The sequence below is a fragment of the Sitophilus oryzae genome, unplaced genomic scaffold, assembly GCF_002938485.1.
Source record: "Sitophilus oryzae breed Bouriz unplaced genomic scaffold, Soryzae_2.0 scaffold_41_pilon_pilon, whole genome shotgun sequence".
Lineage (NCBI taxonomy): Eukaryota > Metazoa > Arthropoda > Insecta > Coleoptera > Curculionidae > Sitophilus > Sitophilus oryzae.
In genome coordinates, this window is record NW_022146996.1 from 709,460 (window position 1) to 997,817 (window position 288,358).

At 33.0% G+C, this 288,358-nt stretch overlaps 8 protein-coding genes and 1 long non-coding RNA gene across 17 annotated transcripts; 5 read left to right on the forward strand and 4 right to left on the reverse strand.

The window, feature by feature from the left end:
• Nucleotides 1-11,895: 11,895 nt before the first annotated feature.
• LOC115885738 lies at nt 11,896-14,058 on the forward strand. Its single transcript, XR_004050779.1, has 2 exons — nt 11,896-13,174; nt 13,238-14,058. It is a non-coding gene; the product is annotated as an uncharacterized LOC115885738 (long non-coding RNA).
• A 7,324-nt stretch (nt 14,059-21,382) lies between these two features.
• On the reverse strand, nt 21,383-58,111 carry LOC115885737 (mitochondrial uncoupling protein 4). 8 transcript variants are annotated; one of them, XM_030904743.1, is made up of 9 exons: nt 57,527-57,704; nt 56,695-56,874; nt 56,196-56,319; nt 47,035-47,178; nt 46,869-46,939; nt 37,662-37,866; nt 29,455-29,631; nt 25,381-25,603; nt 21,383-21,871 (listed from the first exon to the last, which is right to left on the reverse strand). In XM_030904743.1, exons 6-9 carry the CDS (start codon nt 37,849-37,851, stop codon nt 21,697-21,699), a joined length of 765 nt encoding a protein of 254 aa, XP_030760603.1. In that variant the 5' UTR covers nt 37,852-37,866; nt 46,869-46,939; nt 47,035-47,178; nt 56,196-56,319; nt 56,695-56,874; nt 57,527-57,704; the 3' UTR covers nt 21,383-21,696. The 8 variants fall into 8 exon arrangements, with proteins under 8 accessions (XP_030760603.1, XP_030760598.1, XP_030760602.1 ...); XM_030904738.1 differs by lacking the exons at nt 47,035-47,178; nt 57,527-57,704 and adding an exon at nt 57,937-58,111; XM_030904742.1 differs by lacking the exons at nt 56,695-56,874; nt 57,527-57,704 and adding an exon at nt 57,937-58,110.
• An 8,151-nt stretch (nt 58,112-66,262) lies between these two features.
• LOC115885754 (protein enhancer of sevenless 2B) lies at nt 66,263-97,253 on the reverse strand. The gene is made up of 6 exons (XM_030904764.1): nt 96,816-97,253; nt 79,528-79,625; nt 79,345-79,464; nt 79,091-79,256; nt 78,951-79,035; nt 66,263-69,293 (listed from the first exon to the last, which is right to left on the reverse strand). The coding sequence occupies exons 1-6, from the start codon at nt 96,891-96,893 to the stop codon at nt 69,205-69,207; spliced, it is 636 nt and encodes a 211-aa protein (XP_030760624.1). The 5' UTR covers nt 96,894-97,253; the 3' UTR covers nt 66,263-69,204.
• Nucleotides 97,254-97,748: 495 nt separating this feature from the next.
• LOC115885755 (40S ribosomal protein SA) lies at nt 97,749-106,473 on the forward strand. Its single transcript, XM_030904765.1, has 7 exons — nt 97,749-97,874; nt 98,076-98,138; nt 98,432-98,616; nt 99,151-99,247; nt 100,653-100,879; nt 104,740-104,886; nt 106,211-106,473. Exons 2-7 carry the CDS (start codon nt 98,105-98,107, stop codon nt 106,427-106,429), a joined length of 909 nt encoding a protein of 302 aa, XP_030760625.1. The 5' UTR covers nt 97,749-97,874; nt 98,076-98,104; the 3' UTR covers nt 106,430-106,473.
• A 3,433-nt stretch (nt 106,474-109,906) lies between these two features.
• LOC115885757 (importin subunit alpha-1-like) lies at nt 109,907-127,527 on the reverse strand. Its single transcript, XM_030904767.1, has 11 exons — nt 127,357-127,527; nt 127,128-127,220; nt 126,891-127,062; nt 126,682-126,829; nt 125,928-126,088; nt 125,751-125,866; nt 121,980-122,182; nt 117,369-117,571; nt 117,155-117,315; nt 115,646-115,885; nt 109,907-110,334 (listed from the first exon to the last, which is right to left on the reverse strand). Exons 2-11 carry the CDS (start codon nt 127,179-127,181, stop codon nt 110,236-110,238), a joined length of 1,557 nt encoding a protein of 518 aa, XP_030760627.1. The 5' UTR covers nt 127,182-127,220; nt 127,357-127,527; the 3' UTR covers nt 109,907-110,235.
• Nucleotides 127,528-127,906: 379 nt separating this feature from the next.
• On the forward strand, nt 127,907-155,165 carry LOC115885756 (calpain-7-like). Its single transcript, XM_030904766.1, has 13 exons — nt 127,907-127,961; nt 128,021-128,296; nt 128,349-128,569; nt 128,619-128,767; nt 133,121-133,230; nt 133,291-133,583; nt 135,947-136,137; nt 141,882-142,112; nt 142,169-142,410; nt 148,639-148,844; nt 148,908-149,116; nt 154,582-154,808; nt 154,868-155,165. Exons 2-13 carry the CDS (start codon nt 128,055-128,057, stop codon nt 155,007-155,009), a joined length of 2,463 nt encoding a protein of 820 aa, XP_030760626.1. The 5' UTR covers nt 127,907-127,961; nt 128,021-128,054; the 3' UTR covers nt 155,010-155,165.
• Nucleotides 128,887-130,226, reverse strand: LOC115885758 (cyclin-dependent-like kinase 5). 2 transcript variants are annotated; one of them, XM_030904769.1, is made up of 2 exons: nt 129,463-130,226; nt 128,887-129,399 (listed from the first exon to the last, which is right to left on the reverse strand). In XM_030904769.1, the coding sequence occupies exons 1-2, from the start codon at nt 130,055-130,057 to the stop codon at nt 129,161-129,163; spliced, it is 834 nt and encodes a 277-aa protein (XP_030760629.1). In that variant the 5' UTR covers nt 130,058-130,226; the 3' UTR covers nt 128,887-129,160. The 2 variants fall into 2 exon arrangements, with proteins under 2 accessions (XP_030760629.1, XP_030760628.1); XM_030904768.1 differs by having other exon boundaries at nt 128,887-130,224.
• Nucleotides 155,166-176,487: 21,322 nt separating the features above from the next.
• LOC115885699 lies at nt 176,488-243,099 on the forward strand. The gene is made up of 3 exons (XM_030904683.1): nt 176,488-176,661; nt 226,475-226,633; nt 242,984-243,099. Exons 1-3 carry the CDS (start codon nt 176,488-176,490, stop codon nt 243,080-243,082), a joined length of 432 nt encoding a protein of 143 aa, XP_030760543.1. The 3' UTR covers nt 243,083-243,099.
• Nucleotides 243,100-266,894: 23,795 nt separating this feature from the next.
• On the forward strand, nt 266,895-267,248 carry LOC115885700 (ataxin-8-like). Its single transcript, XM_030904684.1, has one exon. It carries the CDS (start codon nt 266,895-266,897, stop codon nt 267,246-267,248), a length of 354 nt encoding a protein of 117 aa, XP_030760544.1.
• Nucleotides 267,249-288,358: the final 21,110 nt, after the last annotated feature.

Below are 288,358 nucleotides of genomic sequence, written 5' to 3' on the forward strand. Positions count from 1 at the left end.
AGTGCCAGAGGCCGCGTGGCTGCTGGTGCACTCATAGGGTCGAGTTTACGTCGGTCGCGAACAGTAGTAACTGGAACTGGTAAATACGTAGCGTCGCGCGATCTCGACCGCTGCGTCTGTCGCGAAGAGATGTAAAGAGGTAACGACCCATACCGCGACCTACTTCGCTCCAGTGCCAGTGGCCGCGCGACTGTTGGTGCGCTCGTAGGGTCGAGTTTTCGTCGGTCGCGAACAGTAGTAACTGGAACTGGTAAATACGTAGCGTCGCGCGATCTCGACCGCTCCGTCTGCCAAGAGATGTAAGAGGTAACGACCCATACCGCGACCTACTTCGCTCCAGTGCCAGTGGTCGCGTGACAGTTGGTGCGCTCGTAGGGTCGAGTTTTCGTCGGTCGCGAACAGTAGTAACTGGAACTGGTAAATACGTAGCGTCGCGCGATCTCGACCGCTCCGTCTGCGAAGAGATGTAACTGGTAACGACCCATACCGCGATCTACTTCGCTCCAGTGCCAGAGGTCGCGCGGCTGTTGGTGCACCTCGTAGGGGTCGAGTTTTCGTCGGTCGCGAACAGTAGTAACTGGAACTGGTAAATACGTAGCGTCGCGCGATCTCGACCGCTCCGTCTGCGAAGAGATAAGTGGTAACGACCCATACCGCGACCTACTTCGCTCCAGTGCCAGTGGTCGCACGACGCCGTTGGTGCGCTCGTAGCGTCGAGTTTTCGTCGGTCGCGAACAGTAGTAACTGGAACTGGTAAATACGTAGCGTCGCGCGATCTCGACCGCTCCGTCTGCGAAGAGATGTAAGTGGTAACGACCCATACCGCGACCTACTTCGCTCCAGTGCCAGTGGTCGCGCGGCTGCTGGTGCGCCTCGTAGGGTCGAGTTTACGTCGGTCGCGAACAGTAGTAACTGGAACTGGTAAATACGTAGCGTCGCGCGATCTCGACCGCTCCGTCTGCGCGAAGAGATGTAACTGGTAACGACCCATACCGCGACCTACATCGCTCCAGTGCCAGAGGCCGCGCGACAGCTGGTGCACTCGTAGGGTCGAGTTTGCGTCGGTCGCGAACAGTAGTAACTGGAACTGGTAAATACGTAGCGTCGCGCGATCTCGACCGCTCCGTCTGCGAAGAGATGTAGCTGGTAACGACCCATACCGCGACCTACTTCGCTCCAGTGCCAGTGGTCGCGCGACAGTTGGTGCGCTCGTAGGGTCGAGTTTTCGTCGGTCGCGAACAGTAGTAACTGGAACTGGTAAATACGTAGCGTCGCGCGATCTCGACCGCTCCGTCTGCCGAAGAGATGTAAGTGGTAACGACCCATACCGCGACCTACTTCGCTCCAGTGCCAGTGGTCGCGCGACAGTTGGTGCGCTCGTAGCGTCGAGTTTTCTTCGGTCGCGAACAGTAGTAACTGGAACTGGTAAATACGTAGCGTCGCGCGATCTCGACCGCTCCGTCTGCGAAGAGATGTAACTGGTAACGACCCATACCGCGACCTACTTCGCTCCAGTGCCAGAGGCCGCGAAGGCTAACTGGTGCACTCATAGGGTCGAGTTTACGTCGGTCGCGAACAGTAGTAACTGGAACTGGTAAATACGTAGCGTCGCGCGATCTCGACCGCTGCGTCTGTCGCGAAGAGATGTAACTGGTAACGACCGATACCGCGACCTACATCGCTCCAGTGCCAGAGGCCGCGCGGCTGCTAGTGCACTCGTAGGGTCGAGTTTTCGTCGGTCGCGAACAGTAGTAACTGGAACTGGTAAATACGTAGCGTCGCGCGATCTCGACCGCTCCGTCTGCGAAGAGATGTAAGTGGAAACGACCCATACCGCGACCTACTTCGCTCCAGTGCCAGTGGTCGCGCGACCGCTGGAGCGCTCGTAGGGTCGAGTTTTCGTCGGTCGCGAACAGTAGTAACTGGAACTGGTAAATACGAAGCGTCGCGCGATCTCGACCGCTCCGTCTGTCGCGAAGAGTTGTAACTGGTAACGACCATACGTAGCGTCGCGCGATCTCGACTGCTCCGTCTGCAAAAGAGAGATGTAAATGGTAACGGACCCATACCGCGACCTACTTCGCTCCAGTGCCAGTGGCCGCGCGGCCGCTGGAGCGCTCGTAGGGTCGAGTTTACGTCGGTCGCGAACAGTAGTAACTGGAACTGGTAAATACGTAGCGTCGAGCGATCTCAACGACCGCTCCGTCTGCGAAGAGATGTAAGTGGTAACGACCCATACCGCGACCTACTTCGCTCCAGTGCCAGTGGTCGCGCGACAGTTGGTGCGCTCGTAGGGTCGAGTTTTCGTCGGTCGCGAACAGTAACTGGAACTGGTAAATACGTAGCGTCGCGCGATCTCGACCGCTCCGTCTGCGAAGAGATGTAAGTGGTAACGACCCATACCGCGACCTACTTCGCTCCAGTGCCAGTGGTCGCGCGACAGTTGGTGCGCTCGTAGCGTCGAGTTTTCGTCGGTCGCGAACAGTAGTAACTGGAACTGGTAAATACGTAGCGTCGCGCGATCTCGACCGCTCCGTCTGCGAAGAGATGTAAATGGTAACGACCCATACCGCGACCTACTTCGCTCCAGTGCCAGTGGTCGCGCGACAGCTGGTGCACTCGCGTCGCGCGATCTCGACCGCTCCGTCTGCGAAGAGATGTAAATGGTAACGACCCATACCGCGACCTACTTCGCTCCAGTGCCAGAGGCCGCGCGGCTGCTGGTGCACTCATAGGGTCGAGTTTACGTCGGTCGCGAGCAGTAGTAACTGGAACTGGTAAATACGTAGCGTCGCGCGATCTCGACCGCTGCGTCTGTCGCGAAGAGATGTAACTAGTAACGACCTATACCGCGACGTACTTCGCTCCAGTGCCAGTGGTCGCGCGACTGTTGGTGCGCTCGTAGGGTCGAGTTTTCGTCGGTCGCGAACAGTAGTAACTGGAACTGGTAAATACGTAGCGTCGCGCGATCTCGACCGCTCTGTCTGCGAAGAGATGTAAGTGGAAACGACCCATACCGCGACCTACTTCGCTCCAGTGCCAGAGGCCGCACGGCCGCTGGAGCGCTCGTAGGGTCGAGTTTTCGTCGGTCGCGAACAGTAGTAACTGGAACTGGTAAATACGAAGCGTCGCGCGATCTCGACCGCTTCGTCTGTCGCGAAGAGTTGTAACTGGTAACGACCATACGTAGCGTCGCGCGATCTCGACTGCTCCGTCTGCGAAGAGATGTAACTGGTAACGACCCATACCGCGACCTACATCGCTCCAGTGCCAGAGGCCGCGCGGCTGCTGGTGCACTCGTAGGGTCGAGTTTTCGTCGGTCGCGAACAGTAGTAACTGGAACTGGTAAATACGTAGCGTCGCGCGATCTCGACCGCTCTGTCTGCGAAGAGATGTAAGTGGAAACGACCCATACCGCGACCTACTTCGCTCCAGTGCCAGTGGCCGCACGGCCGCTGGAGCGCTCGTAGGGTCGAGTTTTCGTCGGTCGCGAACAGTAGTAACTGGAACTGGTAAATACGAAGCGTCGCGCGATCTCGACCGCTTCGTCTGTCGCGAAGAGTTGTAACTGGTAACGACCATACGTAGCGTCGCGCGATCTCGACTGCTCCGTCTGCAAAGAGATGTAAGTGGTAACGACCCATACCGCGACCTACTTCGCTCCAGTGCCAGTGGCCGCGCGGCCGCTGGAGCGCTCGTAGGGTCGAGTTTTTGTCGGTCGCGAACAGTAGTAACTGGAACTAGTAAATACGTAGCGTCGCGCGATCTCAACGGCTCCGTCTGCGAAGAGATGTAACTGGTAACGACCCATACCGCGACCTACATCGCTCCAGTGCCAGTGGTCGCGCGACAGTTGGTGCGCTCGTAGGGTCGAGTTTTCGTCGGTCGCGAACAGTAGTAACTGGAATTGGTAAATACGTAGCGTCGCGCGATCTCGACCGCTCCGTCTGCGAAGAGATGTAGCTGGTAACGACCCATACCGCGACCTACTTCGCTCCAGTGTCCGTGGTCGCGCGACAGTTCGTGCGCTCGTAGGGTCGAGTTTTCGTCGGTCGCGAACAGTAGTAACTGGAACTGGTAAATACGTAGCGTCGCGCGATCTCGACCGCTCCGTCTGCGAAGAGATGTAAGTGGTAACGACCCATACCGCGACCTACTTCGCTCCAGTGCCAGTGGTCGCGCGACAGTTGGTGCGCTCGTAGGGTCGAGTTTTCGTCGGTCGCGAACAGTAGTAACTGGAACTGGTAAATACGAAGCGTCGCGCGATCTCGACCGCTTCGTCTGTCGCGAAGAGTTGTAACTGGTAACGACCATACGTAGCGTCGCGCGATCTCGACTGCTTCGTCTGTCGAGAAGAGATGTAACTGGTAACGACCTATACCGCGACGTACTTCGTTCCTGTGCCAGAGGTCGCGCGAATGTTAGAGCGCTCATAGGGTCGAGTTTTCGTCGGTCGTGAACAGTAGTAAGTGGATGTGGTAAGTACGTAGCGTCACGCAATCTCGACCGCTTCGTCTGTCGTGTAGAGATGTAACTGGTAACGACCTATACCGCGGCGTACTTCGCTCCAGTGCCAGTGGTCGCGCAACTGCTGGTGGGCTCGTAGGGTCGAGTTTTCGTCGGTTGCGAACATTACTAACTGGAACTGGTAAGTACGTAGCGTCGCGCGATCTCGACCGCTTCTTCTGTCGCGAAGAGATGTAACTGGTAACAACCTATACCGCGACGTGCTTCGCTCCAGTGCCAGTGATCGCGCGACTGCTGGAGCGCTCGTAGGGTCAAATTTTCGTCTGTCGCGAACAGTAGTAACTGGAACTGGTAAGTACGTAGCGTCGCGCTTTGATTGCTCGCTGTTGGCGTTGATGCTCCCGTTATCACTCAATTTATTAAAAATATAATCCCAATTAGAGTTGTATAGTCTACAAAGAAAGGTAATTACATTTTACTAACATACGGGAATAAAGTAAACTGATTTTATTTTGATTACCTGACATGAACATTTTACTTCTAACTTTTCCACCAATAAGGAATATACGTAGATGAAAACACACACGTAGATAAAGATATTTAGCATTTGGCGTAGGTAGTTCGAATAATGATTCAAATTATGTTATTTTATTGTTTTAGCTAAACTAGATTTTAAGAAAAAAGATAGAAAAATATAATTATCTTATACAAATGTATTTTAATTTAAATTCTAACGGTTGTAACGTGTATCGGAAGAATATAAATCTAAGTATTATTGGCAAAAATATAAAACTTAAAAAAGCTATTCTTCAATCTGAAGAAAAGATGGCAAATAAAAAGTATTGAATGCCAATAAATTATATTATTTTATATTTTTTATTTAATAGTGTAACGCTTTTAGTTCGTTACATGTATTTTTTATATATGATATATATGATGTCTGGCGTATCGTCATCGGATTCCGTATCGTTCAGGCCTGATAATTTATTTGGCACGCTTGGCGTAATAGTCACTAGTTTTAAGTAATATACAACTGTGTTTTCTTTCTCTCTACATGCCTGGCGCCCATTAACTATATTTTTTTGTTTATTGTTATTGATTAGTTTTCTCTCTAGTGAAATACCTTACCCACGACTGCTCTCCGATGAAAAGCTGCCGTTCGCAGTGGTAATGTTTTATAAAAAACGCTACAATAATTTTATTTTCAAAATGATAAAAGCTAACATAAGTAAATTCTTCTATCCATCTGCATGTTGTTTATTGACTACAAATTTGGGGGGTTTATGAATTGTTATTGTTTATGAATTTGCACGGACACAGAGATAACGGCAGGGAGGGGAGTAAGTAGGTACAGTGATCAGAAATACCGCATAGGCGGAAACAGCGACACTTTGGAAGCCGGAGCCTCGATTACAAAATCGCGGTATTTCGTTGCTGTATTTCTCTGGAACGGTCGCTATGGTAACGCGACTAATGTGGAACCGGTATTCCCATCATTACTACCTAATAATAAAATCACTCTTCACAATCCAACTGTTCATGTTGCACTGTAGTCCTTCAAAGGGTTTATGTTTAAATCCGGAAGGCAATCTACAGGGTGTTTCAAAAAACATGTGCCATCTCTCGTGGGGAGATTCCTCACATAAAAATAAGATTTATGTTTCATATCAACGTAGGTCCGATTCTGCTTTGTTTCGTAGCTACAGGGTGTAGGTTTCGTAGCTACAGTCTTAATAATCATTCGATTTATTATAATTTTCTTCCAAGTACTTTTAGCGATTCGAATGAAATTTTGGGAGTAAAAGTTACTATAAGTGCTACATATTTTAATGCTAAAAAAGTGTCGAAAAATTAATCACGGACGTGCATATGGGTTATCACTGGAATATCTTTCAATAAAAAAAACATGTGCGCCACTGACTTTTTTTCTTTTGATATCAAAATTGTGTAGGCCGTGTAATACCAATTAAAAGTTATCTCTTGATATTTTGACGAATTCGGCCTCCTTGATGAGATAAACGCAATTTTGTTAATCGCAATTAATAAAATTAAATTAAAAATAAAATTAATAAATTATATATTTTACCTAATTTTTATTACATATTATTACTATTAGTTATTATTACTATTAGTCCAACCTACAGCAATTTCAAATAAAAAAATATTGGTATTTAAGATAATTACAAAAAAACTAATTTTAAAAAGTTTTAACATCCTGTAACTCTAACTATGCACATACCCATGTTTATAGGAACTTTTTTCATATTTTTAGATGAGGAATCAATGTGTACTTATTTAAAACTTTTGCAAGTTAATGATATTATTTTTTTTAAAGGTTGGTATTAAACTTGGATCAAGGCAAATTAATAAAACTGGGTTTATCTCATCAAGGAGGCCGAAATCGATAAAATATCAAGAGACAACTTTTAATCGGCATTAAACTATTAAAAACACTATTTCGCTAACAAGAGCAAAAAAGTCAGTGGCGTACATGTTTTTTTTACAAAAATATTCCAGTGATAACCCATGTGCACGTCTCTGGTGAATATGTCGATACTTTTTTAACTTTAAAATATGTTGAATTTATAGTAACTTTTACCCTCAAAATTTCATTCGAAACGCTAAAAGTACCTACCTACTAGGAAGAAAATTATAATATATCGAAAAAATATTAAAACTTTATCACCCTGTAGCTACAAAACAAAGCAGAATCGGACCTATATCGATATGAAAAATAAATCTTATTTTTACGAAAGGAATCTTCCCACGAGAGATGGCACATGTTTTTTGTAACACTCTGTATAATTGATTTTTATACATTTTTTGTTCCCAAAATAAAGGTTTTTTGTGTACCAAAAATTGTGGAAGATTTTTTACTGCAGTTTTGCAAGACACAAATGTCACTGTCATGTATCCCCTCGTATGAAAAACTATAACTTTTTCTTGACACAATGTAATGACATGGACTGGGTTTCCAAAAAATTGCTTAGACAGACGGCAAAATACATAATAAAGTCAATAATAATAAACAATCTTTATTTCAAATTAAATTTATATAAATAAAAAACTTAAATGACATTCCTTATGCATAAGACTAATTACATATAGACGTAATATTTGATACTGTAGCTGTCTTAAGTTTTTGTTTTGTTGTGAAATAAAATTACTATTTCGGTGACTAAGCTACTTTCTTTGCACTTACATGATGTCTAATGTTGTGGTTTCATACTCTTAAAATAACCTTTATTTTTTCAAAATCTTCATATTTATCACCCTTATTAACTAAGTTCCTCATGCAAGCAAAATGCGATTTTTTTTCGCAAAATTGTTCCTATTTGTTGAAATGGTGACATTTTAACGGAAGCTATCTTTGACGAAGTTGGATTTATTTAACTTTTTGACAAAATTTGCGCGGTAAAAGAGATAAAAGTGCCTATGGTTTGGTTATGTTTGCATGAACTGAATACTCAATTTTAAGATTACTTTTCTCAAAAGTGCTAAACAAATATGCAGATAACCATATAAGAAGTACATCAAACGATAAGAGACCCACAGCCTGCAGTGGGATTCTGTAAGCTCCCTAGAAAGAAATTTCTTGCCTAGCCTATGTTATAGGAAATATGTTTACAGAATCGCACCGGCGTGCGGCGCCGGATTTGGAAGCTACATATAAATTAACACTGGTTCAAAAAAACACTAACACACTTTTATGTCTTACTGATACCAGACCTAAACGTTTTAATATACCTAACGTTTTAATATACCTAATAATAAACCCAACAATGACTAAAGAATACAAGGACTATTAATACCCGAGACCAAATTGTTATCATACCTCCAAACAGTGCCGTGGCACATATTTTTCTTAACATAGCTACGTGAACTTGAGGAGGTCGCTGCGAATATCTGTATTCTGGATATACCAAGGAAAGCTTTTTTCGCAGACATGAATTCTGCTAATTTGGTAATCAGATGCTCTAGACCAGACAGTCGAGGCGTATACTTATTGCGTACAGGATTACTGTTTTAAAGAGTAAAACTTGGGAAAACAGAGAAAGTGAACTGTTTTTATGTAGGAGACTGGCATAACTGTGATATGTTGCTTCCATGAGAGCTTAGTGACTGGAGCGACTCCAAGGTACTAGGCGGTGGGTGAAGAAGTTTTCAACAACTTCCTCGAAGTTAATAACGTCGTCTGGGTCGTTTATTAGGACTGAATTACAACTCCACCGGGTCAGTAAAATCCGCAGCCTTTACTTCGTCAGAGTAAGCAACACCATTTGGACCAAGGATAGGCGAATAGTATTAGGAATTTGAATCCCGAAGACGTTTCTGCACTCTCCAAAGTGCCTTATGATCGTCCACTAATGATTCCAGGAAACTCTCCCACCACTTCTCTGAAAAGTTTGAGCTGGCTCCTGATGTCAGTAGTGGCCGAGTTCACACTGCGCTTGATCTCAGGAACCGATATTTTCTTTTGACCGATAAGAGCTTTAATATAAGTAGGGACAATGAATAAGTTTTTAGAATCTATTAGGCTATGGGGACTGAAGATTTGTCTGGTCTAGAGCCTGAGTGATGGCCGAAGTAAAGGTGCAGACCGCTTCGTCATGTAGGTACCGCTTCGTAAGAAGTGTTTTATAAAATTTGGCCCAATTTGTTATCTTACGGAACGTATGGGTCGAAATACAGTTTCACTGCATAACAGTGAAGAAGAGTTAGTGTAGTTCCGTCAAGAATAGCTACGTCCACGTGAGAACAATTTTTTTCTGGAGATGTCAAAGTCAATAGTGGTGGGGGGTGTGCCGTGTGCACTGAAATACCGTGAGATTTTGCAGGAAGGTGCAGCTGAAGAGTGTAGCTGCCAAGAAGATGGGTTATTAGTTTGCCGCTAGCACTCGTAGTCCTGAAGCTCCAAATATTCTTATGATGTGAGTTAAAATCACCTGCTATTAACACGGGAAGATTTGAAGACGTATGAAGAGTTTCTAAGTCGAACTTAGAAAGTATTTCCAAACAGGTCCTAATAGGAACATAGATTGAAGATATGACAAGAGGGCCATCTGAATTGGCTAACTGGAAAACCATTCCTTTGGCACAAAGCAATGGCGTAGGCAGAAAGAAGTGATGATGAATCCCTTTTACCGGGACAGCAGTACCTTGATAATATGGGCGATCGTTACGATAAACCCTATAAGAAGAGAATTTTATAGAGGTGTAGGGACGAAGAAATATCACTTGGATGAGAACTATATCGGACTATTGTCGTTTAAAAAATCAATTAACTTGAAATTTTTTGGGTTCAAGGAATTTGCATTTCAAGAGACAATAAGGACAATTTAGTCATTCCTCGTTGCCAGGGTTTGAGTTGCGGATAGTCCGGAGAATATATCTGCAATTAAAGCTTGTACATGAGCTGTGACCTGCTCAAGTATCAGCTTATGGAAGTCTGGACTAAGAGATGATGGTGGTCCAGACGGATTTAAGGGGCGTTGGCTTGTTGTGGAAGGCGTGTGTCTTTTGTTACGCTTGCCTAAGAAGACTGGGGCTCCGATCGGAAACCTGAAGTTACTAGATTGGTCCTTTTTGGAAAAGGACCGATCATCAGGGTTATTAGGCTTTTTAGGGCAACAAATGTGATTTGCAGCACTTCACATTCCCAACACTACCATCTCTGGTCTCCTTATCCCTCTATCACTTTGACTCTGCGATCATAACATCACCTTTTAGCCTTTCCCCCACCTTTGTCCACTGCTCCTCGTCCCTGCATTCTACGACCAGAGTTCCCCCTGCATATCTTCTTATACCCTTTACGCCATCCTTGCCCACAATGTCAGACGACAGCCTATCCTTGACTGCCGTCATGACATTAGTGTTGGGGTCCTGTCCCTTAATAACTATTTCTCTCTTCTTAGGCACATCCGGGGTCTTCCACACCTGCATCCTCCTATCTTCTACGTCCCGTAAGGCAGTCATCTGAGCATAAGTTTTAATTAGTCCTGTGGACGCCACCACTGGTGTCCCAACAGGTGTCACCACCGGCAGCCTCAGGTGCTCCCATTACCACCCTGCTCCCCGGATTCAGATTCAGTGGTGCAGTCGCTGTCCTATTCTCAGTAATGCGTTTTTCCAGCATTTGAAAACGATCTTCTGTTCTCTTTTCCCAAGCTCTGAACATACTCTCCAGTTTGTCCCCCTCCTTATCCACACTCACTTTTCTTCGTTTTCCCTTCTTTGCCCTTTGTCTCCCCTATCGCAATAACAAACACCGTGAAGATGTCCGACAGATCATTTAACCTGTCAGACACCTCCGCCTGCTCCGCCCGGTTAAATTGTATTTTGGATCTCGACGTAGCCGCTCTGATGCTCACTATGCAAATTTTAACTTTATTAAACTCTACATTTACATCAATTATCTACATTTACAAGAATTACTAACAGAAAACCGACCAGAATTCCAATCTGCAGAAGAGGAAGACAACCTTGCGGGCACTTCAACGATCAGCGAAAGAGAAGTACATCTAAGTCTCAAAAAAATGAAAAATAGACGGTCACCAGGTCCTGGTAACATTGCAGTAGAATTGTTAAAGTGTGGGACCGAGAAATTGCGCTGGCGCCTGGCAGAGCTGTTCAACCAGTGCTGTCTGCAAAATAAACTACCCCAAGAATGGAGAGTGGCTCGTATAGTGTCTATCTATCTTTAAAAAGGGAAATCGCAACGACCCCGGTTGTTATAGAGGCCTGAGCATTAACAGTTCAGTAAGCAGGCTTTTTGGAAAAGTTCTGCAGGGTACGCTCAGGGATAATATTGGTGACAAAATCTCGGAAGATCAAAACGGATTCACACCGGGGAAATCTTGCACAGATAACCTCTTTGTCCTACAGCAGGTGATTGAAAAAAAGATAGCAGTAGATCAAGAAGTCCATCTAGCGTTTATCGATTTGGAGAAAGCGTACGACTCTATTCCTCGCAACAAGATATGGGAAGCCTTGAATATTTTAGAAGTAGATAGACCCCTACTTAAGATAATAAAAGAGCTCTATAAAGAAAATAAAGCGTACGTTAAGATAGGACACAGGCTATCCAATCCAATAAATACCACAAAAGGGTTGCGACAAGAATGCAGCTTATCACCTCTAATCTTCAATGCTTACGTTGAAGTAGCCCTTAGGGAATGGAAGAGGAGATGCCAAGGCATGGGAATACCCATTGGGGAAGATACACTGTTTACTCTGAGCTTTGCAGACGATCAGGTCGTGATTGCGCAGGACTCTTTCGATCTGGAGTTCATGACTAAGAGGTTTTACCAAGAATATAACAAATGGGGACTTCAGGTTAGTCTAAAAAAGACAGAATACTTAGCTGTCAATTCCAACGCTTGTTTTGAAGTCTTCATAGATGATAACGTCCAGATTGAACAAGTAGACAAATTTAAATACCCTACTAAAAAGAGACTTGGACGAACATTGGTGGAGTCAGTTCTTTGCTATGGTTCAGAGCTATGGACTTTGAGTGCAGATACGAAGCGGAAAATCCAAGTTGTTGAAATGGACTATCTTAGAAGGAGCGCAAGTATATCTAGGATGGAAAAAAAGACAAACATCGAGGTCAGGCGTATCATGAATGCATCGAAGGAGACAGTGCTAGATCGAATTGAAAAATCGAGCTTAAAGTGGTTTGGACATGTTCTACGTATGCCGGAGAACAGGTGGCCAAGAAAAGTTTTTCAATGGACTCCTCAGGGTAGAAGAAAGAGAGGCAGACCTAGAATATCAGATATATCTGATATTCGCCAATGCGCACACTCGCGTCAACTATCTAACTATAAGTCTAATTGTCTAACTGTCTAACTAATCCTAACTTAACTAACCGTAACTCTACTGAGGTCCCAGCCTTTTTGTTCTTGTCCTGCGCACACACCCACCAGACGAGCCTGCGTGCTCCAGTCTGTGGGGCCCCACACTACCGACACCTGCGCACTACGTACCACCACGCTAACAGATGGGTATGTGCCCTCGAAACTAATTAGGCATTCCAACGACCTGTCAAAATCGATCCAATATGGCCGCTGGGGGCACACATGGCTGTATTTACATTAGTCCTTGTGGTAGTCAAATCAGAGCTAAGTTATATTTAATACATTTTATAGTGTTTTTCAGTTCATATTGTGGCTCAGTAGTTAGCTGTTAGCACATTTATAGTAAATTTTGATAGCCAGGATATAAATTCTGCCAGAAACATAATATTTTAAGACGTTTTGTTACATGCCGATTACGTGTCGGAAGTCGAGCAAATAAAGACAATTTATATTTTTATTGTGTCCCTACGACCACAAATCACCGCTTCTTAACAGAACAAAATTAATTGTCCAAGAAACGTCGTTCTCTTTGGATGGCAGCTATAAAAAGAGATGATTTAATGTGGTGTATAATCTATAATACAAAAACAGAGGGTGTGTAGCAAACACTTTCTAACAGGTCTGTAGTAAAAATCCTTTATTGATATTTCTGTTTTAATAATTGTGGAATATTACAAGTTTATAATTGTTATTTCTAGGAAAACTTGTTAGTTTAGAAGATGAAAATCATCCAGATTGAGTTGGTTCCGTCACAAGACATGGGTCATAATTGTATATATCTGAGAAAAAGACAGGATGATATTGAGAGAAAACTAAGGGCAGACTAAAGAAGAAAAGTACAATATGAAGTGAGATTACTGACAACTGTTCAGATTTTAAAATACATATACTAATTTTGATATTTATTATAGGCCATTCTTAACACGTCTGAAGCAGAACCTCATCGTGTGATTGAAACAAATGTTCGAATCAACAGTTTTAGTATACAAACATATATCACGATGGATGACTTATGCAACAAATTTGAGCAGCTTAGTTTTGCAACATCTAAAATAAGTAATTTCGCCTGATTGCAGATTACATACCATTTACACAAACGACAGCTCTAAGCAAGTTTAAAAGATTTGGGTTATTGTTTTAAAGTGTCTTTTGCTACAGCCTCAACAACATTTAAAGTAATCAATAATGATTTATACAAAAGGTATAAAACCTTATAAATAGAATGGTCCAATCCATCTACGATGCTCTAAAAATATGACATATTGTTTTAAAATGGCATTTAGGAATCGCATTGTATTATTGATTGTTACTCAAATATTTATTTATTTATAACATTATATTGTAATTCTTATTTTCACGAGTGTAAATTACAAAATTAGCTTATTGTTTATATATCGTAATAAACGAATATGTACTATATACTGTTATACTCCTTAACAAAAATATACAATTGTCGAATAAACAATAAGAAAGATACTTTTTATTTATTTCTATTATTTTTTACACATACTGATGGCCCAATAGATATGTTTTATTAAAAAAATATATACTGAATACAAAACTAAAACCTCAATCGATAGAATTATGACAGAACAGCTGATCGGCTTCATTGACCTTGCCCCCAGCCGCCATTTTAAAATCACGTGGTTTGGAATGCCTAATTGCGGTTATGTTTTTAAACAGAGCTATGCCCCTTACAAAGTTTGTGGTTAGATTTCAGACGGACTGAGAATCAACACACCACACTTCGTCCTACCCCGACGAAAGTAAGACACAGAGTGAGACAGTCCGGACAAAGGAAATCTGGAGATGGCAGTCTCGATCGAAAACCTGAGGGTCTCGTAAGGTTCTTGGGCTGATCTTTCTTAGAAGGTGGCCGATTTGCTAGGTTATTTGGGTTCTTAGAACAGAGTATATAATTAGCAGGATGAGGGCCAACACAGTTTTTACAAATTGCAGGACGGTCCTCTTTCTTACTACAGGATTTAGTGCTATGAATTTTGTCGCACTTAATACAACGGGCAGGGGCGAAGCAATTCGTAGCACAGTTCCCGAATAGCTGGCAGTTTTTTGGGCTTCGATGCAAACACTGAGCAAAGCCACGGTGCGGACGTTGTTTTGACGATTTGGTGAAGCAGCCCTTGCTGCTATCTTTTTACTAATGATTGTGGAAGAGGATGAATCGTCAAAGTTGCTTTTCTTCCCCAAGACCTTCCTCTTAGGACAAGAGGAGACATCAGACTGATCGTTTTTTTTTTCGGGGTACGGCCGTGTTTTTTCAGGGTAATTAGGATTGCTTCGATTAAGCCTTTAATATTATGAAATTCAATTTCCAATGAATCTAGGGATTCTTTACTTTAATTTTCGATGTGCACTTTTCGGAGTCACCGACACTAACTCACTGACGTGCTGCAGGATTTAGTATTATGTGTTTTATCACACTTGACTTGAATTGCTAACAGTTGTAGCACTGGTTGGTGCCATTACCACGAATTTGGGCTTGGACGCGGACACTGAGCAAATATTGTATACCTATTGAGGTTTGATGACGGGGAATATGACCTTGACGACAGAGGCTTTTTCAAACAATGCGCTCTACTTTTTTGACATCGAAGCCCTGTGTGATGTAAGATCGTCTTCAATCGTCGCCTTTCTTCAGAGAAAAAAATAGATATGGAAAGCAATTGCTTCAAATTTTTGAAATACTTGAGGCTGTTGCATAGAACGAGCAGCAGGAGAGGATTTTGCAGCAGGACTCTGTTAAACGAGGCTGCTTGAAGTTGGAGTTGACTCTTGAAAGTCCTAGCTACTATCTTTTTGTTTCTGCTGGTTGAGGTAGTAGAAGTAGAGTCGTTGTCAGAGCTGACCTGACGGAATCTTTTCTTCCTTAAGATCATCCACTTAGGACTAGAGGAGACATCAGGCTGATCGAATTCCTTCGCAGGATCGCAGCCGTGTTTTTTCAAGGTATTTTCGATTAAATCTATGCTGGTTCTAAGACTATGAAGCTCAGCTTCCACTGACTCTAGGCTTCTTTGTCGATAAAGGGTGTAGATTCACTTGAATCAGTATCATAATGACACTCTGATTCATTAGACTGGGTGTCAAGGAATTAACAGATTCCATGCTTTTGGAACGAGCCGACGAATAGTGGGACCTTTCCGACTCTGAAAATGTTCCGATCCATGGCTGAAGGTCCCTTGACGGGGTCATCCGCGAAAGGAATGGTTTGTGTCAATTTTTGTGGCTTAGAAGGTGTTTGGTTAGGCTATGCTGCACAGGGCGTGAAAATGCTAGAGGGAGGGGCTTACATAAACGGGTTGAGTAAGTTTTGAGATTAAGATTGCACTTACTAGAGCGCCAAAACTGGTGATAATATCGAAGCGTGGTATACCGTATGGAGTCGCCGTAGTAACTCACTGTAACATAGATTTCTGTCATTTAAAAAAATCGCTCTCGAAAATTTCGCTTGCAGAAGGATCTAGCTTTATGTTGTGATACATAACTTGTATATAAAATTAATCAAAAGTCAAGCCAAACATAAAAACAAAATCAGCTGTTTCACCTGCCAATAACTGTAACACACGAACATATAGAACTTAATTTCTTTAAGAAACCATATATAGGGAAATTAAAACAACTTTGGGTGCACGTCATCAATGACACCATGCGTCGTCTTATGGAGTTTGCTGGTGGTCGTATTATGATGTGCAACCAAAATTATTTTAATTTCCCTATAAGTACTTTTCTAATTATCTCAAACACGTTTACCTATAATGTACAGGGTCGGACCGGCCATATAGTCACGGTGGCGTTTGCCGCCCGGGCCCCAGCCTTCGCGGCCCCCCCTGTCTTAGGACTTACATGTAAAATAGGTCATTATTTATTCTTAAATACACGGAAAATAAATTGTAATAAACCCCACAATTATAGAAAACATTGCTGCATTTTGCATCTAACATGGTACTAAGCATCACGTTCTAGCTTTTATTTCTATTACAAGATCTCCAAAATAGTTAAATATGCTTGATTTTATACGAAAATAGCGAACAAATGTAGTGGTAATTACCACAATTTATGTCAGAGAATATTCAGATTGTACTCGTTGAAATTTAAATGAAAATCATTATTACAAATTGTAGAACTACCAACTATATTTTTGATACTGAGGCATTGTTGTAAACTGAGTTGAGGAAGAATAATAACTGAATTAATACAACAATTGTGCGTCATTTGTTTACAAAAATCTAAGTACAATCTGTCGTACAATGTTGTAGTTTCTTTTTTCAGTGTAGAAATAAAACAGAAAAAAATGACGGTAATATTCTCAGGTTATCCCCAAAACTTTTTTTGGTTTAACAATATTTACATTTACATTACATTACGGGTAGTTCCCTGATTTCAAACACTAACAACAAATCAATATAGGGAAATTTGACCAAAACGTAAGGCAAAAAAATACGCAGAAAATCCACCCGTGCCCCTATGGCCCAGTCCCACCCTGAATATGTATACAAGGTGTGTTAAGAACTTCGCAACGAACATATTTTTTACTATTAAGTTTAAAAAACATTATACGGGATTTCTTTTTCATACCCAATATAAAAAAAAACATTTTAAGATAATGTCATGTCACAACTACCATAGTAGCGATGACTGACTACAAAAAACTTTTTTTTACATATGGAGCGGTTAGGTGACAAAATATCGAAAATAGTCCAAAAAAAATGTTCTATTCTAATGAATATACTTATTGTAATCGCAAAACATTTTCCGATGCACGTCATCAATCATATCGACCATAGACTAATGTCACCTACTAGAGATAGATTGGACACTGATATAAAACAAATAATTCCTTCATTTAGAGCCACCTGGTTATCCGGAAGAAACTAATGGAGAGTTTTGGCATGACAGAATTTTAGCGTTCCGTTATTTATTAACGCTAACTAAAATGGTAACGTTATTAAAGCACAAAATTATTCCTTGTAACATATAAAAAATATAGACTTGTTTACTATATCTTGTTTTATTAAATCATTAGAAGTGTAACATATTCAAAACTAAAAATAAAATTATGAATACATAGGTACATTTTAAACACCAACAACAGAGCACATAGCGCCAATTTTTTTGATTTAACAAATAAATTATAATATAGTAAAAATATTATAGACTACTAATGTACTGTTACTAAAAATACTATTTTACCAACTATGTACTTATTTAAAATTAAACATTTTTTTATTTCGTTCATAAATATATTATTCCTAAGATGTTTAAAAAATGTCTTTAATAAAAAAGTTTAGTATCTAACACGAAAATGGTGATCGGCCGTAAATATCAAAATGCACAAACTAATAAAAACACAAACTATAAACACAAATCACCTAACTTTCCGGCAAATCAGGAATATCTGAATTAATAATTATTTAAAAATGATTTAAAAATAATTTGACGGATCACCAACATTTTGACAACTAGATCAAAACTAGACCATAGATGATAGTAAATAGAGAAGATGTCATGTCATCTTCGTATATAAATTAGAAACCTGTACTTTCATGTCTTTTGCGCCGTCTGGCGATGCGGAAGAAACTAAATTTGTAGTCGAGTGTCTAGGGCCTGATATCGACATTGACACTAAAGTCTATAAATGACTAAATGCAATGTTGGCAAAAATGTTTAAATTTGTTGTATAATTTAGGATACCGAGCAGCTCTTCATTTTACTTTATACAGCAAATGATTGTAACAGATATTTAATTTAGATTAAAGCTACAAAAATTAGTTCAAACCGAATTTTATTATCGCTATATTACATTGCGCCGTTTTCAGCAAGGTTGTCGTTTGTTATTTAACAATTACCCTAATATCAGTCATTATTTTGTATAATATCGTGTTGTTGTTGAATCTCTGGGAGTAATTCTCGTTTTTTGCCCATTTTCATAGTATTTTTTTTTAAATTATACTTTTAAGCACAAACAGTTTTTTGAAGAACTAAATTTTTGAGTTTTTGTATTGCATTTTTTGAGATTGTGTGTTGAAAATATGCCGAAGCATTTAAACAGTCGAAGCAAAAAGCTTGTAGCTTCCCTGATAAACTATTTTGATCGAGAACGTGACAATAAAGGTCCTTTATACTTGTGTCTAGCCCTAGCAGGCCTATTAAGCCCGACCAATCACGTTAGAGTTTTTGACAAAAACCAATGAATTAACACACTCCAAATAACCACGCTAACCAACCTGATTGGTCAAGCTTAATAGTTGCCTGCTGGGGCTAGACACTTCTGTCCTTTATTACCCTTGACCTTGACTGCAGTCAGAGAATTAAGTTTGATTGATAAGCATAGCAACATTACATCACTTTCAAAGTTATTTCTACGTTAGTTTTAATTAAATTCTGTGATTATTAGTTTGTGCATTAATAACACCCTCTTACTTGTTATTACCACTTATGGCGTTGTAAGATTTGGTAAGTACACCAATAAATAAATAAACAACTCATATAATAACGCTTAGAATAATAATATTCATGGACTAGTTTTTGCCAATATGTATTAAGTAAAATAAACTATAAAACAAATAAATCAATTAATTACTAAAATATTAGTTACTAGCGTGTACCAGCGACTTCGTTCGCGTCGAATTAATCATTTGTAATGGTGATGATAAAGCAAAGCAAGAATTTCCATTAACATAAAAACTGGATAAAATTTTCTCACATTTATGTCAGCATGAGAAAAAACAATATGGCGATATTATTATATAACTTGGTAATATTTGAGGGGTAGTTTCATCTCGTTGGAATTTGACTTTCGAAAAACCCGTTTACCAAAAATAAGCTTTTTACGTCAAGCAGTTTAAACAGAATCGTGGATAAGAAATTACCCAACTTTTTTGGAACACCCTGTATGATTTTTTAAAAAAATTCAAAATATGTAAAAAAACCAAATACATTATGCTTGTCTAAGCGTTTTCCCGAAAGACTAACCGATTTTGAAATAACGAATATTGTAATATTTGAGGGGCGTTTTTACCCTCTTGGAATTTGAGATTCGAGAAACCCCTCCTTATCGAACCTCTACACCCCACAGTCAATCCGTTTACCAAAAATCAGATTTAAATGTCAAGCAGTTTAAGCAGAATCGTGATTACTCCATGGTCATATTTTATGAAACACCCTGTATAAATTTATAAAAAATCTTAAAATATGTAAAACAACAAAATAAAATATACGTGTTTAAGAGTTTTTTCGAAAAACTCACCGGTTTTTAAATAAAAAAATATTTTAATATTTGAGGGATAGGTTCATCCCCTTAGAATTCGAGTTTCGAAAAATCCCTTCTTATCGAACTTCTTCACCCTAAAGTCAATCTGTTTTCCAAAAATCAGCTTTTTACGTCAAGCGCTTTAAGCAGGATCGTGATTAATCAATGACCAGATTTTTCGAAACACCCTGTATACATTTTTAAAAAATCTTAAAATATGTAAAAAAACAAAATAAAATATACGTGTTTAAGCGTTTTTCGGAAACTTGACCGTTTTTTAAATAAAAATATTGTAATATTTGAGGGGTGGTTTCACCCTCTTGGAACTGGAATTTCGAAAAATCCCTTCTTATCGAACCTCTACACCCTAGAATCAACCTGTATGCCAAAATTGAGCTTCTTACGTTGAGTAGTTTGAGCAGGATCGTGATTAATCAGTATGTCAGTCACTTAAGGATTTTATATATTAGTATAGATTAAATTAAAAATAAAACGTAAAAGTTTTTAAAAAATGATATAATAAATATATTATTTGTCACTTTGAAATTAAGATTCATCTCATAAATCTATCACAATCTGCCAGCGCTGTCGCCATCGTTTGTCACTTAAAGTTGATTGTGACCTGCATCGGAAATTGTTTTGCAAATACCATAGTTACTACCCGCTGTAAACGTATACAGGATCTTTAAAGAACGTGCCATCATCTCTCGTGGGGAGATTCCTCAAGCAAAAATTAAATTTATTTTTCATACTAACCTGGGTCCGAATCTGTTTTGTTTCGTAGCTAGGAGAATACTCTTCATTTTTTTTTCGGTTTATTATAATTTTCTTCAAAGTACTTTTTCTACAACATATTCGAATGAGATTTGGAGGGTAAAAGTTACTATCAGTACTACATATTTTAAAGCTAAAAAGTGTCGACCGATTCACCAGGGACGTGCATATGGGTTATCAAAAAAACGTATGCGCCATTGCCTTTTTTTCATCTTATTAGCAAAAGTGTGTAAGCTGTTTAATGTCGATAAAAGTCGTATCTTGATAAGTATCAAGAAACAACTTTTAATCAGTACAGTTAATCACAATTAATAAAATTAAAATAAAAATAATAAATTATTTCTTTAATGTAATTTATCACTAAATTTTACTAAAATGTATAACACTGATGTACAGCGCTAAATACAGCAAATTCCCCCCAAAAATTATGATAATTAAGATAATTACAAAAAGCCTATATTTTAAAAGTTTTAACATCCTGTAACTTTAACACTATGCATTTCCGCACCCATGTTTATAGGACTTTTTTTATATCTATCCTGAACAATGGTCTAGGGAATAAATCCAACAGGGAACTTTTAATGTGTTAATTGAAAATTTTTGTTTTTTAGAAGCCATTGCAACATAGTCGCAATATTTTTATTTGCAATTTCTTGCGAAACAGTAAAAGAAAAATACAGCATTAGAAATTATTCTTATTAGTGTCTTTTTGAAACCAAAAATAAACCCTTTTTAAATAAGCTGATACTTTTTAAATCACCTGTATATTTAGGAAACTTGGGAAATCGATTTAAAATCATATGATCGATATTTTGTCACCTAAACCCACATTTCGCATTTGGATAAAGATTATTTTTTTAGAGATAATTTTTTTCATTAACCCAATTATAAAAAAATCGATTTGTTGCGATTTTTTTGGCATATTTTGATCCTGTGCCTGTGTCTGTAATTACATAAGATGGTTTGTTTCTCTGTTGAATACATAAATTGTTACAATAATAGATATAAAATATTTTAAAAAATAGCCCATTTATTATTTCCAATTTTCAAACCCAAATAATTTCTAACTCTAAATAAAAAACAAATAATTCTATTTCTTACCAGCCGTACAGAACAAAGATTAACACACATCCAAATTAATTAAATTAATTTAAAATAAATATTATAAAATAGTCTAAAGTCTTTATTTGCCTTCACGGTTCATTTAAAATTTTATTTTAATTAAAAGAATACGTTTCATTGTATAAAGTTCTTCTCTATCTTATATACACCTATAAAAGTTACTAAATAACAATAAATATACTACAACAGATGCTAAATTTACTACTACCATGCTTTAGCGCCCATTAATGAGACGACTTCTTCGTAAGTTAACCAAAAACTTAACGACCATGGCGCCATCCTCATCCAAATGGGAATAAACCCTTTATAAAGTGCCCCAAAACCTTCGGATTGTATAGTTTTTCTTAAACAATCCAGTGAAGATGTATATAAAAGTCCTCTGAAAATAAAATAGCAATTCAAGAATCGAACATGTGTAAAAAATGAAACTTTTTAAAGAACTCTTTAAAATGAAGCAAACTGTTAATTTTTAATAGCTTCTAAGAATTCCTTTTCGAGTTTTGAAAGATAAAAAACAGCTATTAAATTGAAGGATTTGAATAACATGTTTGAAAAAGTGTCGTTTGAAATGTTGAAAATTAATAAATTAGAAATTAAAAAACAATTTGATTGGCTTTCACAAAATTTGTACTTATTAAAATGGCCGTCTGTCCGTCTGAAGATTCCATTCGGGTACCTCTATCCACGTGCCAAGATTGGTTTCAACCGACCCGAAATTATTTTTTAATTAAGAAAAGTCCTGATAATTTTGTCCATTTTGAGGTAAATTATAATTAATTTATTTTTGTTTCCTAAAATATATTGATTAAAAGAAAATATATATAAGTGGGCAACGCTGTGCCGGTCAAGCTTAATCACGTGACTAAAAGTTTATTTGATATGAACTATACATACCACAGAGTTAAAAATTGTGATACATACACTTTAAGTTATTTTAGCAAATGTTCAAAAAATCCGCCACTGATTGCCTTTCTTGATTCATAAGTTCTCTTGTTCGCATAAAAAATCTAAAACGGATAGGTTAGGTGACAGAGGAGGTCTCCCTGAGTTTACATAATTCTGGTATAAATAATTTTTAACATTTCTTCCATTATGAGGGGGAGCATAATTTTTAACTTTTCTAACATGTTTTGAAAACCGTTCTCTAAAAAGCGTAATTAACGTTCACTGGTCAATGTATCCTCGAAAATGAATGGTCCAAGAATCCTACATGATTTTCTTCATTTGAAAAATTTACAATAATTTAATTATAAGTACGTACGGCCAATGAGCGTCGTATTGATTGTTGTTATCATAGTTACCGATCGGCTCTATGACAGATATCGCAAATTTGTACCGACGACTCTCGGTATCTCTACCGTGAGGTTGACAAGGGCACGGTAGAGATACCGATTTTCGTCGGTACAAATTTGCGATATCTGCCATAGGACCGATCGGTAACTATGACAACAACAATTAACACATTTTTACTATATACAAATACGTAAACGTATATCTCTGAAAAGTCGTGGCCAACTATGATTTCCATTTAAAAACATATGTTTGTGCCATATGTCAAAAAATGATAGGCTTTGAAATAAACGGAGAATACAATTTCGTTAAAAATGTGATTATCTACAATTTTACCTGAAAACTTTTTGTCTAATGCCGCAACCATACATGCGGCATTTTCCGATTTCTATGTATGTGGATGGGGAAGTCGGAGTTCGGCGACGAGAACGAACGCTCGTCTCTGTTATTGCTATCAGAGCCCGCATGTGTGGATGGAAAGGCGAAGTCCGATCACGAGTGCTCGGTAGTTGACGAGCGCTCGGAGTTCGCTAAATGCCGCATGTTCCGTTGCGGCATAAAATAGATTATAATGGAATTAGGGGAGCATTTTTAAAGGAGACGAGATTTGTTTTTTCGAAACATCTAGAAGCCATAAACTTTTTCAAAAATACGAAAGGTGCATCTGTTCGTCCTCACAAAACTGCAATTCTTTTCTCCATTTAACCGTCTCTCTAGTTCCAATAGTTTCCGAGATAGAGAACATCGTTCCATAGAGGACATCGTATCGTAATCACCCTGTATTTGTTTGATCAGGACCAGGGCGCTATTCTGTAGAATCGTCGGATAGTCGGCAAGTTACCGACAGCTATCGGTACGTACGGCCAATGAGCGTCGTGTAAATTGTTGTTGTCATAGTTTTGAGCTGTCTTAATAGGACATATAGCAAATTTGTACCGACGACTCTCGGTATCTCTACCGTGAGGTTGACAAGGGCACGGTAGAGATACCGATTTTCGTCGGTACAAATTTGCGATATCTGCCATAGGACCGATCGGTAACTATGACAACAACAATTAACACATTTTTACTATATACAAATACGTATCGAGAGCTGTCGTAACTTACCGATACCAACGATTTTAGAGAATAGCGCCCCAGGGGCGCTATTCTGTACACGGCATCGACAATCGTCGGTATCGGTAAGTTACGACAGCTCTCGATACGTATTTTTATATAGTAAAAATGTGTTAATTGTTGTTGTCATAGTTACCGATCGGCCCTATGGCAGATATCGCAAATTTGTACCGACGAGGATCGGTATCTCTACCGTGCCCTTGTAACCTCACGGTAGAGATACCGAGAGTCGTCAGTACCAATGTGCTATATGTCCTATTAATGACAGCTAAAACTATGACAATTTTACTATGACAAAGATTTTAGAGAATAGCGCCCCAGGGGAGCTATTCTGTACACGGCATCGACAATCGTCGGTATCGGTAAGTTACGACAGCTCTCGATACGTATTTTTATATAGTAAAAATGTGTTAATTGTTGTTGTCATAGTTACCGATCGGCCCTATAGCAGATATCGCAAATTTGTACCGACGAGGATCGGTATCTCTACCGTGCCCTTGTAACCTCACGGTAGAGATACCGAGAGTCGTCAGTACAAATGTGCTATATGTCCTATTAATGACAGCTAAAACTATGACAACAATCAACACGAAGCTCATTGGCCGTACGTACCGATAGCTGTCGGTAATTTACCGATACCGACGATTGTACAGAATAGCGCCCCAGGGGCTATCTATATAGCTATCGGTACGTATTTGCATATAGTAAATATGTGTTAATTGTTGTCATAGTTACCGATCGGCCCTATGACAGATATCGCAAATTTGTACCGACGACTATCGGTATCTCTACCGTGGGGTTAACAAGGGCATGGTAGAGATACCGATTTTCGTCGATACAAATGTGCGATTTCTGCCATAGAGCCGATCGATAACTATGACAACAACAATTAACACATTTTTACTATATACAAATACGTACCGATAGCTGTCGGTAACTTACCGATACCGACAGCTATTGGTACGTACGGCCAATGAGCGTCGTGTAAATTGTTGTTGTCATAGTTTTGAGCTGTCATTAATAGGACATATAGCAAATTTGTACCGACGACTATCAGTATTTCTACCGTGGGGTTAACAAGGGCACGGTAGAGATACCGATCCTCGTCGGTACAAATTTGCAATATCTGTCATAGGACCGATCGATAACTATGACAACAACAATCAACACATGTTTACTATATACAAATACGTACCGATAGCTGTCGGTAACTTACCGATACCGACGATTGTACAGAATAGCGCCTCAGGTTATTTTAAATTTTCGCCCAATTTAGTATTTTTGTATCTCTCATAAATCAAAAACGAGTACATATGAATTATTGAAAATGAACAATTTGCTTCATTTTAGGAAGCTCTTAAAACAAAGTTTCAAATAATTTTTCCTGCAAAATAAAATGGGGGAAACTTATTCATAATTTTTAAATTATGAATTAACATGGGAAATCCTATGTTCAGGCATACACACGGTATATCGCCTTACCTTCCTCGATCATCTAGTGGCTGATTCATAACCCTAGTTTTGATAACATCAGCAGGTGTTCCCATGGAGGCTGCTACAAATCCAGCTCCACAGCTTGCCAGTACATGTACCAAATGATTATCCGGTAGTGACGTATGTCTTAGAATAGACCGCTTCATCAGATCATATGTCGTTAAATCACCCAGATTTACCAGAGCAGCCCTCTGAACGTTCGGTACAGAACCTAAATTCAAAAAAAGTGTCAAAACAGCTATATTGAAATAGTCCAAACAAATCAAAACTGTCAACGACCTATACCGGGCCCTGCAACAATGCGTTGAAAATCCTATAGGTTTGGTGGGTTTCTATCAATTTGTAAAATTCCGACAGCAGCGCTCGGTCCCACAGAAATCACAACTGTCCGACATAGTTTATTTCACGCCATCGCGGTTACCGTTCACGTTTATCGCATTGAAATAATATGGAAATCATGGCTAACATAACATTTAGGTACTTTGTTTTTCCGAGTGCAGTTATTAAAACAACAAAATTGTCTTGTACAAAGTTTGTATGGTGTAACGCTGTTTCGGGTAGTAAAAATTAAGTGAAAAAGAATAAACTGGGCGACGGGCGACTCGTTGTGTTTTGACAATTTCAAATGATAATAAAATTGCCGAGAAAATGTCAACAAGATAAGGAGGGCGTAATTGCGTGGTTATTGAGAGCAATAACACTCTCAGTTTTATCACACCGATTTTATCAAAATTAAATATATCTATATTTAGGCAGTTCGACGAAATAAGTAAGTGAACAAAGTGGCCATTACATAATCAAAAAAAATAAGCATATATTATATAAGAATAAAATACAGGGTGAGTCTTGAATAAGTGCAAATATTTTTAGGGGTGCTATATTTCGATCCCAGGAACACGTCTATGAAGTTTTTTTGGCTAAAAAAAGATGTTATAAATTGTGCATTTTCTTTTAAAATTCCCTGTATATTTTTCGAAAAACTTTTTAGAACTGCCTGTTCACCGCATATTTTTCCACGGTATAATTCCTTAATCTTAGATATTACCATAGTTACGGCTTTACTCTATGGTTACGGCAATAAAAGGAATGCAAACACAGAAAAAATCCGGTGGCTCTCAAAGTTTTTTCAAAAAAAAAAATATTTTTTTTAAATTTTGAAACTTAAATAACTCGGTTATTTTGGACTGAAAATGGTAAAGAGAAAATATGTTTCTTTTATCGAGATCTACCACCCTGTATAATTTAATCAATATTAATTGTATCATTCAACTAGTGCTTAAATTTTTATAAACATCTACTAAAATTATAATTATCAATAATTTAATCAATGTTACTTCGTTTTAATCTACTAGTGCTTAATTATTTATGGGCGTTTTCAAAAATTATAATTATGTACCTTTAAAAAATGTCGTTACCGTTCAGATAGCCCTATTTATGTCCCAACTAGCAAAACCGGTGCATAAAACTATGATCGCTACCGTAGTTAAAGCAGCCGGCGCGTTATTACTAATCTAAAAAGTTTTATTAGCTTGAGTAATAAATTATAATACACGTTAGACCTTCCGCAGATATCAAAAGATTTATATTTTTAATCTTTTTTAGAATTTTCACCAATTTCACTTTTTCGTAAATTCACTTTCACTTCACAATTTTTTAGTATATTCGCTATTTAAATCCGTGTATTTGTTTAGTCGGCTGTTTACGGTATTCTTCCGCCAAGCCGGCGAATGCACCAAGTCAATATTAGAAGTAAAATATAACACAAAAAATCATTAGGTGGTTTTTATAAAAATTTAACGAACGACGAATATTAATTCGGTTTTATGTATAGTGGTGAAAACTATAAGTGAACATATTTTCCTGAAATACTGAATAAAAACTGAATAAAAATATTAAGGGAGGAGCATATCAAAAATCTTAGATCGAACGCGACAAGGTCCTAGAATGGCCGATTTAAATTCCGATTTATCAGTACCGTTCTAATTTTATTCAAAACGTGTAAAAATTTGATGCAGGGTAGACATGGGGTACATTGTGTGGTGTACATTGTCAATAAATGTTGGAAGTTATTAAAATTGTTATAAAAATACATAATTCTTATAAAAATAGATAAGTAATAATAATTATTTAATAACACAAACATACGAGATACGGCAAAGTCAAATTGACGTATCTAAATTCTTTGACATCTAATCTTTGACATGTAGCTCTGCAAGTAGTAAATAAAAGCAAAAATGGAAGAAAAAATATATAATTAGTTAATTTTAAGTGAATTTCATAAATGATTGGTTTACTACACGTATATATTATACAGGGTGGTCCGAACTGTATTCCGGAAACTTCGGCGGCATATTCTTTAGATAAAAATAAGCAAAAAAGTTCGTATAAATGTATGCCCTTAAATGCTAAGTTTCGGAGATACAGGGTGTAGAAGTTTCATTTTTATTTCGATTTTTTCCAAATAATTTCTGAAGTAACGTCAATATATGGTTGAAAATTGGTGTCTGGAAGTTTTTTGACATGAGAAATTTGATTTTGATGTCAATATGAATCCTGCTAGAAGGGGGCGCCACCTACATGTGTTTTAACTGTTTTGAAGAGTAATAACTTTTCGTCCGTTCCTGTATAAAACTGCTGTGTGAAAAAATATACATTTCCGTGATTTTCTGCGTAAAAAATATCTCTTGGTAAAAATCGTTTTGAGCAACCGTTCTCAAGATATTTAGAATGGAAATAGTCGATACATGTCATTATTGACAAAAAATAAACACGCCTTGAGTAGATAGTTATTTAACTGAAATAATAAATTAGGGAAATTTTAATTTTTTTAAATTAATCATAAATTTTCTGTGAAAAAATGATGATCAAACAGTTTCTGTTGAATTTTTGACACAAAAATATTTCAAATTTATGATTTTAGTCTAATAACTATTTAGTCAACATGTTTAATTTATGTCAATGATGACAGGTATTGATAATTTCAATTCCAAATATCTCGAGAACTGTTACTTGTAGCGATTTTTATCAAGAGATCTTTTTTATGTAAAAAACGTCGTAAATGTATATTTTTTTACTCAGTAGTTTTATACAGGTACGGACGAAAATTTATTACTCTTCAAACCAGTTAAAAAATATGTAGGTGGCGCCCTCTACAAGTAGGAGTCATATTGACATCAAAATTAAATTTCTCATGTCAAAAAATCTCAAGACGCCAATTTTCGTCCAAATATTGATGTTACTTCAGAAATTATTTGGAAAAAATGGAAATAAAAATTAAAATTTTACACCCTGTATCTCCGAAATTAAGCATTTCAAGACATATATTTATACGAACTTTTTTACTTATTTTTATCTACAGAATAAGCTGCCGAAGTTTCCGGAATACAGTTCGGACCACCCTATATAGACACTTAGTAGCGATAAGTTATTCCTTTATTTTCCTCGATTTCTGACTGAGATCTACCGCACGCTACACAACCAACTATTTTACAGTCTTTTTCGATAAATCGCAATAGTGTCACTGTTAATTTAAGTTCTACTACAATTTCCTTCTAGATTTACTATATTTAAACAACTATCAGTGTTAGAATAAATAATAAATAACATAAAATAAGTTCAATAAAGACTGACAAATCCACAAAATTTAAAATCAAATTCAAATATGCCAAATGAATCGTCAAACAGAACTGTCAAGGTTCCCCACCCTAAGGCCCTCTCTCCGTCTACCGTGCATGAATACATGGATAGCATTATACTCGTAGTAAGTATATCCTTGACACCGATGTTTTGTGTAAGACGGTGTCACAATCGGTTTAAAACCGGTATTCAAAACCGGCATCAAAATATACACCAGTGTCGAGATCAACACCGGTTTTGGACAAAAAATCGGTTGTGGCTATAATACCGGTAGTCAATATTTGGCAACCAGTACACCGGTTTTTGGAACAGACCTACTTACAACCATAACAAATTACAATGAAGATATAGATTTTGCTTTTGTTTTGCAGATTTGATTGGAAAATTTATGCTAGTTTCTCAAAAGAACAAATATATAAAACTTACCCTTCCACAATCCTCTAACGCCGCCAGAAGCCCAAACTTTCTTAAATGCGTCAAAAATTCCATGGACTCTTGGTGGTAGACCCATCAATCTTCTTCTACCCTCCATTTGCAGTTGAACCTTTACTAAGTCAGTTGGACTAGCGATATATTGTGCGATTGCGCCAGCGCTAACCCCACCTTAAATAATGTAGTTATTAACTAATTACAAGTTCTTACAAGTACAGGGTGGGTCAAATTCGACGCTTTTAAATGGAAACACTCTTTTCTATAGGAGATAGACAAAAACTAATATCGGTATCTGGAGTTCAATTTTTGTCAAAAACATGATGGTGAAAACCGCATATCAATATCTGTTACCGTTTCGGAGTTACGGGGTGTTTTTCAAAAATATGCATTTTTAACAAATCACTGTAACTTTTTTGCTATGGAAAATTTTGTATTTTTATGAAAACATTTCCAAAGCACCTTTTCACGTAGAATTTAATGGTTTAAGTATAATTTTTTTAAAATTAATAATTTAAGAATTATCAACAGAAAATTTGATTTTTATATGGGACACCCTGTATATTTTTAAATTGTTGAAAAGAATTTAAAATTACCTTTCCAAAAATATAACATACTTGATAGTTTGCTCGATTCCTCTTCGAGATATAGAGTATATAAAAATTCGCCCCCTTTAAATAAATAAATAGTGGTAGGCTTTGAACGGCACCGGCTAGGTAAAAATTCTAGCTGTGAGCATCAATTAAAACGAAAATAATATTTGCTACGAGAGATACAGAATTTTATAACAATTTAAAATATATTTAACCAACATCACCACATTTAGACTATATCTCATAACAATAAAAATAAATAGCAAACCAAGACAAGAGATTTTGCTACAGGTGTTCGACATATCGACCGTCTTCTGTTATAGACAGACGGGTCAGTTTTTGAACATTTCTCGAGGAATTCATTAACTCAGTGGGGGTGAAAGATACCCTCTCATAACTGCTAGGTATTTCTAATTCTTGTCTAGATTATACGGAAGAATAAAGAACCTTTATTCTTCCGCAAATATAGGCCATAGGATTAGATCCATGGGCACTAAGTCAGGCGGCCTCGACGGCCAACGGCTGGGATCTGGGTTAGCTATTCAATTATACTTGAAATTGGCTTCAAAAATTTGCTGATAACTTCAGCGTTCAGAGGCGGTGCGTCGTCTTGCTGGGAAAATATGTTTTCGAGTTCCATTAAGGGCATATCATCAATAAGGGGTCCAAAGCCTACTAGTTAAAAGTGGCGAACTTTTAAAAATTCTGTATTTCGAAGGGGATTATAAAAAAAATCAAGTGTGCTATATTTTTCGAAAGGAAATTTTAAATTCTTTTTAGTTAATTAAAAATATAGAGGATGTCCCAAATAAAAAATCAATTTTTCTGTTGATAACTCTTAAATTATTAATTTTAAAAAAATTATACTTAAACCATTAAATTCTACGTCAAAAGGTGCTTTGGAAATGTTTTCATAGAAATACAAAATTTTCCATAGCAAAAAAGTTACAGCGATTTGTTAAAAATGCACATTTTTGAAAAACACCCCGTAACTCCGAAACGGTAACAGATATTGATGTGCGGTTTTCACCATCATGTTTTTGATGAAAATTGAGCTCCAGACACCGATATTAGTTTTCGTCTATCTCCAATAGAAAAGGGTGTTTCCATTTAGAAGCGTCGAATTTGACCCACCCTGTAGAGTGCAACCTCCTTAATCGGATCCATAGACTTAAAATAAAATATAGACTACACTATTTACATCTCAACGCGGACAAACATTATTTTTTGTACACATGTTTACTTCTGGGTACAGTCGACCGAGCCTTCCTCATCCAGCCTATGTTGTCACGTCTTTAATATTCTCAATATTTTTTTTCTTGTTATACACATATATTGAGATATTAATACTATAGTTTAATAAAGTAGGTTTTAATATTCCATAGATGTATTAAATAGTCCTTATACTACTAAATTATAAGTCGGATACTGTTTAAAAAGGATAAGTTATTTACAATATGACAACACCGATTAGAGACGAGGGAGCCTATTCATTCATGTATTACCTTGTAGTACGCGTCGCACGTGTGCGGTAAAGCTTTGTTGCCGCTATCTCCTCGGCTGTATTAACGCATTTTCTTAGCTTGTAGTCCTTAAATGTTTATTTTATTGACATTTTCTGTTCAAGAACTATAAAACATGGTTCACCAGTGCCAAATTTGCAAGAAATTTGACTTAAATAATCCATTTAAGTCTTGAAACGACTTTCGACCGGTAGGCAACTCTCAATTTACCCATTGGGAGTCAGTGGCGTTGTTGTAGAAAGGCGCTTATTTAGATAATATTTTAGTAAAATGTAAAATCTGGATTTTTTCTCATACATTACATTATTTACTTACTTACATTGTAACAAAATCATAATTATAACCCTGTTAATAATTAATAATGTTTTTATTAAAAATATATTCCGGTTTATTCTAAAATTATCTTCAGAATCTTAAATAACATACAAAAATTTTAAAATGATATTACATTATGAAACAATATTTTTTAATATACCGGGTCGTCTCAAAAGTGGCTCACCCCTATAACTTTTTTATTTTTTCAGATAAAAAAAAACAGGTTTGTATGTTAGTAGGTATATGACATAAATTAGGATTTATTGACGTATTCAATTGTTTTTGGTCTCTTCCTTTTTCACCGAAATGATTACATCTTTTGATTTCTAAAGGCACCCTTGGTATATTGCTGCTTTATTCGATAAAATATGACACTCTGAATAGAATGACATATCATATGCCTACTTTTGACATTGTCGCTTAAAAACAAATCGTATTTTAAATTTCAATCCAGGGTGCCATGGTGTTGTTAAAAACACTAAGTTTTAATCAAGGAGCCTTGGAAAAATAGTTTTGATCGTCTAATAGGTTTCGTGTCTTGTATAGGCCGGTTAAAAGATGTACAAATCGTATTTTTAATCATACATATGTCAATTTTTTCAAATGGAACAAGGGTGACTCATTAGCATATTTGGAAAAAGCATTTTTTTATGAATATATTGATACCACACACTTGGTATTTCGAGTCAAATTGTCGTTATGAACCGCGTGTTACAATTACAGTTAAATCATATGCGAAAATGTTAAAAGTTCACATATGATATGTCATTCTATTCAGAGTGTCATTTTCTATCGAATAAAGTAGAAATATACTGAGGGTGCCGTTTAAAAATTAAAAGTTATAGTCATTTCCGGTGAAACAGGAAGTGACCAAAAACAATTGAATGCGTCAATCAATGCTAATTTATGTCATATACTAACATACTAAATCTTGTTTTTTTATTTGAAAATATAAAAAAATTATGGGGGATGAGCCATTTTTGGGACGCACCCGGTATAATAAAGACAGTACCGAGTTAAATAAATGTAGTTTTCATTTTATCCACTTCCTATCACCTTACTTGCTTAAGAAAGACTAAGACTAAAGACATCACTTAACCAGAAAAAAAATTACAACAATTATATTTTTTTCTCTCCCTGTCGCCGATTCTATTATATCTGTGTAATAGATCCTGTTTTGATTAATATTAGGGTTGTAAATGTTTGACTAAAATTAATAATTTAGTATTAATTTCAAAAATTACGTAATTTCGATTATAAAATTTCTTCTATAACGTGTATTTTATTATTTTTATCCTTTTTGGACTCTAAATTGTTTTTTCTAAACTTTTATTTAAAAAACCTGTCCTAAATCTTAATAAAATATAAAAAGTTTAAATACGATATATTTTTAATTTAATTATAGCTTCATTAAAATAAAAAATTACCCGGCTATGATACGGAGAATTCAGGTGTACTTGAGAAACGAAAGACAGTGTTGTGTTTCTCGGCAGAGTCGTCAGGGAACGACCGTTACGACAGAGACAACCTATCTATCGCTCGTGTCGCACTCGTTATAACCTAAAACAATAACACAACAATAACAAGACAGTGTCTGACCGCATGTTCCAGCTATTTATGAATGAGATGCTCAGTCTATATTTTATTTTAAGTCTATGATCGGATCACACGATAACGGAAAAATCTATTTACGACTTCGCAAAAATCAATAGGGGAGCCAATATTTGAACAGTTCAAAATTTGCATGGGGTTTCCTATGTTTCCAACGACGATGCACCACCAGGTAGGTATATAGTGTATACAGGGTGGTCTGAACTGTATTCCGGAAACTTCGGCAGCATATTCTGCAGATAAAAATAATTAAAAAAGTTCGAATAAATATATGTCCGAAAATGCTTAGTTTCGGAGATATAGGGTGTAGAAATTTCATTTTTATTTCGATGTTTCCAAATAATTTCTGAAGTAGCGTCAATATTTGGATGAAAATTGGTGTCTTGAGATTTTTTGACATGAGAAGTTCGTATAAATATATGTCTTGAAATGCTTAGTTTCGGAGATACAGGGTGTAAAATTTTAATTTTTATTTCCATTTTTTCCAAATAATTTCTGAAGTAACATCAATATTTGGACGAAAATTGGCGTCTTGAGATTTTTTGACATGAGAAGTTTGATTTTGATGTCAATATGACTCCTATTTGTAGGAGGCGCCACCTACATATGTTTTAACTGTTTTGAAAAGTAACAAATTTTCGCCCATACCTGTATAAAACTACTGAGTGAAAAAATATACATTTCCATGATCAAATCATGTAAAAAAACTTCCAGACAACAATTTTCATCCAAATATTGATGTTACTTCAGAAATTATTTGGAAACAATCGAAAAAAAAATGAAATTTCTACACCCTGTATCTCCGAAACTAAGTATTTTAAAATATACATTTATACGAACTTTTTTGCTTATTTTCACTGGCAGAATATGCTGCCGAAGATTCCGGAATACAGTTCGGACCACCCTGTATATTCGCTAATCGCAACGATCGGCTAATCGGAATAGGTCGTTACAATTATCTGTTCCGAATAAAGAAGTTGCACACTATAAAGGGTGTCTCAAAAATAAGTGCAAGTATTTTAAGGAGCGGTAGATCTCGATAAAAGAAACATATTTTCTCTAATAAAGAAAAATTTTTCAAAAAATTTCATAGGCGTGCTTCTGAGGTTAAACTATACTACCAGTTAAAATACTTGCACTTATTTCTGGGACACACTGTATAAGTGCAAAATAATACGAGTTTTGTGATCAAATTTTCTGGACAATATTTAATTTTTGTGATGTCTGGAAAAATGTAATGGCCCCAACGACAGTTATACAGAGTCGTCCGAATTATATTCGGGAAACTTTGGCACCACATTCTACAGATAAAAATAAGTAAAAAAGTTCGTATAAATGTATGTCCTAAAATGCTTCGTTTCGGAGATACAGGGTGTAGAAGTTTCATTTTTATTTCAAATTTTTTAAAATAATTTCTGAACTAACATCGATATTTGGATGAAAATTGGTGCCTGGGTGTTTTTTGACGAGATAAATTTGGGGATTTCGATGTCAATATGACTTCTACTTGTAGAGGGCACCACCTACATATTTTTTAACTGATTTAAAGAGCAATAACTTTTCGTCCGTACCTGTATAAATCTACTGAAAAAATATACATTTCCGTCATTTTTTAGGTAAAAAATGTCTCTTGGTAAAAAATGCTACAAGCAACCGTTTTCAAGACATTTGGAATGGAAATAGTCAATACATGACCAGAGTACGTAGATCGCCGAGTAGCGACAGAAACCGTCGGCTCTTTTGATGTGGTGGGACCAAATTTTCTTTCTCTCTCTTTTGACGTGTTTGACAGATAGACTACGTATTTAACTGCTCAACTAATGAAGTGGTCCTATAAACATGGTATACACTGCTCACAATTTGAAGTGGAATTAATTATAAAGTTTTATACATACCTTTGTTTTATCCTTATTTCTAAATTTGAATGTATAAAATATCTTACTGCTAATAAATAATTAAAAAAACGATTCGTTGCCTGAGGTATACTTGAAATAAAGTATATAGAGATATTTGATAAATGGCAACAGTGGCAACTTCGCTTCTTCGTATGACAGATAACCTACTTATTTCGCGCAGCCGCAAAGAAAATTGAAAACGGGACTGTCGCTACTCGGCGGTTTAGGTACTCTGACATGACATTGTTGCCAAAAAATAAACATGCTGACTAGATAGTTACAGTACATCTGCTGGATCTGTGTCTATGAAAGAAATGCGGACAAAAAACATTTAAATAAACAGCAATATATTTTATACGTCGATTTGACGAGTGCGTCACCGCAAATCGCTCCGCCCACTCATTTTATTGGCTACTTGCAAATTTGTTGAATTTTTATTGATGGGACGCGTCGTCAATTTTTTTAGGAAAAACATCGAGAGAATATCGTTTCCCCTCTCACGGATACCCCGTAGCTACAGAATGGACAAACGTACTGTACTTGACTGAAATAATAAATTTGGGAACTTTTTTATTTATTTAAGCTAATTATGAATTTTTCTAGAAAAAAAACGATAAAACAGTTTCTGTTGAATCTTTGACACAAAAACATTTCAAATTTATTATTTCAGACAAATAACTATCCAATCAACATGTATAATTTTTGTCAATTATGACATGTATTGACCATTTCGTTTCCAAATATCTTGAGAACCATACAAGCAGCGATTTTTACCAAGAGACCTTTGTAAAAGAGACCTTGAAATGTATATGTTTTCACTCAGTAGTGTAATACAGGTATGTACAAAAAATTATTACACTTCAAAACAGCTAAAAAATATGTAGATGGCGCCCCCTACAAGTATGGGTCATACTGATATCGAAATAAAATTTCTCATGCCAAAAAAACCCAAACAGCAATTTTCATCCCCAAATATAGGCGTTACCTCAGAATTCATTTGGAAAAAATCGAAATAAAGATTAAACTTCTACACCCTGTATCTCCGAAACGAAGCATTTTAGGACATACATTTATACAAACTTTTTTACTTATATTTTCTTTTTATCTGCGGAATATACTGCCAAAGTTTCCCGAATACAATTCGGACCATCCTGTATAGTGTAAAGCCCCCATGCAATTATACAGAGTGAGTTTTCTACAATGTTCTCTATGGGTATCTCGGAAACTACTGGAGATAGAGAGTCGGTTAAATAGGGGGGCGCCTTTCAGATTTTTGAAAAAGTTCATAGCTTACTAGATATTTCAATTGGACATTACAATTGTTTGAACATATTCGAAAATAACTTAAAGTGTATGTAGCGATATTAGTTTTTTAAGTTTTAGTTTGTGTAATGAAAATTGTAAAGAACTGTTTAATAATATATTCTGTCTTTTTATAAGTTATAAATCATAACAGAATAAGAATACTATGCCAACTAAGTAAAATTAGTCAAGAAAGATAAGAATTGGCTATAACTCAGTAAATTTTTCGAAAGAATATTATAGCTTATATTGCTGAAAAGCTTAAAAAATGGCGCTTTTTATGAAGTCATGGCCAACTATGGTTTCCATTTAACTATGGTGTCATATGTCAAAAATGACAGGCTTTAAAAAAAATCGGAGAACACAAACTTTTCAGGGATGTGATCATCTACAACTTTTATCTAAAAACTTTTTTTTCTAAAATAGATTGTAATGGAATTGGGACGATTTTTCACATAGGAAAAATTTGTGTTTTTCGAGATATCTAGTAAGCCATGAACTTTTTCAAAAATCTGAAAGGCGCATATTTATGAACCCACAAAACTGCAATTCTTTCCTCATTTAACTCTCTATCTCCAGTAGTTTCCGAGATACCCATAGAGAACATCGTAGAAAACTCACCCGGTATAATAACTAAAATAGACACTTTTTAAAAGTCTATTTTAAAAATTTTCAGTCAAAATAACCACGTTAAATACGAGTAAAAACTACAGAAGTACAAAGATGATTAATTTTCTATTAAGCGTTATTATGTAAAATAACATTTTTGTTGTATATTATCGGATATTAGTTTTAATCTTATCTTAGCAGTCGTTAGGAACATTGATTCATGTTATTGAGATTAGGACTAAAGTTAGTAGTAGAATTAAGAATTAATGTATGACCCAGTCATAAAATATCACGAACCAAATTTACATTTGGCTTCATATTTTTCTTTTTTCTAATCGACTGTACGAAATACTTACATATAGCTGATTTCCAAAGTGGAAAATATTCATCCTTTGAACTTTGCTTAAAAACTTTTTCTTTCAGACTTTTATACGTCATAATTCTCGTTCCCGAATAAATCAGGTGACGAGCAAATGCAGCATGTATACCCTGCCATAATTTGTGGATCCCCTCTTCTTTGGTTATTCCAACGGCTGTACCTAACATGCCCCGATATGGAACCTAATAAAGTAGCATAATTAAACGATCTTGGTTACCTCTCATGCTATAACTTGTCTAATAAAACCTTTTTTGAACCTTTTTTATATTCATTCCAGTCAAATTATTAACAAAATCGACGGAATAAAAATCTAGAGAGTCGGAAATAATCTTAAAATGCCCCTACACTCTACGCGAAATAATTCGAAGTATGTCAAGGTTGAATAGTAAAGATGGATATTTTGTATTTCCTCGCCTAACTTTGTCTCGTTGCGGTTTATTTTCATTAGACGAGAATATACGATATAACCCTCATCTTTACTATTCGATTTCGACATACTTCGGCTTGTTTCGCGAGTAGTGTAGTGTCCGTTTTAAACCTTGGGTTGACATGTGTCTAAATTCCATGAGGGTAGCAGCTTTGGTAGCAGTGAACTGGCAGAGTGAGAGAGATGTTGAGGAGATGACAGTAACTTTTTTACCTTTTCAGACTTATGAAAAGATAAAAAAGTTACTGTGTCATCTACTCAACATCTCTCTCACTCTGCGTTTTTTAAAAACGAGATTTGGTATGTTTGTATATTGTTGTATACAGGGTGTTTCAAATCAAATGCGAAAAACTTCAGGGAGTGATTCCTTGTTTAAAATAGAGAGTAGTTTGCTTTATAAATGTTGGGTCAAAAGTCAACCATTAGGGAGACATCGCGGTACAAAGATGGCGGAAAAATAATGTATAAGATAACGTATTGAGCTAGAGTAATGTCAAATGAAATAATATTAGAAACATCCTAAAAAGTGACAGTGGCCGACTAGATTTTTCCCTAAAAAATGACAGCATCCCACTAGATTATTTACCTAAAATTATTTTTGGTCCTCACATGTAATGCTTTACATTTTTTTTATTTCAAATCGGTGAGTTTTATCAAAAAATACAAGAGATAAAAAAATTTCTAAACAAATTAAACTGTCCAAATTAATTCTTTTGCATGTGTTTGATAAGATTTCTTTAAATTTCGTTACCAAGAATGACAGGGTTAGTTTATTTCAACCCCTTTCACCCATTTTAAAAAAGTGAAAAAATTACCAGAAAGTGTGTTTTCATAACAGTAATGATTTCATAAAATTTCATTAGTCTATCGCTTTTCGTTTTCAAGATAAAAAATAAAAACATTATTTTTCGGCTATCTTTGTACGGTGATATCTCCCTAATGGTCGACTTTTGACCCAACGTTTATACTACCAAACTACCCTTTATTTTGAACAAGAAATCACTCCCTGAAGTTTTTCGCATTTGTTTTGAAACACCCTGTATAGACATAAATCGGAATTGACTGAAGTATTCACATAGTTTCGGTCACTTCTTGTTTCAACGGAATTTATCAAAAGATATAGATAGTACTTTTGAATTTTAAATAGTAACCTAGGTATTTTTTTACTTTGTTTGATAGATAATGAGATATCTATCAAACAACGTATGATAGATATGAATAAAATAACGTATGAAGAGCACACGGGAAAAACGATGAGTCTATTTTTGGCTAATTTGATTTTAATGCGTAATATTTTTCGTCTTAAAAAGCTACACCTTTTGGTACCTAAATAAACGGGAACTATAACGGTCACATAGAAACAGGAATTTAAAAGTGGAAAAAACGATAAAAAGTGCATGCATAATTTGAATTCAAAAACGCTTTCCTGAACATTTATCGTTTTTGGACACTCATCGTCCTTCCCCTGTGCTCTTCATATCATAATGTCCACTTTTGATATTTTTGTTTAAAAAAATAGTATTTTAAATTTCAATCCAGAGTGATATGAAAAGAAATATAAAGACAATAATTGAAGGGTCCAGGGAAAAAATATGATAAGCGCCATTTTACTAAATTTACAGGAGAGCACCGGACCGGCTAATGAAATAAACAACTAATGAAATGAAATAACCTGATAAGAGGTTCTTTCCCTGTATGCATATTTTTACTAGGTATATACCATAGGATTTAACAGCCCCCCCTTACTGCCCTACAGAATTTATACACCTAGTATAATATTATATTATAGAACTCTATTAAGAAATTGGCGCTTATCGTGTTTTTTCTCTCGGCCCTTCAATTTGAAATGAAATACAAAGTATGTGGTACCAAATTTATCGTAAAAAATCCATTTCCAAATATGTTAATGAGCCACCCTTGTTCCATTTGAAAAAATTGAGTTATGATTAATGATGCGATTATAAATTATTGATGCGATTAAAAAAACATTAGAGGATCAATTTTTTTTCCAAGGCTCCTTGATTAAAAATGAGTGATTCTAGCACATTCATGGTACGCTAGATTGAATTTTAAAATATATTAGAATGTCAAAAGTTGACATATGAGATATTATTCTATTCAGAATGACATATTTTCTTTTCTAAACACACACACACACACACACACTTAAAATCAACAGTCTAAAGGAATCCTTCAAGATTTCTAAAGCTGTAGTTTTTTTTTGCAACAAATTTTTAATTTGACTGAATTACTAATCATATCAAACCACTAAATAGAAATATGTCAGTTTATATTGCATATGCTGACTCTCGAATATCATAAGCTTCTATTTGGTCGTTATTTATATTTTTTATCAAAATTACATTATTAATATATGTCACGTCCTTTATTGAAAAGGTATTTCATATCACTCAAGACTCAAAAGCATCTGTAGTATAAGCTCAAAAACATCTCTGATTTTTAGACATTTAATATTACTCATAGTAGGGGAGCCCAAGATGGCTAAATGGGGATTTACTCGGAGGTCGCGTCGTGGGGACATATTATATTGTAAAAATTAGATACTAAATAAAAGGTTATATGATGTTGTATGCTCTTTTACTAGTAGAGGGAGCTTGTACAGATTCTCAAAAATGTCAAAAAAGACCCAAAGAAATACTTTTTTTTTCGTTTCAGATATTAATAGTGCATGCGCACCACGTGTTTCTGAAAACGGAGGGATATTAATCTGCCTTAAATTGTTTGCACGGTGGAGAAAAAAAACATTCATAAGGACTATTAAGTAGACCCTAAAGAAGTTCCTATTCAAAAGACTGGCGATTTGGACACGACTAGATTAGATTCCTAGAGGTGGCTATCGGCCTGATCCACTGCGACCTTCTCAGTGGCGACCTTCCACTGCGATCTTCTCGCGACTAAAACTCATGGGGTATTTTTTTTTTAAATAGCACCAATTAGCACCAAATTTTATTGATAATTTTAGCTACTTCGGCTTGTGGAAATCGGCAGATGATGCAGGTGATGCTGGAATAATTTCCTTCGAAAAAAAAATAACCAGAATGGCTGGAGAATGTCCAGGTGAAAATGTGTAAATCGTCAGATTATTTAAATGTACACACTTTTCTGCATGTCTCTACAACTCACCCTTCCTTAAGATTAAGGCTTGGTCAGATAACGAATGTTGGTCGATTTACCGAACCGTATAAAAGGTATGATTACTACTACCGTTGATTGAAGAAATAAGAAGATGCGCAACCTTATGGGTGATTTCGTGGCACAAAACCTGTCCGAGATGTAGCTGGCGTTACAGTCAGCGTGTCCGAAAATTCCAAGATTTAGTTTAACTCTGCGCCGCTACGCGCTGATATTCGTTTACCATGCAGCGGATAAAGAGTACTGTACCGTAGAGTGACAAAGTAAGTGTTGCCTACTACTGATTAATCCGTAAAATTTACGGATTTTGGGTACAGTACATTAGTAATACGGATTTTCTATCATTAAACATTTTAATATAATGTTATATGATTAAACAAAGAACAGCGTCAGAGTTGGCTTGGAAATGAAGATCGCTGTTATTTCATATGTAAAATATTATAGTAAGTGTCAATAATAGTCATATTCAAGCCAACTAACCGACTTTTTTTGATCGTACGACATATTCAGTACCTACCTATAAAAGAATTTTTATTTTTGTTGTTTATTCTATGTATAACACGAATAAAACTTGATTTTCATGCATCCGTTGTCCGACGATACGTTGATACGATATTAATTTTATTGGTAGAATTTAAAGACTTTGATTGGTTAGAAAATAACGCACTTTTTAAATTTATTGCATTTTCATGCCTCCATTTATCGGATATACGTTGGTGTTATTTTATATTTTCGTTTCCATAACGATTTTGCTATTTTACTTATACCGTATGATCGAATAAAAACGGCGCCCAGTTGGCTTGGAAATGACAATCGATGACATTTCCCATATAAATTTACATATAAAATGACAGCGATCTTCATTTCATAGCCATCGCTGACGCCGTTTTTATTCGATCACACGGTATTTTTGTTAAGGTTAGATTAAATTTGCCAAAAAAGTGTCAAAACGTCCATTATCGTATGAACGGGTCCGTTGACGGGCTGAAGTAAAATATTTACGGATGAAAAGTGGCGCGAAAACGCTATGACCAATCAGAGCACCGTCGGACCATCGTATCAACGTATAACGGATGCATGAAAATCAAGCTTAAATTTTCAATACACACGGATGTTTCATCCAAAGATATTTTCGTCAAATGTATTTACATTATTACATATTATACATTTTAATATGGCAACACTGTCGCTTTCAGATCCACACCGTCTTCGATATGCCTTCGCTGGGCGAATTAGGGAAAATAAGTGTTTTATGCGTTGACCGCAGAGCGACTGTCTCCACCGTACAGCACTTGGGACGTAAGGGGACATGAAATCAGCTTTGTCACGAATTTGCTCATTAGGTTGCGTATCTTCCCAATTCTTTCAATCAACGCTACTACCCTAATATAATATTGAACTGCCCTTGAGTAAATCCCCGCTTGGGCTCCCCTTCTATCGTATATAAAAAATATAGTACATCTCCAGAGGTGGATACAGGAATTTATTTTAGGGGAAGCCAAATGAGAAGTAATGTAGAATTTATATATTTAGAGCTATTTAGGGCGCCATTTTTAACCCAAAAGCCTACGATTTAACCCAATTTATAGATTATAGGGAAGCCCAATGGCCACCTGTATCCGCCACTGTACAGGGTGTCCCACTAAGAATAGCTCTCGGCTGTATCTCGGAAAGTATTAGCCGCAAAGCCTGCGGAAAAAAATATTTATAACTAAAGGGGCTATGAGAAATTGCTGGAAATTATATTCAAGTTTGTAAAACAGCCGCTAGGTGGTGCAACTGCTATGGAAAATAAGAAAATAGATTTTTTACAGAATTTTGCCTAGATAATGGGTACTATAAATAATTGCTTCATAATCTTCAGTGAATTTTGGATTTCTTTTTGTTAGAACCTATCTGCTAAAATAAAGTGGTGGAGGAAGGTTAGATCTATCTTTATTTAAATGTTAATAACTCTGGACTGGATGATCAGCATCCAACAAACTCGTTTAAAAACAAGCTCGTTTAATAGAGCGTTTCTTACTCTATATTATGCCATAAAAATAATAATATTAAGGTTTTGAACGTAGACGCTAGGGGGCGCTTTCTTACAATTTAACAAACATAGCGTGTTTTTTCAAAAAAATTAAATACGATAGTATGTGTTATTTTAGCTGATAGTAAAGGGTAGTAAAAGCTTAAAAAGTCAGCGAAAACCGCATCTTGATATCTTCTTTCAAACCGAAGATATTAGCAAAATTATAATAAATACCAAAATATAAGCCCTTAATTACCTTATTTTTACAACACGGTATCAGTAGCCATCTTGATTATGCCCATTCTAACCTAAAACTAAGATAGAAACAATTAGTTTATTTTAAAATCGATGATATACCAGAATATCATAATATCAGATGTATTAATATCTAATAATTAAGATATTAATAATAGTGAACAAGAAACGATGATTCAGTGAAATCATGGTAGGCTTGGGAAAAAGTTGCTTTTCGCGTAATAGTATAAACGTCAAATTAGTCTTAGCAGCGTTTTTTTATTTTTTAAATGCTTTTTCAAAATGCATTTATTATTTGAAGTAGTTGAAGTTGTTGGCATGTTGTAAAAATAAGGTAATTAAGCGCTTATTTTTTGGTATTTATTATAATTTTGCTAATATCTTCGGTTTGAAAGAAGATATCAAGATGCGGTTTTCGCTGACTTTTTAAGCTTTTACCACTCTTTAATATCAGCTAAAATTACATATACTATTGCATTTAATGCTTTTGAAAAAACGCGCAATGTTTGTTAAATTGTAAGACAACGCCACCTAGCGTCTACGTTCAAAAGTTTATTATTATTGTTTATATGGTACAATATAGAGTAAGAAACCCTATTTTAAACGAGCCCTCGCTTGTTGGATTCCGATCATCCAGTCCAGAGTTATTAATATTCAAATAAAAACAGATCTAACCTTCCCCCACCACTTTATTTTGGAAGATAGGGGGAAATGGCTCTAACAAAAAATATTCAAAATTTACTGATAAGATTATGAAGCTGTTACTTATAGTACACCTTATCTAGACAAAATTGTGTAAAAACTCCATTTTCTTATTTTTTGTTGCAGTTGCGCCCCCTAGCGGTCGTTCTACAAACTTGAAAATAATTTCCAGCAATTTCCCATAGCCTCTTTAGTTATAAATATTTTTTCCGCAGCCGCTACGCCTAATACTTTCCGAGATACAGCCGAGAGCTATTCTCAGTGGGACACCCTGTACATCTCTACGTATTAAATATTAAAACTACGAAGTAGATCCATGAACTTATTCTTTGGTAGTACTTTGACATTTGTGCACTGAAAAAAATGTCCAGAATTTTGTGGCAAATTCAGAAATTCTTAGGTACCTACACTAAGAAAAAGACTTTAATATAGTTATTTTATTATAATATTTTGTATTTTAAACTAAATTGCCCTGTCAAATAAACCCTGTCATTTTACATGTAAAATTATATGGGGAATATAATCGATCCAAGCGATAATTTTATTAAGTATTAGCGTCAAAACACACGCAGCGGTTTATATTTAATGTTCAGTGTTACAAAACTCGCGTCAAAACGAGCGTACTCAAGCGGTTAAGGTAGGGTTTCCTAGAACCGATAGTGACGGAGGACGGAACCAAAAACGGAGCGGAAACCGAAAGTTCGCAAATTAAAGGAAGGGTTGGTTTGAGGTACATTGTGTGTATCTCGATTTTTGCTTAGAATTAAAGGAAGAACCGAAATATGCAATAATATACAGAAGGTTCCATTTAAAAAATGAAACTTTTATTTGCCACGACTTTATGACCGACCCTGTATACTTAAATTTATTACCCGCTAATAACCTAGTACTCCTACTGTCCGTTGTGATGAAGACTTCCAGATGAACGAAGGTATCCAAATAAACATTTTGGAAGTGAAGGAAACGAGAACAAGGTTTCAGCGAGGAAAGATGATTTTTGCAATTCTCAAAAGATGAGAATTGCAAAAATAAGCTCATGGGAAAAACTTTGCGATGACTTACAAGAAAATGTTTATGGTCAAGCATACAAGATAATAAGATCCCAGCTGAAGAAAATGCCACCCAGAGTTCAAATGGAGCCAGAAGAAAAAAACTGCAAGAGAAAAGTTGACCATATAAATTTTAATTTTAAGGATATAATAATAAATCCAGTGAAGCTAGTCAACTATCTAGGATTATAGACCCGTGCCCTCACTATGAGCCTGCACATCAAGGAGGTGTGTTGAAAAAACCACAACGAACTGCTACAACACTTGTGCTTGTGCTTGTCCACAATACTGCCAAACGTTCGGGGACAACACCAGCAAAAAGAAAAGTGTTAGCATATGCGTGCCAGAATACTGCTATGTATGGAGCACCTGTGTGGAACGAAGCAACCAATATGCACGTAAATAAAAAAAGACTTGAGGGTGCACAGAGAGCCATGGCTTTGAGAATCTGCTAGGCGTATCGGACAACTTCAACGGCAGCAGCCTTGGTTATATCGGGTTTGGTGCCCCTGCATCTTCTCTCAAGAGAAAGAGGACGACTCTTTCTCAAGGTTGAAGTACAAACCAGGGCAAGCAGAGAGATGGAGAGAAACCGCTCAGTGCAGCAGTGGCAGGCAGAATGGGAAGTATCGCAAAAAGGAAGATGGACATATAAGCTCATCTCAAATATAAATATGTGTATCTTACTCAAATATTGAGTGGTCACGGGATTTTTGGGAGTTACCTTAGAATTGGAAAGAGGGAAGTCGCGGCATGCCAATACCTGTGCTGAACTCAGCAATACTCCAGACCACACAATGTGTACCTGTCCAAGATGCGAACAGGAAAGATGTGAGGCGCGCATGACGATTAGTGGCAACATCTCCGCAGACACCTTCTTAACATCTGTAACAGAAAGAAGGGAAAACTTTGAAGCCATCACAAAACTGGCCCAAAATATATTCGAGGCAAAATCAGGCACAGAGCAAGGGTAATCAAACGAAAAGAACAGTCCGGCGTCTACTTGAGGAGTTGTATCCAGCGAGCCCAGATAGACGTGGCAGAAGTGAGGGGGTGATGTTTAGTGGGTAGTGTCCCTCAGTCAACTTAAGGAGAGACTGAGTCCCACACTCCGTACGCAAAAGTATTTTACACCTCCAAAAAAAATTCCGATTTCGCGGCAAACTTTCGGTTTCCGTCCTCGGTCCACTAACAGTCCTAGGAAACCTTTAGAGTGAAAACATGCAGTGGCTTTTGGGCGGCGGGGTGCATTGTCTGTGCCGCCGGCGTAGGCTCCATAATGGGATTTCAATGTTACAAAACAGACGGCACGTCGTCGACGACGGCCGCCGAACGTACACAAACGGTGAAGACCAAAGTCGCGCCGCCTATAAAGCGCCCATAAGCCGACGCGTGTGTTTTGGCTCTTAATGTTATGTTAAAGACACCATTATATTAATTATATCTCGTCATATTTATTATCCATATGATAACATTCCAGTACATAACTACGCATGCAAATAGTATTTGTACATTAAAAAATTAAAAAAAGACTACAATTTGTGGACAACCAATCAAAATAAACTAGTGCCTGTTCATTACCTTTCCCCCATTTTTATTGAGTTCTCCCTGAATTTGCAGTCTTGTTTTGATGAGATCTAAAGGATAAGTTACTGAAATAAAAAATTCATTATGTAATATTTTAAAACAGTATTTTACATAACGGTTATAATAAAATTTGGGATTTAAAAGAACGAAAAAAACATACCACCATTTTGGTTAATTTATTTATATTCTACTGCTCTCAAGTACCATCAAAAAACATCAAATTTTACAAAACCCTCCCGTTTTAACAGGATGCATTTCCTTACTGAACTTGCTTATTCGGAATACTGGTTCAAATTGTTTCTGCCTAAAACAGTTTCATTCAATTTTAATATTTCAACCCAAAGACTGAATGAGTTTTTGTATTTCCAGTTAATAGAAAAATAAGCCCCTACTGATTTGGTAAATAAATAGTTATTTGTACTATGACAGAAAAGCAAGAATGTAAGACATTAACAAAGATTGAGCATAAAGTACAGTTACAATCTAAAATGCATTAAAAATTTCATATTTATTGTGCATCTTTTTAGCACTACACGAACTAGCAAGTTTCTTAAGATGAATTTACATTTATTATGGATAAGATTATTCTATTATATATTGCATCATACAAGAAAAAAAGCAGAGATAGTTAATAAAAAAATTATAAAGCTTTGAATCATAATACAGTGAACCGAAAATATGATTATTTATTAAACAGAATATTCATAAATTCATAACTTTTATGTTAAAAAAAAATCATCTAAAAGCCAATATGGTGATGATAATAAAATAGCATAATAATAATAATTTTTAAATTGGAAATTATACAATAAAAATGTAAAAGGAATAAAAAATGAAAAAGTTAAGTTTACCAAGCTTATTCTCAAATTTATTTGTCTCCTAGATCTAAATTTACTAACTAATAAATTAATTAATATTAATATTAAATAAAACTAAAATTTAAAAATTGCACACTTCCGTCTCATCAAGGTATCGCAAAGATACGTTTCTTTTTTAGTAAGTGTACAGGGTGTCCTATTTTCGTGTGTTCTACAGGGTTATACAAAACTACAAAAATATTGTGCTGGGTTGGCGTTGGTTTCTATGTAATTTGACAAATAAATAAAGCTGTCTCTTTAGTTGTCAGTTTTGAGTGAATATTTTTTAATTCTCTTTCGTGTGCCAGAAATGGCTCAAAACGAAATAAGTAAATTACCAACAGATATTCAGGCTGAGGCGACAAACGCGATATCCAAACTACTTCCATTTAAATCCCGAATAACTTATGAAAAGGAATACAAACATTTTAAAAAATGGAAGCAATTAAAACACGTGCGAGAAGAAATAAAGTTTTTAACCTATCCTCGCTGTTAAAGTATCATTTAATCTACCCTTGCGGTTAAAGTACTATTTTATCTACTATTTTTGATAGATATAAGGCAATTTTAACAGTTGCTATGGAAAAAAAATATTTAGACTATTATTGCGTATCCCTACTAAACAAATTGTGAAATAAATTTGAAATTAGTTTTGTTTGTCGCGAGCCGGCTTAAGCTTGATTTTCATGCATCCGTTGTCCGACGATACGTTGATACGATATTAATTTCATTGGGTTGTATTTAAAGGCTTCGATTGGTTAGAAACGGTTAACCAATCGAAGCCTTTAAATACAAAACCAATGAAATTAATATCGTATCAACGTATCGTCGGACAACGGATGCATGAAAATCAAGCTTAACAATTACTAATAATTGGTAATACGTGTTTCGGCAGTGTTTCATCAGTGTCATAACATTTGAGTATTTATAATTTTTGGAATATATTATAAATTTTAATTAAACAATAAACAATAAAATTTTTAATTAAACAATTTTCGCCCTTTTACTATTATTATGTCTACAAAATAAACAAGCGCATTACTAACAGAATAATTACTTATAAAATGTAATCCTCAAAACTCCGTTATCTTTATGCTGGATTATTTTTAATTAAGTTTTATAAGATAACTTTGTTACAAAAACATTCCGCGAACCAAAATACATAAAATTATGAAATAATTTTACATAGCATAATATTCATAAAAAATAACAATTGTACTCAAGGTTCAAATACTGAAAAAATATCTAAAAAGTTTATAACTAATTTTGACTTGTTCAGCTTTAAAAAAAAGATCACATCCTCCAAAAAAAATAATTTTATTAATATATTTCAAACTTTATAAAACCTAAAGTTTTAATTTCTAAAGGAATATTCCATATTGATATCATCTAGACAGATTACTGTTACTCGAAAGAATTATATAATATAAAAAAAATCCAATTCATATCGCAATTTATAGTGGATAATTTTCAAAATACAGGGTGGTCCCAACTGTATTCCGGAAACTTCAGCAGCATATTCTGCATATAAAAATAAGTAAAAAAGTTCGTATATATGTGTCCTAAAATGCTTAGTTTCGGGAATACAGGGTGGAGAAGTTTCATTTTTATTTTTTCAAATAATTTATGAAGTAACGTCAAAATTTGGATTAAAATTAGTGTCTGGGAGTTTTTTTTTACATGAGAAATTTGATTTTGATGTCAATATGACTCCTACTTGAAGAGGGCGCCACCTACATATTTTTTAACTGGTTTGAAGAGTAATAACTTTTCGTCCCTACCTGTATAAAACTACTGAGTAAAAAAATATACATTAACGACGTTTTTTACGTAAAAAAGGTCTTTTGGTAAAAATCGCTGCGAGTAATGGTTCTTGAAATATTTGGAATCGAAATTATCAATACCCTGTCATCATTGACATAAATTACACCTGTTGTCTAAACAGTTATTAGACTGAAATCATAAATTGGAACTTGCCAAAGGTTCCAATTTGCCAAAAGGTTCCAAAAAAGTGCCAAAGGTTCAACAGAAACTATCTTATCATCATTTTTCCGCAGAAAAATTTATGATTAATTAAAAAAAATTAAATTTCCCAAATTTATGATTTCAGTCAAATAAAGCTTGATTTTCATGCATCCGTTGTCCGACGATACGTTGATACGATATTAATTTCATTGGTTGTATTTAAAGGCTTCGATTGGTTAACCGTTTCTAACCAACCGAAGTCTTTAAATTCAACCAATAAAATTAATATCGTTTCATCGTATCGTCGGACAACGGATGCATGAAAATCAAGCTTAACACGTGTTTATTTTTTGTCAATAATGACGTATTGACTATTTCCATTCTAAATATCTTGAGCGATTTTTACCAAGAGACCTTTTTTACGTAAAGTCACGGAAATGTATATTTTTTCACTCAGTAGTTTTATACAGGTACGGACGAAAAGTTATTACTCCTCAAAACAATTAACACATGTAGGTGGCGCCCCTACAAATAGGAGTCATATTGACATCAGCATCAAATTTCTCATGTCAAAAAACACCCAGACACCAATTTTCATCCAAATATTGACATTGAGAAATTCAGAAATTATTTGGAAAAAAACGAAAACTTCTACACCTACTACTATACTACATTTGTACAAACTTTTTTACTTATTTTTATCTGCAGAATATGCTGCCGAAGTTTCCGGAATACAGTTCGGACCACCCTGTATATCAGTTTATTTTTTAAACTGAGAGCACTTTAAGGACATTGCGTTAAGAGATTAGCTTCGAAGTGTTTTACTTGACAGCACATAGGATTTTTTGTGGGCTATTAAACAGCAAAAGAGAACCAGAACAAGACGTATCTTTTAGTTGGCGAACATCGATAGCTTAACATCGACAGAACTGTTGGTCTGATTAGGTTTGGTAGAGTGACAATAAAGTTCGACGAGTTAACTTAGTTAAGTTGGTACGAGTCATGGAATATTTTGACAAGCGACATCTAAAAATGACGGAAAATACATTTTGCCTGTGAATTATAACAGATATAACTGCCACTGTCAGGGATCCTCTCGTTGAAGCGGTTGACGACCAACCCACTGAAGGAAGCTATAGGAACTACCATCAAGACCAAGACGAAGCAGCAAGATACGTGACAAAACCGTGTGACTTCGCTACAGCTCGAAGACTGTGGCCAGTTGTAGATAGCAAAAATACAAAACAACTACTAGAGCACAAAAAGAACCTAGCACGCATAATTGTAGGTGTCATCACTGGAAAGTTAGGTAGGGACAGAAACGCTCAGGGAAGAAAGGCAATTTCTATGTTAAATGGCGTCTTTTGGGATAGTAACATCTCTAAATCCAACAAACGTCAAATATACAGCACAATGGTTAAAAGCATCGTTTGCTATGGCAGAATGGCAGCGAGGCATAGCGGCTAAAAGATAAGGCCGTGCGCATCCAGAAATGGATTTCTGGAGACGGGCCGCAGGTAAATCCAGAAGAGAAAGATGTACAAACTACATAATTCGAGAAATTAAGGGGGTTAATCGAACAACAGCTGATGACATAAGAACGAAACAATTAATATGGTATAGCCACGTACAAAGAATGTCGGAGGAGAGGCTTCAAATCCTGAATATCCAAGAGGATACCAGCTGGACGACGAAAAAGGGGTAGACCACCAAGAGCTGGAGAGAAGAAATAGACAATAAGCTAAAAGAACGAGAGCTCGAAGACGACCTCTGGCTAGATAGAGTACAATGGTTACTGAGCATCGAAAGACGTCGAAAAACGTTTTAAAACCGATTGATATACAGATTACAGGGTGTCCCAGGTTGAGCGTGCATTAGAAGTTTCTAGAGAACCACAATATCTAAATCGGAGATTTTTTGCACATCATTGTTTTACAACGAGATCTATCGATTACAAATATTTTCAATATGGCGGCACTTCCGGAAATATCGGAAGTTGACTACAACTTTCTTATTTTAAATGGCCGCCCCTACTTTTTATTACATACTTACATTCTCTGTAAAATTCTATGTATATTGATGTTAAACACTCTATATCTAACATTAACCGTTTTTGAGAAAAAAAATATTTAAAATTTTTGGACGAAAAAAACTACCTGTCAAAAAAAGTTGTATAGCCTAAAAGTCAAATTTAGTGTTTGCTACAGCTACTGTGACATAAAGAGAAGACATGTAGCTATCTATTTCAAAAATTAAATTGTTCAAATGTCATATGATAATGGCGGTAGCTGTCGTGGAATTGAGTGATTAAAAAGTTATAAATCATTTTTTTCAAATGGAAACCTACTTTTATTTCACTAGCGAAAAGATTTTACAATTCGTTACTTTTTAACTATACATGTTCCTATACCAAAAATAAATCGTTTTTAAGTTATTTAAGATTTAGTTTGAAAACGTATATTTTTCTTGATTTTATCTAGCTTCCTGTGACATTCAGTGTCAAAAAGTCAGACAATTTATTTCCATCTGTCAGAAAACAAATTATTTGAATTTCCTATATAAATACTGTTGCCTTAAAAGTTTAAAAAGTGTATTTATAAAATATATATCTATCTATAATTATATTCCATATACGACGTTAATTTTCTTATATATTTTAAGTGATTAAATTACTGAAAAAACTCTCATCATACGCCTCAAAAAGAATCAAATTTCTTAAAAAATTATCTAAGTTAGCCAGATTTCGCGAAAAGATTTAGGGATAAATTATTAGAATTAGTTTGCAAAAAATCTTTAATAATTGCTAAATAATAATAAAAGAACGCTAGCTCTGGGCCTGCTGCGCGTCATTTACTGTTGTTGTCAAGCGTTTGTGTACTGGTGTATATTTGTGCCAAATGTAAGTAAAAATTACTTTAATTTAATTACAAATATAGCTCAACTTTTTGTCCCGTGAGTAACCAAAAAAGAAAAGTTTTTAAATTTTTGTCGTTATTTCTATAGAAAACCCGTATAAAGGGAATCAAACTTATAGTATATTGGCTAACATGTATTGTCAATATAACTTAGTTTTTTAAGATTCTTGGAAATATTTTTTTTAAATTTGTTTAAACTGTCCCATGAGTAATCAGTTAAAATTTACAGCATAACATTTTGCTGTAAACATGCTTTTTTAAAGAAATGCGTTTATTATTTTACCAAATATATCAAAAAACATAATTTTTCTAACATTACAAGACTTTATCATATCGTCTTTTTTTTTAAATAATTGTTGAAAACATCAATACAAAATACCGGTCATAGGTTCTTTTTATTTAAGGATGGCAAAAATTAAGAATCATGATAGGCAGGTACGAGTTAGGAGTCGCGTTAACAAGTATCGAGACAAAATTAATGCGGACAAAAATTTAAGGCAAGCTTATCTTAAAAAACATGCCGAGAATTGAAAAATTAAAAATTGAAAATTAATATATTTGAAAATTAAAAATTATAAATTAATAGAATTGAAAATTAATACAATCCTAATAAATTCCGATAAAATTGAAGCAGCTAAAATTAAATTAGATGAAAAATGGAATCTAGTTAAAAGAGTACCAAATACAACAAGTTTTCATAGTTTTAGGAATTTTAGTAATTATCAAATTGAGGTTAGAAATGTGTTTAATTCCAAGCACTCAAATATTGTTCAATGTTATTCTATTTAGTTATCAAATATTATGTTATTTTTTTGAATCTAAATAAAAATTTATATTAAAATCGTAGTGTCCCGTGAGTAATGTCCCGTGAGTAATGTCCCGTGAGTAATCAACAAATTACTTATATCCCAAATATATCTGTATCTTGTAATAGAGCTATAGCAAATTAATTTTAAGTTCAGCGCATGTAAGTTCCTAATTCCACTTAATGTATTTTATTTTGTATAGGTTCAGAGAAAAAAGTTATTAAAAACAAAATTTTAAAAATCCAAATTTTTTGATGTCCCGTGAGTAATCATAGATTTTTATTAATGTTTTAATCACTATAAATTTCAATATCTTGTTCTGTATCACAACAGTAATTTAAATCATTGTCTGTGAAAATAATATCCTAAAACTTTACCTAGCCCATATGAAGGACAAAATACACTTTCTTAAAATGTTGTTGTTATTCTAAATGTCCCGTGAGTAATCATGGAATTGAGCACAAAATATCAACCCTGAAAAAAAAACGCAAAGTTGGCTTGCAAATGATGATCGATAACATACTGCTTTTTGAACAAAGTGTCACAATACGACATGGCCAGATCTATTGTTTTACATCACTTGTCGTTTAAAGTCATAGGCTACTTGTTAAAATCAAGAAAAATATACGCTTTAAAATTAAATTTTAAATAACTTAAAACGATTAATAGGAACGTGTATAGTCAAAAAGTAACGAATTGAAAAGCCTTTTCACCAGTGAAATAAAAAAGTGGGTTGCCATTTGAAAAAAATGATTTATGCTACTTTTTTAATCTCTCAATTCCATGACAGCTGCAGCCATTATTATATGACATTCAAACAATTTAATTTTGAAATAGATAGCCACATGTCTTCTCTTAATGCCACAGTGGCTGTGGTAATTACTAAATTTGACGTTTAGACTATACATTTATCTTTGACAGGCAGTTTTTTTCGTCCAAAAATTTTAAATATTTTTTTTCTCAAAAACAGTTAATGTTAGGTACAGAGTGTTTAATATCAAAATTCATAAAATTTTACAGAGAATTTAAGTATGTAATAAAAAATGGGGGCACCTATTTAAAATAAGAAAGTTGTCGTCCACTTTGAAATTGCCGCCATATTGAAAATATTTTTAATCGATAGATCTCGTTGCAAAAAATCTCCGGTCTAGATATTGTGGTTCTCTAGAAACTTCTAATGCACGCTCAGCCTGGCACACCCTGTATATCACTGGAAACTACCATGGGGGTAAACCTCGTGAGATGAAAGATTTCCAACGACAATTACTGCAGAGAATGCGCAAAGGAATGCTGCAACTGTCCAGCACTGGAATACCAATGTTTTAAACTTCAGAGCAAGATTTTTGGATGGACTAGAAGAAGCAGCAGAAGCCAACATGAGCGACATTGGGAACTTTGCAACGAGCTGGAAGTGCTTTAACGCAAAGAAAGAATGAGAGGAAGGTTTGGTACATTAATACAGGGGTATCGCAATGGACCCAAGGCCTACGAGTGAGAGATCAAACATGATCCCAAACCCCAGCGACTTAACCTAACCTTGATTGCGACTGTTAGAAAGTATTAAAGGACATTCGTAACAAGAAAAATATTTTTTAATTATTGTTACCGAATCCCAAAAGTATTTCGAGTCTCGGTTCATTGAGGCTCAAAAGAATCGAGAATTCTAGGTACTCTCGAGACTGGAATTTCCCGGTTCTGAACCCGAAATGGTACGCTTTCTTTTTTTTAGTTTTTCCCGTCAATTTCTGGATGTCGTCGGTAAAAATCGTATCTTATAGTTGAAGAGACTATATCTTCTATACCGGGTGCGTCTCAAAAGTGGCTCACACTTTTATACATATAACTTTTTTATTTTCTCAGATAAAAAATTTGGTATATTAATATAAGACATAAATTAGGATTGATTGACGTATTCAATTGTTTTCTGTCACTTCCTGTTTTAAAGAAAGTGACTACAGCTTTTGATTTCTAAATGGCACCCTCGGTATATTTCTACTTTATTTGATATAAAATGACACTCTGAATAGAATGACATATCATATGTCAACTTTTGACATTTTCGAATATGGTTTATTTGAAATTGTAACATGCGATTCATAACGATAATTTGACTCAAAATACCAAGTGTGTGGTGCCAAATTATTCACAAAAAAATTCTTTTTCCAAATACATATGCTAATGAGCCACCAAAAATTGAAATATGATTAAAACTACGATTTGGGCATCTTTTAACCCATCTGGACAAGACACGAATGACATTAGACGATCAAATCTATTTTTCCAAGGCTCCTTAATTAAGAATTAGTGTTTTTAACACAGCCATGGCACTCTAGATTGAAATTTAAAATTCAATTTTGTTTTAAGGAAAAATGTCAAAAGTTGACATTTTATTAAGAATGTCATTTTCTATCGAATAAAGTAAAAAAATACCGAGGGTGCCATTTAAAAATCAAAAGTTGTAGTAATTTCCGGTGAAATAGGAAGTGACAGAAAACAATTGAATATATGTCAATCAGTCCTAATTTATGTCATATATTAACATACCAAATCTCGTTTTCTTTATCTGATAAAATAAAAAAGGTATAGGGGTGAGCCACATTTGAGACGAACCCGGTATATCCTTGTCAAGGATATCCGATGACGCCGTTACCTCGTTACTTTCCTCCCCACACTTACGTATTAGACTACCTAGTTACCCAATAACCTTTTTAGTTTAATGACTAATTTAAATATATTTTATATATAAAATTATAATTTAATATGAAATTAAATACTTACAAAATTCAGCGTTCCACGCGGCGACTACTGAAACTGCATAAACGCACCATAATGAGTCAACAAATTTTGGAAATTCGGGCTTGGCAGGAGGTACTGGTGGCATTTTGGTTTACTGTTACGGATCCTGTAACACAATAATTTTAATAATCAGTAGTTGAGAATATTGAAAAAAATTATAATAAACCAACGGACGTCTAAAGCTTGATTTTCATGCATCCATTATCTGACAATATGGTAATACAATATTAATTTTATTCAGGGTTGGCATGATTTAAATCATGATTTAAATCGTAATTTAAATCAAGTGTTTTTTTTTTAATTTTCATGTGATTTATACAGGGTGTTATAAAAAACATGTGCCATCTCTCGTGGGGAGATTCCTCAGGTAAAAATAAGATTTATTATCTTTGTATCACTAATCTTAAGCGACAAACCCTGTAAAACATACGAAAATGGGACACCCGGTAATGACTATAATTAAAGTTAACTGAATACTTACACAACTAGCTAAACATACAACGGATAAAAGATATTTCACTAATAATGTTGATGGAAAAATGATGGTCAAATGATTGATGCAGATAGGTGAAATAAAAAATGTTTTCTTAGGTCTTCTTCCTTATTAGCAAATCAGCACAGATAATGGGAGATAGGCATGTTATTGAAACAGGTAGCATCACTAGAATGAATAATATTAAAATAGTGAAAACAAAATGACACATGTGATGAAGTATTAAACGTTAAAAAAATTGATATTGTCTTTTTTATATAAAAGTTTAGTCCTAATAAATGTTCTCTGAAGATCATTCGGACCTTCAGAACAGTCAAAACTATACATGCAGCGTACAAGAGAGATGTGGATACTACAAAGCCTTTGAGTTTGATAAAACAGTTGATACCATACCAGTACAATCTATCTATATAAAAGTACATTTATATGGTAGCATCTGGTTGACTTGCTTCAGTGTTGCTCTTAACATGTCAACCAGGCTTAGATCTGGTATACTCAATATACATAATTTTTGTGTGTAGTCTTTTTTGAATTAGAAATAAACTAAAGCATAGTTTTTTAGTGGCTCTTGATGAGTGAATAAGACGTATTTATAAATATTGTTGATTTTATAAATTAAATATATGTATAATAGTAAAATACCTAGGTACTACTAACTAATCTTGGAATGATTGATTATATCTCAATATTGTATATTAAGTACCTACCTAATATGCATTATATAAAAGTAAAGAATTGCCTTTAATGCTACCTTATGTTCTACATAGATTTTAAACTGACATAAAATAATAATTGTTAAAATTGGGATATCAATAAATACCTATTTGTTTAATAGTGTTTGTTTAATTCACTGCAATGTTATGTGAACTTTGATCAACATATATGTAGCTTAACAAAAGTTCCTTACAGTTTAGAATAAATTTACTATGTCATTCAGAGGGTCAATAGTTACCATGCCAGTTACAATATCTAAACAATAAACCTTTAAATTAAAACCAAATACTATAATGTTCAATGAATTATATAATTATCACTCAAGTCAAGATAGAACCAGGAAAAAAATGTCTGTAAGATAAATATTTTTAACTATTAAGCACTTGACCTGTTAAATACAAATCAAAATATTAGTAGTTTTATTTTATCTTTCTCTTGCATCATTCTTGAGTAATAATTATTGTGGTTCAAAAACTAAAGTTTTAAAGAATGTCAAATGGAACGCTAAAAACTTACCATCTGACTAAAGAAAACAAAATATGGAATATAAATATGTAATTTTCTTTAAATCCGTTCCTTTAGTACCCAAGTAAACACAGGACACAGGACACCATACAGGACACCGGACACCCAAGGACAACTCATAAAAGACAAGGACAAGACAAGCCGTTTCAATTTAAATAGATAACATATGATTATGACAGTATGTTTAGACAAATGACAAGTTAGAGACGTTGAAAAGGTATCGAACAATGTATCGAATTTCTCTAAAAACAAATCGACAAATTCATATCTTACATGTCCGCCAGATGGCCGGTATTTCAATTTCAGAACTTGGTTCAGAACCGATACGCAAAATTTAAAATTTAAAATACCTACCTCTTGAGTCTTGACCCCAAATACGTTTAAATGCGTTTAAATTTACCTTAACAAATCTGTTTGCAAATCTGAAAACGTTTTTGTGGAAGCGCCATCTCTTAGCTAAATGCAAAAGCGAATCGGGCAGCAGTAGAATTTTCCAGTAGGAAGTAGAACGCTCTCTGAGAATTGTAGAAGGTACGAAAAACAGTCAATAGAGTATATAAGCTAGCGTAATCGCATAGATAAATGCAACAAATTTAGATTGGAAAGCCCGTAAAAATTTTAGGTCGCGAAATTATTTTGGGTCGCGACCGTTATACGCGATCTGGCGCTGCTATAGCGGTCGCTAAGAACAACGGCAAACAAAAACAGAAATAATTTTCTGTTGTCAAAGTCAGAATCTTCAAAAATCATAATAATCTTTCAAAATCTAAACCGCTATCATTAAGGAAATTCCGAAAAGTGTTTATAGCGTTCATTTTCAAAGTAATTATTGTTATCTTGTGAGTTTAATTCAAGTTTTATTTACTGCAACCGGTGATAATTGTGAAAAAGTGGCATTAGAAACTTAAAAAGCTGTGCTATTAACTGTGAACTGCAAAAACCATCGTGGATCGTGGTATAACGTCGGTTTCCAATGTTTCATAGGTATTTCATACATGCGTCCTTATATAAAATAAAGTTTCTTGTATGCAACACACTGTCTTTTATTTATAAAACTAAACGAAAATAATAATAAATTTGAATAAACAATATTTGGCGATATAATTCCGGAAAAAGCCGAACCGCTCCGAAATTTTCAAAAGTTTTGGGTCGCGACCGTTGCAAGAATAGCGCCAAATAGTGTTTACATTGTCCTTATGGGCACTTTCCAATCTAAACTTGTTTCATTTATCTATGCGTAATCGGCAATTGGGACAGTTTGAAGTTTGAATATACCGCGTTTAAATTATTACGAAACGGACAATTTGGCGAAGGAATTTTATAAGTAGTTAATTGTGTATTATTAGTATAAATTGTGAGAAAAATAAATAGTTAAGTATTTTCTCGTGAGTTTAAATTAGTGGACCCACGGAATCCATAACAATATTGTTAAGGTCAAGGTGTATTACTGGTTGCATAACCGCAACGGTGCATTGAGGAACCTGGCGAATTCGACAGAAAGTAAAAGAAAATTACAGACTTCTTTAGAAAATTCCAGAAACTATCGCCAGGGAGTATATAACGCCCGCGCTTTGACAGTTGGGGCAGTCTGAAGATAGTCTGAAGTCTGAAGTTTGATAATACCGCGAAATACCGTTAGAGCAGCGTTAGAGTAATAGTAGTTGCATAAATTGTGTTGTAAATAGTATAAGTTGTGTGTACAGAGTGAGACAAATAAATTCGTTAAGTATTTTATCGTGAGTTTAAATAGTGGACCCACGGAATCCGTAACAATTGGTGTCGGAAGTGCGATTCAAGAGGATTTTAAGAAGAAATTAAGTGGATTGGAAGATTTTTAGACCGAATCAGAGTATTTTTATGGTTGGTACAAGGGAGCAATCGAAGAAAATGGAAGAAGTAAGCAAATTGTTGGGCGATTTTATGGAGAATATGAGAAGAGAGAAAGCAGAAGAAAAAGAAGTAGAAAAATTACGCCGTCAAGAAGAACAGGACCGGCTTGACAAAATTTTTGAAGATTTGAAAATTCAACGACAACAAGAAAAACAAGAAGAACAAGAAAGATTACGTAAAGATAAGGAAGAGGAAAAATTACAACGACAACAAGAAAAACAAGAAGAACAGGACCGGATTGAGAAAATTTTAGGCAATTTAGAAATCCGTCAGAAGAATGAATGGAGGGAAATTTTAGAAGATATAGAGACGCACCGCCAGAAAGAAAGACAAGAAGATCAAAACCGTCTTAAGAAGAACTTTGAAGAACTAGAAAGAAGGCAAGAAATCCACCTTCAAGAAACCGTAGAAGATCTGGAGGAACGCCTTCAGCAGAAAATGGAAAAATTAGAGATGGACCTACACAAGACCAAGGTACAAGTAAGGACACCTGGCGTTCCTGGAACTGCGAACCTTAAGGCCCCGACCTATGATGGACAAACGACCTGGACGATGTACCACCGTCAGTTTGAAGTGTGGTTTGAAGCAGCCGCCGCTGCCAACGGATGGACCGACCAGGAGAAAGCAGCGGCACTTGTCATCGCGCTGCGTGGCCCTGCTCTGGAACTGCTGCAAACTATTCCTGCAGCCCAACAGCAGGAATACCAAACTTTGGTAGCTGCACTGGACAGAAGATATGGCGACCAACATCGACGTCAACTTTACCAGGCCCAGATCAAGACACGCCTGCAGAGGTCCGGAGAGAGTCTGCAGGAATTCGAAGCAGACTTACGTCGGGTGGTACACCTGGCATATCCAGAAGCACCGGAAGGATTTAGGGAGGAACTCGCTGCTCAGTGCTTTATCAGCGGACTAAGGGACAACGAATTGCAGAGGGCGCTGCAAATATCCCGATTTTCTACCAGCAGCGAAGCACTGGTCAGGGCGCTGGAAATCGAAGCTGCTTTTAGCGCCATCACTAGACCGAAGATAAGATCTGTAACGGTCGAGGAACAGCCCGGAAGTTCTCACAGAGGTTTGGAGGAGATGTGTAAGAAAGTCGACAAACTATGTGAGCTACTAATAAACAAAGGAGTCAACAACACCCAGACAGAGAACCAGAGAAGATTCCAGGACATAAGGTGCTATAGATGTGGCAGGAATGGCCACATCAAACGGGATTGCCGCGTCCAAATGCGATCCCGTTCACCATCCAGAGAACGTAGGCACCAGGAAAACTAAAATCAGTCAATACTAAGGGGCGAGTATTGACTAGGGAGAACAGAGCCCCCAGGATTTTTTCCATTAGGAGTCTGGGAAGAACCGCTGACAGTTTAGTGATCGACGGGAAGGTCAATGGTAGGAGAATCCGAATGACCGTGGACACTGGCGCTATGGTATCGTTGGTGCGAGCTAACTCAGTGCAAGCGTTGAAGCTGATGCCTCTGGGAAGAAGAGTGTGTTTACGTACAGTTACGGGGGAAATGGCCGTTGTACGGGGAGAGGCTATCGTTGAACTGAAGTTAGGAAATTTGAAGTTTCAGCATAGCGTCTTAGTGGCAGATATTGAAGATGACTTCATCTTGGGCATGGATGTGATTCGTCAACATCGATTTTCGTTCGATCACCAGAGAAATATCCTGAATATCGGAAATGAAGAGTTTATGTTATCTCCAGACGAGGGACCAGGAAGAATGGATGTAAGATCAGCGGAAACTGTGGTGATACCTGGTAATACCGAGAAGATCATATTCGGTAAAGTGGAGAAAATCGCTGGGTGCTATGTTGGACTGGTACAAAGTGTCGACAAGAAACAAGATAGGTACTTAGTAGGAAAATCATTGGTGAATACCGACAAGAATATACCGATCAGAATGGGCTTGTTCCACAATTTTTTTTTATTTTACCAATCGAAAGTACAACTAAAAAATAACAGATCTACCAAAAATTAGAATTTTATTCGTACGTTTAGTACCTCAAAAACACGTACAAACATCTATTGTGCGAGAAAGGGGCGTGGCCAGCTGCTACGTCATAGCACCACAGGTCGACTGGCGACCGCGCTCGATACAATGCACAGGTCTGCTTTGCCCGATTACAGAAAGTGTGTTTTAAATTTATAGTATAACGTAGTGTAGTACTAAAGTCTCTCTTTTATTCAATATTAGTGTAAACAAGACAAGGAAACGTTATGTAGTGCCAGAATGCACAAATACGAATAAAAATTCCCCAGAAAAACTATTTATTTCTTTACCGTCCGACATAAAGTTAAGACGAGCATGGCAGCATGCAATGCGAAGACATGATTTTGTCCCTGACAGAGGCACCAGATTTTGTTGTGAAGATCACTTTGATATAAGTTAATACTTACAAGTAGTGTTTCCTATTTTTTTTTTAATATAGGTTGAAGAAGACAGAAAATTACATATATGTACACTTAAAAACTATGAAATCGGGAAGAATAAAATTAAAATCAGGTGTTATTCCTTACATTTTTGAGTGCCAAAAAAACGATCTTCTGCTTCAAATACTGTAAAGCCTCGAGGATTGGCGAAAAAAAGAAAACAAGCAGCCATTATTAAGGAAATATTAAAAGACGCGAGGCAAGAGGCAAATGAAAACTTTCATTTCGGGGCCAATACAGTAGACAAGGATCTTAAAATGCATGATCAAGAGAAATCAAGAGGAGCGCATTTCAAACCATCAAATTTATGCAGCCACATAAGAAATGCTACCGCGTGCTTGCACGTTCGGATGCGGCACAGTCATTACACTTTGCTTCTATTCACTTTTTCTACTAGTATTTATAATAATGCTTTAATTGTTTCTTACTTCTTACACATTCAGATAATATCCATATATTTTTTTTACTTTTTCTTGGGTAAAAAAACACAGTCATCACACTAATTTATACAGACTGGTGCTAGCAAGACGACTTCAAGAATAAAGTGCCTGATAAAGCCCACTATGTTGGAGCGAAACGACGCATAAAAAAAATCTTTCGATTTATTAAAAAAACCCTCATACCCCAGAAAAAGTAAAAAAAATATATGGATATAATAATGCATTGTACATTATAATTTTTTGCATTAATTTTGTGCTCCGGTGTAATTTTTGCCACTACTTGTCATAGTAATCGCTGATGTTTTAACTTCACATATTATCCAATGGCATTATTACCGTAATTTTGTCTGCCGGATCTGTAAGAAAAAAGTACATAGCTTACGTATCAGTTTTTACCTTAAAGTAGAAATATTTTTCTATATATTTATTGTATTACGTCTTTTCGCGGACCAACCTCGAACTAGCCCTAGTCAATCACATATCTTAAAATCAATTCAGTATTTGTCATCTATATATGAAACCACTGATTTTTTCTGCTTCGAGAATTTTTGGCGAGAATATTTATAAATAATTGATCAAAATTAATATATTTTTGTTTTTTTTTAAATTAAAATTTTTAAAATTTAAAATATTTCAAAAATAATTAAAAATATTTTTCTACAAGCGTGTTAAAATGTTTTTCCCCACACTCCGATATATAATAATATTACTTTAAGGTACTAGCGCTTTAAAATTTACTTTAGTCATTAAAGGAAACAAAAAAATATATATTTGAGGAAAGTCTCTTATTTACTTGTACAATTATTATGTATTAATTCAATATTAATTATATTCATATTCTAACTTAATTATATTATTAATATAAACAATAAACAATTGTTAATTCAATAATTAGCCGAAAAGCCTCAAAATGCTAATTAATTGTATTAATGTTACAAATAGAAGAAGATTGCATAGGTTAGTTAAGAAAATGCATAGGTTGCCTTCTTTCATATAGGGTAAATAACCCTTTGTTTTTTTACCCTAGCGAGCCGCCACTGCTTTCCGATACAGATATAGGTATTTAAGCAATAGAAAATATCTTAGAAGGAAAATATAATAGAAATTAAAAGGTTTACTTAGGTACCTTTGTAACTTTATTTCCTTCATTTCTGAACTAATAAATTCCTTATTTTTATTAAAATAATTCATTATCATAAAAATGTCCACTTCTGGGAGATTGCCCGAATCAGCTTTATTGAACCCTTCTCCTACCGAATGCATCTTGTGAAAATAAACCAACGAAATAGTCTAAATAACGATAAAATGACAAATCACATTAATTCAAATGAGTGTTTCCATTACGAACTGATTGACGGCCGAAGTCGGGTGTAGTGGAACTACGTCACGAGGGGGCGTGGCCTCGTCTAGCCGTTACAAACTTTAAGCTCTCATATCTCGAAAACGGTAAAAGATTTCGTTTTGAAATTTTAATAGTGCACTTATTATAATAAGTAGTATCCAAAAACGTTTAAAAAACATACAAATAGGATATGATGGAACAAGCCTATTGCGAATGTTTTTCCCGAATTGTGTCAAGATCCAAAAGGGTGACAAGATAGCCATCTGCGAACCTGTAAGAAGTGTCACCCGATGTGATGAAGTGTCGTCAGCTGTTACACAAAAGGCATCCCAAGAAACACTAAAACATCTAGAACAGCCATGGGATCAAACCTTAGATCAAACGAGGAAAAACAGAAGGCTAAGCAGTTCCTGCTAAAGCATGGCAGTATTTTTGAGAAGAACAGCAGTGGAAGAACGGATTTTGTGAAGCACCGGATTAATACTGGTCATGCTCAGCCGATTCGACAACGTCCTAGAAGGGTCTACCTTTCCAAACAACAAGAAATGGGGACAATGGTAGATAAGATGTTAGAAGATGGAGTAATCGAAGAATCGTCAAGTCCATGGTCATCTCCTGTTGTTTTGGTGACGAAGAAAGATGGTAGTACACGATTCTGCGTGGACTACAGGAAGCTCAATGACGTCACTAAGAAGGATAGCTACCCACTGTAACGTTTAGATGACACATTAACAACTCTGGCAGGTTCGTGCTGGTTCTCCACTCTCGACTTAAAGAGTAGATACTGGCAAGTTGGTCTGGACGAGGACGATAAAGAAAAGACGGCTTTTTCTACAGGAAGCGGCCTATACCAATTCAAGATCATGCCGTTTGGATTATGCAATGCTCCAGCCACTTACGAACGTCTCATGGAGGTGGTGTTAAGAGGATTAACTTGGAAAACGTGCTTGGTTTACCTCGACGATGTATTGGAAAACGTGCTTGGTTTACCTCGACGATGTATTGGTTATGGGAAGAACTTTTGATGAGCATTTGCGAAATTTAGAAGAAGTCTGCGGCCGCATACGGAATGCTCACCTGTACTTGAACCCGAAGAAGTGTAGCTTATTCCAGCGACAAGTGGAATTCTTGGGCCATGTAGTCTCGGCTGACGGAATTTACACCGACCAGAAGAAAATCGCTGCAATCAAGGATTGGCCTAAACCTCGCGACAAGCATGAACTTAGAAGTTTTCTGGGTTTATGCACCTATTACAGGAGATTTGTCAAGGGATTTGCCAATATAGCTGCACCCTTACATAGGCTTACAGGTGATGAAGTCGGCTACGAATGGAACACCGATTGTCTGTGGATCCAGTGTGCGACCCCGCTTACATCAGCAAACTAAAGAGGCTGTCAAACAATAAATAAGCATTTAAATTAAAGATGCGCAAACAAATCGCGCAGATTTTGTTGCAGTAAAGTCAGAGTACGTAAACCGACGAGTAGCGACAGTCCGTTTTCAATTTTCTTGGCGGCTGCGCGAAATATGTAGTCTATCTGTCATATGAAGAAGCGAAGTTGCCACTGTTGCCATTTATCAAGTATGTCTATATACGTACTCTACTTCAAGTACTTACGCATCAGCCAAAGAATTTTCCTAAATATTTTTTTTTTAATTATTATTAGCTGTAAGATATTTTATGATATTCTTATTAATTATATCATTATATTCCAAAAGATATTATCAATACTTAATTCCACTTCAAACCAAACCAAACCAAACACGTCAAAAGAGAGGGAAAGAAAATTTGGTCCCACCACATCAAAAGAGCCGAAGACTTTTTCGGTCGCTACTCGTCGTTCCACTTACTCTGGTAAAGTATTTTGAGTGTCTCCTCTTTGCTGCTAAGTCACTGTTCTTGAGAGGGCCTTTGATTAGGAGGAATCCGAACGGCGCGGCGGTCCTCGGTCATATCATTGTCAATAGCCTACCGATTGGCCGAGTGTCTAAATCGACTCTTGCCAACGAGATATCTGATCTCATCCGGCCCGGAACCGCCGTGAATGAGCAGTGCGTGTCAATAAATATTACACCCTTGCCATAGAACAGCACAAGAGTTTCCATACAGATTGCCTTTCGTATGTTGAAAAAGAGAACAGTCAGTGTAGTTGATATATTATAGATTTATATTTAGTAAAAGTAAATAAAACAAAACAAACATACAGCTTATAACATATATTTATATCTAAATATTTTGCACTTAAATCTGCGATAAAATTTATATCCTACGTTAGTATATACAATTTTAAATAAAAAATAAAAAAGCTATACCATTTTAAATTTGTGTTATAGAAACAACAGAAAACGAATTAAATATACTGACATTTTTAAATAGGTAGCTTAAATTTGTTTACTTTTGGTGTTGCGTTTTCAGGCAGTACCTTAATTATATTTTGCTAAAATCTATTTACAGCCTCAAAAAATCAGATTTTTCCTACTCCATTAGTGAGGATGATAAAGTAAAATTGAATATTTATAGGTCATTGATAAATATTAGAGCAAATTTCCAACTTTTTGAAACACATCTTTTATATATCTAAAGTGGTAAAAGCTTACTTATTTAACACATCATTAGTAAGATTAAAAAACAAATTAAATTTTTTACAAAATATCCAAATAAAAACGAGCAATTTAAATTTATTTTTTATTCTTACTAAACTATGGAACTCTATGGCAACAAAAATGGTTGACCAAACTGCTAGAATTTATATCACTCTATACTAAAAATTATATGTATTCTTGATTCATTATTTATAAATATGATCTGTAAAATAATCAATAAAGAAAAATAACAAAATAATGCTAAATAATATCCGAGAATATTGGGCAATGTAATGAAATATTGATATTATCTATAATGACTATTTTATACGGATATCAATATAATCATTATTGATAATGGGAACGTTTCAATCAGCATATTCTGAAAATATTGATTCAATAAAGTTTACATCATGAAAAAAATAGCACCAAAATTATTCAGAACCAATCCATCTACTGAATAACTTATCATATAAAATTGCTAATAATTCATAATATAAATCATGCTATCTTTTAATAAAGCCTACTTTTCCCACAAGTGGTTTGTGTACATGTCAACTAGCAAGTACAAGATGCATACAAGTATGTTTACATGCTCATAGGTGGTATCTGCGAGTCACTGAAATTCATACTACCGCAGAAGTAGAGTCAGCCCAACGATTCAGGAAATATTTCAACAGACGATATTGAAAAAATGACAGAAAATACTATTTACCTGTGACAACTGTCACTGTCACGTATCCTCTCGTTGGACAGACTATAGTTGTGTAGTGTATACCATATGAAAGAACTAAAATAATCGGCGTAAAGTTGGTTCAAAATGACGATCGATGATATTCCTCATATAATTATAAATACCGGGTGGTTAGGTCATTGGTTTCATCGTCGTTGGAAACTTGGATATCTTATGCAAATTTTGAATTGTCCAGATATTGGCTCTCCTGTTAATTTTACAGCAAAGTTGTAAACAGACTTTTTAAAGGTCTGTGTATGCTGAATGTGTGTTCAGCATAACACTAACCTAACCTATCCAAATTTAAACAATTTTGGACAAGCCGATTTTAAGTAATTTAAGAAAAACTGCATCTGGTTTTAAATTAAAACTGAATACCTCAAGTTGCCATCCTATAATTTTGTCAATGTCAAATTGTATTCTTCTAAACATTAGGCTTTTACCTCATTCGAACCAGTTTTAAAATACAAAAACACATTTCGGGGGCACTAAGCGTAGGTACTATAATGTAGTAGCGTAGACGGCACAATAAGTTACATTTGACAATTATAAAATCATAGATTGACGACTTAAGGTATGTTGACCATTGACTGGTTCTGCATTGTTACCTGTTTAGTTTTAATTTAAAAATAGACGCAGTTTTTCTTACATTACTTAAAACCGGTTGACCAAAATTGTTCAAATTTGGCATAAGAAATAGGCTACATCATAGGCAGACCTTTAAAAAATATATTTACGACATAGCTGTAAAATTAATAGGGGAGCCAATATTTGGACAGTTCAAAATTTGCATGTGATTTCCTATGTTTCCAAGGACGATGCAACACTCGGTATAAAATGACTGATCTTCATTCAAAATCAACTAAGTCATTTTTCGATCGTATGGTACTAGTAAACGTAAATTTTTGCTTAACAAAGAAAAACTATCCAATAAGATTTCTAAAAATGTTTGTTGATACAACTGGAAAGTTAATATAACATTGCATAAAAGTATTTATATATAAATATATAGGGTGGTCTGATTAAAATGAGAAAAAATAGATATTAAAAAAAAGTTTTCAGCTCAATAATGAAGCTAAATATAGCTTCATATTATGATCTATTAAAGTTTTCCATTAAAAATAGTACCACCCTGTATATGAAGAAAATACTTAAAATTAAGATCCTCGACCTACTCTTACTATTGAAATATTTTATACAAAATCTTTCTAATTTCAAAAACACAGTTTGAGCTAAAATAAATCTCTGCCAAGTTATAATTATAATATCGTGAGTGAGCAATTAAAAAAAAATCATTACCATCAATCAACTACTATAGTCTGTCCAACGAGTCGGGGAAAAAATGACAGGAAATGCAATTTGCCTGTGAATTAAAATGATAGGCACAACTGTCAACGAAAGGGATCCTCCCGTTGAACATACTATAGTGTGCATGAAACCAATTTGTTCACTCATCTATCTCACAGGATACAATGTATTAAGTAAAATTAAAAGAAAAACATTTTCACTTCTAACGAAAAACATATAAATTTCAAAACTTACTTAATATAAAAATACATACCAGTAACAGTAATCAATCAAATAAAATATATGGTTTTAATAAGACACTTCCTAACACTTTCATTACATACAAATTACAAAAACAAATTAAAATATCGAAGAACATGCTTCTTTAAATGGCAAATACAAAAAAAAATGTTTTGTATAGTCAAGTTTTTCTTAATTTCGATTTTAATAATTGGTTTAATTGTGACGGGTCTACCAAATAATGTAGTTCTCGTATGGTGCGTATTTTGTTAACTGTAAACTTGACATCGTTTACTTGTATTTACGTGTGATAGGACGTAACGTACGTGGCAGGAAAGAGGCCTCGGCGATGTCCTATTTCTCCATGCCACCAATGTTGATCAGAACGGTCTAGAAACAATATTTAATATTAAGTTACTAGTTCAACTGATTTTGAACATTTTTGTGACAAATAAAATTTCTAATAAATCTTTGAATAAAAAGATTAAGGAAGGAGCATATCTAAAAAGCGGCCTATACACCTTGATGTAAACTGCGATGCATGCATCGACTCAAAGTTTCATAAAATTTGCATCAGTTGCATAGGTGCCTACTCAAACCGCAACCTGTTGCGATGCCTGAATCGACTCGATATTTCATGCAACACAAAAACCGTAGTGAAGTTATTTTCAAAGCTAGTGCGTTATTATTTGCTTGACTTGTATGCTTGACTAATATGCTTGGTTTCTTATATTTCTATCTGAATACTCTTTAGCCTTTGTATTCCAAAGACACTTATGCAGATGATAAATATTTATGAACTCTTCCCAAAATTGTCGATCCTTCCCCTTCCATCATCGAATTTACATACAAACAACAAACGTCTAAAATGGCGGGAAAAATTAATAATATCGTTATCGCATCGACGCAATTCTATACACGCTGAAACTTGTATCAGCATCACCGACTCGGCATCGTGGCTCGCCGACCAAAATGGGATTCCAGACTCGGCATCGCTGCAATTTGCAACTGATGCCAAATACGTGATTCATTACTACACAAACTGCTACTTGCATCATGAAACATAACTCGGCATCGTGGCTCGCCGACCAAAATGGGATTCCAGACTCGGCATCGCTGCAATTTGCAACTGATGCCAAATACGTGATTCATTACTACACAAACTGCTACTTGCATCATGAAACATAAGAGTCGATGCATGCAAGGTACCGGGTATTGCATCGTCGGACGGGACATAGGAAATCCCATGTAAATTTTAATGGGGTCAATTATTGACTTCCCTAATTATTTTAGAGAATAATTCTTATTTAGGTTTATTGAAGAGCACTAAAACCCACATTCAAAAAAATAACTTTAGGTATTTTTGATTAGCTCGTTTACGAGTTATCGCCGATTTCTTTTTAAATATTTCTCCTTTCTTATGGCCCTGTATTTAGTTATGAGCACCAGTCAAGGTAAAAGATAACTGTCAAATGAAGTTGTCATTTCAGAAATTTACCTACTTAGTGCTTTATTATTATTGAAAACTCATTCCTACATCGAAAATCTTAAAGATATATTTATAAATACAAATTAATATGAATTAAAGTAAAATAAAGTAATCAATTACAAGGTTAATTATAGTATTATTACAATATTCAATAACTTATTAATTTAGGTACTATTAAATTATTAGAACTTTAGGATTTAAGAAGATGTTCAGATATTCCCCCATCGACTGCTAGACAATTACCCAGGCGATCATAAAATTCTCTTCTTACATTCGCTAGTTGGTAAACTGAAATTCTATTGCATTCGGCAGAAATAGCATTTTTTAACTCGTCTAGATTTGGGTATTTTTATCCTTGTATATCCTGTTTTTAAATGGCCCCGGAGATCAAGAAAGAAATCATTTGGCGAAATATCAGGAGACCTTGCTGGCCAACTTACTGTATGATTTAGGCCAATAACGTTTCCGTTAAACCTATTGTCTAAATATTCCCGAACAGCCAGGGTACTATGTGCCGGGCAGCCATCCATTTGGTACCAAACTTCCTGATTTTCCCTAGCGGCATCATGTAAAGCAGGTGAAATATGATTTTCGAGTAGTTCTAAATAATATTCTGCATTTAAATTTCGCGTAAGAAATAATGGCCCGATAATATTGTGTCCGAATATCCCTGCCCAAACATTTACTTTCTGTGGATATTGCGTCCTTGTTTCAACAAACCTGTGTTGGTTTTCTAATGTTTCAATATCGATAATTTTGAACATTGGGTTCATTATTTAAGGTAAACGTGCATTCGTCAGTGAAACATATGTTTTTTAAAAATTCTCTTGGAGCTTTTCATATTTGAAGGAATAGTATTTATGTAGTTTCAAAATTCGAAACGCTGTAGTGTGATCTATTCCTATTTCATCCTCAAGTTTCCTTGTGCTGATCTTTCCATCGTTCTCTTCCACGCACAATAAAACTTCCAAGTCGGTATCATTTCTTGGGGTCCGGTGAACTCTCTTGACACATGATTTTTGCATTTTTCTTTTTTTTTATCAAAAAGTAACCATTTTTAGTAGTAGTTTTAAATAAAAATAAATGGAGATTACGCACAGAATTTTAAAATATTTTAATTTAATTTTAGTAGTTTTTGACACATATTTGACGTTATGGAGAATTTTAACACTTGATTTAACAGGACAGCGACAAAAGGGAAAGCAATGTTGCCAGTTCCACTGAATTCTCTTTTTCTGTTTTTTATTTTAATTTTGAAAAAATAGCAATTTTTAGTAATAAAAATGCGTTGGTAATGTGTGAAAGGGAAAACTAAAAAAAACAACAAAAGAGTGAAACAAAAGCAACCAAAACACGGGGTTTTTTAAACCAAAATATCAATCAAACAGATAAAAAGGAAAAAAACAGCCAAACCAACCCGATCAAACCCTAACCAACCCATACAAAACCAACCAATACAAAACCAAACCAAACCAAACCAACTCAACCCGAGCCAAACACAAACCAAAGAAATGAAAACACGCTTACAGCGAGTTTTCTTTGCTTTGGTGGGTTACAGCTTACTGCGTGTTTTTATTGCTAGAACCAATTTGATAAACTAAAATAATTTAATTCGTATTAAAAAAAACATTTTAAAACCTATGACGTCATTTTTTCCCTAAAAAAAAAGATGCATGAAATTCCGGATAATTAATAGCTCATCTGACAACCATGTATCAATTCGCAATATTTGTCAAAACTCGACCTTCACTACTGACAGCGTAAACATAGAAACGGATATAAACAAGTCCGCGCCTCTTTCATTATCGGTTTTGAAATTTGTCCAGGAATTTGCTATAAAAATAAAATAACAACATTTTTAAGAACGTTTTTTTATGTAAAACGTGTTTTTCCGCATCAGATTTTAGTCAAAGAATCCAAGAAGTTCATTTTAAGGTGACATAAACTTCATTTTCTAAGGAAAATCGTGTGTCAGGATAGTTCACCGAGGCCCAATTCTTGCATCTTCTCTTTGTTCCTGCCTTGCTTCACATCTGCAGTTATTTATTAGGGTACTTTGGTCTCAAATCTCTGCATATTCCTTGCGATTGTAGATTTTCCAGGTATCGGTCTATTCGGATACAGAGCAGCAAACATGTACGACACCTTTTGATAACTATTTCCTTGAAAATACCATTTAATCATCAATACTTTTTCTTCGGTAGTGTAATTCATGGCTAATATTTTCGATGTAGGTATGAGTTTTTAATAATAATAAAGCACTAAATAGATAAATTTTTGAAATAACAACTTCATTTGACTGTTATCTTTTACCTTGACTGGTGCTCATAAGTAAATACAGGGCCATAAGAATATATATTTAATGGTAACTGTGTAGTAAACTTTTATTCCTGAAGCTATGCCTAATATAAAGGGGTATCAACTTTATGCTATATTTTTTTAATTATATACGTTGTAAAAATGACCTAAAATTGCTTCTTTTTTGTTTTTTGCTATTGACGAATCGTTTATTTAATTAATAGTTGTGAAAAGAAAAATACGGTAATCGCAAAACAATTTCCGATGCACGTTATCAATCATATCAAAATTGACACTAAACCCTATAAAACTGATAAAATGAAATTTTGTCAAAAATGTTTAAATTTGTTGTATAATTTAAGATACCGAGCAGCTCTTCGTTTACTTTACAGAGCCAATGATTGTAACAGATATTTTATATACCGGATGCGTCTCAAAAGTGGGTCACCCCTATAACTTCTTTATTTTTTCAGATAAAAAGCTAGATTTGGTATGTTAGTATATGACATAAATTAAGATTAATTGACGTATTCAATTGTTTTTGGTCACTTCCTGTTTCACCGGAAATGACTACAACTTTTGACTTTTAAATGGCAACCTCTGTATTTTTTTACTTCATTCGATAGAAAATAACACTCTGAATAGAATAATATATCATATGTCAACTTTTGACATTTTCTGAATGGTTTATTTGAAATTATAACTTGCGGTTCGTAAGGAAAATTTGACTCGAAATACCAAGTGTGTGGTATCAAATTATTCGTAAAAAATGCTTCTTGCACTCTAGATTGAATTTTAAAACCGAATAAAGTAACAAAATACCGAAGGTGCCATTTGATAACCGAAAGTTGTAGTCATTTCCTGTGAAACCGGAAGTGACCTAAAACAACTGAATGCGGCAATCAATCCTAATTTATGTCATATACTAACATACCAAATCTCGTTTTTTTTTATTTGAAAAAATAAAAAATTTATAGGGGTGAGTCACTTTTGAGATGCACCCGGTATAGATTAAAGCTGCATACATTAGTTTAAAGCGATTTTTATTATCGCCATGTTGGTCACATTGCACTGCGATCAGCAACGTTGTAGCACGGCAGGCTAACTCTGCCCAGATTCCATTGTTTAAAATTTCTATAAAATTTGACCTTGAAAACACCATTATGGGTGCTCAGTCAGGGTCGGATTAAAACGCATCAAAAAATTTCCCAGAAAATAAACTATTAATAGACAGGGTCGTATTAAAAAAAATACTGTAATTGACTGAAACTGAATTTTATTTACACAACACTTTTATCTAAACAAATGAATCGTAAACCGCGCATACTCCTCGAAAAGTAAAAATGATAAAATTAATTAACCATTTAACTGTAGAGAATAGACAATTAAAACTAAAAACAATGCCAGGAGTTACAAACAAGAATTAAAAAAATACCCAATGAAATATCTGTTGAACAATATAAAGAGGCTACGTACAAATTATGTCCATCAATGGACGTAGCAAATTTTGTTAATATTCAAATTTCGCTAATTAGCAAATCAGCTAAAGGAAGAAACTGATGAATTTAAATATAAATGTCTGGAGATATACTTTTCCCGGCCAAAAATATACAAGACGCTCTTGACAAATCTATTTTGCCTTCCACAGAGATAGTAAGAAAATGAATATATGACAGCGATATCAAACCTGGCTTAGAAAATCTTAGTGTATTTGAGACTCTAAAAAGCAAAGTTGAAAGTTTCGATGAACCGGATGAACTTAATCGATATCGTGTTCTACGTATTGATGATATGAATATCAAGTTCAACTTATTTTATAATAGCGATCGTGATAAGTGATAATATTGTGAGTTTTGAGGACCAGGAGAAGGGGAACAGAGAGTTTAAACCAGCTCGGGTGTCTAATGTTGTTATGGTAAGTGGTATCTTTACCAATTAGCAGCAATCCCTAGCTTATTTTTTTTATCACGCTACTTGCACAGGTAAACATTTGAAGGAAATTGTATTTGACGCAATTATTAAACTTAAAAATTGGTATGAACAATATTTTATTAATAAGTGATATAATATACCGTATGATCGAAAAAAAATGGCGTCCAGTTGGCTGGGAAATGACGATCGATGACATTTCCCATATAAAATGACAGCGATCTTCATTTCCCAGCCAACTGGACGCCGTTTTTTCTCGATCATACGGTATAATACACTACCAAACCACTATTATATTAAAAATGTTCAGAAAAACAAAAATAAACCTACAAAAACAAAATATAACATTCAAGTAACGAAAATAAAACTAAAAAAAACAAAATATATCACTCAAGAAAAGAATGAAATAAATTAAGCTGCACGCTACTGACTCAAAGCTGCCGTAACTGTATGTTGTCGATAACAAAAACTACGACTGACTACCACACTGGTTAATTTCTGTTGCTGGCACCCATAATGGCGGCGTGCGCAAGGATATGCGCGTAGCGTTCCCGCCAAAGCGAGTCGGCCTGCCGTGTGATTTATATGCCGTGGTTGTAGTTTATTATTTGACAATTACCATAATGTCAGTCATTATTTTGTATAATATCGTGTTGTTGAATCTTTGGGAGTAATTCTCAATAATAATACTTCGATTTTCTTAGTCTTTTTTTAAAAATTGTACTGTTAAGCACAAATAATTCTTTTAATAACTAAATTTTCGAGTTTTTGTATAGCATTTCTTGAAATTGTTTGTTGAAAATATGCCGAAGCATTTAAACAGTCGAAGAGCTTGTAGCTTTCCTGATAAACTATTTTGAACGAGAACGTGACAATAAAGTTCCTTTAATGCCCTTGACTGCAGTCAGAGAAATAAGTTTGATTGGCAAGCACATTATACCATTTTGAAAGATTTCTACTTATTTAAATTTGTAGCAAGTAGCTGCTGCCTTAAATTTAAATATTTCTATTGTAAGTGTTTGTGACTACTGCCATAAATTAATTACTAAAATAATAATTAGTAAATTAAAAATAAAACGTAAAAATCTTTAAAAAATTATATAATAAATATATTGTTGTCCAATTTTTGCATTAAGATTCAGCTTGAATAAATCCATCACAGTCTGGCAGCGCTGTCACCATCGCTTGTCACTCAAAGTTGATCACGTGCATCGGAAATTGTATTGCGATTACTTTATTTCTTAATTAGTTACGAAACGGAACATATTTCAAAACGTAATTTATGCAAAAATTGTATAAGACTTTTTTGAAAAGGCGTTAAAGTAAAAGTTATTTGGAAAAATCTACCTTTAAATTAGTAAAATTTATAATACGGCACAGAGAAAGCTACAATTAAAATACCAGCAAAAATGTGATTTTGTCATTGTCAAATTATGAATTAAAAATTTTACTAATTTGAAGGTAGATTTTCCCAAATAACTTTTAAATGCCGTTTTCAAATGAAACGGACTTCTAGACAAAAGTACAACTTTAACGCCTCTTCAAAAGTCTTATACAATTTTTGCATAAAATTAATATAGGGAGATAATATTTGACCTTTTCAAAATTTATATGAGATTTAATATGTCCCATGTTCCGATGCACCACACGGTATACTAATTACTGGGAACAATACAATAATCATAATTTTTGTAATGTGTTAATTACCTTTGAATAGGAAGACTAAGGAAGGAGCATATATCAAAAATCTTAGGTTCACCGCGATAGGCCTCAAATTTGGCCGACTTAAATTCCGGTTTATCAGTGCCGTTCTAATTTTATTTAAAAAATGTAAAACTATGATGTAGGGTAGACGTGGGGTAGACTCAATAATTTTTTTTATTTTACTTTGTGAATAAATGTTGGTAGTTATTAAAATTGTTATAAAAATATAAAATTCTAATAAAAATAGATAAGTTATAATAATTATAATAAGTATTTATTAACACAAACATCCGATACGCTACTGAACCAGGTAAGTCAAAGTGACGTATCTAAATTCTTTGACAAGTAGTAAATAAAAGCAAAAATGCAAGAAAAAATATATACTTAGTTAATTTAAGTGAATTTCATAAATGATCGGTTTACTGCACGTATGTATATTATATAGTCACTTACTAGCGAAAAGTTGTTCCATTATTTCACTCGATTTTTGCCGAGATCTACCGCACGCTACACAACCAACTATTTCAGTCTTTTTCGATAAATCGCGATAGTGTTACTGTTAATTTAAGTTCTGCCACAATTTCCATCTAGATTTACTACCTTTAAGACTCCGTAAAGACTGACAAATCAACAAAATTTCAAATCAAATTCAAATGTGTCAAATGAATCTGAAGAGGATCCCCACCCTAGAGTCCTTTTTCCGCCCACCATGCATGAATACATGGATAGCATTATGCTCTTTCCTTAGGGTACGAACATAGTGGAGGCAGGTTTCTGCTTTCCGGCAGCCAGCGCCGTCTCTGGGGACCTATTCTTGACCACATATCGCTCACATCTCGCATCTCCGAAAAAGCCATATAACAATACACGTGATGCATAACTTTGCGTATATGCCGTGTATTGTTATATGGCTTCTTCGGAGATGCGAGCAGGGTTCGGAAGAAGTTAATTAAGAGGAAATTTACCTGATTAACTAACCTAACCTAACCTAACCATATTCAAACGTCGCTCCCGCCGCGCCGGCGCCGCACATAGGGGTATTTGGTCTATAAACCTGGCCAAAAGTGAAATATTTTTATTTTCATTTTTTATCTTAACTGAATACAAATCTATAAATACTAAATGTAAGCGCGTTTATTAGCTTTTTTTAAGTCGTAAGTTGACTATCAAATAAATAATATATTTCAATTATAAGTATGAATTATCTTGAGTGTATTCTGAATATTTCTAAGATTATAAAATAGTGGAATTGTTTGTAGTGCTTTTTTGCAAATTGTTTATAATAACTGTCATCATGGATACAGAGCCAGCTGGCAAGTCCTGTTTTATGCCATATTTTTATTTTGAAACGTTTCCTTCTATTCTATTTCTTTATAATGTTTTATATTTAAAAAATCAGAGGCATTTTTATAAGGTGTAAGACTATTCGGCAATATTCCGCATGGAAATTAGTATCCGTTCAATGCTTAAAGTCTCCAGCTTTGGAATATGTACAAAAATCTTGCCAATATTTGCCACTGCCAAAAAAAACATTGATTTAAATAGATTCTTAAGGAAAAGAGTTTCCCTATAACACCCATCCTCGCTCAAATATCGTCTATAGTATACAAATTACTTTCTTGTTCTAGCATCCTCATCCAATTGCTTGGTTTTGCACAGAATGGCCCTATTTGATCGGTGGAAAGGGTTTCAGAGTAGAGGAAAAAATATTGTGTAGGAAAAACAAAATGGGGTTCCATATTAGCAACCTCTCCTCTAATTAATAATTAATATTACTAGCAAAAGCAAAAAATCATAAAACAAAATTTTGGCCAACTTTTAGTTCTTATTACCCTCTGTGCGCCGTCGGCGCGTGCAAAAGCAGAAATAAATAAATTTTCGTTCCGGTAAAAGCGAGAACGCCGATGAACGCTGGTTGACGGTGCCTGCCTGCCATCTGCCTGCTTTCACTGTGAACTAGCCGATTTGATAACACGCTTTAATTTTTCAAGGTTATAAGCGCGAGGCGGCGCGGCGCGGCGCTACGATGTACCCATATACAGGGTGTCCCAGAAATAAGTGCAAGTATTTTAACTTAACTGGTAGTATAGTTCAACCCCAGAAACATGCCTATGAGGTTTTTTTCTAAATAATTTTTTTTTGAAAATTCCGAATTTTTTGAATTTTTTTTTGGAATTTTTTTTAGTTTTTATTTAAAAAAAATAATTTCTTGATAATATGGCAACATAGGTAGTAGATTAAAGTTGCAAGAAAGAAAATCCAGAAAAGATCCAGTGAAAGATCCAGTGACTCAAAATTTTAGCAAAAAATCATTTTTTTGGAAATTTTCAAAGTAAATAACTCCGTTATTTTGGACTTATTTGAAAAACGATAAAGAGAAAATATGTTTTTTTTTATCGAGATTTATCACCCTTTAAAATACTTGCACTTATTTCTGGGATACCTTGTTTAAACAATACACGTGATGCGTATAAGCAAAGTTGCGAACGATGTCAAGAATAGGTGCCCAGATTGGCGCTGACTACCAGTAAGCGGCAAACCTGCTTGCACTGTGTTCGCACACTTAGTCTTCTTATTCAAAGTTAATTACTAAAAAACAGGTTGGCAGTCAAAATAATAATTATTACCTGTAACGGTGATAACATCGCCTCTGTTAAATTCTAATTCTCCAACCTCTTGTGGCGTAAAATCGTACAATGCTTGTACTAAATACTGAAATATAACGAGTATAGAATCCGTTACATATATAAGTACTAATTGGTCTTACTTCTTCTACAACCATATCTCTCAGTTTTACGTCTTGCGACCTCGACACTGAAGACGTTCTATGGTATTCGACGAGTTCGTTCAGTGAATTAAATTTAACCACCCATAAAAAGAATTTTCCTTGGGCATCGCGCAGGACTTTAAAATGTTGCACACCATCTGCACATCTGGAATAGCAAAAATCAAATAACGGGAAAAATAAAGGCAACTTAACAAATGCCTTTAGGTATCAAAAAAAAATATTAATAAACCTACTTTACTGATAATGAAAAGTCTCCTGGACTAGACTCACTAATTCTTATCAAAAATGCTCCCTCGTGTTTATTTAACAGTAGTTTTTCCGCATCCGCTCTAGAAATTTTTCCGTAGTACCATCTGCGAAAGAAAATATAAAATATTTTAAATAAAGATAAGTATTTAGTTTTGAAACAAACTTACTCGTGGGGTTTCATTTCAATATAATTACTAGGAATTAATCCCTCGCGTCCATCTAACTCTGCTCTGTACCAGTTCATATCATCCTCCATATTCAATACCTGTAATAATAAATTAATGAATTAGTAATTTCTACTACTGGACATCAAAATAATAACAATAAATAATATGTGCCTCTTCTTACAGTGCCATACTCTATACAGAGCGTCGGCTACCTCTCGCATGTACTTGTGATGTGTGTCATTAGTGTTTCACAAGTACACGGGACCTACAGTTTATCGCCGAATCCGAACGGCACTATCTGAGAGGCTGTACAAGGCAAATATACTCAAGGTGGTTTGCCATTGCTTTCCTTGAGGTGGCGCATGGCGGCTCGCTGGTCGCTCTATTTAGATAAGTCAATATTTTTATTCAAATAAATAAAGCGACCGTACTGGCCGAGGATCGAACCCAGTACCATCCCATCTCTCGCATCGCAAATCAGCACACTACTGCTTGCACTACGGCCGGCCATATGTGCCTCACTAAATTAAAAAATAACAGAACATATTGTTTTAACAAAAACTATTTGGCCTTAAGTGTAATAATGATTCCAAACAGAAACGGGTTGATATTTAAGGATCTGTGATTCTAAAACTGTTTTTAAACACAGTTCGTAAAAAATATAGTTAAGACGAATTAGGGATCACTTTGATAAAATTCGTTTAAACAAAGAAAATATATTTATTTAAACATATAAACTTGGCCAAACCATATAAACTTGGACAAAAAGTTGTCAAACTGCTGAAAGTTATATTTTTATTACGTTATGAATAACTACAATATCGAAAACAATGCTAAACAATTTTTATCTTAATTGGCAACGAAAATATTTTTTCTAATAATGTATGTGTTCTCCGCGGTTTCTACGCACTTTTGCACACCGACTTGTCATAGACTGAATGAGACTCCGAATAATCTCTTGAGGAAAAGCGTTCCACTCCTCTCGAAGATTTTCTCTCAAGTTTGAAGATCTGGTGCTTGTGGACGACTTTGTAGTCTCTTTAGTAGGTCCCAAAGGTTTGAGATCAGGGCTATTAGCAGGCCAATCAATAATTGTGATATTGGACTCATCAAAGTATCGAGTAACTACTCTTCCAATATGAGGCCTGGCATTATCCTGTTGTAAGATTAATTCTGGACCATGCTGAGCAGCAAATAGAATAACATATGGTTCAAGAATCTCATCTTTGTATCGTTCAGCATTAATTATGCCATCTAGAAAGACATGCACGTCCGTACGCCCATTTACTCACCATACCATGACGGAACCTCCACCAAAATGAATTGCTTCTCTGACTGTTATGTCCAGATACCGTTCATTCGGTCTTCTGTATACTCTCCGCCGAGTATCATTATAACTTAGTCGAAAACGGGACTCGTCCGTAAAAAGATCGTGCCTCCACTGATCCACGACCCAGTAAAGATGTTTTTGAGCAAATATCCTTCGTGTCCTACGATGATTAGCAGTTAAATGCGGCAGAACAGCTGCTCGCCTTGATCAAATGTTAACTTCATGCAGCCTATTTCTTATAGTCTGAGTTGAAATTCGAGTTCCTGTGGCGATCGTAAGAAGATTTTGTAGATTTATGCGGTAAGTGTTCTTTCGCAAAGAGCGGCTTGAACAAGATACCGATCTTATCTTCCCGCCTCGTTGTCCGCCTTACTCGTTGAGGATATGGTCTACGGACCACAAAACCATATTCTCTGTGTCAATTCCATAGTCTGGAAATGACCGATTGTGTAACATGAAAAAGCTTCGACACGTATCGTTGCGACTGATGCGACCCTCCTACAATAAAGCTGTGGCTCTGCAGTGGGATTCTTTAAGCTCCGTAGCAAGAAATTTCCTGTCTAGCCTATGCTATTTGTATACGATTGATGAGTCACTAGAAGGAAATATGTTTACAGAATCGGGCCTCTGATGACTTCTTCAATATTTAAACGCCTTCTAACACCGTTTGGTCTTCCCAAAACATCAAAATTTGCCATATTTAACACCAATTTTGACAATCACGAAGGCAAAATCACAGTAAATAAGAAACTGATTTTATGGAATTTATGCGTCTTCGAGTGCGTCTTTATTGTTATTTTTTTTATGACGGGAACGGAGTTCGTTTTTGTATCAATTTATGCATGAAAAAATTGTTCAGATATGCTCCTGTAAATATACGGAGATCGGTCTATAAACATAGTAAATACAGATACACATACTAGGGCTGGCATTTCTGGTTTTGGATACCGATTTTCGTGTGTACGAAGAGTACGGTCAATACGCTTAGCAAAATAAGATGTACTGAATAAAGACAGAAAGCAAGTATTTTCCCAAGCGCATGGAATGTAACGTCAGATTAAATTGTTATGTAATAAATAGTTTGTATTTTTGCTCTGTCCGACTTACTAGATTGCCATAGCGATTCACTCCTATACATGTAAACGACCCAAGGTTTCGCTTGCCAGCAGGGTATATCGGGTGCGTCTCAAAAGTGGCTCACCCCTATAACTTTTTTATTTTTTCAGATAAAAAGTTGAGATTTGGTATGACATAAATTAGGATTTGAGTGTATGACATAAATTAGGATTGATTGACGTATTCTATTGTTTTCAGTCACTTATTCCTGCTTCACCGGAAATGATTAAAACTTTTAATTTTCAAATGGCACCCCCGGTATTTTTTTACTCTATTCGAAAGAAAGTAACACTCTGAATAGAATGACATATCATATGTCAACTTTTGACATTTTCGCATATGGTGTATTTGAAATTATAACTTGCGGTTCGTAACGAAAATTTGACTCAAAATACCAAGTGTGTGGTATCAAATTATTCGTAAAAAAATGCTTTTTCCAAATATGCGAATGAGCCACCCTCGTTCCATTTGAAAAAATTCAGATATGATTAAAAATACGATTTGAGCATTTTCTAACTGGCCAGGACAAGACACTAAAAACATTAGACGATCAAATATATTTTTCCAAGGCTCCTTGATTAAGAATTAGTGTTTTTAACATAGCCATGGCACTCTAGATTGAATTTTAAAATACGATTTTTTATTAAGCGAGAATGTCAAAATTTGACATATGATATGTCATTCATAGATAAATCAAACAAGTTTAGATTGGAAAGTGCCCATAAGGACAATGTAAACACTATTTAGCGCGCAATTTTTGTCGCGACCCAAAACTTTTGAAAATTTCGGAGCGATTCGGCTTTTTCCGGAATTATATCGCCAAATATTGTTTATTCAAATTTATTATTATTTCCGTTTAATTTTATAAACAAAATACAGTGTGTTGCATACAAGAAACTTTATTTTATATAAAAACGCATGTATGAAATACCTATGAAACATTGGAACCGACGTTATGCCACGATCCACGATGGTTTTTGCAGTTCACAGCACAGCTTTTTAAGTTTTTAATGCCACTTTTTCACAATTATCACAATTATATATATATTATTATTATTGGAGTAAATAAAACTTGAATTAAACTCACAAGATAACAATAATTACTTTGAAAATGGACGCTGTTCTTTTCGGAATTTCTTTAATGAGAGCGGTTTAGATTTTGAAAGATTATTATGATTTTTGAAGATTCTGACTTTGACAAGAGAAAATTATTTCTGTTTTTGTTTGCCGTTGTTCTTAGCGACCGTTATAGCAGCGCCAGACAGCGTATAACGGTCGCGACCTAAAATTTTTACGGGCTTTCCAATCTAAACTTGTTGCATTTATCTATGATGTCATTCTATTCAGAATGTCATTTTCTATCGAATAAAGTAAAAAAATACCCAGGGTGCCATTTAAAAATCAAAAGTTGTAGTTATTTCCGGTGAAACAGGAAGTGACCAAAAACAGTTGAATACGTCAATGAATTCCAATTTATGTCATATACTAACATACCAAATCTCGTTTTTTTATCTGAAGAAATAAAAAAGTTATAGGGGTGAGCCACTTTTGAGACGCACCCGGTATATTATCCTTAATTCGTTTTGATTAGTTTAGTTGTTATAATAATAATATAATAGCTCCCGTATATAGCGTTTGACGTCTTGGAAGTAGCAAGGTACAGCTTGCCATACTAGAGCCGTTCGGTATACAAGGAAGGTAACGTGGCTAGCATTACGCTTCAACCGCCTATTATTACCTCAGGATTGTGAATCCAAAGTACTCATTTAAGGCTGAGTTGACCTAGGTACCCAAACTATTTTTAATAAAAATAGTCGGCTGATGAAATGCCGGGTGTGGGATTCGAACCCACTACCTTGAGATTGGTAGACGAGAAACTGTACCTCTACGCCACCGGGCACCTTAGTTTAGTTGTTACTTTCAAAAATAAGAGGTATGACCATAACAATGCACCGACAAAGATGACTCACGTTGTGTGCGTGCTCTAAATACATTGACTGAGCGTAGCAATGTTACATTAGCCTGGGTATCAGGGCACAGTGGTCACAGGGGTAACAAAAATGCAGATAAAATTGCCAAACAAGGCTCATCAGTGCCATTCATAGGCCCAGAACCCTTCTGATGCGCTGCAAAAGCAGTCATAAAAATGGCTACATAACAGTGGGTGGTCAACAAAACTCAAGAATGGTAGAGAAATTCACCGGGGCTGAGAAAGACCGGAAGAAATTCACCGGGGCTGAGACAAGCGAAAAAATCATTGTATAACATTTGTGGGCCAACTAACAGGGCATTGTAAGTTTAATAGGCATCTAAAGCTGTAGGTAGGGATTGACAGATGATGAAGCCATGTGCAGGTTTTTTTAATCTGAAGAAGAAATGACAGCACACATTTTATGTCCGTGCGACAGTCTAGCAATGGTGCGGTTCTTTGTACTAGGCCATTGACAAAGAGCTAGGAGGAGTGGAGAGATAGGAGTGAAGAATGTACACAATAGATCTGAAAAGGTCGCAGTGAAACAGGAATTTCAAAAAATCTAGTCTATCAGTGTTCCGACAAAGATGACACATGATGTGAAGTTTTGATCACCGCGCCAATAAATTTAACCTGTTAGACATTATTATTTTTTGTTTTATAATATACAACAGTGAATGTGTGGCTGGAATGGTTTAGAGCAATGACTAAAGAATCCAAAGACAAATAACACCCGAGAGCAAATTGTGACGATGTCACCAAACAGTGCCGTGGTACATATTTTTTTAACCTAGCTGTTTGAAGAGATATTTATATTTTTTGATAAATGTTGGTAGTATCATACTAATTAATTACAAACAAACAAAAGGTACAAAACTAGTATCGTCGTATAGCACACATCAAGTACATATAATATCAGAAAAATAATTATCGAATTCAGTAAGAAAACTAAGAAAACGCTAAAAAAGGCGGAGCGGACTGTTTATTTTCCTATGAAACGTAACTCCTGGCTCTTTCTTATCGCTGCCGCTGAAAGTTGAACAACTAATCACCATTGTAATAAAGTTTATACAAAGTTCACTACACACAAACTATTAAAAATCGCTAAAATTATCGCTGGTGACCAGATGATGACTCATTGTTTGTCATCAAAGGAATGGCGTCTAAGGTCACAAATTCTGCTGCAGCCCGTATATGGGCGTTACATGTCCTTATATTCTTTAGTCATTGGTTTAGAGAGTAACTGGTGCTGTTTTCAGAATTTTTAACAAGAATTTTAAGTAATTTTTTTAGATCTGAAAAGGTTACAGTGGAACAGGAACTTCAAAAAATCTAGTCTATAAGTGCGCAGACGAAGATGACACATGATGTGAAGTTTTGATCACCACAAGAAATTTAATCTGTGAGCCATTATTCCTTTTTGTTTTATAATATGCAACAGTGAATGTCTGGATTGGTTTAGAGAGAAACTGTTGCTGTTTTCAGTATTTTGATGACTTGGATAAACAAGAATCTGTGATGATTCATGATCATACATAAGCGTAAATAGCGGTACTTTTTTGTGCACGTCCTTGATAAGATTAGAGCATATTTCCTCCGATTCTAGCCTTGTTTTCCCTGCGTTTTAGTGCTGCTTGCGATTCAGCGCATCGCAGTGACATATGATGTGCTCTTCTGTTTGAGGATCTTTATGGCCAGTTTAGACTTTAAACATTTTTTGTCAAAGATTTTATTTAAAGGATATTTTCCTAGTATACCGGGTGCGTCTCAAAAATGGCCTAACCCCTATAACTTTTTTATTTTTTTCAGATAAAAAAAAACGAGATTTGGTATGTTTGTATATAACATAAATTAGGATTGATTAACGTATTCAATTGTTTTTGGCCACTTTCTGTTTCACCGGAAATAACTACAACTTTCGATTTTTAAATGACACCCTCGGTATGTTTTTACACTATTCGATAAAAAATGACAGTTTGAATAGTCAATTTTTGACATATGGTTTATTTGAAATTGTAACATGCGGTTCATAATGATAATTTGACTCGAAATGTCAAGTGTGTGGTACCAAATTATTCGTAAAAAAAAGTTTTTTCCAAATATGCTAATGAGTCACCCTTGTTCCATTTGAAAAAATTTAGATACTATGATTAAAAATACGATTTGGGCATCTTATAACGGGCCCGGACAAGTCACGAAAATCATTAGACGCTCAAATCTCTTTCCAAGGCTCCTTGATTAAAAATTAGTATTTTTAATACATCCTTAGCACTATAGATTGAAATTTAAAATACAATTTTTTAAGCTAAAATGTCAAAAGTTGACATATGATATGTCATTCTATTCAGAGTGTCATTTTCTATCGAATAAAGTAAAAATATACCGGGGGTGCCATTTAAAAATCAAAAGTAGTAGTAATTTCCGGTGAAACAAAGTGACCGAAAACAATTGAAGACGTCAATCAACCCTAATTTATGTCATAGCAACATACCATATCTCGTTTTTTTATCTGAAAAATTAAGAGATATTTTATGAAGAATTTAACCATAGAGTTAAACATGAATTTAACAGTGTAATATGTGTGATTTTATATAATATTGTATATTAACACTGTCAAATTTTCTTAAAATATAATTCATAAAAGATCTTTGACAAAGAAATTTTAAGATGCGTATACATATTGCGAACACAACGCGAGCCGAGCACGAGCCGAGCGCGCCGTATTGTGCTCGTTGTTCGCCGCGAGCAGCAAGAACAGCGAGATCATAGTCCGAGCCTTTTTTCAGTGTCAGTGCAGTTTTTGTTTGGTTTGGTAACAATTTTTTTTGAGTGGTTTTAGATAAAAATGGTTTGGTTTGGTACCATTCAAAAGAGAGGCAAAAATTATATACCTCCTAAAAATTACACAAGGATTGAACAAAAAATTGTCCAGATATAAAATTTTCAATTTGGCAAAAATAATCAATTTTTTGCAAAAATCTTAAAAAATTTATTATTTTCAGCAAATTTAAAAGATTTAAAATTGTATATTTAGATTATTCTTTGTTCAATCGTTGTGTAATTTTCAGGAGGTATATTGCCTGCCCCTCCTTCGAATAGCACCAACCATGTTTACCTAAAACCACTCAAAACATTTTCAGCTTATTTTTAAACATGAAAAAAAGGGGCTATAAAATTTTTTGAAAAAAATTGCAGACCCAGGTCAACTGAGAAACGTATTGAAGATTTTAAATGTACCATTAGTTTTTTTAATTATGGTAGAAAAAAGTAGCTACAAGAAAAAAAAAGGGATGTACTCAGACTTTTTGTACTAATTTGTTTTTCAGATGGTATTTCATTCTATAAATAAACATACTTCTTTTGCAAAGCACACCTTTTCCTGTTCCTACTGACTCTTTTCCCTTTTCCTCTCTCTTCTATAAGTTCCCAACATGCTTATAATTTTTTTCTTGCATATTTCTTCAGGTTTGCCTATTAAAGTGGCGATTTCCTTTCAGGCATCTATTTTTTTGGTTTTTTAAAATAATTTTCGTCTTTCGGGTCCCACAAAATAGTATGCGTCCTATACAACTCAATTAATTGAAGCAAAATATCCTCCGACCATGTAGTCTCCATGCCCGCCGATCAGACCAGAACGACGAACCTGCCACAACGCCGTCCAAATTATAACTGCGAGCTCCTTTGTGTTCGTCGCAAAAACCGACAAGTGGATCGCGACGATCACACTGTGAGCGGCTCGCGGGAGGCGTCCACATAATGACGAACTGAGCTTGTGGCAGGCTCGGCTGGTGCTCGGCTCGCGTTGTGCTCGCCATATGTATACGCACCTTTATAGTGTAAAGCATCATCAGAACCTCGTAATTAGTGGTTTCAATTACACTTTATACTTTTTAATTTACGATCATTCGCAATGTTTAAAAACACAATTAAAATTAATAGAATATCCTAGAAACAGCTTGCGGTAGTCAGTTGTAGCTTATAAAACAATAAACTTTTGATTTATAACCACAATTTCTCTAGACGGATGATAATAAAAGGCCCAAATGCCATTCCTCACAACCTTTGAAGTATAATTAGTGGACAAGTTAAAAGTTTGTTAACTTTTTCCACTAATTGAAGATTACTACTGTAACGTTCTAAGTTCGTTACATGTCTTTTTTATATATAATATATGATGTCTGGCCTATCATCACCGGATTCCCTCTCGTTCAGGCCGGATAGTTTATTTGACGCGTAATTTTTACGTTCCCTAGTCACCAACCCTGTTATCGTTCGACGCAACCCTGTTATCGCTCTGAGGAGGCGCTGTCAACATCGCTTCTGTCAACTCTCCGTGCTTAACCTCACTTTGTTTTGACGCTCTGTTGTATCCCAGCTTTTAGAAATGGTGATTATTTAAATCTTGCTGTATAATCTGAATCAGCTGCTATTTCAAAGCAACAGGGTACAGTTACGGATGTCCCAACTTGTATTTGTGTTTTGCTGGCACGTTGGCGTCCCTTTTCTTTTGTCCTCCAGAATGTCACATGGAAGAAAAGATATGTTGTTTATTATTTATTGAGCCCTCGGAAGTATTTCGAGGGTCCAAGGTACGGACTGTGTCCAAGGTACGGACTGTGTCCAAGGTACGGACTGTGTCCAAGGTACGGGTAGTGTCTTATGTACAGACATTATCTTATGTACAGATGTCCTGTGGACGAGTGTCCCAAGTAAGAATGATTTTTTTTCTTACATATAAGTGCCACAGCGTGGATGTAGCTTGAGTCCCATGCTGCTTCACTCCCATTTCTAAGCCTAGTCAGTAGCTACGGCTGTAGTGATTCGTGGTGTCCTCAATCTGGCCCCTTTTGTTGTTTTGGCCAACAGGATCGCCGACAGACAGTACAGAGATGCTAGACCACCTCAAGCTGCTACTGTTTGAAGCAAGGTTACATAAAAGAACAGCTAAGTGTATATTGAAGTTCTAGTTTTACATTCAACATCTAAAACATTTTCAGTCTTAAACAATAACGTACATCTTAAGTAATATCGTACAGACTATGTTCAGTGGTTAGATTGTTAAGAACATTCATGTCGATATAATCTTTAAAATATAATTTAGATCTTAGGTTTCATTGCATTACGTCTTGTAATGGTATTACTTTTATAGATATTATTGCACTATTTTAATACATGGATAATCAAACATAGATTCTAGAATCTACAGGTTGTAACATCTTCGATTTAGCATCATATGGAATATATCAGATTAATTAAAGTAATGCTACATTTCATATTTTCTCTTAAACTTTACATGTCCTGTATTTTATCGTAGTTGTTTTCATTGATATTTAGTACGACTCTTACCACCACTTTCTTTGACATATAACCACTATATATTTACTAGAACTCTACAATGTCATGTATCAGCAAAGAACGTCATGAATAAAAAAAGTCATTAGTTTTAAGTATTATACAACTGTGTTTTCTTTCTCTGTACATGCCTGGCGCCCAATATCTATATATCTTTTGTTAATTATTACAGATTAATTTTCTCTCTAGTGATACCTTATCCACGACTGCTGTCCGATGAAAAGCTGCCGTTCGCAGTGGTAGTGGTTTAAAAAACGCTACACTACCACTAATTTTGACGTTGTGAATGGTCACATTGATTTTGGAGGAGCAAACTTCTACGCTAATTGAAACCATTGATTTATTCCACTAGTTTTGAGGTTCTGAATGAAGGTTAATAGCGGCCTATGACAGTCTAAAGACTTCCTTGGTATGGGCTGAGCTTGTTCAGGTAGCAATTGACAGCCATATTATGTCCTGCAAGAGACCTGTTGTAGTCACTGTATTCCTTCTGACATTGAGTTAAGCATTGTAGTTCTATTTGCTGCTTAATGTAATAATTATCATATTAGGTACTTAAAATGTTTATTAAAATATAATAGTTTTTTAGTACCATTAGCTTTTTAACAATAAATTTAATAAAAATAAAAAAAGAGTATTTTAAGCCGTAATTTATAAATAACCATAACAGTTCCAATGTCGTTTAGAAATAGAGATGTGCTGTACATTTTAATCTATCTTATCTAAGATACAAACTAATGACTCCTGATGCATTTTACGTACGTAAAATAAGCCATGGTAATGGTTTCTCAAGGGTCTAAAGTTCACCATTCAGAAATTCAGAAAATATCAAATCACGAAAAGTTATTATTTTTCGAAGTTGTGACACGGTTAAAAATTTTCGAAGTTAAAGATTTCGAAGTTGTGACACGGTACATTGAACAGAAATTACTATGGAATAGCCATAAAACATAAAAATGACATTATTTGATATTTAGAAATGTTCAAAGAAACAAATTAAATTTTTCAAAGGAATGGAAATAAACAGACTGAAAAAATAACGATATACTTTTAAACGACTAAGTTAAAACCAATAGTTCTGCATTGTTAAAAAATTTTATTAGACATAGGTCTGTTGAATTGCCTATAATATGCAACGCCATTAAGTTAAGTAATTTTAAAATATTACGGGGATTTCCCAATCATTATTTTTTATATTCTACATTGTAAAAATCTTTTAAGTATATATATTTATTTTATTTTAGCTATACTACTATTGTACAATATTTACTTAATAACATATTTTTAAAATTCCCTCACGTCTAGAGTAGCTACATTAATCTTCAAATGCGCGAAATAAAAATAATTAAAAACAATTGAAATATCAAATAAATCATAGTTTTATCACATACAATTTAATTAAAAATTCGATTTCCTTGTAAAATACTTAAAATATTAAATATATAGCTCATAAATTCTATATAGCTCATAAATTCATTTCTAAATATTACAGTTGAAGTCTGCTCTCTCTGGTACAAATAAGAAACTTGACAAAAACATTAAATGAGAAAAAAATACCTCCCATCATAATTATACAGGGTGGTCCGAATTGCATTCGGGAAACTTTGGATTCTGCATATTCTGCAGATAAAAATAAGTAAAAAAATTGTATACAGGGTGTTTCAAGAAAAATGTGCCATCTCTCGTGGGGAGATTCCTCACGTAAAAATAATATTTATTTTTCATATCAATATATGTAGGTCCGATTCTGCTTTGTTTCGTAGCTACAGGGTGTTAAGTTTTAGTAATTTTTCGATTTATTATAATTTTCTAAGTACTTTTAGTGATTCGAGTGAAATTTTGAGGGTAAAAGTTACTATAAATGCGACATATTTTAAAGCTAAAAAAGTGCAGACATATTCACCAGTGACGTGCAATTGGGTTGTCACTGGAATATTTTTGAAAAAAGAAACATATGCCGATTAAATGGAATTGCTTTCCCTTGATATTTTGTCGAACTCGGCCTCCTTGATGAGATAAACAAAATTTTATTAATCACAATTAATAAAATTAAAATAAAAATAAAATTAATAAAATATATATTTTACCTAATTTATTATTAAATATTATTACTATTAGTTATTATGACTATAAAGGTACGCGCACACTGACCAGCGCCGCACTTGCCGCACGTATCGCACTTTTTTTTCTTGTCGCGCACACTGACCCGTATCGAACGCACTCACCGCATTATTCGCATTTGTTTCTTTTTGCATTTGTTTTTTTTTCCTCTTCTCTTCTCAGCCATTACTCATCCACTGCAGAATGTAGGTCTCTCTCAGTTTCTTCCACTCGTTTCGATTCTGTGCCCTCCTCATCCAGTTCTTACCGGCTACGGTTTGGATATCATCAGTCCATCTTTTAGGAGGTCGGCCGACTGGGCGTTTTGCTAGGCGTGGCCTCCAGCAAAGAAGTCTTTTTGCGCATCTTTCCTCGGACTGTCTGGCCAAGTGTCCTGCCCAAGACCATTTAGAGTTAGCTATCCTCTCTACGATGTCCGTTATCCTCATCTGTCGGCGAATGTCTTCATTTCTAATGTGGTCGGGAGGACTGATACCCATCATGGCTCTTTCCATAGCTCTTTGGCTCACTCGCAACCTGTTCACACTTCGTGCCGTCATCGTCCTAGTCCCCAAACCATAGGTCATGATAGGCAAGACGCATTTGTTGTAAACGTCTCTTTTTAGGCTATTTGGGATTTTGCTTTTGAATATAAAGTTAAGTTTACCAAAAAAGTTTGATTTTCCTTGCCGAGTTTTATGGCATATATACTCTTTAACGTTCTCAATCCTTTGTCCATTCACAATAAGTTGCTCTTCATTTTCATTTAGGGTTTTAGTTTTAGACAAATTCATTTTTAAACCTACTTGCGCAGATGTGTGGTGAAGTAGTTCGAGCACTGTTTGAAGTTCTTCCAACGATGAGGCCAGGACAACGACATCATCAGCGAAGCGCAAGTGGTTAAGCATCCCACCATCTACCCTAATACCCTTCTCGTCCCAGTTCAGCTTCATAAATACGTCCTCCAGGGCCAGTGTAAAAAGTTTGGGGGAAATAGTATCTCCCTGTCGGACTCCTCTTTTTTTTGCCCCTACTACACCCGTATTTGCTAATCGAATTTCTAATCAGTCCCTTCCGGAGTCCTGTCTGCGTGTTTTTTTTATATTTCTCGACAATGAATGACAACGAACAAGAAATAGTTATGAACTCCTTGCTAATAAAGGAAGAAGAAATCACGAGAAAGAATCGAAAATTATGGGTTCACAATAATTGCAAAAATTTTACCTTTAAAAGGGGAGTTTCACACATTGTTACCATATTTAATTGAGGACGAAGTAAAAATTTTTCAATATTTCAAAACGAGCCATAAAAAAATTGCAAACTTTCTTAGTATATTGAATTTCTAATCTCCTCTTCGGCTAGTTCGATTCAGCTACCCGCGTAGAGTGGAAGAAATTGCGTATGACGTCAGCAGCACTAGTCGCATTGACAGAAAATAATTCTGACCCAAGAATGCTGGCCGCATTTTCGTCGATGCGGCGCGTGCGGCTCTGGTCAGTCTGCGCGTACCTTAAGTCCAACCTACAGCAATTTCAAATAAAAAATAATGGCATTTAAGATAATTACAAAAAACCTAATTTTAAAAACTTCAAAATTATGCATTTCTATACCCATGTTTATAGAAACTTTTTTCCATATTTTTTGATGAGGAATCAATGAGTACTAATTTAAAACTTTCGCAAGTTAATGATATATATTTTTTTAAAGGTTGCTAATAGACTTGGATCAAGGCAAATTATTAAAATTGCGTTTATCTCATCAAGGAGGCCCAAATGACAAAATATCAAGAGACAACTTTTAATCGGCATTAAACTGCTGACACTATTTCACTAACAAGAGAAAAAAAATGTGGCGTACATGTTTTTTTTTTCGAAAAATATTCCAGTGATAACCCATATGCACGTCCCTGGTGAATCTGTCGACACTTTTTAGCTTTAAAATATGTCGCATTTATAGTAACTTTTACCCTCAAAATTTTATTCGAATCTATAAAATCACTTGGAAGAAAATTATAATAATTAGAAGGAAATTTAAGACTTTAACACCCTGTAGCTACGAAACAAAGCAGAATCGGATCTATGTTGAACCTATGAAAAATAAATCTTATTTTTACGTGAGGAATCTCCCCACGAGAGATGACACATGTCTTTTGAAACACCCTGTATACATATAGGGTGGCGCACCTCATTCGCCTCGGTAGATTACGAAAACGGAAAGATGTAGAAACAAAATATTTTATTGGTATATGTAGGGAGGCAATGTGCACAATTTAAAATTATTTTAAAAAATACAAGGTGTTTCAGAACTAAGACCCATACCAAAGTTATATTTTTTCTTATGAAACACCCAGTATTTTATTTCATTTTTGGATTCTTGGGCATAAAAATAAGACATTTATTAGGTATAAGGGTTAGATATGTTTAAAATATTTAAACTTTAATCTTAATAACGTTTCAGGATTAGGTAATTCTTGTGCTGACTTTAAAGGTAGAGAAATAAATTTACTGCAAAATGTTACTGCTTCCTTAAATCTATACAGGGGTACCAAAAAAATTGATGATCTATTTTAAATATTTATTTTACATAAAAACTTCGTTATTTCAAATGCAACCTACTCTATTTTTTAAAATAGATCGAAGCAGATTCAAATGCTCTTTCAAACTACATATATTAGGGTTTCCTATATCTATCTGGCTCAGATTTTGAATAGAAAGCGATTTTTCAATAAAATGGCAATGAAGACGGCTGGTGTCGCCATGGCAATTTTTAGTGATAGTTTTAGTTTTTAGTTTATAGCTTTTTATGAAGCTTACTGTCAACTATCATTTGTGATACTAACATAAAATTCCATATTTTCAACCAACAATTGCCAACTAGACTATTAGCGTATAATAGATTTTATGCACCTCCATAACTTGATGTGACAAGAAATATGTTTTGGAAGCCAGCTTTGGAAAAATATTTTTGTACTCAAAAAGTACGCGAAATGGCGTTTTTTACAAATGACAAAAAATTTAGTAAATACTAGAAGGACCATTATACGAAAAAAAATTGGTCATTGATGGGAATGGAAAATATTTACAGTAATACTTGGATAGATAGATAATTCTTTATTAGTTCCTATAAAATATTACAATATACAAAATGCAGGCGTGATGGTAGTTTCGCCCTTCCCGTAGTTTTTCGTGATTTTTGTGAGTGTCAAATATTAAAGCACTTAGCTAAACATAGGCACCCCAAATATCATTCAAATAGGAATAATGGTCCTTAAAATATCTTAAAAAAATGTTTTATTTGTTTAAAGTTTGATGCCCTCTAACGGACAAATGAAGAATTTTTATACAGAGGTAAATTGTGTCCAATGAACTTATTTTGGTCAAATACCGTAGTAGTTCTGTCAATGGAATTATTCAATGGAAAATATGTCTAGGAAATATTGGGACACCCTGTATATGGAAGTTTCCAAACAAATGTTTTGTAAGGAACATAATATTCAGGATGTATAAATCTTCTATACCGGGTGCGCCTCAAAAGTCGCTCACCCCCGATAACTTTTTTATTTTTTCATATAAACAAACGGTACAAAAATTTGGTATGTTAAAATGTGACATAAATTAGGATTGATTGACATATTCAATTGTCTTTGGATACTTCCTGCTTCACAGGAAATTACTACAACTTTTGAATTTTCAATGGCACCCTCATTCAAATTTTTAAGTTATGTGTATTTTTTTACTTTATTTGATAGAAAATGACACTCTGAATAGAATGACATATCATATGTCAAGTTTTAACATTTTCGCATATGGTTTATCTGAAATTGTAACATGGGGTTCATAACGAAAATTTGACTCAAAATGCCAAGTGTGTGGTACCAAATTATTCGCAAAAAAATGTTTTTTCCAAATATTCTAATGATCCACACTTGTTCCATTTGAAAAAATTGAGATATGATTAAAAATACGATTTGGGCACGTTTTAACCAGCCAGGACAAGAGAAGAACAACATTAGACAATCAAATCTATTTTTCCAAGGCTCATTGATTAAAAATTAGTGTTTTTTTACACAGCCATGGCACTCTAGATTGAAATTTAAAATACGATTTTTTTTAAGCAAAAATGTCAAAAGTTGACATATGATATGTCATTCTATTCAGACTCCAAAAAAATGATATATGGGTATTTCGCCACTGTTCTGCAATTGTTGCTACAAGTTCTATTCAGAGTGTGATTTTCTATTGAATAAAGTAAAAATATACTGAAGGTGCCATTTAAAAATCAAAAGTTGTAGTCATTTCCAGTGAAACAGGAAGTGACCAAAAACAATTGACTACATCAATCAATCCTAATTTATGTCATATACTAACATATCAAATCTCGTTTTTAGACGCATCTGGTAGATATAGAAGATATATTTCTAATTTATTTTTTATAATAAAATATTCCCTGACATATAACTGCTGTTTTGTAAAATGTTCAGCTTTCAAAAATAATGAACTGAAAATAAAAAGTTATGTTTGTTTGCCGTTACAAACCTGTGTTACTACACCACACACAAAGAAGTGTCTACAATACAAAACTTGTGTTAAAAACTAACTTAAGATTCATATAAATATAGCCTCTGCAATGAATAATTAAACTACCTAAAGATATGAAAAAATGTAAACTTTAATGTTTCTGCTAATCCATCATAAAAATATAATTAAGGAGGTAAGCTATATTATATTGAGAGATGTTTCCTTTCCACTGTATGTAAAGGAAATATCTCAAAAAGGATTATTACGTTATCTTAAAGTGAGTAAGTTATGTGACTAGAATTCTTGAATATTGAAAACTACAAAAAAATAACACCTACTAGGTATACAATACAAACTAATTTGCTTTCCATTTCACCATTGTGTATTAAACATTTGGTGCATCACACGATATATACAATATGATCAAAAAGTTATATATTCAAGTGTGTTATGACAGATAAACAATTCATGGTAAATTACACTAGAATTTTACAAACTCCAGAAATCAAAGCCTGCTTGTTGTTACAATTATTTCTGTTAACAATGTTACAATTTCTCTTAACATAAACATAATTTTTAATATCATTAGCAATTATGATTTAATTAATTTCATAGCACAAAATACATACCCTACCTATCTGCTTCGATAAAAATCTGCTCAAAATTCTAATTTGGTATACAAATAAAACTTAGTATATAGAAATTATATAATTTTAGATACCAAAATAAAACACAAAATAGTAGATATTGCAAATGCTTCCAATCTAAATTAGAAAATATTGATACACAAGAACAAAACAACATTACAAAACAAATATTACACGAAAGATGAACGAATTTTCAATGTCACAAAAAATAACAAAATAGAAGATGAAACTAAAATCAAGTGATCTAAACCTACCTTGAGTACTTGTCCTTTCCTGAAACTTAACTCATCATCAGCTGTTGCATTAAATTCATGTTTGGCCACAGCCTCCATTTTCAGTGGTTTGATAATTTTATTGGTTTTCCTTCGAAAAGTCTCTTTGAAATCAAATATAAAAACTTATATGGCTTGGGGGAAAATGATTCACTTCTCTGTTCACTGCCCAAACGTCAAAATAAGGAGAAAAACAAAAGACGATTTCTTAATGCATAGGAAGAAATTCTTTTCACCACACGTAACGTTTAGTTGAATATATCGCGTAATTATTTACGACGACATTTGTACACAAATATATTTTCAATTTTTCACAACACTTGGGATATTTAAAATTAATTACTAGCTTATCAAATGTAATTCAACACTACAATGAAAATATTGGTTCGCCTTCGACTTCGGATTTTCCGAAGATTAACAATCAATGTTGCCAACATAACGAGAACCTAAACAAAAAATTCCAGGAGATAGAAAGATTCAAATTTTATTATTTTACTGCACTGTATGACGTCACTAAGAGACCACTTCAGTGCTGCAGGCTAGAAGGCCTCAGGCTTCAGGTGGCTTCAGACTTCTAGCTAGGTCTAGGCAGAGGTCTAGCTATAGGTCGGTCTTTATGTTAAGTCAGTCGCCGATAAGTATATAATAAATGTACGTAGAATCTATGTAATTTGAATTCTGCTACTAGCAAAGTAATAAATCGTTCTCTCTAAATCATTGGTAATTAGAATTTTGTTTTTTAATATGACCTAATAAATCGGAAATGTCATCGATATTCATTTCAAAGCCAACTGGACGCAGTTTTTCAATGATACGATATTTTTTAGTTTATTTGGACTTCTATTATAAAATCGAATAAATCCTAGACTCAAGACACAAGCTCATTCCTAATATAGTGAATTTCTTAGGGATTTTTGGAAGGAGCTGTTGGCGACACTGCAGATAAAAAAAATTGTCATAATTGTCATTATTGTCAATTGTAATGTCAATAAAAAAACTTTCTTTTTGACATTTAAGGGTCTCCCTGTGGCATCAAATATCGTGAGTGTAATTTTAAATCTTTAAAAATATTAATAATCTTAAGTTATTTAGTATATTTTATCAGTGAAATTCTGCTCGTATTTTAAGTTAAATATGAGTTATATCATTTCAACCTATATTTTACTTTCTACAGTTTATCTCTTAAAAATAAAATGGTTTGTATGGTATGGTAAGAAATCATTAAAACACATTCTTTTTTAGGTAATTCGTTACACAAAAATTACGAAACAATGTCGGGAGGTTTAGACGTTCTTAGTTTAAAAGGTAAGTCCCTCTAAAACATAAGAAACACTTCAAAAACAATATGTATTATCTTTAGTTTTTAATAGTCATCTTTAGTTTCACACATTATTTTTGTGTAAACTAAATTCTTTCGTCGTAATATACACAGTGTATTCTTTAATATCACAGTAGTATAAAGTTTTAATCTTAGATCTAGAGCCCTAATTGATTCCAGATAATCTAACAGTCCCTAGCAAAGGGAATTTAGGCTCTAATAAAAATTTACTTTTATCGTTGATTTTCTTCACAATAGTTACTTAATATATATTTTTTAGAGGAGGATGTTACCAAGATGTTGTCAGCAATGACCCATTTAGGCAGTACAAATGTAAACTTCCAAATGGAACAATACATCTACAAACGAAGAGCAGATAGTGTTCACATCATTAATTTGAGAAAAACTTGGGAAAAATTACTTTTAGCTGCCAGAGCTATTGTGGCCATTGAACACCCAGCAGAAGTAAGTTAAAGCTTTCATGAATCTCCCTCACAAATATTCTTATTGGTACTTTACAAAATCACTAGCAACAATAGATAGGTCTGAAAATAATACTATATTGTATTTTTGTTTTTGTTGTTTTTATTTATTTAAAACTCTAATTTTTCTGAAATTTGTATTCATACCTATTTCATGAATTAATAATTCAGTGTAATATCATATTTTACTGAGAATTTACTAATTTACTATTGTCATATGCATAATGTTATATCTGTTTATATACTTTGTCAAAATATAGTCTGCGCAATGAGTCAGCAAAGATTTTGACAGACGAAATTCAAAAAATGATAGGTAATACACTTACCTGTGAATATCAATGACAGATAACTGCCACTACCAAGTATCTTCTTAAATTAAATAAATAAAAACTGTGATATATGAATTTAGTTAAGTTTTTTGTCATAAGATGAAATATATTTTTTTGGGATATAATTGTTTCTTATTAAAGGATCATATAATAGGTATGTATTTAATGTTTTTTTTTTAATTTTTAAGGTATTCGTAATCTCTTCAAGACCTTATGGCCAAAGAGCAGTTCTAAAATTTGCAGCACATACTGGAGCTACCCCAATTGCTGGAAGATTTACACCTGGTAAATAATGTTTAATTCTTGATATACAGTATGTCCCCAGATTGTCTTTACAAGAGGAAAAAAAAGAACTCTTTAATATTGACATTATGAGAAAAATGCATTTTATAGAATACATTTTCCTTGTTCTAAAATGGTTAATACTTTTTTAAATTTTCATACCTTTTTAGAGAAAATAAAAAAAAACATAAAAATATAGTTGTTTAAAAAATCAAAAGGATTAAAAATCAAAAAGTATTTCTATAGTAATGTAACTTCGTATTCATGTCATTTATAGAATTTTAATTAATGTCATATTTTTTGCTGTTTAAAAATATTTGGTTTGGTTTGGTTGTGATTGTGTTAATTCATTGGTTAGTTGGTTATTTGGTGGGGTGGGTTGGTTTTTACTAATTTATATTTGTTTTTTATATTTTTTTTATCAGTGTTGAGGTTAGTTGCGTTGGTTAAGTTGGTTATTTGGTGGGGTGGATAGCGTTGGTTAGTCCGTATAAAATTCCTATATTTCATAAAGCCGTCAAGTGCGTCAGATCAACGAGCTCTTGCAAAATGCTTATAGCTAGGCATTGGTTTTTACTAATTTATATTTGTTTTTTATATTTTTTTTATTAGTGTTGAGGTTAGTTGCGTTGGTTAAGTTGGTTATTTGGTGGGGTGGATAGCGTTGGTTAGTCCTTATAAAATTCCTATATTTCATAAAGCCGTCAAGTGCGTCAGATCAACAAGCTCTTGCAAAATGCTTATAGCTAGGCATTACTTTCCGCCGACATGAACGACGTCACAATACCTATTAACGGCATTTTAGTAAGCTACCGTTTAACGGCAGTTTAAGTACAGCCTATAATGTATAATATAATAAAAAATATCAAAAATTACCTTACTTATAAAATGTTGCCTTAAAATAACCAACTTATAAAAAATAAACCTGTCGAGTGACATTTTCAACATGTTTAAAAACACAAATATGCTTAGAATTCGTTGCTACTACGTTAATAAACAGCGGATTTTTTTCGCAAAATTCACATTATGCAATTCGCGTGTATATGAACCTACCTTTAATAATTAAAATTAATAAGAACCGTCTATCAAAGAATGAAATCCAAGTTATATTATAACCTAACCTAACCTAACCATAGTTCTAATATTACCACACCTTTTGATTTGGAAATTTTGAACAGTATAAATGGGATTAACCATTTTAAAACAAGCAAAATTTTTATGAGCACAATGCAATTTTCTCATGATGTTAATAATAAAAAAGTTTTTTCTTTTGTAAGAATTTACTTATGATGATACCCTAAGGAACCTATGATTGATAGTGATTAAATTTCTAATCTGAAATAACATGAACATTTATAAGTTGACATTTTTTGAATAATATACTTACATTTATTTTTTATTTTTATAGGTGCCTTTACTAATCAGATTCAAGCAGCTTTTCGCGAACCACGATTGCTGATAGTTACTGATCCAGCACTTGATCATCAACCTATAACTGAAGCGTCATACGTCAATATTCCTGTAATTGCGTTAACGAATACGGATTCTCCCCTTAGATTTGTCGATATTGCTATTCCTTGCAACAACAAAGCCCCACACAGTATTGGATTAATTTGGTGGCTCTTGGCTAGAGAGGTATCTAATTTTAGTATTTATTTTAAGATAGTTTATATCTCATATTAAATTATTATTATTATTATTAGCAAAAGTCAATAGTAGGTGGGTAAAACCTGATGAGACTACTACAAATTTATCAGTCAGGGTGCAATGATTTAGATCGTGATTTAAATCAACAGATTTTTTTTATTTTAATAATGAATTTAAATTAAAAAATTAACTTGTTCAACAAAACTTATGAAAAATAACAACCCAAGTCCAATATTTTAATATCTATTCAAATATTGGACTGACTTTTGAAGTTATTTCGTGTGAATCCATTATACTTCTAAATGACAGAGATTTATTTTGAAATTGTGAAGTGCCAGAAATCCGGTATTTGAATACATTTCATTTACAAACTCTAGTGCAGAACTAGTTTCTTCTGATGTCAGGTTATATTTTTATTCCCGAGGACTAATCAATGTCAAAAGTTAAGCTGGAGTCAAGGCTGTTTTATACTACCGTTCTGCAATAAGCACTTTGCATTTTGAAGATTAGATGGTACTAATTTTATTCTCGGCTTAAGACAGTCATGACTATTTCCAAAAACAATCCCTTTGATCTTTGATCTATTTGCGGAAATAGGGGCATTGGCAAAGTTTACAGAATAAAATATATCGTTGACCGATGTGGAGACACGACAATCCGCCGTAGAACAGAGTTACAAAGATTTAGCCATTTAGGATAGGACTTTAAATAAAAAGTTGATTAAAATTCATCCAAGCCAAAAAAACTAACCTATGGAATTTATGGGTTAAAATGAACTTAATAACGGAAAAAATATATCCGGAAGGCAGGGTTTTTAGCTCAATTTTAAAAGGTGTCTGAACATTCAAAGTTTTCCATTTAAATAATACGTAAAAAAATATTTTTCCATTAAAAGTAAACTTTGAAACGGTTTACGATAAAAAATTTGGTAATTATTGGGAAAACTGGGAATCGTCCGATTTTCACCAAAATTGGTATACACACTATTTTGAGGTCGTAGATTACGAATCTGGACTTTTTTCTTGGCGGTCTCTTACCGTTTTTCAGAAAAACGGAAAATTATTTCAACGTTGAATTTTTCTTTATTACGGCCCAATAAAGTAATAATTTCACTATATTTTCATTATATTATAGTTTCTCTAAAAGCCACACTTGATTGGGGATAGAAAAATGTCCAAAATTTTACTGAAAAACACTTTTCTTAGGGCTCGAACTTACTGACGACCAGGTCGCAACGACCTGGCCGTCGGCGCCGGCTGGCCGGATGTATTGCGTTTTTAGCTGCGGCCAGATGAACGACCAGTTTCAACAGAGTTGTCAAATCTAACGATTTTTTACGTTTTACCAATTAGAAAATATTGTTTCAGAAATGTTATAATATCCGAGTTAACTAAAAAGCGAAGTTGCTATTCACAACAAACAAAAAGCATTGTGTACGCGCGACCGACAAAAAGGGAGATATTCTGTTTCTTTTTTCTACTGATATGGCGCCCTCATCGACTTTAGAAATAATTAGGGCCATCGTAAAAAAAGATCGTCAGACACTGGCTCTAAATATAAGCAGGTAGAAAGTTTAGCTTCCAGTTATTTCAATATTTACAATATAACGAAGAATCTACAACAGTAATTACTTCTATTTTTATGATTGTTTAAGTTACTTTCTTAATTTTTTTTCCAAAATAATGTACCTAGTAGAAATATAGTCTAATGAACCCTGTTTGAAAAACGTTAAATTAAATATCATATTTAAAATACAGTTGTCCTCCTTGTACATGACTACAATACAACTTAAAAAACTAATTTAATAAAAAAAAACAAGTGGTTGTAGAAAAACTTTAAATATTATTTTTTTTATTTTTTAATCATCGAAACTCAAAGGTATAATAACAGGTATCATACCAACCATAAATAGAGTAGGCATGTCATATAAAAATGTTTTGAGTTTTTACTAGAATCGACCCTTGATAAAAAAAAGGGATTAGATTTAAGTTTACCTTTGATCCAGTCTGTATACTATTTCTTTGGATTTTCTGCACGTGTGCAAAAACTACACTAAAACACTATATCTTATAGAAAGTAAAATATTGTGCTTTGAATTTGAGGGATTTCATCTGAAAAATTAGTAATTTGGAAGAAAACCGGCAACAAGCGGCAGAAAATAATAATATTTCCGTGCAGTCTTCTGGTCGCAACGACCAACGGACGGCCAGGACGTTAGTGTGCGCTATATCATTTGATTCAATGGTTTTAGAGACAGCTGCGGTCTGGCCGGTGCGACCTGGTCGTCAGTGTGTTCGAGCCCTTAACAAAATAACAAAGAAAATTGAGACCAGAAGGAAGTTTGACATTTGATAATCCTTCTTTCTCTCTCCTATGTAATAAAAGACAAATATATTCTAGACCTAATCTAGAAATTTGGAAATTTACAACTTGCCATATCTTCTATTTTTTCGGGTGATTAGGGATTTTAAATAAATTACCTATTATGAGATCGACAATAATTAAATATACCTACCTATATCCACAAAGTTACGCGGAAGAGTTTTAATTGCATTGGTTTCAACTTCTATGCGGAGGGGGTTAATCTTTTTTTTTTTGTTATATTATATTTATAACCACGAAGTTGCATGAAAGAGTTTTGATTGCATTGGTTTTAACTTCTTTGCGGAGGGGGTTAATCTTTTTTTCATATAATATAACAACAAAAGATTAACACCCTCCGCATGGAAGTTGTAACCAATGCAATCAAAACACTTTCGTGCAACTTCGTGGTTATAAATAGTCAGATCTCGTTGGTAAAATAGCAATTATGGGAAGGAGCCGTTCTTCTGGCGACCGCCTTTCGTAATCCCAGAATGAGCGAAAAAACACGCTAAATTTAGGTTTAGCATTGGCAACGTTGCTTTAAATGCCAGAAACATATATAACCCAACATTTTCAGATCGGTTACAAATTTATTTTAGCAAATTTTCCTCTATTATGCATAGATTTGGTTAAAAAAGTAACAGAAAATAGCAATAACATCATTGTTTATTGAATACCTAACAAAATATGTGCTAGAAAACCTTAAAAAATATAAGAAATTAAGAAATATTCGATGTTTAAATAATTTTCCGTTTTTCTGAAAAACGGTAAGAGACCGCCAAGAAAAAAGTTCAGATTCGTAATCTACAACCTCAAAATAGGGTGTATACCAATTTTGGTGAAAATCTGACGATTTCCAGTTTTCCCAATAATTACCAAAAATTTTACATCGCGGATTCTTGTAGAGCATAAAATTTACTAAAAAATCTAGAGAGAATCTGAGAGTAATTTTTTTCAATTCAATAATTCGTATTTTTGAAAGCTTTGAAAAGTGAAAAAAATCAAAATATGCAGCTTTGGTGTTTATTGATTAAAAATTTTCATATTTAGCAAAAAAAACTAGATTGCTCTCAGATAATTACTCTCAGATAGATTTTTTAGGAAACTTCATGCTCTACAAGAATCCGCGATGTAAATTTTTTTATCGTAAACCGTTTTAATTATGGTACTGAATTAATGGAAAAAAAATCTTTTTTTACGTGTTATTTAAATGGAAAACTTGGAATGTTCACCGACACCTTTTAAAATTGCACATTTACATTCAATTCACAAAATTATAAATTTAAATTAAGATCACAATCACATACCAGTGAACACAACAGATTGTTAGTTATATTACTATTTTATGATGATTATGATAACCGTTCCAGTTATATTGATTTGACTGTGATGCACTAATTTTTCCAACTGAATAGAACAGTTTGAGATTTAACTTTGTATTAATATGTTTTTAATTTACTTAATATATTGCATTAAACTTCTAGGTACTTCGTCTCAGGGGTCTTATTCCGAGGGAAACAAAATGGGATGTCGTAGTTGACCTGTTCTTCTATAGAGAACCTGAAGAGGCAGAAAAGGAAGAACAAGCGGCTAAAGAACAAGTTGCTGCTATTAAACCTGTAGAAGTTAGTGTAAGTAATATTTTTATCATATTTTCAATAATAATAATAATCCTGGACTTATGTTCTGGATTTTAAGGTGTAAAGGCGCATTCTCACGACTGGTCTACTTGGCAAGTATTTTTTATCGACATACAGGGTCTGCCGAGAATTCGGTGTAGTTCCTATAATAAATAACTTAGAAATTCTGTATAGATGCCTGAGGCACCATGTATAACCTGTATACCAATTAATTACAAATGTTTGTCAAGTACACGAGTTGTGAGAATGCGCCACAAGCTACAAGATAGTGATGGAGATGTCCTAATTGGTGTAAAAAAACTAGTGGCTACACTTGTCAAATGCGTCATCATTAACAAATTATGATTATTGGGACTTTTGGGAAAAAAAGCAACTATATTTTCATATTTTTTTTTATTTTTCACTTATCAATATTAAACAGAAGCATTATACCATCAGATCATACGATCGAAAAAAAACGGTCATAAAGACGGCTGGTGGATGCTGATCGATGATTATTTTAGGCAGCTCAAGTCCTGGATGTTATTTAATGGCCCGTACTCAATGGCGCTTACTACTAGCTAGCTATAAGGTTATTCTTATAATGCGTAAAAGTAAATTTTAAATAGTATTGAAGTTTAAAATTTGAGAAAAAAAACTTCATTGGAATAGATTTGTGTCGCGAAACCTTCTATCATTAACTTTCTAACGTCCTTATTTAAACTTTCTATAATTGGTGTTATATATAATTTTTGACAAGTTTCATGTCAATTTTTAGCAAATGACTTCTAGAGATTGACCTCGCCAAAATTATCATCATTGTCAATCCAATTATCATCAATTGTTATCTTTGACGCCGTCTTTTTTTTCGATCATACGGTATATATTATTTGTTAGGTTTTAATAATTCGTGAGAGAATATAAAACGGATAATATACTAATATGTACAGTATATAACTAAAAATATACGTTAAATTTTATATACATATTATTGATGATTAAATTTGGAAACATATAACATTAAATTACGTTTTAAACATATTTATTTTTTACAGAAGTCAAAAACGTGGCTAAAGTCTGCCCAACAAGTTAGGGAAGATTTTGACAGACCACATCTAAAAAATTACAGAAAATACAATTTACGTGGGCATTAAAATGACAGATACAACTGTCACTATCATGTATCCTCTTGTTGGACAGACTATTGCTATTCGCTGGCGGAAAATATCTGGCGAAGTGGTGCTACTCTTTTCATTATATCAAGATGTTATAAAAGTTTTATAACTTGATAGGATTTTAGTTTTTGACTAAGTTATAACTTTTTTTCTTCTTTTAGGTACCACATGAAGCTCCTGACCTAGATTGGAACACCGGCGGTGACCAAGACTGGGCCGAACCTGCTCCAGTGGCTCCAAGCGCAGCTCCGGCAGCCACGCCATTTGCTGCTCCAGCTCCTGCGGCCGATGACTGGGCCTCTGAAGTGGCTAAAGAACAATGGAGTGCTGCTCCACCGGCCCAACAGCCTAACTGGGGAGATGCTGCCAATTGGGTTTAAAAATGTTTATACATTTTTTGTATAAAAATAAAGGTTTTATGAAATGTCGTTGTTTAAATGAAATACAGGCAGTCCTCGTACTTACGGCAGGTTAGGTTCTTCAAAATTGCGCCTTAAGAAGAAACGACGTAAGTCGAATCTTATTTTGTCATAAGATCCTATAGAAAATGGAGAAGTTAGGTACTTTTGTAAGATAAAAATACAATAAAACAAAGAGATGTGCGTTTGAGGTATGAAAAACAGTCTATTGTATAACTATGTAGTTAAACTTATAATAACACAAGAAACAAAAATATAAAAAAAATATTTTTTTTATGAAAAACGAATTAGGGCGAGTATTTTTACAGTCCCGCTCTTTCATTATCTAATCAAAAAAGTATTTTTAACTATCCATAATTGTAAATATAATACGTATACTAATATGGCAACTACAAAAATACCAGAGAGTAGACATATTTAGAAAGTATATATTTATTTTTTTGGTTGGAACTTTTATTGAGGGTGTCGTCAAAGGTCGTAATAGTTGCTAATTAAGTAATGATCAACACTGTCCCGCTTTTTCACTATGAGGATCTGTCAACCCTGCTTGTATGTTGCTAAAATTTTATTGTTTATGTCCAAACTTCTTTTAAAATATGGATCGTTCTTTTCAAAAAACGACGTAACTCGAAATAGTGGGACGTAACTTTGAGGAATAGTGACAAAAATTTGTTCGACGTAACTCGAAACGACGTAACTCGAGGACTGCCTGTAATATGTTTTTTATTAAACGTCACAAAAGTATTAATTTTTGGGACGTGATTGACAATATAAAAGTCATTTTAACACCTAGACAAAAAAGAAAAATTTAATTTTTTTTCTAAGCAAAATGTCAAAAGTTTGACGTGATATGTCATTGTATTCCGAGTGTCATGTTCTATCAAACAAAGTAAAAAAACAGAGGGTGCCACTTAAATATTAAAAGTTGTATTTGGTTGTAGTCATTTCTGGTGAAAGTGACCAAAAGTAATTAAATACATGAAGCAATCCCGATTTATATCATATACCTACATACCAAGTTTTGTTTTTTTTTTATCTGAAAAAGTAAAGAAGTTATAGAGGTGAGTCACTGTTGAGAAACAACCGGTATAGGTATTTTTCAAAAGCTTGTAAAAAGTCACATTAATTTATTGAGAAATAAACAGGCTTCCCTGTCTTAAAAACATTGATCGACAGATCAAAAATGGAAATATTAAGAAATAAATGTAAACCAATAAGTAAAAACTAGACCATTGAGTTCAGCAAAAAAAGTTCTATAGGCATCCGTTCTTGCCTTATTGTCAGACAACTAATATGAGGTATGTATTGTTTATATAATTGCAACATTTTCAAAATTACTCTGTATCTCAGAAACTTGAGGCGGGAATGGCAGTTTTGTTTGTCGCATCTTTGATGACAAACAAAACTGTAATTCCCTCAAAAAAAGTGGTTCAGGTTAAGAAGTATGAGGTATCCCTCATTTGTAACCAGTAGCGCCTAGTGAATTTTAAAGGAAAGTGGATAGGTACCGCTTCCAGAAGAAAAAACTTCTACTATTTTTATACCTGATCATATAGTGTAACATAAAAGTATTATCATGCACTTAATGCACAACGGAAGTGATGACATATCACGTCGGCCATGATTATTCATCTGTCAAAATTTTCCCGTTGGCCGGCCGAAATGATTGCTCTGATCTCTAGTAGATGCAACGTTGCTGGTTCGATTCCAGCCTGGGGCATGGGTGTTTAATGTATGTGTGAGTCTGTGTTTGTCCGATAGAGTTTAAGTTTAAGAAATATTGTGATGAGTAAAAAATTAGAAAGGTAATATGCCAAAATATGGCCATGGCAGCCTAGCCAATGAAAAGAGAAAAAAAGTTTCCCGTTCCCAGAACGACATTCTATCGCTGGCTACACTTGTTGACACTTCAGAGAACTAATAGGCGCATTCAGTACATACACCGGTTAGTCCACCAGTATAGAAAATTATAGTGAATGGGCGCATTCAGTACACACACCGGTGTACAAAATTAAAGAGAATGCCAATGGTAACTCACCGGTAGTGGTCACCGATCACTTGAGAGCCTACCGTATTTTGTTTCCGGTTTATGTACATACCGGTCGGCGCAGTTTGTCATAATTGTCATCTGTCACATTTTTTGTTGTCTCGATCGTTCAATAAAAAGTTATCGGTAGGTCTTTACCGCGGTTGATACTGAATATCCGCCCAATGTCAATGGTAACCCACCGGTAGTGGTCACCGATCACTTGAGAGCCTACCGTATTTTGTTTCCGGTTATGTATACTGGTCGGCGCAGTTTGTCATAATTGTCATCTGTCACATTTTTTTGTTGTCTCGATCGTTCAATAAAAAGTTATCGGTAGGTCTTTACCGGTGTGTTTACTGAATCCGCCCAATGAGAATTGTTTATATTTAAAATTGAGAGTTGTTTGAATTTTCTACAAATCTCATTGGTACATCGACATTACGAAGAAACGGGGCATTAGATTTGTACATTAGTTGATTTAGTATATGTGCTTAAATTTATTTATTAACTCACAGTATAAGAACACTGATGCTGTATAATTTAATTTAAATAATTAAAAGTGATAGAAGTTTGTTGTTTAAAACTCTAAGCTTACTTCGGGTTTTTCTTATGACCGATTCTGAACCGTCCTAGAACTTTGTTACGCATGTGCAGAAGAAAATATGTAGAAATTATTTCATTTGCGTATGCGCTGTAGAGTTCTAGGACGGTTCAGAATCGGTAATAGTAAGAACCCGAACAAAGCTCTAAATCGAAAAAAATGTCCGCCTGACGTCGCACTTCCGTGGTCCAATAGTCTGTCTAACTAGCCAGGGAAGATTTCGATAGAATCTAAAAAATGACTGAAAAATAGAGCTTGGGCAGACTAACTACTTGTTTTTTTCGTTTTATCTTAGCGGTTGGGTGGGCTGGTTTCCCTATCTCCTTTAGGACATAAGAATAATAAATTATTGCTTATCTGTGACCAACAAAGGACCCTTTATCATAAAACTTTTTGATCTTGATTTGCATTTCAAGATAAATTATATTATGTAAAATCTGCGCGTGGAGGCAGTGTTTCAGATGTATTGTTAAGGGGGGGGGGGATGTGCTCTCTTTGCATTAATATCTAGGTATCAAATTAGTGCAGTGTATAACTCTTAGAATTAAAATAATACACATGTACACATTTTTCCTATTTTTTTTATTGAAAAATTGGAGATACAAACATTACAAATAAAAATACAGGAAAAAAGCTAACGATATTGATATAAAGCTAACAATGATTTGACAATTTCAAGTCTTTATATTCAGATAAATAATTCAGTACTTTTTTTTCCTCAATAAAAATAAAGAATATAAAATTGAAAAAATAGAAAGCAACATTGATTATTATTATACTACATACTACAAACAAAAACTATTTCTAAGAGATTTTACTTTTTTACTAAATATAAAATAACAACTCATATTTATTAGGGTGGTCGTTAAAAATTAAAATTTTTTCGTCGCCCCAAAAAATCCTTTGACGAAAAAGTACAGGAAAATTTTTGGTTTTATTTAAATTTGCTATGAATTGCCACTTCAATAGCAACTTAATTGGCCGTCGGCACGTGTTCCTTTTGTTTAAAACCAAAAAAAAAAAATTCTCCGTGGTTGTTGGTCAAAGGAAAGAATTCCTTGGGGCGTCGAATAAAAAAACTTTTTAACGACCACCCTAATAATTATTGAAGTGGAATGATTGAATATAAACAGAACCTTAAAAAGTAAATCCACCAGTTGGCATTTGAGAGATGGAGTTTGAAAATGTGATTTGGCCATCTTGTGTAGCGGGAGTTGGTAAATCATCAATTTGACCCTATTAAGTAATAGAAATATATTAATTTAACTCACAGCTTATACATACTAAGGGCTGGCAAAGGTTAGTTTTGGGTAGAGATTTCTGTATGTAAGAAGAGTACAATGCGTTTATAATGTACTGAACAAAGACGGAACAGTAAAAACGTTGCCAAACATATGAAATAAATCGAGAATCTGTGCATACTGCTAAGAGACGTGGAAGAGGATACAGCAGATTCGTCGCGGCCGACCGGCCGACCCAATCAGTACTTAAAATTCTAGAGAAGGGTGTATATCGTGCATTCAGCTTTACGATTTAATTTCGTCAGGTGATACTTTATTTGTTTATTTATTAACGAGACGTTGTAATTTTCCCTATAGCTTGTAAATTTTTAAGTGCTTCTTAGTGTTTCAGAACTAAGATCCATACCAAAGTTATATTTTTTCTTATGGAACACCCGGTATTTTATTTCATTTTTGGATTCTTGGGCCCAAAAAAGGCAGATATTATAAGGGTTAAATATGTTTAAAATCTTTGGTTTTTGAGATATTTAAAGATATTTAAATTTGCATGCTACTATAGAATAGATTATTAACACCCTGTACATTACTTTTCAGAATTAATTCTTGTGCTGAGTTTAAAGATAAAGAAATAAACTTTACTGGCAAATGTTATTACTTCCTTAAATTTATACAGGAGTATCAAAAATTGCTGATGTACTTTAAGGATTTATTTTATATAAAAACTTCGTTATTTCAAATGCAACACTCTGTATTTTTTTAAATAATCCGAAGCAGATTCAAATGCTCTTTCAAACTATATTAGGGTTTCCTATACCTATCTAGCACAGATTTTGAATAAAAAGCGATTTTTAAATATAATTGCAATCAAGATGGCTGGTGTCGCCATGGTAATTTTCTAGTGACAGTCAGGGGGGTGACAGTAAACCGGAAAATTGGAAACAGTTCTGGCGCGGTCTTACCCAGGCAGAAAGCATGGCCTTCTAGACTGTCCTAGACAAAAATCTGAATATTTCTATATGATTTCTGTCAATTTCAATTACGGAACATTTTTATGCACGTCGACGTCCTCTTCTTTTGTCTGTGTGTCAGCCATGTGTCAACTCCCGAGGCCTCTGGCAAGGTCGGGCGCCATTTTAATTTTTGCCGTTTTAGATTTGAATGGAAGTTTGTTTATGATATTTCGGCTGAAATTTATAAGTACAAAGATGTTTTTTGATATAAAGTTCCTTGTTAACACTTTAATAAAGTATATATGATATTAATTACATGAAGAAAATGATGAAATCGACGTTTCTGGTGTAGTAGGTATGGGCCATATTTTATGTAAAAATAGGTATAATAAATTAACTGTTTTTATATTTTTTTAGCTTTAGATCCAAGGATCTTGGGATATTCTTTACCAAGGATTTTTCCGTATCTCTACTTTAAAGACTGATCGGTGATTTTGAGCAATTGAAAGCAAGTTACACAAGGTAAATTATGATTATTGAACTATTATTAGCCTACAGCCTATATTAATTATCTACAAGATGAACAGAAATGCGTAATTACATATCACATAGATACCTATTATGTATTTTCATAGCAATGATGCTATGTATGTAGATTATTTTTAAAATACAAATGAGGTATTAGATGTATAGGTATCATATTTTTTATTCTTTTTATTTTCATTCAAGTCCTGTTTGATTTAATTTATAACAGTCTTATGTACCTATATTTATGTTTTTTTTTACATATTTTTTTTTGATTCCAGGTTTTGCGTGGGTTCCTGTTGTCTTTTTCCTGCTTCCAGTTAGTTTTACGCCCGTAAAGCTGTGAAAACATTTATTTATCTTCAAGTTTCTGTAAGTCAGTGCATTGTTACTTTACTAATTCACTTTAACACAGCATCTCTGATGTTATTTAAATATTTTGATATTGATACAGTAGTTTATGGGTTTATAGCTCTTTAATTGTGTTGATTTGCATATTTACATTGTTCTAAATTCCAAATAAATATTTTTGAGTAATTTTGTTGTATAATTTACTACTAGAAAAAGTAAAAAGTATATTAACCCTCATTCATAAAATTCATAAAATTGAAATTGTCATGTCAATGAAGTGTCTATGTCATGTCAAATCATGTCAAATGTCCCAGCCGCCATATCTGAAAATTAGTTACCCAGGCAGCCACGCTGTTTCCATAATTTAACATTGACTTGACACTTCTTCTTGTATTTATTATTTTATGGTGACAGTTAGTAACTATTTTCAAAGTCGAAATTAGTTTATGGACATTATTATTTATAATTTATAACAGTTTACTTAGATTTACCTACATAACGTTTAATAAATAAGTATTCGTTGTTTTATCAAGAAAAATAAAGCAATATCTGCTGTCGAAACGAATGGATATGTTTCTAGTGATTTTATTTTGTTAGGAAAATTGCTTCTTGGCCTCAAGACCTTATGCTCAAAGGTATCCAAAAATAGGAATCTTCCTGATAAACGTTCCTTTGAAAAACTACTTGCCCTATTTTGCAGAGCTGCTAATGCGGTTTATAAACAACCTGTTAGAGACAGAAACCTGTCGTTGGAAGTGAAGAAAATGAATTTGCCGTAATTGTCTCTTTTATAGCACAGTCTGTACAATAATGCTTTGGAACCACTGAACGTGGTACAGAATTATATACTTAAAGTGATCTTACAAAAACCAAAATATTTTTCCACAAATTTGCTGTATGATGAAAACTTACTCAATCTTAGAATGATATACTTTTTCAATAATTGCCTCTTTATACATAAAAACAAATATTTACAATCAAGAATTAAACATTCATACCACACGAAACATATTACTAATCAGAATTTAATTGTTCCTATTTATAAACGTGATGGTAATCGAAGGTTTCTTAAAACCATAGCACCTAAACTCTATAACTCACTACCAGTCAACTTAAAAAATATTTCTAACAATAAAAAATTTGCTAATATGTGTAGATCAATTGTGTTTCATAACTATAAATATTATCTTCAATTTCTTTGAGCAATTTTTGGATTTTGTGTATTTATTTTTATGGGGTGGTGTAGGATGTAGTACTGAATATATATGTATAAAAGAATAATGTATTGTAGTTAGATAGATAAGTAAAATAATTAATTTACAATTCTGTTAATTTTATACATTTAGATATTAGATTTTGCACATACAGATCGTATGTGATCTAGGCGCAACGATAAAATGTGTTTTAACATATCATACATAATTATTATTATATGAATGAATTATTGTAATATCAAGTTTAATACTGGAATAAACTGAATTGAATTGAATAGAAAATCCATATATCTACAAGTCATCGTAAAATAAATCAAAGAACTACTTCTTCGTTTTTCTTGATAGAATAATAAATACATATTTCATAAATATTATTTATTAAACTACTGTAGGTAAATTAAGTAAAAGTAAAGTGGTATAAATTGAAATAAATCCATAAACTAATTTCGATTTTGAAAATAGCTACTAACTGTCAATAAAAAACCTGCCATGATGACACTAGCTCTCTTGGTTGCCATTTTATTTAAAAATTGCTCTTTATTCAAAATATGAGCTAGATAGGTATAGGAAACCCTAATATAGTTTGAAAGAGCATTTGAATTTGCTTCGATTTATTATAAAAAATACAGTGTGTTATATTTGAAATAACGAAGTTTTTATGTAAAATAAATCCTTAGATTAAATCAGCAATTTTTGATACCCCTTTATAAATCTAGGGAAGTAATAACACTTTCCAGTAAAGTTTATTTCTTTACCTTTAAACCCAACATAAGAATTAATTCTGAAAAGAATGTACAGGGTGTAAATAATCTATTCTATAGTAGCATGCAAATTTAAATATCTCAAAAAGAGAGAAAAAAAAAAAGATTTTAAACATATTTAACCTTTATAATAAATATCTTTTTTGGGCCCACGAATCCAAAAATGAAATAAAATACCCGGTGTTCCATAAGAAAAAATATTACTTTGGTATGGATCTTAGTTCTGAAACACCCTGTATATTTCAAAATAATTTTAAATTGTGCCCACATTGCCTCCCCACATATACTCATAAAATATTTTGTTTCTACATCTTTCCGTTTTGATTATTTTTCGTATAATCAACCGAGGCGAATGAGGTGCGCCACCCTGTATTCGACCCAAAAGTAAGAGTTGCCTGCACGGTATACGGTTTATCAGGCAACCTGATTACTAAAAGTTTTTTTAGTAATTTTAATTTGAAAATTGCAGTATGCAGTGTTGATAGATACTCATAATGACTATAATAGTTACTCTATTATGACGTATTTTTGTCAGCAAATCTGACTTATTTGACTGTTGAGAAACATTTAAATCTATTTTAAATTGTATAATATTGTTGCGGACCGGTGTGGACTCGACCTAACCTAACAATATGGCCCGCCCTCGGATGACCTTAACATCGCATAAACACCGTAATGATTCATTCGAAGATTCGAGAAGGATCGAGTCCCACTGGAATGGAGTAGTACATACGAGAACATTCGAAACCTTCTCTATGCACCTAACGATCTATGGACTATTCTAGTAAACTTTAACTGTAGGTATAAAAGCCGGCGGCTGTGGCCTAGAGAGGGCAGTTATAAATAGACAAGTATAGTTGACGCGCTAAAATTCAAAATAAATTCTTAGTTATAAATCGTTTGTAAATAGTTCTTTAAGTCTTTTATCGTTATTGTTTTTGTTAATTAGTGTTAAATAAATAGTGTTTAAATAAATTGTGACTTTCTATCCACACGGAACCGACGAAAAACGTAACAATATTTGAATATGTTTTTTTTTTTTTTTCTTTATTGATATAGTTTATCTAGATAAATACCAATAAGAGAGTATATGTTCTATTTGTTTTATTTTTTTTTGGCCAGCTTGCATTGCAATAAAGCCATCGTTTGGATGTAAATATACTCAAAAAGAAGAATAACGTGTTCTGAATACCTATTTCGTCCCGATTTTTTCTTCTTTTTGATATAAATATTCCTAAAATTCCAATTTTTCTGGAAAATAATAAAAAAGAACAAGAAAATTCAGAATAACATTTAAAAAATCAACTGATTGAATTTCCAACCTATTTTCTTTGCGCTGGTTATAAATCGCCGACATTACTTGCTCATTCATTCTAGGGGAAAATTCTCGAAAATTTCACAGTACTAGTTATCAATATTTCGAAGTAAACTTTTAAAATATTTAATAGGCAAGTTCATGTAATAATCTTTGAATATGTAATTTACTATTTTGAATTTAAACTTACCTCATTAAAGAAGTTTTCAATGATGTTCAAAGCTTTCTCATAAACTTTTTCGTTGTCATGGCTCTGCAACGATTCAATAAGATCCAATCCTCCGCATTCCTCAATTAAAATTCCTACTTTTTCGGCTTCACCCATTTTTTGGGCGGCCGATAGAATGTTATTTAACCCATCTAATATTACACATACTACTTTAGCATCTTTTGAATTTAATAGATTACACATAGGTTTAATGGCGCCATACTAAAAAAACATATAATTATTTTAGATTCATCCAAAAATATATATTATATGCTGTGTACAGGGTGTACCATTTTTGTGTGTTTTACGGGGTTTCGCGTTTATGAGTAGAGAAACAAAGATGCGGTTTTCACATCGTTGAAAATTGTACATTTTTTGACCCCCTTTGTATCTTGGTTATCTTATAACTTATCGAAAAGGTGAAAACTGAGCCCCATAGAGTAATTTGACTTAGAAACCAGTGGCGTAACTAGTTTTTCGCTGGAAGCTGTCATTTCCGAAATATGACTCAACTTATGTTATTTTTTTAAATGGGACACCCTGTATATTATTTTAGTACTTTATTTTCCTTGTCATGAGCGTTAAAATATAATATATTCATTCTATACATACTTAGTTTTGCATACATTTTTAACCTTTTTAAATAAACTTAAAAAATTAAAATAGGTAATCAAAAAAATCGAAGTTTTGATTACCTATTTTAAACTGGTCGCTTATTTTAAAAAGTTAAACAATGCATTTTTTACCTTATTTATGAAAATAAGTATAGAGTATGTATTTTTAGGGGAAATTAAAATAACTTTGGTTGTACATCATAATATGACCACCAGCAAACTCCATAAGACGCCGCATTGAAACATAAGTTTGGATCATATTTCAAGAATGTCAGCTAACAGCAAATATATAGTTACGCCACTGAATTCTATGTGAAAAATTCTATGGGAGTTAGCTTCACCTTTCCGATAAATTATAGGATAACTGAGATATGACGGGAGATGCAACATTTTCAATTTCGCCCTGTATTTCAGGAACTAAGAGAGCTAGAACAAATATGTGTGTAGCATCTTTAGATAACTAAATATCTTTGAAACTGCACCTTTGTAGCTCTACTCATAAACGAGAAACCCTGCAAAACAGACGAAAATGGGGCATCCTGTACAAAGTAGATAGTAAGATACAGATAGTAAAAAATAAGTGAAGATTAAACTCTACTTAATACAAGACATTCTTTTGTTTTCCCAGTATTTCTTGTTTTTAAATAATTTTTTAAATGATTTAAAAACAAACATTTTTTCATTAATTTATTTACTTCTTTGGACCAATTAAAACAAATGTAATATTAACTTAGGATTATGTAATGTGATGAGAAAGGAACACAAAAATGCAGTAATATACAGAGTGTTCCGTTCCTCATTCACTGGCGCTTTTTTGAGACATCCTGTAGAAGCGAACATATTTCCCGAAATATCTCTTCTACAAGTATATAATTACCTCCACAAGTTTTGCTAATTGCTGGATAGAGCCACCGCTTGTGTAATTTGTCACAGCCCAAGCTGCTTCTTTTTGGCTCTTGAAATCGCCTGTTGCAAGAACATGCAACAGAACCGGCATAATACCAGCGTCTAAGACTTTTTGTATTTGTTCACTGTTTCCTACAACACATTTGAATAAAACTATTTTAGATTAGAGGTTAAAAACTGAATACCAGCTGTGACATTGGATATAGTCCAGGCTGCTTCCTTTATTATGTTCAATCTATAATGCTGGAGAAGCTTGGTCATTACATTTAAAGCCCCAGCATTTATAACAGCATCGGTTTGGACATCATTGCCTGTAACAATATTACCGACAGCTCTTAAAGCGGGCGTTAATACTAAACTCTCAGGACTATCTAAAAGCTCCACCAATCTAAAAAAGTTAACAATATTTGTAACAGAACACTCGCGACTTTTCATTTCGTTTATATTGTAAAGGCGCCCACAGACCTTGTTGTTCTTTAGCAGTGTTAATCGTCGATTAACACTAGTGATGGGATAACTCAAGTAAAGATTCGCTCGAGTACTCGATTATTGAAATCAGCAGCCAAACCAAACCGATTATGAACGAGCGATGCAAGTGACGAGTTACAAGCGACGAACGCAAGCGATCCTAGAATGAAATAAATTGAAATCCGATGTGACATATTCGATAAAAAGCCGAGCGAATTTTCTACATACATTGCAGGTAGCAAATTTATACGACAGCCGTATATATATTTATCCGTAGCATATCTGAGGGACAAAATTTTACGACCTACATCGACAATGCTTTGAAATCGAGGGGTGTCTCACTCGGGTAAAAAATGTACACGTACTACCAAAATAATCTTTTACTGTCAAGCGACTACCAATGACTACGAAGAAGACTGCCTATGACTGCCATGTAATTATTATAGGCGACTGCCATAAGACTGCCAATGACGGCCAGCGACTGCCAAGAAAATGTACATGTAATTCCAATAGTGAGACACCCCTCGTTTGAAATAAACTAAATCAAGCGTGAAGAATATGTGCCCTGCGCACGCAACTTACTGCTTGGCGTTAACGAGTACTTACAACTTACAACAAGCGACGGACAAAAAACCATATTTTTAAATACGAGTGATATTTCGCTCGAGCGATCAGTCGGATATTGCAATCGCTTGAAACTCGAGTACTCGATTTTTGAAATTAATCGGTTTTTCCCATCACTAATTAACACTGCTGGACTGGACAATTAAAACTGTGTTTGCACAGACACTACGTACAGTGTAAAACGGTAACAACATGAAACGCATCGATTTACTTGCAGTGGCGGCAGCGATAGCAACACCAAAAGTAAAAATGAAGAAAAACAGAAAAAGGTGGGCTAAAGCTTGGTTATTTAAAAGCTACCAGAATCTCTCATCTTCTTTAATTCCTGCCGGAAATTGCTAGGAAAAGAATCTGTTTTGTTTTTTACACTTTGTAAAGAAGCTAACGCTTTAAAACTTTAGGGCAAGGTTTTTTGGAGAGACTAGAGGAAGCAGCAGAAGCCAACATCAGCGACATCGGGAACTTTGCTGGAAGAGCTGGAAGTGCTTGAACGCAAACAAAGTATGAAAGGAAGGTTTGGTACAACACAGGGGTATCGCAATGGGCCCAAGGCCTCCGAGTGAGGGATCAAACATGATCCCAAACCCCAGCAACCTAACCTAACTTTGTAGAGAAGCTTCCACATCCACCTATTCATTTTTTCAAATAGAATTTCACGCGCATTATTTTTTTATGGCGATTTTTGTAATAGGGTCCTTGCACGTGTCAGGTATAATTTAAATATTTATACATTTTTACCTAAAACATATATATGTAAAATCAGTTTACAGTGTAACACATATGTAAAATCAGAGTACAAATTCCATCTGGAAAGTACTTAAATTAATGATTGAAATTCATTGAAATTCGCTTGGCGCGAAAACGAGGCGTGATGTCAAAGATCAAATTATCGGCTTACAGCGGACGCATTCTATTTAAATAAAGCGTTGCACTTTGTTTAGAATTATGACAGAAGTTGTGTTGCCAGAATTGCAGGATTTCCTTCAATATGAACAATACAGACAAATCTCGTCGATTAAAGGGCCATTTTTGAAGAATTTTTACCCAAAAAGAAGACAATATGAAGGTTTCTGGCAGCTTTGCACAATAAAAAATTGTTAAAATATGTAGTAGAGTATTTATTGTTATATCCTACATCTATTTTTTCACTTTAACGGTGTTTAATTAAGGATGAAGTTAAAAGCAATTCAAAAAGTCCACAGTTCGAAAGATTTTAACATTTAACAAAAAAATAATAGATACATTTTACGTCTTATTACACACATACCATAACTAAACCAAAGTTCTCGTTGAAAAGAAATAAATAGGTAAACGGAAAACATAAATATCTAATAAGTCAGCTGATCATGGCGTCTTGATTAATTATTTTAGATTGAAGCAGCCATTGTAAGAAATAATTTTTTTGAGACATACTTTATAATACTGCTGTCGAGTATCTATCACAACATTTTTGCTCATGTTATGTTTTAATAAAAAAATATATAAATACATCAGTGTACCAAAATTACCAGAAGTAAGTTTTTAAAAATTTTCTCCTTATTATAAAATATGTAAAATATACGAAATTTGGTGATTTTTTACAAGATTTGGATTTTTTTGTGAAGTTGAAGGAATAGGAAAGGTTTTTAAAGCTCCGTTGAAGAAATTCGCTCGAAAATATCTGACAACACTGCTCTTCTCTATTTGACGCATACATCAAGTATATTCTGTGGCATACATGCTCGTCCGTCAAACGAACGTCAATCTGCAATTTGTAAATCGTCGAGATCTAAATAAAAGTCGATGAAATACGATAAAAATAATCCACAAAGAAGGCAAACAGTTAAAATAGGTAAAAAAAGTTTTAACGATGGTATAGATATAATAGAATCAGAGAATAGCGAATGTGAAATTTCTAGATAAAATATTAACAAGTAGTATTGTATTTAAAGGTATGAATTGAGATAATTAAATGCTAGAGTAAACGCCACGAATGTTTGGGAGTGATTCATTGCTTGATGAAGTTAGAATCGACACGCGGGCTATCATTTTTACATTAAAAACGTAAATTTTTACCGCAGACGTTGGTTTTTAAAGGCCCGGTCTAATCATCTGCCTGCGCTTCTCCTACTTATTCTAAAATGTTAGCGTGATTGACAAAGACGATACTATATCGCATTTCTTTGATTGATTCGTTTTTGTGCGTCAGTCCATTGGTGTGCTTGCAGTGCGACCAATGGGGCATTCCATTTTATATTTATAACCAAATATATGTTTTGACAAGACTTTGACAGTTAAAACAACAAATTACAACAGATTATATATTGATTATTATATGACTTCAAACACCACAGCACTGGAATTAAGTTTTATGTGACCTTGAACAGATTAGTTCACATGGTAGCGACCGATGAATCACTCTCAAACATTCGTGGCGTTTACTATAATTATTTACTTAACCTATAGTTTTCTTTAAATATGTACATATACTTACTGTTAACGTTAAAAATATTCATGGCATAAATGAATAAGGGCAAAAACATTCAGGAAATGATTATTTAATAGAAAATAAGAGGGATTTTATGTAAACCTTTTTGATTGGACGTTTTCATATGTAATAATCTGTTAGAGTTTAAAAGAATTTTACACGCATCTATTTTGTTAATTTAAAAAAACAATGAACATGAAATGGATGAAACAGTAGAAACCGCCGGCGCCGAACACCATTCCAATTTTATGATTAAAAATGCTTGTTCAGTGACGAAGTATAACTTTATAAAATCAATCAAAACGCTATTTTTATTCACACATCGGCTGGTTGACAAGTGGTAAACATAAATCGTGTACGTACCTATTTACTTTTGCTCCTCCAATTTTGGCAGAAGTAAACAAAACATTCTGTGAAAAATAATAGGCGGTCATCGTCGAATCTACTTTCCGTAGATTGTCTGTGCTTTATTATAATCCGGTTCGGTATTACCTCCGGTTCTGTCATAATTCTAACAAACTGAAACACCCAGTGATATTGAAATAAATTTGAAAAACATCTACATAATTTAGAAATTATTTAGATGTCAAATGTCATTAGGAAGAGCTTATTAAAATTTAAATGGAATGCGTTCGCTGTGAGCCGAAAATTTTAACATTTTTGACGTCACGCCTCGTTTTCGCGCCAAGCGAATTTCAATCATTAATTTAAGTACTTTCCAGATGGAATTTGTACAAACTGATTTTACATAATATGTTTTAGGTAAAAATGTATTAGAAATCATAAATATTTAAATTATACCCGACACGTGCAAGGACCCTATTGTCAGTCTTAATTTTCCATAACCAGGCAAGGACCTATGGACAACGTTTATAAAGTGTATTAAAAACTCTTTTATTTAAATCCCGTAAGTCCATGTTGGTTAAATTTTTTTTTTGAAAAAGTTACAAACTTAATAGAATAACCCATATAAATGAGACAACAAATAATAAATGCAACATGTACAAGTGCACCAATGTGAAAGACCGATTAAAAAGTAACGGCGCACACATCGGTTTTCACGAACATGGACGAACCGACGATTAAGATTTCAAGCAAAGGCAGAAATTTTCACCGACAGTGATGATATCCGTGTGGTGGCACAGTCTATAAGTTTTAATCGTAGTTGTTAACCGCGGCGGTCAAAAAAGAACGATGTCTGTGGGGCTCTTAAAAGGATATAATGATTCATATTAACCTATTTATTAGGCCAGTGTCTAGAACTGCCTGAATCTTATCATTATTGCCATCAGTTAAATAAGATAATGCCCAACATGTATCTGCCAGAACATCTCTGTCTTGGTAAGACAGCAATTTGGCCAATGTTGGCAGAGCAGGTCTTACGGCTTCAAAATCTGGAAATGGATTTTTATTTCTGCAAAGATTAGATATAGCCCAGACCTAAAACAAACATAATTAAATAGCATTGATTTTAAAAATTCCGACCGCAGCGCTTGATACGGCAGAAATCAGAAGTTTTCGTTTTGTATTTCGAGCAGTCTCGATGTTGATCGCATCGAAATAATATTAAAATCGTGGCTTTGTCATAATATTTAAGTATTTTAGTTTTTAATAGTGCAGTTTTTGAAACTTAAAATACTCAGGTACGAGGTTTGTGTGATGTAATGCTATTTCGGGTAGTAAAAATTAAGTGAAAAAGAACCCGAACTGGGCGTCGCTTTGTGTTGTGATAATTTCAAATAATGTTAACAAAATTGTCGAGAAAATGTTAACAAGTAAAGGAGGGCGTAATTACATGGTTGTTGGGTGCAATAACATTCAATAATCAACTTTTCCGGATATGCAACTCTCCCGAAACAACATTTTATAGCTCCACAACTTTTTGATCACAACACTTCACAACAATTTGATTAAAAGCAAAAATGGATTCAAGCAGCTTGACGAAACAAGTGAGTAAACAAAGTGCCCATTACATAATCAAAAAATTAAATAGACATATAATATATAAGAGGATAAATTATAATTTGCAATATTAATGGTATACTTGTTTTAATCAACTAGTGCTTAAATTTTTTATGAACATCTAAAATTATAATTATGTACGTTTAAAAAAATTCGTTATAATCGAGAAATAGCCCCAGTTATGTCTACGCTAGCAAAATACCGTAGTTGAACTTAGAGATGAGCAAAACTGCGATTCTCCAATCGCAAATCGCAATTGAAACTGCGATTGCGATTTTTAAATCGCTGCGACTGTAACCTGCGATTGCGATTTTAATATTTAAATATTGTACTAGGCATTCTATTCAGAGTGTTATTTTCTATCGAATAAAGTAAAAAATTACGGAGGGTGCCATTTAAAAATCAAAAGTTGTAGTTATTTCCGGTGAAACAGGAAGTGATCGAAGCGAATTGAATACGTCAATCTTACCAAATCTCGTTTTTTTTATTAGAAAAATTAAAAAAGTTATAGAGGCGAACCACTCTTGAGAAACACCCGGTATATTATGATCTTGGTCCTAGAAAATAATATCTTCTCCATAAATAAATAAATTCAGAGAAAAATGTAATCGCAGTTTACTACAAAATGCTTCAATGGACCACAAAATTACGTTCGCAACAAAATCGCAAATCTCAACTCGCGCTCTAAAAATTCAAACTCGCGGATAGAAGATTATCACGGTTCTAGTTTACAAAATCACAATCGCAACAAAGTCGCAAATCGCAGCAAAATCGTAAATCGCAACTATAGTAATATTGGTTGTCTAAATTGAAACTCGCAAATAGAAAAATCGCAGTCGCAGTTTCCTATGAGAGCCAATCGTTGGTTGCGATTGAATCGCGGTTGCGATTGAATCGCAGTTTGCGATTTATTGCTCATCTCTAGTTGAACTCATCTAAAAAGTTTTAGCAATCGAATAATAAATTATAATACAAGTTAGCCCACGGCCACACAGAAAGCGCTTTTAGCGTTTTGTGTTTTTTGCGTCTCAAGCGCTTTTTGTGATTTTACCGTTTTAAGCGTTTTTTTTTCGATTTGTGTCCATTAAAACACGCAAAAGACGCGGCAGTTCTGCAGTTTCTATCAAGATGTCAATTAGTATCGTCGCAAGCTCGTGGATTCCCGGCTCGTTCAACAATCAATCCTGTGAGAAAGAGATAGGCGAGATCGGCGCGGTTAGCGTTGAAAAGACGAAGATAATATATACTGGGATTGAACTGTGGATGGGCCGGGGCATATATTCAGCGACAAACACAATCTACTGCTAGTGCCAGTGGTGTGTGTGAAAATAATAATTATTTGCCATTTATTTTACGAATTTTAGTTTATATGTGTATAATTTTTTTATGTTGTAGTGTTGTGGTTACTTGTTACAATTATAATATAATATAATAAATAATTATAATTATATAATAGAATAGTAAATATTACTAGTTGCTAACGCAATTTTAGGACATGATTTATGGAACTTTTTGGAGTGAAACTTCTTTACGCGCGTTGGGAGTAAAAATTCAAGGCCCTGACACACGAGCTAGTTGTAACGAAACGTGTTAACGGCTTAGAAATACGTAGTGACGCGACGTATATTTGTGAGCAGTCCACGTGTTTATAAAAAAATATTGATATTTTAATACAAATTTTGTAAAAATGAATCAAATTATTACGTGTAAAAAACCATTTGTTACACGTAAAAAAATATTTTTACGCGTATAAAACTATTTGTTACTGGTAGAAAACTATTTTTTACGCGTATAAAACTATTTGCTACTGGTAGAAAACTATTTTTTACGCGTAGAGAACTATTTGTTACACGTAAAAAAATAATTTTTAAGCGTACTTTTTTACCCAAAAAAAAAAAAAAAATTACATGTAAAACATTATTTAAACTTTTTATTTTTATTGTATTATTAAATATAACGTTCGCCTATGACGGGGTCTCATCTTAGAAATCGCTAAAGACGCTACAGAAAACAAACTGATTTGTTTTCATTTGCGTTTTTTGCGAGACACGCCGAACGCTATAAGCTTTTGGTGGGGCCACTCCTATATAACCCTGTTATTTTGTTTTAGTCGCTAAAGACGCTTCACGCTAAAAACGTTTTCTGTGTGGCCGTGGGCTTAGACGTTCTGAAGATATCAAAATATTTACTTTTATTTGTATTTTTAGAATTTTTACAAATTACACACTAGCAAATTCGTATTAAAATTAACAAAAAATTACAAAAAAGAGTTGAAACCTCGGTTAAAACCAAAGCAAATAAACACTCAGGCCCAGCGCCCATGGTGCGACTGTTTGAGACAAAAGTTGCAAATCAGTTGAGCTGTTGTTTTGCAACTTCAATCAATTCAAACGGGACTAGTTTACAATCAGTTACAGATCTGTTGTTCGCGCCCATCGGTCGCAATTGTTTGCATTTTAAAAGTTGCTTGTTTTTGTAACTTTAATATCTATATCAATATGGCTAATCAAGAATTAAACATCAAACTGACATAGTAATTTATTTAGTTGATTTATCAGTTGACGAGATCTGACTATTTATAACCACAAAGTCGCACAAAAGAGTTTTGATTGTGTTGGTTTCAACCTTTTTGGGGGGTTAATCGGTTTTTTTTTATATTTTAATTCTAATCTGATTTCTTTCAATGTCTCATTTAAAAAATAATTTATAATCTGTTCCTACTGCGATGGCGCCATTGTAAGGATTTGATCCTCCGGCGAGCGGCATGTGTTTTTTTAATGTTCCTCCAACGCCCAAGAAAAAATGAATGAATCTTGCAACGTCGACAAAATTTGGAGGAGTTTTTGTATAGAAAGTAACTTGTCACAGCAGTTTAATTATTTATTTTTTCATTAAATTGTGGATCATCGACATTTTTTTTTTGTTTTGAAATACTTATTTTGATGTATGATTTCGAGTAATATAAAAAAAAGTATAAAATTCTTGGGATGTCGTGGGTGTTATATCTGACCAATATATTCAAATATAAAAGATATGTAAAACTCACCGCATTTCTTAGCAGCGAAACTGAAGTGTTTGGCTCAATAAGTCTCAAAATATTAGGTAGTACTCCAGCAGCCAATACCAAATCTCTAGTCATAGGTCCATCGCCCGCAATGTTACCTTTAAAATAATTACAAAGATTTAAATTTCAATAAATAAATTACAAATCAAAATTTCACACCTAAAGCCCAAACTGCTTGCTCGCAAACATCTAAGCGTGGTGAAAGCAGAAGAGCTTGAAGTTTAGGAATTGCGCCTTCTTGAACTACAGCGGCTGTTTGTTCAGACGTTCCTGATGCTATATTGGTTAATGCCCAACAAGCTTCAAACTGTAAAGGAGGGCTGTAAAGAAATAAAACATAAGTTTAGAATTAACATTTTTAGTAAGCTTTCAATATATACAAAGATATGGAGATTTTTCAGAACAGTGTTGAACACTAAACTTGAGAGAATGAGTAAAATAATGAGAAGGCAATAATATATTAAAAATGAAAAATTTTGAAATAAAACATAGAAATATATTTTTTTGAACACACATTAGGTATGTTGTAATATATCTGTGGAACATTTTTACACTTGCAGATGAAATCTTTTATACGTCTTCACAGGACGAAAATAATTTGCCTTCTTTTTCACTTAACAATGGTAGTGTTGTAGTTTATTACATATTATCTCTAACTATTGTATAATGACTGTCTTAGTGAACGCATTCTAGTGTTTTTCTAGATGTAAAATATGCAGATGTTAAAGAGAATAAAAAAGTCATTATGCAAATTCACTTCCTAATTTTATTTAAAACAATGTTGTTCAATCTAAAAATTACTACAAGAAGCCCCTAACAAAAAAGCTCCATGAAATTATTTAAGTGTTTATTTCAGTGATTATTTAGCCAAAACAACACTGCAATATGAGCACAAATAAAGACCTAAACTTACTTGTGACTTTTCCCTAAAAATTCAACGCATCTGGGAACAACACCTAATCTTATCATCTGATCAATTGGAGGTGTTCGCTCTCTGCTTAAAATTTTTCTACAAGCCTGTGTAGCTTGAAATTGAATTGCTTCATCTGGATTCATCATACCTAATTAAAATAATAGATATAAGCAATAAAAGTTTTTGAAAAACAAATACTATTATTATACCAAACATAATTTCTTCTGGCTTCATTGTTGCAGGACTGGTTTGATTATTTTCTTGTAAGGGGGACGCAGGTTCGTCGCTTGCAACCGATATGTTTCTTCTCTTAAGTAACTGGTCATCTTTTTTTGCTTTACGAAGCTCAACAGCTTGACCTATTCGTCGACGTCTCATCTCCTAAATAAAACGCATAAAATAATAAACTGCTAATTATCGCTAAATAAAATAAATCTATTATGTACCTCAGTATCTTTTCCCTTATTTTTGAACGAACGGATTCTATTTTCATCTGCCATGTTCAATATCTTCTCTGTACTTCTTAATCAGGTCCTAAACTATAAAGCGATATAAAACGTTTTTACTTAAGTTAAAGATGAACAAAGAAATAAAAAAAAATAAGAAAAAAAAACAAAAAACCGGAGATTTCGGTTTTGAAATTGTCTTACTCAATAATAAAAAGTTAATATTTACCTTAACGAATTAAAACAATTTATAGTAAAAATACAATAAAAACACAGATAAATGAATAAAATTTAAACTAAAAACATGTTAATGAAAAATACTAAAAATGGCTGTTCCCCGCGCGAACCGGTAAAAAGAATCTGTCCAAAGAATCACTCCGTCAAATCTGTCAAGTAAAAAATGTTTGCAACAAAAAGAACCAAACTGGAACCAACTATTTAACTATTGCCAACATTAGCTTTAAAGGAAATACAGAATAGTTCGTTTGTACTAAGTTAAACAAAGAGTTAAACATTTAAATCAAACATCAAAAATAACGGCACAAGTTAATAAAATATGGGAGGCTGATGGGAGATTGGTAATTACCGGGAGGTTTATTTTAAAATCCATTTATCTGTGATTTGACATAAAACGATCATAAGAAGTCTGTAAGGAATAGTAATATCGACATTTTTGTTGGTCGATGTATATCACGCATTCCTTTCTAGAAACGAACCTTTTATATTCTGTGGATATTGATTGTGGATAATTCTGTGGTCAGTAGTGCAAATGTTTTGTTTATTTCTAGTTCAGAGAAAACAAAATTATACATGTTCATAAAATGAATCATTTTTGTATTGTCATGTTATGTAGTTTTGAGGAAGTGTTTAAAAATAATATAATCTTTTTTTAGTTTAAAATTCTTTCAAATTATATTTTTATTATAAATGTCGAACTCCACAGAATTTATTGAAAATGCCGTTAATGCGGCAAAAATTGCAGTGAAGTTTGATCAAGATGGTCAAATAGAACCTTCTGTTTATTATTATGAAGCTGCTACAAATTTATTACATCAAGCTATTGATCTGATAGAGGAAGAAGACAAGAAAGTGCCTTTAATTAAGAAGGCAACAGAGTATAAAACTCGAGCAAACTTCATTAAAGCAAATGCACAAGTAGACAAGAAAACGTAAACACAGATTCAAATAACTATTGTTGGAATACTATATGATTATTTGTAGAATTTCAGATTTTAAAGAAGAAAATGACAAAAAAATTGTTATAAAACAGTGTCATTTTTTATTACAACAGGCAATTGAAGTAGATGAACAGAATGAAGTGCAAAATGCAATTGATTTATATGCAAATGCAGTTGAATATGTCACTAAGTATCCAGAATTAATACAAGGAGAACTGAAACAACTTACATTGAAGGCCATAGAAAGGGCAGAATATTTGAAAGGCATGAATGTTAATTAAGTATTAAAGGTAAATTAATATTTATATTTTAGGAACACTTAAGAAAATATCAACTGAAGATGTAGATTTAGTAGGTAATTTTAGTGCAGACTCAGATATAAGAAAAAATGATGCGAACCAAACATCAAATTCAAAAAATCCCAAGCTTCATTTACACCGAGGAAATAGTGCTCATTTACAAGTATGTTTTATAGATATATAGATTTATAACTTAAAATAATAGAGGTATATTTAGACATTTTTTATTGATTAGGAATTTATATATATATATATATATATATATATATCTACATTAATCAATCTAATAATCGTTATCATGCATAAAAGAATATCAAAAAATGATAAAAATTGATATAAACATTTTATGAATGCATTAAAAATATTAGTGCTTAAAATTTATGATTTGGGAATGGTAATACTGAAGAGCTTAGGAGTATTACTCTTGATATAAATATTGAAGGTGGCTCATTTTATGTATTATGTTTAATATGCTATTAGAACTTATACACAAACACTAATAGAATAAATATTATGCTTATAAAATATTACTTTTGTCCTTAAAAATAAAGGATTTTTAACATCTTTCATTCTTAACTGTGGGATTTAAATCATTAAAGTATGAATGCAGCATGGCATCCTCTGCAGATATTCTCCCTAATGGATTACAAACTAATAGTTTATGAAGCAAATCTCTACCTCTGTTTCCTAACTTAGGAACCACTTGAGACAGACTCATATTGAGCTGATATGCTGGAAAAGGTTTGTAGTCAGGTAACTGACTCATACCATTCCAGATCTCTTCTGTCGGAGTACCTAAAAGTTTAAATATCCTTCTTAATTGGTCATCGACATCAGATCCAGGAAATAAAGGTCTACCAGCATTTGCTAACTCTGCAAAAATGCACCCCGCAGACCACATATCAATTGACGTTGTGTATAATTTTGCCCCAAATAGAACATCCGGGGGACGATACCACAAAGTAACTACTTCTGCTGAATAACATTTGACAGGTATACCAAAAGCCCTGGCCAGTCCAAAATCGGCCAACTTTAACTCTCCATTCTTGTTAATTAAAAGGTTTTGAGGTTTTAAATCTCTATGAAGCACATTATGATTATGACAAAATGCCAGACCTCGTAATAGTTGGTACATAAAAGATTTTACTACATCTAAGTCAATATCACCATTTAGACTATCAAAGTACTTTTTTAAATCCTGATCGCAGTGTTCAAACACTAAAGTTAATTTTTTATCACTGTGAAGAACATCGTACAACCTGACAATATTTTTATGTTTTAGCTCTTTTAAAAGACAAATTTCTCGTAGTGCCGAGGATGGAACACCTTCATCGTCGTCATCTAATCTGACTCTCTTCAAGGCGACTATTTCGTGCGATTCTCGATTTTTTGCTTTAAAAACAGTCCCATAAGTACCTTCCCCTATTTTTTCTAATTTTTCGTATTTCTGCATCTCCTTACGGTAATTTGGATAGGGAAAATTATGGTAGAATGATTATTTGGTGTGCAAAAATTCGGGATAAACAAAAAATGTAAACAAGTCTAGAAAGTATGGTTAGGTTATACTGGATAGGGATGCCTGCAAAATGTCGATATATTTTTTTATCAAATATATCGATACATATAATGAACGGTTAATTTTAGGGATGGGCGGACAAAGATTTTAAGACATTTTCTTCCACTTTCAAGAAATAAATTAATGTCTTTGTTAATAAAAAATCTTGTTATAGCTTAAAAAAATAATTTTGTTTTTTTATAATTTTTGTTAGATCGAAAATTTTTAAATATTGCCAAGAGAATCAGACTGACTGAATTTGTGTCGTTTTATATATATATTTTTTTATTTTTAAGCTAAAAAAAATAATAAAGCGTTGTATTTTTACTGCCGTAATGAAGTTATTGACTATTCAAAAGTATTCCAGATTATTCGATAAAATGTGACAATTTTATAGAAAAAATTTGAAACAAAATTAATTTTTGGTTTTCAAAAAGTTGCGTTGGTGTTGTGGGATCATTAGGAATCCCATATTATTTGCAAACATTACATTTTATTGGTTCAAATATCTAAGCAGCATTTTTTATTAAGTGTTCTTTATATTGAGGATAAAAGATTCTAAAATATACAGGGTGTCACAATATTCCGTGGACATACAACTACTGCTTATTTTTGGAATCAAAACAAGTTCATTGGACACAATTTACCTCTATACAAAAGTGCTTCGTTTGTCCGCTAGATGACATTCAACTTGGAAAAAATAAACACATTCTTTAAGATATTTTAAGAACCGTTATTCCAATTTGAATGAGATTTTGAGTGACTATGTTTTGCTAAGTGCTTTAATATGCATATTCTCTCGAGAGAAAGAGGACGACTTTCAAGAGTGAAGTACAAACGAGGGCAAGCAGAAACGTGGAGAGGAACCGCTCAGTGCAGCAGCGGCAGGTAGAATGAGAAGTATCGGAAAAAGGCAGATGGACATAATATGTCCATCTGCGGTTATAAGCTTATCGCAAATATAAATATGTTGGATTAAAAGAAAGCATAAAAAAAGCAGTAAACTTCTATCTTACTCAAATATTGAGTGGTCATGGGAATTTTAGGAGTTACCTGTGTAAAATTGGAAAGAGGGAAGTCGCAACCTGTGCTGAACCCAACGATACTCCAGAACATATAATAGCTTTTTTCGTTTTCCTGTTATTACCGATTCTGAACCGTCCTAGAACTCTGCAGCGCATGCACAAATGAAATAATGTCTTCATATTTCCTTCTGCGCATACGCATCACAGTTCTAGGACGGTTCAGAATCGGCAATAACAGGAAAACGAAAAAAGCTAATGTTTGCCTGTCCAAGATGGGAACAGGAAATATGTGAGGCGCGCATGGCGGTTGGTAGGAACATCTGCGCAGACACCTTCTTAAAATCTGTAACAGACAGAAGGGAAAACTTTGAAGCCATCTCAAAACTGGACCAGAATATATTAGCGGCAAAATACAGCGAAGAGCAGAGGTAATTAAAGAAAAAAAAAACAGTCCGGCGTCTACTTGAGGATATGCGTTCAGCGGGTAGCGGGTTCAGGTAGACGTGACAGGAGTGAGGGATTTTTAGTGGGTAGTGTGTCCTCCAGTCAGCAAGGAGAGATTGAGTCCCACACTCCGTACATAAAAGTATTTTACACCTGCCAAAATTAATAATTTAAGAGTTATCAACAGAAAAATTATTTTTTTATTTGGGACACCCTCTATATTTTTAATTAAATGAAAATAATTTAAAATTACTGTGTGTAAATATTTGATATTTTGTTATAATCCCCTTCGAAATACAGAATTTTTAAAAGTTCGCCACTTTTAACTAGTAGGCTTTGGACCCCTTATTGATAATAAGCCCTTAATGGAACTCGAAAACATATTTTTCCAGCAAGACGACGCACCGCCTCTGAACGCTGAAGTTATTAGCAAATTTTTGCAGCCAATTTCAAGAATAATTGGATAGCTAACCAAGATCCCAGCCGTTGGCCGCCGAGGCTGCCTGACTTAGTGCCCATGGATCTAATCCTATGGATATATTGGCGGAAAAATAAAGGTTCCTTATTGTTCCGTATAATCTAGACAAGAATTAAAAATACTTAGCAGTTATGAGAGGGTATCTTTCACCCCCACCGAGTTAATGAATTTCGCGAGAAATATTTAAAAACTGCGGTATGTCGAACGAGAAGACGGTCGATATGTCGAACACCCGTAGCAAAATCTCATGCCTTGGTTTGCTATTTATTTTTATTGTTATTAGATATAATTTAAATGTGTTGATGTTGGTTAAATACATTTTAAATTGTTATAAAATTCTGCATCTCTCATAGCAAATATTATTTTCGTTTTAATTGATGCTCACAGCTAGAATTTTTTTGCATTACAGCCGGTGCCGTTCAAAGCCTACTTATTTAAAGCCGGCGAATTTTTATATACTCTATATCTCGAAGAGGAATCGAGCAAAATATCAAGTGTGTTATATTTTTGGAAAGGTAATTTTAAATTATTTTCAATAAATTACAAATATACAGGGTGTCCTATATAAAAAATCAAATTTTCTGTTGATAATTCTTAAATTATTAATTTTAAAAAAATTATACTTAAACCATTAAATTCTACGTAAAAAGGTGCATTGGAAAAGTTTTCATAAAAATACAAAATTTTCCATAGCAAAAAAGTTACAGCGATTTGTTAAAAATGCATATTTTTGAAAAACACCCCGTAACTCCGAAACGGTAACATATATCGATATGCGGTTTTCACCATCATGTTTTTGACAAAAATTGAGCTCAGATACCGATATTAGTTTTTGTCTATCTCCTATAGAAAAGGGTGTTTCCATTTGAAAGCGTCGAATTTGACCCACCCTGTACTTCGTTTCATATTAACTCTTACTAATTAGTTATTTTCTTAAAGTGCATATCATATTTGTATTATTTTTGTACTTCCAGCAAAAGAATATTTCTATCCATTTTATTAAGCTTATTGTAGGTTTCAGGACAAGAAACATATACAGAACAAGAAAAAGGTGTACTTTTGCATACTTCCAAAATAAATGGAATTGATTACGTACCCTTTATGAGTATAGATTTAAATGAAAGGTATTAATAATAATATACTTCTTTTATAAAGTATATTAATATCTAAAAATTATATTTTAGATTCCAGTACTTAATACCTTTTTCCGATAAAAATGGGTATTTACAATTATCACCGAAACAAAAACGTGATTTTTATAAGTTTTTGCGTCTAGACGAATTAACTGCAGAACCATGTATTGTCCACGGAAGCTGTCCTTCATACCTAAACATTAAGCAAACTGTTATATCCGATTGCTCGTTTGTTGCAAGTCTTGCTGTGAGCGCTCATTATGAAGCAAAATTTGGGAAGAAGTTGGTTACTGCGATCATTTATCCCCAAACAAAAAATAAAAAACCGCTATATAATCCTTTTGGTAAGTATATGAAATGTAGTAAAATGAAAATACCGTATTGTTACGGATTCCGTGGGTCCACTAAATTAAACTGACGATAAAATACTTAACGAATTTATTTTTCTCACTCTATACACACAATTTATACTGATTACAATACACAATTTATGTAGCTACTATTACTCTAACTTTTCTGGCACCTTGGCCCAACTGGCGAGCGCGGGCTTTATATACTCTACTGACTGTTTCTCGAACCTTCTAAAATTCTCGGAGAGCGTTCTACCTCCTACTAGTAAATTTTATTGCTGCCTGATTCGCTTTTGTACGTAGCTAAGAGATGGCGCCTTAACAAAAATGTCTTTTACTTTCTGGTGAATTCGCCAGGTTTCTCAATACACGTTGCGGTTTAGTTTCTCGCTTCTCCGACAGATGGCGCCAAATACACCTTAACAGTATGATCTAATAAAAACGGCTTCAGCGATGGCTATGAAATGAAGATCGCTGTCATTTTATATGTAAAATTAAATGGGGAATGTCATTGATGTTCATTTCCAGGCCAACTGGACGCCGTTTTTTTTTCGATCATACTGGTACCATACAATCGAAAAAAAAAACGGCGTCAAAGACGGCTGGGGTATGAAAGTCGATGATAATATTAGTGAGTTCAAGCCCTAGACGTAATTTATTTTGCCCGTACTGTTCTTTATTTTTTAATGGCACTTACTGCCAGTTGGCCTTAAGCAGGTTTGTAATTTATTTTTATATTGTGTAAAAATATTTTTAATTGAAATACATCTGTGTGTCTGCAAACGTACTATTCTTTCTATAATTAGTGTTAATTTTTGATAAGTTTTATGTAATTTATTTTAAATGACGTTTACGAATTGTCATTCCTCAGCCGTCTTTGATATCATTTTTTTATCATACAGTATATCTACGATAGCCGTAAAAAAAAGTCAAATACTGTATTAGGAACTTTTAGTATCATATCAATTTTTATATTAAAGTGAAGTAAAAGTAAGTTTTTATACTGTATTAAAACAATCCAGGCTCATTCAACAAAGTTGAAGAGGTAATAATTTGACCAACTGTATAACAAGAAATGAAAGGAACCTACATTGTGTTAAAAATATTTTTATTGTGACTTGTGATTACCTCTATGGTGATTACCTCGGATGCGCCCGGCAGAAGCAATATTTTCGGAAATTTGAGGAGAATAGGTTATGTAAATGAAACGCAAAGTTTGTAAATAGCCCTATTTATTTTATTTAATGAAATGAAAGGACTGCCGTACTCTGCCTGGAATTCAGAAATAAAAGAGCACGGCAGAGGAAACTATTCCAAAGGATCACTATTCCAAAGAATCCAACTATGCTGTTCTGAACTTTAATAAAAGAGAAATAATAATAATAGAAAAACTGTCCTCATGACTTCAACTGTTTAAAATTTGCAAAATAAAATAGTTGGGAAATTGAACAGACCTGAGCTGGGAAATTGAACAGGTCGGCACCCCTCTCCATAGAAGTTCTACGCCTCTGTGTATATACTCAATAATCGAATACGTATTATTTTATTGAAATCTGTTCCATGTACAGGGTGGGTCAACGATAAAGTCCATTATTTTTTTTTGTTCGAGGTATACAAAAAAATGTTAAATATAAAATATAAAAGTTATGGGGAAGGTTAAGATATAACATATGTTTTTTTTTAAATGCAACACCCTTTTTTATTTTATTATTAGATTATACGTAAAACTCCATAATTTTTTTATATATAATGTTATATACCTAAAATTAACAGTTTTTTTAATATTTTAATTTGTTTAAACTAATGTTAGATTTCAGTGTGGTAAAAAATTGTCATCGATGAAAAATAGGGTATTGCATTTAAAAAAAACATTACTTATATCCGCCACGCTTTTTTGAAGCACTCTGTGTACTGTGTAGTAATTTTAAAATGTGTATCTTAACCTTTTCAATAATTTTTATATTTATTCTTTTTTGTAAACCTCCAAACAAATGAGATACTGGATTTGACTCTATCGTTGACTCACCCTGTACAGGCAGACTATGTGACCTTTATTATATGTATTGATTATTGGTATTACTTTGAAGAGGTGTAATTTTACTTATTTTTCTAATAATTTTCTTAAATAATATGCTGGAGTTAATAAAAATTTGATCAAAGTTAGTTAAAAAAAAAACAATAAAAGTTGGATTTTCCCATTTTTCTTTTTTGCATTTGTTTTCTGTAAACTTTCTTTTAAACGCCAAAATTTAACACTGTTTCAGTGTATTTTCGGTATTTTTACTACGCTATAATAACACTGTTTCAGTGTATTTTCGGTATTTTTGATTTTTTGAATTTTTGAATTTTTTTTACAGGAAAATATATGATAAAACTTCATATAAATGGGATACCACGAAAAGTTATAATAGACGATTATCTTCCAGTTGATAGACATGGACGACCGCTCTGTTCTTATTCGAGCAATAAAAACGAGTTTTGGGTGTCCTTACTAGAGAAAGCATACATGAAAGTTATGGGCGGTTATGATTTTCCAGGAAGTAATAGTGTAAGTTTTTTAAGAAACGTGCTCTTCGTTTAGTTGGAAATTGTTTTCAAGATATTTGCATTTAAAGGATACGATGCATCGATTTAAGTATTAGCGAAATGATAAAATATAAAGAAATTATTAATAAATTAAATCTTATGATTTCGCTAATACTAAAATCGATGCATCGCATCGTATCATTTACAGTGCGTCTGTCCGTTCTGTAGCTACGGGGTATCCGTGAGAGGGGAAACGATATTCTCTCGATGTTTTTCGTAAAAAATAGACAACGCGTCCCATCAATAAAAATTCGACAAATTTGCAAGTAGCCAATAAAATGAGTGGCCGGAGCGATTTGCGGTGACGCACTCGTCAAGTCGACGTATAAAATATATTGTTGTTTATTTAAATGTTTTTTGTCCGCATTCCTTTCATAGACACAGATCCAGCAGACGTACTGTAAACGCAAATATTTTGAAAACCGTTCACCATTTCCAACTGAGGCTCAGAGCACCTTTTTGACGTAAAAAAGTTCTAGCTTTTTATGTTATTTGTTGAAATTACTGTATCTATAAGGATAAAAGAAGTAGGTACCGCCAATAGTACTTTCGACCCTAATGGAAAGTACCCGTTCAGGGCTGTTACGAAATTTTACACTATCGCCATTCGCGTTGGCATTAAAATGTGTGTAAGAGTACCAAATTTCAAGTAAAAAGGTTTACCAGTGGTCTTAAAAATAAACAAAATATATTATTTTTATTTATCCTTTCGAGGACTGTAACTTCCTCGGGAAGCATTTTAGGACTTGGAACTTTTTCTTTTATTTTTATCTGTAGAATCATCCACCGAAGTGAGATACACTATTTTTTTGACACCCTGTATAATATAAAATAATATACCGGGTGTGTCTCAAAAGTGGGTCACCCCCTATAACTTTTTTATTTTTTCAGATAAAACAACGAGAGTTGGTATGTTAGTATATGACATAAATTGGGATTGATTGACGTATTCAATTGTTTTCGGTCACTTCCGGTTTCACCGGAAATGACTACAACTTTTGATTTTTAAATGGCACCCTCAGTATTTTTTTACTTTATTCGAGAGAAAATGACACTCTGAATCCAATGACATATCATATGTCAATTTTTGACATAGTCACTCAAAAACAAATTCTATTTTAAAATTCAATCTAGAGTGCCATGGCTGTGTTAAAAACACTAATTTTTAATCAAGGAACCTTGGAAAAATAGATTTGATCGTCTAATGTTTTTAGTGTCTTGTCCTGGCCAGTTAAAAGATGCCCAAATCGCATTTTTAATAATATCTCAATTTTTCCAAATGTAACGAGGGTGGCTCATTAGCATATTTGGAAAAAGCATTTTTTTACGAATAATTTGATACCACACACTTGGGATTTTTAGTCAAATTGTCGTTATGAACCGCATGTTACAATTTCAAATAAACCATATGCTAAAATGTCAAAAGTTGACATATGACATGTCATTTGATTCAGAGTGTCATTTTCTATATTTTCTATGGAATAAAGTAGAAAAATACCAAGGGTGTCATTTAAAAATCAAAAGTTGTAGTCATTTCCGTTGAAACCGGAAGTGGCCGAAAACAATTGAATACGTCAATCAATCCCAATGTATGTCATATACTAACATATCAAATATTGTTGTTTTATCTGAAAAAATAAAAAAGTTATAGGGGGTGAGCCACTTTTGAGACGCACCCGGTATATACAGGGTGGCGCACCTCATTCGCCTCTGTTGATTATACGAAAACGGAAAGATGTAGAAACACAATATTTTATGGGTATATGTAGGAAGGCAATGTGCATAATTTAAAATTATTTTGAAATGTACAGGATGTGTCAGAACTAAGATCCATACCAAAGTTCTATTTTTTCTTATGGAACACCCTGTATTTTATTTGATTTTTGGATTCTTGGGCATAAAATAAGGCATTTATTATATGGCTTTAATATGTCTATATGCTTTGGTTTTTGAGATATTTAAATATGCATGCTATAATAAAAAAGTTTGTCAACACCCTGTAAATTACTTTTCAGAGTTAATTCTTGTGCTGACTTTGAAGCCAGTGAAATAAACTTTACTAAAAAAAGTATTGCTTTTTTAAATGTATACAGGGGTATCAAAAATTGCTGGTCTATTTTAAATATTTATTTTACATAAAAACTTTGTTATTTTAATTACAACACTATGTATTTTTTTGAACAAGTCCAAGCAGATTTAAATGCTCTTTCAAACGATATTAGGGTTTCCTATACCTATCTGGCTCAGATTTTAAATAAAAAGCGATTTTTCAATAAAATGGCAATCAAGATGGCTGGTGTCGCCGTGGCAATTTGCTAGTGACAGTTAGTAGCTATTTTCAAAATCGGCATTAGTTTATGGACTTTATTTAACGGTTTACTTTTATTTAATTTACCTAATAGTTTAAATAAGTAAGTATTATTTTACCAAGAAAAATAAAGAAGTAGCTCTTTGATTTATATTACGATGACTTGTAGATATATTGGATTTTCTATAAAAGAGCTAATTAAGGCAAATTTATTTTCTTCACTTCCAATAACAGGTTTCTGCCTAATAGGTTTTTCATATACCACACTATCAGCTCTGCGAAATAGGAAAAGTAGTTTTTCGAAGGAAGAAAATTCCTATTTGGATATTTGCCTATTTGGATATCTTTGAGCATAAACCCTTCAGTCCAACAAGCAATTGTCCTCACAAAATAAAATCACTAGTAGCATATTCATTCCTTCCGCCAGCAGATATTGCTTTATTTTTCTTGATAAAATGATGAATACTTACTTATTAACCTTATTGTAGGTAAATTAAATAAAAATAAGCTATTATAAATTTAAATAAAGTCCACAAACTAATGTCGATTTTGAAAATAGCTACTAAGTGTCACTAGAAAATTGCCATGGCAACACCAGCCATCTTGATTACAATTTTATTGAAAGATCGCTTTTTATTTCAAATCTGAGCCAGATAGGTATAGGAAACCCTAATATAGTTTGAAAGAGCATTTAAATCTGCTTCGACTTATTCAAAAAAATACATAGTGTTGTATTTAAAATAAGGAAGTTTTTATGTAAAATAAATATTTAAAATAGACCAACAATTTTTAATACCCCTGTATACATTTAAGAAAGCAATAATTTTTTTTAGTAATCTTTATTTCACTGGCTTCAAAGTCAGCACAAGAATTAACTCTGAAAAGTAATGTACAGGGTGTTGACAAACATTTTTATTATAGCATGCATATTTAAATATCTTTAAATATCTCCAAAACTAAAGCTTTTAAACATATTAAACCCTTATAATAAATTCCTTATTTTATGTGCAAGAATCCAAAAATGAAATAAAATAACGGGTGTTCCATAAGAAAAAATATAACTTTGGTATGGATCTTAGTGCTGACACACCCTGTACATTTCAAAATAATTTTAAATTATGCACATTACCTCTCTACATATACCCATAAAATATTTTGTTTCTACATCTTTCCATTTTCGTAAAATCAACCGAGGCGAATGAGGTGCGCCACCCTGTATATTATTTTTATTTACCCTTTCGAGGACATAACGTCCTCGGGAAGCATTTTAGGGCATATATCTATAGGACCTTTTTCTTTTATTTTTATCTGTAGAATCAACCATTGAAGTGAGATACACTATTTTTTTGACACCCTGTATAATATAAAAATAAAATTAAAAGTAAAGCTTTTTGTGTAGTGTGCAAGTCGTTGCCTTTCAAAATTAATTGAAAGAAGTTTCTTTTTGTACTCGTACTCCTGTTTTGTGACACAATTTTATGAAAACAATTTTTAAATTATCGGATCTTCGTCCCGCCCTTAACAGATTGGTCCGAACTGTATTCCGGATACTTCGGCAGCATATTCTAGTATGTCCTAAAATGTTTAGTTTCGGAAATTCAGGGTGTAAAAAATTGATTTTTATTTCGAATTTTTCCAAATAATTTTTGAAGTAACGTCAATATTTAAATGAAAATTGGTGTCTGGAAGTTTTTTGAGATGAGAAATTTGATTTTGATGTCAATATGACTCCTATTTGTAGGAGGCGCCACCTACATGTGCTTTAACTGTTTTGAAGAGCAATAACTTTTCGTCCGGAGCTGTATAAAATTACTGAGTGAAAAATATACATTTTCGAGATTTTTTACGTAAAGAATGTCTCTTGTTAAAAATCACTACGAGCAACTGTTGTTCTCAAGATATTTACAATGGAAATAGTCAATACATGTCATTATTGACAAAAAATAAACATGTTGAGTAGATAGTTACTTGACTGAAATGATAAATTTAGAAACTTTTTATTTTTTTAAATTAATTATAAATTTTTTTGCGAAAAAATTGTGATAAAACAGTTTCTGTTGAACTTTTGGCACAAAAACATTTTACATTTATGATTTCAATCTAGTATCTACTTAGTCAACATATTTAATTTGTCAGTGACGACAGGTATTGATAATATCGATTCCAAATATCTAGAGAACAATTACTCGTAGTGATTTTTACCAAGAGACCTTTTTTACGTAGAAAACGTCGCAAATGTATATCTTTTTACTCAGTAGTTTTATACAGATACGGACGAAAAGTTATTACTCTTCAAAACAGTTAAAGCACATGTAGGTGGCGCCTTCTGCAAATAGGAGTCATATTGATATCAAAATCAAATATCTCATGTCAAAAATCTCCTAGACACCAATTTTCATTCAAATATTGACGTTACTTCAGAAATTATTTGGAAAAAATCGAAATAAAAATGAAACATCTACACCCTGTATCTTCGAAACTAAGCATTTTAGGACATACATTTTACGAACTTTTTTACTTATTTTTATCTGCAGAATATGCTGCCGAAGTTTCCCGAATATAGTTCGGACCACCCTGTATACCGGGTGCGTCTCGAAAGTGGTTCACCCCTAACTTTTTGATTTTTTGAGATAAAAAAACGAGATGTGGTATGTTAGTATATGACATAAATTAGGATTGATTGACGTATTCAATTGTTTTTGGTCACTTCCTGTTTCACGGGAAATGACTTTGACTTTTTAAATGGCACCCTCGGTGTATTTCTACTTTATTTGATAGAAAATGACACCCTGAGTAGAATGATATATTATTTTTGATATATCACTTTTGACATCATTTTTGCTTAAAACAAAATCGTATTAATTAAATTTCAATTAAATTAAATTTCAATCTAGACTACTATGTTAAAAATATTACTTTTTAATCAAGAAGCCTTGGAAAAATAGATCTGATCATCTAATGTTTTTGTGTCTTGTTCTGGGCGGCTAAAAGATGCCCAAATCATATTTTTAATTGTATCTCAATTTTTTCAAATGGAAGAAGGGTTTAGAACAACAACATTAGCATATCAAGTTGTCGTTATGAACCGCATGTTACAATTTCAAATAAACCATATGCGAAAATGTCAAAAGTTGACATATGATATGTCATTCTATTCAGAGTGTCATTTTCTATTAAAAATATAGAAATATACTGAGGATGCCGTTTAAAAATCAAAAGCTGTAGTCATTTCCGGTGAAACAGGAAGTGACCAAAAACAACTGAATACGTCAATTAATCCTAATTTATGTCATATACTAACATACCAAATCTCGTTTTTTTATCTGAAAAAATAAAAAAGTTATAGGGGTGAGCCCCTTTTGAGATGCACCTGGTATATAGGTATATGTTTTTTCCAGAACATTGATCTTCATGCCCTTACAGGATGGATACCCGAAAGGGTTGGTATTCGTCTTCAAGAAGCCGATTTTAATAAAGAATCATTATTTAATACTTTAGAATCCAGAATGAGTAAGGGTGACGTGCTACTAACCGTAGCAACAGGTGAACTTTCCGATTTAGAAGCTGAAAGAAGTGGCTTAGTTGCCTCGCATGCATATGCTGTAATGGATGTTAGAACCGTAAATGGAGTATGTCAATTCTAAACATCTGATTCGATTATTAATACTTCTTGGTTCGATTTTAGGTAAAGCTTCTAAAATTAAAGAATCCCTGGTCACATTTAAGATGGCGCGGAAATTATTCAGAACTCGATGTTCAACATTGGACTCAAGAGTTACAGAGTTTATTAGACTATGATCCACATAGCGCTGCACAGTTTGATAATGGTGTATTTTGGATTGATTACGATAGTTTACTTCGCTTTTTTGAAGTATTTTACATGAATTGGAATCCAGAACTATTTAAATACACGTACTGTATACACCAGTAAGTAATAATATAAAACTTATAGGCTTGGTGCATTCTACGCCGCCGCCGGTGTTGCCACCATCGGATTATAGCGACTAAACAAATACACTGATTTAAATGGCGAGTACACGAAAAATTTGTTATAACCTTGAAAAGTATTAGCAAGTACAGTTTGTGAACATTCCAAAAAAGAAATTAAAAATGTAAATCTTTTGATATCTATAAGGTCTAACGTGTATTATTATTTATTAATGAAGCTAATAACACCTTTTAGACTAATAATAACATGCTGGCTGCTTCAACTACGGTAGCGATCATAGTTTTGTGCATCGGTTTTGTTAGTTGGGACATAAATAGGGTACATAATAGGGTATCATGTGCTGCATTAATTAGACGTTTGTACGTCGGCGTTGTCCAGCCAAGTTTTTGACAGAATTATTCTTCGGATGGGGCTCCTTGAGCCCCATCTTTTCCTGATATTTTGACAACGTTTCGTGCACTCTGAAACCCCATCATCAATGGCGAAAAAATCGTCCGAATTAATGGGTCTTTGGTGGGTCGTAACTCGGCTCCTATGTGAATTAGAGGGCTGAAACTCGGAATGTAAATAGGACTCGAAGAGCACCATCTTTCCATGATATTTTGACGAGGTTTCGTGCACTACAAAACCCTATCATCAATGAATCAATTAAAAAAATCGTCTGATTTAATTTTTGTTTTCATTTATTTATGACCTTTAATTAGTACTGGCACCAAGGCCTAAGAAAATAATACATTTAGTAACAGTAATGTTGTTAACAGCTGTTAACAACAGTAATACCAAAATTATTAAAATCATTCAAAAATTTAAAAAAATAAAATAAACATTAAGTTTCACATAGTTATTCCCTGTCTCTTAAATATTCTTTAAGGTTATGATAAATTTTCTTTGGTCTTCCTTTTAACATTGCTGATGGGATTGTGTTGTAAGTCAGCACGCTTCTATATATGGGAGAGTCCTGTCCTTTTTTGTCCTGGCATAGTTGTTTCTGAATGTCTCTTTGGTTCTTACATTATAAGCATGGGTGTGTTTGCTTTGACTATACTGACTTGAGTACAGTATTACTTTTAATATGTTTGTTCTGTATATCGTACACAAGTTTAGCTTGTTCAAGTAATTTTATTTTCTTGACGTTTAAATGTGAATAATTCTTATAAAGATCTTCACTTGGAGTATAAAAATCAAGATAATGTATTTGTTTTACAGCTTTGTTCTGAATTCTTTGTAGTTAATTTAACAAATAGTCACTTGTGTTTCTCCAACAAGGGTTTAGATAGCGAAGATGTGGCTCTCTGAAACTGTTATAGATCAAATATCTAACTTTTGTACTTAGCTACAGAGTTTATTAGAGATGAGCATCTTCCAATTGCTCCAATCATAGGTGCTATCTTACTTATTATGTTATTGATATGGGCATTGCAGCACAAATTGTTTTCTATTACTAGCTCTAAATATTTGTATTCATTGACTTCCTTGAGCACAATATTATTTAAGATAATAATTGGTTTAAAAGAAATTTGGTATGTTGATAGATTGGACCAAGGCCAACTTGCCCGTGTAGTTGCACTGTGACAGTTAGTTTTGACGTAAGAAACGTCAAAAGTGTCGTCCGATCGCGACTAAAAGGTTTGTTCTCACAGCTGCAAGAAACATATTTCTAACAGATAATCATGCGCAATAGGGTAAAACGCGTTCGCACAGAAATTTTTGATTGGTTTCCAACCAACAGTACGCTGTTCGCACAAAAAATTCTGATTGTTAGCTTACAGTCAGACCTGTTCGCGGATCTTTGGCAAGTAAGTGTCCGGCGCATGCGTATTGCGACCCGACGTCATTAATTGGTAAACATAACCTACAAAACATGTGTTGTTTTTGTTTAGTGTTGTTTTCTTCAAAAAACAAAGAAAAGAAATGAGCGATTTTGAATCTTCCGAAGAATCTAGGCATCCGAGTTTTCGGATACAGACACAGACCTAGAAGAGCTGATGGGGAAACGGGTCAGGCTCAAGAATCAAAATTACAAAACATTAAAAAGAACGAAACCAAAAAATGTCTTTGGTTAATTCCCTGTTCGTTTTCTTCTTTATTTGGTATTACGTAGGAGTTAAAATTAGTGGTATTATTAGATCAAAAAATAAGAGTAGGGGATTCGCTGTTCGCACAGACAGTTTGAAATCGACAAGAAACTGCATTATTTGAGACCTGCGCATTAACACCGGTTTGGAAGAAGTCACAAACATGTTGGGAACATATTGGGAACACGCTGTGAGAACAAACCTTAAATTTGGTGTGAGTGACGGTGTACACGTTCATATCCTGCAAAGCTGGATACGACGTTTCGTTTACATCTTCATCAGGGTGGTACTAACGATTTGATATTGAAGAAAAATGTGGATTGATTTCGGCATAATTGGGAACGGGCTACAGGATGACGCCCTCGACGTTTCGAACCGATGCCTCTAATTATGGGTCGATTGGAACCAAACTCGGCACGTGTATAGAGGTACCCGAATGGAGTCCACAGACGGACAGACAGACAGAGAGACAGACGGAAGTAACATTAACAGCGGATCTCCTGGGCTCATTCATAAAATATCCAGAGGCGTGCGCTGTTTTATGAAAGTATATTAGGAGATTATGTTTTCCAGTAAACTATACAGGGTGTTTCCTAAGTAGTCTAAAAAAATTAGGGTGGGATTCATCATATTTTTTAAGACAAAAAGTTTATATAAACATGAGGTCTAAAGTAATTCCTTTCTGGTCAGTGGGGTGGTAAAAATTAGAAAAAATCGATTTCTTGCTTAAAATAAATGACACGTCACTGCTTTTTTCAAAAAAAAAAAAATCTTTATTGTCAATACTTTCTTAACAAAATTGATCTCTTGATTTTTTCTTGTACATCTAACGGTTTTCGAGAACGAAAATTCAACTACACTGCATATCAGAGCAGTCTGTCTAGTGAATGAAATTGTGTGAAATTGGTTTGTCATTTAATTTTTCATTCAAATTAGTGTGGGTTTGGTTTGATTTTATTGATTTTATGTGATTTTATTGGTCCATTTCAAAAAAATGATAGTTCATATTTAAATCTCCTAACATGATTTAGTGATGGGCAAAACTGTTATTTTTAGATAACAGTTGAAACTGTTATAGTTATTTATAAAAAACAGCTTAAAATAACAGCTTAAAAATAACAGGTTTCTTTATTTTACTGCTAAATACCTGAAAGAGTATGAGGCGGTCACCGCCAGGCGTATTAACGCAGTTGCAAGTTGCAACAATGACGTGCTCCGTGGTAGTATTTCCAGGGTGTCAAAACATTTCTAAATATCGATTGTTATCTAAAATACCTCTCTAAAAACGGTGGTTGTTTACAAATAAGCGCTGTTTACAAATTGCGATATAAAAAAAGCCAAAATTCTGCCAATCGTCTATACCTATACATTCCGATCTGCCTACGCCCTGCCCCTCGATCCGGGTAGATCCTGAATTGCATAGCAGTGTACAGGGTGCATCTCACTCGACGGGCGAGAAGTTCTTAGTTATGATTTTACCATTTGCGGTCAAAAAATAGCAATATAAGAAAATGTGTAGTATATTCTTCATAAGTAAACCAACTACACACTAGAGTTCGAATTAATTTTACACTTAAACTAGCGTGTACTCGCGACTTCGTTCGCGTCGAATTAATAATTTCTAATGGTGATGATAAAGCAAAACAAGAATTTCCATTAACATAAAAACTGGATAAAATTTTCTCACATTTTCCAAAAATAAGCTTTCTAACGTCGAGCAGCTTAAGCAGAATCGTGGTTAATCAATTACTCAACTTTTTGGAACACCGTGTATGATTTTTTAAAAAAATTCAAAATATGTAAAAAAAAACAAAATAAATTATGCGTGTCCAGGCGTTTTCCCGAAAAACTAACCGTTTTTTAAATAACAAATATTGTAATATTTGAGTGGCGTTTTCACCCTGTTGGAATTTGAGATTCGAGAAACCCCTCCTTATCGAACCTAAACCCCACAGTCAATCCGTTTGCAAAAAATCAGCTTTAAACGTCAAGCAGAATAGTGATTACTCAATGGTCATATTTTATGAAACACCCTGTATATATTTTTAAAAAATCTTAAAATATGTAAATCAACATAATAAAATATACGTGTTTTAAGAGTTTTTCCGAAAAACTCGCCGGTTTTTAAATAAAAAATATTCTAATATTTGAGAGTAGTTTCACCCCCTTAGAATTCGAGTTTCGAAAAATCCCTTCTTATCGAACCTCTACACACTAAAGTCAATCCGTTTTCCAAAAATCAGCTTTTTACGTCAAGGGCTTTAAGCAGGATCGTGATTAATCAATGACCAGATTTTTCAAAACACCCTGTATACATTTTTAAAAAATCTTAAAATATTATTCTGAAAATTTTTCAGAATAAATAAATACCTAAATATTGAAACTTAATAAGTAAGTACTGAAACATACAGCGCCATAATATCCCGACCTCCGTCCGTTATGCTCGTAACAGGTTGAAACAGAATGTATCTAAAACAACTGATGCGTTATTCCCCAACCTGTTTCAAACCTCCATCGACAATCGACCGATGCAGCAGCGTTCCTTTCCCACTCCTGTTATCTCGAGCGCCAGGCGTTATGCCCGCAACTGTTTCAAAAAACCTGCTTCTTTTATATCCTATTATTTTTAAGCTGTCGTAAACCCAATACGACCATCGACGGTTTCGACCGAAGCAGCTACGTTCGCCGTAGCGCTTTCCCCACTCCGTTGTCCGTTGTCTCGCCGCCTGTATCGATGGTTGACGAAATAACATGTTTTCCATTTTCCATCCATACTAGTTGTTTTTTGGAATTGCTTGGAGCAGCATAGAATTTCGTGGTGGTGCAGAGCGCCGACTTCGTTTTTCGTTTTCACGAGCGGCCGATCTCTACGTGTCGTTATTTTATACCTGTTATTTTTTTGAAGTAGTAACGGTTGCGTTATGTTATGTATAAATAATTGTTATAAAAGAACAGATAGTTAAATAACAACCCATCACTAATATGATTGGAGTGACGAAACAACGGACGACGCATTACGGATGTATATAAACTCAGCTTTAGTTTTATCAAAATACATATAGGCTTGGTGCATTTCAGTTGATTTCAACAAATTCCGACCGCAGCGCACTCTGCGGCAGAAATCAGAAAATATCAACATACAGTTCACGCCGCCGTCATGTCGATCGCATTACAATATTGAAATCGGGGTTTTGTCATAATATTTAAGTATTTTAGTTTTTTGCTAGTGCAGTTATTGATACTATAAGACACTCAGGTCCGAGGTTTGTGTGATAAACATGTTTCGGGTAGTAAAAAATAAGAGAAAAAGAATTCGAACTAAGCGTCTTCTTGTGTTGTGACAATTTTAAATGTTAATAAAATTGCCCACAAAAATGTTAACGCGTAAAGGAGAGCGTAATTAGGGCGTTGTTGGGTTTAATAACATTCAATAACTCAACTTTCCCGGATATTCAACTCTCCCGAAACAACATTTTATAGCTTCATAATTTCTTACACCGATTTGAACAATAGCAAAAATGGATTCAAGCAGTTCGACGAAACAAGTGAGTAAACAAAGTGTTAGTTACATAATCAAAAAATTAAATAGACATATACTATGAGAGGGTGAAATACAATTTGCAATATTAATGGTATACGTTTTTAATCAACTAGTGATTAAATGTTTTATGAACATCTTCTAAAATTATAATTATGTACCTTTAAAAAATTTCGTTATAGACGAAATAGCTCCAATTATGCCCCACTAGTAAAACCGGTGATAAAACTATGCTCGCTACCGTAGTTGAACTCATCAACATTTTTTTTAACTGGAATAATAAATTATAATACAAGTTAGACCTTCGGAAGATATCAAAAGATTTACCTCTTTTTATTTTTTTGTTTAGAATTCCCACAAATTACACTTTCTAACACTTTTAGAATAATTATATACTAATTTTTTTGTTTACTCGCCATTTAAACCCGTGTATTTGTATGTGTTCGTTATTTACGATATTCCCGGGGGGTGGCAGCACCGGCGGAGAATGCACCAAGCCTATACACTAGCCACATTAACAATCCAAAGTACAATGAATGAATATATGTATAATAATAAGATTGCATATTTGACAGTTGGTGATTTATTTTAAGGATGTGGCCTGCTGGTACTGGACCGGTTAAAGACTTATATACTGTTGGTTTAAATCCGCAATTTTCTTTAAATGTGACTGCAGGTGTTACTGGAACTGTGTGGATTTTATTAACACGACATATTACAGATATAAACGATTTCAGACACAATAAGGAATTTATTACGTTATTTGTCTACAAGAATGGTAAAAAAGTATACTATCCCTGTAAGTTTTTTTTGTTAATAATTAAGACATAAATATCCTATAACTCAGGCAATTATTTTTAAGATGATCCTCCCCCGTTCATAGACGGAGTTAAAATAAACAGTCCACATTATTTATGTAAGATAATACTGAATCCTGAAAGCAGCACAAATTACACCATAGTAGTATCACAATATGAGAAGAGTACAACGATTTATTATACACTGCGAGCTTACGCCTCATGTCCATTTACATTAACTGCGATTAAAGATCCATATACAGCTGATAAAGAGGTTTGTATACGGTAATCTTAAAACATTTTCTGATGCCGCCATCAATCATGTCGAAATTGACACTAAAGCCTATAAACCTGACTAAATGAAATCTTGTCAAAAATGTTTAAATTTGTTGTAAAAACCGAGCAGCTCTTCATTTTACTTTATAGAGCAAATGATTGTAACAGATATTTTATTTAGATTAAAGCTGCAAAATTAGGCGATTTTTATTATCGCCATGTTGGTCACATTGCGCCGCGATCATCAACGTTGTCGTTTATTATTTGACAATTATCATAATGTCAGTCATTATTTTGTATAATATCTTGTTGTTGAATCTTTGCGAGTAATTCTCGTTTTTTTCCAATTTTTATAGACTTTTTTGTACAAGACAAGAAGTTTTTAAGAACAAGACATTAATTGTCTTTAAGAACTAAATTTTCGAGTTTTTGTATTGTATTTCTTGAAATCGTGTGTTGAAAATATGTCGAAGCATTTAAACAGTCCAAGCAAAGAGCTTGTAGCTTTCCTGGTAAACTATTTTGGACGAGAATATGTCAATAAAAATGTCCTTTATTACTCTTGACTGCAGTCAGAGAAGTAAGTTTGATTGGTAAGCATATTATACCACTTTCAAAGTTATTTCTACTTATTTTTGATTGGTAGCTAGTAGCTGCTGCCTTAAATTAAAATATTTCTACTGTGAGTGATTAACTACTCTTAATAAATAAATTAATTACTAAAATATTAATTATTAAATTAAAAATAAAACGTAAAAATCTTTAAAAAATGATATAATAAATATAGGTTGTACTTAAACTGCCGTTAAACGGTAGCTTACTAAAATGCCGTTAATAGGTATGACGTCGTTGATGTGACGCACTTGACGGCTTTATGAAATATAGAAATTCTATAAGGACTAACCAACGCTATCCACCCCACCAAATAACCAACTTAACCAACGCAACTAACCTCGACACTGATAAAAAATTTAAAAGACAAATATAAATTAGTAAAAACCAACCAACCCCACCACATAACCAACTAACCAATGAATTAACACCCTCCAAATAACCACGCTAACCAACCCGCCAAATAACTAAACCAATCCAACCAAAAAGAGTAAAACCAATGCAATAAGATCACATATAAGCAAAAAAAAAATATAAAAAAGTCTTGGTCAGCGTGAGATTTGAACCCCGGACCATTCGCTCACGAACTGATAGCCTCAGCCACGGAGCCACAGGTGCTCTTGCAATATGCTTATGGCTAGGCATTACTTTCCGCCGACATGAACGACGTCACAATATCTATTAACGGCATTTTAGTAGGCTACCGTTTAACGGCTGTTTAAGTACATCGATAAATATAGTTTCCCAATTCTACATTAAGAATCATCGCTTGTCACTAAAAATTGATCACGTGTATCGGAAATTGTTTTGCGATTACTTTGGATGTATTGTTTTAATGATCTCTCTATTTGTGGTCTGTATTTTAACGCGCAATGACAAAGATAAACGTAGATGACTTCTGTTTTAACCTGTTGATAGACAGAGACAAAAAGGGAAAAATAGGAAACATTAGTCACTTTCAAAAGCAAATTACTCCTTTATTTTAAATGGAACACCCAGTATATTATTCCGGTGTTCAATGGGGAATTCATATATCTTTAAAATAGTATTAAGGTTGTCTACCCCTCAGGCAAAGGTTTTTCTAGATATTTTAATTTTATGATTTTGCGTCAGTAGATCTTTTTTATTAAAAAAAATATGGTGGCTGTGATACCGCTATGTTATTGTTAGTTTAACAAAAATTAAAGGATGTAGAGTAGAATATTCAACGGTAATAAAAAGATACAGTTTTAAAACATATTTTAATTATTACAGAATTAAAACTAGATATAAAGATATCATTGTGCGACAAAAATTAGCTAGATGAAATTAAATGCTCAAAATGATATTCCTTTCTTGTTCACTGCATAAAATGATTCTCTTTTCAAATGATCTTTTTATTTTAAAATCATATGTGGATTTCTACTTTTAAAAGGAGCTACAATCATTTCTCTCGAGAATAGGTGGATAAAAAAGCCCGGACTAGATAAAATCGGGAGCATTTAAGTATTCTATTAATTGATGAATGCACATTGCATTCACCAACTAATAGAATCATATCATTTCTCTCTGATGTAGGATAAGTTTCCATTTTCGGCAAATTTCTGAGAACTTTTTTTGTTTTAACTGACAAAATAATAACTAGTTGTTAAAGTTGGACTAATTAGACAGCTATGATCTACTGACACGAAATCATATGAAAATGAAAATATCTAGAAAAATCTTTATTTGAGGTGTAGGCAACTTTAATAGTATTTTGAAGTGACATGAATTCCCCCTTGAATATCGAAATAATATACTTGGTGTTCCATAAAATAAAATAGTAACTTCCTTTTAAAAGTGACCAATGTACTATTATGGGTATCTCGGAATCTACTGGAGCTAGAGAGACGGTTAAATGGAGAAAGAATTGCAGTTTTGTGAGGACAAACATATGCGCCTTTCGGAATTTTGAAAAAGTTTATGTGTTACTAGATATTTCGAAAAAAACAAATTTCGGCTATTTTAAAAATGCTCCTTAATTTCATTATAATCTATTTTAGACAAAAAGTTTTCAGATAAAAGTTGTAGATAATCACAACCTTAATGAGATTGTGTTCTCCGTTTTTTTCCAAAGGCTCTTTGTCATTTTTGACATATGATACAAAATTACAGTTGAGGGTTGGAACCTTTGGTGTTACAGAGCAAAATAAAACACTAAATCACCACAATACACCAAAACACTTTTACTTTTACACGGGACGCGCGTTTCGCTAACCATGTTAGCATCATCAGCAGATGATTATAAACTAAAGTACAATCTGCAAGTTGAGCGTTTATATACTCGCTCAGTAGGCACCGAGTAGTTTGGTGTGGCAAAATCTAGCCAACCGAGTCCACTGAGCGTAACAGTTAGATCTCCGCCACTAGAGTAGTAGGAACAAAGAACTTGAAGGAATTGGACCGTTGTCTCTGTTCATACTATCTTTACATTTATTAATTCTGATGCTTTCATATGCATCTAATTGCCTGTAATATAATGGAAAATAAATTTCTTGCAGTTTTTAGGTATATAATAAAATTATATAAGAGTTTCTTGCCTTGAACTGCTAATATAGAAATTAATTCCACGCTGTGTTCGACATAATGTGGATCAACCTGCTCTCACTACCGGTTTCGGGGCCCTACTCCATCATCAGGTGAGCTTGGGTCGTTTCCACAATATGTCGAGCACAGCGCAGAGTATATAAACACGACTTGTCGTAAAGTAGCGGTAAGATATTAAGTCCCGCATCGCGAGATAGCGGCCTGCGTGCAATGGTAGTACTTTCGTACCACCGAGGCACAACTATCGATAGTAAATAAAGGCTTTTTTCGGCTAGCCCAAATTATATAATGGAAAATAAATTTCTTGCAGTTTTTAGGTACCTATATAATAAAATTATATAAGAGTTTCTTGCCTTGAACTGCTAATATAGATATTAATTCCACGCTGTGTTCGACATAATGTGGATCAACCTGCTCTCACTACCGGTTTCGGGGCCCTACCCCATCATCAGGTGAGCTTGGGTCGTTTCCACAATACGACCGAGACTTGTTTAATTAATTTTAAATTATTAAGATCTATACAATGTTCTTTATCAACAATATGTTCGGCAACGCAAGATTTATCCGGTCTACCATATCTTATCTGAGCTAAATGTTCTTTAAATCTAGTTAATATTGATATTCTAGTATGCCCAACATATTTCTGATTACAATCTTTACAAGAAATTTCATAAATACCCGACCTTTCCAGTGGAGGTGTTTTATCCTTTGGATTACCTAATAATTGTTGTAATTATTGTAATTTATTATTAGCATCGGTGCCTACTGAGCGAGTATATAAACGCTCAACTTGTAGATTGTACTTTAGTTTATAATCATCTGCTGATGATGGTAACATGGTTAGCGAAACGCGCGTCGAGTGTAAAAGTAAAAGTGTTTTGGTGTATTGTGGTGATTTAGTGTTTTATTTTGATATGATACAAACATAGGTTTTTTTAAATGGAAACTATAGTCCATGCTGTGACTTCATAAAAAGCACCATTTTTTAAGGTTTTCAGCGATATACTATAATATGTTTTTTTCGAAAAATTACTGAGTTATAGCCAATTCTTATAATTTTTAAACAATTTCACTTAGTTAGCCATGGAAACAAGTTCAATAGTTGCTCTCATAGATGAGAACTGTTACATCGAAACTTTGTAAATAAAAATAAACACAAATTGTAAATATGAATTTAACAAATGAAGAAAAGCGGGTAGAATTATTAGTTCAACTTTTCTTGGCCATACATTTTCGAGGATACGTTGACCGGTGAACTATTTAGAGAACGGTTTTCAAGACAATATGTTAGAAAAGTCTAGAGACTCGCGCATCAATAGAGTGGTTCCAATATGACTTTCATTCTGACACTTTCTCTCATAATGAAAGAAATGTTAAAATTTATTGATATCATAATTGTACAAACTCAGGGATAGGAAGAGATGGACTAATTGCATGGGTCTCTTCGATCACCTGACCTATCTATTTTAGACTTTTTCTTTGAAGTTTGGTTAACAACAAGGTTTACAAAAGAACTTATGAGTTAAGAGAGGCACTCGAAGAGAGGGTACGGGAGAAGTTTAATAAAGTCGACCTGCCGTTCTGTGAAAAAAACTTGTAATTCAGTTTTAATGAGATGCATTTTATGTACTCAAAATAATGGCGGATTTTTGAATAACTTAAAGTGTATGTAGTGATATTAGTTTTTTTAAGTTTTAATTTGTGTAATGTAAATCTTAAAGAACCGTTTAATAAAATATTCTGTCTTTATAAATTATAATCATAATAGAATAAGAATACCATACCAACTAAGCGAAATTAGTCAAGAAAGATAAGAATTGGCTATAACTCAGTAATTTATAGAAAAAACATATGATAGCTTATATCGCTGGAAAGCTTTAAAAATAACGCTCTTTATGAAGTCATAGCCAACTATGGTTTCCATTTATAAAAACATGTTTGTGTCATATGTCAAAAATGACATATGACTTTAGAAAAAAACGGAGAACACAACCTCTTTAAGGATGTGATTATCTACAACTTTAATTTGAAAACTTTTTGTCTAAAATAGATTAAAATGGAATTAGGGCGCATTTTTAAAACAGCCGAAATTTGTTTTTTTCGAAATATCTAGTAAGCCATAAACTTTTTCATAGATCTGAAAGGCGCATATTTATGATCCCACAAAACCTCAATTCTTTCCCCAATCCACTCTCTATCTGCATTACTTTCCGAGATACCCATATAGAACACGTAGAAAACTCGCCCTGTATATTGTACTAATCTTCAGTGATGTTATAAAAATAGGTGACAGGGGAATGGAAAGGAACTTCAGCAGGTGGCTGTCCAAATCATCCTGGAACATATCCGAATAATCCGAGATTTAGGCTTGAAGTGGAAGGTGATATGAACCAAATATTATTAGAACTTAAAGGACCAAAACAATATCAAATTGGTCTGGAAGTCATAATAAAACAGTTACGCGATAGTACTGTAACAGCTCCTTTTAGATCCAAGTTATCCGGATCATATAGGTATTATTATTATTTACGTTTTTTAGTTATTTTTTAAGGTAAATTTTGTTTTTTTGTAGATCGGGATATGTAGTTTTGGAATTAACAAATATTCCGGCTGGTCTATTGGAAATTATACCATCAACATTCCTTCCAAATCAAGAAGGACCTTTTATTTTAAGCGTTAAATCATCTACCCCACTTAAATTATATAGGCCTTAAACCATCATTTTCAACAGTAGTTTTATTGCACTACTTGGACGCCTTAAAATTGAATAGTTTTATATTTATGTGTTCCATCACATCTTTTATTAATAGTTTATTGATTTATTTATAAACGTTTTTATGTATAATTATATTTTTTATTACAATGATATAATTAATAAAATTATTGTAATATATTTGTTCAATATTGTTAATATATTGTTAATATTCTATTTATTGTGGTGTTATTTAGGAGAAAAAGTAAAGTAAAGATTTCAAGTTAACGTCTCCTTTTTGCTAATCTGGACGGTGCTTGTTTACGCGGATTCCGACCCGCGGTCCTCAGCCATATCATGGTCAATGGCCTACCGACTTGGGAAGTGTCTATATCGACTCTTACTCACGAGATATCCGATCTCATTCGGCCTCGAACCGGCGCCGCACGGTGGGGTATTAGCATGAAAAAGGTGATCGAAATTCGAAAAAGCAAATGTGTTTAAGATTTCCCAAAAAAAGATAAATGATAGGTTAAATCATGTCTGCAATGAATGGCGTTGCTATGGGTGTGTTTAGTTGCATTCATTTGTTTCAACGAAACGTCAAAGTTGTTACTTCTCACAGATAAGAGGAAAATGGCTAAATTTTATGTCTAAAATTATAAATTGTTTTTGTTCTTGTGCTCTTTTTACGTTTATATTATTGTTTTGATTGAAAATGGATCAGCAAGCTGCAGGTATGTATTCTACAAAAACGTATTATTAATTTTGATATTCTCTATACTAACGATTTTTTTTGCAACTAAAAGTTGGGCGTTCAGAAAATTTGATTAAGTTTGTGACATTTTTATTATACTTAGAGATTTAGTTGCGCATTTCGAAGAATTCAGCATATTGTCTATATACGTTTTACTTAGTAAACATTGGGCTTTCATACAGTAAAATAAAATACTGCGACTTTTTGCGACTTTGCTGATAAAATGAGAAAAACATTCTTGGTTTCCTCTAATTTGCCAATCAGTGATATACTAAAGCGAGGTGTAAACCACGATGGAATTGTTGTGTACAAAGCGATCGCATTAGTGCCATTAGCAGTATAACACAATTTGGCATTAGTAGCGACTTTAGTGGTATGGGCATTGCTCGCGGATCAGTCGTAGCATTAGTAGTATTAGTTGCGATATTACTACTGGTATTAGTGGCATTGTCCGTGGAAACACTGGAACAGTGATTTTTCTTTCTTTTTTAGAATCGACGAATTATCCTTTATTTTGTTCATATTATTTCCTCTAATTGAAATTAACAATAATTTATATAAGGTCTACATAAAAAAATTTCGATCAACTATCTGTGTCAAATACCCCACTGTGCGCCGGCGTGAATGAGCAGTGTGTGTCAATAGATTTTATACTTTTGCCTTTTTTGGACAACAGCACGATACAGAGTTTCGAACCGGTCACCCGTCCATCCACTAGTATCGCCTTACGTCGTTTAACTTCGGTATTCTAATGAGAACCGGTGTTTCGACGTAGCTAGGCCGTTGCCCTATTTAGGAGTACGTGTTTAATCTCTTTTATTTTTTACATACCACATATAAGTTTAAAGTGATTATAATCATATTATGTGTGTTACAATTTTGGTATTATCCAAGTAAAAAATTGTTTGATCATATGTTTGAGAAGCTTTATCTGTAGAGATGTATTTCATTCTATGTGTGCTTTAAAATACATTTGGTCAGCAGCAGTAACCTCTTTTTGTCGCAGACCATTTTAAGATTTTACTGGTTTCGATGGACTTCCTGCTGTTTCATTTTTACCATATTCCCAAAACTCGTCAAAAAATGTGAAGATTAGATCTAGCGATGGAAATTTGCGGCGTTGCTCGGAGTGAACCTCTGGGGGTCTGGACCACTTAGGAATCACTGGTCTAGAGAAATACTCTCCGAAAATGCAGTCCTTTAAAAAAGATTTTTTGAATTAGAAATAATTTGATTTTTTATTAGTGGGAGGAGGCGGAAAAAAAGGTTTATTAGAACCTTTTTTTTAGAATTTATTTTCCTTAACCCGGCCCTGGCTGTCTACTACCGCTCCGCTCCAAGACCTACTTTAAAGCAGTCTCATTGAGCATTACATCTTTGAGAAGTTTTGGAAGGAATTTTCTTCCGCTGTGGTCTCTTGGTTCGGTATGATCTCTCTGACGATTTTTCTCTTTTTATTTTAAGCTTTATCAGTTGCTCGGAGTCTTCAAGCTCCAAGACAGTGATGCCAACTCCTGGGAAATTTCCTTGTTGTTAGTATATGACATAAATTAGGATTGATTGAAGTATTCCATTGTTTTTGGTCACTTTCTGTTTTACCAGAAATGACTACAACTTTTGATTTTTAAATGGCATCCTCGGTATATTTTTACTTTATTCGACAGAAAATAACGCTCTGAACAGTATGACATATCATATGTCAACTTTTGACATTTTCAATAAAAAAAATCGGATTTTAAATTTCAATCTAGAGTGCCATGGCTGTGTTAAAAACACTAATTTTTAATCAAGGAGCTCTTTCGGACAAATATATTTGATCGTCTAATGTCTTTCGTCTCTTGCCCCGGCCGGTTAAAAGATGTCGAAATCGTATTTTTAATCATATCTCAATTTTTGCAATTGAAACAAGGATGGCTCAATACCGCATGTTACAATTTCAAATAAACCATATGCGAAAATGTCAAAAGTTGACATATGATATGTCATTCTATTCAGAATATCATTTTTTGTCAAATAAAGTATAAAAATGCCTAGAGTACTATTTAAAAATCGAAAGTCGTAGTTATTTTCGGCGAAATTGGAAGTGACCGAATATAATTAAAAAGGTCAATCAGTCCTGATTTATATCCTATACCTTTGCCTATACTAATACACCAAATCTAGTTTTTATCTGAAAAAATAAAAAAACTTATAGGGGTGAGCCTGTGAGCCACTTTTGGATAAACACCTGGTATAAGTTCTTAGCAGTTCTTACCTGATCTGGGAAAGAGAGCATTCAAACAGTAAACAAAATCTATACATTTTTTGACGTTGAATAGCTTGTGATCTATAAAGACCTATCCTGCGAATCAGCAATTTTTGATAAAAACTACTAATGATTTAAAGTATTAATGTTTAATGAAAAAATTATTAATGTTTTATAATGGCGCGTTTTCCCGACTCGTGTACTTGGAAACTATTTTTTGTTGGCATACAGGGTCTGGCGGGAATGCGGCGCAGTTCCTATTGTTACGTTTTTCGTCGGTTCCGTGTGGATAGAAAGTCACAATTTATTTAAACACTATTTATTTAACACTAATTAACAAAAACAATAACGATAAAAGACTTAAAGAACTATTTACAAACGATTTATAACTAAGAACTTATTTTTTGAATTTTAGCGCGTCAACTGTACTCGTCTATTTATAACTGCCCTCTTTAGGCCACAGCCGCCGGCTTTTATACCTACAGCTAAAGATTTCTAGAATAGTCCATAGATCGTTAGGTGCATAGAGAAGGTTTCGATTGTTCTCGTATGTACTACTCCATTGCAGTGGAACTCGATTTTTCTCGAAAGTCCGAATGAATCATTACGGTGTCTATTCTTTAATGCGATGTGCAGGTCATCTGAGGGCGGGACATAAAGTTAGGTTAGGTCGAGTCCACACGGGTCCGCAACACTATAATAAATAACTCAGAAATTATGTATAAATGCCCGAGGTACCATGTATACCCTGTATACCAATTACAAATGTTTGTCAAGTACACGAGTCGTGAGAATGCGCCTTTATATACTGGAATATTTTTTCTATTCCGATAAAAAAATGGCAATATATAATTGCTCAATATCGTAACGAGTAGAAAATATGTATAGAAATTTAGTTATGTTATATTTATTTAAGATTTATGAAACTTTCTTCCCACCCAAGTTCTACTTCTGTAGTTATTATATTTAAACATTTTAATTTAATTATTAATTTCCATATTCTGTAGTGAGTAAGGGCAGAATTATTTAAATTTTGAGATGAAGATGAAACTTTCAGCGCCCAAATTATTATCATTTAGAAAAGTAAATTCCAGTGTTTAAGATTTTAGTAAATTTTCGATATTCCCACAATACAAATTACCACGGAAAAGGCAACTAGATATTTTTTATAAATTAGTCTAGCCTAGCAGACTGATCTAGAGGAAAGAATTGGAACGATGTCTATCATCTTTTAAATATCGAGTTTGAGTTTCGAAATGACATAAAAATTGTAACACCCAGTAAATGTAAATATATTTTATTAATACTTTGGGAAGCAGTTGGTATAAATATGAATAATAATCGATGATATTTTGAAATAAATTTAATGGAAGGAATTCTTAACAATTCAACAGTGAGATGCACCTCTACGTAAGTTTTGACATTCTGTAATTCTTGTGGCATGCTGCTAATCAGATTATTCTCCTATGGGAGGTTCTCCAAGGCTAATATTACCTCGTGACGTAGACTGTGTGAATTCAGTATAAGATGTACTAACTGACTTCTACCTATTAGATCGTAGACAAGTACAATAGACGATAAGTCTGGTGACCTTGCGGGCCATGGTAGAAGGGTTACTTTAGCTTGTCGGAGGAAGTTTCTAGTGCAGGAAAATTAGATTGGACGGTAGCTACTAAAGGTAGGGCAGCACGACAGGATGTAAAACGTTATTACAATCTGGCACCCTAAACCATAATGTCCCTAGTAAGCGCAGTAGTCCCTTTCTTCATGTAAAAATTAAGTTGCCGCCTTTCTCCATGTCTGCGGCGGACTTGTATACCGTGAACCTTTAAAAAAAGTGACTCGTCACTGAAATAACCCGAATGAGTGCGAGTGTGCCCGTTCTAGACACTATGCTAGACGTAGTTGTTTATGTCTATTGGTTAATGGCATAACAATCGCGGACGGCATGACTGTAGCCCATAAGTTCTAATTCTTAGATAAAAATATCTCATAGATATGTGTTAACCCGTAGGTACCCTCCACTCATGTCCGATTACGCTGCTTGTGGTGAGGCGCTCTCTAAAGGCACAAAGTCTTAGGGGCCTTTCTTCCTGATCACTGATTATTCTTAAAGCCCCAGTGCTCCTACGATGTGTATGGCGACGATGTTCAGGGTGTCCCATTTTAGTTGAAATCATACGGTATCTCCGTTATTCATGAAAATAGAAGGGTGCGGTTTGCACAAACCTTTGCCACTTTTTTGTCAAACGGAAGATGCCGTAAACAAAATTTTCATAGCCCTCTTCGTTTCTAAGCTACAGGGTATTTTTGAAAATTTTGCAATTTGGGACTGTATCTCTGTTATTGTTAAAGGTATCGAGAAGGTAAAAACTGTTTATTGTAGAACTTTTTGCGTAGAATACAGTGGCGTAGTCTGTTATTCTACGAAAAGAATATTTTTAAAGATGTGAATTAAAGTTATGTTTTCTTAAATGGTACATTGTATATTTAGAAAAAATGAAATGAATATGATCTGGCTTGCCATAAGCTTCTCAAAAACATATATCATATATCTATATTTATTTTCAATATTTATTGCAATATTTAAAAAAAATATATTAAAAGATATATATTTATTAGTATAGGACATGCTTGATAATAAAAGAAACTAAAGAATTATTAAAAGTATACTGCTAAACTGCTATCTATCTCTTGTTTTATTTTGAGAACCACTAATAAATTCTTTATATACACTCCTCCAAAAAATTATCGCACCACTATGTGTTTTTCAATTTATTCATATACAATATTTTCCAAAAAACTAATGGTGCATTTCAAAACTTCAGTCCAATTCCTAGTTGACGTGTTTCGGCGATTTTTGTTTCCAAAATTTTATAATAAATAAAGCCTAGAAAAACGTTGGCAAAACTGCGTAGTTTTAGATAAAAATATTGTTTCCATTAAAAAGAGAAGTAAAAATTACATGCGTCCTGAAAATTTCACATCAATTGAACGAAGGGTTGACTAGATAAAATTTTTTAAAGTGACCGTAAAATCGTAAAAATCCTCAATTTTTCGACTTACGATTCAAAAATTGGCTATATTTAACAACTTTAAAATTTTATATCTAGTCAATCCTTCGGTTAATCGATGTGAAATTTTCAGGAGGGGTGTAATTTTTACCCCTCTTTTTAATGGTAAGAATAATTTTCATCTAAAACTGCGTAGTTTTGCCAGCGTTTTTTTAGGCCTTTTTTAAGGTGACAAAAAGGCATTATAACATTTTGGAAACAAAAATCGCGGAAACACGTCAACTAAGAATTGGACTGAAGTTTTTAAATGCACCATTAGTTTTTTGGAAAATGTTGTATATGAACGAATAATTGAAAAAAACATAGTGGTTCGATAATTTTTTGGAGGAGTGTATTAGGAAAACTTAACTTTCTACCGCTATTTGTAAATCTTGGAAGCTATCGTATCGGAAATATTAATATCATCATATCAATCCACAATATCATCATCTCCTCCCACTCACAACTTAAGTTACAACGAAAATATTAGAATTTTGTTAAATTATTATTTCTCGAATCAATGAATAATTGGAACCAATGGACCCATATGATGGCCTCTCTGAGTCCTGGATTTGTCCTTTCTCGATTTCTGATTTTGGGGATTTTTGAAATATGAATTATATCGTGGCAACTAACACTATGTCGAACACCTGGAAAATTCTTTAATAATGCAAGCTTTTAGATATTTGCAAACCCATCCCGTTATAATAAATTCCGTTAAAAAAAAGAAAAATATATTCAGAGATTGAGTGGTAACAGTTCAAAAGTAAAATATATCAATTCCAAACAAAATTTTACTAAGTGTATGACTATATTAGTAAATACCATTTTGATTTTTTGTTATTTATCACGGCCTACTAATAAGAAAATTATATATTTTAAATATTGCCGTAAATAGTGAAAATAAATATAGAATAGACAACAAATTTCTAGCAGTATAGGTATATAATAAAACTAGCGTGTGCCAGCGACTTCGTTCGCGTCAAATTAATCATTTGTAATGGTGATGATAAAGCAAAGCAAGAATTTCCATTAACATACAAACTGGATAAAATTTTCTCACATTTATGTCAGCATGAGAAAAAACAATATGGCGATATTATTATATAACTTGGTAATATTTGAGGGGTAGTTTCATCTCGTTGGAATTTGACTTCCGAAAAATCGTTTGCCAAAAATAAGCTTTTTATGTCAAGCAGTTTAAGCAGAATCGTGGTTAAGAAATTACCCAACTTTTTGGAACACCCTGTATGATTTTTTAAAAAATTTCAAAATATGTAAAAAAACCAAATCAATTATGCTTGTCCAAGCGTTTTTCCGAAAGACTAACCGTTTTTTAAATAACAAATATTGTAATATTTGAGGGGCGTTTTCACCCTCTTGGAATTTGAGATTCGAGGAACCCCTCCTTATCGAACCTCTACACCCCACAGTCAATCCGTTTGCCAAAAATCAGCCTTAAACGTCAAGCAGTTTAAGCAGAATCGTGATTATTCAATGGTTATATTTTATGAAACAACAATGAGATAAATTTATAAAAAATCTTAAAATATGTAAAACAACAAAATAAAATATACGTGTTTAAGAGTTTTTCCGAAAAACTCACCGGTTTTTAAATAAAAAATATTTTAATATTTGAGGGATAGAAGACACCCCTTAGAATTCGAGTTTCGAAAAATCTCTTCTTATCGAACCTCGATCTACACCCTAAAGTCAATCTGTTTTCCAAAAATCAGTTTTTTACGTCAAGCGCTTTAAGCAGGATCGTGATTAATCAATGACCAAATTTTTCGAAACACCCAGTATAAATTATAATTATAATACGTGTTTAAGCGTTTTTTCGGAAACTTGACCGTTTTTTAAATAAAAAATATTGTAATATTTGAGGGATGATTATTTCACCCCCTTGGAACTGGAATTTCGAAAAATTCCTTCTTATCGAACCTCTACACCCTAGAATCAACCTGTATGCCAAAATTGAGCTTCTTACGTTGAGTGGTTTGAGCAGGATCGTGATTAATCAGTATGTCAGTCACTTAAGGATTTTATATATTAGTATAGATTATATAAGGATTCTTGCCGCTTAACTGCTGATGTAGAAATTTAATTCTACGCTGTGTTTGTCATAATGTGGATCAACCTGCGCTCACTACCGGTTTCGGAGCCCTACTCCACCATCAGGTGAGCTTGGGCAGATCCACAAAATGACAACCACAGCGCAGAGATAGTTAATTCCGACTTGTCGGAAAGTATCGGTTAGATATTAAGTCCCGAACGGGAGATAGCGGCCTGCGTGCAATGGTAATATTGGTAGTAAAAGCGTAACTGGCGCAACTATCGGTAGTAAAAAGATGGTAAAAGGCTTTTTTTTCAGGCAAGCCAAATTATAAAATAGAAAACAAATTTCTTGCAGTATAGGTATATAATAAAATTATATAAGGATTCTTGCCACTTAACTGCTGAGATAGAAATTTAATTCTACGGTAACCGGTAGTGAGAGCAGGTTGGTCGACATTATGATAAACACAGCGTAGAATTAAATTTCTATATCAGCAGTTAAGTGGCAATTCTTATACCCCGCTGGCAAGCGAACCTTTGGGTCGGCGTTTACATGTATAGGAGTGAGTCATAATAGCAATCTAGTAAGTCGGAGTAAGCAAAAATACGAAGTATTTATTACATAACTACTTAATCTGATGCTAGATTCCCAGCGCTTGGGCAAATACTCGCCTTCTGTCTTTATTCAGTACATCTTATTTTACTAAGCGTGTTGGCCGTACTCTTCGTACACATGAAAACCGGCACCCAAGACCAGAAATGCCGACCCTTAGTATAATTTTATTAATAAATATAGAGTGATATATACTTTTGAGAAGCTCATAGAAAGGCGGATCATATGATTTATAAATCTACAGTGTGTTCCAATAAAAAAACATAAGTTTAGTTCATATTTTCAAAAATATTTATTTTGTAGAATAGCCGTTGTATTCTACGTAAAAAGTTCTACAAGAATCAGTTTTCACCTTCTCGATATCATCCATAATAAGGGAGATACGGGGCCTGTCCCAAATTGCAAAATTTTCGAAAAGACCCTGTAGCTCAGAAACGAAGAGGGCTATGGAAATTTTGTTGACAGCATCTTCCGTTTGACAAAAAAGTGGCACAGGTTTGTGCAAACCGCATCCTCCTATCTTTACTAATAACGGAGATACCGTATGATTTCAACTAAAATGGGACACCCTGTACACACTACTCTGTCCAAGTTCGCATCACTGTTGTAGCATTCCTGACAATCCTGTTTCTATTTTTCCAAACCTAAAAAATCACACCATTAGACCTGAGGTGCACAATAGCTGTTGTTGCCACTTCGACCATATAGATGTCAAAAAGTGGCACTCAGCATTACTTTAGTATGTTAGTCATAAGTCATAACGTTTTTTGTCATTCTTCGACATTTAAACTGCCAGATTCATTACAATTTTATTTTGGAACTTGACAATGGAGAATACTTTATTTTGGTATGACGCGTTGAAACGATAAGTGATTTTAGTTATAAATAATTAAAAAAAAATAATATTATTCAATTTTGCTTACCACTTTCTATTATTAAAACATCTGACCATGTGCTAGAAGGATTTATGATTTTTGTAGTTCCCCGTTACTAATTCGGAAGGAGACTAATTAGAAGGAGATTAATTCTAAATCTTCGACCAAAGGTCTCTATGTAGGTCTATAACAATAGATGTGGATACGATATACATTTACTTGGTACTTTTGTAAATATGACATATTTATCATTGAAAGTAAAAAGTCTAATAACTGTCCTGGTATTTAATGTTATTTCTGATATTGTGCACAAACATAACAGTATTTTGCACACATAACATTATTTTGCTTTCAACAGCTAAAGACACAAAGTTATATGTCTTCAACATTGAAATATATGAGATCATATATAAATAGAAATAGTTGTTTCGGACAAAATATGTGAGGATATACCGGGTGGTGCATCGACGATGGAAACAAAGGAAATCTCATGCAAATTTTGAACAATTTAAATATTGGTTCTACGTTTGGTAAATAAGGTCTACGTTTGGTAAACACACATGCCAAATTTGAATAATGTTGGACAAACCGATTTTGAGTAATTTGGGAAAAACTGCATCTATTTTCAAATTAAAACAACAATTGGAAAAAATTGATATACCCTGAGTTGTGAATAGGGAATGCACTCCCGCATATGCTGAATCCCGCAAATGCGCGATCCCTCTGAGATTCCGCGGGATTTATCGTGCGGGATCCGCGGGATTGACACATTACTACTGGGTAACCGAATCGATCTCGATCAAGGTCAAACCCCTTCGTTCCGGGCCGATGAGTCGACGCTCGGAACCCGGGGGACCCGTTTAACTAGTACTTGTGGACAATTTCGTCAAATAAACTGCCGGACATAATTATCGGGACAAGCAAAATTTTAGAGTAAATTTAAAGTTGAATCTCTTGAACTAAAAAAGATTTTGGGATGCGGTTTGGACCAGGTTTTAGATGCATCTATTGTGATTAAGATGCTATGTGGTTTTTGAAAATATATTTAGCGAATTCTCGTATACAGGGTGTTTTATAAGAGAGTGAAAATTTGGTCAAGAATCTTTTTTACCGCAAATTTACGAGTTTTAAAAAATCGAAATTTTTACCAAGTACGACTAATATGTATTGAAATTAGAAAAAAACAATTTGATCGGTTTTTTAATTTTTTTGTTTTAAGGAAAATTGACTTTTTTTCGAAAAATATGCATTTTTAGTCATATGTATGGTTCTAAGTGGTACAAAAAGCTTTGTACATTCTGCATATGCCAAAAAATTATTGCCATAGAGTGTATCTAAAAGCAGATAACTAACACAAGTTAAAAAAACTTCAACATCAGAATAATGTTTTTATTTATAAAATAAGTAGATAAATTATAATAAAATTTAAGTTTATTTAATACTAAATATATTTTTTGAACACCCTGTATAAATCGGTCCAAATTTCTGTACAGCTATTTTAAGACACACTCTATATCAATATATTGTGGGCTTATGCAAAATGTACAATGCCTTTTGTACCATATAGGACCAAATGTATGACTATTGTTTACAGTCCCGCAATTTTGCGGATCCGCGGGATTGATTGCTTTAATCCCGCGGGTTTGCGGGATTGAGATTTTGGTGCGGGATTGCATTCCCTAGTTGTGAACGTTATTTTTAATATTTTATTATTGTTATACACATAAAGAAAAAGTGAGCATGATAAAATGGTACTACACAAGAAATAGTTTAGACAAAGTATGTGACATGTTTCGGTTAATTTCCCCTAAATATTAAAATTTTATTTAAATTATATTACTTTTGACCATTATGCCGGGTGAAATCTTTACCGACTCGAGACGGGACATTAAAAAGTCTCAGAATTTTGAAACAAAAAAGAATGAAACAAAAATGTCGCGGAAATGTATTGGATTTGTCACAACTTGGCCGTAAAGCATGAATGTTTCTGTCTTGTCACTGTTTTATCTGCTTGATCTGGACCCGGCATAAGGTATGTCGGTTTTTGACCGGTGTTGTAGTTGGCATGTGTATTTATCATACATAAACCGTTAAAAAATCCATTTACGACTTTGCTGTAAAATCAATAGGGGATCCAATATTTGACCAGTTCAAAATTTACATGGGATTTCCTATATTTCCAACGACGACGCACCACCCGGCATATTTCCGCACCCTTTCTATTGATTCTCTATTAAAACAATTTTAGAAACTACTTACATTTATCTTCGATATACTTAATATACCTCTTTATCCCGTTCTCAGATGGAATAAAATTTGAGAAAAGTTCTCAAGAAAGTTGCGCGTGTTGCTTTTGCGTAGTCGGAGCGAACATTTAAAAGGCCACCTATAGAAGTTTGAAGTCCAGTACATAGCAAACGTTATCGCTTAGGGAATAATTCCCGACAATCAACAAGTTGTGCGTCGTATCTTCTTAAATTATAATCAAGCGTTAGAAGTTTTATATTTGTATATTTGAATCGTTTATAGTTAGAACGTGTTCTGAATAAAAGTAAAAATTAATGTGAGTAAAAAAGAATCTATTTTAATTCAATTTGAAGGTAAGTTATTAAAAAACTTAATTAGCTATTTTTCGTAACAGATTAGAAGATTCAAATTATTGAGATACACTAAATTAATAATAATAAAAAGGGACACTTTTATGTTTTATTATAATGTTTATTAAATAAGTCGTTAAAAATATAGTTTAGAAATTTTTGTATTATACTAGGTGACGAGATTGTTACAAAGGGCTACTATTTTAGTGTTTTCATCAAATAATGGAGGTTTTATAAAAATTTTATAAATGTTCATCAAAACCTATATTTTATATATATTTACATAGTGCTATAAAATTAATATTAAAAAATAATAAAATACAGGGTCCCGCAAAAGTCCGTCGGCATCTGTAGCTCCTATAATAAAAAATTTAGGAATTTTTTATAAGTGCAAACCTAAAGTATGTATTAGGATTTATTTCAAGAAAATATTTTAATTTCTAGAGGGTGGCTCAAAAAAGTGTGAGTGGATCGGAATATTCTAAATTATATAGGTATTATAATTATTTTAAATTGTATAAACTATATATTTAAATATCTTTCTTTTTCTTAAATATTTATTCAATATTTGAATTGTGATTTTCTTGAGTATATGTTTTTTTCTATTAAAAATTAAATGATTTCTGGGTGTTTTAAATAATTTATTGCCCATACAGGGTGGCGCACCTCATTCGCCTCGGTTGATTATACGAAAACGGAAAGATGTAGAAACAAAATATTTTATGAGTATATATGGGAAGGCAATGCACATAATTTAAAATTATTTTGAAATGTACAGGGTGTGTCAGAACTATTATCCATACCAAAGTTATATTTTTTCTTATGGAACACCCGGTATTTTATTTCTTTTTTGGATTCTTGGTCATAAAATAAGGCATTTATTATAAAGGTATATATGTATATGTTTAAATGCTTTAGGTTTTGAGATATTTAAAGATATTTAAATATGCATGCTATAATAAAAAAGTTTGTCAACACCCTGTACATTACTTTTCAGATTTAATTCTTGTGCTGACTTTGAAGCCAGAGAAATAAACTTTACTAAAAAATTGGATTTCTTCCTTAAATGTATACAGGGGTATCAAAAATTGCTGGTCTATTTTAAATATTTATTTTACATAAAAACTTCCTTATTTCAAATGTAACACTATGTATTTTTTAAAATAAGTCGAAGCAGATTTAAATGCTCTTTCAAACTATATTAGGGTTTCCTATACCTATCTGGCTCAGATTTTGAATAAAAAGCGATTTTTCAATAAAATGGCAATCAAGATGGCCGGTGTCGCCATGACAACTTGCTAGTGAGAGTTAGTAGCTATTTTCAAAATCGACATTAGTTTATGGCCTTTATTTAAATTTATAACAGTTTTCTTTTATTTAATTTGCCTACAATAGTTTAATAAGTAAATATTTATTATTTTATCAGGAAAAATAAACAAATAGTTCTTTGATTTATATTACAATGACTTGTAGATTCATTGGATTTTCTATAAAAGAACCAATTAAGGCAAATTTATTTTCTTCACTTCCAAAGACAGGTTTCTGCCTAATAGGTTTTTCATATTATCAACTTTGCGAAATAAGAAAAGTAGTTTTTCAAAGGAAAGCTTGTCAAGAAAATTCCTATTATCTATCTATATTTCTATCTATCTATCTTTGAGCATAACCCCTTGAGGCCAAGAAGCCAAATAAAATTACTAGTAACATATCTCTTCCTTCCCCCAGCAGATGCTGCTTCATTTTTCATGATAAAATAATAAATACTTACTTATTAACATTATTGTAGGTAAATTAAATAAAAATAACCTGTCATAAATTTAAATAAAGTCCATAAACTAATGTCGATTTTGAAAACAGCTACTAACTCTCACTAGCAAGTTGTCATGGCGACACCGGCCATCTTGATTGCCACTTTATTGAAAAATCGCTTTCTATTCAAAATCTGAGCCAGATAGGTATAGGAAACCCTAATATAGTTTAAAAGAGCATTTAAATCTGCTTCGACATATTTAAAAAAATACATAGCATTAAAAATAAAGTTTTTATGTAAAATAAATATTTAAAATAGACCAGCACTTTTTTATAACCCTGTATACACTTATGGAAGCAATCAAATTTTTTAGTAAAGTTTATTTCTCTGGCTTGAGGGTCAGCACAAAAATTAATTCTGAAAACTAATGTACAAGGTGTTGACAAACTTTTTTATTATAGTATGCATATTTAAATATCTTTAAATATCTCAAAAACCAAAGCTTTTAAACATATTAAACCCTTATAATAAATGCATTATTTTTGTCTAAGAATCCAAAAATAAAATAAAATATCGGGTGTTCCATAAGAAGAAATATAACTTTGGTATAGATCTTAGTTCTGACATACCATGTACATTTCAAAATAATTTTAAATTATGTCTTATTAAATAATTTTAAATTATGTCTCTTATGCCTTCCCACATATACTCATAAAATATTTTGTTTCTACATCGTTCCGTTTTCGTATAATCAACCGAGGCGAATGAGGTGCGCCACCCTGTATATATTTAAAATGGGACATCCTGTATATTATTGCATTTTTGGCTTTCTTTCTGGTCACTTTACATAATCCTAAGGTATTAAATATGTTTTGATAGTTTTAGAAATATTAACAAATAAAGAAAAAAAAATTTCGACCTTTTTTAAAAGAATTATTAAACTTACAAAAACTGTCCTGAAATCAAAACTATACACAGACATTTACTATAGTTGGTCTGTACCTTCCTATAAATATAACCAATGAATTAACACCCTCCAAATAACCACGCTAACCAACTCGCCAAATAACTAAACCAATCCAACCAAAAAGAGTGAAACCAATGCAATCAAATCACACTATAAGCAAAAAAAAATTGGCGCCGGGAGGCACGTATAGCCGCCCATACTAAAATATGTTAATAAAAAGTTGGTAGGCAGTTCTTTTAGTTTCAAAGTAAAGGAATTTGTCCAATTTTTTTTTATCTCAAAAACTGCGACTTTGACTGATTTTGATGTTATTACAAATTTTGTTGCAAATATTATTCCTAATCTTAAATTGAAAACCGCGTTTCGCTAGCTACTGTAATTTTGGAGTTACGCTTTTTTAAAATTTTTACCAACCCCCCACCCCCACCAAAAACTAATGGCCAGATTCTCGGGAGCTACAGTGGGGGCGTTACCCACATGTTTTAAAACTGATTTGAAGAGTAATAACTTCTCTGTCTATACCTGTATAAAACTACTGACTGAAAGAATATACATTTCCGCAATTTTTTACGTAAAAAATGTCTCTGGCTAAAAATCGCCTCAAGCAACCGTTTTCAAGATAATTGGAATGGAAATAGTCAATACATGTCATTATTGACAAAAATAAACATGTTGACTAGATAGTTATTTGACTGAAATGATAAATTTGAAAACTTATTTTTTTAAATTAATCATTAATTTTTCTAGAAAAAAATACGATAATACGTTTCTGTTGAATCTTTGGCACAAAAACATTTAAAATTTATTATTTCAGACCAATAACTATCCAGTTAACATGTACAATTTTTGTCAATTATGACATGTAGTCAATACTTCGATTCCAAATATCTTCAGAACCATTATGGATCGTAGCGATTTTTACCAAGAGACCTTTTTACGTAAAAAATTATAGAAATGTATATTATTATAAAATATTTTTAGTTGAATTTAGACATTTTAAACAAAAATTAAGAATATATTTATTTATTTTATGTCGTTAATTTATTTTTAATTTGACCGCTCAATGAAAAATCTGCGAAAGGATCACTTCTACTTATATTTCAGTTGAAGATTAGATATAATTGTTGTGAGTAATTATTTCAAATTTCCTCAACATTGAATTTGGAATAAAACCGTCCTACATTTTGAAAAATAATACATATTATCTTATATGGTTGATAAAAGAACGTTATGTTCTATACAGTATGTCCCCGTATTGTCTTTACAAGAAGAAAGACTTTTTATTATTAACTTTTTTAGAAAAATACATTCCTTGTAGCAAAACTTGCTTGTTATAAAATGGTTAATTTCGATGTTACTTTTCCAAATTTTTGTCATATTATTTCGTTTTCATTCTTCGATAGATGGGCATTATTAATTTTGAGTAACGCTATATGTACCTATATCATGCTGTGTGTAAAAAAAAGTGTTAAAAAGGCACATAATTCATAATCGCATTTTTTGTAATATTGAACTAAATAAATTTTAATACACCAAAAAATATGACAATCAAAATTAATAATAACCATCTATCAAAGAATGAAAACCTTTAAATGACATTACCATAGAAATGCGTTTGAATTGTTGAGCTCACAGACAAAATATTTTAATATTTTTTTTATTTTTCTCTAAACCGGTATGTGAAATTCGAAAAAGATAACCGTGATTAACCATTTTAGAACAAGCAAACATTTTTATAAAAAATGTGTTTTTCTCAAAATCTAAATAATTAAAACATTTTTCTTCTTTTAAAGACAATCCGGGGACATACTGTATAACTGTAAACACAAACATTTTTTAAAGTTCTTTGCGTTAGCTCACTTCTACTGAAATCGGAAGTGATATTAGTGGGAAATCTGAGGTTTTCATGAAGTATTAAGTTAAACTAAAATTTCATATTTATTGGAGAAGTCATGAAATGGCGGTTCGTGCAACGGTTTTGTTGTCACCCGGTATATTATATGATTATAATATCAAAATAATATTGTAATCCACGGTTAAATATTTTAAATTACTTTTGTTTTTAGTAACTTATTTAAATTTTATATATTAATAATGTACTTTTACTGCTTTTCCTGTAATTTTAATAGGCACTCTTTATTAATTATGTTTTATAGTTGCTTTTTATATTTTAAATCTATTATATTTGTTACTTGTCTACAAACATATATGATTAAATGAAGTTACTATTTTATTTTTAATATTAAAATCAAGTCTATCTTTTCATATTTGGACATTTAATTATTTCCTATTATAATATTGTCAATTTCATACATAATATATATGATAATGTATTTTGCGTTTCGATTTTCTGACATTTTATGTGTTTTGTGCAACATCTGACGCCAATTTTCCGCAACCTAAAATTAATGAGTATTGTACAAGAATTATACAGCGATGTTTGTTGATGATAATATAAAGTAACAAAATTTATGTGGCATATCCTAAAAAATACTGGAGCTATTAAAAATATAGGTATCAATTAAATAAAAATAAATACAAAATCTATACAGGGTATCAAAAAAATAGTGTATCTAATTTCGGTGGGCGATTCTTCAGATCAAAATAAAACAAAAAGTTCATATGAACATATGCCTTAAAATGCTTCCCGAAGAAACTACAGCCTTCCAAAAGGTAAATAAAAATAAAATATTTTGTTTATTTTTAAGAACATTGGTAAACCGTTTTTCTTGAAATTTGGTACCTTTAAACAAATTTTAATGCTAAAGCGAATAGCGAGAGTTTGGTTCTCAATTCCGCAACAGCCCTGAAAGAGAAATTTCCATTTAATAAATAAATAAACAAAACTTCATTGACTACGTATATTTATACAATTAGCAGGTCCGAATAAATAACAAACAGATAATAATTAATAAAAATACTAAAAGGTAGAAAAAAAACAATACACGGAGGCAAAGCGTGTTACATGAAATACATACAAGACAAACAACAATTTTAGATTTCTTTGTGCAAATAAATCAAATTAAATTTAAGTTCCGTAAAAATGTCTTTAGCTTATATTTAAATTTATTAAAACATAGAGTTTTTTATTCCATTGGAAGACGTTTATATAAATCAATGCGTAGAGGTTTCTAGCTGATTTATCCAGTCTATAGAAATTGGTTCTTATTAGATGGCAGATCTTGTCCATAATTATGACAGTTAGAGTTAACTGTTAGATAAGATTTAGTTTTATGTACTTCCAAAATTTAATTAAATATATACAGAGCAGGCAGTGTAAGTATATTTCGTCTAATAAAGTGGAGCTTACATGTATCTCGATAGCCAACACCACATAATATTCTAATTACTCTTTTTTGCAACCAAAATCTTTCAACAGAATTTGTCGAGTTTCCCCACAAAGCCACTCCATAGGACATATGGGAATCAGACAAGGCATAGTACGAATTCAATAAAAACTCCTGGCATATTGAAAGCTGAAATTTGGTTTATAGGTTAAGGAAAGTGAAAATATCCAATCTGTCTGTCAACTGATTGGATATCAAACAGGGAGGTCAGAAAAATTAATTATTTCCGTTTGTTATAAAATTACTCAAATCTTTGTTATTTTAAATTCAACCCTATGAATATTATTTAAAAAATCAAAACACAATTAAAATTGCTTTTCAAAGATATATCGTGTTCCTATGCCTAAACCTTCTGGTTTCTTCAGTAAAGCCCTTTAAAAGATAATAATTTTATTATAATAGTTTCGTTTAAAGAAAATCGTTGCCATGATAAATATTCAAACTTTATAAGTATCAATTGGAGTTTACGTGCTAAATTTCTAAAATTGTCACTAGTAATACCGCTGGAGGTCAAATTATTTCCGGCACGACTTAAAAAAAAATGTTTCGCTTTGGTCAAGAAAGCAAAGAAAATATTCGCCATGAGAGATTAAGCAGTTGACACCCGCGAATACTAGGAAATCGAAGTCAAGCGTATGGAAGCAGTTTACAAACTTTTGCGCAGAACAATCGTATGATTTCGACAGAGCGGATATACCTAGACTTTTAAATTGTTGACTTCTACTCGTTGTAGTTGCACGAAAATACAATCTCAAGACACAACACAATATATTCTTTAATTTTACATAAGTTTTGAGTAACTACAAGTAGTAGAAAATTGCTTTTTTGCATTTTTATTAGCTTTTCATAAACGCTTTATTCGTATGGAATTCATAACCAGCGCGCAGCGTCAGCAAGCGTCAAAACAGTTCAAAATATCAGAAAAACTCGCGTTTTGTTGTAATAAAGAATATTGTGCAGCTTGAAAAACCAACAAAATTCTTTGTTTTAAAAATGAATCGGTTTGAAAATCATACTACATGCAAAATATGCGTGAAATTGTCTGATGTAATGAATAATCATCGTGCGATGACTTATTTACCCTCATTAATAGAGGATTGTGGCTCCTACTTGAAGAAAGACAATTTGTTTCGAATTTTTCACGAATATTTGCATCTAAACTACTCAAAATTCAAAGTACCAAATGGAAAAAAGGTGAATAAAATAGTGTCTAAATATTATATATTATACAATTTCATTATACATAGACATTTAATTCAGTCCATTCCAAGTCCTACATTTTCGCCATTAAGAAGAAAGGAGGTGTCCACAGAATATAGAAAACATCTCAGCTTTGTAATTGAAATGTATCAAAATTATCACTAGTAATACCACTAGAGGTCAAATTATTTCCGGAAATTTTTCCGAGCTCATGAATATTTTGAAAATTATCCCGAGTCGAAGACGAGGGATAATTTTCTCAAAAATATTCATGAGCGAGAAAAAATGTCCGGATTTAATTTGACCTCGTGTGGTATTCGGTAAGAAAATTCCACACCAAATTGTGTTTGAAAATCAAATAATTAAAATGTATTTTTCGATTTTTGGTCGAATTGATTATTTAGTTACTATGACAACTAAGTGACACCCAAACCTAAAAACTATTTCAGTTTTGAAGCTGTCAAGCGGCACGGCTTAAAAAAATGTTTCGCTTCGGTCATGATAGCAAAGAAAATATTCGCCAGGAGATTAAGCAGTTGACACCCGCGAATACTAGGAAATCGTAGTCAAGCGTATGGAAGCAGTTTACAAACTTATCTCAGCTTTGTAATTAAAATGTATCAAAATTATCATGTAAACAAATAAAAACCAGATTCTCAAAAAGATATTCTGCCATTATAAACGTCAAAAAAATTCCAGTATAATTCGCTGTTGGGTGTCCACAAGGAAAAATTTTCACTAAAATTTAGCCGTTGCCATGGTGATTTGTCAAAAAACACGTTTTGATTGGTTAAACATTACAGGCGTGGAATTTTCATGGTAACTAAATTCTTGAAATGAAACTATAATAATAGAATTATTAATTTTTAAAAAGATCTACTTAAGAAACCGAAAGGTTTAGGTATAGGAACATGATATATTGTTGAAAAGTAATTCTATAAGTCTTTTGATTTTTTGAATAATATTCATAAGGTGGAATTTAAAATAACAAAGATTTGAATAATCTAGACAGATCGAATATATCGACTTTTGAACTTATAACCAAAATTTCAATTTTAAAAATGTGTAATTCATGATTTTACCAACGCTTATTCAGGATCAAGTTTTTATCAGTTTTACACCTTTTATTTTTTATCTAAAAAACTATTAGAGATAGGTATATGTTAGTATAATAGAAAAATTATGAGATATGAAAGTAGTTTCCGAAAAATGTAATAATATACTGGGTGTTCCCTCTTTAAAATAAGAAAGATGCTACCACTTTTCGAATGATGCGGCAACACTGTAATGCTGAAAATATTTTAGAAAGATGGAGCAGGTGCCTTTATGTAAAAATCCAAATTTTCCAAAAAATTCTCCAAATTCTTCCAAATCACCTTGTTCTTCATAAACGTCTAACGTGCCATTGCCGTGAATCACCCTATATAAACTAGAAATCTATAATTTCTCTTGCCCCATCTGACGATGCGGAAGAAACTAAATTTAGTTTTATAAAATTACTACTAATAGTATACTACTAATAGTATACGAGTATCTAGGGACTACTACCATAAATTACATTTTCACTGGCAATAGTTTTGAAGCAACGTTTTCTATTATTTTTTATTTAATAAATTATAGGGGAGAGAGATAAATATTATTTCTAAATTTTTTTAATAATTATCTATGCAAAATGAGATTTAAATAAAAAACGCTTAAAAAATGCTCGACCGAAAGACATAAATTGAAGCCTTGGTTTTGCGTAAGTCTTGCATTGGCCAGGCTTGATCTTAGGTCCTGCAGATTTAAAGCTAGTTTTGGTCTTGTACACGACCAAGCTGACAAGACTAGCCGGCCTATCACTAAAAACAAAACTGTATTCATAAATATTGTAATTTGCCGGATATTACCAATTTAATAGCGAAATTTTTGAAAGATAATCTAATTTTCTAATTAATCTCTAACACGAATTACTACATACAGGAAACTATTTTACTAAATTATATTATATTCTTTTCAGATACGTAATTCCCAGTCATCAGAATAATTGACATACATAATGACCAAAGCTGTCTCCCTAGTCGTCTTCCAATGTTTAATATTGTTTCTCTTGGTAAACATTGCAATATGTGTACCATTTGATTCGACATTAGAAAAAAAGTCTGCCATACCTGACAGAACGAATGATGATTATGAAGATTACCCATTCAGTGTTCGTTATGATGAATATCCGGTAAGTAGATATTATTTCCATTTTTAAATAAGTTATTTTATATATACGGTGTTGTTCAAAAGTGGCTCACTCCTGTTACTTTTTTATTTCTTCAGGTAGAAAAAGGAAATTTCGTATATCAGTATATGCATAAATCAGGTTTGATTGACATATTCAATTAGTTTCGGTCACTTTCTGCTTCACCGGAAATTACTACAACTTTTGATTTTTAAATACTCTCGATATTTCTTTGCTTCATTTGATAGAAAATTATATTCTGAATAGAATGGCATATCATATATCTACTTTTGACATTCATTCAAAAAATAGTATTTTAAATTTCAATCCAGAGTGTTATGGCTGTGTTAAAACCACTAATTTTAATCAAGGAGCCTTGGAAAAATAAATTTGTTAGTCTAATGTTTTTTGTGACGTTTCCTGGCTGGTTGATCGAGCGAGTCCCCCTCCACACTAACTTCGTATGTAAATAATAGTATTAGTCACTTCGACTCCGCGTCGACCGCCAAACGCCCCGTTCGTGGACCTACTATTATTTACGTAGGAAGTAGAGTCAAGGGAGGTTCGTTCCAAGTTCGAGACGCTTCCACTTCGAGTTTGAGCCGACCTGTGTGTGCACTAGAGTTTCCGGAACCGGAGTTGTTTTTCGGAACAGGGAATTTCGGTACCGCGCCTCTTAGGAACCGAGATTTTCCGATTTTTTTGGTACTGACTAATTTTTGTTCAATGGTGGTATAGTTCAGCAATCAGAAAGCAAGGGATGGTTTTTCAAAGTAAAATAGATAAAAAATAAGATTTTTAATGAAAATAATATCAAATTATTAAGTAATCGATCATGAAAAAATTATCATGAACCCAAGTAAAGAAAAAAGTGTAGGTAACTTAAATTTCACATCAAACGACATAGACCAGCTTAACTGAATTTGAGACAAAACCCCTCAAATATTGAATCAAAAATGCAAATATCTAATAAAACTAACATAATAAATAATAAATATTATAAGAACTTCAAAAGAGAAAAGAAGCAAGAACAATAAGAAATAGCATCATTACTTATTTAGAAGAGTTTGATTTCGACCGCTAGAAAGTATCAAAGAATTTTCTCACCTAACAAAAAATAATTTTTTAATTATTGTTACCGAGACCCAGGTCAATGATGGCCAAAAAGATCTGAACCCTAATTGGTAGTATTAATTAGAGTTTTCAGAACCGTACTATAAATATTTTAGTTCAACGATTGTGGAGTTCATCAATTAGCAAGCAAGTGATGGTTCTTAAAAGTAAAACCGATAAAAAATTGAGTTTTAAATGAAAATAATATCAAACTATTAAGTTATGAGAAAGTAAACATGAACACCAATAATGAACACAAGTGAAAAAAAAAGAAAACACTTAGGTAGCTTAAAAATTACATCAAATAACATCAACCAACCTCGAAACCAACTTAACTAAATTAGAAAAAAGAACTTAACACTTCCAATTAAAAATTCCTATAAAAACATAATACAAAAAATATAACTAATACACTCAGCAATATTATACTAAATAGTAAAATAACATATATAAACTTCAATAATTGCTAATAAACATTATAGAAATTTCAAAATAACTTCAGAAGTAAGAACAGTAAGAGATAGTAGTAACAAATCATTGCCTATTTAGAAGAGTTTGATTTCGACCGCTAGAAAGTATCAAAAGTCTTTCACACGTAACAAAAAATATGTTTTTAATTATTATTACGGAGTCCCGAAAGAACCGGAAATTAATAATTTCGATTCCCGGTTGCATTTTTCCGTTTCCTATACGGCTAACGCAACCGATTGCGTTAATCGCATAGGAAACGGCTCGAGACCTGCAGTTCCGTTTACTAAGTGGTTAACGCAACCAATGCAAATGATATTATTATAATGAGTCATACTATTATTATTATGACAGGTAAACCTGCATAGGTGTTAAATTTAATAAATTTAAATTAATAATGAGGTATTTTTATTCTGGATTCAACAAAAAGCCACATAATTGAGAGATAAATCTAATAGGAAACTTTTAACGTTTTATTTGCTAATATTGACAAGGTAGTTTGGCAACACAGCTTTGAGACTGTGGATGTAGTTGATATGTCAATCTGTTTTTTTTAATAAATATTGCTGAGTCGGCGGTTGGTTCCTTGTGAAACATCGTTGAAATATTAGAATTTTAATAAAACACGGTTTTAGATGTATCAAAAAAAATAAAGGAGTAACTTAGGAATTTTAAGGAGTTTTTTAAAAACTAACCGTCTGACTACATTTTAATGATATCTAATATATTTGCTATGGTGGTGGATTTAAGGAGTTTACAATAGGTGTAATAAAAAATGTGTTTAGAAATCCTTGTTGGTCGTTTACATTATTGTCGTTATTAGCTGATTTAAATATTTCTAACTATTCTAGGTAATTTAAGCATCTGCCTTTTGTTTCTCTATCTAATAACTTAATTGAGTTTTCATTAACTGTGTGACTATTTAATATACAATGAGTTGCTAGACCGGAACTTTGCTGGAAATTATTAATAGATTTTATATGTTCTTTAATCCTTATATCTAACTTTCTACCTGTTTGACCTATACGTACATGGCATTACAATTACCGCAATCCACCCTATATAAATCAATGAATGGAATTATTATGATTTTCATTGTTGGAATAATATTTTTGTAACTTTATTTATTTGATTAACTGTCAAATTAAATTGTTTAAATCTTAATTCTTAGAGTTTTATAGTGTAGTGGTTACAAGTAATATTGAGTATCCCATTTTCTGTGTTCTAAGTGACTACAAATAGAGCATACCTAGAAAGTTCATTGCAAGCGTTTCTTTGCATGGGTTGCGATGACCACTTAGTAAACGGAGTTGCAGGTATCGAGTCCGTTTTCGGTTGCGCTAGCCGTATAGGAAACGGAAAAATGCTTCCCGGTCCTCGATTCTCGGATATCTCAAAAGAATCGGGATCTCCCGGTTCTGAACCCTAGTGTGCACGGTTTTAAGGATTTTACTGTCTTTTTCGTTAAATCGCATTAAGGTCAGTGTTAATTTAAGTTCTGATATTAGTTCCTTCTAGATTTACTAGTTCTAAACAAAACCGATTGTAGAATAGTTAATAAATAATATAAAATGATCAGTAAAGACATAAAAATTCAAAAAGTTTCAAATCACATTCAAATGTTTCAGTTGAAATGTTAGTTAGAACTAGGGTTGCCACCTTTTTGCAAAGTAAAAAAAGGACATTGGACTATGAAAAAGGACCGGGGGGGGGGGGTGTAACCTGTTGATTGGGAACCGCTGATTATAAAATTATAAATACTACTACTTTAAAATTTTGAAAAGCTCTTTTTAAAATCAAACTAGTTAAAAATATAGCCTAAACCTGTTCAGTGTTAATATTCAGTGTCTAGACTATCATTTCATATTAAATGGCGAGTTCTATTGTTTAGAAGGACAATAGTATACTGTTTCATAAGGATTAAAAATGATACATTTTGTGGCGAGGCTATACGTTTAACATTACAGGCGAAGCACAAAAGGTTACACTTACTCCGAATAAAACATGCTATTTTTTTCAAACGTTCATAAATAATTTTTTAAACAATTTCCAACGTTGCAAATAATATAAAAAATTTAAAAGTAATACGCTGGAAGTAATTATACAGGGTGGCGCATCTCATTCGCCTCGGTTGATTATACGAAAACGGAAAGATGTAGAAACAAAATATTTTATGGGTATATGTAGAGAGGTAATGTACATAGTTTAAAATTATTTTGAAATGTACAGGATGTGTCAGAACTAAGATCAAAACCAAAGTTATATTTTTTTTATGGAACACCCGGTATTTTATTTCATTTTTGGATTCTTGGACATAAAATAAGGTATTTGTTATAAGGGTTTAATATATTTAAAAGCTTTAGTTTTTGAGATATTTAAAGATATTTAAATATGCATGCTATAATAAAAAGTTTGTCAACACCCTGTACATTACTTTTCAGAGTTAATTCTTGTGGTAACTTTGAAGCCAGTGAAATAAACTTTACTAAAAAAAAAATTATTGCTTCCTTAAATGTATACAGGGGTATCAAAAATTGCTGTTCTATTTTAAATATTTATTTTACATAAAAACGTTATTTTAAATACAACACTATGTATTTTTTTGAATAAGTCGAAGCAGATTTAAATGCTCTTTCGAACTATATTAGGGTTTCCTATACCTATCTGGCTCAGATTTTAAATAGAAAGCGATTTTTCAATAAAATTATAATCAAGATGGCTGGTGTTGCCATGGCAATTTTCTAGTGACACTTAGTAGCGATTTTCAAAATCGACATTAGTTTGTGGACTTTATTTAAATTTATAACAGCTTATTTTTATTTAATTTACCTACAATAAAGTTAATAAGTAATTATTCATTATTTTATAAAGAAAAATGAAGCAGTATTTGCTGGCGGAAGGAATGGATATGTTACTAGTGATTTTATTTTGTGAGGACAATTGCTTGTTGGCCTGAAGGGTTTATGCTCAAAGATATCCAAATTTGAATTTTCTTGACAAGTGCTAATTTGAAAAACTACTTTTCCTATTTCGCAGACCTTTTGGAAGTGAAGAAAATAAATTTGCCTTAATTGGCTCTTTTGTGGAAAATCCAATATATCTACAAGTCATCGTAATATAAATCAAAGAGCTACTTCTTTATTTTTTTTGATAAAATAATAAATACTTACTTATTAAACTATTGTAGGTAAATTAAATAAAAGTAAACCGTTAAATAAAGTCCATAATCTAATGTCGATTTTGAAAATAGCTACTAACTGTCACTAGCAAATTGCCATGGCGACACCAGCCATCTTGATAAACATTTTATTGAAAAATCGCTTTTTATTTCAAATCTGAGCCAGATAGGTATAGGAAACTCTATGATAAACTCTTCGACTTATATCATAAAAAATAGAGTTGTATTTAAAATAACGAAGTTTTTATGTAAAATAAATATTTAAAATAGACCAGCAATTTTTGATACCCCTGTGTACATTTAAGAAAGCAATAAATTTTTTTAGTAAAGTTTATTTCACTGGCTTCAAAGTCAGTACAAGTACAAGATTATAGCATGCATATTTAAATATCTTTAAATATCTGAAAAACCAAAGCATTTAAACATATTAAAGCCTTATAATAAATGCCTTATTTTATGCCCAAGAATCCAAAAATCAAATAAAGTACAGGGTGTTCCATAAGAAAAAATATAACTTTGGTATGGATCTTAGTTCTGACACACCCTGTACATTTCAAAATAATTTTAAATTATGCACATTGCCTTTCTACATATACCCACATATTATTTTGTTTCTACATCTTCCCGTTTTCGTATAATCAACCGAGGCGAATGAGGTGCGCCACCCTGTATATCGAGAAATTATGGTTACACTCGTTGAATTTGAGACTTTATGCCAGTTTAATAATATATTTTCGTACTTTTGTGCTCAGGCGTAAAATTGCTTTACTTTCATGCCTAGGCATAATCGACTTTTCTATATTGTAAACAAGTCGCAAAAATTAGTACTTTTTTAACGTTGGAAAAAAAAAACATTTATTTATAAGTTTTAGAACATATCTAATTACATTTGGATGGAAAGGAATATTGCTGGTTGCTGTAGATAATTTTCTCAGGGAAAATATGTAATAAAAAGGACTTTTTAGGTAAAAAAAGTCAAAAGTGACAATTTGTCCCAAAAAAGGACAGGTGGCAACCCTAGTTAGAACTGCCAATGACCTATAATGTCGATTCGGTCTCATGCATGAATACATTGATACGTCCTTTCTTAATCTTTCTATTCACAGATTTTTACTTTATTGTTTAAATAACTTTAATGGAAGAGATCGACTTTTACGAATTATCATCAATCTGTATTTCTATGTCCACCTTGATTCAGATAATTTTTTCAACCATACGGTATTTGTACGTATGAAATATAAGCATATAAAACATATAATATACGTAAGTATGTTATTTACGTAGAAAAAAAAACTATTCTTGCAGCTTTTAAAAACATCAGCATAAACTTCGGGAGAAATGACCATTATGGCGGTTAAATTAACTGGCTTGAATGATCACTATGGCGACATGAACCCCACGTTGGGCTGTAATGGGATGTTAGATATAGGGTGGCGTCTCGCATACGATACGGACTCTAAATGAAAACGATAGTATATCAATACCTTAACTTGAAAACCTTAATTAATAGGTTTTGAAAGTGACTGCTGGTTTTTAAACAGTATTAACTTTGTTAGTAAGGCTTTATATTGGTCGTTACAATCTGATATACGTTAATTTCTGTGATTAATTCGAATACAACTTCCAAAATGAGTTTTATTGTCACTAGGTTTAAAATGTTTGCCAGAAATTCTAGTGGAAGATGTAGAAACGACATTTTCTCTTCTAGTGGTAATGATCCATTTTTTTCCCTAGTTTCTGCCCCACAAATCTGAAAATTAATCATTAAGATTTATTTTCCAGACTAACAATTCCAACAAGGAATATTATTATAATACTAGCGTGTACCAGCGACTTCGTTCGCGTCGAATTAATCATTTGTAATGGTGATGATAAAGCAAAGCAAGAATTTCCATTAACATACAAACTGGATAAATTTTTCTCACATTTATGTCAGCATGAGAAAAAACAATATGGCGATATTATTATATAACTTGGTAATATTTGAGGGGTAGTTTCATCTCGTTGGCATTTGACTTTCGAAAAATCCGTTTGCCAAAAATAAGCTTTTTACATCAAGCAGTTTAAGCAGAATCGTGGTTAAGAAATTACCCAACTTTTTGGAAAACCCTGTATGATTTTTTAAAAAAATTCAAAATATGTAAAAAAAACCAAATAAATTATGCTTGTCCAAGCGTTTTCCCGAAAGACTAACCGTCCGTATTTTAAATAACAAATATTGTAATAATATACATAATATAATAATTGTATTTGAGGGGCGTTTTTACCCTCTTAGAATTTGAGATTCGAGAAACCCCTCGTTATCGAACCTCTACACCCCACAGTCAATCCGTTTGCCAAAAATCAGCTTTAAACGTCAAGCAGTTTCAGCAGAATCGTGATTACTCAATGGTCATATTTTATGAAACACCCTGTATAAATTTATAAAAAATCTTAAAATATGTAAAGCAACAAAATAAAATATACGTGTTTAAGAGTTTTTTCGAAAAACTCTCTTGTTTTTAAATAAAAAATATTTTAATATTTGAGGGATAGTTTTACCCCCTTAGAATTCGAGTTTCGAAAAATCCGTTCTTATCGAAGCTCTACATCCTAAAGTCAATCTGTTTTCCAAGAATCAGCTCTTTACGTCAAGCGCTTTAAGCAGGATTGTGATTAATCAATGACCAGATTTTTCGAAAAATCAGTATATCAGTCACTTAAGGATTTTATATATTAGTATAGATTGCACCTAAGGAACGTATATGTAAGTGAACTAAAAGGAAACTGAAAGGATTTTATATATTAGTATTATTAATATTAATATTATATAATATTAATATTATATTTATATAATATTATATATAGACTCAGGTATAGCTACAAAAATTAAAAGCTGAAATACGTAAATTAGAAGATTACTTACTTATGAAAACGAGTCCCTCTTGCCGAAACTCTTGCGTCTCTTGCCGTTCAAGCTCATTTATAAGCTCAACATGACGATTCCATCGTGATTAATCTTTAAGATCAGACTTTTTTTAAACCACAAAAATACCCCGCCAAACACAGGTTAATTCAGTTGAGAAATCAAAACTTTTGCTTAAAACGCACGCAAACATATATGGTTAAAGTAATAATAAACACAAGGGTTTTGCCTGCCGTCAGCTGATTTTTGACGCTATCTTGTTCTCCATTATGTCACATCATTGTCGCTAGAGAGAAAATGGTTATTATAAAGTGTATGATTGAAACTATGGAGGGTAGCGGTAAGGAGTAATCCATCAAAAACATAGAATGTAAAAAAAGTCTCGCAACGCAATTCTTCCACTATAAAAAGTTGTAAATCAAGTCAGATTTTTTATTTAGTTTCTATGGAAGCACTTAATTAACAATTTTGTCATAAATTGTTAGTATCATCACAAATTACCTATAACAGATGCGAAAGAAAGCGACTGTATCGGAAACCGCTCGGCAAACCCGACACGCCTATTGAGTGGTGTAAATACACCAGTCGTTTAGTCCGGAAACCTATGCTGTGTCGGATTCGCTTGCTGGAATGACATAGTGCGTGGTTATATGTTTCTTTTTAAAAACGCGTGTAGGATTTTTGTTGAACTTTTTGAACTGTTATTTCTAAGTTTGGTAATTTGTATATCTTATTTAAAATGGGATGCAAATGTGTTTATTTATAAGGAAAAAAAAGATATTTATAGTATAAAAAATTAATTTATTTAACAAAATTTAATTAAAAATGCGACAAAATAGTTACCTTTCTATTGGTTCTATCGGACATTTTTCGACTATATAAATCTTTATTTGTAAACTTTAATACATCAAATATTTTCAATCTAATAAATCATTTAATGATGTAAATAAGAGGAAATTTCTCACATGGGTGGTCAAATTTTATAGTTTTCTTAATATCAAACAGCCTCTGAGAAATGTTTTCAACTCAAAATGCCTTTAATTATGTTTGACTACATCATTAAAAAGGGTCTTCAAATACATCAATGTGATATTTGTCTAAAATTTGCAAAAGAATCCGAATCTCTGGATAACTCGAAATTATTTACCCATTTAAAAGCCTTTGATCATGAAAGTGGAAAAATTTGTTCATTTTTTTTTGACGGGCTGGAAAAATTATTTATATTAAATTTTGATGAGTTTTGCACTGAATAAAACATTCAGAGGCTGTTTGATATAATGAAAACTATAGAATTTGACCACCCATGTGAGAAATTTCCTCTTATTTACATCATTAAATTATTTATTAGATTGAAAATATTTTATGCATTAAAGTTAGTACAAAAAATAAAGATTTATACAGTCGAAAAAAGTCCGATAGAACCAATAGAAATGTAACTATTTTGTCACGTCTTTAATTAAATTTTGTTAAATAAATTATTTTTTAAACTATAAATATCTTTTTTTTTCCTAATCTCCTACGAGCTGATATAATATGACGAGCAATCTATTAAATTACTGTGAGATTATACAGAAAAGTCCACAGACTTCGAGACATAGGAAAATCAAGTCCAGTTAGCGTGTGTCCAAATTTTGACAAGTTTTCAAAAATTACAGTTTTGTTTAGACTGACATTTAATTTCGCCTGACTTCTCGGTGAATGATTTTATGGGAGTACATACAATCTAAAATTTACGGCCATGAAGAAATTAAAAACTTGGAGCAGTTAAGACAGAAAATATTTAATGCCTTTGACACTGTCACCCCTGATATGTTATCCAATGTGTGGAGGGGATTTTATGATCATTTGGGTTATTGTTTAATGCAAGAGGGAGGCACTTTTGAACAATTTTTGTAATTTTTTAAATTTCATTATCCTGTTTTTTTACCGTTTACCCATTACCTACCTTGACGGACATGGGAAAACGGAGGTCCTTTTCAGGACCGCAAATATTCTGATTGAGAAAATTGGTAACTTTTTTTTGGATTAAAAAACAAAAGTTGTTAATATAATATCAATTTAAAAGGGTTTTAGTAGTTTTAATACACACTATGATATAAAATTTATTATTATTATAATGTACATTATTAATACTATTGTTCATTCGAAATGGCATTAAGGCCCAATTGCAACAATGATTTAAATTTTTCTTAAAGATAAGTAGAGCTTAGAATGAGCTGTATTTATTTTACTTTAATATTCACCTTAAATGAGGGAATTTGACTGATACAATTTTGAATTTGAATTGTTTTTTAATGATACTAACAATTTTAGTTCAATTTTTAATAAAATTTATTTAATATTAATAGAAATCCAAGAGATTTGAAACCTCTTTTAGCGATTTATAACATTCTCAAATGAATTACAGGTGCCCTTATTTTCTATGAAAATCACACAGCTTTTTTCATAGTCGCTGCAGTTGCTATAGCTATAAAAAACTAATTTTTTAAGGTGTGAAAACTGCGACACACGCTAAATGAACTTGATTTTTCGTATGTCTCGAAGTCTGTGGACCTTTTTGTATGCCTCGATAACATATTGTTGCAGATTATTTTCACCCAAACAAATAATAACCCAAACTATACATTGATGCGGATTGTCTATGAACTCTTTCTGAAGGTCACAGAAACCTGAACGCGTAATTCGGTGTTCTTTCGCATCTGTTGTAGTTAATTTGTGGTATCATGTATTATTTATTAGAAATTATTCTAATTCTAATAAATAACACAACACTGGAAAATAGTAGAAGAATATATACCGGGTGCGTCTCAAAAGTGGCTCACCCCTATAATTTTTTTATTGTTTGAGATAAAAGAACGAGATTTGGTATGTTAGTATATGGACATAAATTAGAATTGATTGACGTATTCAATTGTTTTCAGTCACTTCCTGTTTTACCGGAAATTACTACAACTTTCGATTTTGAAATGGCACCCTTGGTATTTTTTTACTTTATAGAAAATGACACTCTGAATCGAATGACATGTCATATGTCAACTTTTGACATATTCGCTCGGAAACAAATTGTTTTTTAAATTTCAATCTAGAGTTTCAACCATGGTTGTATTAAAAACACTAATTTTTAATCAAGGAGCCTTGAAAAAATAGATTTGATCGTTTAATGTTTTTAGTGTCCTGTCCTGGTCGGTTAAAAGATGCCCCAATCGTATTTCTAATCATATCTCATTTTTTTCAAATGGAACGAGGGTGGCTCATTTGCATATTTGGAAAAAGCATTTTTTTTAAGAATAATTTGATACCACACACTTGGTATTTCGAGTCGAATTGTCGTTATGAACCGCATGTTACAATTTCATATAAACCATATACGAAAATGTCAAAAGTTGACATATGATATGTAATTCTATTCAGAGTGTCATTTCCTATCGAATAAAGTAAAAAAATATCAAGGGTGCCATTTAAAAATCAAATGTTATTTCCGGTGAAACCGGAAGTGACCGAAAACAATTGAATATGTCAATCAGTCCTAATTTATGTCATATACTGACATGTCAAATCGCGTTATTTTATCTGAAAAAATAAAAAAGTTATAGGGGTGAGCCACTTTTGAGACGCACCCGGTATATTTGGATAACAAATATTTTCACAATTATTAAGTTAGTGACAGAGTTGGATTTAATTTGTTTACTACGCAGCCTTTTTTTAGAAAGAATAATGTTTGAAAATATACTAAAAATGATAAGTGATATAGGTAACTAGTGGTTATTTTTTTATTATCTTGAAGGAAATCATTCAAGATGGGAATAACATATTTTGCCGATTTTCACAAGCCGAAGTAGCCAAAGTCATCAATGTGTGGCTATGAGAAATATATATTTCTAAAAAATCTGCTATGAGCTTCGGTAGTGTCCAAATCGTCAGTCTTTTGAATAGCCGATTCTTTAGGGTTCACTTAACGTCCCTTTTGAATATTTGACTCGTATAAACGTTGCCCCAAAGACGATTAGTTTCCATTACAGATCATTTAAATTACATTGGAATTTGCCACTTTTTGCAAATATTTTTTTTTCTCTTGATCTTGTTCTCTCGCAGCCTTGATAATCACATATTCTTGTACAGAATCGAACTCTCTACAAAAAAGGTCTCTTACAATTTTTCGATAAACCTACTCCTTCAAAAGTCATTCACGATTAAAATTAACCACTCGGTAAATTCCTAAATTTTTAACTTTTTCGGCAAGATTATGATTATTTTTGAAAAATTTAATCCATTATTTGAAAAAAAAACAATTTTCAAGATACCATGATAAACAATTTTCAATCATGGAACACAATTGAATGCATGACAGGTAGTTAATTCTAATACTTATTATTTTTGAGCTTGTATTCTTTTGTAGTACTTAATTAACGAATTTTAAGTAAGTTCGGTAAATTTCTGTTATTTTCTTAACATTTTTTTCTATTGAGTTGATGATTTGAATTTATTTTTACGAACATTCTTGCCAACATAAAAAAAATATCAAAATTCAACTAAATAATAAATTATAGAAGCATTTTTTTGTTCGTTAGGCAAATTTAAAAAAATCAGTAAACCAACTGCTGACAAGTAGTTTCCGTTGGATTAACGCAGCAGCGTTTACAAAAAATAACTATTTTATTTTGTAGATTTTCTTGCAGTGGCGAAATACCCATATAGGATTTTTTTTGGATAGATGAATCCGCCAAATAGGTATAGACATTTTATACAACTAAAGAATGTTTATTACAATAAATCAGCTATACTTAAATGGTTTAAACTTCATTAGACTTGAAGATTTCTTAATTCCTAACCTTAATACCGTATGATCGAGAAAAAACGGCGTCAACGATGGCTATGAAATGAAGGTCGCTGTCATTTTAAATGTAAATTTATATGGGAAATGTCATTGATCGTCATTTCCCAGCCAACTGGACGCCGTTTTTTTTCGATCATACGGTACCATCAGAATTGTATATTTTTACAGTAATTTTTAAAAAATTAAATTTGATTGAATTTTTAAAAAATAATCATACTTTTGTCAAAAAAGTTGCAAAATTTAGGAATTTACTGAATGGTGGGTGGGCTATGTGAGCGACGGTGCACACGGTCCCACAATACGACTCGACGGTATGACGTTTCGTTTACATCTTCATCAAGGTGGGACTAAGGATTAGTGTTGGGAAAATTCGAATTAAATAATACGACTAATTCGATAGTAAATTAAAACTAACTAATTCGAATTATCTTTTTCGATATAATCCAGATAAAAATTAGTAGTATTTTATATTATATCTGTGGTAACCGAATTACAAATGAACATAAAACATAACCTCGTATGGACGAATACGAATATTAGTAATTAGTATAGTACTATTAGTAGTATTCTTTCGTTCTGAACGAACTGAAAATTTTCATTTAAACTGATTTATAAAGGAAATCGACAAAGAAAGGAACGATCCGATATAGAAAAATCCAGAAATCATTGTTATTTCCTATACCACGTAGGAATAAATCAGTTTAAGTGAAAATTTTCATTTCGTTCAGAACGAAAGAATACTACTATTATTTGGTTCATTTCCATCTCACCCAAATTTCATCGAACACCTGCCGAACACTAAAATTAATTTTCTTCATTTATCTAAATAATTATTGATTGCAACTGATAAAATAAAAAGAAATACGAACCGCACGTAAACAAGGACATGCTTATATCGTTTTAGAAGAAGCTTTTATTTTAGATATGAGCTTTTCAATAGGAATTGAAACAATCATAAATTCGGCACTTTGAAATTTAAAACTTTAAATTATGGTTTAATTTATTAAACGGCTTCGGCACAGTTAATAAAATACATTGAATAAAAAATATTTTTTTTAATTTTTTATTCAGTGATAGAATATAAGTATGGCAATGGTTCAGATTTGTTTAAAATAGCCCCTAGACGAGCACTAGCTGGGACGAATTTATTTTTAGGTTAAATTTATAATACTACTAAATAATTCGAATTATTAATTCGATTGTGAAATATGAATTATTACTAATTATTCGATGGTGAAAATAATTCGATTATTCCCATCACTACTAAGGATTTGATGTTGAAGAAAAATGTAGGACGATTTTGGCATAATTGGGGACGGGCTACAGAATAACGCTACTACAGGGTAACTCTAAATGGACGAAATCATCAGGATTTTCCTTAATTACGGGTCGATTGGAACCAAACTCTGTACGTGGATAGAGGTACCCGAATTGAGTTCTCAGACGGACAAAAAAGCAGATGGTCATTTTAATACAAAGTTTGTAAAAGTGAGTCAAATTATTTATTAATTTTTAATTTATTACTTTTTCAACATTTCAAACTACACTTTTTCAAACATGTCCTTCAAATTCTTCAATTTAATAGCTGTCAGTAAGAAGTTTCACTTCAAATATGTGCACATAGTGCATACACAATATCTGAAGTAAATCTTCTTGGGAGTAAAAATTGAAGGCCGTGACATACGAACTCACCAGCTCTATGTGAGCCAGGGGGATAAAACTAGGAATGTAGACGCGGATTGAAGAGCTTCATTTTTTCATGATATTTTGACGACGTTTCGTCTACTATGAAACCCCATCATCAATAGCGAAAAAATTGTCCGATTTAATGGGATTTTGGAGCGTCGTAACTGGGCCCTATGTGAGCTAGGGGCCTCGAAGACCCCATCTTTCGTGCGCTATGAAACTCCATCATCAATTTATCAAATCAAAAAATCGTCCAATTTAAATGAAATTTGGTATGTCGAATTTTTCTTCATTATGGGTCAATTGGAACCAAACTCGGCACGTGGATAGAGGTACCCGAATTGAATACTCAGACGGACAGAGGGACAGACGGGCAGACGGATAGATAGGCAGACGGAAGTAAGAAGAAGTTTCACTTCAGATATGCGCACATATAATTTTTTTACTAAGATATTTAGCTTTTAGTTTTTTTGTTTTGTGTGTCAAAATACGCAGCCATTTCTCTAGAAAAAAATAATGTCCGAAAAAATACTAAAAAGGATCTCTTTTTTCTACCGCTTCATGTATAATTTTTCCTAAGTGATTGATGATATGTAAAGGTGATATTGCATAATATGACAAATCCCTGAAACCTGTCCGATTTGCCTCCCAACGCCAACGACCATCGTAGTTATAATAGGGTTTATTTGAATAGCGTTATAAATTGCAGCTATGTCGTGATTAATGTTAGAAAGAAAGGTCAAAAATATGTGGAAACTCACGCTTCAATAGGGAGATTATAGTATTTAGTGGTGTCTCAAAATAATATAAAATGAAAACAATTATTTTTTACTTTAAAAGCATTGATATAATTTTTGCCTGCTACAGTAAAACTATAGAAAAAAATGCAAAGAATTTTTTGTAATAAAAATGGATTTCAATATTTCTTCAAATTAATTTTTATCGGTTGCCAGTGGGGATTATTTACCTTGATTTTTGGTTTTAAACAAGAAGGATGATAAATAAATATGTGCGCAAAATTTGGGGAAAATTCCTTATCTAAACATTAAATTGAGGTTTTCATACAAAACTGTTTGTTTTCATCAAAATTTATAGAATAATCTCGTTTCGTGTTTTCCTACATATTTATTTGATTATACAGGGCGAATATTACAGCTTATTTTTTTTTCAAAAACACGTCATAAACTGCGTCGGTTGAATGATTGATACCAATCGACTTGATATTGTTGTAATTGTTCTCTATATTTTTGTTTTTTGAATTTAGAATCAAGTATTTTCCTTGTATTTTAGTTTCGTCCTGGATTTGAAAATGCTGAATGGCGGAGTTTAACTAACCTAATTTATTTATTTTTTTCTTTTAAAATTGTGTGTGCAAAAAATATTTTACTAACAGCTATTAAATTGAAGGGTTTGAAGGATATATTTGAATGGTTTGAAAAAATGTGGTTTGAAATGTTGAGAAAGTGATAAATTAAAAATTAATAAATAATTTGATTGATTAAAATGACCCTCTGTTCGTCTTCATTCGGGTACCCCTATTCACGTGCCGAGTTTGGTTCCAATAGACCCATAATTAAGAGAGAGAAAAATCTTGATGATTTCATCCATTTAGAGGCATCGGTTTGAAGTGTCGAGAGCGTCGTCCTGTAATCCGTCCCCAATTATGTCAAAATCGACCCACATTTTTCTTCAATATCAAATCCTTAGTCCCACCCTGATGAAGATATAAACGAAACTTCGTGATGAAGATATAAACGAAACCTACTCACCAAATTTGGTTGCGATCGTTCTTACGTCAAAACTAACTGTCACAGTGATACGTGTCGTACACGGTCAAGTTGGCATTGGTTAAATCTATCGACATACCAAATTTCATTCAAATCAGACGTTTTTTTTTGCCATTGATGATGGGCATTTTCATAGTGCAAGAAATGTCGTGAAAATACCTGGATAAGGTGGGGCTCGAGCCTGATCGAAACAGTGCAAGACTTAATCAAGACCAAGACCAAACATGCTATATTTTTGCGGTCTTGCGGTGGCATATTTTTTAATTTTTTTGTTTACATCTCATTTTTCATAGATAATGATATAAAAAATAACGAATTTTTTATTTACTTACTTCTCTTTCCTATAAAGGTTTAAATAAAAGATATTAAAAAAAAAATATTTCTCCGAAACTATTATTGTTATTTATGGTAGCCGTCATTATAAGCCATATTCGTATAAAAGCTGCAGGATATTATTGTATTAGTTAGTTCGCATACATAGTTAGTTCGCATACACGGTCAAGTTGGTCAGTGACAGACAGGTTGATACTAGGGTGTAGAATCAACCTGTATGCCAAAAAAAAGTAGTTCTAGAAATTCCACTTCCAAGAGGGTGAAACCATCCCTCAAATATTACAATATTTTTTATTTAAAAAACGGTCCAGTTTCCGAAAAAACGCTTAAACACGTATATTTTATTTTGTTTTTTTGCTTATTTTAAGATTTTTAAAAATGTATACAGGGTGTTTCGAAAAATCTGGTCATTGATTAATCACGATCCTGCTTAAAGCGCTTGACGTAAAAAGCTGATTTTTGGAAAACAGATTGACTTTAGGGTGTAGAGGTTCGATAAGAATGAATTTTTCGAAACTCGAATTCTAAGGAGGTTCAAACCCCTCAAATATTAGAATATTTTTTATTTAAAAACCGGTGAGTTTTTCGGAACAACTCTTAAACACGTATATTTTATTTTGTTGTTTTACATATTTTAAGATTTTTTATAAATTTATACAGGGTGTTTCATAAAATATGACCATTGAGTAATCACGATTCTGCTTAAACTGCTTGACGTTTAAAGCTGATTTTTGGCAAACGGATGGACTGTGGGATGTAGAGGTTCGATAAGGAGGGGTTTCTCGAATCTCAAATTCCAAGAGGGTGAAAACGCCCCTCAAATATTACAATATTTGTTATTTAAAAAATGGTTAGTCTTTCGGGAAAACGCTTGGACAAGCATAATTAATTTGGTTTTGTTACATATTTTGAAATTTTTAAAAAAATCATACAGGGTGTTCCAAAAAGTTACGTAATTTCTTATCCACGATTCTGCTTAAACTGCTTGACGTAAAAAGCTTATTTTTGGCAAACGGATTTTTCGAAAGTCAAATTCCAACGGGTATGAAACTACCCCTCAAATATTACCAAGTTATATAATAATATCGCCATATTGTTTTTCCTCATGCTGACATAAATGTGAGAAAATTTTATCCAGTTTGTATGTTAATGGAAATTCTTGCATTGCTTTATCATCACCATTACAAATGATTAATTCGACGCGAACGAAGTCGTTGGTACACGCTAGTTATTATATATAATATTACTACTGACGTCTTATCCATTTCAAATACTTACGTAATTTTAATAAAATAGCATACCTAATAATTCCAAGTTAGGATGGAAATATCTTGCTGTAGCAAGACCCGCAATATGCATCATACTGCAACAAAACCTTCATCCGATTTTTTTATGATTATTCTCTTTAAAAATTAAATAATAATTTTTATTTTTAGAAAAACAGATACAAAACAATGATTCCACTCGATGGACACGTTTTTTCTAAAATAACGCTTAAAAAAAAGTTTTTGCAAGACAGGTCAGGTCTGCAGCCTCAAATATTTAGAAAGTGCCTCTAGTAAAACTCAATTAAAAAAGTGCAAGACTTGCAAGCTTAGAATCTTACAGCAAGACCAAGACCAAGACTACTATTAGACTCCAAGACCAAGGACAAGCGAGTCTTGATCTTGGCCCATGTTAAACTTATTGTGTTCTGCGATTTTCGACTTAAAGCGTTGCGGTTTGCTTTGGTTTGGTCCAATGTTACTATGGTCCAATTTTATACCTTCCAGTAAAACTGAAAGAATAACTCTCAAGATTAATCTTCAGTTTGGACTGGAAATTTTTTCATTAAATATATGTGCTGTTATTCTTTACAGTTAACTGATGATAACTTCAAGAGAGTCTATGAGATAATGTTAGATGAGATAAGAATACTTACGAGTACTTACTTTACTACAAGAATACCTACACGGTAAATATTTTACTCCTTAATCTGTTGTTTTTCTTTCTCTAAGTGTGTGGAATTTTAGTTTAGAAGAATATTGAAAATTATAAAAATATACCTGAACTGGTAAAAACATTGTAGAATTTTGTAAAATAAAAATAAACGGTATGATGGCTCTTAACTTATTGGCTTTCCTACTAAACTAGTAAAAAAAACAAACTTAAATAAGAAACAAACTCTTTTGATATTGTAAATCTTCAACAAACTGTTAATATAATTTAACAATCGAAACGAATGAGATGAACAAACAGATTAGTCAGCGATATGTACACTCACCGGCACGAAAAACGGGCACCTTAAAATTTTGATGTTTTTTAAAATTTAATATATTTTGCTTTAGTTGGCCGATTTTGATGATTTTTTAAGCAATATGTAGCTAAATTATTTGAATTTTTAGTGTTCCTTTCTACGCTAAAAATGAAAGTTCTCATCTGTCAATTATACGAGGGAAAACAAAATGTTGATATTTTTGTAAAAGTTTGAAACACCCTGGGGAATATGTTTAGACAGCAAGGGATATAAAAATAACTTTATCATCTAGGTACATCCTTTCTCGATTCATTTCAATAGCTTTATTTTTTTTTGGAGATATTCGCTTTTGAAAAAGACACTAACATTTTTTTCGTATTTGTTACATTAAAACCATGCCTTTGCTTTTGGTCCTGGTTAACCGACCTTGTAAGTTGTGGTACCGAAGCAGGCCTTCTTGACATAACATCTCCTTCGTTTAATCTTCTTCTCTACAGTCCGTTCAAAAAAAGCTGACAAACGGCGGTTTCTTAGCGATAAACCTGCAATAAGTCGATCGTCTCGATTCGAAGTTCTCATACGAAGGTTCCAGACGTCTAACAAGTGAACTTGCCTCGAGGAAGCGACTGTACTGTACTTCATGCAGACCTAAATCTGTTAGCGACATAATTTTGATCTCTATCATCTTCAATTAAAGCAGCTATATAGCGGATACAACTTCTGGACTTAAAATCAACTCTGCTAGAGTAACTGCCTAACAGACAATAATAATACGATTTTTCAATAACAGTGACATTACATAAATCATAAATACTACTATTTCATAGATCTGTTGACTGGGACAAAAAGCAAAGGCATGGTTTTAATGTAAAAATTTCAAAATCTGTTAAGGTACATTCAGGCTGAGAGCGTCGAGCGTCGAGCGTCGCCTCGCGTTCGCTCGAACCCCGACGCTCAGCGGACGCTAGCGCAACGCCAAACGCGACGCTGTCTGCCTGAACGGTCTAATTTAAGTTAAGTGAATTGATTCCATTTCGACACGCGACGCAAACGCGACGCGCCGCTCGACGCTCTCAGCCTGAATGTACCTTTAGTGTCTTCTTCAAAAGCGAATATCTCCAACAAAAATAAAACTATTGACATGAATCAAAAACCAAACTATTGAAAAAGAATGTACCTCGATGATAAAATTATTTTTAAATTCCTTGCTGTCTTAACATATTCCACCGGGCGTTCCAAACTTTCACCAAAATAACAACATTTTATTTTCAATCGTATATTTGACAGATGGAAACTTTCATTATTAAAGAGATACTATAAATTCAAATAAGTAATTAAGTTACAAATTGTTTAAAAAATCATAAAAATCGGCCAATTAGCACAAAATATATTAAACTTTAAAATACATCAAAATTTTAAGGTGCCCGTTTTCCGTCCCGGTGAGTGTATTTAAATAAATTACAATTTGCTTAGTAAAGAAATAACTGGCCAAGCTTAAATCATGAGACTATAATTTAACTTGACTCTATTTACCACATGGAGTTTTAATTTTAAATTGCAGTTTACCATAACCTATTAAACCGATTTTTGTAATAAATCTCAAGATTAACTTCTATCTGAAAATTAATCCGAACCTTTAAAACTGACCCTACCTACATTATAAAATAATAAATTTTAGTTACTGTTAGACTCGACTCATTCATTGGGGAAGATTATACATCTATTTTATTTGTTTACTGGTGCTTCGGAAAAAGACAGGTGGGATTTTTATTTTTATATAGACCTGATTTTTATCTTCGTTGGGATTGACAGTGTGCAGAATTTGTATTTAATGAGGTGTGTAGTATTTATATTAATATACAAGGGTGAATAAAAAAATATGTGACATTCCTTGTGAGGAGATCTCTCACCTAAAAATAAGATTTATCTTTTATATCAACGTAGGTCCGATTCTCCTTTGTTTCGTAGCTACAGGGGCTTAATGTCTTATTTTTTTTTCGATTTATTATAATTTTCTTCTGTGCTTTTAACGATTCGATTGAAATATTCAGGGTAAAGGTTGTTGCATATAAATGTGACACATTTTAATGCTAAAAAAGTATCGACATATTCACCAGGGACGTGCGGGGTGATGGATGATCAGTGGAATATTTTGTTAAAACATGTGGGCCACTGACTTTTGTCTCTTGGTAGCAAAATTTTGTAGGCCGCTTAATGTCGATTGAAAGTTGTCTCTTGATATTTTGACGATTTCGGGCTTGATGAGGTAAAGGCAAGTCTATTAATTTGCCTTAATCTAAGTTTAGATTTTTGGCTGAAGTGTTAATAAGTACTCATTGATTTCTCTTCTTCTTCTTCTTTCTTCATTGTAGGCGAATCGCCTGTTTGGTTTCCTCATCTCTACCGGTCTGACAACTGACAAGTTGTCGCTCCATAGTTTTCGTGGACGTCCTAAGCTTCTGCGACCTAGCGGTGATTTGTCGCGTGCAACTCTTACTATCCTTCTGTTGTCCAGTCTGCTGATATGCTCGTTTCATTCTTCCTTTCTGCTGAGTACCCACTCATTTACATTTTCCACCTTGCATGCTCCTCTTATGCTTTCATTTCTCTCCCTGTCCAGAAGCGTCTTTCCAGCTATTCTGCGTAGTATCATTTCGGTTGTCTCTAGTAGTTATTTAGTTTTCGCTGTATCATGTCGAGTTTCTGCAGTGTATGTCATTATATTTTTCATCAAAAAATATTAGATTTCTCATCAAAAAATATAAAAAAAGTTCCTATAAATATGAGTGCGGAAAACCATACTTTTAAAGTTACAGGATGTCTAAAATATAATTTTTAAAAAATAGGTCTTTTGTAAAAATAATAATCTTGAGAACCATTATTGAAGTGAAACTCCTTTACGCGAGCTGAGAATAAAAATGTAAGGCTGTAACAATGAGGAAGTTGAGATGGGAGTTTAGTTGCTAGTTGTGAGTTAGGGGTCCATAACTCGGAATGTAGATGGGGCTCCAAGAGCCTTATTTTTTATGATATTTTGACGAAATTCCATGCACTATAAAACCCCATCATCAACGGTGAAAAAATCGTCCGGTTTAAATGAAATTTGGTACGTCTATAGATGGGAGCAAGACTAACTTGACCGTGTCACTGTGACAGTTAGTTTTGACGTAAGAAACGTCAAAAGTTGATGTCGTCCGATCCCGACCAAATTTGGTGGGTAAGCTACAGTATTGGTTTGGCAGTCGTATAGTTGCAGTTATTTTATTTGAACTTTATTTGAATTTGCTCTGTTCTCTGTTTTGATGTACTGTGGTAACCTGGCAACGTGACGACGTGCTAGTTTGAGTGTTCTTGTTTGTTTTTGGATCGATTTCGTCATAATTGGGGACGGCCTACAGGATGACGCCCTCGAAGTTTCGAACCGATGCCTCTAAATGGACGAAATCATCAGGATTTTTCTTAATTAAGGGTCGATTAGAACCAAACTCGGAACGTGAATAGAGGCACCCGAATGGAGTCCTCAGACGGACAGACGGTCATTTTAATATAAATTTTATATATTGAATCAAATTATTTATTAATTTTTAATTTATTACTTCTTATCATAGCATGCCCTTTAAATCCTTCAATTTAATAGCTGTTACTAGGAATCGTTATCACTTCAAATATGCGCACATCATGTGCACACACAATTTTTTTTTAATTTACTGTAGGTAGCAGTAAGCATCAGGGACATAAATTTAAAAAAAAATTTGATAACAAATTAGATTATATAAATACTTTATTAATGCTATTTTAATTTTATTAATTGTGATTAAAAAATTACGTTTATATCATCAAGGAGGTCGAAATCGACAAAACATCAAGAGAAGATCTTGTATTTTATATCAATAATACAAAATATTGACCATGGTGTTTAAGTTAGGATAAAAACAGCCCTTCGATGAAGCCTGTATAATAAGCCAAATACTAAAGCTTATAAAAACTGAGTTTACGAATTGAAGTTGATATACAGACCGGACCACCGTAGTAGTAACATAGGCAGAACCGGACGAATTAGCGTATACCCGTCCGCCGGATAAAAAGCAGGCGAAAAAATGCGATAAAATAAAAATAGGTAGATATGTGATAACAATGTTTCATAATTTGTATTTATTCGTGTTTTAATAGCCAAAACGAATACATAGATTCTTGCGACAGTTCTCGTGTAAAATTTATTTTTTAAGTAAAATAATGGATGTTTACGAAGTTCGTGAGAAAATTCAAATTGTAAAATGGTATTTCCAAAATAGGTCTTATTGGGATATACAAACAATTTTTCCACAAACTTTTGTAAACAAGGCAATTCTATCTTTACCTACTATATCAAGAGCTATTAATAATTTTGAAACATATGGGTGCGTGCCCCCACAAAAACACAAGAAGCCTGATGTGTTGATTAATGAAGAACAGGAGTTAAAGCAAGTGTTTAACCGTTTAATTAGTGGATATGGAACTATTTTGAGGCCCGCTAGATCACCAGATCTTTCTCCCAATGATTTCTTTTTGTGGGGTTATCTAAAACCCAAAGTGTATTGTCATAATAGTGCTAATAATCTGGATGAGCTTCAAGTAAAAATACGAGAGGCTTTCCAAACTATTAGCCCTAATATGTTAGCCAATGTCAGATGGGAATTTTACGACCGCCTAGGCTTCTGTCTAGCACAAGAAGGTGGTCTTTTTCAACACTTGTTATAACTTTTTTTTATTTAGAGTAATATTTTAGTTTTTTTTTTGGGTTTAGAGAATTTATTTATTTTTAGTTTTGGCTTGTAAACACACGCAAATAATAAAGATTTAAGTATTTTTATTTTAAAATGAAAATAATAAATACTCGGCACTCCTCGCGTCGTATTCTTAGTCTGTCACGACCGACCCGTCCAAGCACAACTGCAACTGCGTACTGCCTGACTAGCCGACTAGCCGGCAGTGAATTTCGAGTACGAACGCAAACTGGGTAAACGTAAATTCGTCCGGCAACTTGCTATGTGACTAGTAGCCTGGTCTTCTCTGTATTTATATAGAGGAAGAGGAACGGCCGATAAGAATCGTCATAAGAATTCAACGGCCGAAACAACATCTGATGCCTTGAAAAAGATTTGCAAGAAAAAAAATCGAAACGTATAATTTTTAAAAAAACCTATACCCAAGAAAATCACATAATTGAAATATTGAATAAAGGTTTAAGAAAAAGAAAGATATTTATAGTTTATATACAGTTTGCTAAAAAAAATCAAAATCACATAAATAGAGCTAAATATAAAAAAATAACAAATTTTGTCATATTTAACTGTGACACTTCTTTAAACTAATAATAAATTGTTTTTTTTTAATTTAAAACAGCTAACAAGGTTTTAAATATCACTTCTAATTTTAAAATTATTTTATGGAAATGGATCGAAACGTTGAGAGGAATAACTAATATGCCATAAAATATTTATTGATATTATAGTGCTTTTAAAATATTACTATTTCATAATATATCAGTATATGAAATACAGTTTCTAATTTGAGATTTTCTTCTAATAAAAAATATGTTACTGAGTCTGAATATTTCTGTAACCAATGAAGCAAATATAATGTATCCCTAATTAGCACTTTGAATAATAATTGATTGTACCATTATTAAATGTATATTCACTGAATATTTATAGCTGGTTGTAATGAAATAAAATTAGTTTATTTGTGTTTAATATTCAATTAAGTGTTCGATTATTATTCTGTAAACATTCATAAGTTCATGCACCTTTTTAGTTTAACATGTGGGCTTGTTGATTATATTATTTTATATTATGTATTAGGTATTTACATAGGTACTCTGGTGAAGGGTATTTTACACCTCAAAAAAAAAATGTGGGCTTGTTGATTATATTATTTTATATTATGTATTAGGTATTTACATAGGTACTCTGGTGAAGGGGGGGAAGTGTTACTCTATCGAGAGATTTGTTTTGACCTCTACCCCTCTCTTAATCTCACGTGAGATTGTTCAGAATTATTTGTATTTTGAATTTAAATGCTTTGATTTTATTTAAAAAACATAATTTTCGTTATTATTTTTATTAACCCTCGAACAGGCGCGTAAAATCACACGACTGAGCGCGTAGCGGTATTCCGTACCGCATTTATATTTTTTAAGTATTCTGTAATTTAAAATATTTTATGTAAAATTTAGTATGCTAAACAATATCAAGCAACATTTTTAATACATATTTACAATACACAAAAAACTTATACAGGGTGAATTTCCTACGATATTCTCTATGGGTATCTCGGAAACTACGTTAGATATAGAGTCGGTTAAATGGGGAAAGAATTGCAGTTTTGTGGGGTCATAAATATGCCTTTCAGATTTTTGAAAAAGTTCATGACTTACTAGATATTTCAAAAAATAATTTTGAGTATTTTAAAAATTGTCCCTAATTCCATTATAACCTATTTTAGAAAAAAGTTTTCAGATAAAAGTTGTAGATAATCACATCCCTAATGAGTTTGTGTTCTCCGATTTTTTCTAAAGCCTGTCATTTTTCACATATGACACAAACATGTGTTTTTGTTAAATGGAAACAAAAAAAAATAATTGGCCATGGTTTCATAAAAAGCGCCATTTTTAAGTTTGTCAGCGATATAAGCTATAATGTTTTTTTCGAAAAATTACTGACTTATAGCCAATTCTTATCATTTTTAAACACTTTCACTTAGCCATGGAATAGTTCAGTTGCTTTCAGTAATGTTAAACTGTCACATCCAAACTTTGTAAATTAAAATAAACAAAAATTGTAAATATGAATTTTTCAAATGAAGAAAAGCGTGTAGGATTATTGGTTCAACTTGTCTTGGCCATACAGTTTCGAGGATACGTTAACCGGTAAACGTTACTTACGTTTTTTAGAGAACGGTTTTCCAGACATGTTAGAAAAGTTAAATTTGGATATTTTCGCATTAATAGAGTGGTTCCAAGATCACTTTTATTATGACACACCACCTCTCTCCCACAATGAAAGAAATGTTAAAAATTATTTATATCATAATTATGTAGACTCAGGGATAGAAAAAGGTGGACCAATTGCATGGGCCTCTTCGATCACCTGACCTATCCATTCTAGATTTTTTTTATGCGGTACGGTTAACAACAAGGTCTACAAAAGAACTTATGAATTAAGAGAGGCACTCGAAGATGCGGTACAGGAGCAGTTTAATTAAGTCGACCGGTCGTTCTGTGGTAATAGCTAGAAATTCAGTTTTTTCAAAAGATGCATTGATTAAATAATATATTTTTTATAAGTTATAAATCATAAAAAAAATAGAACACCATGCCAACTAAGTGAAATTAGTCAAGAAAGATAAGAATTGGTTATAACTCAGTAATGTTCTGAACAAATCATATTATAACTTATATCGCTGAAAAGCTTAAAAAATGGCGCTTTTCATGAAGTCATGGCCAACTATGGTTTCCATTTAAAAAAAAACATATGTTTTTGTCATGCGTCAAAAATGATAAGCTTTAGAAAAAGTCGGAGAAAACAAACTCATTAGGGATGTGATTATCTACAACTTTTATCTGAAAACTTTTTGTCTAAAATAGATTATATTGGAATTAGGAACAATTTTTGAAATAGCCAAAATTTGTTTTTTTTGAAATATCTAGTAAGCTATGAACTTTTTCAATATCTGAAAGGCGCATATTTCTGACCCCACAAAACTGTAATTCTTTCCCCATTTAACTGACTCTCTATCTCCAGTAGTTTCCGAGATACCCATAGAGAACATCGTAGGAAACTCACCCTCTATATACATATACATAGCAAAAGATATATTAAAGAACCAGTTTTTTTAAAATTCTTGTTTTCACGATATTGCTAGCCCTCATATTTTAATTCGAAGTATATCCATTTGAAAAGTCGAGTTCGCAGAAATCATAAACTTATATATCTACACTTTCTAATTGTTTCACCAATTATTAATAAAGGGGGATAACCATTACACTCAGCTACATTCCAATTGTAATTTCTTTCTGTTTCACGCCTTTTGTTGGTAAGACGAGTACTTCAGCTGGCGGTACCTTAAAAGCTGCTGCTATATACCTGTTGACTACAGGAAAACAGGGGGTTGGTGAAAATTATTCTTCCTAAAAGTAATTTTATGAGGTACAAAATTAGAGTATAAAATATTTTTGTCGTTGTTTATATACCTTAGTGAAGCTAGTTTCATGTTTTTCATAAACATTTTAGCTATTAAAAAAATTTCTCCATTAGTATGCTATTTCTAAATGAAGCATGCCTTCCGCTTGTGAGTTTTTTAGAATAATTAGGCAACGTGCTGATATGTAATTTTTAGTCGGCCGACTATGTAGTTGCCAAAGTGAAAACAATACATTCTAATAATCGGCAATCCGCCAAATATTTGATTGCATTGCCTAGCCTTGGGCTATGCGGTGACAGACAATTTTTAGTCGGCCGACCATTTAGTAGCAGATTTAAAACCAATATATTCTTATCGGCTCCATAAGTATGTATTGTTTTCACTTTTGTAACTAAACAGTCGGTCGACTAAAAATTGCATGTCAGCGCGTAGGCTTATTGTTTCGAATATTTCTCTTTACAGTATCCAAACTATTTAAAGACGCAAGTCAAAGAATTCAGGATGTCTTGTTTTTCATAATATTTTTTTAGAAAATATGTGATACCTTTTTTGAGTAGTTTATTTTCGAAATTTACATCTGACTTGAATTAGTAATTTTTGTATTATTTTTGAGAACTTGAAACATTTTTGAAATTCTAATTAATTAACATTTTGTTTATTCGTATCATCTCATTCAACTTCATTTCTAGGATTTCGGTACATAAAGCTATACAGGGTGTTTCCAAAAACATGTGCCGTCTCTCGTGGGGAGATTCCCCACGTAAAAATAAGATTTATTTTTCATATCAACATAGGTCCGATTCGGCTTTCTTTCGTAGCTACAGGGTGTTAAAGTCTTAATAATCTTTCGATTTATTATCTTTTTCCTCCAAGTATTTTTATCCATTCGAACGAGAATTTTGAGAGTAAAAGTTATTATGAGTGCTACATATTTTAATGCTAAAAAAGTGTCGATAAATTCATCAGGGACGTGCATATGGGTTATCACTGGAATATTAAAAAAAAAACATGTGCGCCACTGATATTTCTTTTTTTATATCAAAATTGTGAAGGTCGTTTAATGCAAATTAAAAGTTATCTCTTGATATTTTGTCGAATTCGGCCTCCTTGATAAGATAAACGCAATTTTATTAATCACAATTAATTAATGTATTGTACGAAACAAAGCAGAATCGGACCTATGTTGATATGAAAAATTAATTTTATTTTTACATGAGGAATCTCCCACGAGAGACGGCATATGTTTTTTGAAACACCCTGTATAAGGATTTTCTTAATTTAATCAATATGACATACTTTTTAGTTTTAGTCTTACTGTAATAATTATATACGATTACTAACGACCTGTGCAGCGTTGCCTTTATCTAAATGAAGCATATTGCTCGAAATTAATTAATGTTTCCTGTAGTGTAGTGTGTGGGTTAAACATTGTATTATACTATGGGTGTTTCTACAGTTGTCAAAGCACTGTTTTAATATGCTTTTTTAGGATTCCCAATTAGTTATATCAGAGGCTCCGATTTCAGATCTATTTCCCATATCATTACATCCGCCCTACCGACTAGTTTTTCGTAAACACAGATAAAGATATGCACATTTAATCAGCCCGGGATCTACAATTTTTTTGAGGTAGAAAAGAGTCCCTTCTTTCTAGCAATTGAAATAAATTACTTAAAAAACTTACAAATATACAGGGTGTTTCAAAAAAAATGTGCAATCTATCGTGTTTCCTCATGTAAAGGAGAGATTTATTTTTCATATCAACATATGTCCGATTCTGCTTTGTTTCGTAGCTATAGGGTGTTAAAGTCTTAATATTTTTTCGATTTATTGTAATTTTTCTTCCAAGTAGTTTTAGCGTTTCGAATGAAATTTTTCGGGTAAAAGTTACTATAAATGCGACATATTTTAATGCTAAAAAAGTGTCGACATATTCACCAGGGACGTGCATATGGGTTATCATTGGAATATTTTTCTAAAAAAGCATATACGCCACTGACTTTTTTTTCTTCTTTTGTTAGCGAAGTAGTGTAAGCAGTTTAATGCCGATTAAAAGGTGTCTCTTGAGATTTTGTCGATTTCGGTCCCCTTGATGAGATAAACGCAATTTTATTAATTTGCCTTGATCCAAGTCTAAGAGCTATCTTTAAAAAAATTAATATCATAAATTTGCGAAAATTTTAAATAAGTACTCATTGATTCCTCATCGAAAAATATAAAAAAAAGTTCCTATAAACATGAGTATGGAAATGCATAGTTTTAGAGTTACAGGATGTTAAAACTTTTTAAAATTAGGTTTTTGGGAATTATCTTAATTACCATTATTTTTTTATTTGAAATTGCTGTAAGTTGGACTATTAGTAATAATAACTAATAGTAATAATATTTAATAATAAATTAGGTAAAATCTATGATTTATTAATTTTATTTTTATTTTAATTTTATTAAATGTGATTAATAAAATACCGTTTATCGCATCAAGAAGGCCGAATTCGACAAAATACAAAGAGATTGTCATTAAACCTTATGACTGGCATAAACAATTTTGATATTAAAAGAAAAAAGTCAGTGGCGCACATGTTTTTTTTTGAAAAATATTCCAGTGATGACGAATATGCACGTCTTTGGTGAATTTAACTACACTTTTTAGCATTAAAATATGTAGCACTTATAGTAATTTTTACCCTCAAAATTTCATCCGAATCACTAAAAGTACTTAATTATAATAAATCGAAAAAATATTAAGACTTTAACACCCTGTAGCTACGAAATAGCAAACAAAAAAAGCATAATCGGACCAATGTTGATATGAAAAATAAATCTTATTTCTACGTGAGGAATCTCCCCACGAGAGAAAGGCACATGCTTTTTAAAACACCCTGTATAATGGTTGGCATTTTTCGTGAAAGGGACAATAAAAACCTTTTAATACATTTGCACTCTTTTGTATTGTCTCTCCTGTATTGTCTATAAAATTTGTATTTTCAACCATGTTATATTATGATTTTGGTGTTTCCTGAAACAGCACCCAGGGACGTTCAAATTTGGAACACCGTATATAATAATAATAACTACTGCTGAAATTAATTGTGTTCCAAGTTGAAAAATATATCTATTGTAGCGTGTATCTACAATACTTTTACATTTAAACGTGTTGACTTATTCTTGATAGTCATTCAGTGTACCAATGAACGCAGATACAAAATTTCTATTTTTATTTTCTGTCACCCACTGACTTAACAATGTTTCGACGTTCGGCAAAGAGTTTCAGTTAAACCATGCCGAGCGCTAAAGTAAAAACATAATTTTTCCATTTGCCTTTCTTGAGAATATCGCGTCTGTTCCCTTTTTCTAATGATTTTATATTTTCTTGTTGTCAAATAACTGTGTTCGATTAAATAGTTTACGTTTGAGGAAACTCAAGTATTTATTTTAAGGCATTCGTATTAAATGAATAAAATTATTTGAAAGACGGATTTACTTATACTTGATTATAACCAAATAATTGATTATACGAGGTATCTCCAAAGCTGTTTAGAGCAACACTAGAAGAAAACGTCCGTCAACTGGACTGGACCAACAAAGGATTAAAATAGATGGAGAATATCTCAACCATCTAAGATTCGCTGGTGACATAGTCCTAATTGCCAATAGCCCTGAAGAACTACAAGCACAAATTAACGAACTAAATACAGCCAGCAATAATGTGGGTCTCAAAATGAACTTAGCAAAAACTAAAGTAATGTACAACAAACTAGTGGACAGAAAAGACATTCTAATAAATAATAATGATATTCTAATAAACACAACACTGGAAATAGTACAAGAATACATATATTTGGGACATACACAACGCGGGATCTCTACTACCAGAAATCAATAGAAGGATTAAATTAGCATAGAGTACTTATGAAAAAACTCTATCAGATTCAAATCTAGAATGCCACTTTATCTTATGAAGAAAACATTCGACCAATGTGTACTACCAGTGATGACCTTGACACTTAAAACGGACATATAAGGAAACTACAGGTCGCAGAACGCTCAATGGAACGAAATATACCCGGAATAACCAGCATAATATTTCGTTATTCTAAGCTTCCTTTAAAAAACTAAGTAGATATGTGGTACCAAATTATTCATAGAAAATGCTCATACCAAATATGGTAATCAGCCACACTCGTTTTATTTGAAAAAATTGAGTTATTATTAAAATACGATTTGGGTTTCTTTTTACCAACCAGGAATATAAAACAAGATGGAAACGCGATTAAGTTTATTTTCGTTTTTGAGCAAATGCGACTTAATTCAATTATGGCTTACGTTTTAAGTACGGTAAAGTTTTTGTTTTCATCTGAATACCCATCAAAAATAATAAAAGATATATTTTTTAGGTTTACCCCACCTTAGCTATCTTATGTTCGCAGACGATATTGTCTTGCTAAGCACCAACATTCAAGAACTGAACATCATGCTAAAGTAGCTAAATGACCAATCCCAGAAAATTGGCCTTAACATGAACTTGAAGAAGACCAAGACAATGAGCAACAATATCCATAACATTACCGTAGACAACGTTGTTATTGCAAACGTAGATCATTATATATATTTAGGTCATAAAATCAAGCTGGGTAAAGAGAACCAAAATACGTATTGGTATATGAGCGATACATATGCATGGAAATATGAGCGATATTTTCAAGGATAAAAAGGTGCCCATCAACCTAGAGAAAAAGGCTTACGACAGCTGCATTCTACCTGTACTATGGCAATTACTCGTAAAACAGCAAAACAACTACGAGTAGCACAAAGAGCCATGGAAAGAATCATGTTAGGAGCCACCTTTAGGGAAAAAATACGGAACACCCACCTACATCAAAAAACAAAACTAACAAAAAGTGGCAAGTCTGAACATTACATTTTTATGTCAGGAAAAAAAGAAATTACAAAATTAAATACATTAGATCAACTATAGCATTATATTTTAGTCATATATTAAATTACACGCAGTTTTTATACCGTGTGGTGCATCAGAACACGGGACATAGGAAATCCCTTGTAAATTTTGAAAAGGTAAATATTCTCCCCAGAGAATTTTATACAAAAATTGTATTCGGTTTTTTTAAAGAGGGGTTAAAGTTGTACGGAACCAGAGAAAGCTACAATTAAAATACCAGCAAAAATATGACCTTGTCATTGTCCAATTCGATGTCACATTTTTTTTTTGTTTACAAGAATTTATGTGGATTATATTTGGAAAGGGTAGTTATTTTTTTCTGAATTGGAATGAACAACTACAAAAGAATTAGTTGAATTGAGAATTCGTTGAACTGTTTTCGCGGAGTATGCCTTAATTGCTGTTCATTACCCGATCACTCGCAGGCCTCGCTCATACCTATACATCGACAATAATTTAACAAATAAAAGAAATATTTGTAACTAAAGGAACTAAATTAAACTATATACTAATTATAATAAAATGTTTACATCCCCCATTCACAGCCAAACAATACCCCAAATGATTATTAAATTCACGAATCACAATACAAAGCTGTTAAGAAGAATCTTTATTTTCCACATAGATATCGTTTCCGGTTCATCTAACTGCGGTTCCGTGTGTGTTTATAGACGGTAAGTGTTCTCCACAGGAAGAAGCCGTTGGGCGAAAAATCCTGTGGTCTTTTCCTACTGTAACCCCAATAGACGGAAGTCAATGTTTTTTTTTTCTTCAACATGAAGAATATTCAATTTATTGTTGTTTTCTTCCTGTTCGTTCAATTATTTTTGTCTTCACACTTCCATGTGCTTAAACTGTCATGTCTTAAACCTCTGCCTAATTTATTCTTTGAACTGTTGACTTGTTCGGTATAGGATTTCCGGAGACTGAGCTGCGAACAAATCTAACAAGCGGAAATACTATTTCCAGCAAAATGCCGTTTACCCATCGTAATTTTTTCAGAAGTAGCGAAAATTTTAATTATTTTATACAAAATTACTCTATTTTTATTTGGCACGACCTTCAAGTTTCTGTAAATAAAATGTGACATCGAATTTAACAATGGCACAATCACATTTTTGCTGGTATTTTAATTATTGTAGCGTTTACTAGGCCGTATTATAAATTTTACTAATTTGAAGGTAGATTTTTGCAAATAACTTTTAAATGACTATTCCAAATGAAACGAAGTTCTAGATAAACTTCAACGTTTCTTCAAAAAAGTCTAATACAACTTTTGCATAAAATTATCTGGGGATTTGATCTTTTCAAAATTTACATGGGATTTCCTATGTCTCGCATTCCGATGCGCCACACGGTATATTTATATATTACCCGTATCTGGGGATTCCCCGCCAAGTCGAGAGAGCCGTCGAAAAGAGGATGATACCTCTTTTCGAGGCTGCTCGTGGCAATTTTGATCACCCAGTAACTTCATTGTGGATAAAGCATTAGTTCTAATTTTTAAATCATCAAGAAGACATATTATGGCTGGTTATATTGCTAATATATCGAAAAATTATACCATATAGTTTATGAAATTATTTATTTAATTATTAGTCAATTTTTTTATTTCAAATTTCCTTTATTCTGGCCAAAGCCTTTATAATCATTATTATAGAAATAAAGATGTCTAATATTGATATGATTACCTACTACAAATGTTGATAGATAATTGAGTAAATATCAATTTATAACAAAGTTGTTGAATATCTTCTTCCATAGACACTATCTAAAATAACTGACATGGTTTTACAAGAGATCTCACAACTTTTTATAGTGGAAGAACTACGTTTCGAGGCTTGGTATTTATTAAATTTTATGTTTTTGATGGCATAAATAGTTGTAATTTCGTTTTGAAAAATGTAAAATATTTGAAACTTCCATTCTATATTTTTATCGTAGCATTGGCCGTTTAATACAATTTCATCCAAACATAATCTTTTCCGTCTTTTCACAAATATAAGTTTTCCAGCTTATCAAATATCTTTATTAACAAAGGTCGACAGATTTAACGAGATCTCTCCAGAACGTCCGGATATGATGACGTATGTGTAAGTTTCAATTTCATTATAGATTTCTGAGAATTACTACAAAATCTACTAAGAGAAATAATACGTGGTAAATAATTGTGATAAAAATAACTTTACTCTTCAAAACAAGGTTCTAACTAATTTTCACGACTTTGTGTGTATTCGAAAAGGACAACTGCCCTATCAATTTCCTTATTATGTTTTGGATTAAATAGATATTGTTTTGTATTGAGATTGGTTCTATGTAGGGTTGCCAAGTTTTTCAAAAACTAGGGAGAGGACATATTCTTGTTGAAGAGTGGGGGGGGGGGGGTATACAAATATTTGGATTGCAATACTGTATGAACGATTTATTGAAAAAAAAAACTAGGTATCTACATAATGAATAACAAGGATAAACTATAAAAGCATCCATATCAATATTACCAACTTAACATCATCTCAGGTACATACCTATTTTTTATAATAAACTTAGATTTCACTGGTTTAAGGAACTTTTTGTCAAAGATTGTAAAAGGAGGACATTTGGGTACAAAGGAGGCAGGAGGACATTTCTTCTAAAAAAGGAGGACTGTCCTCCCGAAAGGAGGACACTTGGCATCCCTAGTTCTATGTGATTACTAAATAATGTAGGTATATTAGTTTGTGCCGGGTTTATTTCTGGAAAAAAAAGGTTGGAAAGATGGTCTTCGCTCAAACAGGAATAAAAAACAAACTGACTAAATTACCGCCGGCGCCGGCAGTATAGACAATTGACGAAAGAAACACCGCCGTTAGACGGTTTTACATATTTATTAATATAAATACCGCCGAACAAGATGTCCGGTGGCGATGGCGTAGAGCTACAACATGTATTCTTTAAACTGTTCTACAACTTTCTGCCAATCTGAAGGTTGTGGGTTCGAACTATACAACTAACCTACAACTGGCATTTCATCAGCCGACTATTTTTAATAAAATAAAAATACCTACCGTTTGGGTACCTAGGTCGACTCAGCCTTAAATGAGTACTTGGGATTCATAATCCAGAGATAATAATAGGCGGTTGAAGGGTAATGCTAGCCACCTTCCTTGTATACCGAACGGCTCTAGTATGGCAAGCTGTACCTTGCTACTCCCAAGGCGTTAAACGCTATATAACGTAAAAACGCTATATTTTCCAAATTACGGTGGTTATTGCTAAATATACAAGGTAGTCCAAACTGTATTCCACAAACTTCTGGCAGCATATTCTGCAGATAAAAATAAGTAAAAAGTTCGTATAAATGTATGTCCTAAAATGCTTAGTTTCGAAGATACAGGGTGTAGAAGCTTCACTTTTTATTTAGAAGTCAATATTTGGATGAAAATTGGTGTCTGGGAGTCTTTTGATATGATAAATATGATTTTGATGTCAATATGAGTCCGGGTTATAGAGGGCGCCACCCACATGTGTTTTTAACTGTTTATAAGAGTTAGAACTTTTCGTCCGTACCTGTGTAAAACTACTAAGTGAAAAAAATATACATTTCCGTTATTTTTTACGTGAAAAATGTCTCTTAGGTAAACGAGTACCCGTTCTCAAGATATTTAGAATGGAAATAGTCAGTACATGTCATTATTCACAAAAAATAAACATGTTGAGTAAATAGTTATTTGACTGAAATTATAAATTTAGGAATTTTTATTTTTTTTAAATTAATCATAAATTTTTCCTCGAAAAAATGTTGATAAAATATTTTCTGTTGGTTTTTGTTGAACCTTTGGCACATAAACATTTCAAATTTATGATTTCAGCCTAATAACTATTTAGTCAACAGATTTACCAAGACACCCTTTTACGTAAAATCGTCGTAGTTGTATATTTTTTTACTCAGTAGTTTTATATAGGTTTGGACGAAAAGTTATAATCAAACCAGTTAAAAATATGTAGGTGCCGCACTCTACAAGTAGTGGTCATATTGACATCTCAATCAAATTTCTGATGTTAAAAAAATCCCAGAATTTTCATATATATATATATATATATATATATATATATATATATATATATATATATATATATATATAATATTTCCTGAAATACATCCTAATACATACTTTAGGTTTGCACTTGAAAAGAATTATTCACAAGTTTTTTATTCTAGGAGCTACAGATGCCCGACGCACTATTGCCGCACCCTGTATACAGGGTGGTCCGAACTGTATTCCGGTAACATCGGCAGCATATTCTGCAGATAAAAATAAGTAAAAATGTTCCTATAAATGTATGTCCGAAAATGCTTATTTTCTGAGATACAGGGTGTAGAAGTTTCATTTGTATTTTGATTTTTTCCAAATAATTTCTGAAGTAACGTCAATATTTAGATGAAAATTCTGGGATTTTTTTAACATCAGAAATTTGATTGAGATGTCAATATGACCACTACTTGTAGAGTGCGGCACCTACATATTTTTAACTGGTTTGATTATAACTTTTCGTCCAAACCTATATAAAACTACTGAGTAAAAAATATACAATTACGACGATTTTTACGTAAAAAGGGTGTCTTGGTAAATCTGTTGACTAAATAGTTATTAGGCTGAAATCATAAATTTGAAATGTTTATGTGCCAAAGGTTCAACAAAAACCAACAGAAAATATTTTATCAACATTTTTTCGAGGAAAAATTTATGATTAATTTAAAAAAAAATAAAAAATTCCTAAATTTATAATTTCAGTCAAATAACTATTTACTCAACATGTTTATTTTTTTGTGAATAATGACATGTACTGACTATTTCCATTCTAAATATCTTGAGAACGGGTACTCGTTTACCAAGAGACATTTTTCACGTAAAAAATAACGGAAATGTATATTTTTTCACTTAGTAGTTTTACACAGGTACGGACGAAAAGTTCTAACTCTTATAAACAGTTAAAACACATGTGGGTGGCGCCCTCTATAACCCGGACTCATATTGACATCAAAATCATATTTATCATATCAAAAGACTCCCAGACACCAATTTTCATCCAAATATTGACTTCTAAATAAAAGTGAAGCTTCTACACCCTGTATCTTCGAAACTAAGCATTTTAGGACATACATTTATACGAACTTTTTTACTTATTTTTATCTGCAGAATATGCTGCCGAAGTTTGTGGAATACAGTTTGGACTACCTTGTATATTTAGCAATAACCACCGTACTTGGAAAATATAGCGTTTTTACGTTATATAGCGTTTAACGCCTTGGGAGTAGCAAGGTACAGCTTGCCATACTAGAGCCGTTCGGTATACAAGGAAGGTGGCTAGCATTACCCTTCAACCGCCTATTATTATCTCTGGATTATGAATCCCAAGTACTCATTTAAGGCTGAGTCGACCTAGGTACCCAAACGGTAGGTATTTTTATTTTATTAAAAATAGTCGGCTGATGAAATGCCAGTTGTAGGTTAGTTGTATAGTTCGAACCCACAACCTTCAGATTGGCAGAAAGTTGTAGAACAGTTTAAAGAATACATGTTGTAGCTCTACGCCATCGCCACCGGACATCTTGTTCGGCGGTATTTATATTAATAAATATGTAAAACCGTCTAACGGCGGTGTTTCTTTCGTCAATTGTCTATACTGCCGGCGCCGGCGGTAATTTAGTCAGTTTGTTTTTTATTCCTGTTTGAGCGAAGACCATCTTTCCAACCTTTTTTCCAGAAATAAACCCGGCACAAACTAATATACCTACATTATTTAGTAATCACATAGAACTAGGGATGCCAAGTGTCCTCCTTTCGGGAGGACAGTCCTCCTTTTAGAAGAAATGTCCTCCTGCCTCCTTTTGTACCCAAATGTCCTCCTTTTACAATCTTTGACAAAAAAGTTCCTTAAACCAGTGAAATCTAAGTTTATTATAAAAAAATAGGTATGTACCTGAGATGATGTTAAGTTGGTAATATTGATATGGATGCTTTTATAGTTTATCCTTGTTATTCATTATGTAGATACCTAGTTTTTTTTTTCAATAAATCGTTCATACAGTATTGCAATCCAAATATTTGTATACCCCCCCCTCCCCCCACTCTTCAACAAGAAAATGTCCTCCCCTAGTTTTTGAAAAACTTGGCAACCCTACATAGAACCAATCTCAATACAAACAATATCTATTTAATCCAAAACATAATAAGGAAATTGATAGGGCAGTTGTCCTTTTCGAATACACACAAAGTCGTGAAAATTAGTTAGAACCTTGCTTCTTGGAAGAGTAAAGTTATTTTTATCACAATTATTTACCACGTATTATTTCTCTTAGTAGATTTTTGTAGTAATTCTCAGAAATCTATAATGAAATTGGAAACTTACACATACGTCATCATATCCGGACGTTCTGGAGAGATCTCGTTAAATCTGTCGACCTTTGTTAATAAAGATATTTGATAAGCTGGAAAACTTATATTTGTGAAAGACGGAAAAGATTATGTTTTGGATGAAATTGTATTAAACGGCCAATGCTACGATAAAAATATAGAATGGAAGTTTCAAATATTTTACATTTTTCAAAACGAAATTACAACTATTTATGCCATCAAAAACATAAAATTTAATAAATACCAAGCCTCGAAACGTAGTTCTTCCACTATAAAAAGTTGTGAGATCTCTTGTAAAACCATGTCAGTTATTTTAGATAGTGTAAATTAATTTAGTAAAATTATATATTTTTCAGCCTTTCTCAAAAAAATTATTAATAATACAAGAACTATCCTGAAATCAAACCTATATTAGGTATTTACTGTAGATAGTCTGTACTTAACTTTGCTATAAATATGGAAATCGTAAATCATACAGGATGTTCAAAATTTCTACGCCAAACTTTCTAAAATATAAAATAATTTTTCTTCGTTTTTTTAAATGGAACACCCTGTAGATTATGCTTTCAGTAGATGGGGAATTAAAAATGAACATTCTTTGTATTTAGAGTATTTTAAAAATTTTAACGGTTTCGCAGATATTCGCGGTTTTATATGTCATATGGCATTATCCACAGTAAATTTTTATCAAAGCCACCCAGTGATTTTTCTCGGGTATTTTACCATTGAAAGCGCCATATGAAATAATACTGCGTGTATCTGCAGAACTATTAAAAATTTTGAAATACTTTAAATTCAAAAAATGTTTATTCTTTAACTCTCCATCCAATAAAAAAATAATATACAGGGTGTTCCATTTGAAAGAACAAAGAAAAAGTATTTTATATTTTAGAAAGTTTGGCGTAGAATATTGAACATCATGTATGATTTACGATTACCATATTTATAGCAAAGTAAGAACAGACCATCTAAAGTAAATACCTAATATAATTTTGATTTCAGAACAATTCTTGTATTTTTAATAATTATTTTTAAGGGTTGAAAAATATATATTTTTGATTTATTGATTAATATCTCTGAAACTTTCGAAAAATATTTACTCATATCTTAATATTATGTAAAGTGATCTAAAAGGAAGCCAAAAATGCAATAATATACAGGGTGTTCCATTTAAAAAAAATCATCCAGATCCACTTACACTTTTTTGAGCCACCCTATAGAAGTTAAAATATTTTCCTGAAATACATCCTGGTACATACTTTAGGTTTTCACTTAAACAAATTTCACAATTTTTTTATTCTAGGAGTTACAGATGCCCGACGCACTATTGCCGGACCCTGTATATATTTTTAGAAAACAGATATACCGCTCTTATTTTACCATATACTATGTGTTACTGTCTTTCCCAATGTAAATTCCGCGATTAGGTACTGTCAAAATAATATTACATTTTATTACATACCATAATAAATATTTTTGACATTTGGATGCAAAATAAGAAAGCAACGAACACTGTTTTATGACCTGAAATGAGTTCGTCAGAATGGTGGGACTCAAAACAGTAATGATTTGGCGGTCGGTGGACCTTAAGTTATGTTAATGTCTAGCTATAGTTTTAGCAATTTAGCAAGCTGTAAGCGTGTTTTGGTTTCTTGTTTCGGTTGCTTTTTTTTTGTTTTTCTCGGTAGGGTATTTGATGTTTTAATTACAGGATGCCCCCGCTGGACGGCATTTATTTAAATTCTATATATACTTATACCGTATGATCGAAAAAAAACGGCGTCCAGTTGGCTGGGAAATGAACATCGATGACATTTCCTATATAAATTTACATATAAAATGACAGCGATCTTCATTCCATAGCCATCGCTGACGCCGTTTTTTCTCGATCATACGGTATTTAAATAATCGAAGAAGATTGAAATGCTCTTTCAAACTATATTAGGGTTTCCTGTACCTATCTAGCTCAGATTTTGAATAAAGACAATTTTTCAATAAGATGACAACCAAGAGGGCTGGTGTCGTCATGGCAAGTTTCTAATGACAGTTAGCAGCTATTTTCAAAACCGAGATTAGTTAATGGACTTTATTTAAATTTATAGCAGTTTACTTTTATTAAATTTAGCTGCAATAGTTTCATAAATAATATTTATTAAATATGTATTTATTATTCTATCAAGAAAAACGAAGAAGTATTTCTTTGATTTATTTTAGGATGACTTCTAGATATATGGATTTTCTATAAAAGAGACCAGCCAATCGATTTGCCAATTATGGCAAATTCATTTCCTTCACTTCCAATGACAGGTTACTGCCTAATAAGTTTTTTATAAACCACACTACCAGCTCTGCGAAAGAGGACAAGTACTTTTTCAAAGGAACGCTTATCAGGAAGATTCGTATATCTTTAAACATAAGCCCTTGAGGCCAAGAAGCAATTTTCCTCACAAAATAAAATCTCTAGTAACACATCCATTCGTTCTGCCAGTAGATACTGCTTTATTTTTCTTGATAAAATAAAGAATACTTACTTATCAAACTATTGTGGTCAATTTTAATAAACTATTATAAATCTAAATAATGATGTCCATAAACTAATGTCGATTTTGAAAATAGTTACTAATTGTCATAGAAAATTGCCATGGCGACACAAGCCATCTTGATTGCCATTTTATTTAAAAATCGCTTTTTATTAAAATCTGAGCTAGATAGGTGTAAGAAAGCCTAATATAGCTTGAAAGATAAGAAAAGTAAAACAAAAGCAATGTACAGGGTGTTGACAATTTTTTTTTATTATAGCATGCATATTTAAATATCGTTAAATATTTCAAAAACCCAAAATTCTAAACATATTTAACCCTTATAATAAATGCCTTTTTTGGGTTCAAGAATACAAAAATGAAATAAAATACCGTGTGTTCCATAAGAAAAAATATACCTTTGGTATGGATCTTAGTTCTGACACACCCTGTACATTTGAAAATAATTTTAAATTATGCACATTGCCTTCTCACATATACCCATAAAATATTTTGTTTCTACATCTTTCCTTTTCGTATAATCAACCAAGGTGAATGAGGTGCGCCACCCTGTATTTGTAGAATTATAATTAGAAATATTAACTGAGAACATTGATTGTTTTAATACAGTTGTATAATTATTATACATTCATTAATTCTAATTGAAACGATTTGATATCGTTCTACAGAAAGTAAAAAAAAATAATTTCTAAATTAAAATCCTACATTAAAAGAAGTGAAGTTAACCGCGGACAGTTCTGTTTCTGGACAGTACCCTCATCAACATTGTTCATCCCACTGTGTACTAATTTGTAAAATGTTTAGAATTATACCCTTTTTTTACGAATTTAATGAACAGTTCCAATGGGAATACTAATAATGAATTATATTTTTTTCTTGCTAAGTAGGCACACTTTGTAACAGAGAAAAGTTAAAAAAGAAATGTGTAGAGAGAAGAAAGTTTCTAAATTGACTGTTTTACACCAGAAATTTTTTATTTCAACATTAATAGAGGGATAGAAGAATTATAGTAAAATATTGCAAGTGGAGTAGCTGTTGGAACACACTTTATATGAAGAGCAAATTAATAATAATTCTAAGTAAACACGCGACTTGATATTTGACATTACACACATTAAATAACAACTTTTTAGTGTGAACCATTTAAAAAAAAAGATCGATAATATTGTAAAATTGGTTCTTTAGAAGCGTATAGTTTTGTAACGAAACGTCAAATCGACAAAATCTCGACGAAAACTTGCCATATCTTCTAAAATCTCGGCATCAGCACCTAAAATGTTTAGCAGTTATTAATTTAAACCTTGTAATACGAGAGCTAGCAACGTCGGGAAAACAAGTATTTTAAGAAACCTGGCTCTTTATCGTTTACTATGCTCTCTGGAACAGCATGCGGCCCGTCTGGCTGCCGGTAAACGTTGCGTTCCCTACTGCGCATTGAAAGAAGATCCTATATTTTTATTAGCCCTTTAAATTCTAGTATTGAAAATAATTGAATATAAACCGACCAAGTCTCCATAGCTCAGCGCCTAGAGGTTCCGCCTTTCAAGCGAGGAGTCAGAGTTCGAGTCCGGTACAGGGCAAACACTTTCTTATTTTATTTTCATTTATATTCTGGTAGTAAAGTATTAAATAATTCTGGTGATTAAAAAAAACAAATATTTAATACTTTACTATCAGAATATAAACGAAAATAAAATAAAAAAGGTTCATAGTCGGAAACTCTACGCGCTGCGCTATTGAGACTTGTTCGATTTATATCGTAACCACCGTAATAACAAGCTGTGACGTAAAAATTTCGTGACGTCACCAACTGGAGGCTCAACTCTATTTAGCAGCGTTGATAATTACCTGATAAAAGTTCAAATTGTGGATCTTTTTACACTCACCAGATATATTTCGAAGTTTTAAAATGTCTTTTTCCGAGTTTTTAAAAATATTATAGTATATAAAAATAGTTTTAATGAAGACGGAAAAAGTCATACCAGTCAATAAATGTTTATCTCTTACTCTTTATCAATCAAATTTAATAAAGGAATATTTTAAGTTCACAATAGTGTATAATATGAAAAAAAAACAATAAAAAAATAGATATTTTTTACAGTATATATTACGTATTTTATCGATATTTTACGCCCGCTACTCCGGGGCGACGGCGCCGTGCGGCGGCGCCTGTCGTAGCGTGTAGCGGAGAGCGGAGTGGTATTGCCGCACGCCGCAGTTGACAGTCATCGATTTATCGGTAGGTGTGCGGACGTGGTAAGTAGTAATTATAATCGATAATAGAATGGTGAAAAAAGTTATAAATCTGTAAAAAGAGGTGTTTAAACTATAAAGTGATTATAAGTGTGTGCAATTATACAATTTAAAAGGTATAATGCCTTATATTGTTCCGTGCCGTGCTGTAAATTACGGCCTAACCTCAAAAACCACGTTTTTCGCTTTCCTAATGATAGGAATATTCAGAAATAATGGCTCCAAGCTATTGATCGTGATGAATTTGTGGTGACAAAATACAGCAGGATGTGTGATCACCATTTTGATAAGGAAAGTATACTTTGGTTTATCACGTATACAGATGAAAAATCCGGCTTTTTTTAATTATTAAATACATAGGATACTTAGATCTGAAATTAGAAATCTATTTTTATGGCCAAAATACTACAGTCCAGGTAAATGAACTAAAAACACTATTTGAAAGATTTATTATAAACGAAATTGATAGTTTATTACTTGATTCACTAGTTTTACAAAGCTAATAGTAAATAGTAATACTGATCAAATTATTAGTCATGCTTGTTATTTTCTAAATTCTTTAAATGCGATGAAAATAATAAAAAATTTCTAACTTTTATCTGTGTTCAATATTAAAGTTATTAACTTGAGTTGAGTAACAGGTTAAGCTTGAAGTAATAAAATATTGTTTTAATGAGTAAAATATGAGGTATGTTTTACTAGAGAACTTGCAAACTGATCCTCTTGAAAGTAGGTTTGGAAAATATAGTCAGTTAGCTGGGAGGCAGTACAGTATTTGTGTTCGACATTTATATGAAGGCGAAAAGAAACTTAAGATTCAGTCATTAATGTCCCTAAAAATAATTTAACGTTTTTAGACAACACTGATATTGAACAAAATTCACTTATAAAAAACCTTACTAAAGGCAGTTTTAGGTTTCCAAAAGATGAAATTACTAATATACTATAATTTTTAACAAAGTTTTGCCATGAGGAGTTTCTGAAAATTCACAATAAAAAAATATTTTCATCAAAAATATCTTTGGATTACATTAAAAGTAATAAAACCATTATTAAAATTTCCGCAATGTACTATTTATAATGCTAAGTTATTGTAAAAATTGTCATAAATTCTATTAGAAATACATGTCTGAAAAACTACTGTTGTTAAAAAATAATGATAGACTTGGAAAAGGAAATAAAAGAAACTTAGACACACTTACAGCATAAATAAATACAATGACGATGGATAATGCGAGATGGGATATCAATCTGATGTTTTTTAAATTTTATGTTTAATTATTATTTATTAAAAATTCCGTGCAATTAAAGTTTATATCCATTATATACGTATAAAGTTTATCAAATGCAATCAAAGTTTAGGCCTCCAGTTGATGACGTCACGAATAAGCTGTCAGGCCTTGTTATTACGGTGGTTACGTTTATATTCAATAGTAGAATAAAAAAAAATATAGGATCTTCTTCCGATGCGCAGTAGTGAACGCAACGGGCATCTGCAGCCAGATGGGCCGCATGTTGTTCCAGAGAGCATAGTAAAAGATATATATCAAAGAACCAGCTTCCTTAAAACACTTTCTCGAAAACCTTGCTAGCTCTTAGACTATAAGAACTACCATAGACACTCACTTACTAGATTCGTATATAAAAAACCGCTAAAGTCCGCTAGGGGCGATATTGAACCTGAAATTGTGCTTTTTCGCCAACGACTAAAGAATGCAAGGACATCTAACGCCCATATACGGGCTGCAGTAGAATTTTCGATCTTAGACGCCATTTTTTGGTTGTAACGAATGAGTCATCAGCGACAATTTTAGTTATTTTTAATAGTTTGTGTGTCGTGAACTTTGTATAAACTTTATTACAATGTTGATTAGGTGTTCATCTTTCAAGTGTAAAAGCCGCAGCGATAATAAAGAGCAAGAAATTTCGTTTCATATGTAAAAAACAGCCCACGCCACCTTTTTAGCGTTTTCTTAGTTTTCTTATTGAATTCGATAATTATTTTTCTGATATTATATGTACTTGATATGTGCTATACGTTGATACTAGTACTTTTTGTTAACATTTTAATACGTTTTTTTCGTAATTAATTAGCATGATACCACACCATACACCATAGGCATAGTCAAAACATTTATCAAAAATATAAATATCTCTTCAAGTAGCTAAGAAAAATATGTGACACGGCACTGTTTGGTGGTATAGTAACAATTTGGTCTCGGGTGTTATTAGTCCTAAGTCTTTAGTCATTGGTTTTCGCCTATTTTTGAACCTTTTATTAGAGCTTTCATGACCCGATGAGATGAATTTAACGTGACATTGAAGGCCTAGGTAATATAAGAATATATGATTATTACGCGATTATTGAGGCAAATTTTGAAAAAAAAATCGTTTTTTTCAATTCTAAAAAACGATTTTTTTTCAAAATTTGCCTCAATAATCGCGTAATAATCATATATTCTTATATTAATTATATTCTTATTAATAATAATTTTTGTGTCATTTTTACTTATATTTTATTCAAAAATGTATAAACCGCTAAAAAACCCGCTGGTCGCTAAATAATATTTATTCCCGCTAAACTGAAAAATAAACCGCTAGATCTATCGGGAAAACCGCTCAGTTGGCAAAAGTGGTTCTTTAGCACAGGTTGCCCTGTACGGGGTGTCCCATTTTGGTTGAAATCATACGGTATTTCCGTTGTTAGTAAAGATAGGAGGATGCACAAACCTGTCTCACTTTTTGTCAAACGAAAGATGCCAGAAGAAACGGGACACCGTATCTCCGTTATTGTTGATGATATCGAGAAGGTGAACACTGATTCTTGTAGAACTTTTTACGTAGAATAGTTAGTAGTTTTTCTACAACAAAATTTTTTTTTGAAAATCTGAACTAAAGTTATGTTTTCAAATGGAACGCCCTGTATATTTATAAATCGTATGATCCGTCTTGCTATGAGCTTCTCAAAAATATATATCACTCTATATTTATTTTCACTATTTACTGCAATATTTAAAATATATCATTTTCTTATATTAGTACGCAGTGATAAATAACAAAAAATCAAAATGGTATTTACTAAAATAGTCATACAACACATTTCAAAATTTTATTTGGGATTGATATATTTTACTTTTGAACTGTTTTGAATATATTTTTTTTATAACGGGACTGGTTTACAAATATCTAAAAGCTTGCATTATTAAAGTATTTACCAGGTGTTCGATATTGTTGTAATTGCCACGATATATTTCATATTTCAAAAATTCCCAAAATCGGGAACGGACAAATCCGGGAATCACGGACGCCATCATATGGGTCCATTGGTTCCAATTCATTGATTTGAGAAATAATAATTTAACAAAATTTTAATATTTTCGCAGCTTTGAGGGGGAGCCCCATCTTGCTGAAAATATATCGGGTGCGTCTCAAAAGTGGCTCACCCCTATAACTTTTTTATTTTTTCAGATAAAAAAACGAGATTTGGTATGTTAGTATATGAGATAAATTAGGATTGATTGACGTATTCAGTTGTTTTTGGTTTGGTTTGGTTTGAAATTTCAATCTAGAGTGCCATGGCCATGGAAAAATAGATTTGATCGTCTAATGTTTTAAGTGTCTTGTCCTGGCCGGTTAAAAGATCGCAACCAAATCGTATTTTTAATCATATCTCAATTTTTTCAAATGGAACGAGGGTGGCTCATTAGCATATTTAGAAAAAGCATTTTTTTACGAATAATTTGATACCACACACGATTTCGAGTCAAATTTTCGTTATGAACCGCAGGTTACAATGTCAAATAAACCATATGCGAAAATGTCAAAAGTTGACATATGATATGTCATTCTATCCAGAGTGTCACTAAAGTAAAAAAATACCGAGGATGCCATTTAAAAATCCAAAGTTCTAGTCATTTCCGGTGAAACCGGAAGTGACCGAAAACAATTGAATATGTCAATCAATCAAGATTTATGTCATATACTAACTGTAATGGAATATTTTAGAGCAGACAACAAACCTAGCTTGTTAAAAGTGTATCATGTGTTTCCGCCTTTAAATTGGTTTTTTTCAGAAGTTCGTAAAAACTGTTTAGAATGAAGGACCCGTTTCTCTAAGAAAAACTAAATATTTTTCTGTTGGGTGTAAAATCCCACGTCCATAAATTAATATAATACTTGCTTTGAAACAGCTAGAAACGACTAGCATCAGTCATTAAGGCTGTAAAACCCTAAATTTTAACTTCGAGATTATATAAGCAAAACCCCTAGAAAGCAATAAAACTCCTAAGACGACACTCTTCTCACGATAGACCTCCCAAGGGCCAATACAAACAGATTTTGGATAAAAACAAGTATAATTGTTAATTTAAATATTGAAGTAAAGTTCACGTAATGATATTCTGAAAGTTAAGGACTGTCCTCCTTTTTTATCCAAAATATCCAAAAGTATGTGAAATAAATAAACTTATAAGATAAAACAGCGGAATCTAATGAAATCAAATTATAAATGTGATTTGATTTGTTTGGTTTTTAAGGACAGACCTTAAAATATACGTTAGTTAGGGTTAGATTTAATCATGTGTAATTGTGTTTACGGTAATTATAATATTTACACGGATATTAGTAATAATTTGGAAATAATGTAGAAATGGTCATAGTAACGACATCTGTGACAAGTAGGGCGAACTAGACCGGGAACGACAGGGTAGTTGAGGTTTTTTCAGACCAATCAGACGGTTCCTGAAAAGCGAACCCGAAGAGGATTTGAGAATGGCTCGGCTTTTGGTGGTTCCCTATTCTTTTTACCCGCCCATTTTAAATATTTCGAGGTTTAGGAAAATAGATTCTTGGATCAGTTCGGTACTGACTTTTAAATTAGACGGTCGAATTTACTCCGTGTAGATCTTATATTATCCAGTGATTTCTTTTTAATAATTTTAGTAAGTTTTCTATTTAAAGATTTTCTTAAATATTCAATTCTCAAGTCAGGAAATTTTAAACATTTCATGTATAAAGATTTTTAATTTGTTGTTTTAGATTTTCTTTAATATTTTTTATTAACGATTTAAGACTTTCTGTTTGTTCTAAAGGCTTTAGTAAAAGTTAGATGTCATCACACAAATGATTATTTTGCAATTGTTCTTTTTATTAAATTCTAATTTAAATCCAATTGTTCAGTTAATATTTTTTTGACATATTAATTTTCTGGCAATGAAAATTCTAAGAGAGATTTGAATTGTATGCTAATTTTAGATAATTTAGATTAGACTAATAAGAAGAATATTTTGTATATTTTTAACTTTATCATTTCTGAATTTTAATATCATTTATTAGTTATTTTTGATTAAATTTCGTTCCTTTTTTTTTTATTTCATTAATTATAAATGTCTTGTTAAATCTTTTTCTGTATTTTCATTTATTTATTTTTTTATATTAAATATAGTTAGGTGTTGTGAAAAATCGGAATTTTATTTTTTTTCTCTCACCTTTTCACTAAAATATTAAACTATCTAAAAGAACACTGTGATAACCGGTCGAGTGGTTTAATGTAAAGAATGAATCCAAGACCGAAGTGGAAGATCTACAAGGAGATCAATGAAGTCTTCGACAGGTTCTTGTTGTTGATGAAATGCTGACGGATGTTGACGTAATAAGGTAAGTGGTAGTAGAATTGTATATTAAGTGAATTTAGAAAGAACTCTTACCATAAAAGTGCGATACCTTAATTTCTATTTTTAGCTGGATATATTTTGTTTTTTTATATGTAAACGATAATCTATATTTACGCTCTGAAAAGTCGGTGTTCTCATTATCCAAGTTCTGCCTACCGCTCAGTAAATTATTTTAATTATAATTATATAAAGGCCACACTACCATGTTAACGGACAAATTTTGAAAGTTTTGTCACATAACATACCAAATCTCGTTGTTTTATCTGTAAAAATAAAAAGTTATAGGGGTGAGCCACGTTTAAAACGCACCCGGTATTTCATGTAAATTAGATAAAGGAATATCTAAAAGTTCTGGTACGATAGTTTCCAAGATTTACAAATAGCGGTAGAGAGGTAAGTTTCCCTAATAATACATAAAGCATTTAGTGACTCCCAAAATAAAACAAGAGACAGATAGCAGTATACTTTTAATAATTCTTTAGTCTCTTTTATTATTAATCATGGCTTACTAATAAATATGATCTTTTAATATTTTTTTTAAATATTGCAGTAAATAGTAAAAATAAATATAGAGTGATATATATTTTTGAGAAACTTATGGCAAGCCAAATCATATAATTTATAAACATACAGGGTGTTCTATTTAAGAAAACAGAACTTTAGTTCATATCTTCAAAAATATTCTTTTCGTAGGATAACAGGTTACACCACTGTATTCTACGTAAAAAGGTCTACAATAGACAGTTTTCATACCTTTAAAACAATAACAGAGATACAGGGGGTGTCCCAAATTGCAAAATTTAAAAAAAACCCTGTAGCTCTGGAACAAAGAAAGCTAAGAAAATTTTGTTTACGGCATCTTCCGTTTCATAAAAAAGTGGGACAGGTTTGTGCAAACCGCACCCTTCTATCTTAACTATAAACGGAGATACCCTATGATTTCAACCAAAATGGGACACCCTGTACTATTTGCCTGTCGCATATACACAGAGTTGCAAACACTGGAAGGTGAATGCCAGCTAAATTTTGGTAAGGCCCCAATTCTTTCAATAAACGGTAAGGCTCCCATCACGTAATAGACCGAGTCGGAAGTTAACCACACATGTACCGATATGCCTGCACAAATCAGAAAAAAACTGAGTGTCTGTGGGGCAGTAATAAGTTTTTCCTAGTAAAAAGATGTTAACATTACGAATATTATTTGTTCTTTGGAATAATACCAAAGGTGCATGAGAACTATTCGTTATGTAGTTTACTAACCTTGTATTAATTTTTTAGATGATTGTTCCAAAAAAACGCACTGCATTATTAGTAAACACACTAATGGTTGCTTTGAAGGACGCATTAGAGAAGGAAGAACGGGAAAGGAACAGCAAACTGTTAGAAAAATTTGGATCTCTCAAAGGAAAAATTTATAACTCTGACGATATTCGATCTGTAAGTATTTTTATCTATTCAAAGATAGATATTTTACTCAAAATTTAGTTCATATTTTGTTATTTTCTTACCTATTTTTTTTTCTGTTTATTTTTACAGTATTTACCAAAAAGTTGACGTATACAATTTTATTTAAAAGTAACTAACATTATTAACTATTACAATCTAAACCCGCTTGATTATAGATTTTTTGATCATGCGAGAATAGTCTAAACTAATCGCAAAACGATTTCCGCTGCACGTCATCAAACATATCGAAATGACACTAAAGTCTATAAACCTGACTAAGTGAAATTTTGGCAAAAATGTTTAAATTTGTTGTATAATTTATAATTTATGATACTGTTACGTTTTTCGTCGGTTCCGTGTGGATAGAAAGTCACAATTTATTTAAACACAATTTATTTAACACTAATTAACAAAAACAATAACGATAAAAGACTTAAAGAACTATTTACAAACGATTTATAACTATGTATCTAGAAAGAATTTATTTTTAATTTTAGCGCGTCAACTGTACTCGTCTATTTATGTCTGTCCTTCAGGCCCCAGCCGCCGGCTTTTATACCCACAGCTAAAGAGCTTCTCGAATAGTCCATAAATCATTAGGTGCATAGAGAAGGTTTCGAATGTTCTCGTATGTACTACTCCATTCCAGTGGAACTCGATTTTTCTCGAACGTCCGAATGAATCATTACGGTGTCTATTCTTTAATGCGATGTTAAGGTCATCTGAGGGCGGAACATATAGTTAGGTTAGGTCGAGTCCACACGGGTCCGCAACAATACCGAGCAGCTCTTCATTTTAGTTTATAGTGTAAATGATTTTAACAGATATTTTAGTTAGATTAAAGCTGCAAAAATTAGTTTAAAGCGATTTTTATTATCGCCATGTTGGTCACATCGCGGCGGCGCGGCGCGGCGATCAGCAACGTTGTCGTTTATTATTTGACAATTATCATAATGTCAGTCATTGTTTTGTATAATATAGTGCTGTTGCTGAATCTTTGTGAGTAATTCTCGTTTTTCGCCGATTTCCATAGTCTTCTTTTAAAAATTGTACCTTACGCACAAACAGTTCTTTTGAGAACTAAATTTTCGAGTTTTTGTATTGAATTTCTTGAAACTGTGTGTTGAAAATATGCCGAAGCATTTAAACAGTCGAAGCAAAGAGCTCGTAGCTTTCCTGATAAACTATTTTGACCGAGAACTTGACAATAAAGGTCCTTTATTAGCTTTGACTGCCGTCAGACACGTAAGTTTGATTCAAAAGCACATTATACCACATTGAAAGTTATTTCTACTTATTTCAATTTGTAGCGAATAGATGTTGCCTTAAATTTAAATATTTCTACCGTGAGTGCCGTTTCACAAGCTGTTAAAAGTAATGAGCCATTAAAGTTACATAGAATAAAATGAAAAAATCTTTAATAATAAATATAATAAAAAATGATATAATAAATATATTGTTTCTCAAGATTCGTCTCATAAATCAACAACAACAATCTGGCAGCGTTGTCGCCAGCGCTTGTCGCTCAAAGTTGATCACGTGCATCGGTAATTGTTTTGCGATTACTATATACACTAAACATTTGATTACGTGTGATAATAATTAGGAAAAAACTATTAATAAAATATTATAATAATTATTGTTACGCTTTGCTCCTACAAAATATATGTACATATATTTTTTAACAGTCGTGCGTTATATTACACGCTTTTTTCATTGGATTTATGTCATCCATATGTATGTATTCTCCCTTTCTATGCAAATGAATCAATCTAAATGTCATGTGTCTGGTAAAATATCGTTGAAATATCTCTTAAAACTCGTTGATACTTGGCTTGGACCATTTGGCATTTTTTAGAGGCGTTATAAAAATATAATGTAATGTTTTAAAAACGATATGATATTTAAATTGTGAGTCTTACTAATTCAAAATAAAAATAGTATACAGAAGCATAAAGAGGCCTTGCGTTTTTTGCGGCTTTGCGACTAAAATAAAATAACAGAGTGTCTTAAATAAAGGCATATATTTTCAGAGCTAGTGTATTTTGACCCGGGAAACAGGATTATGAGGTTTTTTCGCGAAAAAAAAAATGGAAAATATGAATTTTTTTTTAGTATTTAGTTAAAAAACATAATTTGTTGTTCTAATAGGAGCATAGGTAGTAGATTAAATTTACAAGAAAGAAAATCCAGAAAAGATCCAGTGGTTCTCAAAATTTTAGCAAAAAATACTTTCTTTTTTAAATTTTCAAAGTAAAATAACTCGGTTATTTTGGATTTATTTGAAAACGGGTAAAGCGAAAATATGTTTCTTTTATCGAGATCTACTAATCCTGAAAATATACAGGGTGGTCCGAACTGTATTCCGGAAACTTCGGTAGCATATTCTGCAGAGGAAAATAAGTAAAAAAGGTCGTATAAATTATGTCCTTAAATGCTTAGTTTCGGAGATACAGGGTGTAGAAGTTTCATTTTTATTTCGATGTTTTCCAAATAATTTATGAAGTAACGTCAATATTTGGATGAAAATTGGTGTCTGGGTGTTTTTTAACATGAGAAATTTGATTTTCATGTCAACATGACTCCTACTTGTAGAGGGCGCCACCTACATATGTGTTAACTGGTTTAAAGAGTAATAAAGTTACGTCCATACTTGTATAAAACTACTGAGTAAAAAAATATACATTCACAACTTTTTTTACATAAAAAAGTCTCTTGGTAAAAATCTCTATAAGTAATGGTTCTCGAGATATTTGGAATCGAAATTATCATGTTGACTCTGTTGACTACGTTAACATATTGACTAAATAGTTATTAGACTGAAATCATAAATTTCAAATCTTTTTGTGCCAAAAGTTCAAGAGAAACTGTTTAATCATCATTTTTTTGCAGAAAAACTTATTTTTTTAAACCAGTACCTTTTGACATTATTTTTCTGCAGTACTAAAATCCATTATTTACCTATCGTGTGATGTCGATATTTTACAGCTACTCCAGTTTTTAGTATGTGTTTAGTTTGATCCTTCTACCATATACGAGATGGCACTTATCTACGACGAGATGGTATACAAACTTTAACGATGGCAACTTCATTGGTGTATAAGACTTTCTGCCTGGGCAGCGAGTATTAACCATAAACTGTGCTCTGGGTCTACAGTTAATCTTCACTCGATTTTTCCTCCACTTGACTTCAAAAGGCACAAAACACACGTAATAATACGAATCAAAATGCATCATCTTCCAAAACGCAGGGTATTTAACAAAAGTTGACATAAAATTATAACCTATAATTTGGCAAGACTTTGACAAGCGTCAAAAATGACAAAAATCTAAAGGCGAGTTCATACGCATCCGCGTCCGTTTATCGTTCATCGTTCCGTCAAACCAATAAAATTGAAATACGATCTGTCATTTTTTAAATAAACCAATAAAACTGGTTAAAAACAACAAGACACGACGTATGACGGATTTATATTTAAACCCATCCATAGATAACTTAAAAATTATTTTTTTGCAGAAAAAATAAAAATTTATTATTTCAGTCAAATACGTTGAGGATAGTCAACGTGTGCTTATTTTTTGTCAATAATGACATGTATTGACTATTTCCATTCTAAATATTTTGAAAACGGTTGTTCGTAGCGATTTTTACCAAGAGACATTTTTTACGTAAAAAGTCATGGAAATGTATATTTTTTTAGTTAGTAGTTTTATACAGGTACGGACGAAAAGTTATTACTTTTCAAAACAGTCAAAACGCATGTAGCTCCCTACAAATAAGAGTCATTTTGACATCAAAATCAAATTTATCGTGTCACAAAACTCCCAGACACCAATTTTCATCCAAATATTGACGTTGCTTCAGAAATTATTTAGAAAAAATGGAAATAAAAATGAAACTTCTACACCCTGTATCTCCGAAACTGAGCATTTTAGGACATACATTTACACGAACTTTTTACTTATTTTTATCTGCAGAATATGCTGCCGAAGTTTCCGGAATACAGTTCGGGCCACCCTGTATATAGAAACTGAAATAACGTCAATATTTGGATGAAAATTGATATCTGGGAGTTTTTTGACATGAGAAATTTGATTTTGATGTCAATATGACTCCTACTAGTAGAGGGCGCAACCTACGTGTGTTTTAACTGTTTTGAAGCGTAATAACTTCTTGTCCGTACCTGTATAAAACTACCGAGCGAAAAAATATACATCTCTGTGATTTTTTACGTATAAAATATCTCTTTGTAAAAATCGCTACGAGCAACCGTTCTTAAGATATTTAGAATGGAAATAGTAAATACATATCATTATTAGAGAACAACGGCATACGGTCGAATCGGCCTACAAACACGTAAACGTTTACATACGCATGCGCATTTCTTATATTTTCTATTTTTTATACACGTAAAAGATTCTTTACGTCTACGTATACGTGCCAGGAGCGGCCGACTCGACCGTATGCCGTTGTTCTCTATTGACGAAAAATAAACACGTTAAGTAGATAGTTATTTCGCTGAAATAATAAATTTGGGAAATTTTAATTTTTTTAAATTAATCATAATTTTTTTTGCAAAAAATGATGATATAACAGTTTCTGTTGGACATTTGGAACAAAAACATTTCAAATTTACGATTTGAGTTTAATAACTATTTAGTCAACATCTTTAATTTATGTCAATGATGACAGGTATTGATAATTTCTATTCCAAATATCTCGAAAACCATTACTCGTAACGGTTTTTACCAAGAGACCTTTTTCACGTAAAAAACATTGTAAATGTATATTTTTTTATTCAGTAGTTTTATACAGGTACGGACGAAAAGTTATTATTCTTCAAACCAGTTAAAACATATGTAGGTGGCGCCCTCTACTAGAGGGCGCCATAACTTCAGAAATTATTTGGAAAAAATCGAAATAAAAATGAAACTTCTACACCCTGTATCTCCGAAACTAAGCATTTTAGGACATACATTTATACGAACTTTTTTACTTATTTTTATCTGCAGAATATGTTGCCGAAGTTTCCGGAATACAATTCGGACCACCCTGTATATGCACTTATTTAAGACTCACCCTGTTTAGGAGTGGCTATAACCAAAAGTGTCCTGACCAAAAGCGTGTAGCGTGTGTCTGTGTCTCGCAAAAGACGGAAATGAAAACGAATTCAGATTTCTTACAGCGCTTGCAGATGGAGCGGACCAAAGACATTATAAAGATAGACCGAACATCTCATTCATAAATACTCGTTGGTAGTGTATCAAACATTCCAATGTGTCAAACAAGGACAGAAGAGACAGAGAAGTCTAAAATTTCCGACCCCGGCAACTAGGCGCATTTGGATTGTTCTAATGGCCAGTGGCGTATCGTTTTTTGGAACGAATTTAATTAGTAAAGTAAAAGTAAAGTAATTAGTAAAATTTTTACTCCATATTAATAACTACATTAACACTTTTCGTCAGATGAGTTTTGTTATAAGGTCTAATATAATAATACAATTAATATCCCACATATACTTATGTTGAAACGTTAGTAGTTTTCGAAAATCACTCCAACGTCGATTTTCAATTTAAACTTTCAGTTACTTCTATATAAACTTTCAGTTACTTTTGAATATTTACAGGGTGACTCAGGCTTCCGAAACTGTTCTATATTAGGTTTGTGGTTGGTGACTTTTCTTTCAATTTTTTTTCAGAATATGGAGGCATTTAGGCACATTTTAGACATTTTTGTAAACATAGGTAGGCCGGAACATATTTTCAAACCAAAGTTGTAGATTTGCCATTAAATTTCCATTCCAGAAATACCTAGGTTTGCCACTTGTCCTTTTTTGAAAAGGACAGTCTTTTTTTGGAATAGCTTGTCCTTTTGACTTTTTTTGGATTAAAAAATCATTTTTATTTACGTATTTTCCCTGAGAAAATTACCTACAGCAAACAGAAATATTCTTTTCGCCCAAATTTAATTAGGAATGTTATAAAACTTAACTTATAAATATATTTTTTCTTTAGAATAGGCAACATTATTTAGAACTTCCCGTTTAATCTCAAATGATAGTTTAGGTTTTAGTTTTACCTTTTTTTTATCTTAAAAAAAACTTTTCAAAATTAGTACCTAATTAGTAACGATTTAGTTAGTTCGCAATCGATAGCTTCCTGTGAAGTACTGTGTAATAGTTGTTTAATCTTGTATTATTAATAACTTCGACATCAATCTAAATCAATATTTAATGAGAAAATTGTGTTTTTTTTAAATATAAGACAAGATATGACTTTCGGTCTTCTTCTTGTATTATGATGGCTCTGATACGAGGCAATTGCCTTTTAGTCTCGCAATAGAAGGCATTTATCATTAAAAGTATAAAATCTGTGTGCTACAGTATGGAATTTCTGTCGCATAATAATGAATACCTATTACGTTTATTTACAAATCCATTACTTTTAAAGGTAGCTTCATCAGATAATCAAATTTTAGTTAAATGTCCTAATCTTCATGAACTGTATTAAGCATATGTATTGCGGTTTGAATCACCCTGTATGTTGACAAAAATATTTTGAAAATGTGCGTTACAATAGTCCCCATCTTATGTAAAAAATTGAAATAAAAATCACAAACCAAAAACGTAATAGGTAAAAAGCTTTTTTGGAGGCCTGGGTCACTCTCTATATAGGTATGTATAAAACTAGTAGCCTAAGAATTATCTACAGTTCGTCCCATTCTAAAAAAAGTTAAACACACCGTACAAATAACTCTAGGAAGATGTATTTGTACGGTGGTAAAACATTGTCTAAACAAGGCCGAAGGGGCAAATATAATAAAGCAATAAAATGTAAAAAAGGTCGGGTAAACATCTTTGTTTATTTATTGAGCAAAATTCCTTTAGAATATCGTATTAATGACCAAAATAGGATGCAATTTTAAGAAAAAAATGTCTGGCTTATAATAAAGTTTCAAATGTACCGTTTATATTCAAATTTGTTATGATCTACAACAGTTAGGTAGTAATTGAGACGAATTATAATTCAATTACCGGCTACTACGTTCTTGTTTTAATAGATCAAAATTCAACAAATATAATTAGAAATTATTTTAATTGTGAGAGGCTCCCTTGTGGGACGCCTATGTACGATTACGGCGCGGCGGAAACAATACCTACCTGTGAATAGACAAATTCGGGAAATTTGAGCTTATTTGTCCACACATTTGACACTGTCGTACCATATTGAAAATTCGCAGATTCAAAAGTACATTAAGCAAAAACAAGAACTACTGAAAAACACTGAAAAGTTCACTTCGGACTTGATTCCGACTTCAAACACACCGTAAGGTAAACGTAGTACGCTATAACGGACCATGGGCCGTCGCGAGGGGTGGTGGGACGGACGGCTCATTTCATTCTGGAAGACTAGCAGCGACGTTGCCAATAGTTCTAGACGTTTCAGCACATTAAACAGTAAACATGTCCTTTAATAGTAACGCATATATCCTCTGTTTAATAACATATTATTACGCATGCTTCTTTAAAAATAAACTATTCTTTAATTAAGAAATTGAGATTTATTGATATCCGGTGAAGGTTTTAAAGTCACCTTTTCTGCAAATCAGACTAAGTAGATAGGCGCAAATTTGATATGTGGCAATGTCGCCTTCTCTATCTCAGTTGCTTTTTACAGTACGTAGTCAACCTCCGAATGTTTGATCGGGTTAAAATGCATAATGTGATATCTGTTCTTCCTAAATCTATGGAGCGGACCGTCATACGCGCTGATGTTTTTTCAATATAGCTCATGACGGAGCATACGCGACCCATGTGAAATCATTCATATAAACTCATGGTACTTGCTCGAAGTCGCGGACGGTCCGTCTCGGACGCTCCGCTCCATCTGAAAACGCTGTTATGCTGGAAGTACACACTCGCCGAGGCGACCCGAGGTGCGACAAAAAAGGACGGTTCTAACTTGGTTCTCACAGCGCTTTCAGATGGAACGGAGAGTCAGCGACGGACCGTCCGCGACTTCAAGCAAGTACTATGAGCTTATATGAACAATTTCACATGGGTTGCCTATGCTCCGTCCGGATGAGCTATCTTGAAAAAACATCCGGGCGTATGACGGTCCGCTCAATCTGAAAGCGCTGTAATAGCCGCATGTATATCGCTAATTTTTTGTCGCGCCTCGGGTCGTCCCGGCGAGTGTGTACTTCCAGCATAAAATGAGACCTCGTCATAGACGGACGTAATATTTAATAATACAATAAAAATAAATTAAATAGTATGCATTTTTTCCATTTTAGGGTATTATCTAAAAATATTTTTGTACAGAACATCAACTATTTAGTAAGATGAATGAAGGATTTGAAGGACATGCTTGAAAAAGTGTAGTTTGAAATGTTGAAAAAGTATTAAATCAAAAAAAAATTGTTACGCGTAAAAAATAGTTTTTTTGTGTAACAAATAGTATTTTTACATGTTACAAATAGTTTTTTTAAACGTAAGAAATATTTTTACGCGTAAAAAATAGTTCTTTCTTGGGTAACAAATAGTTTAATACGCGTAAAAAAACGATTTTGTTGTAATCCGGTATAGGCAGGTTTTAACTTAACGAATAAAAATTACGATCAGAAATATGTAGGACAGGCGAGAAATGGAATCATAAAAGAGCCAAAAAGTTAGATGACGCACATATGAAAAACGTGTAGCGAGTAACAAATTATATATCGTTAGACATATATATTAGGTAATTAAAATAATTATATATAGTTAAAGGGGGAAGATAATTTAAGGAATAAACAAGATAAGTAGACAGAATGGTCCATTTATTTCGAATTTACTTTATGTATTGTTCTAATTTCCGACGAATTATAGTTTCTCTAAGTTGGTGTTACCGCTCCGCCTATAATGTGGAATATAAGAAGTAAAAAAGGAACACTGATCATTTAAGTTTTATTTGTACCATATAAAATCATATATATGAAATAGATTTTTAATTTTAATATGCAATCAAATTAGTAGAGTGGAGATAATTTAAAAAGTCTTCTTCTTCTTTAACTTGTTTGAGGTATCTAAAGTGCGATACTTGCTCAATAATTTTTCTACTATCAGTTTGCATCTTACTGGGTCTTTATATCATATTTAATTCTCGGTTTACTTGGTAGAATTTATGAAGCTGTCTCTGCATATCGTCCTCAGTTTCCGCGATGATGGCACATCATCAGCGTAGCACACTCTGTTGTGGTCCATTCGATAACTTTTATTCATTGAGGTTTTCTATGATGATGTCCATTAAAAGTTTGAATAGGAAGGGGCTAATGCTCGCTACTTGTCTAATGCCTCCTCGTGTCCGTATGTATAATTTGGTTATTTTCTGCTTTTACTTGAGTTATGTTATCGATATTTAACTTTCTTGTCATTCTCGCAATTTTAAAAGGTAATTTTACATTTTTCAATTTGTTTATATTGTCAGATCAGATGATACTTTATCGTATGCTTTAGTCAACTCGATAAAACATATACAGGGTCCGGCAATAGTGCGTCGGGCATCTGTAGCTCCTAGAATAAAAAACTTTGAAATTTTGTTTGTGCTAACCTAAAGTATATACCAGGATGGAATTTCAGGAAAATATTTTAACTTCTACAGGGTGGCTCAAAAAAGTGTGAGTGGATGAGGATGATTTCTTTAAATGGAACACCCTGTATATTATTGCATTGTTGGATTTCTTTCAGATCACTTTACATAACCCTAAGATATTAATAAATATATTTCGATAGTTTCAGAGATATTAAAAAATAAGTCAAAAATATATATTTTTCAGCTCTTCTTAAAAAAAAATATTAAAAATACAAGAACTGTTCTGAAATCAAAACTATATTAGGTATTTACTTTAGATGGTCTGTACTTACTTTGCTATATTATTAATATGAATATATTAATAATACAGGATGTTCAAAATTCTACGCTAAACTTTCTAAAATATAAAATAATTTTTCTTTGTTTTTTTTTTAAATGGAACACCCTGTATATTATTTTTTTCAATAAACGGAGAATTAAAAAATGAAAATTTTTTGTATTTAAAGTATTTGAAATTTTTTAACGGTTTCGCAGATATTTAGAGTTTTATATTTCATATGGCATTTTCCATGTAAATTTTTATCAAAGCCACCCAATGATTTTTCTCTCGTGTTTTACCATTGAAGGTGCCATATAAAATAATACTGCGTATATCTGCAAAACCGTTAAAAATTTTGAAATACTCTAAATACAAAAAATGTTTATTTTTTAATTCTCCATCTAATAAAAAAATAATATACAGGGTGTTCCGTTTAATAAAACAAAGAAAAAATATTTTATATTTTAGAAAGTTTGGCGTAGAATATTGAACATCCTGTATGATTTACGATTACCATATTTATAGCAAAGTAAGAACAGACCATCTAAAGTGAATACCTAATATAGTTTTGATTTCAGAACACTTCTTGTATTTTTAATAATTTTTTTTAAGAAGGGCTGAAAAATATATATTTTTGATTTATTTTTTAATAACTCTGAAACTATCGAAATATATTTATTCATATCTTAAGAGTTATGTAAAGCGATCTAAAAGGAATCCAAAAATGCAATAATATACAGGGTGTTCCATTTAAAAAAAAATCATCCAGGTTTACTCACACTTTTTTGAGCTACCCTATAGAAGTTAAAATATTTTCCTGAAATACATCCTAGTACATACTTTAGGTTTGCACTTAAACAAAATTCTCAAGTTTTTTATTCTAGGAGCTACAGATGTCCGACGCACTATTGCCGGACCCTATATAAGCTGGTGTATTAAAATATTCGTAACTTGTTTCTCGAGTTTTCCTTTTAAAACGTTAGTGAAGAGTTTCATGGTTATATTGAGGAGAGATGCCTCTGTAGTTTTCTGGGATAGTTTTTTGGTTCTTTTTTAAATATAGGAATTTGTGCCATTCCATAAATGATTTTGTGCCATTCGTGCGGGATTTCTGACGTTTTGAGAATCATGTTAAAACAATCTTAGGTATTTTACTTAGGAGTTCTTCGGGAGTTTGGTTTGTAATATTGTCTGTTCCTTTCGGTTATTCAGTTTCTTCATTGTTGTAAGTATCTCTTCTTCTTATTGACTAATGAAATCTCTCTACTATTTAGCAATAAAAAGGATTGGAAGAGAGAAACGTTTTCTCAGCAGGTAAAATACCATATCAGAACGTGGTATACCTACTGATGCTTCCACAACCAAGGGATACGAGTATTTAGGCTGAAATCTAAATACTCCTAACCAATGGGCACCTACCCCAGACCCTTCAGACAGCAATCTACGCTATCAAAAGATGCGTACAACTTATCTTAGATTGGAACTATCGGAAACAGGAAATAGTCGTCTTATCCGATAGGCACGCAGCAATAAAAGCGATCAACTCAGTAACCATCAATTTGAAGTTTGTCCAAGAATGCTTAGAGAAGCTGAACAAATTAGGCAACGAAAATAAAGTCCCTCTACTCCGGGTACCAGCTTACTAAGGGATAGAAGGCAAAAAAGCGAACGATCTAGCTAGAAAAGGAGCGAACACTCTGAAGAACACAAAAGAACCGTTCTGCGGAAAGTAGAAACCAACTTAAAGCGGAATTCAAAAACCTGGAAGACTCCATGCGTAACTTGGAATAGGAATCCTCCAACGATCAAAGGTTTTTTTTTCTATTTAAGTAAGAACAAGTGTTTTTAACAGGACAACGTTGTCTCTTTAACGAAAACCTCAGTAGAGTGAAGCTTAGAAACAACGTCGAATGCAGATTTTTCGGGAAAAAATGGCGAAACGCCATCACTAAGTGCGCCAAGATGACAATTTTTTTGTTATTTATTGTATTTTGTGTGCTGTATAATTATGTGAGGTATCTTTCCCAGGTTTTCATTTGAAGTACGTTTATTTGTGCATACCCTTTCACTGCTTTTTTTCTGATTTTCAGCATCTTCCATACATTTCTTTGTGCTCCATACATGTCATGGTCCAAATCGCTCGTGAGCTTACCCGTGTTTGGTTTGGTAGGCGCGTTTATTAAAAGTTGCAGTAAGACATAAGGTGAACTCTTGAATTGAAGCAATATCTTTAATTCAAGAGGTCATCCTATGTCTTACTGCAACGTAGTCTTGATAGGTTTCTTTTGACAAAAAAGCCTTATACCCCAATAAGACGTACAAAGAAGGTTCTGCATTTTTACACAAACCAAATGCAGATATTTTTAAAAAGTCAGCAATTTGTTCGCCTCTCAACTCGCAAAGGACGCCTCTCAACTCTAAAAAAGTGGCGGACTTTGCTCGTCAGTTCAAGACTGAAAAATTTGGAATTTAAAAAGAAATTAAATCGCGATTTGGCAATCAACATTTTTGTATTTATATGCTATGTTATTAGATTTTCGATTTTACAGTCTCTTTCTTAAGTGTCTTTTTTTTAATTAACGACATAGTCAGTATACTGGGTGACAAAGAAGCTATTGTACATACAGCTACTTCATTGGTTTTATAGGCATGATACATTTAAATTAGGGTTCAAAGTATTAATTTACTAAACCCACTTTTTCCAATAGAAAACAATTGAACAAAGCCGCCTTGTATATAAGTTTCCTTCTTTTAAGGTGGCTACTGACACACAAATATTTCTTGAGATATGTACGTGCGCACATATACTACTGCACATACATATCATCTGTAAAATACGTTTCGAATACGTATACGTAATCAGTCAATGCTAGAATTTTTTTACACGCATGCTATTTGCACGTATATTTCAAGGACTGTTTGTGTGTTTTAGTAATATTCAACAGATTTTTATGTGTTTTGATGAAATATATTTTCATCACAAGTTTTAAGCTTATTCGATTTACGAACACGCTAGTTTTGGGATGAAAAATTTATTTTGAAGAAAATGGCGTAGAATTTCTTAGAACTTCCTAGAAAATTGCTTAGAATGGAAAGAATTTCTCTTAATTTTTTTAGTTTTTTCTCTTTATTTTTCAATAGAATGTATGTTTAATAAGGAACCGAAAATCAGATAAGCTGTTTAAAAAAGCATAATAAATGAGGATTATAAAAATGTAAAATATAGAAATAAAAATAAACTTATTCTAAAAATTTAGAACTAGATAATAACATTACTCTCAAGTCTTTTCTAAAATAATATTGTTCGTTATTTTTTTACACAGAAATTGTACTACAAAGTTTTAAAATTTATTAGAAATCGTGCTTAAATACTATTAATTTGTTCTAACCCAAAAGCTATTAAAAAAGATTATATAATAAATATAAAATAAATGTAGGTACCTATATTCTCAGTATCTGACAGTCATTTACTTAAAACTGAATATTGAATGCACCAGTACTTTGTGACAATTCACTAAATTTCAAATTAAAACAAGTAATATTTAAACTTTATAATTAATAAACTAAGTAAACCAGGATATTATTAAATGAATAAAATCTGATGTCCATCTTTTATTATTACTATAAAAGTTGTGCTGTAATCAACTAATTTTTTGTAGTTTATTTTAGTGCACATTTGTCAACATGTTAGTACCGATCGAAAAAAAACGGCGTCCAGTTGGCTTGGATAATGATCGATGACATTCCCTATATAATTTTATATATAAAATGGCAGTGATTTTATAACTATGGCATATCGTTTAACTTATAACTGTTGTAATGTACCTTTGGGGACACAGTCAAATTCGTCAAAAACATCTTGGCAGCGAACGTGTTAATGATCCGGTAAAATTATATAGGTCAGTTTGTCATTTTACCGGATTTGGTATTTTGATTTAATAGGTATTCGAACCTATTTAAAAAATTCCTTCTGTGAAAGTAATTAATTAATAAATTAATTAATTCTGTCAACTATAATAAAATGTAGGCGGGAATATACGAAATGGGGCATTTCTTCTAACTGATTTTTTTAATATTTTAAATTTATTTATGTTTATGGGTTTGGTTTTCTTGTCTACAGGATGTGTCAAAATCGGTTTCTCACCATTGGGATCTAGGAAACGGTAAAAGAAACAGGGTGTCGTAAAGTGGGTCAAAGTTGCTTGTTAATGAGTCTAATGATAATTCGTTTAGTAACTAACTAGTGTTTTGTCATTTCCGGAAATATGGCGGAAAAACTAAAATTTGTTTTTAACCAACCCAACCCAACCCAAATAAACTCCTAAAAAATTAAATCTAAAACCGGAAATATCAGTTTCACCGCCATATTTCGGGAAATGTCTTGGATTGAATTTTTTATCGTTACTTAGATCTCAATGGTGAGAATCGAATTTGAAACACTCGTTATACCACATACATTTTATAGTGGTACACGCAAATGTGTACCCACACTTTCTACTCCGTTTAACCCTATATTCGTGTATATTTCTGCATAAAGCAAACCAGACATCAAAATAGGTACGTTCATTATTTTGAAAGCATGTAAAACAGAGAATGTGATAAAAGCAGACATCGTCTTTATGGAGGTATATTATACATGTAAAATAAAAAAAAGAGGTACGAATGGTGTCGCTTTTAACACGCTTCATATCGCACTAAACAAGTTTAATTTTTTGATGAACAATAGGTAAAACAAATGTTTTTTATTTAAATTCAATTAAAACTTGCTGAAAAATGCTATGCAATATTTATTTTAAAATTAATTAATAAAATATGTCACCATGTGTGTAGAAACATAAAAGAAATCTTTAAAAAGGGAAGTTACAATTATTGTTTGCCAACAAGTTTTTTTAGTAACAAGGAGCAGTCCTCTGCCAAAAACACTGCGACCTGTGAGCAGGGTTCGGAAGTTGTAAATTAAGACGTAATTTACCTGATTAACTACGTGTAGTTTTTCTTCAAAAACTACGTCTTTTCCCGTTCATTAACTACATGAAAACTACGTTAATAAATTATGTATTGATATTATGAATAATTTTCATTTGTATGAGGTGTAATAGAGATAATATGATGTAAATATTATATTAAGGCATATTTCTTCCGTTTTCTTAAATACATTATGTGTTTTTAAAGCTTCAACTTATTATAACCTCACCTCAAACCTTTGATATTTGAAAGTTACATACATAGGGTACATAAACTACACCCTCTACATAAACAACATTAACTACATGTAATGTAGTTTATGTAGTTTTTAAAAGTAACATGTAGTTTTCCGAACCCTGCCTGTGAGGCCTATCGTGTTTGTCCCATTTCTATATCTGCCCATTCTCCTATCCCAGTGCCCTGCACTAACTTATGCAGGTCCTTGATAGGATGGTTAGGTTAGGAGTGGCGGCTCGTGACCCATTGGGCTGGGTAGGCGACAAGTTTTTAGTTGCATCTATTTGCCCCCCCCCCCTAAATTTACATAAAACCCTAACCCAGTTCGTAAATCTATGTTATCTCCTGGGTTAAAAACGTAGGTCAAGAATATTAGACAAAACTAAAGCAAGAATAGCAGCATTCAACGTAATGACATAATGATTGACACAATATACAAATATAAGTTTTTTATCTCCTCAGATGCTAATTTTTAAGTACTTTGATAAATAAGATAGATAATAGTTACATGGAGTACATCCTGTACATCATAGGATTTTATTTTATTTTATTTATTTACGCAAACTTAAAAATTCGTAAGTATATAGACAATTAAATTTACAAAGAAAAACAGATTCTATTATTCATATACATATGTATTTCAAGACTAATGAAAAAAGGAAAGAATAATTATGTTTTATATATTAAATAAATGAGTGGATCTCTTAATAAAGAAAAGTTATTTATTACTATATCAGTAATATCATTAGATTGTCGAAGGGCTTTGAAAATATCTATTTAGAAGAAAAGTAAGGCAAGTGACCGTAAATCTATATTTTTCATGAAATTTCTACTGTAAATTTTAATGCATTTCAAACATGAAAAATATCTCTCAGCCCAAGTACAAAACCAGGCAAATGCCTACAAACCTTAAAGTCAAAGTCAAATTGTGTTTTCTAAACTATTAGGCTTTGCCTGTTTGGAACAAGTTTTAAATTACTAAAATGCATCTCTGGTACACTTGTACATTAATTTATATACAGTTTGCCAAAAAAAATCATGAAAATTGGGCTAAAAATAAAAAAATATGACGTTTTAAATTTGGCGAAAAAATTTTCCGTTAAGTTTTTTGGCATCTGAGTGTATATCTGAGCTTTGAGCTAAATTCCAGGAAATTAAGAGTTTATTCAAAATTGTCAAAATTAATACAAATTTATTAATTATTTATTATATGATGACAATAGATTAAGTAATCCAACTTCATGTTGCAGATGGATCTTCAACGCAGAGGTCATCAATCGATTACAAATGGACAGGTTAAAGGACATAATTATTGGAGATGCTACTTTAACGCAGTAACATGTTTTTAAAAAACATGAGATATAAACGATTTTATATTTGAAATAGAATAATTAATAAAACATTTTTTTTCTAATTATTCAGTAAGTTATGTTAACATATACAAGCTATTGTATTAATGTATATTTATATAGTTTTTATTTCATTTTTATTTTATTTTGTTATCTAGATTTATTTATACCTGTTACCTGTACACTTTGCAATTTTAGTTCACTAGTTAACAGCAAATAACATTTCGGTTTGAGACTTACTATTTGCTATATTACTCTTTTTATTATTTTTTTCTATTGCTAAAGTATGCACATACAAAAAAGTTAAGGCTCATCGCTGATTGAGTTACTTGAAATCCTTATTAAGCGGTATAACTGCAATATTAATAAGGTAATAATTTTAAAATATTTAATTTTTATTAGTCTCTTCAAATTATGCGGTTAGCTGTTAATGTCAACTAAATAAAGTTCGAAATTATACACTCACTGGCACGAAAAATGGACACCTTAAAATTTTCATGTAATTTAAAGTTTTATACGGGGTGTCCCAGGCTGAGTGTGGATTAAAAGTTTCTAGAGACCTACAACATCTAGCTCGGAGATTTTTTGCACATCATAGTTTTACAACGAGATCTATCAATTAAAATTATTTTCAATATGGCGGCACTTCCGGAAATACCGGAAGTTGACAACAATTTTCTTATTTTAAATGGATGCCCTCATTTTTTATTACATACTTAAATTCTGTGTAAAATTCTATGAATTTTATTTCAGAACAGTTCTCGTATTTTTAATAAATTTTTTTAAGAAGGGCTGAAAAAAATATATTTTTGATTTATTTTTTAATATCTCTGAAACTATTTACTCATATCTTAGGGTCATGTAAAGTGATCGGAAAGAAAGCCAAAAATGCAATAATATACAGGGTGTTCCATTTAAAAAAAATCATCCAGGTTCATTTACACTTTTTTGAGCCACCCTATAGAAGTTAAAATATTTTCCTGAAATACATCCAAGTACATACTTTAGGTTTGCACTTAAACAAAATTCTCAAGTTGTTTATTCTAGGAGCTAGAGATGCCCGACGCACAATTGCCGGACCCTGTATATTAGTTGTCACTGGAGAGACAACCATTAGTCTACCACATTCAAAAAAATTATAGGATGCGTCCCGTCAATTAAAAATCGGTATTAAACACGCTATACCTAATATTAACCGTTTTTGAGAAAAAAATATTTAAAATTTTTGGCCAAAAAAAACTGCCTGTCAAAAATATGTGTATAGTCTAAACGTCAAATTTAGTGATTACCACAGCCATTGTGCTATAAAGAGAAGACATGGGGCTATCTATTTCAAAAATTAAATTGTTCGAATGTCATATAATAATGGCCGCAGCTGTCATGGAATTCAGCGATTAAAAAATGATCATAAATCATTTTTTTCAAATGGAAATCCATTTTTTTTATTTCACTAGGCTTTTCAATTCGTTACTTTTTGCCTATACATGTTCCTATACCTAAAATAAATAGTTTTTAAGTTATTTGAGATTTAGTTTTAAAGCGTATAATTTTCTTGATTTTAAAGAGTAGCCTATGACTTTAAACGTCAAGTGATGTAAAACAATAAATCTAGCCATATCGTATTGTGACACTTGTTCAAAAAGCAGTATGTTATCGATCATCATTTCCAAGCCAACTTTGCGCTGTTTTTTTCAATCATACGGAGTATTATTAATAATAATTAATAATATCAACTATGAGATATCACTAAAGAGCGAATATACGAAATATATTTTTATAAATATACTTTTTAAACTCTTAAGGGTGCAGGCAGTATTTATAATATAGGAAATTCAAATGATTCCTTTTCTCACAGATGGAAGTAAATTGTCTGACTGTTTGACACTTAATGTCAAAGGAAGCTTGATAAAATCAAGAAAAATATACGTTTTAAAACTAAATCTTAAATAACTTAAAAACGATTTATTTTAGGTATAGGAACATGTACAGTTAAAAAGTAACGAATTGAAAAACCTGTTTACTTGTGAAATAAAAAAAGTGGGTTTCCATTTGAAAAAAATGGTTTATGATAATTTTTTAATCGCTCAATTTCATGATAGCTACCGCCATTATTATATGACATTTGAACAATTTAATTTTTGAAATAGATAGCTACATGCCTTCTCTTTATGCCATAGTAGCTGTGGTAATCACTAAATTTGACTTTTGGGCTATACAAATTTCTTTGATAGGTGGTTTTTTCGTCCAAAAATTTTAAATATTTTTATTTCTCCAAAACGGTTAATGTTAGGTATAGAGTTTTTAACATCAATATTCATAGAATTTTACAGAAAATTTAAGTATGTAATAAAAAATGAGGGCACCCATTTAAAATAAGAAAGTTGTTGTCAACTTCCAGTATTTCCGGAAGTGCCGCCATATTGAAGATATTTTTAATCGATAGATCTCGTTGTAAAACAACGATGTGCAAAAAATCTCCGATCTAGATATTGTGGTTCTCTAGAAACTTTTAATGAACTTAGTCCATTTTTCATATCAACGTAGGTTCGATTTTGCTTTGTTTCATAGCTACAGAGACAACTTTCAAACGGCATTAAACTGTTTACACTATTTCGCTAACAAGAAAAAAGTCAGTGGCGTACATGCTTTTTTAGAAAAATATTCATGATAACCCATATGTACGTTTCTGGTGAATATGTCGACACGTTTTTAGTTTGGTTTGGTTTAAAATATGTCGCATTTATAGTAACTTTTACCCTCAAAATTTCATTCGAAATGCTAAAAGTACTTGGAAGAAAATTATAATAAATCGACAAAATATTAAGACTTTAACACTCTCTAGCTACGAAACAAAGCAGAATCGGACAGGACCTATGTTGATATGAAAAATAAGAGAGATGGCACATATTTTTTGAAACACCCTGTATAAATATCCTATTCCTGTTTATTTACATGTGTTTTGTAGTAAATTGATCATACTCCAATATTGTGTCTGCATTCTTGGAAGTCCTTTCATAGACACAGAATCCAGTAGGCGTACTTTACTACTTTTAAAAATATTTTTAAAAATATATCCATTAAACGTCTGTTTTATTCTCTGATTGCGGATTTCTAGAAACATTAGGAGTGCTATCATATGGCATTTTTAGTCCATTTTCCATTTCAATGACCCATTTCAATTCCCATTTCAATGACCATTCCAATTGGACCCATCATCAATGGGTCACTGAAATAACTCAATGATTAAATTATTCAAATTGCTATTTATTGAAAAATTATATAACGTTTTTAGTACTAAATGTCATCTTTATTTTATAATTGCATATTGTATTTTAAATATGCCTTTGTTCCATTTTTTCTGTCTCTTATTTCATACATTTTATATTTATAATTGATATTCATCTTCTTGGCATCTAGAATATAAATAAACTAAACCTATCTTATTACTAGGAATTAAAAACGTAATATACAGGGTGAGTTTCCTACGATGTTCTCTATGGGTATCTCGGAAGCTACTGGAGCTAGAGAATCGGTCAAATAGGGAAAGAATTGCAGCTTTGTGAGGACAAACATAATTATGTCTAATTTTTGAAAAAGTTTTTCAAAACAAAAAATTTTTGACAAAAAATTTTCAGATAAAAGTTGTAGATAATCACATCCGTAATGAAACTGTGTTCTCCTTTTATTTCTAAAGCCTGTCATTTTTTAAAATGGAAATCATAGAGTTAGCCATGACTTCATAAAGAGCGCTATAGCTTTCAGCGATATAAGCTATGTTTTCTTTGAAAAATTTTATACTTAGGTATAGTCAGTTCTTTTCTTTTATAAAAATTTTAACTTAGTTAGCCGTGGAAACAAATTCAATCGTTGTTGCTCTCAGAAATGTCAAACTGTCACATTCAAACAAAAATATTTTATCGAGACGCAACTTATTGTAAATATGAATTTTTCAAATTAGTTTAGGATTCTTGGACATTTCCCAGGATACGTTGAACACACAACGTTGCGTTGCACAACTTTTAAATAACCCATACACTTGGCAAAATTTTGATCAAACTTTTTATTAAAAGTTGTGCATTGTTCAAAAAACAAGCGACGTCCCACCAATAAAACTGGCTGGCAACTAAAATATTGCACAACGAAGCGCAACATACACTACACAACGCGTTGCGCAAACAGTCCCGTTGCATAAAAGAATTCAAACATTCTTAATACTTATCAAACAATTGCGCAACGCATCAAACAATGCCATACCTTGGCAACTTGTCGCGCAACAGCCTGTGTTGCGCAATTTGTTTGATAATGTATGGGCCATTTAAGGATGTAATTATCTACAACTTTTGTCTGAAGATTTTTTGTCTAAAGTAGAATATAATGGAATTAAGAGCATTTTTAAAATAAACGAAATTTGTTTTTTTAGAAATATCTAGTAAGCCCTAAACTTTTTAAAAATCTCAAAGGCGCAAAACTGCAATTATTTCCCTATTTAACCGACTCTCTTCAGTAGTTTCCCAGATATCCATAAAGAACATCGTAGGAAACTCACCCTGTATATAAATCATATATCTATTATACATTTTATCTTTTCTATAAAATAATAATAAATAATACACGTTTCATGGTTTCCTTTAGAAGAAAAAAAATAATCATATTGTTATATTTTCTAGAAATAATTAGGAGTGTATAATTTGCAAAGGGTAGAATATAAAAATGATCCTAACTCATGCGGAAAGTATCGTACTCATATATCGCGAAATGTAAATCTTCGCAGTTGTTAGGGTCATAATTATTTCTTTTAAAAATATCATTAATATATCCATGTCATCACTATACAGGGTGAGTCTTATATAAGTACAACTATTTTTAGGGCTGGTAGATCTCGATAAAAGAAACATATATTTTATTTTTACAGTTTTTCAAAATAAGTTCAAAATAGCTGAGTTATTTTACTTTGACGATTTTACTGGATTTCTTCTGGGTTTTCCTTCTTCTAAATTTAACCTTATTATGAAGAGAATATATTTTTCAACTGAAAATTAAAAAAAAATACAATTTCTTCAAATTCAAAATTTTCAAATTTATTTTTTGTGTTCCTGGGATTGAAATATAGACCGCTAAAAATATTTACACTAATTTTTTAATTTAAGACTCACCCTGTATATATTTTAAAATAGTCGTTTGTATTTCTGTGTTAATTGTATTGTTAACTTTATAACTTAATATATATTAATAATTGTAACTCAATACTAAAATAAATATATATTTTAAGATACTATTTTTATTTTATATCTACCATTTCTGTATCAGTCTAAGAGTAGGTATGCTGTTTTTTAAGCACGTCCCTTTATTTAGCTCTCCGGGCTATACTATACTCCTATATATATATTATATTTAGAGTAACTTAAGAGAGTAACGAGTATCTAGTAGGCGGTAAAGTTTAATTTATTTACAATGCCAATTAAAAATTTTTACAAATACCGGGTGCAGCTCAAAAGTGGCTCACCCCTATATCTTTTTTATTTTTTAGATAAAATATCGGGATTTGGTATGTTAGTATATGACATAAAAATTAGGATTGATTGACGTATTCAATTGTATTCCGTCACTTCATGTTTCACCGGAAATGACTGCTACTTTTGATTTTTAACAAGCACCTGCGGTATTTTGTTGCTTTATTCGATAAAAAATGACACTCTGAATAGAATGACATATGATTTGTCAACTTTTGATATTTTTAAATATGGTTTATTTGAAATTGTAACATGCGGTTCATAACGAGAATTTGACTCGAAATACTAAGTGTGTGGTACCAAATTATTCGTAATAAAATGCTTTTCAGAATATGCTAATGAGCCAACCTCCTTCCATTTGAAATAATTGAGATATGATTAAAAATAAGATTTGGGCATCTTTTAAACTGCCAGAACAAGACAATAAAAACATTAGACGATCAAACCTATTTTTCCAAGGCTTCTTGTTAAAAATTAGTGTTTATAACATAGCCACGGCTCTTGAAATTGAAATTTAAAATACAATTTTGTTTTAAGCGAAAATGTCAAAAGTTGACATATGATGTGTCAATCTATTCAGAGTGTCATTTTCTATCAAGTATGGCATTATCATGCATCAGTATAAAGTTATTTCCAATGAAAGGAGGAAATGGAACGACAACTTCTTTGTGAAAATCGTCAATATAACGGTGGGCATTGAGCTCCATTTGCAACACATTCAAGATTTTAAAAATATCATTACTCTATCTAAAAATGAGTAGATCATAAAGGAATAGAGATAATAGGATAATTTAAAAAATCTAATGTTAGGAATACATCTAAGATTAGAGGAAAATGTTTTTATCCAAAATGCACTTCCCATTTTTTCCGCAGGGTGTTTTGAATTTATTGCAATAAATGAAAGTTATAATATATACATATATATATATATATATATATATATATATATATATATATATATATATATATATATATATATATATATATATATATATATATATATATATATATATATATATATATATATATATATATATATATATATATATATATATATATATATATATATATATATATATATATATATATATATAATATATATGTATATATATATATATATATATATATATATATATATATATATATATATATATATATATATATATATATATATATATATATATATGATATATATAATAACAAATAATGACGATAATAAAAAATAACGCCAACAAATTTATCTACACACTAATACCATAATCATAAAAATCAGATTTCAACTTACAAACTAAAAAACAACTACTTAAAGGTTCAATATTGTACAATGCCAAAAAAATGTACAATCATCTGCCTTTGAATATCAAGTCGCTTTCATTCTTTCCCGCATTTCGCAGAGCTCTGAAATTATACTTACTGGAGAGGGCCCTATATGCGATAAACGATTTTTTTGTTGATGTTTAAGCATGAACAATTTTGAACTTTAAAATTTTGATCATCTCACACACTGGTCAAAGGTCAAGTATTTAATATTGTTACGTTTTTCGTCGGTTCCGTGTGGATAGAACGTCACAATTTATTTAAACACTATTTATTTAACACTAATTAACAAAAACAATAACGATAAAAGACTTATAGAACTATTTACAAACGATTTATAACTAAGAATTTATTTTTGAATTTTCGCGCGTCAACTGCACTGGTATATTTATAACTGCCCTCTCTAGGCCACTGCCGCCGGCTTTTATACCGACAGGTAAAAGAAATCTAGAATAGTCCAAAGATCGTTAGGCGCATAGAGAAGGTTTTCGAATGTTCTCGTATGTACTAGTCCATTCTAGTGGGTCTCGATTCTTCTCGAACGAATGAATCATTGCGGTGTCTATGCGATGTTAAGGTCATCCGAGGGCGGGCCATATTTTGAGGTTAGGTCGAGTCCACACCGGCTCGCAACACTGCCCCCTTCTTAGGCACATGCTCGTCCCGAGATTATACGGTGAATGAAGGTATTTGCAAAGCTGGCCCCTGGTACATTGCGAAGTCTGGTAGAAATAGCAGTCTACAGTTTTCTCTCCCGATCTCAGCTTTGGGTTGTAGCAGCAAACGAGGATCTCGATTCCCGTAAATCTGAACAAGACTTCAATCATGTTCCGGATTGTACGCCAACTCAAACCATCGAGTCCACACGCCAGCTTCGGAATGGCTAATCGTGCAATGTTGTTGTTTAGCAGGGCTTCTCTCAGTTCAATCAGGGTCTTCCATAGATTGAGATAAGTCGGCTTACTCGGGGACCATTCCTTGGTGACCAGGTAGAAGATGTGCCTTGCTTGACCATGTGCATTGTCGGTTAGCCTCAAGACGCTTCCAACCTCTGGATCCTGTCGGCGTAGTTCTCCGACACGCCCAAACTTCTCATTGAACGTCGCAGCGATTCCTCTGGACATCCGCAAATCTCGAGCCACACAATGAGCGAGCGAATAATCAGGAGGCACGGAAAAGAGGTCTCGTTGATCTTCTTTGGTTACACCATAGCGAGCCTTCTCACTGCTGTTGTATCGGGCCATGAAATCGTCAAAGGACATCTCCGAATCAGGGGGATCAAAGCTGCAGGTTCTCACGGTCCCAGCACGATCTTCTATTTCGCCTTGGTAGGGGCTCAAACGGTTGAAATGGACTACCCTCGGTTTTCCTTTTGGCAATTTTCTGATACGGTATACGACGTCATTAATTCTATCCATGACTTCGTATGGCCCTTCCCACGAGGATTGTAGCTTCGGAGATAACCCACGACGTCTCTGCGGGTTATATAGCCACACCAACTTCCCTGGTTGGTATCCTCCATGCTCAGCTTGAATGTCGTAGTGTTCCTTCATTCGGTCACTAGCACTTTGAATATTTAGGCGGACTCTCTGATGAATGTCGTCCATCCTTTGACGTAGTGTGTGGACATAATCTTCTCCGGCGACTTCTTCTCCCGGTCGGCAACCAAATTTCAGATCACAGGGTAGGCGCACTTCCCGTCCCATAACGATGCTGGCTGGAGTTTGCCCTGTAGATTCTTGGACGGATGAACGGTAGGCCAACAGGAACAGGTGAAGAAATTTGTCCCAGTCTCTTTGGTGGTCAGAGACTACTTTGGCCAGATAACGGTTGATAGTTCTGTTCATGCGTTCAACCATCCCATCGGATTGTGGATGTAGAGCAGTCGTCCTGGTCTTGCGGATGTTCAGGACTTCACAGACGCCTTGGAACAGATTGGACTCAAAGTTTCTTCCCTGATCTGAATGAAGCTCCATGGGAACACCAAACCTGCAGATCCATTCTTTAACAAGGGCATCAGCAATCGTGGACGCTTCTTGATTTGGCAACGCGTAGGCCTCGACCCATTTGCTGAAGTAATCCATTACTACCACAATGTATTTGTTGCCATCGTTCGTCTCCGGGAAAGGACCAGCCACGTCGATCGCTATTCGTTCGAAGGGACTACCAACATTGTACTGGCGCATAGGGGCTTTACCACGCTTTTGTGGCCCATTAATGGCTGCGCAAATGTCACATTTCTTACACCAGGCCCTCACATCTTCTTTGCAGTTCACCCAGTAGAACCGTTCACGCAGCTTGCCAAGTGTCTTGGTAACACCAAGATGTCCTCCGCTGGTTCCATTGTGAACTTCCTCCAAGACTTCTGGGACCCTCTTCTTTGGAATGACGATCTGCCTTCTCTCTTCTTGTCCCTCCGGTCTCTCGATCACACGGCGAAGTAGTCCGTTATCTATTACCAAGGAATTCCACTGGGCCCAGTACGACTTTACATTCGGCGAATATCTGCAAACTTCTTCCCACGTTGGTCTTTGGCCTGTGTTTTTCCAGTTAATTACTAAACCCACTCTGGATCACTGATTTGGTCATTTGCAAGATCTTCGGTTTGCCAACTATCACCAACCACAGTCGTCCTTAAGACTTTCACTTCTTTCTCTTCTTTGTAACGATTTCCCATCTGTCCGCAATTCCAACAGCGAATCGGTCCCCCCTTCTTGCTCATATACTGATCCAGTACTTTCCGCACAATCCTTTCCACTTTGGAATCGTCGGAACTCTCCTCAACAGCCCGTACAAATCCTAGAGACCTAGAGCATTCTTTCGCGGCCTCAAATTCCAGGGCACGTGCTAGGGCATCTCCCAAATGCGTTGGATGAGCTAAAAGAAGTGTTTGCCTTGTCTCGTTGTCACGTAAACCATCAATAAAAGCCTGTACTGTTAAGCGCTCCATAACATTTTCGGGCATAGCAGGGTACGCAAGGCGAACGAGGCGGGCTACGTCGGCTTCAAACTCCTGCAGAGACTCATTTGACTTTTGAATGCGATTTTTTAGCTGGGAATGATAGACATGTTCCAAATGAGCTTGGCCGTACCTCATTTCTAAATGTCGTACCAATTGCTGATAATCTCCCTGTTCCGATGGTGACAGTGTCTGCAGGATATCAGTCGCATCTCCTCGCAGTGCGACAGTCAAAGCGGTAGCGTTTTCAGCGATTGTCCATCCGTTCGCTCTCGCAGCGGCCTCAAACTCGCAAAAATAATTGGCCCAAGCGGTTTTTCCGTCAAACTGTGGAGGTTTTATAACTGACTTTGAGATATACTTATTTTCGACTAGTTTCGGTGCCTCCGATGTTTCTTGACATTTTGGTGAATTTGCCATAATTCTGCATTAATTTGCTAGTTCTTGTTTTAAAATTTCGATTTTTCTGTTAACATCGTCCTCAATCTGTGCTATTTTGTCTTGTAGTTCCGTAGAATTCTCTATAATCTTATTGTTTAAACTTTCTTCTAAATTAAGTATTTTGTCATTGAAACTGGCTTGTAGATCTTTAGAATTTTCTATGATTTTATCCTCTAAAATATTAATTAAATCCTGGGAATTTTCCATAATTTTATCTTTCAAACTGTCTTCTAATTTTGAGAATTCTCTGTGATTTTATCTTCTAAATTAACTTCCAAGTCAATTATTTTACTATTTAAACTATTCAAATTGTCGTTTAAATTGTCTTGTAAATTTTTCAATGACGAGTCAAGGTCACCTTCCAGCTCGAAGTAAAATGTGTCAGGATCCTCACCTTCCTCAATCAAGACGTCTCTCAGTCTGGCTTGCAAAATGCTTTTCTTTCCATCTGTTTCGCATTTTAATTCCGACACTTTCAAGTCTTTCAATGTTTTTCAGGGCCATTTTCAGTCTTTTTATTTTTCTAGTCTATCACACACGCCACACTTGACACCAATTGTTACGTTTTTCGTCGGTTCCGTGTGGATAGAAAGTCACAATTTATTTAAACACTATTTATTTAACACTAATTTACAAAAACAATAACGATAAAAGACTTATAGAACTATTTACAAACGATTTATAACTAAGAATTTATTTTGAATTTTTGCGCGTCAACTGCACTGGTATATTTATAACTGCCCTCTCTAGGCCACTGCCGCCGGCTTTTATACCTACAGCAAAAGAAATCTAGAATAGTCCATAGATCGTTAGGCGCATAGAGAAGGCTTTCGAATGTTCTCGTATGTACTAGTCCATTCTAGTGGGTCTCGATTCTTCTCGAACGAATTTATTATTTGGTTGATTTTTTGTTTAGATTTATTTGCAATTTAATATAATATAAATGCACTTTTCCACAAGTAGGCACCGTTATTAAGAACTAAACTTTATTCCAATCAGTTCAAAAAGTAACACCATCTGTTCGACGCGAAAATCGCGAAAAAATACGCACGGAAAATGTCCAATAACAGTCCAAATACCGGGAGTAAACTCGACACGCAGCTATCTCGACGAATCTCATTTGTCATCATTATTATTGTCCCTGTATATTCTATCGGTAATTTTAATGACTTAAATTTTTTTGAATTGTATGATTTGTATTGTATATTTTTATTATTTGTGCTTTTGTTTGTTTTGTATTTGTTGTGTATTTTGGCTTTTTGCACAATAAAGCGTATTTGTTGTTGTTGTTGTTGTGCCGTTGCGAGTTTATATTATCTATGAGTTTTATGTTAAAACATTTTTAGTCGCAACCTCTTCTGTATCTACTACCTTGCATATTTTGTTGTAAATAAAACATTTTGCTTCACTTCGAAACATAATGTTTTATATACAGACAAAACCGTTTTTGACCGAAAAAATAGTGTTTGCCTTAGAGAGTTCTTCTCATTTTGTGTGCGACCAACCTAAAAATCGCTGTTGTCTAGTTTTGCACGTCGAGTCCTGAAGATGGCTTCATAAAATAATTAACTAGAAAGAAGTGTCAACTCTGTGTTAAATCGTGGAAACACGATACGCCACCGAAAGCTTTCGTTGTCGTCTGGAGAACTAACTTTCCAATTGACAGGTTGACATGATAAGGACATGATGGCTTAATTTTCATTTCCGTTTCCGGTTATTCAATGGCAGGCCCTCTTTCAGTTCAAATGTATTTTGTATATTTTCTTTTCATAAATAAAACCAAAAAATAATTTATTCACATATATTTATTTGAAATATGGAACAACGTGACTAAATAAATATAAAAATATAGAGGATTGTATTGTTTCAATACCAATTAGTTAATTAAATGCACTTTTAACGTAAATTAGTTAAGGTATAAGCATGACTTACAGTAATTTGTAAATAAACACAAGCATTCGCAAACTTCAAGGACAGAAAACGGACACAGGAATATGAAAACGGGAACCTTATACAAAAACCTGAAAACAGAAAAACAATTTTTTTATACTAAAATTAACAATGCAAAAATATCAATAGGTATAAAATATAAATAATACTGTTTAAAAAAAGCGTCCATTATTCCCAAAGAACCTAGCTTATAAATCAAAAAGATGCAAAAAGAGATTTTTAGTCGGATAACATAATCAGATTATCAGTCCGATTTATTGCATTATTGACAATAAATCGCACATACTGGAGATAACTAATGTTGGCTATAGTTAAAAATGATCTTACCTTGCTGTAAATTGTTTCCATTTTCAAAAAAATATCGCCGATCAAAGAGATTATAACACAAAAAATGTAAAAACAGTGTTTACTTACTACCTATTTTTCATATACATGGGACATACCTACTACTGCATAAACGTCATTTTCTCCAGGATTCTTTATGTAATATATATTTTATATACTTCATTACCTTTATATTTATAAATTTCAGCCGAAATATTAAATTGAACTTCCAAAACGCAACTAAACGGAATGAATTAAAATGGCGTCGAATATTTTCGAATTTGTTCTAGAACAAATCTGAAGTTGTCTCTGAAACTGAAATCTGTCAATTCTAAACTGTGAAGTTAGACAATAGTTAGACAAAAACAATGCTGTCATTGTCTAGGCGGCCATACTTGTCGTGAGGAGAATGACAGGAATGACACTAATGACTGTTTCCAATTTTCCTATTTCACTGTCACCCCCCTGGATGGCTTCTTCTGATGATAAAGTCTACCCAACAGGAGGATCTCTAACAGTGACAGTTGTGTCTGTTATTTTAATACACATGTATTGTAATCGCAAAACATTTTCCGATGCACGTCATCAATCATATCGACATTGACACTAAAGTCTATAAACCTGACTAAATGAAATTTAGGCAAAATTGTTTAAATTTATTGTATAATTTGACATGCCGAATAACTCTTTATTTTACTTTATAGAGCAAAATGATTGTAACAGATATTTTATTTAGATTAAAGCTGCAAAAATTAGCTTAAACCGAATTTTATTATCGCTATGTTGGTCACATTGCATTGCGCCGTGATCAGTAATGTTGTCCTTGATTATTTGACAATTATTCTAGTGTCATTCATAAACTAAATTCTAAAAACAAAAACTAATTCTCAGTCATTCATAAACAAAGAAAGACAGTCATTATTTTGTATAATATCGTGTTGTTGAATCTTTTGTGAGTAATTATCGTTTTTTTGCCTATTATGCTAATATCATAGTCTTTTTTTAAAAATTGCACTTTTAGGCACAAACAGTTTTTTTAAGAACTAAATTTTCGAGTTTTTGTATTAGGCCAGTAAACGTAGCCCAGTATTATATGTAAAGGTGGAAAAAATTAGTAACCAACCGATCTCAACGGGAATGTGTAGATAATGATCTCCTATTTAACCCCTCAAAAGTCCCATTTGGTCCCAGTGGGGGAAGTTTGAAAAAAACCGCCGCCATCTTGGATTTTTTCGTTTTTTTTCAAATATCTCCGTTTGCATAACTTTTTTCCAAAAACTAAAGATATGTTTTTTGTAGAGAATTAAATTTAGAATGTTTTATCTTCAATCACTTTTTTTCTAAAATAAATAGTAATAGAGATAGAGCAATTTTTTACTATACGTTTTATAAATTTTCAAGTTTTTTAAACCAATCAGCTATAATTTTTGCGTTAACAGTATAGTGTTAATATAAATAAACCAAGTATAAATTTAAGCATTAAAACAATTAAAAATAACGTTTAAATATTATTTATTAAATAAAGTTATTGTTTAAAAAATTATTATTAAATTAAAGTTATTAAATTAAATCTGCTATGACGTCATCATGAGCGTCATTTTCATCCTCAACAAAAAAAAAGTTTGATTCAACTGATTCCGTAGCACTGACCACATTTTGAAGAACATTTAAGACCCAGTTTTCTACAAGAGTTTCAGAGCACTGACTCTTTGCAATTGCAAAAAATTGATTGTAGTAGTCAGGAGGCGCCACATCTTCTGTTGACTGAATAGGTGTCAGATTACCTTTTTGATCTTTCTTCCATCCATCATGTATCAAAAAATACAACTTATAACATTTCTAATAATAGATATATATTTACAGTTACCTGAAAGACAAGGCTGAAAGTATGTCCTGAGTAAATGGAGTTTTGCAGAATTCTCAGTTGGAGGCAAATTAGCTAAATTAAAAGTAGTCTTAAGGGCTTGTCTTGATGTAATCCTATTGTATAGAGTGTATCTAATAATAATAATATAATAATAACTCCCGTATATAGCGTTTAACGTCTTGGGAGTAGCAAAGTACAGCTTGCCATGCTAGAGCCGTTCGGTATACAAGGAAGGTAATGTGGCTAGCACTACGCTTTAACCGTCTATTATTAGCTTAGGATTGTGAATTCTAAATACTCATTTAAGGCTGAGTCGACCTAGGTACCCAAACTATTTTTATTTTATTAAAAATAGTCGACTGATGGATAGGGTTCCCAACTTGAGCATCGGCGATTCCGGGACAATTATTTTTAAGTTTTTAAATAACTAAAACAAAACATTAAATATGAGAAATTCAAATATATTATATGTAAATATGATTCTTTTCGTCCCGGCCAATTTTCGCCGGGACAAACTTTCTGATTCCTGGTTAATCCCGGTCAAACCGGAACGGTTGGGAACCCTACTGATGGACTGTCGGCTGTAGGATTCGAACCCACAACCTTTAGATTAGTAGACGAGAGCTGTACCTAGCTGTATTAGTAGACGAGAGCTGTACTACGCCACCGGGTACCTATGGAGTGTATCTCAGATGGTTAATATGTTTAATATAGCTTGGGCAGTAATATAGCTTTAAAAGATAATCTAATTCTGAGTGAAATAAGTCAAAAATGTGCCTGTCGGTACTGAAAAAAGATGACGATTTGTTGATACCTCGTCGTATTTTTAGAAAAAAATGCTAACAAAGATGACTTGTTTCAGTCAAAATTAAATTATATTTTAAAACTATATCACTGCCTAAGCTATATTAAACATATTAACCATCTGAGATTCACTAAAATAGGATTACATCAAGACAAGACTTTAAGACTACCTTTAATTTAGCTAATTTGCCTCCAACTGAGAACTTTGCAAAATTCCATTTACTCAGGACATACTTTCAGGTAACTGTAATGCTATATCTATATAGGATTGGTAATAAGTTAGATCCTTTAAAATGTAGATGGAAGAAAGATCAAAAAGGGAATCTGACACCTATTCAATCAACAGAAGATCTCCTGACCTACTATAATTAATTTTTTGTAATTGCAAAGAGAGTTGATTGCTCTTGCAGAAAACTAGGTTTTAAATGTTCTTCAAAGTGTGGTCAGTGCTACGGAATCAGTTGCACAAACTTCTGTATTTTAGTTGAGAACGAAAATGACGCTCAGGATGACGTCATAGCAGATTTAATTTAATAACTTTAATTTAATAACAACTTTTTTAACAATAACTTTATTTAATAAATAATATTTAAACGTTAATTTTAATTGTTTTAATGCTTAAATTTATACTTGGTTTACACTATACTGTTAACGCAAAAATTATAGCTGATTGGTTTAAAAAACCTGGAAAATTTATAAAACATATAGTAAAAAATTGCTCTATCTCTATTACTATTTATTTTAGAAAAAAAAATGATTAAAGATAAAATATTCTAAATTTAATTCTCTACAAAAAACATATCTTTAGTTTTTTGAAAAAAAGTTATGCAAACGGAGATATTTAAAAAAAACAAAAAAAATCCAAGATGGCGGCGGGTTTTTTCAAACTTCCCCCACTGAACCGAATGGGACTTTTGAGGGGTTAAATAGGAGATCATTATCTACACATTCTCGTTGAGATCGGTTAGTTTCTAATTTTTTCCACCTCAACCTCCAGATTGACTGGCCTATATTGCATTTCTTGAAATTGTGTGCTGAAAATATGCCGAAGCATTTCAACAGTCGAAGCGAAGAGCTTGTAGCTTCCCTGTTTTTTGAAAATTATTTTAAACGAGAACGTGACAATAAACGTCCTTTATTATCTTTGACTGCAGTCAGAAAAGTAAGTTTGATTGATAAGCACATTATACCACTTTCAAAGTTAGTTTTTATTAAATTCTGTGATTGTTAGTTTGTGTATTAATAGCGCCTTCTTACTTGTTACATCAATAAATAAATAACTCATAATAACGCTTATAATAATCTTCATAATGGACTAGTTTTTAAATTAAATAATATAATAAATATGTTGTTTGTCAATTTTAAATTAATATTCATCTCATAAATCCATCACAATCTGGCAGCGCTGTCGCCATCGCTTGTCACTCAAAGTTGATCACGTGCGTCGGAAATTGTTTTGCGATTACCATAGACTGTATTTCTGTCATTTATTGGATGACAAAATATTCACTGGAGCTTTGGACAGACTTAGAGACTATTTGTTTTATTAAGCTACCGTTGATTTGGTATTTAATAGAAATAGAAAAAAAAGAACCGGTAGTGTTGTATGATTTCCATACCAAATGAGCTTTCCATGAATTTAATTGATTAGTCTTTCCAAATTTTCTATTTCACTCGCAAGGTTTTTTTTTATGAAATCTTTAATCTAAATCAAAGCTAAAACTGTCGCTGAAGTTGAATTTTACTTAGAGAAATAAATAAAATAATTATCTTATATGATGCCAACTTTATCTATGACACTGTATACATAAAAATAATATAAACGAGCTAGTTACTAATGAAAAAATAGTAGACTTTAATTAGAACGTTTTGTATAAATGTATTTATTTCAAAAGAATTTTTAATTAAATTTTTAATCCAATATTATGCAACACAACTTTGAATTTAAAATGTATGTAGACGATTTTAATACCGAGTTCTAACCTTGATTTCCCATAGAATTGGATATTTTCAGTTCAGTTGTTGTTAGATGCTTAAATGAGAAATTCCATAAACTTATAAATATTAAATTACTTTTATAAAACTGGCCTTGCCCTATTAAAATGCCTGTTTAAATTCTAAATTGACCAAAGCTCGCACAAGGACTACTGCCAGAAGATACGTTTTATTAATATTTAATAGCGAAACTTAAACTAAGGATGTAGTTGGTAATTAGATATTTATTCATATACAGAGTGTTCAGCAATCGTTCTAAGACAACCGTGCTCAAGATATTTGATTGGAATAGAAATAATCAATACATTTTATCTTTTTAAATTAATCATAACGTTATTTAGAAAAAAATTATAACAGTTGAACCATTCACACAAAAAGATACAAATTTATTATGTCCATTCCAAGTTACGGATGGAGTCTTCCAGATTCTTCAGTTCCGCTTTCAGTTGGTTCCAGTTTGGAAAACAGAACAATTCTGGTCCCTAAATTTTCTCTCCAAGTCTTAACGCTCTGGAGAACTTAATATTTTTTGATGATTCAATAAAATTCACTTTAAATGTAGAATCAACAGCTATCACATTTTGGAACTTGTTTGAATTTTGTCATATTTTATGATAATAAAAAAAACCGGGCAAACATACCTTTACGAGTTGCAAGATATTGCAGGTAATTTTAAACTTTTTTCATTGATTTCCAATTCCTCAATGATGTTTATTACTTATAAAGTTACCATACGTTATAGTACTATTGCGTTTTTTAAACCACTACCACTGCGAATGGCAGCTTTTCATCGGTAGAGTAGTCGTGGATATTGTATTTCACTGAAGAAAAACTAACCAACAATAATAAATCAAAAATATAGATATTGGGCGCCAGGCATGAACAGAGAAAGAAAACACAGTTGTATAATATTACACTTAAAACTAATGACTATATTTATTCACGATGGACTCTGATGGTAAATAACATTGTACAATTTTAATCGTTATAGTGGTTATATATCGAGGAAAGTTATGTTAAAAATAATATTAAATATGTTGAATGAAAAATACTATGGAAAAACAATATAGATAAAGCTATTGGAAATATAAAAAAGTAGCGTTACTTAGTTAATTATTAATTTGTTATATTTTATACGATATTAAATCCGAGATGTTGCAAGCCGTAGATTCTAGAATCTGTTCGGTTATTCATCTGTCAAAATGACGCTATTTATATATAGAAAGTAATACTATTACAGGATATGTTCGTAATGGAGCTAAAGATCTAAATCATATTTTAAATACGAAATCGACATAAATAAGTTCTTAACGATCTAACCACTAAACATAGTCTGTACGATATTATTTAAGACTGAGATGTAAAATATGTTGTAAAGCATAAACTAAGACTAAAGCTTGATTTTCATGCATCCGTTATACGTTGGTCCGACGGTGCTCTGATTGGTCATAGCGTTTTCGCGCCACTTTTCATCCGTAAATATTTTACTCTCGATCTGTGCTCTCGATTTTACTTCAGCCCTTCAACGATAACGGACGTTTTGACACTTTTTTGACAAATTTAGTCTAACAATAATAAAAATATAAGTAAAATAGCAAAATCGTTATAGAAACGAAAATATAAAATAACACCAACGTATATCCGATAAACGGAGGCATGAAAATGCAATAAATTTAAAAACTGCGTTATTTTCTAACCAATCAAAGTCTTTAAATTCCACTAATAAAATTAATATCGTATCAACGTATCGTCGGACAACGGAAGCATGAAAATCAAGCTTAAGACTAAGCATAAACTAAACTTAGCTGTTCGTTCTTTAGGCAATCCTGCTGCAAATAGTACAGCGTGAGGTGGGGCTTGTATCTCTGCACTGTCTCTCGGCTTCACTGTTGGCCAATACAACGAAAGGGGTCAGACTGAGGACACCATGAACCAATATAGCCGTAACTATCAACTAGGCTTAAAAATAGGAGCAAAGCAGCATGGGGCTTAAGCTACATCCGTACTGGGCAATCTATACATAGGTAAAACTATCCGTACCTTGGACACCCGTCGATAGGACACTGTCCGCACCTTGGCCTGTCCGTCCATAGGACCCTACAAACACAAAACTATCGTTTAAAACCAAACGAGGTCTAATTAACAAAATAAACCCACCTCGAAATACTTCCGAGGACTTAATAATAAACAAATTCATATGCCCTTTCTTCCATTCAACGATATTTCGATTTAATATTCGATAATAAAGAAATATGATTATACCTAATTTTACTAAAGATACATTGCTTTTTGTTTCATCTATTCATTTACGCGAAATAAAAAATACTTATATATAGAAATATTTTGTTTTATTTAGAATATTTATTTTTTGTTGTTTATTCTATGTTTAACACCAATACATTTTAAAAAGATAAACGCCTATTTTTCATCCAAAGATATTTTTGCCAAACATATTACAAATATACCTACATTTTAATCTGGCAACACGGTCGCTTTCAGTTCCAGACCGTCTTCGATATGTCCTCGCTGGCCGAATTAAAGAAAAAGAGTGTTTTATGCGTTGGCCGCAAAGCGAGTTGGGGCTCCACCGTACAGCACTTAAGATTTAAACTTACTCTCAAAATGTTCTCTGAACTTCCTGAATGCACATTAATCCATCTTACTACTTTAATTAACGAGTCATTCCAAAAAGGAGTTTTTTCAATCTGCCTTGACAGCAATAATTATTCCTCTGCATAAAGGAGGAGATAAAGATGAAGCTTGGAACTATCGCCCAATTGCACTCCTGCCCACATTATCTAAGATCATTGAATGATTGGTTAAAAAAAGGTTGCTATCTTAATAGACGTAACAGTTGCACAAATGATGCTATGTTCGACCTTTTTAATAATGTATACTCTAGCCTGAATAACCATCACTCTACAGCTAAGTACAATTTTTTGTGATTTCTCTAAGGCTTTCGACTGTGTAAATCATAATATCTTAATTAACGAATTGCAGTACTATGGATTCAGCGGAGTGCCGCTCGAATGGCTTAAGTCATATCTTGGCAACAGAAGGCAGCTTGTGAGGATTGTTACGTCTATGTTTTCTTGTAAGCCTATAGGATGTGGTGTCCCTCAGGGTTCAGTACTTGGCCCTATTTTGTTTTTGGTGTTTATCAACGACATTGCAAATCTAGACATTAGCGGTAAAATCTGCCTCTTTGCGGACGATACTAGTTTCACTTGGAGTGGCCCAGATGTTACGGCACTATATATCCGGTATGTATAATACTATATCCAGTGACTTACGCACCATTAAATCTTGGTGCGATTCTAATCTCCTATGACTCAACCTATCAAAAACTAAAGTTTTGTCATATAAAAGTATTATACAACGTTTTGTACTAATAACACCACTATTGATGTCTTGGACCCTGTGAAATTCTTAGGACTTGTTGTAGACAACTCGTTAAAATGAGACTTGCACATCGAAGCTTTATCAAAGAAACTAAGCGCTGCCTGTTTTGCGCTAAGATCAACAATTAGATAACTGAACAGTAGAACTCACTGCCAGAAATTTCAGAATACTGACTCTTCCTTCTTTATTAATTTTTGAACCCGTTTGCTTAATCCGCAAGTACATATCTGCTATTCCCGAAAGGCCATCTCATAACTATCCACTTAGGAATGCGGAGCACGATCTTTATCTGCCAACCTCAAGCTCAGAACTAGTTAAAGGCTCAATACTGTACAATGCCAAAAAAATGTACAATCATCTGCCTTTGAATATCAAGTCGCTTTCATTTTTTCCCGCATTTCGCAAATCTCTGAAATCATACTTACTGGAGAGAGCCCTATATGCGGTAAACGACTTTTTTGTTGATGTTTAATCATGAACAATTTTGAATTTTAAAATTTTGATCATCTCACACACTGGTCAAAGGTCGAGTATTTAATATTTTATAGCTCTTAAAATTATATCCATTTATAATTTTCCTATTGTAAAATTTTATTGATATGCCTTTTTTGTGTTCTATTTTTAATTTTAATGACTTAATTTTTTTTGAATTGTATGATTTGTATTGTATATTTTTTATTATTTGTATATTTTTTGTGCTTTTGTTTTTTTTTCAAATGCTTTGTCGATGAAGCTATTTTGTTTTTTTTGCACAATAAAGCATCATTCTATTTTTAATTTTAATGACTTAATTTTTTTTGAATTGTATGATTTGTATTGTATATTTTTTTTTATTTGTATATTTTTTGTGCTTTTGTTTTTTTTTTCAAATGCTTTGTCGATGAAGCTATTTTGTTTTTTTTGCACAATAAAGCATCATTTGTTTTGTTTGCTAAGGGGAAATCAAATCAGTCTTGTCACGAATTCGCCCATTAGGTTGCGTATCTTCCAAATTCCTTCAATCAACGGTAATACTTTTAAATCTTTTTATATTATTTGGAACGTTTCAAATTGTTTAAAAAATTATTTGTGGGTGTTTAAAATTAGCATGTTCTATTTGGAGTATAAATGATACAAAAGTATTATTTTTACTCCTAATAAAACGATATACTATCCTTTTTATATTTGCGTATATAAAGGCCACTAAATGACAAATATATTGAAAACAAGCATTTTCCGTATCTAGAAACTGTACACAGTTCAATTGGAAGTACAATAATGGGTCTATCAATACCAGAAAACCCAATAAACACAATTAAGAAAGAAATAATAATAAACAATGGAAATATTGAAACTATTAATTGCAATTTTATGGCACTTTTTTATTACACTCATGTATCTTTATATCACAATATTAAATAGAAGGGCTTTTCAAATTACCCTCTAATTAATAAAATAATTTATGAAATTATCAAAGCTGAACTATGCTGATTTCTTGTATATGTATTTTTTTAGATAGAGATATAAAAAAGCACTTTATGTGCAAATGACGCTTCTATACTTTTTCCTGTTTTTTGAAGTGGTCGTTTCTTTATACACTTTTTTCTCTTGGCATAACATACCACTCCATATTCCATTCTTATCCGGATATTCTTACAGTGTAGTTAGCGTTTCCGATGTAGTAGTATTCCTTATTCGAAATATGTTTTTTTCTCTAAAATCTATAGTTCATATCAAATAAACTTTTAGTCACGTGACTAAGCTTGACCGGCACAGCTTTGCCCACTTTTACATATTTTCTTTAAATCAAAATATTTTAGGAAACAAAAATAAATTAATTATAAATACCGGGTGCGTCTCAAAAGTGGCTAACCCCTATAACTTTTTTATTTTTTCAGATAAAACAACGAGTTTTGGGTATGTTAGTATATGACATAAATTAGGATTGATGACATATTCAATTGTTTTCGGCCACTTCCGGTTTGACCGGAAATGACAACAACTTTTGATTTTTAAATAGCACCCTCGGTATTTTCTTACTTTATTCGATAGAAAAATACATTCTGAATAGATTTTACATACCATATGTCAACTTTTGACATTTTCGCATAGGGTTTATTTGAAATTGTAATCTGCGGTTCATAACTACAATTTGACTCGAAATACCAAGTGTGTGGTATCAAATAATTCGTAAACAAATGTTTTTTCCAAATATGCTAATGACCCACCCTTGTTCCAATTGAAAAAATTGAGATATGATTAAAAATACGATTTAGGCATCTTTTAACCGGCCAGGACAAGACACCAAAAACATTAGACGATTAATTATTTTTTCCCAGACTCCTTGATTAAAAATTAGTGTTTTTAACACATGGCACTCTAGATTGAAATTTAAAATAAAATTTGTGTTTGAGCGAATATGTCAAAAGTTGACATATGATATGTCATTCGATTCAGAGTGTCATTTTCTATCGAATATAGTAAAAAAATACCGAGGGTGCTATTTAAAAATCAAAAGTTGTAGTCATTTCCGGTGAAACAGGAAGTGACCGAAAACAAATGAATACGTCAATCAATTCTAATTTTGTCCATACCAAATCTCTTTTTTTATCTGTAAAAATAAAAAGTTATAGGGGTGAGCCACTGTTGAACTGTGAACCAATGAGCCACTGTTGAGACACACCCGGTATATAAATAGTTATTATTTACATCAACAAAACTCATCTTCTTAACAGCACTTAAGGGACGTAAAGGGCCATTACTACCGCTTTCCCGTTTAAAATATTCTAATAAAGTTGCGATGAGGTTTTTACGGCTATTAAGCTATCTTGTTTACTTTGCACTAAAAGAGGTTCTAAAAACAACAATGTGCGACTTTTGGCAAGGTCTGGTAGTAAACATTTTTACTATTTATTTAAACCAAATACTCGTAATACAAAACTAAAGTGTCAAAACGAATGACAATGTTAGGAAATAAAGAAATAAATGTGGCAACTTAACATTTACAACAGACCTACCACCTGAATCTCCAGCGCGAAATTTAAATTCCAGTTAGTCAGCCCGGTGCCGAATATGTCTGCTGTTGGCAACAATGAATTTAAAAATCGCGCCCTGGATTACGTAACTAAAAGTTTAATTGATATAAAATACCGTATGATCGAATAAAAACGGCGTCAGCGATGGCTACGAAATGAAGATCGCTGTCATTTTGTAAAATTATATGGGAAATGTCACCGATCGTCATTTCCAATCAAGTAGAGGGAGATGGCCGATTCTGCATCAGGAGGAGGAGGAGCAAGGAGCAAGGAGCAAGGAGCAAGGAGCAAGGAGCAGGAGCAGGAGCAGGAGCAGGAGCAGGAGCAGGAGCAGGAGCAGGAGCAGGAGCAGGAGCAGGAGCAGGAGCAGGAGCAGGAGCAGGAGCAGGAGCAGGAGCAGGAGCAGGAGCAGGAGCAGGAGCAGGAGCAGGAGCAGGAGCAGGAGCAGGAGCAGGAGCAGGAGCAGGAGCAGGAGCAGGAGCAGGAGCAGGAGCAGGAGCAGGAGCAGGAGCAGGAGCAGGAGCAGGAGCAGGAGCAGGAGCAGGAGCAAAGAGGAGGGGGAGAAGCAAGGAGCAGAAAGTGACGTCAGACGTTAGGGTGGAGCCGGAAATTACGTAACCTGTCACCTGTCATATATCGAACGTCAAACGTCATATGTCAAACGTCAAGCCCGTCATCTGGCACCTGTCAAACGTCAAACGTCATATGTCAAACGTCAAACCTATCATCTATCGTATGTCATACGTCAAACCTGTCTTACGTTATATAATGAAAAAACAATTAGAAATTTTAATATTTATTTAAAGTATGCAATACATTTACTTTTTGATATCTTAGCACAGGCACTAAATACTATTATCACAGATGATACAAACGTCAATATTATATACAAAAATAGACCTATATATGAAATCACTGTAGGTTCTTCTTTTTCCTTGTCCTTTTTACACGTCTGATTTCTGATAGTTGAACTATCGTTAAATTGATGGGGAGCACCTGCCAATGGGTTTGATCTCCAACACTTCTATTTGAAAAGATTATCCTTATTTTATATTTTATGCTTGTCTTATTCCTAGTATCTTCCACCGATAATGGGCGTTTGAAAACTTCCACCAATCCATTATTAAGACTGCTATATTCCAATCATTGCCAAGCTTCTGACCATTTACTTTCCGTTGTAGTAGTATTGTTTTTTAAACATACGAAAGCTTCAATAACATCTTTCGGTTTATTTATATAGAATGTGTTTTGTATTATAACGGCAAATGTAATAAAAGCTGAACTTAACACCGCCATCTCTAGATGCTGAATGACTGTTTAGTTATATTGATGAAGAGAATATAAACAAACTCGACATGTCGCTTGAGAAGGGGGAGGACCATCAATATGAGTCACTTGATTGGGTCTGTTGTAGTGAATAAAACATGGCAATTACGTTTGCAAATAGAAATTATTTAATTGGACGTCGTTTTTTTCGATCATACGGTATATTTTATACACAATTATATAATAAATATATTTTTGAAAACTACTTTTAATATTAAAAGAAAGTAAATTAAGGGATTTATCTAAATATTTAATAATTAAGTATCTTGTTTTTGCATATTTATCTTCATAAAAAAATAATCGATCTCACTCATTTTGCTATCTAATTTAAAGGATATAATTTCGTTATTTACCATTTACAAGGTTAATTTTGACATGATTCTTAAGTTTTCTGGAAGAGTGAAGGCTTCATAAATAGACTAATTGCCAATTAGAGAGTTATCAAAGAAGTTGCGTGATATTGACAATGTTCAAAGCCGAAGGATAAAGCAAGGAATCGCGGAGTCAAATGTAACAAGCAGTGATGTATGAAAGATAGTTGCTTGTTATCTAGTATTTACATTAATTAAATCGTCCAATAAAGTCTAAAGACGATCTCGTAATCGAGATGTTTTGCTTTAAAATATTGAATAAATATAAAGATTTTATTAACAATTTACTTTTTTATTTTATAGAAATGTCACTTGTAATGGTTTTATATTAATATTAAAAAAAACATACTTTGGATGTGATTTGATCAAAATTCGTTTATTGTGAGCTTTCATTTTGAGTAAGGAGTCAAATTTCATAACCATCGACTCTATAATATTGGAGGTATAATGATGAGTCAGTGTGTGTTAGACCACTTTTATACTGGGTCCGGCAATAGTGCATCGGGCATCTGTAGCTCCTAGAATAAAAAACTTGGAAATTTTTTGGTTAAGTGCAAACCTAAAGTATATACTAGGATGTATTTCAGGAAAATATTTTAACTTCTTCAGGGAGGCTCAAAAAAGTATGCGTGGATCGGGCTGATTTTTTTTAGAACAGCCTGTACATATTATTGTATTATTGCATTTTTGGCTTCTTTTCAGATCACTTTACATAATTCTCACTTTTCATAATATATTGCGGTAGTTTTTTTCGAAGATATTAATAAATAAATAAAAAATATAATATTTTTTAGCCTTTCTTAAATAATTTATTACAAATACAACAACTGTCCTGGAATCAAAATTATATTAGATATTTACGTTAGATGGTCCATACTTACTTTACTATAAATATCGAAATCTTAAATCATACAGTGTGTTCAAAATTCTACGCCAAATTTTCTAAAATATAAAACAATTTTTCTTCATTATTTTAAATCGAACACCCTATATATTATTCTTTTATTAGATGGGGAATTAAAAAATAAACATTTTTTGTATTTAGAGTATTTCAAAATTTTTAACGGTTTCGCAGATACTCGCGGTATTATTTCATATGGCTCTTTCAACGGTAAAATATGAGTGAAAAATAATTGGGTGGCTCTTTGATAAAAATAAAGTTTTTTTAAATGAAAATTTCCATCTAGTAAAAAAATAATACACCAAGTTCCATTTAACAACCAAAGTTCTACATACAACATACCCAAGTTCCATTTAAAAAAACGAAAAAAAAATATTTCATTTTCTAGAAAGTTTGGCTCAGAATTTTAAACATCCTGTATGATTTAATTAATTTGCTATTTATAGCAAAGTAACTACAGGCCATCTAACGTAAATACCTAAATATGGTTTTGATATCAGGACATGTTCTTGTATTTTTATTATTTTTTTTAAGAAAGGCTGAAAAATATATATTTTTTATTTATTTAGTAATCCCTGTAACTATTGAAGTATATTTACTCATGTCTTAGGATTATGTAAAGTGATCTGAAAGGAAGCCAAAAATGCAATAATATACAGGGTGTTTCATTTAAAAAATTACCTCGATCCACTCACACTTTTTTGAGCCATCCTGTAGAAGTAAAAATATTTTTACTGTAGGTTTGCACTTAAACAAAACTCTCAAGTTTTTTATTCTAGGAGTTACAGAAACCCGACGCACTATTGCCGGACCCTGGAAACATATGCAGGTTATTTTCCTTTTTGCTTCTACAGACTAGAAGATAAATGTTCCTAAAACGTTCAGTGTTTTTTTGGATAATTTTGGACAAAGAACGATAAATTTGTGTTAAACCAAATAATCTCTGACAAATTTGATCTGAGTGTGTGAAAGGGAAAGACTAAGAAGGGTTTTAACGTAGACAAAACCCGAAATCATCAAAACAAGAGAAAGAATACAAGTACCAGATTTTTTTACCATGCGAGTTGGGTTATTACCATGCTATAAAATTAATAGACCTAAAGGAAGACGAAACCTGAGATGGGACCATGATATTAGGGAATTAGCAGGGATAACTTGGGCACGCATAGCGAACAATAGACAACAATGGGCCCAACTACAAAGAAAGTATCTAAATATGTGAGGGAGGCTACACCATAATTGGAAACGGTTTGGTTCAGTATGCTAAAAATGATAATGATGATGATGAACGTTGCCGTTATAGTTAGCGTCAATAAGGATCGGAACACTAAAATCATATTATATATACTTTAGTTAGTTTCTTCAAATTCACCAGATGGCTCTAAATGACGGATTTATTTGTTTTATTGAAGTGTACCGTCTATTTCTAGTATTAGTTTATGAGTTACATAAATCATTCTTCTGTTTGCAGTGCCATAGTATACAGCATAGGCAACTTCTCTCATGTTCTTGTCATGTTTGTCATTATAGACACATAGAGATACACAAATAAGTTTTATTAACAGATGGTATTCATGTCCAAATAAATTGTGAAGCACGAACAAAATTAATAATAATAGCTCCCGGGTATAGAATTTACGCCTTGAGCAAGGCACAGCTTGCCATGCTAGAGCTGATCGGTATTACATTACCTTCTTTGTGGCTAGCACTACGCTTCAACCTATTATTACCTCAGGATTGTGAATTCATGATTGTGAAAAGTATTCATTTAAGGCTGAGTCGACCTAAGTACGGAAACTATTATTATTTTATTGATGAAACGCCGACTGTAAGATTCGAACCGACAACCTTTAGATTGGTAGACGAGAGCTATACCTCTACGCCACCGGGCGCGAACAAAATTATTCTTTTTAATTCAAACTAAGTTTAGAGTGAGAGACCCTTCATATTACAGGGGAATAACAATGCTGTGTTCTATGGCTAACAGCTATTTGCTAACTAAAACATTAATGCAAAAACTTAGTGAACAATAATTAAACATAAGCTAGGAAAAACAAGGCTATTATAGACCCAATATTTATACTGCGTCAAATGGTGGAGAAATCCATAGAGTTCAGCAAGCCATTGTTTTTGTGCTTTGTTAATCTGAAGCAGTCATTTGTAGGTTACGTCTGACAGAACAGAATGTCATAAGGATCCTAAGAGACAACAATATATCTGAAACTTACTGCAAATTAATAACGCAGCTAAACACTGGGAAATCTATTAAAATTAAAACAGAAGACGGCTTTTTTGAAAATCTACCAGTCTCTGTCGGCGTGAGGCAAGGGGACAGTCTCATCAGCCAAATAATTAATCAAGAGTCCCAATTTAATTATTTGGACGTGAATATCGTAGCGTTTTTTTCGTATATAGGGTGTTTCATGGGTGAATCATGGCGATGGCACGTTAGACGTTATAGAATTTTTTTGGAAATTTGGATTTTTACATAAAGGCACCTGCTCTATTTTTCTAAAATATTTTCAGCATTACAGTGTTGCCCCATCATTTGAAAAGTGGTAGCATCTTTCTTATTTTAAATAGAACACCCAGTATATTATTCCATTTTTGGAAACTACTTTCTTATCTCATAATTTTTCTATTATACTAACCTATACCCGAGCCTATACCTCTCTCTAAAAGTTTTTGAGATAGAAAATAAAACATGTGTAAAACTGACAAAAATATGATCGTGAATAAGCATTTGTAAAATCATGAATTAGGCATATTTAAAGTTGAAATTTGGGTTATAAATTAACGAAAGTCAATATATTTGATCTGTCTAAATAAACCGATTGGATTTTAAACCATGAGAGAAAAATTACTTATTTCCGTTTGTTATAAAATTGCTCAAATCTTTGTTATTTTAAATTCAACCTTATGTATATTATTTAAAAAATAACAAACTAATAAAATTGCTTTTCAACGATATATCATGTTCCTATACCTAAACTTTCCGGTTTCTTAAGTATAGAGCTGTTTAAAAATTAATAATTATATTATTACAGCTTTTCACAACAAGAATTTCGTTACCAGGACAATTTTAGAAATTTAGCACGTAACTCTAATTGATACTTTAAACTTGATTGATCTTCTTTAAACGAAATAATTATAATAGAATTATTATCTCTTAAATGGCTTTACTGAAGAAACCAGAAGGTTGTATGTGATATCTTTGAAAAGCACTTTTGTTTGGGTTGCGATTTTCTGAATAATATACATAGGCTTGAATTTAAAATAACAATAATTTGAACGATTTTATAACAAACGGAAATAATTATTTTTTCTGACTTCCTTGTTTGATATCTAATCAGTTGATTTAGAAATATCAAATATGTCGACTTGCTTTAACTTATAAACCAAATTTTAGCTTTAGATATGCTGAATTTATGATTTAACCAATGCTTCAAGTTCAAGATCATGTTTTTGTCAATTTTACACATATTTTATTTTTTTATCTGGAAAACTATTAGAGATTCGTATAGTATAATAGGAAAATGTTGAGATATGGAAGTGGTTTCTAAAAATATAATAATATATCGTGTGTTCCATTTAAAATAACGAAGATGCTACCACTTTTAGTATGAAGCGGCAACACTGTAATGCTGAAAATAATTTAGACAGATGGAGCAGGTGTCTTTATGCAAAAATGCAAATTTTTAAAAAAAAATCCTATTTCCGGTTCTCCATAAACATCTAACGTGCCATGGCCGTGAATCACCCTGTATATGAAAAAAAAACACATATATGTGTTTCCCGTGTTGAAATATACTACCTTTAAAAATATCTGCACTTATTTAAGACTCACCCTGTATAATAAATATATTATTTAAAGCCATTCGCTATCGAAAAGCAGTATAGAAAAGTTTATCTTAATATTTAATGATTATTATCTTGTATTTATACACTTAAATATCTTCCAAAGATAATCGACTTCACTCATTTCGCTTTCTAATTTGCACAATATAATTTGGTTACGTACCATTTACTACGTTTATTTCGTCGAGATTCGTAAGTTTTGTGGAAGATTAAAAGCTTCATAAATAGACTAATTGCCAATTAGAGATTTTCAAAGAAGTGGCGCATTATTGGCAATGTTCAAAGCCAAAGGATAAAACAAAGTAACGCGTAGTCAAATGTGACAAGCAGTGGTGTATGAAAGATATTTGCTTGTTATATAGTTTTGGCATTAATTAAATCGTCCAATAGAGTCTAAAGACGATATTGTATTTATTTCCAATAAATAGCTACAAATTTTAATGATTTTGAAGTGAAACTTCTTTACGCGCGATGGGAGTAAAAATTCAAGGTCTCGGCAAACAATCAAATCAAAAATCGTCCGATTTAAATACAATTTGGTATGTCGATAGATTGGATCAAAACCAACTTGATCGTGTACGACACGTGTCACTGTGACAGTTGGTTTTGGCGTACGAAACGCCAAAAGTTGATGACGTCCGATTGCGACCAAATTTGAAGAGGAGGCAATGTGAGTGACGTTGGACACGGTCCAACCCTATAAAGTTGGATACGACGCGACGTTAAGTTTACATCTTTATCAGGGTGGGACTAACGATTCGATATTGAAGGAAAATGTGGGACGATTTCGGCATAATCGGGGACAGGTTACAGGATGATGCCCTCGACGTTTCGAACCGATGCCTCTAAATGGACGAAATCATCAGGATTTTTCTTAATTATGGGTCGATTGGAATCAAACTTGGCACGTGGATAGAGGTACTTGAATGGAGTCCTCAGACGGACAGACTCCTAACGAAAGAGGAAAGTAAGAAGTTTCACTTAGATATGCACACATAGTGCACACTTTTTTATATAGTAAGTTCTTTCTATTAAGGTTATTAATAATTCTTATTAAGATAATAATATATAATAATAATAGCTCCCGTATATAGCGACTAATGCCTTGGGAGTAGCAAAGTACAGCTTGCCATACTAGAGCCGTTCGGTATACAAGGAACGTAATGTGGCTAGCACTGCGCTTCAACCGCCTATTATTACCTCAGGATTGTGAATCCCAAGTACTCATTTAAGGCTGAGTCGACCTAGGTACCCAAACTATTTTTATTTTAATAAAAATAGTCGGCTGATAAAAGGCCGGGTGTGGGATTCGAACCCACTACCTTGAGATTGGTAGACGAAAGCTTGTACAGGGTGAGCCAATGATAGAGTAAAGTCCATTATCTCATTTGTTTCGAGGTTTAAAAAAAAATGTTAAATACAAAAGTTATAGGGAAGATTAAGATGCACATATTAAAATTATTATAGAGTATACAGGGTGCTTCAAAAAAAGGTGGCGGATATAACATATGTTTTTTTTAAAAACAACACCCTATTTTTGATTTCATTTTTAGATTCTGCGTAAAATTCTATAACTTTTTATATATAATGTTATATACCTAAAATTAATAGTTTTTGTAACATTTAAATTTGTTTATACAGATTTTAAATTGCAGTGTGGTAAAAAATTGTCAGTGGTACCATTGTTTCTGAAGTTGGAATACCAAAATTTGGTATGAGAGTTCTATAGAGATTAAAAAGAAGATATATGTTAAGATATTTTAGTTAAATGCTACAGGGTGTTCAAAATATATTTAAAAATTTCAACTACTTAAAATTGTAAAATCGAAAATTTTTTAAATGATTTCTTCTGATAAATTTTGCAAAGCTCTTTCACTTTTATTAAGTATGTCATATACCTATTTTTAATAATTTAAGATTTATTCCAATTTTTTCTATTTTTACCCATATCTTTAATACAATTACGCTATAACATCATAGTTACCATGACAATAAATAATAATTATTATCAAAATTTCATATGTCTGTTAAGCAAGTTAAGAACAAAAAATGAATTTTAGTTTAATTTGTTATAATAAGTATACACAGTAGAGGTAGAGGTAATAGTTTCAGATTTTCCTGAAAATGTATTAGTCAATGTGACTGATATACACGAACAAGCCAAAATAAACATATTTTACTTTGCTAAGTACTATAAAAATAGATGTAGATTATCTAGAAAACATTTCCATATTATATTATATTATGATATTTTCAGTGTGTAATGGGACGGTTTCGTGAAGTAGTAATATTGGCTTTACGAAATGAATTATAAACCAGAACTACTACGAGAAAAAAAAAATTACTGTATGTCGGAGAAAATTTCAATATCAGTAGTTGTCAACAATTAGGTAATCTAGTTAGTATTACCCTAATCTGTGGAACCCTAACGGAAAATCTAAATGTCATCTTTCATAATATAGAAATACACCAAGAAATCCACCACTGCGATTTTAGTTTATTTGAGTAAAGTTAGTTAATTTTAACTAATAATAACAATTGTAACTAATTATTAAACTACTTGTTAAAAATAAGTAATAAATATGTTTGTTTTGTCACGGCAACTATGATGTTATAGCGTAATTGTATTAAAAATTAAGGTACAAATAGAAAAAATTGGAATAAATCGCAAACTATTAAAAATAGGTATATGACATACTTAATAAAAGTTGAAGAGCTTTGCAAAATCTATCCGAAAAAATGAAAATATATGGGGTGTACCTTTTAAAAAATTTGAGATTTTTTAATTTTAAATAGTTAAAATTCATAAATATATTTTGAACACCCTGTAGCATTTAACTAAAATATCTTAACATATATCTTCTTTTTAATCTCTGTAGAACTCTCATACCAAATTTTGGTATTCCAACTTCAGAAACAATGGTACCACTGACAATTTTTTACCACACTGCAATTTAACATTTGTATAAACAAATTTAAATATTACGAAAACTATTAATTTTAGGTATATAACATTATATATCAAAAAGTTATAGAATTTTACGCAGAATCTAAAAATAAAATAAAAAATAAGGTGTTGCGTTTAAAAAAACATATGTTATATCCGCCACACATTTTTAAAGCACCCTGTATTCTCTATAATAATTTTAAAATGTGTATCTTAACCGTCCCTATAACTTTTCTATTTAACGTTTTTTTGTAAACCTCGAAACAAATGAGATAATGGACTTTACTTTATCGTTGACTCACCCTGTACCTCTACGCCACCGGGCACCTAGATAATAATAAACAGACAATATTTAAAATTCAAATTTATCAAAGAATTTTTTTACTTGACTAACGATACTGTTATAGTTAGCGTCAATAAGGAATGAAACGTTAAAATTATATTTAAAACTCTTTATTAGTGTCATCCAAGCTACTAGGTAGCTCTAAATGACGGATTTATTTGTTTTATTGAAGTGTCTCTTATAGACAACTTCCCCCTTCTCATGTTTGTCATTATAGATACATAGAAATTCACAAATATATTTTATAAAGAAGTGTAATTCATGTCCAGATAAATTGTAAAACACGAACAAAATAATTTTTTTAAAGTGAAGTTTCGTTACGCGCGTTGGGAGTAAAAATTTAAGACCGTAACATTCGGCCTTGTGTGACGGCCGTGACGCGCGTGCCCTGCGCGACCTAGCAAGAGGAAGAGTGATGGCGGCAGTATTGCCACAACTACCCCATTTTGGGTAGATTTGTAAGGACCTGCTTGAGTCTATGACCCTAGGGAAGCTATGCTGGGCGTTTGTCATCATTCTTGCATCATTATTAATAGTAATTAAAAGTCAATGACTTTAAAGAATAACGTGATTCTCAGAGTACAGATCTACCCTTTGTAAAACAATTTAACCCCGCTATCTCCTGATAATCTACCCCGATGAAAAATAAGTTGGTGGCAACACTTGGTAATGATCTATGCCATACGCCGCAGCTAAAAAAATCACTATAATATACTTTTTCATGCATATTTTTATCAATAGGTTTGTAGCTTCTGAATAAGGGTCTAGGTAAAGCATTTAGCTCATTTGCCAGCTTAGAATTACAATGTCGCATTTTCATTGGAGGACACTGGCATATATATTTCAAATCAATAATCAACGAGAATATTCGTATAACTTAATAAAATTACTGTAAATCATTATAAATAATAAATTGTTTGTAAGTGAACTGTAATTTCTGTATTATTAATCCGGTAAATGATGGAGATAAACAATTATTGTGATTGATAAAAATTTTATTTTAAGATAAAACCTTTTGTTAAAATTCTGAAAATTCGAATAATGAATTGAACAATGACAAGACAACTGACATCTGTCTAAAAAAGACAGCAATTTAGAGAGACAGTTGGGTTACGTAAAATTTAGAGTGACAATTTTGATTATATAAAATTTAGAGTGACAATTTTAATTATGAAAAAGAAATACATATTCTATTCGAATGTTGTTAACAAAAGTTTCATCTTAAAATAAAATTTTAATCAATCACAATTGTTTGTCTTCATCATTTACCAGATTAATAATACAGAAATTACAGTTCAGTTAAAAACAATTCATGATTTATAGTGATTTACAGTAATTTTATTAAATTGTAATGAAGTTCATAAAAATTTCTGCACTTATTCCTGGGAGACCCTGTATATTTTGTTAATTAATATTATAAAAGGGACTTCATTTTCTTTTAATGATGACAGTCAATGTATTTTATTGTTAATTATTAAATCATTATTGTAATGAACTTCATTAGTGTTCCGATTGTTAAATTAAATAAGTTAAATATTTAATTGCCATATTGTAAGAGAGTTTTGATCGGTTTTGGTCGCTATAGTTTAATGCGAGAAAACAAACCGTTTGCGCCGCTCGCCCTAGTCTACTAGTGCAGGCTGAGTGGAGGGGAGTACCTTGGTTGGAGCAGTTCAAAACGACAAATTGTGGTCGCACGCGAAACAGCGAATTTGAGCCCGGAGTGCCCCGCCAAGTGACCAGCTGCCAGCCGCCGATCGCCGTCGTATTGCGCTAGGTAAGCACCAGCCGCCAAAGTGTTCGAAGGTAGGTCGTATTTTTGTTATGATTACTAGCGGTTACTGTACCACCTAGGCGCGTTTTCGGGATAAGAGAGAGCAAAGATTGCCGACCAGGCGAAAGAGGGAATACGGTGCACTAGAGCAGGTGCCGGGAACAACGTCCCGGAAACTAGACAACATAAGGGTGGCCTGACAACTGCTCCGGTGTGGCGTATCCTTCAGATAGGGGGTTTATAATTTGTATCATTAAGAGAGGTTGCCGACCAGGCGAAAGAGGGAACACGGTGCGCTAGAGCAGGTGCCGGGAACGACGTCCCGGAAACTAGACAACATAAGGGTGGCCTGACAACTGCTCCGATGTGGCGTGTCTTTCCGGGGTAGATAAGGGTTTTAAATTTATTTTATTAGTAGAGTCGCCGACCAGGCGAAAGAGGGAATACGGTGTACTAGGGCAGGTGCCGGAAACTATGTCCCGGAAACTAGACAACATAAGGGTAGTCTGACAACTGCTCCGGCATAACGTACCTCTCGGGAAAAGCTAATTACGAGCTAATAATTCATTAATCTTCTTAGGGGACAGCTAAAGTGGTTCAGTAAACGCACTGGTCGCGAATATTTAAGGTGCTAGACAGGATCTCGCCCAACCCCCGAGGCTGGTTTTGTCGCGCACGCATTTCTCTAGGTGTGCCCTCCGGACGGCATCCTGCAACAGTGACGCTGGACAGGATCTCGCCGAAATCTCAAGGCTGTCCTGACCGGGCTGTGTGTGCGTGCTGCGCTTATTCGAACGACGTACAACTCGCCGAGGCGTCGCTAACTTCGGCGTCACTCCGGGACGCTCGTTTTTGTCCAACAGGACGCTGCTAACTTCAACGTCAATCCGGGACTGGCGTCTGTGTCCAACGGGACGCTGCTAACTTCGACGCCGATCCGGGATCCGTGTTTCGCTGGCAAAAAGGACGCCGCTCCGGTAGCTACGTTGCTGTGACCATCGGGACGCCTGTAACGACGCCGTCGACGTGACGCTTAGAGAGTCGCGTCTCTAGAGTGTGTTGCTCCGGTACCTACGTGTCTGTGTTCACTGGGACGCCGCTAACTTCGACGACGATCTGGAACTCGCGTCGTCGTGTCTAACGGAACGTCACTTCGGGAACGCGTCTTGAGTTCGAGTGATAGAGTCAGTCAGAGAGTTGCGTATTGGGAATAATCGATCAGAACTCTAGAGGTACATGGTTCTTATTGTAAATTTTGCTTTACGAGGTTCTAAACATTTATTTTATTTTATTATTGTTACAATTCGAGAACGTAAACTTTCTTTGATTGCTTTTGTACATAATTAATTTGTTAAATAAAGACCTAGTGTTGCGTTATAGTTGATTGTGTGTTTTATTTTCTTTTCATCTCATCACTCCCTGGTATCACCACTGTATAAAAGCTCCCCGTACTGGCACTAGTGGTCTCTCAAACACTATAAACTTTGAGGGTAGCGCCCGAGAACCGAACCAAGGCATCTCGGCATCTGTAAGCGTTCTCAAAAAGGAAGAGAACATTACAAAATTATACGAATATTCTCGTTGATTATTGGTTTGAAATAAATATGACAGTGTCCTCCAATGAAAATGGGGGTTACTACCTCTAAATCCTAATTCTGAGCAGGCAAATGAGCTAGATGCTTTACCTAGACCGTTATTAAGAAGCTACAAACATATCGATAAGAATATGCATGAAATCAAATCGTTGGTACAGTTTCAAGTTTATAATAGTGATTTTCTTAGCCGCGTATGACACAGATCGTTACCCAGTGTTGCCACAAGATTAATTATCATGAGATAGAGGGGTTAAATTGTTTTACAAAGGGGTAGAGCTACTCCATGCTGTTTCAACACTGCCGCTATCACTTTTCCTCTCGCTAGCTTGCGCGTCACGGCCTTCTAACCTAACCTAACCTAGCCGTCATTCAAGGCCGTGACACAAGAAGTTTCACTTCAATAAAAAGGTTTGGAAAAGGAAAACGTTTGTACCGCGGATAAAAGGCCATACCATAACCTGGTATACTTATGCTTCCAAAACCAAAGCAGGGACATGGATAGGAGTATTTGGACAGAAAACTAAACTCCGAACCAATGGGCGCCTAGATGCGTAAAACTTATCTTAGATAGGAACTAAACAGGAAATATCTATCTTATCGGATAGTCAAACATCACTAAAAGCGACCAACTCGATAACTAGTAATATGAAGTTGGTCAGAGAATGCCTCGAGAAGCTTAACAAATTAGGCAAAGAAAATAAAGTCCTCTTACTCTGGGTGTCAGCTCACCAGGATAGAAGACAATGAGAGAGAAAATGATCTAGCTAGAAAAGGAGCGAACACTTCACTAACTGGACTAGAACCGTTCTGCTTCCCAAGTGGAAACCAACTTAGAGCGGGACTTAAGAACCTGGAAGAGAATCCTCCGACGGTCTAAGACACTCGAAAAAGTTCCCAAGAACTTACGACCGAGAGAAGTCCGAGAATTTTCTTGATTTGAGTAACAATAATCTTCGGATTGTCACGGGGTTTTTCATAGGACTCGGTCTTCTCAACGAACACCTAGTAGATTGAAGCTAAGAAACAACGACGAATGCAAATTCTGTGGGGAAAAATGGGGAAACACCAGAACACCTCAGAACTGAGCGGGTCAAAGCGACAACCTTTCGTGCTATAAACTTTGGTACGACTGATATCGCAGATGGAGAACTAGCCTCGGTGAAGCCGTCTCAGATACTGGCTTTTGTGAAATCCCTTAGATTGTATGATGAGTTATAACTCGTTATAACTCAAGAAAGTGGGACACAACAGATCTGAAAGGTCACGGTAATATAACCGTCCCATATATTCTACATTCTACATTCACAGCATGCTATACATAGCTTACTTGGGTCGTAGCAGGTGTCTTTCAAAAAATGGATTGTAGCAGTGTCACTCTAGTCGCTCCCTCGTCAAAAGCTTGTCTCGCGCTCGCCTCGTGAGGTTTGTACGCACCTTAAGAAAATTAAAAGCTCGTACTACGTTCTAAGCGTTAAACGCGCAATTAAATAATGTACAGCATGGGTACTTAGAAAAAAAAATTCACCGTCACAGCTTTGTTAAATTTCTATAATGAAATATTGAAATCTTTAGAACAAAATGATTCCCTTGGACTTATTTCTTGATTTGTCTAAGGGATATGACACTCATAATATTTTATTGACAAAATTTCAATACTATGGATTTCGAGATTTTACACTTAAATTGTTTGAATCGTATCTGTCAAAGAGAAAACAACTAGTAATCCTAAAAAACTGTAACGGTGTCACATTTGAAAGTGCCGATATAAATCTGGGAATAGCTCAGGTAAGTGTAATCGGTCCAATTTTAGTCTTACTGTATGTAATATTGGAAATTACAGAAAATATTAATTATTATAATATAGTAGTAACATATGCTGACGATACAAGTCTCCTCATTAAAGCAAAAAATATGCCAGATTTGTTAGATAGATCAAGCAAAATTATAGACAATGCAAACATTTGGTTTAACAAAAATCAACTAATTTTGAACAATTTGAAAAATTTTCTCATATCATTTCAAACGAAGCGCACTAATAGGTATACAAGAATCTGATATTATCCTTACAGATGATGCACATATAACACCAGATAACACTGTAAACTTTTTAGGATTATATCTAGACAAAAATCTTTCATGGAATTTACATGTTAAACATGTTCAGAAAATCTCTAGATCGGTGTACAAACTGCGCATATTAAAAAGATATTTAGATTTTAAAACTTTAAAAGTGTATGCCACGCCATATTTGAGAGTAACATCAGGTATGGAATGGTAATATACAGAAGTACGAATGAATTACATAAAATATTTTTTGTCATACGCTCCCAAAAACAGCTATTTTACGGACTCATTTCAGTCCGTAAAATGTTTCTTTTTCGGCCTAGGCCGTAAAGGTCGTCATGGCAACCTTTATGGACTAAAATGTCTAAATTCGTTATTTGGTTGTTTTATTTTGTCATTCGAAATTTGTCACAAAATCACATAAAATTATACATATATTTATAATTAAATTATTAAAATACTCAACAATATCAAAAGCTGTTATTTTGTTTAAAGTAAGTACCTAGGGTACCCATTTAAAAGAGAGGCTTTAAATTAAAATATTCTTAAATTACAGTCACAAACATTCAAAACCATCGCTGTCAATTTGTCGAAATATTCCATGCTGAGAGCAGTGTTAAGTGTTAAAGAAGATATTTATATTGACAAATTTCCAAAACTTATTGCTTTGAAGAGGAATTGGCTGGTTACGAGCCTAAAAAGTCTAAGGTCTTTGTCCATAAAAGAGATCAAGTGGGATTTTGGCCAATGGCTAGTGATGAAACTGCATTTACTACTTCAAGGTATTTGCGATAATGATTTTTAAAATATAGATGGTTTCTATTCCATTGTATTTGATTTTTAAATTATTAAATACCAACAATATCAAAAGCTAAGTTATTTGAAAAAATAAAAATGAAATGAAATAATTTTGTGCATTTTGAAAACTTGCATCTGCAATCGAAACGTGACTCTCCATTGGCAGGTAAATCTCTACTTTCTGATGAGGTGGAGTAAATGCGGGAACGATGATGTAATTTGGTAATACATCCGTGGAAGTGGTCGCGATTTCTTTTCCCCATTAGCAGTTTGCAAACTTTCTTCTTTCTCTCAATAGATTCTTCTATGTAACCTTTTCGGCCACTGTGGACGACCTAAATAATTATTGTTGTTTAGAACAAGATCGGAAAAATATTAAAATTTTTACCTCCAACTCCTAGGCGTTTCTTAAAGGGATGTAAAAATCCACATCTGCATCTGCAGCAAGAGTAGGTGAACTACGCCGGGAAACAGACCTGTATATCTGTTTGTCTGGATAACTTTTAAAATGTTGCTACAATCGATGGCATCTTCCCAAATGAATGAATGCTGACTCTGTTGCACGGTGCATTTTCCTTACGATAAGAGATGACATAATCATGCAGGCTACTCTTGGCCTAAGACAAGTATATTTTCTATACAACTCCAACTGATTTGACAACGTTCCCTCTTGTTCACCACCGGAAACACTCTTCTTGATATTAGTTTCTTTATATCCGGGTAAGGGCAACTAAAAGGCAGCTGTTGTCTTTTCTATGATGTCTTGCACCTGTAGAGAGTACAATTCTCTCTACATGCTCCACAAAGGCCAAATGACAAGAGCTACCTAAAAATCAAATACAAATGGAATAAGAAACCATCTATATATTTTAAAAATCATTATCGCAAACTTTAATTTTGCAAGTAAATAAGTTTTACCACTAGCCGTGGCCAAAAATCACCGATCTCTCTTTATGGACAAAAACCTTAGACTTTCCTTTTTAGGGCTCGTAACCAACCGAATTCCCTTCAAAAAAGCAATAAGTCTTTGGAAATTTTGTCAATATAAATATCTCTTAACACTTAACACTGCTCTCAGCATGGAATATTCTGAACTAAATTCATCGATGGCTTGAATGTTTGTGGACTGTAATTTAAGAATATTTTAATTTAAAAGCCTCTTTAAATATAGGTACCTAGGTAATTTACTCTTTTCGTGGAAATAATTTAGCAATACATCTTCATTTACAACGAATACGCCATTTTTGTCTCTTTCCATTCATTAAAAACACTTTCATTCTTTCTGGTAAATGGTAATGAGACTTACAGGAAGTAAATCCAACACGATTTCTTTGGTCTTATTAGTACATATGTCTGGATTTCTGGAACATTTTGAAATTGTTACAATTTGTGTGGATTTTGTGGACACAAATTTCGAAATGACATGTCGTTCAAGTGATGAAATAAACAAACCTGTTAATAAGATATGAATTTATAAGCCAACTTTCAAACATTATAATTTTCCAAATATGGAAAATTTTGCAGGTTCTTAAAAACTGTAAAAGTGTATGATGTAATAGTAGATAACACGTATCTATAAGTTTTGACTCATCTACTATTTCGGACTCGGCTAACGCCTCGTCCGCAAACAGTAATGATTCGTCCTAAAAAACATCATTTTAGGTACTAGTTACATAAATAGCTATTTCGTTCAAAAAAGGGCCCTGCGCATTATGCTAGGCATGAAAATTAGGGAGTCATGTAGAAATAAATTTAAAGAGAATAAAATACTAACAGTGACAGCTATTTTAAATTCATTTATTTTTCTTTAAAAATAAAGACCTATTTGACAATGATAAGCCACAGATATTATATAACACCAGGCATTTTAATTATAATCATCCAGTCCCCAGGCTTAAATTAACAGAATTAAGGCCATATTATTATTGTTGGAAATTATTTAATAACCTACCTGATTATGTGAAACAAATAGATAATATCGTGCCTTTTAAAAATCAGTTGTATAAATTTTTAATACATTTTGGAACCATATACACACATGGCCAAAATTATTGCATATAACAATATTTTTATTTTATTTTGGACTTAACATGATTCTTTTTATATTTTTTGACATATTTGGCATTATTACTACACCACTAACTAATATAAAATTAAAAATCTAAGTGCAACTAGGCTGTTATTATAATTTTATTTCATAATGAGTTAAAATCAACAAAAGCAAATTTCATTTTAAACAAAAAATATTAAAAACAATTTTAGTTGTTTCTCACAACTAATAGTCCGTATTGCCTCTTCGAGCCTCAATGCAAGCTGTGAGACGACGTGGCATGCTCTCAATTAAGTTGTCCAGAAGATGTTGAGGAATGGCTTCCCATGTTTCGCCCGCAGCAATTTTCAATTCATACGGGGGGGGGGAATCATTCCTTTTGGCATTATGGCGTTTTAACATGTCCCAAGCATGCTCGATCACATTCATATCTGGAGACATCGGTGGCCACCACAGTTTTCTTATACCCTCTTCCTCACAAAATTCGCGAACCGCTAAAGTGCGATGGGTAGTAGCATTATTGTCCATGTAAACAAATTCATCCCCACTGCCCCTCGAAATGGACGCACAATAAGCTCTAAAACGTCTCTAAGACATAAGGTACCTGTAATTGTGCCATCAATAAAAACAAGAGCTTAATAATATAAAAACATAATGCTTCCCCCTTGAAATGGGACACGGGATTGAGCTGCATTCAAGCGTGCTCGTCTTCCTCAAGACCAAAGTTCGTCACGAGTCTGACACTATGCCTCTTCTTGTTTCATCACTAAACATGACGAAATTCCAATTAGGTCCATTTGCTCTCATCTCCTCAATCCATTTTGGTCGCGTAATTTTGTGCTTTAAATTAAGCTTCGAAACACGTAGAGGCCTCCTTTACGTAATTAACCTTACTTTAAATGTAATTAAGTTACCTTAAATGTAATCCTCTGTCATGGAGTTTTCTTGCTATGGTCTTTCTTGAAACATTTACTCCTTTAAGGCGAGCTAACTCATTTTTAATAGCAGTACTAGAAAGCAGAGGATTGCGTCGTGCAATCAGGGATATTTGACGGTCTTGCACAGCAGTAGTAACTCTCTTTCTACCTCTTCCTGGCCAGTCTGTAACCTCGTTTGTCTCCCTTAATTTTTTTAATATTCGCGAAACATCGTTTTGGTTAACTCCTACAATTTCAGCTATTGCAACTTGCAGGTAGCCCTCTTGAGACACTGTTACTATTCTGACTCTATTAAACTGTGAAATAATGTTTCTAGGCATTTTAAGGCCAAAACAATGGTCAAATTTTTTCTGAAACCCAAGAGACCACAAATCGAAATGTGCAAGAATTTGTAATAATATTGGGTCTGAACGATAAACATTGTTTACTATACCCATTTTAACAAAAAATGTTTATTACAGATTATATTAGCTATGTATAAAAAAATTCTTTAAATTCCTTTCCGTATATTTTTAAACGATATATGCAATAATTTTGGCCATGTGTGTATTTTAAAGGATTACCTATCTGTAAATTAATGTAAATTAATGAAAAAACTAGGTTAAAGTTCTTTGTTTCTTCGAATTCTGTTTCGTTTTATGTTATTTTTAACATACTTTTGAAATAAAGATTATTTGTTAAAAAAACATTCTTGGGGGCCTAAAATGTACCAATCCACACTAATACATCTGTATATAATACAATATATACTAATACATCTGTATATAATAAGTAACTATTATTTAGGAATATATTTTAGTTAATAATTTAATATAAAAATATATCGATACTTATAACTATCTATTCAATTATTAAATGTGACCGGCGCCAGCGTAATTTATGAGCCTCAATACGATTGCATTTCTCCTCAAAACCATTAGTTAAATGACCGCAATGCGAATGGTGAGGAAATGACAGATTTAATGAATGGTTTATCTTACCATAATGATAGTTTAATGTGTTTATCTTTTACCTAACGCAATTGGATATAGTGTTTTATTAGAAATATCCAATTAATGATCAGTTAAAGTTCTATTTAAAATTGTTTAAAATATTTTTTAATTTATGGAATGAACTATTATTAGACCTTATTATTTTCGAATGACTTTATTTTTATTATAAAGTTCAAAATTAAAGTTTCATAGGTAGTTCCGATATTTTCAACTTTAAAAGTTTATTTATTTTTAAAGAATAAGTTATGTTTAGTTTATTAATAGTAATTAATTAATAGAAAGTATGTTTATTTTTATTATTAACTAGTGAAGCAAATGTAAGATCAAAAACAAAGACTTTCTCTGTCTTGGATTTGGTCTTACTAATAAGTAGTGTTGGCCATGGTCTTGTAGGGTTAAACCTTGGTCTTGGTCTTGCTACAAGACTCTTGCAAGTCTTGAAGTATTTATTAGATCTTATTAGAGGCACTTTCTGCCTAGAAAATATCTAAATAAATAGTTTTCCAGTAATTTAATGCAAATTAATGTTTAAAGAAAGAAACACTATTTGTCTGATGAATATTCTTATTTTTTTATATTCATTAAATCAGCATTACTTTCTTTAAGATTTTATGCAAAAATCGGAAAAACACTATTTGCAATAAATAAAACAATAATTTTAAAGAAATAATCAACATTTTATGTCATATTTATTTAGTTGAATAGTTAGAAAACATGTACACCTTACCGTAATATTCGGTATGTTTCGAACAAAAAGGTTTTATAAAAAAAACTGATAATTGCTTATAATCCCATATTTTTTGCTGTGAATAATTTCAGAGAAACATTATTTTATTATTTTTTATTTAATACATTTTACGGGGAGGGGTAGTCTTCCATTGTGGGTCTTGGTTTTGGTCTTGTAGATCTAATACTAGTTTTGAGCTGGCTTTTTGTGCAAGACCAAGACCAGTTTCGCTCATCACTATTAATAACTTTTATCCCTATATATACAGGGTGTGCCAAAAAAGAGATACATGCGATTCCTCATTTAGGATTTCTATTCCGTTCTTTATTTTTATAAAAAACATATTTTATAAAACATGTATAAAAAACAAATATCTATTAAACATTATAAAAATTCTTCATGATCCATTTGGGAATGGAGATCGTTTATTTAAAGAACCATTATCAAAATTAGTGCAAAAATAACGTTTTAACATCACTAAGTCCTATATAGTGTGCATTTTCCATCCATACTTTTATAATTTTTAGAGTTTTAACATTACGCTAAATAAAATGAAAATATTTTAAAGAATAGTCTTTTTAGACTACTACATTATGGATTATATAAAAAATACATGGTCGATCTTATCCGTAGTATTAATTTTTATTTTATTCTAATTTTTGTGTGAATTTGGGAAAGTCATATCAATTAATTAGAAACCACTGCAACAAAAACTTTCATTTTATGGAGAATTTAAGTCAAAATGTTGCGACCGGCTACTCTTATATCGGAGGCGGTGGGAACAAGCTTTTGCTTCTGCACTTGACTAAAAATATGATACCCACCTATATCTTACACTGCATATCAAGGGGCGCCACTTATTTCAAAAAGATGCTGATACTTTACAAAGATAGTACAAACTGAAATAAGAAAATTTGTACAAGTGTATTAATTGAACGGAAACTAAAATTAGTATAGCTATTAAATATTTTGAGAAACTGGATCAACCAATGAAACAACTCAAATACCC

Excerpts from the sequence above, each read along its gene's own strand:
- LOC115885754 (XM_030904764.1), bottom strand. The coding sequence starts at position 96,893 with ATGGAGGCTGTGGCCAAACATGAATTTAATGCAACAGCTGATGATGAG. Across the intron at positions 79,257-79,344 it reads GACTTTTCATTATCAGTAAA|ATGTGCAGATGGTGTGCAAC; the intron begins GTAGGTTTATTA and ends TTGCTATTCCAG. Across the intron at positions 69,294-78,950 it reads CGATGTTATCACCGTTACAG|ACCGTTCTGATCAACATTGG; the intron begins GTAATAATTATT and ends TATTGTTTCTAG.
- LOC115885758 (XM_030904768.1), bottom strand. The coding sequence starts at position 130,057 with ATGCAGAAATACGAAAAATTAGAAAAAATAGGGGAAGGTACTTATGGG.
- LOC115885756 (XM_030904766.1), top strand. The coding sequence starts at position 128,055 with ATGTCGAACTCCACAGAATTTATTGAAAATGCCGTTAATGCGGCAAAA. Across the intron at positions 149,117-154,581 it reads CATATACAGCTGATAAAGAG|GTGACAGGGGAATGGAAAGG; the intron begins GTTTGTATACGG and ends TTATAAAAATAG. Across the intron at positions 154,809-154,867 it reads AAGTTATCCGGATCATATAG|ATCGGGATATGTAGTTTTGG; the intron begins GTATTATTATTA and ends GTTTTTTTGTAG.
- LOC115885700 (XM_030904684.1), top strand. The coding sequence starts at position 266,895 with ATGGCCGATTCTGCATCAGGAGGAGGAGGAGCAAGGAGCAAGGAGCAA.
- LOC115885737 (XM_030904738.1), bottom strand. The coding sequence starts at position 56,298 with ATGCCACCAGTACCTCCTGCCAAGCCCGAATTTCCAAAATTTGTTGAC. Across the intron at positions 46,940-56,195 it reads CGCGTGGAACGCTGAATTTT|TAACTTATCCTTTAGATCTC; the intron begins GTAAGTATTTAA and ends TTTTTATTTCAG. Across the intron at positions 25,604-29,454 it reads CGTTAGAGGATTGTGGAAGG|GTTCTGTACCGAACGTTCAG; the intron begins GTAAGTTTTATA and ends TTTTGAATTTAG.
- LOC115885699 (XM_030904683.1), top strand. The coding sequence starts at position 176,488 with ATGACCAAAGCTGTCTCCCTAGTCGTCTTCCAATGTTTAATATTGTTT. Across the intron at positions 176,662-226,474 it reads TTCGTTATGATGAATATCCG|ATGATTGTTCCAAAAAAACG; the intron begins GTAAGTAGATAT and ends TTAATTTTTTAG. Across the intron at positions 226,634-242,983 it reads ACTCTGACGATATTCGATCT|ATGGATCTTCAACGCAGAGG; the intron begins GTAAGTATTTTT and ends TTCATGTTGCAG.
- LOC115885757 (XM_030904767.1), bottom strand. The coding sequence starts at position 127,181 with ATGGCAGATGAAAATAGAATCCGTTCGTTCAAAAATAAGGGAAAAGAT. Across the intron at positions 127,063-127,127 it reads ATAAGGGAAAAGATACTGAG|GAGATGAGACGTCGACGAAT; the intron begins GTACATAATAGA and ends CGTTTTATTTAG. Across the intron at positions 126,830-126,890 it reads GCCAGAAGAAATTATGTTTG|GTATGATGAATCCAGATGAA; the intron begins GTATAATAATAG and ends TATTTTAATTAG.
- LOC115885755 (XM_030904765.1), top strand. The coding sequence starts at position 98,105 with ATGTCGGGAGGTTTAGACGTTCTTAGTTTAAAAG. Across the intron at positions 98,139-98,431 it reads AGACGTTCTTAGTTTAAAAG|AGGAGGATGTTACCAAGATG; the intron begins GTAAGTCCCTCT and ends TATATTTTTTAG. Across the intron at positions 98,617-99,150 it reads CCATTGAACACCCAGCAGAA|GTATTCGTAATCTCTTCAAG; the intron begins GTAAGTTAAAGC and ends TTAATTTTTAAG.